The sequence below is a fragment of the Adiantum capillus-veneris genome, chromosome 10 (assembly GCF_014529385.1).
Source record: "Adiantum capillus-veneris isolate H3 chromosome 10, ASM1452938v2, whole genome shotgun sequence".
NCBI lineage: Eukaryota > Viridiplantae > Streptophyta > Polypodiopsida > Polypodiales > Pteridaceae > Adiantum > Adiantum capillus-veneris.
This window is the reverse complement of record NC_140940.1, coordinates 32,515,890-32,804,247: the sequence shown is the minus strand read 5'-3', so window position 1 is coordinate 32,804,247 and position 288,358 is coordinate 32,515,890. Positions and strand designations below refer to the sequence as shown.

The 288,358-nt window shown below is 42.1% G+C and overlaps 2 protein-coding genes and 1 pseudogene across 2 annotated transcripts; 1 reads left to right on the top strand and 2 right to left on the bottom strand.

Annotated features, from left to right (window-relative positions):
* Positions 1-92,420: 92,420 nt before the first annotated feature.
* LOC147448660 (uncharacterized) lies at positions 92,421-93,671 on the bottom strand (annotated as a pseudogene).
* Positions 93,672-94,270: 599 nt separating this feature from the next.
* On the top strand, positions 94,271-94,673 carry LOC147448659 (uncharacterized). The gene is made up of 2 exons (XM_086522425.1): positions 94,271-94,503; positions 94,589-94,673. The coding sequence occupies exons 1-2, from the start codon at positions 94,271-94,273 to the stop codon at positions 94,671-94,673; spliced, it is 318 nt and encodes a 105-aa protein (XP_086378551.1).
* Positions 94,674-101,704: 7,031 nt separating this feature from the next.
* LOC147448658 (uncharacterized) lies at positions 101,705-102,742 on the bottom strand. Its single transcript, XM_086521429.1, has 2 exons — positions 102,689-102,742; positions 101,705-102,560 (listed from the first exon to the last, which is right to left on the bottom strand). Exons 1-2 carry the CDS (start codon positions 102,740-102,742, stop codon positions 101,913-101,915), a joined length of 702 nt encoding a protein of 233 aa, XP_086377555.1. The 3' UTR covers positions 101,705-101,912.
* Between the last annotated feature and the right edge of the window lie 185,616 nt (positions 102,743-288,358).

The following is a 288,358-nucleotide window of genomic DNA, read 5'->3' as shown; positions in this document are numbered from 1 at the left end:
TTGTCGTTGGAGAAGATAAATACACCACTTGTAGCAGTAGTGGCTCTAACTCTGGTTAGGACTTCATTTAATGTGGATTTTTTTCTCTCACTCATGACCTAGAATTCAAATCTAGAGTAGGAAATATACAATGATCTTGTGTTAACACACAAAAGAGAGATTATGAGGGGCGTAAGTGCGGTAAAAGATGATTACAAGGTTGATGTTGTCGTTCGAAACTGATGAACATAGGCATGGCCCACCTAATTGACGCTTCCATAACTTGAGGCTTTGCTTGGACAAGCCTCCCTTCCATTGTGTTGCTTGTAGTGCTCATAGTTGAGTGCCTTTACTGTTGTCACAATGGTCATCACTTCATTGAAGCCATTGGCACGAAGTACGTATATATGACATCATGTGCATGTGTGCAAATGATGGTGACGTACTATAATTTGACTATTTTGAGGTTATGGGCTGATTTGTGAGAGTGTTTGGTGGTGATTATGAGAGTGGGATGTGTGTTGATGAGTAGGTTGTGTGTGTGTGTGTGTGTGTGTATGTGTATGTGAGTGTGACTGTGTGTGTGTATGACTGAAAAAACAACAATTTTTAGCTATGGAGAGCTTGGGAAAGACATGAGATTGAGAGAGAAGAGTGTGTGTATGTGTGCATCTACTCTAAGTGTGCTCAAAATTGGTTGTTTTCAACTTTGTGTGTGTGTCTGTGTGGAGGGAGATAAAGTTTTTTGTGTTGGTCAAAGAGAGAGGGAGAGAGAGAAGGGACAAAAAAGTAAACATTTCAGCCAAGAGAGAGAGTGAGAGGGAGATACAAGACAAGGAGAGGGAGGGATCCATGGATAGAAGAGGACAAGGTGGAGAGAGGTGATAATGAGAAGAAGGCCCCCATTATTTGATTTTGTAATAAGGTGGTGGCCATGGTTGCACAAACCATTGAGTGCCCTTTTATTTTACTAATACAGTTATCAATTATTTTGAAAGTGGAGCCCTTTGAGGAGAAAATGAAGGAGGGAGAAAAATGATTACGAGTGGCTCCATCGGTACTTGGGGCCAAGGACTTCTTACCATGCAAGATTTTCTGCTTCGATGAAAGGATTTACTAGAGATTTTATTTATCTTGATCATCAAGTGGTCGTTCACACACCGTGCACTTGAGAATTTTGGAGAAGAGGGGGTTTCCGTAGAGAGAGTTGGGTTGAGTTCAAAAATTGGTCCCCACAACCTAAGAGTGAAGAGATGCATACCTATGCCATCTTCATCAAGTTAGCATGACACACCTTGCTCTTGTACTTTTCAATCCGTAGATACTCGCTCATCAATAGATGACTTGGTGTTGTCTTGGATGTTAATATATAGCATGTTTGACCACAATCTAAGACTATTAAACTGTCCTCTAATGGTTGTGTTGGGCATTTCACACACTTCATCAGAGACTAGATTGATTAAACTATCAATCAACATTACACTCAGGACTTGCACTATGACATTTGGAGCACATTACCACTCAGATAGACGCACAAAAACAAAGGAAAAGTTCAAGTCAGAAAATCTCAGGTGTGGTAATGCTCGAGTCAATGCTTGCGGTAATGGTCCTTCAACAATGAAAGCGGTAATCGGCCTGGCTACATTTTCGCGATTATTTCCGTTGTACTTACCGCCAGTATTACCGCAACGATTACCGCGCTCGCGAGTATTTTTTAAAAAAAAGCAGATGACCATTTAGATGGTCCTTGGTAGGACCCATCCAAATGGTCATTTACCTTTTTTTCCCTATACATTTAATAAATAAAAAAACAACAATTTCATTGCACCAAAACTTTGGACCAAAATCAAATGTTTAATTATATTGGAGAAACTGTTCATTACAAAATTGCCCAAATAGGCGATGCATGGCGGCTATACAACTGTGACCAAAAGAAGACTTTGGGCCAAAATCAAGTGTTTAATTATATTGGATATTACAAAATTGCCCAAATAGGCGATACATGGGGGCTATACAACTGTGGCCAAAAGAAGACGCGCGGGCCCAAAAACACTTGTAGGATTGAGCTACTCGGATCCTGGGACCTCTCGAAGGACTCCTTGACTCTGGAAAAGAAAAAAACAACAAAACCTTAGATTAATACAAATGGATACATAATTTTGCATACACTGATTTTTTAAAAAAAGTTCACACTTACAGGCTGTAGTGTACGACATGCATTTTCAAATTCTTTGCGATTGATTTTGTTGTTTTCATATAGCCAGCACCATGTCGGATATTCGGAGTGGCTCTCTCTGTATCTCTGGATCTCTCAGCTTGGGCGGGTCATAGTAATATTTTGTTGTATATCAATTAAAAAATATCACAAACCTAACCTTATTACCACAAACTAAATCAATTGAAATAAAAATACGCGCACTCACAAATTCATCTTTCCATGCTGCCATTCCGCCCGAGCCGTAATGTGTGGGCGTTTGCTGTGCCCTCGCCTCCACTTGCCAATTGTGCACCCTAGCACCTACCACTCTCTCGTCCTCTAGCTTGCCCTAGGCTTTCTTCCACTCCTTGTCGTGAACATTTCCCGGGCGATAGTTGTGACCCTCATATTCAAATGTTCGCTTTGCCACCCTCCGCACACTGGACTTCTTATTTTTCAAGAAATTTTTGATGTACTCATCGAGCCACTGCCTGGAGAAATATTCCACTTTCGGATTAGGGAACCACATGAGCAATGTCGTGTGAATGTACGTCAAGTCGGCTGGGTCCTGATCTTTGAAAGATTTAAAGCAATCTTGGTATGTCGAGTGGATCAGCTAGTTAAGGTGCCCTCGAAATGTCTTCCCCAAAGAGGAACCTAGATCCACCTACCCCCCTCGATGTATATAATAGTAGTAGCCAAGAGCGTCCGGAACGGGCGTATCGCGGTCCTCATCCTCATGTGGAGCTACAAGGGGTGAGTGAGGAGGTCGGGGTGTAAGAGGAGGTGAATCTGTAGCACTGCCCCCTCCACCACCAAAGTAGCACGAGCCACTACCCCGACGAGGGCGTGAGCCACCACTACGGAAGAGCACTGGCCCGAGCTCGAACCGTTGGGCGGTGTAGGCGATGGATAACTCGACGGTGCGGGCGTGGATCACTGCGAATGCAAGGTGGAGGGAGTTGCGGGTGACGGGAAATTCGAGGGTAAGGTGGAAGGAGGCCCACTGGGAGGCACACTCTGCACGATCGGAGTGCCGGTGCCCGGTGTCGCAAGCGGTGTGAGCCCATAGGCAGCCAACATTGCTGGTGTGTACCGCCCTCGAAGACTCTACTATGAGGATAGCCACTCTGCCTTGGCCCGGTATGCCCTCTCGAGGTCGGGGTTGTGTACTGCATCTCGGAACCATCGAAAGCCGAAGGTGGATTGTGACTGGTGGGAGGAAGACTGCGAGTAGTAAGCATCATAAGCGTCCTTATAAGAGAGGCCCTTGGCGAGAAAGTCCTCTATGGATCGATAGCCGGGCGTGGAACAGGATGCCATATCCTACAATTTCACAAAAAAAAGAGACCCTAATTAACATTGGATTCTAGTCAAAGTGAGATTCTTTATTGCATAGGATTCCTTTTATCTCCTATTTAAGAAATGGTTTGTGTGCTTATTTTTTTTTCAATCCATTTAGAGTGTGTGTGTGTGTGTGTGTGCTTCTAGATAATCTATTGTGTGTGTGCGTTAGTGTGTGGCAAAGAAATTAATCTAGTGTGTGTGTGTTGGACCTTAATCTACCATTGGGCTTCTCGTTGACCATTCAGGTCTCAATCAACTTCATTGCACACCCACATGGAGGTATGTTTTGCTATGATAATGCTAATGGAGGTATGTTTTGGTATACTAATGCATGCCCAAGCACACACTAATGCAAGCATTAGTGTGTGCTTGTAACGCATGCACACACTAATGCTTGCATTAGTGTATGCTTGTGCACTAATTAGTTTGTGCTCGTTTTAGTGTGTGTGTGCATGCATTGGTGTGTTTTCACACACTAATTAGTGCACAAGCACACACTAACGCTTGCATTAGTGTGTGATTGTGCACAAATGAGTGTTTTTGCACAGACTAATTTGTGCACAATCACACACTAATGCAAGCATTAGTGTGTGCATACCTCTCTAGCACACACTAATGCTTGCATTAGTGTGTGCTTGTGCACAAATTAGTGTGTCTACACACTAATGCATGCACAAGCACACACTATTGTGAGCACTGGTGTGTGAAAAAATATCACACACTAATGCTAGCAATAGTGTGTGCTTGGGCATGCATTAGTGTGTGAAAATACACCAATGTGATGCATGGTTTTTAGGACCCCTTCTGAAGATGCAATAAAGGCACAGTCAGTTGTTGGGGAGATGAGGATACTCTAGTCCAAGGGATCTCGAAAGAGAAGAAAAATCTACTTCACAAGCACCAAAGAGTAAAAAGTGCCATGGACAGAAGATACGTGGGAACGAGCTTTTATACATGGACAGAAGATACGTGGGAACGAGCTCTTATGCATGGTAAATACAAATCACTTTTTACCTACAGTAACTTTTTTTATCCATGGTAAATATTTTTTACTGCACCATAAGTATTTGGTAGGTAACAGTTCACTGTTACTAGAAGCAGTGATTGGGCATCAACAATGCAGTTACAGGAGGAGAAAAGGGGGAAATCTTATGGCAAAGGTGAGTCAAGAGGGATAAAGACTTTTGAGTTGAAAAGAGACATGCTGATTTTTTCAAAGAACACATGTCAAAAGAAGCCATGGTTGAGGATTTTTTGAGAATTTGATATTCAGGAGGACCCAGCAGGTCCCCCCCTGACATGTGCAGAACCTCCAGTTTCAATAGCCACCTACTTGCTCTTAAATGCTGGTCAAGGCCTTATCCCCATGTGTCACAATCAGAAAAATCAGCATTTACCCTCCCCTCTCACATCACTCTAGAGAATATCTTGATGATGACATATCAGGTGACCTCAATCTGTTGACCACCCTAAGCAAAAAGTAACCCCAATCAGCGGATTTAAGCATGTTTATCCCTAATCCTAAACCCTCTCAGAAACCTATACAAGGAGGCCTTCTCTCACTCAAAACCAACAACACCTCACCCACTTCACCAAGCAATGAAGCTATGACGACATTGCTCACAACGAGGAGCTATGGATGGAGCTCTACTCTCTCTCCCTCTCTCTCTCTCCCTCTAGTATGCTACATTACTAGCCCTAAAACCTAAATAAGGAGTCTTCTCTCATGCTCCATGGCCACCATCCTCGCCATCATTCTCTAAGGTATTGATGTGTTGCTAGTAGGATCATACCTACTTGCTGGGTTGATTGTTTTTGACAAGGGATTATGCCATCCTTGGCTTGCTTCTCTATATCCTTGTTATGTATGATCAGATGTTGTTGTATTGTTAAGCTGATGTCTTGTGTATATATATGCTACATAACGTCCCTAAGCTTCGTTTCTATGTGTTTTGCCATATGTTTTGATGCCATCATAATGCCAGAAGTCTCACTTGCCTATGTGCACTATGTGTGAGGTCCCTAAACCTCTTAATTTAGGGTGGTGCCCCCTTTGTTTTGTTCTTTGCTTGTTTGCATGAGACGTGGTTTGTGGAGTGTGCACGAGTACAGAGGCCACCCGATTGCACTGCTCTTTTTCCGGCCATCATTTTGGTGCCCCCACTGAGGAGGGCTACAAAGACCTTCAGTCCACAAGCAATGAAGATGTGCAATCTACAACATGGACGAATGGCGTGAGGAGTTTGCAAGTTGGAGAACAGAAGAGGAGGAGGCTTTAGAGGTCTTAAAAGCTTTCATCGAGGTCTTTTTACCAGGTTGCAGTGTCATTGAAATTCAAGAAGTAAGTTCTTCTACATGCCTTGTTCGTGATCGTCGCCAACGAAGGAGAGTAAGAAGAAGAGCTTAATATACCTCTCCTCTCAACCTATGAGTGCTCCAGAAACCTCCAACGCACACGAGCTTGAAATATTCTACATCAACAAACACGAAGGTACTGTGACACACATTAAGGGAAGAGAAAGCATCACCAAACCTCTCTTTCCTGAGGAGCCGACTAAGAGGAGGAAGATCACCTCTACACCTAAGTGGCCCAAGGCCGCAGCGCGTGCTCAAGCGTAAGGTAACATTTGGCTTAATCTCATTAATAAGGGATTACATGACCACTACAGGCAAGAAAAAGGCTAGTGAGCAACCAACTTCAACCTTCAACCTCCAACTTGCAACCACGACTCTCACCCCTAAATCCTCCTGAAGCAAAGAGGCGAAGGCTTGCCTACAAGATTGTCACCCGTCTGCGAGTGCTCCCAGTGCACTTTGTGAATCCAGACACCACCAATCCCAAGACAACCTCTTGTCCGCGTGAAGATCACTTTGGATATTGTCCAAAGTGCTTTGGAGACCAGGTGAAAAGCCTCCCTGCCCTACCTTTGCTGCTAATTTTCAAGAAGTTATCTCAATCTAAGGAAACTATCTTAGTTGATGATGTGCTGCACATTAATGGTGTCACTTTCATTCTTCATTCTGATTATGGTAATAGCATCCAATTGTTGCTTGATAAAAGGCTCAGCATTGTACAAAGTGTTGCCATCACGCCTTACGTCTTCACAGATGCATCAGGAAGAGTCGAAGTGATCCGAGGTGCTGACCTTTTGTGGCTGATCAGGCTCATTGGTCCCAAGGTGGTGCAACTAAGCTAGGCTCTTGTGTGTAAGTATGGATGCCAATAATGAGAATGATGATCCCCGCATGTTTCCTTTCCATTTTGTGCGTCATATCCGTGTGAATATTTGTAATGATAAAAAAAAAAAATTATGAGCAAAGCATAGCCCTGTTGTTTGGAGCCGAGAGACTTGGGGAAATCTTGGGCTCTCCTCATCCTGTCATTCTACCCTTACTAGACTATTACCATTCCTTTGATGTGTCGATCTTCATCCTATTTTGAGCTAAGTTGTGCTAAAGCTCCAAATTGTAATTACCATACTCTATTTTAAAATAAATTGGAGCTGTTTACTCTCTTACTTATGGCCTTCCCTAATTTTTATGGTAAGCCTGGGGAGGTTGCTCCTGACTTTTTGGATAATTTGGAAATGGCCTTTCTGGTATCGGGAAGGGATGACGAAGCTACTAAGTTAAGGGCCTTTCCTTTGTTCTTGAGGGAAGGTGCAAAATTATGGTATCAAACTTTGGCACCTGAAGAAAGAAGAGATTGGGAGTCCTTAAAGATGGCCTTCATCGAAGAATTTCGCCGCCATGAGCCTCCAGAGGAGATATGGAGACAGCTCTTAGAGCTACGCCAAACATCACCCAATGACTATAGAAGCTATGAAGGAAAGTTTTCCAACCTGTGGGAGAAATGGTGTGCATCACTAGGTGAAGGAGAAAGGGCGCCAGAATGCCTAAAGAAGGACTATTTCCTGGAAGGGCTTTACCCCATCCTTCGAGAAAAGGTAAAAGGTAAATTCCCAGATACCTTTGATAAAGCTATGACTTATGCAAGGGAGAAGGATAGGACGTTAAAATTCCAAGCTCAACTACAAGGGGGAATGGAGCCTCCACCGCTAGCTCAACTTACGGCAAGGGTAGTAGCAGGGACAGGAGCAACAGACCAAGAGTCCTCTTAACAAGAATTACTTCAACAAATCACCAATCAACTAGAGAGCCTGTCCATCAATCTGGTTCAAGGTGTAAGGGCTCCCCAGCCAGGAAATGAACGAAATAGACAAGAAGGAAAAAGGCAAGCACGTGAGTACATTTGCTACAACTGTGGAGAGGTAGGTCACGATATGTATTGTTGCCCCCATCCACGACACTATCAAGGAAATGGTAATCAAAGACGGCCTCCTCGCCAGCAAATCACTCCTCCTCGAGCTAGGCCACTAAATGGACAAAATGCACACGTGGCTCCACCAATCCAAATATTGAGACCCCCTCCTCCACCACCACAAGCACCAGCAAAGATCCCTCCACTACCATCGGGAGGGGAGGACAGGGCTGTCTCTGTCATAAGTCTTGACAATGGTAAGGATAAAGGGAAAGAAAAAATGGAGGAAGTTGTTGCCATGCCAATAAAGAGAGTTAGGAGACAAAGAACTGATGAAATGGAAGCTTCAGAGCCGGATAAAGGGAATGAGGGTTCCTCCCAAGTGATAGGAGACAAGAAAAGGAAGAGTAGGTCAAGGAGGCACATAGGAGTAGAAGACTTTCCACTTGGGGTACGATCCATACCTTACGACCTGGTAGCAGATGTGAGTAAGCAAGGACCAAAGATTTCATGGCAGCAACTCCTCCACCTTTCCCCAAAGATGCGTAGAACCTGGTCTAAGATGGTCAGCACCAGGAGGGCTAAGTCAAAGTCAGTTGGGTCTATTAGTGCAAGAGGCATGAAGGATATCATGCCAGTCATTGATGCAGAGATTAAGAGTCAGCGAGTCTCCAATGTGTACGTAGATGGTGGAGCCGAGATTTGTGTTATGACAGTGAAATTAATGCACAGGTTGGGTTTGAAAGTAAACGAGCAAACTTCCTTACAAGCTAAGATGGCAAATAATGTAAGGGTGGCTTGTGTGGGAAAGGTTAATGGAGTGAAGGTTTCAGCTTTTGGTGTTGCAATCTCAATTGATGCTTATGTGATCCCAACTAAGGGGGAGGGCTATCCGCTAATCCTTGGAAGACCTTGGCTTATGGCTATGAAAGCTAGGCAAGATTGGGAGACAGGTTCCCTTGAGTTGCGACCAAATCATAAGGTAGGTGGCAAGCAACAGAAAATTGTGTATGACATGAAGCAGGGTAGACAACAAGACCTAGAGATGGAGACTTCTATGGATGAATGGAGCACAAGAAGTTGCTCTTCATCTGAGGATGAGTCATCTGAGGAGGATGCTAGCTCTTTGGAAGTCATGGGTATAATACTACGAAACCCAGAAGGAGAACGTGGTCAAGACTCTCTAAACAAGGAAGAAGCCAGAGGCTTAGAGGAGATGCTAGCTAAGGACCTACTAGAAGAAGAGAGAGAACCCTATTTGCAGGTACTAAAGAAGCATGCTGGCCTCTTTATAACTGATTACGAGCACATTAAAGGAGTGACGGTAACCCAACACCATATCCAATTAAAGGAAGGTGCCGTCAACCTTGTTGGTGATGAGGTATTTGCACAGGTTGAAGCTCTAGTAGGTCATGTTTCTGAGTATAAAAAGATGGTTGTGGAGACATTTACAGAGGGTTTGGATACAAGTTTTAAAAGTGATCAGGTTTGCTTGGCTATGCAGCAAGTGGAGGCAAATGGCAGGGTCTTGCTATGTTATGTGATGCTATGGATACATGTGTAATTGGAGGTTGCTTTACATATATTTTTGTGTCAATGGCGAGGTTTTTTTGAAGTGGACTATGCCATGGAGGGTACTGTAGCAGATGGTAGGATAGCGGCTTATGATTCAGGTTTCTCAAGTGATGGAAAGTATGCTTATAGTGGACACGAAGGATTATGGATGTAGGGTGACGAAGCTCCGTGCTATAAAGAGCTGGAAGGGTGGCCTGTCTATTGGCCTAAAAGTGCAAAGGAAGGCTTGGATATACATGTTTTACAGGTTGATGGCGATGAGCAATGCTTTACTTTTGATCCAGGTGGATTCTACACCATGCGTGGGGGAGATTTGAGCTTTCCATTTGACCCTAGAGGGTGATCCAGTAGCAGATGCTTTTTCTCTATCTCTATCCTATCTATATAGCCACTATACTATCATTTTTCTAATGCAGTCTATAGCTCTATGTTATATAATTCTCTCTATACAGTCATCTTTTACCTAAATAATACTATGGTTGCGCATGAATGCTCAACGAGGGGTTGGGAAAAAAGAAAAAAGGAAAAAAAGAGAAGAAAAAAGAAAAAAAGAGAATGCTACCAGTGAAAGCGGATATTGACAATGGATGGGGTATGGCTTTCAAGGGTCTAGGAGACCAGTTGTTAGTCATGGATGGATACAATTATTCATCAGAAAGGACTAAACAGGGTGCATCAGCCAAGAAAGCAGTAACATGGCAAATTCAATTGGTCCCAGGTGGGTAAGTATTCAAGAGAACCCTATTGTAGCACAACCTACAACTAGAGGCATCAAATACCTCTAGCTTAAGGGGGAGGGCTATATGATGCATGGTTTTTAGGACCCCTTCTGAAGATGAAATAAAGGCACAGTCAGTTGTTGGGGAGATGAGGATAGTCTAGTCCAAGGGATCTCGAAAGAGAAGAAAAATCTACTTCACAAGCACCAAAGAGTAAAAAGTGCCATAGACAGAAGATACGTGGGAACGAGCTCTTATGCATGCCTACAACCTATATCTTACAGAATAGCCCATTCTAGGTGTGAATTTCTAATGAAATTTACACGAGGATGTTCGTGTGGACTCACATCACAGCATACTCCGTTTTCACTTTTTTACCGACAGTAAACATTTTTTACCACAGTAAATATTTTTTACCTACAGTAAATATTTTTCACCTACATGGTAAATACAAATCATTTTTTACCTACAGTAACTTTTTTTATCCATGGTAAATATTTTTTACTGCACCATAAGTATTTGGTAGGTAACAGTTCACTGTTACTAGAAGCAGTGATTGGGCATCAACAATGCAGTTACAGGAGGAGAAAAGGGGGAAATCTTATGGTAAAGGTGAGTCAACAGGGATAAAAACTTTTGAGTTGAAAAGAGACATGCTGATTTTTTCAAAGAACACATGTCAAAAGAAGCCATGGTTGAGGATTTTTTGAGAATTTGATATTCAGGAGGACCCAGCAGGTCCCCCCCTGACATGTGCAGAACCTCCAGTTTCAATAGCCACCTACTTGCTCTTAAATGCTGGTCAAGGCCTTATCCCCATGTGTCACAATCAGAAAAATCAGCATTTACCCTCCCCTCTCACATCACTCTAGAGAATATCTTGATGATGACATATCAGGTGACCTCAATCTGTTGACCACCCTAAGCAAAAAGTAACCCCAATCAGCGGATTTAAGCATGTTTATCCCTAATCCTAAACCCTCTCAGAAACCTATATAAGGAGGCCTTCTCTCACTCAAAACGAACAACACCTCACCCACTTCACCAAGCAATGAAGCTATGACGACATTGCTCACAACGAGGAGCTATGGATGGAGCTCTACTCTCTCTCCCTCTCTCTCTCTCCCTCTAGTATGCTACATTACTAGCCCTAAAACCTAAATAAGGAGTCTTCTCTCATGCTCCATGGCCACCATCCTCACCATCATTCTCTAAGGTATTGATGTGTTGCTAGTAGGATCATACCTACTTGCTGGGTTGATTGTTTTTGACAATGGATTATGCCATCCTTGGCTTGCTTCTCTATATCCTTGTTATGTATGATCAGATGCCGTTGTATTGTTAAGATGATGTCTTGTGTATATATATGCTACATAAGGTCCCTAAGCTTCGTTTCTATGTGTTTTTCCATATGTTTTGATGTCATCATAATGCCAGAAGTCTCACTTGCCTATGTGCACTATGTGTGAGGTCCCTAAACCTCTTAATTTAGGGTGGTGCCCCCTTTGTTTTGTTCTTTGCTTGTTTGCATGAGGCGTGGTTTGTGGAGTGTGCACGAGTACAGAGGCCACCCGATTGCACTGCTCTTTTTCCCACCATCACAATGCATGCACACACACTAATGCTCGCATTAGTGTGTTTGTGTGCATGCATTGGTTTGTTTTCACACACGCAAACACACTAATTTTTGCACAAACACACACTAATGCAAGCATTAGTGTGTGTGTGTATAATGCATGCATTGTGCACAAAATAGTGTGTGAAAACACACTAATGCATGCACAATCACACACTAATACTTGCATTAGTGTGTGTGTGTGTGTATTGCATGCATTGTGCACAAAATAGTGTGTGAAAACACACTAATTATTAGTGCACAAGCGCACACTAATGCAAGCATTAGTATGTGCTAGAGACGTATGCACACACTAACGCTTGCATCGGTGTGTGCTTGGGCACAAATTAGTGTGTTGAAACACACTAATGCATGCACACACTAATGCTTGCATTAGTGCGTGTGTGTATAATTAATGCATGCATTGTGCACAAAATAGTGTGTGAAAACACACTCATTTGTGCACAATCACACACTAATGCTTGCATTAGTGTGTGTATAATGCATGCACACACTAATGATTGCATTACTGTGTGGTTGGACACAAATTAGTGTGTAGAAACTAACTAATGCGTGTGTGTATAATGCATCCACACACTAATACGGGCATTAGTGTGATTGTGCACAAAATAGTGTGTGAAAACACACTAATTTGTGCACAATCACAGACTAATGCTTGCATTAGTGTGTGCTTGGGTACAAATTAGTGTGTGCTTGGGCACAAATTAGTGTGTGCTTGGGTACAAATTAGTGTGTGCTTGGGCACAAATTAGTGTGTGCTTGGGTACAAATTAGTGTGTGCTTGGGCACAAATTAGTGTGTAGTGTGTAAAAACTAACTAATGCATGCACACACGAATGCTTGCATTAGTGTGTGTGTGTGTATAATGCATGCACACACTAACGCTTGCATTAGTGTGTGCTTGTCCATGCATTAGTGTGTTTACACACTAATTCATGCACAAGCACACCCTAATGCAAGCATTAGTGTGTGCTTTGTAATGCATGCATGCACTAATGAAAGCATTAGTGTGTGATTGTGCACAAAATTGTGTGCGTGTGTGCGTGTGTATACAATGTGTGTGTGCATGTGTGTGCATGCATTGTGTGTGTGTGTGTGTGCAATGTGTATGCATTGTGTGTGTGTGTGTGTGTGTATGTGTTTGTGTGTGTGTGTAGAAGAAAGAGAAGAAAGAGAGAGAGTTTGAGCACTTACATTTGTGACCTCAATTGCTTGGATATGGTGGGGATGGAGATGAAGAGAGTAATAGAGGTTGGAGATGGAGAGGGAAACAGGTCCGCGCAGAAGAGGACCTCGTTTTTGAATTCTTGGCATTCAATTTCACGAGGGCACGAAGGTGCCCCCTTTATATAAAACATTTTGTTGGAGATTTTACCGCTCTTATTACCGCGCCTGTTACCGCTTGTATTACTGCCTGTATTATCGCGAAAATTTCTGATGAGACATTAAGGTTACGCCGACTGCATGACCTCTTGTACCCACCTCCCCTCTATCTTTAACACTAGGTTGGTAACCTAACAGGACATAAAAGTGTCCTTTCGGGGTTTTGAACAAAACCTCCAAAACCATAGTAGATCCACTCATTTTGTAAAATCCTTTCATGAGGTTATAGTTCAAGGCCTACTACACATGGAAAAAATAAGAAACTTGTAATATTTCTCATCTTTTGGTCACACCAAGCCTCCAAAGTTGATGGACCAGTACATTTTCATCAAAATAGTCATTTCTTACGTTTTGTTGCATAAAAATAAGATTAGGGATTTTTGTAGGACTTGAGATAAATTCCCTAGTTAAATTCAATGGGTTGGTGATCAGAACATATGATTGCTTCTCACTCACTATTTTTTTGTTTTCCAAAAGAAATAGGTACAAAAAAGTTGAATTTTTACCATTCTGCGGACCTATCATCAAAGTTTCTATAGCCACGCTCAATACAAATAATATATGCATGTTTTCTTAGTTTCCTATTATCCTTTAGGTTCATAAGGAGCCATGGAACATGTCAAAAGAATAATACATCTCTTACCAAGGGGAATCTTGGGGACAAAGATGAAGTGCTAAATACAGCAAACATGAAAAAACTGGGTTCAACATTATGAGTTGTAGAATCCCATAGAAAGTATTCAGTATCTAGCCAAATTTGATCCTTATGACTAGATATGGTTACTACCTACAAAATGCATGTAGTTGTCACAAGAAACTAACAATATTGTAAAAGCTATACTTGATATACTAGAATGTTTCGTTTCTTCTATAATTGGAAAAATCAACCATCGTTGTCTACTATGCAAAATAGCGTATTAGGTGCCCCAAAACTCAAGGAATATTAGCTTTATGTTACAATATGCGACATAGAAAATCAAAAATGCATTTGGATATCATGAAAGCCACCAAAAAAACCATAGAAGAGCTAAAATTGGCAAAAAAACAGGATTTGACAATTTTTGTAATTTGGTCATAACTTACGACTTTAACATTTATTTCTCCCTAGAAGCATCAGGACATGTTGAGGACTACTAAAGATAGTTCTCTAGCATTATAGACCTCACAAACATGAATTCTAGAGTGGAATAGTTGCAAAAAGTCGAAAAAAGCCAAAAACAGGACCTATTTTTTCACACAGTTTAGGTTGTGAAATGTTGTGCAAGGACAAGGTTAAAGATGGAATTGATATTCCAAAAAAATGTCGAGTTTTTTTCAGCTCATGAGACAACTTTCTAGATAGATAGCACCTCAAAATCCATTTTGAAACTCTTGACATAATTCAAGAAAAATGCTCACTTAATAGGACATAAAAGTGTCCCAGGACATAAAAGTGTCCCATTACCAACCTAGTGTTAATGAGTGTCAGTCATGTCAATACCAACATTCTTGATTCTTCTTTTTCTTATTTATTTTTTTCTTATTTAGTGTGTGGTCGTGTGTGCAGGACGATTGGGATGACGTGGGTCCGCCGGTTGGCACAGAACGAACTCGATGGTTGAGCGAGCGATTACCATGTCCATGTATGCGATGTAAGCGTGCAATTGCACGGATTTGACGTATATGCTTGGCTCACGTGGATGATTATGGACTATGGGATGATCCGAGAAAACGCACTCGAATGGAAACTAGAGATCTGAGGGTTTTGGCATCCATTGATGTCTCTCCCCATTGGAGTGTGATCGGGGGCGGAGGCGGAGGCAGGAGGAGGACGGAAGACCGATTGCGCCAAGGAGCAGTCATGGGAGGGGGGTCACACCCTCCGTCCGATGTGGGTGGATCCTACATCCACCACATATGGGGATCTCCCCACCACCCCACCCCACATGGAGGTGGAGGAAGATCATTTGCACAATATGGTTGAGGATCTTCTTGCATGTGAGGCTGCGAATGAGTGTGAGCCTGAGTGTGCATGTGAAGAATCCACCCAAGAAACCAAATATTCATTGGTAGAGGCATCACACACCGCTCTTTACGAGGGATGCTCCTACTCCATATTATGAGCGTCTCTTGAGATCTTGAATATTCAAGCAATGTTTGGATGGAGCAATGCAGGGGTCGATGCACTATTGAGGTAAGTTTAAGTGTAATAAGTGTTAGTTGTGAGTTTTTTTTATGGTTATATGCAATAACGAGTGCTCTTTAATTATGTCATAGGCTATTAGGCAAGATGATTCCTAAAGGCAATCATCTTCCAGAAAATCGAAGGAAGGCACGACAGGTGGTGATAAGGCTTGGGATGGAGTATGATCGCATACATGCATGTGTCAATGATTGCGTGCTATTCCGCAATGAACATGCAGGGCTTGATGCCTGCCCCGAGTGTGGAGAATCAAGGTACAAAGAGGGAATTCAAGAAACCACAATAACTCGCAAGGTTCTTTGTCATTTCCCCCTCAGTCCGCGCATCAAGCACATGCTCAACACCAAAGGAACAAGCGAGCTTCTTACATGGCATATGACAAATCGCTCCACCGATGGGGTTATGAGAGTGCCGTCTGACTCGCCAGCATGGCAACACATTGAGCAGACATGGCCGGAGTTTAGAGAAGAGCCTCGTCACTTGAGGCTTGGTCTGGCTAGTGATGGGGTAAACCCATTTGGGCATCGGTCTACCTCATGGAGTACTTTGCCAGTGAATGTTGTGAACTACAACATTCCACCATGGGAGACAACCAAGAAGGGGAACATTTTGCTCTCTCTTCTAGTCCCAGGAAAACACAAGGTGAAGAACATGGATGTATATTTAGCACCTTTGATTGAAGAGCTTCAAGAGCTATGGAACGGCATAGATGTTTTTGATGTATCAAGACCACTTCGTGATCGGCGCACAATGATCAAGTGCATTCTCATGTGGACCATGCATGATTACCCCGGGCTTGGCGAGATTTCTGGTAAGCTTATAATTTGTGACGCTCTTTAATGTCTTTGCATCAGTCACTTATATGCGGTTATGTATTTTGCTTTTGTAGGACTATCGACATCTGGACATAGGGCATGCCCAACTTGTGGACCCTCACTCGTGACAGAGAGACCCGCTCTACTTGGTAAGGTGATCTACCACAATAACCATCGCTTCTTGCCGCCCACACATCAGTCTTATGCTCCACCGTGCAATGTGATGGAGCCACTCCATTGGACCATGGCCGATTGGGCAAGAGATTGGAACGAGCATCACAACACATTGCCTCCTCCCAATGATCCACCTAGGGGCATATCTAGGTACTCTATTTTTTTATCACTACCCTATTGGGCTTCATTAAAAATCCAACACCTATTGGATCCAATGCATGTGTTCAAAAATGTTGGGAAAGCTATAGGGATCACATAGTAGGTAAGAAGATTCATTGGGGGCTAGAGAGGACATGACGGCCATAAGGAGGATCCCTCCTTCGGCCACACCTCACATGGGGCCTGGGGGGAAGATGGTTCTTCCAAAGGCACCTTGGATTCTATCAAGGGTGGATCAAGAGCGGATGAAACAATTCATTGCATCCATCCGTACTCCAATGGGTTATATGCGTTCGCTCAAGGGTGCGCCCTTCACTAAAACTAAGAAGGGAGGATCCACACAACTGTATGGGCTCAAATCCCATGATTGGCACAAGATTCTTCAGGTAATGTGTGTGTGTGTGTGTGTGTGTATGTGGTTTAAGTTTCTGGATACTAATAAGTCTTTTTGTTTGTGCAATAGTTTGTGCTTCCAATTAGCATTAGTGGATTTACGGACATGAAGGTAAAGACTGCAATATTCAAGGTGGGAGAAGTTGTCAGGTATAGAACATTTGATCCTCCCTCCTAAACTTTACTTTGAAGACTAACTTTACTATGAAGATTATGAACGGTTTTTTGGTTACAGGTTTGTGAGTTCCAAAGAAGTCGAAGTTTCAGCCATTCCATTAGCTCGACTTCTAGCGATTGAAGCAACTTGTGCTATTGAGGATGCATTCCCACGTTCTATCCTTGTTAGCCAAGTTCACCTATTGCTCCATCTTGTTGAGGAGATAGCCATTTGTGGTGTGGTTCACTCTAGGTGGATGTTCTTTCTTGAGAGGTTCCTAAAGACCTTGAAAGACTTTGTAAGGCTACGATCACAACCAGAGGTATTCATCGATCTTAAGCCTTAAACCTTATTAGGATTGGATGGTATTCACAACGCTTTTTATTGGTTACTTTAATCACTAATGGTTTCATGTACATGTGTTCAGGCAAGCATGGCAAAGGTTGGATTGTACAAGAGGCTTTTGTGTATGTCTCTCAATATCTTTTCACAATAGACCCATCATTGCCTCGTTTAAAGACGGAGGAAGAGGATCCAAAAAAACACGCAAACATTCCAAGTGGGAAAGGTTATCTCTTGATTTTGGATAGGGAATTTCAAGCCATAGTCAACAACCATTGTCTACTCAATGCTCCCATCAAAATGGGTGGATATGTATGTGGAGGTGCGTACAACGAGAGAAAGGGAGAGGGAAGCATGGAAGAGGTCGCATGGCGGTAGGTGAGCACCTCCCTTTCCTAAAGAGCTTTCCAAATACCCTAATCTAATTCCAGTTGGGTGGATACACAATGCCATGACCAAGGCCAAGGCACAAGGAGAACAAATAATCCCTAAAGAATGGGAGTACGTGCGAGGATTTCTACCAAGGGTAATATACTCAATGTGTTTAGTGTGTTTGTGCGAGTCTGTGTGTGTGTGTGTGTGTATGTGTGTCATCTCTCTCTCTCTCTCTCTCTCTCTCTCTCTCTCTCTCTCTCATCTATCTTGATTGGTTTTTGCAGGCCGTCACATTCAACTCTATGTGGTCCGAAGGATGTCATTTTCGAACCCGCAAGATAGATGAGCGTCGAACCACTCACGATAGTGGAGTTATGGGCAACTTTGACAGGACAACACAAGAGGTGAGGGAATGTGGAACAATAGAGAGGATAATGAAAGTGGATTTCAGAACATTTTACAAATATCTCTTTATGACTGCGATCGTTTGCCGGTGAGGTTAAGAGACATGAGAATGGGCTCTATATGGTAGACTCCGGGCAATTTCATCGCGGGAAGACCGACAACTTGGTGCAACCTAGTAGTTGTGAGCAGTTAAAGTCCATATGCAGCTCACTATAACATTATATGATACATACAAAACTACATTCATGTTTTTTTTTGCTCTATGATCTAAAAGGGGTTTTATGTGCCTTGTATGTATCGAAGACGACTTTGGTATCTTATTCCAGTCACACCACGGAGCAGATGTATCTTTGCATATACGAACATAGATTTGGCAGATCCCACCATACCATCTCAAGAAGACACCAATGACGATGATGCAGTTGAGGTTGAGGAGAACCAACCATTCCCAATAACCAACCATAGTGAGGAGGAGGACAAGGATGGAGAGGATGATGATGATTCAATAGGAGAGGTTGTAAAGGATGAATCAATAGATTTATTTGTTGATTTAGCTACCATGGGGTTGGACATGGATGTAAGCACTTGTAGAGATCTCTTGGAGGATGAAAATTAATAAATATCTTTTGGATTTTGTCTTCTTTCTCTACTTATGTTGTACAAAAGGGCTATTTGTTTATGAACTCAAGACAATACAATTTTGATCATCATTTGCTTTCCATTTCCATATGAATGCATAGTTGACATAAGATTTTGAGATGGAAACAATCTTATTTGTTTTTAGAATCTCATGGAGTACTAATGAGAGAGAGAGAGAGAGAGAGAGAGAGAGAGAGGATTGTCTGTGTTTGCGGTGTGAAACAAAGGTTTTGGGCATGTGGTATGTGCTTGAGCTCTCCGAGGAAACAATAACTGTCTGAACACTAATTTTTTGTACAAAAAAGAGACACAGAAGCGTGTCTGTGTCTCACAAAGCATATAGATGAAATCTGGTCCACTAATGACTAGGCGTCGCAACCTGCACATAGGACAACTCACAAAATTAGTATTGATATTACTTCACATATACTGACTTAATTAAATCAACTCACACATATTAACGTCTCACCTCAAGCGATCAGCGAGACTGTAAGGCCTCCCAGTCTACCGGCTCTCCTGAAGCTTCAAGATCATTCAGTACTTCATAGATACCTCTGCGATATCCATCTGACTCCTCCTCGCGTGATGGAGCTCAATGCATCGCAAGATTCTGCGTTTATACAAAAATCAAAGTAATAAGAATACATGATTCATCGCGTTTTAAAAAACGCCATAGTTAAGATTGGATTAGAAACTCACAAACTCATAGCGAAAGGTTTCAAAGCCTCCGCTACCAAGATGAGATGTCCCCCTAGTCATCTGTCATACCTGCGCGGCCTCACGCTGCTGTCTGAACCGCGTGGCTGCTATCCGCTCATCGTCCCTGATCTGCAGCCACGTCTCGTGTGGGATTCCCAAAGGCTTCGGCGAGCCGGTCCTGAAAGCCTTCCAAGCTGCATCTCGTCGATGTTTGATGGTGTTGACTGGAGCAAAGCGAACCCCGAACCCCCGACGGCCTCTAAAACACCGGGGACCGAATGGCGCGTCTCGAGCCTGTCATGGTAAAGCAAACAGGGGGAACCACCTAGCTTCACCGGCTAGGACACAAACAACACACCACCATAACAAAGTTTTCATCCAAGAGAGATGGATGCTTGGGAGTAATGATGAAGAGGAAAGGGAATGAGATCAAGTGAGAGAGAGAGAGAGAGAGAGAGAGAGAGAGAGAGAGAGAGAGAGAGTGAGGGAGGGGGTATAGCGGCTTAGTACTTAGGCACCACAAAAGGATGGCGAATCCGCACACCCTTCACACATACACAAGCTCACTCCAAAACACAAGACTAGGTGGCGATTCCGCACACCTCACATGGGCAAAAAATTGCAAGAAAACATACTCACAAAACCTCAAGCTTTATTTAGAGAATTAGGCGATGAAATGGGGAGCATAGGGTAGGGGAATGAGAAGGGAGAGAGTGGTAGAGCACATGGCGGATAGGTGGGAGTTGATGGCGAAGACTCGCACGAGGATTATGGCTATCATCCTTCATTTAGTTGCCCTTCATCTTCCATAACCAAGGGTGTAGAGGTCATGCTCAAGACAAGCATGGTGATTGCGGTGATGGTGATGGTGATGGTGTGGGTGTGTGTGTGTGTGTGCACTAGGCACACACAGTGCATAGTGTGTTCTTTGGTGATGTTGTGTCCTTAGTGTGATGGTGACCCCTCTTTATATAGGGGAGGAGGGGGGAGAAATTCTAGAATTTAGAAATGAAGAAATCATTATCTACATAGGCCATGTGACTGTGGGCCCCACTTGTCTGGCTGTGTGTGTATGTGCCAGAACAGCAGTCTCATGAGAGAGAGACTAAGAGAGAGAGATGGGTTGATGAAAAAAGTGAGAGGTGACATGGAGAATAAAGTAATTACAAGAGGGGAGAGAGGGGAGTGTGTTCAGAGGTGAATCTGTGTGCAGATGTGTGTGAACACAAGAAAAATCAGGTAACCACCGGGTGGGGATGGGTCTGTGGGCACCTTTTTCAGTGAAACTGAGTGTGTGTGAGTGTGGGGGAGGTTATTTAGCTACAAGACAAGAGACATGGCGCCCTTTAGAGAGAGAGGGGGGTATTTGGGTCATGGGATATAATAGGAGAGAGAAAGAGGGGGTGGGGTATACTATTTTGGAAGATAGGGTAAGTTGCATGTGAGTTAGGGTGCATTATTGGTGAGTTATAATGCATTATTGGTGAGAGGTGGGGTAGCTCGAGGGGAGAGAGAAAGGAGAAAGGACAAGGGGAAGAGAGAGGGGGTTGACCTTTTGAGTGGAGGAGAGGAAAAGGGACACACGGCGGGGCAACAGTGAAGAAAAAGGAGGCAAGGTGGGGATGGGCTACCGCGCAGGCATGAGGTGGCCTATTTTACCTTTCCTATATATTTACATAATCATACTTTATTTTTTTCTTACTTTTTCCAATGCTTTTTATCACTCCCTCCCTAAGAGGGGGTTTTCATGGGGTGGGGACGAGAGAAGACGGGTATGGGAGCTTGGCTTGTGAAAAGCCCCCATCATTAGCCCTCCCCTTTTGGCTAGAGGCATTCATGTCTCTAGCTCATCTGTTTGATCATTATCGTCGGAGGTGGTGGCTGATGGTGTGTTCTCATCTGGAATGTCAATTGGTGGAGCCTGGTCAAATCGAAGAAAATAAGGTTTAAGTCGCCAACCTTTTACCCTAGTTTTATGAAGTTTTCCATTAGCCTCCATAAGCTGGTAGCTTCCATTGGCATACTTTTTCCTGATGATGAAAGGGCCTTCCCATCGGAGTAGGAGTTTCTTATCCTTACGCGTGTCGAAGCGATTGTCGTAGCGGAGCACCAACATTCCTTTCTTCAATTCTTTTTTCCGGAGATGCTCGTTAAAGCTAAGCCGTCTATGCTCTGCTTGTGCTGCATAATAATTTATTGCTTCTTCTCTGTCTAGCTGCAGTCTTTCCAAGTTGATGATGTGATCTCTCAAATGCATGTTGGGCTGTTGAAGCTGGCTTGCCATTACTCTGAGACTTTGTAGTTGCACTTCAATGGGCAAGATTGCTTCCTTACCAAATACTAGATGATACGGTGTGAATCCCAAGGATGTACGAAATGAAGTTCTGTAGGCCCATAAAGCTGGTAGTAGATACTTATCCCAGTCTCCAGGATGATTGTTTACCTGCTTGGTAATAATTTTAGAAACCATTCCATTTAACTTTTCAACTAGGCCATTACATTGAGGGTAATATGGTGAAGAGTGCCTCCTTGTAATGCCCAGTTTCTGCATTAATTCTCCTACCAAGTCTGCTCTGAAACCTGGCCCTCTATCAGAGATGATCTCCAAAGGTGTGCCAAACCTACAGCATATATGCTCATAGATAAATTTAGCTACCTCTACCGCTGTGATTCTAGTGCTCGTTGTAGCCTCTGCCCATCTAGTCATGTAGTCGACCCCCATGATAATGTAGAATTTTCTTGAGTTGGCCCTAGGTAATGGCCCAATGGCATCGATACCCCATTTTTCAAATGGGCCATATGAGAGAATAGGTGTTTGTAGTTCAGGCATAAGTGACCTAGTGCCGGCGCACCATTGTAGACCCTTGGTTGGTGCTGCATACCTAGCTTCATTGTTAGAATGTGAATCTAACAATTGGCCCAATGAAAATACCTTTGTCCCTTTGTCATCAAAGACCACTATGCCTACAACTGCTTTGTCGGACGCTCGCTTGTAGGCTCCATCAAAGTAGAGAGAGTATGCTCCTTCTACCATCGGTGGTACTAGAGGTAATCGGACTTCTCCTTCCTTTCAAAGACTTGGTAGGTCATGAGTCCCCCCAAACTTGCCCTTGTCGTGCTTTCTACCTGTACCGTGTAGTCAAACTCTTGCAGACGAACTAGCCATTTAGTAATTCTAGCAGACACATCCATGTGTTGTACAATATAGGGAAATATTTCATCCGTGGTTAGAATCACAAATTTCTTAGGCAGCAAATATGACCTAAACTTTGTAGTTGCAAATCTAAGAGCTAGGACTAAGTGTTCCACATGGGTGAAACCTTTCTCTCCTGCTGTCATCATTCGACTAGAGAAGTAGATTGGCCTCATGAAAGATGTCGTCATATCCGTTTGGAGTAGCATAGCCCCCAATGTGTCATCACCAACACTTGAGGTGACATAGAATTTTTCATCCCACTTAGGTGGTGAGATAGTTGGCAGAGTGGCTAAGAAATCCTTTACCTTGTTGTAGTGATGTTCGCTTTCCTCGTCCCAAGTGAAAGTTGATCTTTGAGTGAGTTGTTGCAGTGGTAGAACAAGTTGTGATAGTAGATGTATGAATCTACTTTAGTACCTCACCTTCTGTAGAAAAGAGACCTGTTGACGTGCGGTTGTTGGTGAAGGTAGGGCTATGAGTGCGGACACCTTACTTGGGTCGGCGTTGATACCTTTTGCTGAAATTTCATGGCCTAGTAGAATGACTTTACTCTCCCCAATGTGGCATTTATCCACATTTAATTGCCCACCTAGGCTCTGCAACCTCGCCAAACCTTCAGTTACCTTTTCTAAATGTGAAATACTGGAGCTATATATACAAAAATCATCAATGAACACTCTTATGGATGTTCCAAAGAACGGTTGAAAAACATATGTGACATATCTCTGGAATGTGGCAGGTGCATTTGTGAGACCAAATGGCATAACCCTGTATGCAAAACAATCCCATGGCGTGATAAAAGTGGTTTTTAGCTGATCTTCCAAGGCTATGCGTATTTGAAAGTATCCAGAATAACCATCACAGACGGTGTAGCATTCAAAACCCGCTACTTCATTCAGAATTTCATCCAAGAAAGGGAGAGGAAAGTGGTCTCTCTTTGTAGCTGCATTTAGTGGTTTGTAGTCAACACAGACCCTCCACTTACCATTCTTTTTAGGCGTCACCACTACGGGTGACACCCATTCTGAGTTTTCTACAGGATAGATGAATCCCGCCTCCAGCAGTTTCCTTACCTCGGCCAAGAGTGCCTTTTCTTGTATGACCCCCAATCGTCGTAGCTTTTGCACAACTGGTTTTATCCCTTCCTTCAGCTTAATATGATGTTCCACCACTGTAATGCCTGTGATTCTTTCATAGTTGTCAATGAACAGGTTAGGAAATCCCATCAACATTTGCAAAAAACTATCTTTCTCCCCAAGTGTTAATTCCGTAGACAACATACCCTTCAACCTACTTCCTCCTAGGCCAGGTGATTTGCTCTCCTCTTCATTGGGTTGCCCTTTTGGTGATGGATCACCAGTTGTGCTTACCCTTTGTGGATCCTTCATAATGATACCCATCACATCAATGGAACTGTCACTTTCGTCGGTGGATGTGGTCTCCTCCTCAGAACTGGAAGATTCGCTAGTGGTTTCATCTGCCGATGTTTCCAGATTCATTTGCTTCTGCTTGCCAATACTCATGTCGTGGTAGATTGTCTCCCCTTTCTTACCGGTCATGCGTAGAAGGCCAGTACCCCAGTCCTGTTTTTCCTTCATAGCCATCAACCATGGCCTTCCCAAAATTAGTGGATAGCCCTCCCCCTTAGCAGGCATCACAAAAACATCTACCTCTACCTCAGTGTTGAAAGCTTTGATTTTCACGGAACTTACCACACCCACACACTTAACTTTTGCGTTGTTTGCCATCTTTGCCTTGCATGGAGAAGGCCTGTCAACCTTGAGCCCTAATCGAAGCATCATAGCTTCGCTCATTACACAGATTTGTGCACCTCCATCAATGTAGGTGTTTCCAACCCTCTTTCCTTTTATGTTTACGTCGACAATTGGAAGGATGTCATCCATGTTGCATCCCGAAATTTCTCCAGCTACCTTTGTTTTGGAGCGTCTTGTACTTACCATTTTAGACCATTGTCGCCTTACTTTAGGTACAAGATGTAGCAGTTGTGGCCATGTAATCTTCGGTCCTTGCTCTTCCACATCCAATGTTAGATCATAGGGCTTAGAACTTTCCCCTAGCTGGAAGTCGGTGATGCCCAATTTCCGTCGTGGCCTGGATTCTTGCTAGTTTCTCCTCTCATGCTTCTCTCATCATCTGATTGTGTAGCTTTCTCCCTCCTAGCTCTTTTCACAGTCATGGCTTCAAGTGGTTCTAAAAAGGTTACCTTCTCCTTACCCTTGTCCCTCTCCTTTTCTCTGGGTGGATCCACTACTACGGCTTTTCCTTTCTCTTCTAGCCTTATGATGTTTACAGGGCGATCAGGTGGTGGGGTAGGTGGAAGAGGTGGGATGGATGATTGTAGTGGTGTGTGGGGTGGACGTAGAATTTGTGTTGGTGGGGGTGGTGCTCGGGGTGCGGGTGTTCTTTCTCTAGGGGGTGACAATTGGTTCCTCCTACCTCCTCTATTATAGTTTTCTTGTGGTTTGGGACAGTAGTACATACAGTGACCGTCTTCTCCGCAGTTGTAGCAATGATACTCCCTCTTTTGTCGTCATGCTCTTCCAGGGTCTTGATCTCTTTGTTAACTCCTCCCTTGCTGTATTAAGTGGACAGACAAATTCTGCAGTTGGTCAGTAATATGGGCCAACATATCTTGTTGGTCATCTCTTACCCCAAGAGCCGGTGGTGGTGGTATGGTGGTTGTCGTAGTTGCTGGTCGACGCGATGTTCCTGCTTCTGTTGAATCGGTTTCTTTGGCTTTCATTCGCAGCTTCTTGTCCTTAAGGCGAGCAATCTCAACGGCTAACTCGTACGTAGCCGGGAATCTACCTTTCACCTTCTTCTTGAGAAGCGGCCATAAGCCATGCGTGAACCGATCTTTTTTTAGGAAATCGGGTGCAGCTTCCCCCCTAGCCAGTGACTCAAACCACCGTTTCCACAAATCCACAAATTTGGACTCATAGGTGGCATATTCTAAAAGACCCTCCTGCTTCAAGTCTCTCAACTTGTCCCACAACTTTTCTGAAGTGGTACCTCCCCCAAAGCGCCTCTTAAAAGCGGTTTTTAAGGGTTCCCAGTCATCCTTGGTTGCTTGTGGAAGTGCATTGTACCATAATCTAGCTTCTAGCTTCATGAGATGCTTAAAGATTCTAACCCGGGATTCATCCGTATCTTTGTTGCTCACTACACATGCTACTTCAAAGTCATTTAGGAAGTCTGTTACCAAATCCTCCCCCTTCTTTCCTTTAAATGTTGGAAATGCTACACTTGCCATGATTACTGAGAGAGAGCTAGAAAGACACACTGCTTAACTTGCAAAAGTTTTTTTCTTCTTTACAAGGAGGCGTGTATACCCTCTTATACTAGGACATAGATTAAAACTTCAAACGGTACATTGCCTTGTACCAAAGGTAAGACAAATGGTTGATCTGATGCCAGTGATCCGAGCCTATCACAAATTTTTGTTTATTATATTTTGTTGGTTTTCCTTGCTTCTAGAGGTTTACAATGAAAGAAAGAGTGAGAACAACCTCTTGGAAAAATTAAAAAAAAATGATTTGATAGGAATTTTTTCTTCACTAGTTCACCGGAGGTGAAAGGTAGAGGGAGAACCTAGTGGTAAAGGGAAGGGAAAATATGTAAATGTGAAAAGAAAAGATATGATGTGGTTGTGGAGCCATGCACCCATGATTCAAGGGTCATGAGTGGCTCATATCATCATGGCTTTGGAGCCATATGATGATTAAAACAAATGGGACCCAAGTGGAAGACTTGGTAAAGGAAGGAACCAGACACATGATTTTGCTGAATTTTAAAAAAATACTTCCACTCCGATCCAAGAAAAGTTGTCTTCATCAAAGTTGTAGCTGATGAGCTGGAGATTCTAAGAATATTTGTTTTATAATTTTTGCATCTACGGTCTAGGAGATATGGCTAAAATGGCGGACGCCAGTTTTTTCAACTGTGGTGGAAACCAACCCCTCTACCTTTACACACACACACACCCTTCCTTTTCCACATTGAGACCTTCTCTAAAAATCAGCCATTAGTCTTCTCACCCTCCTCTCCTTCCTCCTCTTTCTCAAGATCAAAAACCCATCAAAATTCCTCTTCTAATCACCTCTCAAGTCATGCTTAATCTTGTTGTAATTCATAAGTTCTCATTCAACCCCTTTCTATTATTACTAGATATGTATTGATTTTATGTAGATTCTTTACATTTTAAAATAAGGAAGCTCTTGGACTCAAGCTATGGAGGAAGGAGTGAAGACAACACAAGTGATGATGGAGCTAATTGGTCAACAAATCACTTGGAAGGAGCTTCTTCATTGGTTGAATGTCCCTAATCAAGCTTCATTTGTACAAATTACACTTGGATCTTAACCTCACTCCTAATCACTCTCTTTCCTATATAAAGAGGCCTTCCCCTTTGTAATTTCAAGCCTCCCTCAGCCCCATTGAGTCTTTGTATCACTCACCATGAGCCCATAAGCTCATTCATTCACTCTATTCTTGCACATTCTAGAGTTCAAATTGTTTCATGCTACTAACCTCTCCTTCTCTTACTTATGTTAATTAAGAGAAATCTTTTGTATATGTGTGAGAGTGCTTGATGTGATCTTGGCTAATCCTTGAGTGGTTGTTTGGTAATCTACATGCTATTTGCGTTGGGAGTGTTTGAAGTCATCCATTCCTTGTACACACACTAAGGTTAATGCTTCATTCATAGTGATCTCTCTCTCTCTCTCTCTCTCTCTCTCTCTCTCTCTCTCTCTCTCTCTCTCTCTCTCTCTTTGTGTAGCGGTCCTAGCCCACGCTTCCAAGACTAGGTGGTGCCCTTATCTCATTTCCCTTGTGGCGCAATGGAGTTTGTTTTGGTGTAGAGGCCGCCATTCCAAATTTCCTTCGTCATCAGAACCTCCAAAAACCGCTCCCCACCCGGCATGGTGTCAATGACGTGCTGGTAGTGAGCCTTCAAATCCAGTATTCCCTTGATTGAGCGTACACGTGTTGGTATGTGTGATCTGTCTTGAGGTAGGTTGTACTGATTCATGTGAAGCTTAGAGGTGCTTAGTCACTATCCAAGCTTGTGGGAGAGGGTGGTGTTCTTTCCTGAAACAAACTCAGTAGATCCCTAGTTTCTCTAGTGAGAGTGTGAGCCAATGCTTCCGTTATTTGTGCTGCAGCATCAGGTGCGACTTGAAAACTGACTATGGTAATTACCTCGGTGACTTGAGTTACCCGATTCTCAAAGTAGAATAGTGTTGATTCTCTATTTTGTAGAGCTCCTTCCATTTTGTTGTTGTGGGTTGGTTGTAGGTTGCGGGCATGGTTTCGACCTTCTCCTTCTTCTTCTTGGCACTTGGCCTATGTATATCCACTGGGTTTGGCGTGTTGGTTGACTCTCCCACTGCAAATCGATTACCGTTACGCCTGGCACTCGAGCTTCGATGGAGATGCGGAGTTCGTCTAGTTGTGCTTGGAGCTCTTCTTTTTCTGTCGTCCAATTAGCAAATCCTGCTAGCCATTCATCCATTCACAATAGTTTAGGGGTTTCAGTCTTGTAAACTGAAGGGTTTCATGAAAAGATCCTCAGTTGGGGCCCCAAATGACGGGAGCAAAGTGAACCCCGAACCCTCGACGGCCTCTAAAACACCGGGGACCGAATGGCACGCCTCGAGCCTGTCATGGTAAAGCAAACAGGGGGCACCACCTAGCATCAGCAGCTAGGACGCAAACAACAAACCACCATCACAAAGTTTTCATCCAAGAGAGATGGATGCTTGGGAGTAATGATGAAAAGTAAAGGGAATGAGATCAAGTGAGAGAGAGAGAGAGAGAGAGAGAGAGAGAGAGAGAGAGAGAGAGAGAGAGTGAGGGAGGGGGTATAGCGGCTTAGTACTTAGGCACCACAAAAGGATAGTGAATCCGCACACCCTTCACACATACACAAGCTCACTCCAAAACACAAGACTAGGTGGCGATTCCGCACACCTCACATGGGCAAAAAATTGCAAGAAAACATACTCACAAAACCTCAAGCTTTATTTAGAGAATTAGGCGATGAAATGGGGAGCATAGGGTAGGGGAATGAGAAGGGAGAAAGTGGTAGAGCACATGGCGGATAGGTGGGAGTTGATGGCGAAGACTCGCACGAGGATTATGGCCATCATCCTTCATTTAGTTGCCCTTCATCTTCCATAACCAAGGGTGTAGAGGTCATGCTCAAGACAAGCATGGTGATTGCGGTGATGGTGATGGTGATGGTGTGGGTGTGTGTGTGTGTGTGCACTAGGCACACACAGTGCACAGTGTGTTCTTTGGTGATGTTGTGTCCTTAGTGTGATGGTGACCCCTCTTTATATAGGGGAGGAGGGGGGAGATATTCTAGAATTTAGAAATGAAGAAATCATTATCTACATAGGCCATGTGACTGTGGGCCCCACTTGTCTGGCTGTGTGTATATGTGCCAGAACAGCAATCTCATGAGAGAGAGACTAAGAGAGAGAGATGGGTTGATGAAAAAAAGTGAGAGGTGACATGGAGAATAAAGTAATTACAAGAGGGGAGAGAGGGGAGTGTGTTCAGAGGTGAATCTGTGTGTAGATGTGTGTGAACACAAGAAAAATCAGGTAACCACCGGGTGGGGATGGGTCTGTGGACACCTTTTTCAGTGAAACTGAGTGTGTGTGAGTGTGGGGGAGGTTATTTAGCTACAAGACAAGAGACATGGCGCCCTTTAGAGAGAGAGGGGTGTATTTGGGTCATGGGATATGATAGGAGAGAGAAAGAGGGGGTGGGGTATACTATTTTGGAAGATAGGGTAAGTTGCATGTGAGTTAGGGTGCATTATTGGTGAGTTATAATGCATTATTGGTGAGAGGTAGGGTAGCTTGAGGGGAGAGAGAAAGGAGAAAGGACAAGGGGAAGAGAGAGGGGGTTGACCTTTTGAGTGGAGGAGAGGAAAAGGGACACATGGCGGGGCAACAGTGAAGAAAAAGGAGGCAAGGTGGGGATGGGCTACCCCGCAGGCATGAGGTGGCCTATTTTACCTTTCTTATATATTTGCATAATCATACTTTATTTTTTTCTTACTTTTTCCAATGCTTTTTATCACTACCTCCCTAAGAGGGGGTTTTCATGGGGTGGGGACGAGAGAAGAGGGGTATGGGAGCTTGGCTTGTGAAAAGCCCCCATCAGTGTCCTGTGCAACACCCTTGATCCACCGCGCCGAAACAATGGAAGAACTCGGAGCAGGCTGGTACTCTCTCAGGATGGTCCCCACTATGTAGGTGACTTTTTCCTTTTCTTGCTGATCCCAAGAAGTCAGAATGCTGGTCGAAAACTGTAGCTCCACGAGCTGGCGAATCCGCTATCGCATCTCAGTCCCGACTCTATCCATGTCAACAGAACCATCTCCCCATACAGTATAGAGCTTGGAGGCACTAGGATAGTGTTCCCCCCAAGGTGTTGGAGGTGTGCCTGGGTAAGACGGGGGTCGTGAGCGAGGAGGGGTCCAAGCATCTGTGGACCCTGCTCCACAGCAACCACCACCTCCACCTGACAATTGCCGAGATCGGTGAGTGCGCCTGTGCTGTGAAGATGAGGACGTACCCGCCTCTGCCCCACCCCTAGGTGTCGAAGCGCCCGTGATGGGAGAAGAAGGCGTCGTACCCATAGGCGTCCTGAACCCCGTAGGCGTTCCCCCCGTAGGCGTCGGTCCCTCAACTGTGAAGCCCGGAGGCGTAGTACCCGTGCCTCTGGCTACCCAGTACTGAGAAGCCTCTGCCATTTGAGCAGGCGTCATCCGTGTAACGAAGCCCATGAATACATCTGCACTCATGGAAGCGGGATCTAGAATCTCGTCTGCCATACTAAAGTCCTGCACAAAGAAAGTAAAATAAAGTGTCAGAACACAGTTGTTTAAATTAACTTTAAGCTTAGTTTTAAATCAAAGTCTTCACACAAACACTTACAGGCCTAGGCCTCGACGAGTGAGGCATCATCAATAAGATCTTGCACCGTATCATCGTCTATCTCTAATTGCAAACATAACTCTGCCCCAACTCGTTCTGGCAGATTATCTTCATCCATTGCATCTTTATCTACAAGTGTCAATTCTGGCTCATCTGCGTCATCCCTCGTATATCTGTCAGCTTCCTCTACCATACCTTCGTCCATCTCATCTAATGTCACAGTAGTATGGACGTCGTCTGACTGAATTTCCTCCAGGAGATCTTGCCCTTCAAATATGTGTTTATTTCTTGGAGCAACCTGAACCACAAACCACCATTGTCGCTCTTGAGGGTCCGGTACAAAGACCACTTGCTCGCAATGTTCGGGGAGAGCAAATGTGTCGCTCTCATCTGTCCAAGTCTTTGTAGAATCTATTTGCACAAGTTTGTTTCCATCTTTGCGTACCGTTGCATTGTGACCAGAAGTAATCACCTTGAACCACTTCACATCCAACAAAAACATCTCAAACCGCCTGAAGCTTACTTTCAGGATATCTGACACCAGACCACAGTAATCCAGGTTGCTAGTGCTCTAATTCGTGTCTCTAGCACTGGCCCTGCTCTTTTGCATGAAACTAACCATTACCCCATTGTCAAACGTGTTTCTTCTGCTGTCAATTTGTTGTGTTCTGAAATGCTTTCCATGCGACCACAATGCCATGTATGTATGATACTTCCAGTCATATCCAATAGCCAGCTCTTCCTCTTCTAGAGATATGGGTTCTACGATCTGTCGAGCTGCTCTCACTGTCTTGTCCAACCATGCCATTGTAGGGAATTCAGGTAGAGGAGCGAGATAGTCTGGCAAGGGTAAGCCTCTAGTCGCTCGACTTCGCCTGAAATCCTGTCGCTCTAGATTGCGTCTCTCTTTCTCTTCTTCGTACCTTTGAATCCAATTTTGCATCGGCGCTGAATTTAGTATACAGAACTTCATGATCTTTTCTCGCATGGCCAGGTTCATTTTCTTCGGCACCCCTTGCCCTTGCGGCTCCTCTCCCAGCAATCTTGCATCCTCCTCATCGCTCCACAGTCGAGGCATTTTTGGGTCAGAAACGGATAGAAATTTGGTCGTCAATACAAGAGACTCTTGCACCAGCCATCCTTCTACCATGCTCCCCTTTGGATGCGCTTTTTGGCGAACAAAACTCTTAAGTGTTTTCATGAACCACTCTAGAAAGAACATCAAGCGGCTGTGGACTGTACCTACCACTGCAACCTCATCTACTACATGGACGAGCAAGTGCATTTGGATAGTTAGGCAGATCGTGGGTAGATACTTCTCAATCATGCAAACTGCCTCAATGGAGTTAGCCCTTGCGACTGCAATAGATTCCTCCTGTATCTCCTTGGAAGAGATCCACCGCACTAGCTCTGAAATCTTGTATATGCAGGTCCGCACTTCCTCCATTAAACACCCCTTGATCGCAATTGGAAGAATGAATTGCAAGAACTTATGCCAGCCGTGCGATTTCAACCCTGACAGTTGATTGTCATGGGTGAATGCTGTCTTGAGACATCGCATATATCCTGTTGGCGTCCTGAACTCTGAAATCACCCTTTTCACTTCTCGCTCTTCGTTTTTTAGCAATACCCATGGCGCTCTTGGAAGTTTTGTTTGACCAGCTGCATTGGTGAAAGGCTACAACTCTGGCATCTTTCCAACCGACTGCAAATCATCTCGTGAAGCTCGATTGTCTTTCATTCCCATGATTGTCTTCCAGAGGAGCTCTCCCACATTCTTGAATATATGCATTGGATCCAGCAAATGGTTAATTAGTAGATCACCCCAGTATGGCAACGTATGGAGAATGGACAAACGTTTCATTTCTGGAACAGGTTGCCCCTCATGTTGCTCCCATCGGCGACTCCACTCTTGTATATGCATAGGATGACATTCGACGCGACCAAGCTGGCCTTCGCGCAAGTGATGGACATCTGGAAGATAACGGTGGTGGCCTTGATAAATTGCCTTTCGAAGAGAGGTAGAATAGCGCACATCCAAAGACTGCCCGCAAATTGGACATGCATTGTATCCCGAAGTTGTTAGTCCTGCATATATCAAAGCATGAATCAGGCCAAGGCAAAGGGCTTGCGAATAACGAGAATTTTGTAAATCAATAACCATTACCATAAGCTTCTCCGTATCCTGGCCAATCATGCATAGTCCACATAAGAAGTCCATGGATCCTTGCATGTTGTTGTCCTACTGGTTCAACCGCATCTGCTATGTCGATCCCATGCCATAACTCTTGGAGCTCGTCAACTAGTGGAGCTAGATAAACATCCATGTTTTCTGCCTTGAACTTACCAGGTACAATCAAGCTTAAAATCAAATGACCCTTCTTGATAGCAAGCCATGGCGGGAGGTTGTAATTGATAAGACACACAGGCCAAGTGCTTCATGGCAAGCTTCTCAAGCCAAATGGATTGACTCCATCCATTGCCATGCCCAAACGCAAATTGCGTGGTTCACTCTTAAAATGTGGCCAGGTATCTTCAATGTGCCTCCAAGCCTTCGAATCAGCGGGCACCCTAAATGTTGCGTCAGTGGATCTATTCGTAGAATGCCACCGCATCAACTTTGCAATGGAACCACAATGAAACATGCTTTTTATCCTAGGAATAATAGGGAAATACTGCAACACTTTAGCTGGCACTGTCTAGCCAACTACATCTTGTTTGTAGCGCATTGCTCCATACTTAGGACACGACAGACAATCTGCGAATTCATTGCGAAAAAGAATGCAATCATTTGGACATGCATGAATCTTGTTGTAGTCCAAGCCAACTGAGGTCAGAAGTTGCTTTGCGTCTGGCCTGGAGGGGGGCATTTTATTGCCAGCTAGGAGAAGTTGCTCCCGCAATAACCTGTTTAAGCCACATTAAATTAAAAAGATCTCCAAGCAAACCACCGTTGCAATCAGAAAATCTCTTTTGTAATTACGTACCTAAACAAAGCAGTGACGCTTGCATCTGACCACCCGTACACTGACTGAAGATTCAAAAATTCTAGACAAGTATGAAGCACATATATTTTGGCGCCTTCAAAGATTGGTTGACGTGCCAACTTCCTCAACATGTCTTCAGGCGATAGGCGCACGGCTTCTGGTGCTGCTTCGTTCGCGTTCTCCTCGCTTGTCTGGAAGAAGGCATCCAGCATCTCCTCCATGCCGTCGTCTTCTGTCTGTAAGCCCTTTTCTGCTTCCATCCGTGGCTCTATATTGGTCGAACCTTCACGCATAATCTTTTTTCTCTCTCTCTCTCAGATGTAGGTGCTATGTCACGGAAATCAATGCCCATTCCATAGGAGTCGTATCGCAGATTTTGTACTGTTTCTCTAGCAAACTCTCCGTACTTGTGCACATGCTCATTACATATCCTACGCTTGCGCAGGATTTGATACTTGCAGAGCGTGCACGAGCATGCAATCTTTTCCTCCATGTTAGTTGATGACGTTGCCATCTACAATGATTATGAACGTTGTTTTAATAATATATATATATATACTCCTCACAATGTAAACTAACTCGCATTCTCTAGTCTTGCCCAATCTCCGTACACCTCGGTCCAGAGGTGTACGGAGATCAGGGCCACCGGGTCAAAATCTCATCTTTATTGGTCAAATCCTATATGGGTAGACACATACGTGCACTCCCAGGTGTACATGGCAATGCTTGTAGTAGACAAAACCCCTTTGCCTCTTTTAGTTCCATAGTTTCTTCTCTGTCTACGAACCCACCTGCCTCCATTCTGAGGTAGCCTGTCAGAGAAAGCTTTCCAATGCCGCACTTGATGAATCATATATTAAAGAATGACCATTTTTGTAATGTTCTGTCTGTTTGCAATTTTTTGCACAGGTTTTTCCAAGGATATTATGCCCATCCTGGTGTTTTTTTCACCACATGCACAAGCCATGGAAGTTCTCAGCCTAATGAAAGTTTTCTACCTGATTGTAAACCGGACAAGGCCTCCATGTCCAAGCCAGAAGATAATGTGGAGATGGATGAGCAACATGAGAAAGATTCAGAAGCCTTGCATGGTTCTTGCTCAAAAAAGCGCTCTCAATCTCTCTTTCTCTCTCGATCTCGATCTCGTTCTCGCTATCTCTCTTACTCTCTCTATTTCCTTATTTTCCTATCTCTCTCTCTCTCTCGCTCTTCACTTCCCTACCTCTCTCTCTCTCTCTCTCTCTCTATATATATATATATATATATATATATAACTCTCTTTCTCTATCTCTCTAGCTATTTCCTATCCCTCTCTCTCTCTCTCGCTCTCTACTTCCCTATCTCTCTACTGATCGAATGAGCGACTGACTAGGGAGATCTAGACGTCCACGACTGCGAAGGACTACACAACATCGATAGAGGCTGCATCAGAGGATCTAGCTAGGTCACTTTGGCTCGACATGCATAACGCCCGATCAGACTACTGACCATGGAGGAGATTGATGAGATCCACCAGCGACAGCTGCTGGATCTCCTATGATCTACCTATCCCAGCTAGCTGGTTTAGCCGTTTAGTCCATACCCAGCAGTTTAGGATTCCATAATATTTTATCTTGTCATCTTCTTACTCTGACTTTGTATCAGATCCATCACATTGTAACTTTCTTGTCTCATGTCCCATAGGTCACTTTGGCCTTTCGAAGACATTAATATAACATTTCATTTCATTTCTCTCTTTACTTATTTTTCTTTAATTTTAATTTCCTAAGCATACCTTAATTCTCTCTCTCTCTCTCTCTCTCTCTCTCTCTCTCTCTCTCTCTCTCTCTCTCTCTCTACACACACACACACACACTTCTCTCTCTCTTTCCTACACACACACACACCTCTCTCTCTCTCTCTCTTTCCTACACAGACACACACCGCTCTCTCTCTTTCCTACACACACACACACACCTCTCTCTCTCTCTCTCTCTCTCTCTCTCTCCTACACACACACACCGCTCTCTCTCTCTCTCTCTCTCTCTCTCTTTCCTACACACACACACACCTCTCTCTCTCTCTCTCTCTCTCTCTCTCTCTCTCTCTCTCTCTCTCTCTCTCACACACACACACACACACACACACACAAAAAAAAAACGCAGCCGTTTTTTGACCTAGTAGACAGCAGTCCACTCTTTTGATCATAACTTCTTCATCCGAACTCCGATTTGGGTGATGTATAGCCTCAATCGAAGAGCACGAAGTCCTCTACGCATTGATGTAAAGACATAAATTTTCAGAGTTATGGAAGGCGTTTCTGTAGCAGCATTTCCGAAGTGAACAGGTTCAACAAAATTGATTCTCATCTCCTATTTTACATACAATGTCTTCCGGCACTCGCAAGGGTGGTCCACAACCATTGTGGAAAATGATCCAAAATCTCCTAAGTGTGGAGATAGCAACACAACCACCCAACCAACGACATCGAAAACCATGATCATGGCGTACTTGGTATCATTGCAAGAGACCGTAAACAAACAAGGCGAAGACTTACGAGCACTTGCAATGGAGAATGGCACACTAAGGGTACTTGTGGTTGAGAATGAGAATCTCAAGAGGACACTTGAGATGCAAAAAACACGTTTGATGCAACTTGAAGAGGAAGTCAAGGAATGTAAACGCTCTCTTGTGGACTTGCATGCTTTGAAGGAGCGGATGAGCAAAGTAGAGCATGACCATGTATTGAAAGAGGAGAAATTTGACACTATGAGCCGGGATGTATGCGACATGAAAAATGTATGCACAAACAAGTCTTGTGCTGATGTATGTGGTAGAAATGTGGTTTCTAATTCCTCACTCATGCAAGCTATGGTTTAAACAAAGAATGTTGAGAATGTGGATGTGGAGGAGTTGAAGGAACGGGAGCGATGTTCCAAGAACATTGTTATTCGTGGAATTCCCGAAGAGAAGTTAGAGACACCTCCTTCTCTTGCCATTGTTATTGAAGATTTTTTCAAAACCCACTTTGGCATGTCCGGAGTTATGGTCTATGGAGCACATAGAGTGGGGAAGCAAGGAGCTCCTCGCTCGGGAGAACGGCCAATTGTATGCACCATGCCGGATGAGACCAAGCGAAAGATTATCCTTGATAATAGTTGGATCTATTTGAGGGATACAAAATGTTTTGTATGTGAAGATCGCACTATTAAGCAACAAAATATGCGTCGCGAGGCATTATGAGGAAAAGAATAATAAAAACAAGGAGATCTCTCATGAAGAAAATGTGCCCAAGGAGGAGACAAGTATCTCAAGCAAATAGGGATGCGTGACCTATGAGACCGAGTTACAATTGAAAATATGCTTTTGGAATTGTAATGGATACCCATGGAATGCGGGGGTTGGCATTGATGAACTAACAAGCAAAGCCGATGTTGTACTTCTTGTTGAAACTTGGGAGCATGATACACAAAGGATTAACGGCTTGGAGGATTACAATGTACATTCATTGATGTGGTCAAAGAATCTCAAGCAACGAAGAGGACAAGGAGGGTTAGCATGTATGGTTAAGAAAGGATTGGAAGATTTTGTATCAATTGTGAAAGATGACAAGTACAAACGTTATGTATGGCTGAAAATTATGACACCAAAAAGAGCACCCATTTTTGTGGCCGGTTGCTACATTCCTCATCATGATTCTCCCTTTTATGCTTGCATGGATAGAGATCAACCATTTTCTGATTTGGAAGAGGACATTGCTTATTTCAAAGGTGAAGGTGATGTTATTGTATTTGGGGATATGAATGCTCGCACAAAAACATTGCAACATGATACTCAACAATTTGATATGCCATACATTTCAAGGGAGTTGGAGGAAGTTCACTTGTATGATCGTACTTCAATGGATGAGAAAGATCCAGATAACTATGGAAAGTTACTATTACACATGTGTAATAGCACGGGTATGCTCATTGCCAATGGTGTATCTTTGTGGAGTGGAACCAATGGATTTACATGTAGGAGACATAATGGGGATAGTGTGATTGACTATATGCTACTCTCTGAAGACATCATGTATCGCATAAAGAGTTTTATGTTTGGTCAATGGACCCCGGAATCTGACCATCGCACCTTATGTATTGACCTTTCATGTGGAGAAGCAACTAAGCATGATAATCTCAGCCAAAGGAAAGAGAATTTATCACTATGTATGGATTTCAAACGGGCACCAATGTACATTGAAATGGTTGAGCAAAAATTATGGATGACAAAGCTTCAATGTGATGCACCATTGGAAACTAAATGGGAAGCTTTCAAGAAATCTATTTGTTCTTGTGCTGAAGAATGCTTTGCCATAAAGCATCTCCATGGTATCAACAAAGATAGATCATGCAAAAGGTGGTTTGATAAAGAATGTCAAGATGCTTGAAAGTCCTTGATAAAGCTTGATGCAACTATGGACAAAGACAACTATCAAAGTCATTTGCATACATACAAGGCATTGATTCAAAAGAAGAGAAGAAGATGGGAAGTAAAGCAACAAGAATTTCAAGTCCAAGAAAAGGCACATGCATGTGGAAGATTTTGGAGAAACTTGAGAGGCAAGCGGGTTGAGAATTTTGGTAACTTGAGTCTAGTGGATATGTACACACATTGTAGACAATTACATGAGCAAGCAAATACTGAAAAAATGCCATTTTATGGTTCACTCCCATGTATGCCGTCTTTTTTTACTATTGAGGATGTATGCGTTGGGCTTGAAAAGTTGGCCACTCGCATAGCGGGAGATCTTCAAGGTATCAAGCCGGAGATGATCAAATGGACAAGAGATTTTACCCATGAGTGGATGTGTGATATGTTCAACCTTGCACTTCAACATGGTATGCCTTATGATTGGAGTACTAATTGGGTTAAGCCTTTGCATAAAGGAGGGGATGTAAAGAATGTAAGCAACTATCGGACTATAATGATTGGGTCTCTTATGGAAAAATTGGTAATGGAGATGAAATTGAGTGATTGGGCTAAAGAGAATGACAAGCGTGCAAAGGGACAAGCGGGTTTTCGTCGATGCCATAGCACCATTGATCATCTTGTCACTCTTCGTGTTCTCATGGAGGAAAGTCGGTTGAAAGGCAAGCGATTGTATTGTTGTTTTGTGGACTTTAAGAAAGCCTTTGATATGCTTCCACGTAACAATTTGTGGAGAAGGATGGAAGAACTCCAAGTTCCAAGTGAGTTTATGCTTGCGGTTTCTCGAATCTATGAGAAGGTGATTTGTCAATTGCGCATGGGAAGAGAAATTTCAGAAATTTTTGTAAGCACTATTGGGGTTAAACAAGGATGTCCATTGTCACCAACTCTCTTTGGTCTATGCATCGATCAATTGGATCAAATGGTACTTGACTTTATGCAAGAAGAAGGCATTGAAAAGGTCACTATTTGCAATGCGGTAATCATGCTTTTGTTGTATGCGGATGATGTAGTGCTTCTAGCACACACTTTAGAAGATGCACAAAAGCTTATGGTTGTCCTTGAGAACTTTTGCTTGCATAGTGGGCTGATTGTAAATGAATCCAAAACAAAGGTTATGCTTGTGAAAACCAACCATAAGGAGAAGCCATGCATTGTGTACAACAACGAGACACTTGAAGTTGTTGAGAGCTTTAAGTACCTTGGCCTTGAGGTTCCATCCAATCACAAGTGGCATGAATGTGTTGAGAGAGAAGGAGAGAGCACAGAAGTAGAACCCCAAAAGTGTGTAGAATACACACATGAGATGATGTATATATAGAGGGGACCTGGGTGCCATATATAGAGAAGCCATATATTGAGTAGCTTCACATATAAGCTCAACACCCCCGCTCAAATAAGGGTCCCTAACTGTGGATGAAAAAACCCTTGGGGGATCAAGGGAAAAACCCACAACTCTATATACAACCACCGTTATATTATAAAAATCATTAAATATACAAATGTTTACGAGGAGCTACATCACTTCTTTTACAATGAATGTTTTATGAGGAGTTACATTACTCCTATCCTATCAAATACAATAATGAATACAAAGGTTCAATAAAGAGGTATAAAAGCTATCGATTAGCTTGTAATCAAAAGTGTCTCCGTGAATCTGCTGTGTAGCTTGTCATCAATATCGCATCACCAAACATGTCTTAATGTTGTCATCAATATGGCATCACCAAACATATCTTCATAAATATTTTATTGTCACCAAGTTTGTCTTCATAAAATCAATTCTTTGATCAATCCTACATAGATCATAGACTCCAAAAAGAACATGTCATGAAAATTATTAGCATCGTTAATGAGATAATTACGTTCACAATGCCATAAGAGATGGTTCGCGACGCCCTCTTTTGACGACATATATACGCACGACAACATATGGTACATAAAGTATAAACGTAAAAGTATAAACGTAAAAGTACAAAATGTGTGATTACGTGATACAAATGATATGTGTATATACTACATAAAACAACATTTATCAATGTAGTGATCAATGAATACCATCAAAGTATTAACAAAATATCATCATTATATCAATAAAAATGAATAAATGACCATGGTATCAACGAAAAGCATCATGATATCACCGAGAATAATCATTGTATCAACGAAACAACATCATGGAATCACCGAGAATAACCATGGTATCAACGAAACATCATCATGGCATCACCGAGAATAACCATGGTATCAACGAAACAACATCATGGTATCACCGAGAATAACCATGGTATCAACAAAACATCATCATGGTATCAACAAAAATCACCATGGAATCAACGAAACAACATCATGGCATCACCGAGAATAACCATGGTATCAACGAAGCATCATCATGGCATCACCGAGAATAACCATGGTATCAATGAAATATCATCATGGCACCACCGAGAATAACCATGGTATCAATGACATATCATCATGGTATCAACGAAAATCACCATGACCAAAGTATTAACAAAACATCATCATGGTACCATCAAAATCACTATGGTATCAATGAGAAATTATCAATAAAACGACGTAAACTATATCTCTAAAAGAATAATTATACGAGAATCAATGAACGAGTATATCATATAACAAAAGATCATGTACCAACAGTAGCTCGATAGAATTTGGACGATCATCAACGGCTCGACTGAATCGGAACGATGTGTAACTGGCTTCTGCAGCAAAGTTACGTCAGTAACAAATATATGATTGATGAAGAAAAATATAATTGAGAAGTTTTCAATTATGAGAAAAATCAAAAGCAAAAAGTAAAATTTTGATTTTCAAACATATTCGCAGTCCGAGACGATAACCCAAAATCGGTGCAGAATTTAGAGAAACTTTCTTCTGCAAAGTTATAGACCACATCGAATCCAATCCCCATAGTGGGTAGTTTCTTCTGCAAAGTTGTAGAACACATCGATTCCGGTCTCTCACGCGGGTAGTTTCTGCAAAATCATTTTCAATAAGCAAAAAAATAAAAAACAAAAAACGGAAATTGCTTTTTATGTATATACGCAGTCCGCGAACGATAACTCAAAATCGGTGCAGAATTTGAAAACGCTTCTTTCTGCAAAGTTGTAGACCACATCGATTCCGGTCTCTCTAGCGGGTAGTTTCTGCGAAATCGTTTCCAATTAGCAGAAAAAAAAAAAAAAAAAAAACAAAAGTTGCTTTTCAGGTATGTACACAGTCCGCGAACGATAACTCAAAATCGGTGCAGAATTTGAAAACACTTTCTTCTGGAAAGTTGTAGACCACATCGATTCCGGTCTCTCTCGCCAATAGTTTCTGCAAAATCGTTTCCAATTAGCAAAAAAAGCAAAAACAAAACGCGGAAGCTGTTTTTCAGGTATGTACGCAGACCGCGAACGATAACTTAAAATCGGTGCAGAATTTGAAAAAACTTCCTTCTGCAAAGTTGTAGAACACATCGATTTCGATCCCTCTAGCGGGTAGTTTGTGCAAAATCGATTTTGTTCAGGAGAAAAATCAAAAACAAAAACGTACTGCTCTGATACCATGTTGAGAGAGAAGGAGAGAGCACAAAAGTAGAACCCCAAAAGTGTGTAGAATACACACATGAGATGATGTATATATAGAGGGGACCTGGGTGCCATATATAGAGAAGCCATATATTGAGTAGCTTCACATATAAGCTCAACAGAATGTGCTATGCGTCGTTTGGAAGCGGGAAAGAGAGCATATTATGCATTTGAGAACATGTGTAATGCGGGAAACATCAAGTGTTGGGTTCTCAAGAAGTATCTTTTTGAAGAATTGGTGACACCGGTTCTTTTTTATGGAGTTGAAGTGTGGGGTGGGAGCATCTCAAAGTCTACTTGGAAAGAGTTTGAGAATGTCTAAAAGCGTTTTCTTACAAACTTTCTCCAAGTTAAGATACAAACACCATATATGCTCCTACTTCTTGAGTCGGGATCTCTTCCAATTGAGGTTATGGGCATGGAAAGGGTTGTGGAGTACATGATAAAGATGCGTCAAAACCCCTCACATCGACTTCCTACAATTGCGTGGGAAGCAAGCAAAAAAGTTCAAAAGACGCATAAAAGCAAGATCTTGAGCACGGGATGGATGCAAGACATAAAGAAGTGGTTTGGGAGATGGGATGCATTACACTTGCTACATGATGCTTCAATTGACTCTCAAGTGAATGAATCTTTTCTACAACGCCAATGTATTACGGCTTGGGAGAAATCCGATGGGTCACGCTTCATACATTACACCACTTATATTGCCCCCAACTACAAAACCATGTTCTTCGCTGAGAGAGGAAACTGTACTCACACTTACATGCTTGAGCCTATTCCCTTGTCCGCGATACGCACTATCGCAGCAATTCGGCTTAGCTCCCATTTCCTTCGATGCGAGATAGGGCGTTGGGGCAATGGAGAAGAGTCAAATTGATTGTGCACATTATGCTCACTGCAAGTTTGAGAGTCTGAGTACCACACACTACTAGAGTGCTCAGCTTTTGATCACATCCGAACTTGCTTCTCTCACATTTTCAGCCATAACTTAGACCTACACACTTTCCTCTCCCAGCCAAAGTGTGGGCTCTCCATTGCGACTCTTATCACTACAATTTTAGAGCATCGAGAGTCACTCATCAGCCATACACATACTACATCACATGTAACTTTGGTCCCATAGGTCATATTTGACCTCCGAGGACGATAATAAAATCTCTCTCTCTCTCTCTCTCTCTCTCTCTCTCTCTCTCTCTCTCTCTCTCTCTCTCTTTCCTACACACACACACACACGATGTAGAGAGAGAGAGAGAGAGAGAGGGGTTGGGGGGGGGCATAATACTTGCGCAGCAGGTGGAGGCCAAGATTTGAGCAGAGCGCAGGCAAAAATGGCCCCTGCTGCTCATGGGTTTCGCTTTTTTCCCCCAATTTTTTTTGCGTCAATATACGCGTCGCTATACGCGTGGGAAATAAAGCCTTTCCACGTGTATATCGACACACAATGCGATGCGTATATCGACGCCGCTAATTTCGTCGATATACGCGTGTCGATATCTCCATGTTGTGTTGTAGTGACATTTGCAGAAAGGGCAATATATTCTGTGGGGGATTTGTACTCAAGGTATGATTGGTTCCAACTAGGAATGGAAAGCGGGGATGTTCACATTACCTCAAGGAGCAACTTATTCAGTTGGGCATATGGTGAATGGTATGAACAAATTCCTACGTGAATTCATAACACAAACTATGATGCCCTTTCTTGATGATGTGCCGATCGAAGGATGTGATGTAAGTGATGTAGATGTGGCTCTTGACTCGAGAGGAAAGCAAGTATGTGGAAAATTATATCAATGATTGTGACAAGATCTTGCCAAGGTTGGAAGAAGTGAACCTTATCTTGTCTAGGAAAAAGTCAATGTTTCGAGTGAATGAAGTGCTTATTGTAGGACATATGTGCGATCCATATGGTAGAATCTCTTGTCCTGCAAAAATTGATGCAATTCAAAGAATTAAAGAGAAATGTATAAATGTGACTGAGGTTCAAAGGTTCTTGGGTGCATGTGTGTTTCATGTTATTTGGAGTCCACATTATATGCATGTAGCAGAACCTTTGTATCATTTTTTTGTTGATGAGATGATGAGAGATGCACGAAGAGAGATGAGAGAGACAAGAGAAAACAGAATTGCATTCGCAATAGTGTGTAGACTCTACACACTAAGTACACATTTATAGTAGGGAATCCAACCTATATATAGAATTAGGGTGAGCTCTATACATAGCTCTTACACCCCCACTGAAATCGGGGTCCCTAACTGTGGATGAAAAAACCCATGGGGGTTCAAGGGAAAAACCCAATAATGTCATAAAAGTAGGATCTACATCACTCCTATTTTAAAATGTGCACTTTCAAGCGTCTTTGGAAGTTCAATAACCCTATATATACAATTGAATTGATGCACTTCGTTGGTAGAGCAACTTAAGTATCTTTGAGAAGCTTCATTATGTAGAGGCCCTTGTACATGCTACGTGACATGACTTTTATCCTGTAAACAATACCATCTCAAGAAACATATCAAAATGCGAAGGTTAATACTTATCACATCACATTGTCCTTAGAGACGGTTCACGACGCCACTCTAGAGAGGACAGAGAAACAAATGCAGTACCATGTAATGTCAATACAATTACATGTATATACATATAATAGAAAGTAAAACATGTGCACACATAAACACACGGCCGGTACATAAATATAGCCAATGAAGTAAATGAGTAAATATGGCTATTGGCGTAGACCAATATGATGAAGAGATGAAGAAATTTTTGCCTAGCCATAACACAAGTCTTTGACGAGACGAGAGAATTTACTTTAATCATCATGGTATCGCATACCATGGAATCATGGAATTGTCCACGACACAAAAGATAACTCTCATGACAAAATATATGATCGTCAAAGAATAGAATATCAACGTCCAAAAAAAAGTTCAACATCAGTAGATAGAAATAGAATACGAGAATAATAAACCTCTAAGAGATGTATCCTTAAACCTTTGTCATGTAAAACCGGAATGAATAAGATGTAATTCTCTAACATCAAGAGTAAACCATGGTTGGGTATCACCTTTGGTGTCAAGAGTATAGTCGAAAGAATGTACATGACATGAACATTAAACCATGGTCAAAAATCACCTCCATTGTGAAGAATATAGCTAGATATGAACTTCCACATCAAGAGTATATCAAGAAAAATGAACATGATGTAAATCTCTAGAAGCAATGGAGTATCAACTCTCTGGCACTGTGAAAATTTCAGATAGTAAACCATGGTTACATATCACCTCCAATATCCAGAGTATAGCTAGATATGAACTTCCGCATCAAGAGTATAGCCAAAAGAATGAACATAATCTAATAAGCTTCTGACATCAATGGAGTATCACCTCTCTGACATCAAGAGTATATTTAAAACCACTGTTAGGTACCATCGCCACAATATCAAGAGTATAGCTGGATCCTTATCTTTCTTAGAGTCCTCCTCATAGTTGGCCTTGACCTTTGAAAATTGTATATCTTTTAAAATACCATTTGTACATCTTTGAAATCCATCACATTGATCAAGGACTTGATTTTGGATGTTTTGCAGTTGCTTTGCGATCAGTAACTGAAGTAGGTAGTGCCATCTTGAGATACCTTCTGTCGGACCAATTTTTCAATCATAATACATATATAATTCAAGCTAACTAAACCATAAGCATAGAAGAGATTCTGTGCATCTTCTAGTAGTACGAGGAAAACGTGATGCACTTGGTGAGAAGAATCATGGTGAGAGTGTAATGAAGTTTGCTTCTTCTAATTAGTGCAACACATCACAAATTTTGTAGAATCTTGATCTCAAGATCTTATGTATCTTGGTCGGCTTGTGTTGAGCCTGATGATGAAACCATTATATAAGTTTATCTCTCAAGCAGGATATGGCTCCAACGAGAAAAAATATTCCAACTAATAATAACGCCACCAAATTTCTTTTGAAACTCAATCACTATAATTTGATTTGACCGTAATCTGGTGCTGCATCCGGGTCATGCGAGCTCCCAAAAAACGCCAAGACGTTGGGGAGAGTCCCTCATAGCTATGTCCTCCACTACCCATATTTTTGTAATTTCTAGTTTGATCTCATACTTTAAGATTGGATAATGGGCTCACATAGGGCTGCTCTGATTTGCTAAGCCAGATTTTGGACATGATGAAGAAGAGCTCAATAAAGAGGGATCCATATGGAAGCATCCTTGCCTCAAAGAACCAATAGCCACAAAGGGTACTTCTATTGTGATGGCCGTTTCTAAGGCGCCATCATACAAAATTGATTCAAAACCAATCTATGTGCCATGAAGGTTTTGCCATAGCTGTCATCTTTTGATCATCTCTCTCACATTAACAATATTTTCAATTCAATGAAAGCCCCTCTGAATTTCAACAGCATGAGAAGAAAGTGTGCTTGTGGAATTTTGAAGGAAACCATCCATGTTGCTTGCAATGGGTATAGATCAGTGAGAACCTCACTTGTGGAAGGTGTTTTTCTTGCTACCCCTTCTATCTTGATGTCAGCCGCCATGCTCCAACCAACCTCGAAGTCCATCACGTTGCACTCCGTTTTTCTTGGCATTCTGCTTTTTTTCTGCTTGCGTTTTTCAACCAGGCCCTCTAAGTTGTAACGTGGTTAGCATAGAGGGCTCTAGTTGTTGATGGCGTAGTTGAGCTTTTTCTACTTGCATATTTCAACCAGAGCTTCTTGGTTGCTCGGATACCAGTTACCAAGATGAGGAGAGACATACGAAGAGAGGTGAGAGAGAGAAGAGAAACTAGAATTGCTTCCATAATAGTGTGTAGACCCTACACAAGTTGAGCTTTTTCTACTTGTATATTTCAACTAGAGCTTCCCAGTTGCTCTGATACCATGTTGACGAGGTGAGGAGAGACACATGAAGAGAGATGAGAGAGACAAGAGAAACCAGAATTGCATCCCCAATAGTGTCTAGACTCTACAAAAATTGAGCTTTTTCTACTTGAATATTTCAACCAGAGCTTCCCGGTTGCTCTGATAACATGTTGACGAGATGACGAGTGAAAAGGGAATTACAGGGAGTTGTTACAACATTGAATTGTGATATAAAGAGTATTGTGGAGTCTCACTTTTTTGAGTCTTACGAAACCTGTCAAATGTATTCAAGTGGACATCATCATGATGGGTTGTACCCTACATACCCACTAGCTATGCATTATAAGTGGGTAGTACATCTGGTTACAATGCCATTGGGTTTATGGAAAACGAGGTAGATAGTGCTTGCACGATAAGACTTAACTAATCATATTGAAGGTTGTGCTCTAAGAACCAAAAACACAAAAGGCTATGTAAGTTCCTCTTAGACACTGTGATTAGTTGTTGTAACTTATGGATGTGCTGGGAAAATACCAACTGATAGGGGTGATTTGGATGTCGAAAAAACAAGGGAGTTTTTCTCTAGGTTGGGCATTAAACTCACTCTTACTAATGCATACAATCATGGAGGGAATGGTAAATCAGAATGTGGGCATCCTTCTATGGTTAAAGCTTTGGCTAGGGCTTGCAAAAAAAAAACCCATACTCCCATCTGATCATCTTTCTCCCAATTTTTTTCGTGACCTCTTTTATTTGTGAGAAATTCACATTCTTAGTGAGGCTTTGAGGTGGTGAAACACCATTCCTTCAGAGGTAATTTCTCCTGACCAATCGAACAAAACAAATAAATCATTACGTGAAAGGGGGATCAGTCTTGACTTGTCAATGTTGCATTTAGAGTTAGAGGCTATGACAAGGATTTGAATCATCTCAAGAGTCTTTCTGAGTATCTAAGGGGTGGCTCTTGAGCATAGCAAAGAATCATCGAGAAGTAGTTTAGCAAGGAGTTGATTGTTACCTGGAAGGGATAGGCCTTGAGTGTTCCTTTTCTCATTGCTTTCCTAGATCATGGTAACAAATGGATAAAAGCCAATTGAAAAGAAGAGAGGAGCCAAAAAGCATCCATGTTTCATTGACCTTTTGACTCTGAAGGCTCTTGTGAGATCAGGGAATCTATGACATGTCTGTTAGGAAATAAGACGTAGCTAAATAGATAATTAAGTAGATTACTTAATGGAGAGAGACAGATTTACATACACGAGATTATAGAGTAGAGAGAGAGAGAGAGTACACACGATATACGTGGTTCACCCAATGTGGGCTACGTCCACGGGAAAGCAGCCACTCAATGGCTTTAGTACTTCAAAACAAGAAGTAGTTTACAAAGGGATTATACCCTTAATGAAGCTCCCGCCTTGCTTCACTCTCACCACCTCACACTCACCTTGTTGCATCAACTTCACACTATGAAATGTGTGTAGAAATGGCCTCCTTTTATAGGCCAAAAGGGCTGCCCTCTCTTATGAGAGACAGCCATGTGTAGCCGCCCTTGTGCGAATAAGTCCAAATCGGACCCTCCAATCTGCCCATGTGTGGCCGCCCTTGAGAAGACAAGTCCGCTTTTGAATTCGGCCACCGGCCACCGGCCATTGACTTCCGACCACCGGCCACCGGCCATTGACTTCCGACCACCGGCCATCGGCCATCGACTACTGGCCACCGGCCAACTAACCGGTTGTTTTCCGACCACTTTCCGGCCGCCGGCCGGCCATAATATTCCGGCGAAAAAAAAAAGTCTCGAGGGCCTCCGCCCCCGAGGCCTCTAAAGTTGCCCCTGATTCTTGTCCGTGAAAATTTTGGTTTCCGGTCAGTGATTTTCCTTCATGCACGATGGATTCTCCTCATAATGGGGGCCTTACAAATGTGCGCTTTTACCACAAAAAATTACAAGGGTAAATCAGGCTCCATACTTAACAATCTCCCACTTGGAGACTGATCTCCAAACCAAACCTGTGACTGCTTTCCATTCTGGCTTCTTATCCTTGAATGCCGATTGAAGATGAGCAAAAGCTCAACTTCTCCTTGTTGACCACCTTTGTAAACATGTCTGCAGGATTTTCACTTGTATGCACCTTTCCTAGCTTTAGTTGTCCCTCTTCCAAAAGAGTGCGTATGAAGTGATATCTCACCTCAATGTGCTTTGTCCTTGAATGAAAGGCTGAGTTCTTCGCAAGATGGATAGCGCTTTGGCTATCACTGTACAAGACACAATTGTCTTGTTTGAATCCAAGCTCTTCTAAGAATCTGTGAAGCCACAGAATTTCTTTGCTTGCCTCCGTCATTGCTACATACTCTGCTTCCGTGGTAAAAAGTGAAACCTCTTTCTACAGCTTTGAAGCCCAGCTTACTGCTGTGCCTCCAACCGTGAACACATAGCCAGTAGTGCTCCTTCAAGTATCTTTGTCACCTGCCATATCTGCATCAGCATACCCTTCTAGAAAAATATCAGTTCCTTCAAAATACAAAGCATTTTTTGTTGTCCCTTTTAGATACCTAAGTATCCACTTCACAGCTTGCCAATGCTCTTTACCTGGGTTTTCCATGAACCTACTCACAACTCCCACTGCATGTGCAATATCTGGCCTTGTCCAGACCATAGCATACATTAGAGAACCTACCGCTGCAGCATATGGAACTTTAGACATATAGTGTTGGAGCTATATATGGCTCACTCTACTCAACTTGGTCTCACCTATATATTTGTATCTTGTCCTCAATATGAATCAGTCTTTGGGAGCGTATATGGTGTGTCTCTTATCTCGTCTCTCTGTCTTTCTCTCTACATCTCAATATGGTATCAGAGCAGTAACGATCATGCGCCGATTCAATTCATGGCGACAAAACAGTATGTGTATGCGATTTGTATGTAAGATTCAAAAATTGCTACAAATTTTATTTTTGAGCATTGATTCTTGTTAATTATGGTTGTTTTGTGTTAAGAATAATATGATTAGTGTTTTGTGTGACATTTATTGCTAATCAATCTAATCGTTGATTACGTTTTCTTGTTGATGACACCCTGAACTTCATCTCAATTTTTCTTGCTGTTCTGCCCAAAACTTGTTCGTCTCCTCGAGCTCTTCGATTTGAGTTCTAGGTTTGCGTCAATCGGAGTTCGCAGCAGAAAGTTATGTTGTTTTTACTGCAATTGAGCTTGACGCAGCTTTCTTCGTCCTACTTCTTCGTGAAGCGTCCGCAATCGTTTTTATTTTGGCGTTAACTTTTTCGAGAAGATTTAGCTTTTTGCTATTCATATTGTGGCCGTCAATCTTGCGTCTCACGCCACTCTATTTTGAGGACTCTTTTATTATTAACGTCTCCTTTACCCTGCCGTTTTTGGGTGACGTCTCTCACATCTTTGGAAGTTCCTTGAGCATCCTTCTTACGTTTATCGTTGACAGAACGCAGTCCTCATATCTCTCTCATTCTCAATTGTGGCCTTCACCATATATGGTGTGCAAATTCTGCGATCTTATCTTATACGTCTTCTCCAAACAAGATATGGCTATGAATATTCTCGTCAACGGCTTTCCTTCTGGCCAGAGTTCTGTTCCTCCTTTCCAAGGTCAAGGTTTTCCAGGCTGGAAAGCAAAGATGTTGTTAATTTTTGAAGGCGATGAACTCTCCGATGTTGTTCTTGGAAATCGTGTTTGTCCGCCTCAGCCTGTTGATACGGATAATGATAACGTGCTTATCACTGAAGGACCTATATTTGAAGATTGGAATGTTGCCTATACGGATTGGTAACGACGTGATAAAGCAGCTTGTCGGTATATTCTTTCTGCTCTTATTGATTCCCTTTTGCTTGATATGTATGAACTGCCTACTTCCCACGACATATGGAAGTACCTTATTGCAAACTTTCAGAAGAAATCTGTCACAGAAATACTTTATTTGAGAGGGTTGCTTAACAAGTTACAATATGAAGTTGGTACTGCCATGACGGGACATATTGAATCTTTCAAATCTATTATTAATCAACTTGCTGGTGCCGGTGATCCTGTTCCACAAAAGCAACTGATTACACTTCTCCTTGATACGGTGAAGGACTCTTCTTATGATAACATTGTTACTATTCTCTCTAATAAAGATGGTCTTGATTTCGACCAAGCCTGCATGTCTTTACTTGATACTCTCAACGTCAAGAACGTCGTAATGCTAGTCATGAAACAGCTATGATTTCACACGAGGAGACTGAGTCACAACAGATGGAACGGGTTTTTTATGCTCGAAGGCGTCCATTTCAACGAGGAAACCGCAGAGGTGGCCGTCGCGGTAATATTTTCTCTCGTCTCAAATTTCCTAATAAGCAATGTTCTTACTGCAACAGAAATGGCCATACTGAAGATGATTGTTGGGCACGTCAATATGATGAAGAACACAATATTACCACAAAACAACCACGTTTATCTAGAGACTCTTCTTCTTCTTGTTGTGAATATTGTGGACGATCTGATCATCCCACTCATATGTGCTATAAGCGTCGATTCGACACAGATCGGAATAGAGCATATGCTACTGAACATCGAAACAACATTGTACCAGAAACAAGCTGCGTCCTATGTTCAGTTGCTCCAGACAGAATACTTCATGTACGCGATGGATCACTTTTTATTGTCGATTCTGGTGCTACACGAAATATGACATATCAGTCTAAGTGGCTCCATAACTATCATCCACTGCCAGTTCAACGTGTTGTTTATCTTGCCGATGATACTACTTGTCAAGTAAAGGGTATTGGAGACTTATATCTTGGTATCTTATCTTCTTCCACTCGAATTTTGCGAGGAGAATTACATGTACCAGATCTTCAACGTAATCTTCTTTCAGTTGCTAGACTTGTTGATCTTGGTCTGTTTGTTGGATTTGATCATACCAAATGCCGAATTGAGAAAGATGGACAGACTATAGCCACTGCTCCTCGAAATGGTAATTTGTTTGAACTTTCTCTCAACGATGTTGTAGCAAATGTTGTCACTGCTCCAGGTGATCATGATTGCAAAGTATGGCATCACCGTTTTGTTCATGCTGATTTCTCAAAACTCGTTGATCTTCAACGTCATGATCTTGTTCATGGCATGGATCTTAAAGCCCATCCTCATATGGGAATTTGTGAATTTTGTGCTCTTGGGAAACACAATCGCAAACCCTTTCCTCTTTCAAATACAACTCATTCTCATGACATATTGGATCTTGTTCATACTGATATATGTGGACCTCTACCTTCTTCGAGATCACAATATCGCTACTTCATTACTTTCATTGATGATTTCTCAAGGTATACGACTGTATTTCTACTTAGACAAAAATCTGAAGTCTTATCTGTTTTCAAACAATTCCACAAGGCTGCGGAACTTCAAACTCGTCGTCGCCTTAAGAAGCTTCGTAGTGACAATGGAGGCGAATATATTTCTCGAGAGTTTGTGAGTTACTGTGCTGACAGTGGAATTCATCATGAACACACTATTCCATATTCGCCTCAACAGAACGGTGTTGCTGAATGAAAGAATCGCACTATTCTCAATGCTGTAAGATGTATGCTGATTCATTCTGGCTTATCTCGTGTTTTTTGGGCTGAAGCTACTTTGACAGCAGTATTTATTCAGAATCATCTTCCTACTAGTGCACCCTCTGGTAAGATACCCATCACAGCATGGACAGGTGACATTCCTTCTGTATCTCATTTTCGAACCTTTGGATGTATTGCTTATATTCACGTTCCCAAAGAAACACGAACAAAGCTTGATGCTCCTGGTCTTAAAGTTATTTTTATTGGATATTCTGACACTTCCAAAGGCTACAAATTCTATGACCCTTCCTCCAAGAAAGTAATTGTGAATCGTGATGCTACTTTTAACGAACAGCTTATGGGAGGCTCATGGTCCATGGATGATTCTGATGATACTAAATCATTGCTTCAAGCTTTTCCATTTCTTTCAGAAGATGAAACTCTTCCTATAGAGCAACTTTCCTCTTCACAACCATCCATTCTGAATGTCGCCAATGATGATATTGATATTTTTGTTGATCTGCCTATTGATTTTGAACATGGCTCATGTCATGTTTATGATGACGATATTGCTGATAATGCTTTTTCTACTTCCGAAGATCCAGTTACTTATGATGAAGCTATCTCTTCACCACAAAAGGATCAATGGCAAGAGGCTATGGAAGCAGAGTATGATTCTCTTATCTCTAAAGGTACATGGATACTAACTGAATTACCTCCTGGTCGTACAGCTATTAAATGTAAGTGGGTGTATAAGACAAAAGTAAAAGCAGATGGATCTTTTGACAAGTTCAAGGCGCATTTAGTTGCAAAAGGTTATTCCCAAGTAGCTGGTGTTGATTATCAAGAGACTTTTTCACCAATTGTTCGCATTACAAGTGTTCGAGTTTTATTGGCATTTGCTGTTCAATTTGATTTAGAAGCTCCTCAAATGGATGTGCGAACTGCTTTTCTTAATGGTGACTTGGAAGAGGAAATTTATATGGAACAACCAGAAGGGTTTGTTATTCCAGGTAAAGAAGACCTTGTTGCTCAACTCCATAAGGCACTATATGGTCTCAAACAAGCTTCGCGAGCCTGGTATACAAAATTTGATCTTTTTCTCACCTCTAAAGGATTCATCTCTTGCTCGTCAGACCCCAACTTATACATAAAACGCCAAGGTAGCAGTTTTGTGATTCTTGCTCTTTATGTGGATGATACCATCCTTGTTTCCAATGATTTGGGATTTCTTCAGCAAGTGAAAAAGTTATTGTCTTCTGCATTTGATATGGTGGATCTTGGAGAGATTCACTCGTGTCTTGGCATTCAAATCCAACGGAACCGTACAAAAGGTATTTTATTCCTTCGACAGTCAAAGTTTATTGCAAATACTATTCAAAAATTTGGTATGGAATCTGCACATTCAACCAACACACCTTGTCTTGCAAGCTCTATGAAGAAAACTTCTGACAATGGCGGTCAACTTGTCACAAATCAACCTTATGCTAACTTGATTGGATGTCTTCAGTTTGTTGGCATGAACACTCGTCCTGATATTTTGTTTGCTGCTAATTATCTTGGACAACATCTTGCATGTCCTTCTCTTAAGCATTGGTCTGCTGCAAAGCGTGTGTTGAAATACTTGAAAGGCACTACAGATTTTGGTTTAGTCTATCGACGACAACTCACATCGGATTCTATGCAATATCTTTCTCTTTTGGGTTACACAGATGCAGACTGGGCAAGCTCACATTTATCTATGCGATCTACTAGTGGAAATTGCTTCTTTATAAATGGTTGTCTTGTTTCTTGGACTAGCAAGAAACAACGTTGTGTTGCAGTTTCTACGACTGAGTCAGAATATGTTGTGGCATCACTTGCAGCTCGTGAGTTGATTTGGCTTCGACAAATGCTGGTTGATATTGGTCACTCTCCTCTTTCTAGCACACCCTTGCGGTGTGACAACCAAAGTGCTATTAGTCTTGCAAAAGACTATGTTCAACATAATAAGTCAAAGCACATTGCTGTCCATTATCATTATGTTAGGTATGAAGTACGCAAAGGAACCATTATGGTTGAACACTGTCCAAGTGACCAGATGATTGCAGACATTTTGACCAAAGGCCTCAACGAGTCACGTTTCATCCTCTTTCGCTCGGAGCTCGGAGTTGCTTCGACCTCACTCTTTCTAGATTAGCTTCTTTGCTATTGTAATAGCTTTGTACATATGACATTGTAATATTTTAGGTACATTGTAATCTTTTAGGTACCATGCACTATGCACACTCCACATTTGCACATTGTGATCTCTAAGTCACTTGAATATTTGTACATAGATGCACAATTCACTTTCACATCATCATCGCTGGTTCATATTTTCACATTGTATAGGGGCTTGGGTTTTTCCCTTGAACTCCCCAAGGGTTTTTTCATCCAAAGCTAGAGACCTTTGTTTGAGTGGGGGTGTTGGAGCTATATATGGCTCACTCTACTCAACTTGGTCTCACCTATATATTTGTATCTTGTCCTCAATATGAATCAGTCTTTGGGAGCGTATATGGTGTGTCTCTTGTCTCGTCTCTCTGTCTTTCTCTCTACATCTCAACATATAGGCTATCTCCTCTTGTGTCTTTGGACACATATCGTTCGTTAGTTTAAAATGAATAGCCAAAGGTGTAGAAACTGGTTTTGCATTTTGCATTGCAAACCTTTCTAGTACCTTCTTGATGTAATCTTCTTGAGATAGCTTTATTGTCTTCTTCGTCCTGTCCCTTGATATCTTCATACCAAGTATCCTCTTTGCAACACCTAAATCTTTCATTGAAAAAGATTTGGACAGCTCCTCTTTTAGGTCTTTGATGTCCTGCATGTTAGCACTTGCAATCAACATGTCATCAACATACAACATTAGGATGATAAATTTCCCATCTCCCAAATTCTTCGTGTAGACGCAATGATCCGAGTTTCATCTTCTGAATCCATGATCCAACATCCATCGATCAAACTTCAAGTACCATTGTCTTGATGCTTTCTTTAAACCATACAAGCTCTTCTTTAATCTGCAAACCATTTTCTCCTTACCTTTTACTTCATACCCCTTTGGTTGAAGCATGTAGATTTCCTCCTCTAAGTCACCGTGAGGGACTGCCGTATTTACATCCATTTGCTCAAGATTTAGATCATGAGCAGCCACAAGGCTTAAGACAAGCCTAATTGAGTTCATTTTTACAATAGGAGAAAATATTTCATTGAAGTCAATACCTTTCTTTTGAGAAAAACCTTTTACTACAAGCCTAGACTTGTACCTTTTCTTCCCATCTTCTTCTTCCTTCAGCTTGTACACCCATTTGTTTTGAAGTGCCCGCTTACCTTTAGGCAACCCAACCAACTCCCATGTTTGGTTGCGATGTAGTGAGTCCATCTCCACTTGCATGCTCTTTGTCCATTCTTCTTTGGATTCATGTTGCATGGCTTCTTTGTATGATTCCGGCTCTCCAGAATCTGAGATCAAGAGATGGTTGAAGGAAGGAACAAACCTTTCTGGAGGTCTACTTGCTCTTGTAGATATTTGTGGAATAGGTTGAGGCTCCTCATTTGGTTGACGTTGTTGCACATTGTCACCGTTTGCAGTCCTTGAGTCTTCACCATCCTCAAGCTCCATGTACTCCTCACCTGTTTCTTTTGTTTGTTTTCTTTCCAAGTAATCTTTTTACATATTTTGTTCGTTAAAAATTACATCCCTACTCCTTAAGATTTTACCATCTTCAGGATTCCATAGGCGATACCCAAAGTCTCCTTCTCCAAAGCCAATGAAGAAACACTTTTTGGACTTTGCATCTAGCTTTGATCTTAGGCTTCTATCTATGTGCATGAGAGCCTCACACCCAAACACTTTGAGAAATGCATAATTCACCGGTTTACCTGTCCATGCCTCTTATAGAACTCCCCCATCCAATGTCGTTGAGGGTGACCGATTGATTAAGTACACAGACGTACTTACAGCTTCCGCCCAAAGCTCAAGCGGTAGGCTTGCATGTAGCCGCATGCTTCGTGCTCGTTCCATGATTGTCCTATTCATCCTTTCCGAAATCCCATTTTGTTGAGGTGTCCTTGGGGTTGTCCTTTGCCTCCGAATGCCATTGCTAGCACAAAAGCTTTCAAAAGATTGGCTGCAATATTCGCCTCCATTGTCGGATCTGAGGCATTTAACCTTGGTACATGTTTCATTCTCCACAAAGGCTTTCCACCTTTGAAATATGGAAAATACATCGGATTTATTCTTCATGACATAAACCCATGTTTTTCTAGTCGCATCGTCTATGAATGTTACATAGTACAATGAGCCACCAAGTGATGGTGTACTTGCAGGCACCCAAACATCAGAATGAACCAACTCAAGTTTTTTATTTTTTCTTTCATTTCGTGATTTCTGAAATTTTACCCTCTTTTGTTTACCATAAACACAATCTTCACAGAACTCTAAGTCCACTTCTTTCAAACCTGGTAGAAGCTTCTTTGTTTGAAGGATTTGCATTCCTTTGGCATTCATATGCCCAAGTCGGTAGTGCCACACTGCACTCTCAACTTCTGTAGTTGCTGCACAAGCTGAAGTTTGCGTGCTAACAGTACACAAGTAAAGTGTACCGACTTTTTCTCCCTTGGCAACCACCAAAGATCCCTTTGAGATCTTCCACCGTTTGTTTCCGAATGCAATGTTGTGACCTTCATCCTCCAATTGTCCTGTAGAGATCAAATTTTTGCGAAGAGAAGGAACATGTCTAACATCTTTAAGCTTCCATTCATTTCCGTTAGCAGTTTTGACAGAAATTGTACCTTGGCCGACAATCTCACAAGCTTCATCATCTCCCAAGTATACATACCCAAAATTACCTTTGGTGTAGTCTTGGAAATGTTGCTTGTGTGGTGTCACATGGAATGAAGCCCCGGAATCTACTATCCAGAAATTAGACACATTGTCTAATGAGAGAATTAGAGCATCTTGCTCTACTTTACCTGCCACATTGGCCTCCGATGTTGGCTTGTTGTCTTGAGACTCTGTCTCCTTCTTCTTCTTGGACAAGCAATCCTTCTTGACGTGGCCCTTCTTGCCGCAGTTCCAACATTCAAGAACTGACTTTGTGCGTGACTTGCTCCGCCTTGAGCGATCACGACCCTTTTGGTTTTTGAACCTCTCCTTAGGCCTTCCTCTTGTTTCCACTGATAGTGCAACACTTGATGATTCTCCTGTGCTTCTCCTTCGCATTTCCTCGCTTAGGAGAACACCCACAACATCATCAAACTTAAGAGTATTTGTCCCAGAGATAGAATTACTTACAGCCATCACAAGGCTGTCCCAACTATCCGGTAGAGATAATAGTATAAGGAGAGCTCGCACTTCGTCATCGAAATTGATTTTCACTGATCGAAGTTGACTTATGTTTGTGTTAAATTCATTTAGGTGTTCTGCAACTGAACCATTCTCTGCCATCTTTAGATTGAACAAGCGCTTCATAAGAAATACCTTATTGGATGCCGATGGTTTCTCGTAGAAGTCGTCAAGTGACTTCATCAAGTCCTGCGTGGTCTTCATCTCCGAAACATTGAAGGCCACCGTTGATGCCAAGCTTAACCGGATTGTTCCTAGTGCCTTTCGATCAAGGACAATCCATGATTCATCTGCCATTGTTGCGGGCTTCTTCGCAAGACCGCCTAGTGGCAAATAGAGGTCCTTCTGGTATAGATAGTCCTCAATCTGCATCTTCCAATGTTGGTAGTTTTTGCCGTTGAACTTCTCAATCTTGAGCTTCCCTTCCTCCGCCATAACTCCCACTCAATTCAAGGAATCCTTTCCTTGAGATAATTTAGTACGAGCAAACCTTGCTCTGATACCAGTTGTTAGGAAATAAGACGTAGCTAAATAGATAATTAAGTAGATTACTTAATGGAGAGAGACAGATTTACATACACGAGATTATAGAGTAGATAGAGAGAGAGAGAGTACACACGATATACGTGGTTCACCCAATGTGGGCTACGTCCACGGGAAAGCAGCCACTCAATGGCTTTAGTACTTCAAAACAAGAAGTAGTTTACAAAGGGATTATACCCTTAATGGAGCTCCCGCCTTGCTTCACTCTCACCACCTCACACTCACCTTGTTGCATCAACTTCACACTATGAAATGTGTGTAGAAATGGCCTCCTTTTATAGGCCAAAAGGGCTGCCCTCTCTTATGAGAGACAGCCATGTGTAGCCGCCCTTGTGCGAATAAGTCCAAATCGGACCCTCCAATTTTCCCATGGGTGGCCGCCCTTGAGAAGACAAGTCCGCTTTTGAATTCGGCCACCGGCCATTGACTTCCGACCACCGGCCATCGGCCATTGACTACCGGCCACCGGCCAACTAACCGGTTGTTTTCCGACCACTTTCCGGCCGCCGTCCGGCCATAATATTCCGGCGGAAAAAAAAAGTCACGAGGGCCTCCGCCCCCGAGGCCTCTAAAGTTGCCCCTGATTCTTGTCCGTGAAAATTTTGGTTTCGGGTGAGTGATTTTCCTTCACGCACGATGGCTTCTCCTCATAATGGGGGCCTTACAAATGTGCGCTTTTACCACAGAAAATTACAAGGGTAAATCAGGCTCCATACTTAACAATGTCTCTCCTCCCACCCCTTGCACCTTGTATAGGAAACCCTTGAGCTTAGTTTAGATAGGCTCCCCCCCCCCTTGGAGAAGTGTTTTTTTCCTAAAAGAAAAGGAAATTTCTTCTTAGGAACACTAATGTTTTCCCAAGTGTCACTTTCTTTCCACGACTAATTCTCGTCGACGCACATGATGACGTGTATGTAGATCATGATAGTTGAGAATGTGCTCAATTTCATGCGGATGGGTGGAGATTCAATGGAATTAAACAAGATCTGTTGGTCAATGAAATTGTCATCCCTATTCAAGCGTTTACATAAACATATTACATGACCGGATGAATATGAGAGTGCGCAGGTAAGGAAAGTTTGTAAGCCATATCTCCAACTCACTTGAGTATCTTAAAAGATCCACAATATCTCAGAGATAATGTAGGTGTCAGCCCAATCGTTAGAATTTATGGATACTCTACAACACATAAAAATACATCTTCTCCTTCTGTAAATGTTCCTTGCTGCACTACAAGAGGTTATTCATATTAGTGACGCTCACACAACGATGCTCAAAAAAAATATTCCCCGCATCGCTATGAGCGTCGCAAATTTACTTGTAAATTTGCAACGCTCATAGCGACGCTGGCTGGGCTAAAAAAAATAACAGAGAGCGCCAAAAAACTCATATCTCAGATCTGAGTTTTTCGGCACCCTCAAGCAAGGAGCAGGTAACGCTCTTTCTCTCTCTCTCTCTATTTCTTCTCCACACACACACACACACACACACGAGGAGAGGAAGGAGATCCAGGTATGCTCCTTCCCTCTCCTCACTCTCATGTTCCCTTCCCCTCTTTCTCTCTCCCTCTCTCTCTCTCTCTCTCACACACACACACACACACATAGTGTTTTTGAGAGAGAGAGAGAGAGAGAGAGAGAGAGAGAAAGAGTACAAACATAAACAAAAACGCACACACACACACATAAACAAAGAATGCACACACACATTGAGAGAGGAAAAGAGAGAGAGAGCATGCATAAACAAAAAACGCACACATTGAGAGAGGAAAAGAGAGAGAGAACATGCATAAACAAAAAACGCACACATTGAGAGAGGAAAAGAGAGAGAAAACATGCATAAACAAAAAAACGCACACACATTGAGAGAGAAAGAGAGAGAAACTAATTTAACGTCGTAGGAAACTAATTAAAATTAAAAGACCTAAAGATCTAGCCGACGAGGAGTTGAACTCAAGACCTATTATTCAAGAGGGAAATGGCAGAACCAATCTATCATACTTGGCATGGGTGATAGAAAGGTTATACCATTTATCTCTTTTTATTGGCACACACATCCACACACGCGTACACACACAAGAAGAAGAGAGTTATAACGTCGTAGGAAACTATCCTAAAAGACGTTAAAGATTATGTTAGATGTAGACTTACATTAAATTAGATTTAGGTTTATTTAAGTTAAATTAGATTAGATTTAGGTTTATTTTTAGTTAGATTTATGTTTATTTACGCTAGATTTAGATTTACGTTATATTAGATTAGATTTAGGTCTCCATAGACTGCCATGCCTGCATGAAGCGGGTGAAGAAAGCCCTCAATGGAATATAGGGTATTGTTGCCTTCACTCATGGTGGGCTCCGTCGATCCAAAAGTACTGGTGAAATGTCTTCAAAAGATAAGGAAGAAGGTGGATCTTCAGGGCAGCAAGAGTCACTACATCCCTGACAATGACCATCTAGACAACCTCTAGTCATTCAACAGCAACTTCAAAGTTAGTAACAAGAGCAAGAACGGTCCAAAGGGCCAATTGTTGTCGTCAGATGTGGATGGAGATGAGGCAGCGTCACTGTCGGAAGTTAACTCTCACATCTTTAGTGATGAGAATGCCAACTCTTGCCGAGTTATGTGAAAAATTATGTGTTAAATCAGTTTTAAGGTTCTTATAATCCCTGTTAGTTTAGTTCTTTGTTTTTAATATAGCATAATTTACGTTAGATTTAGATTTATGTTATAGTAGATTAGACTTAGGTTTATTTAGGTTTACCCCCACACACACACACACACACAAGAAGAAGAGAGTTTTAACGTCGTAGGAAACTATCCCAAAAGACGTTAAAGATTAGGTTAGATGTAGACTTACGTTCAATTAGATTTAGGTTTATTTTTAGTTAGATTTACGCTTATTTACGTTAGATCGAGTCCACGCAAGAATTACTTACGGTTTAGGGTTTAGAGCTAGACGAACAGTGAAAAGATCTACTGTGAAAAGATGTTAAGATGCTGTGAAGTGCTACAGCTAGAGAAGAGGCAAAGGGGTTTTGTCCACTACATGCAGTATCATGTAGACGTGGGTCTGTAGATTTCTTGTACCCACAAATATAGGTATTGACCAATAAAGAAGAGATTATAACCCGGTGGTTCTGATCTCCGTGCACCTCTAGACCGAGGTGTGCGGGGATTGGACATGACTAGAGAATGTGAGGTAGAGAGAGAGAGAGAGAGAGAGAGATAAGACGAAGAATTCCAATAGAATATTAAATTTGTTGTCCAGGTTATAAGATTTTTATCCTCATTATGAGTAGTGACGAGGATGTGGGACCGTCCAACCGAAACACATATCTCTCAACGAGGGTCTTATGTCCTTGTAATCAATGCAAGCATGATGTGCGACTGACAAGACGTGTTTCTTTGCAGCCAGATTCCCGAGATGAAGCAAGAAAGATTTTGCGAAACTTGGGGATGGATTACGATTCTATCCACGCTTGTCCTAATGATTGGATTCTTTTCAGAGGGGAATACATAGACATGGAGAAGTGTCCGAAATGTGATTCCGAAAGATATCGAGTAGATCTCCACGGGACAAAAATTCCACAAAAGGTTTTGCGACATTTTCCTCTGCTTCCTCGCATCAAGCATTTCTTCGAATGTAAGTCCATGGCCACCCTAGCATCATGGCATGAGGAGAATAAATCTTCGGATGGTGTGCTATGAATTCCTGCAGATTGCGCAGCCTGGAAACATATAGATGGAACATGGTCGGATTTTGCCAGGGAAGCTCAAAATTTGCGCTTAGGCCTGGCTATGGATGGTGTAAATCCATTTGGTCAAAGATCAACATCTTACAGTGTATGGCCCGTTGTCATCGTCAACTACAACATTCCCCCGTGGTTGACTACGAAGAAGGGGCACCTATGGCTAAGCTTGATTGTGCCAGGGCGATATAAAGTGGAGAATATGGATGTGTATCTTCATCCACTATTGGAAGAGCTACAAAAATTGTGGATTGGCATAAAGGTGGTGGATATGAGCCGACACACAAGACGACGGAATGCTTTGATCAGAGGCATTCTAATGTGGACCATGCATGACTATCCCGGGCTAACAGAATGCTCAGGTGATCTATTGACACTCCTCACTCAGACACTGTAAATCTTGTTTTTTCCCATAGTTGATCTATTATCATGTGTATACATGCATGGCTTCAAACAAGCGGATACAGAGCATGTGTCACATGTGGACCTAGACTGAATGCACGTAGGGCGCCCTCACTGAAGAAGCAAATCTACGAAGGGCATCAAGCGTATCTTCCAGAGAATCATGTGTTACACGACGGCTTTTTGGGAAGAGAGCCACCAAGGATGTCTGCACAAGCATGGTTAGAGCAGAAGGAGATGTGCGATGACAGATTGCCTCCAGGGATGAAGAGACTATCTCTATGGTACGAGTTACCATACTGGCCCCGACTCATGATCAATCACTTGCTCAATCCAATGCACATATTCAAGAATGTGGGTAATCTACTATGGGACCATCTGACCGGCAAGAAAGATACTTTGGGAGCCAGAGTTGACCTTAGAAATGTGGATCGTATGGAGCAATATTGGCTGCAAACAGCGTCTGATGGATCGATAAAACTCCCTAAAGCACCATGGATTTTCACAGGAGCCCAAGAACGCAAAGTAAAAGAGACCATTCGATCTTTGCGGACCCCCACTAGCGTAATGCACTCGCTCCGAACGTGTTTTACTAAAGAAGGAAAGCTTACCGGTTTGAAGTCACACGATTGGCATAAAATGTGTCAGGTACGTTCATAGTGGAATTTAATATCATTGCATAAAATGTGGACTTTAATATCATTGTTGCACATACTTTACAGTTTATTTTACCGGTTGCCATTGAGGGATGTTTGTCTCTCGACATCCGTAACACAATCTACAAACTTGCAAAGCTGGTGCAATGGATCTCACAAAAGGAGATCAACGTAGACTCCATACCATTCGCCAAACTAAATGTTGCAGAGCTTGTGCGCATGTTTGAGAAACATTTTCCTACTACCATGCTAACCATTCAGGTGCATCTTCTTATTCACATAGTTGATGAGCTGGAAATAGCTGGCACAGTTCATTCCAGATGGATGTTCTTCTTAGAACGTTTCATGAAAACTCTTAAGGGATATGTGCATCAAAAGGCACGTACGGAGGGTAGCATGGCAGAAGGTTGGTTGGTATCAGAGTCCCTAGTGTACATTGGAGAGTGGCTAGACGGATTTGATAAAGCCCGGGACACGCTATGGCGAACCATAGATGATGAGCGCATATCTGGGATTGTCATGTGCAATCTCGGTGTTGAGAAGAAGATGACGGAAGATCTAGAGGCTAAAATCAACCGATTTTGCATGCTTCACAATCCAGTGATTCAAAAGTGGATTTCACAATATGAGGATGCAAAGCAAGAGCGACAAAGGACACGAATCGAGTGGAGACGGGGAAGACGACCACAGATGCACTATCCAACGGTTCTGGAGAGCCTACCAACATTCATGAGCTTAAGATGGTTGCACAACCAATTGAAAAGCGCACAACAATGCGGTGACGAAGTGACTGAGGAAGAGTGGGAGTACTCTCGGGGTTGCGCGACCAAGGTAAGTTTGTAATGTACGACTAACTAGTGACTTTATTTCTAAACGTTTGAACGGCCACTCATAATCTTTGTTCGTTGTAGTATAAGTCATACACAGCAGCATGGTGTAAAGGTCAACATTTTAGGGTGGAACGGATCGACAAAAAGAATTTTACTCAAGATTGTGGAATCATGGCAAAATTTGAACAGTCTAGTCGACGACGTTCCTCTGATGCAGATCCTGTGGTGGCGGAACTCACTTACTTCGGAACGCTACAAGAGATTTTGAGGATCGATTACAGAGGATTTTTTGTCGACTTCTTCGACGTGCAATGGTTCAAGATAATCATGGAGGGTCGCAACGTTACTGTGCTAGAGGAGAGTCTGGTTTTCTTGAGGTGGATTCTACTAAGAAATGGACTGACCTAAGAGACACTTTCGTACTACCCGAGCATTGTGAACAAGTAAGTATGTAAATAGTTAACATCCCCCTTTTACAAGTTATGTGCTTGAAAGCTCTCATGTAAGTTATGTGGCTCTGGCAGGTAATATTTCATCCTACAAAGTCTACATCAAACTGGTGGTACGTCATAGAGGTAGCCCCTCGTAGTGCAAGGACGTATGAAGGCTACCATGTGCCAATCACAATGGCATCCGCATCTCCCTCTCCTTCGGAGCATTCGGCGCGCTCCGAAGCTTCGGCGTCGACGAGACAATCTTCACACTCGTCTAGACACCGGCGCTCTAGTGGTGGCGGTGGCGGTGGCGGTTGTTGTGGGGATTCCGCCGCCGATGCCTCCACACCGCCTCCTGTTCGACGAGGCTCTTTACCCTCCCCTTCTTTGCCCGCCCCCACACCAGCCACAGCATCGCCATCTACGCCAGGTTTTGCGTCGCTGACTGTTCCTAGCAGCTACACACCTCTACCTACTCCGCCAGGAGCCACCCCACTCGGCACTCCTCGCTTCGGGGCCCAGACGCCGGTGGAGACACCTGACGTCCGTACCCCCATCGACACGCCGCTAGAGACCCCTGTCGGGACACCCAGGTTCACGCGTCACCGGCCAGAGGGCTTGCCTTACTCCGTCGACTTCAACGGCGGCATCATCATGGATGATGACGGCAAGAAGGTAATCTCGCGCATGCGTGGTCTTTGCTCTCAGCTGTTTAGACACTACATACTAAACAAATGGAGTGAAGTACCAAGTGATTTAAAAAACAGAGTCATCAGCATACTTCATGATGAGTTTCCCGTTCCAACACGGGATCAGCGCTTTAATGAAGACCTGATGAAGATTCGAATGCGCGAATACTGCAAACACAAGCGTTCCGAAGTGCAAAAAACAATCAAGCATGGGTGGAACAGGCCAGATTGGCTGGCCAAAGAAGATTGGAAGAATGCGAAGAAAGCAGCGCGCGAGAATCCCGACAAGTGGAAGCAACAAAAGGATGCAGCCATAGCGCGAGTAGAGGCAGGGAGCTCGCACCACTTGGGGAGCGGTGGATGGGCATCATTTGAGGCCGATTTTGTAAGTGTTTTCGCATTGCTCTTTATGATCGATAGTTTAGGGTTTATGAGTTTTTTAATTCTAACATAATGAAATCTTTGTATGTTTTGACAGTGGTCGATGACAGGACGTGATCCCACACCGTATGAGCGCGAGTACACAGGCACGAAGGGCTTAAACGCCCTGATGGACATTCTCAGTTCTCGCGGCGGCATGGTTAGTATTAGGGTTTTATAAATGTCGTTATATGTTTATACTTACTGAAAGCTGTCTTATTGTCTTTTTTTGCAGAATCCGACAGATACGCCGCTTGGACACGATGAGACGTCTGACTACCCTTTTGCCTAAAGTCCATAGGGTCCGCTCTATGCTAGTAAGAACGGATCTATGCTCTATATGGAACCCTGTATGCTAGAAACACTATGAGGGTTTTTTGGCAACCTATGGCCATAAGATGCTCTTTTTATGGCCATAGGGTTTGTTGAATACTAAGGAAAACTCTCCATGGTCTATATCTGGGCATCTAATGGCGGTTGTGCCATTTGCTAATAAGAAACCACCATTTCTCTAGGTTTTTCTTCTATTGTTTTACGACAACAAGGTGCCATGCTCCATGGCAATAATTTAAAAAAACCTAAATGCTCTACATTGAAACCCTATGCCGCAGGGCCCAGGTGTGATCTATGCTACCCTAAACCCCTCTATGCTCTACGTTGACACCCTACGGCCCCAGGGCCACAATGTGCTCTCTCTCTCTCTCTCTCTCTCTCTCTCTCTCTCTCTCCGATTTAAATTGTTAATTTGGCCTTATTATCAGTCCTCCCTCTCTCTCAGCTTCCTCTCCTCTGTTTATCTCTTACTCTCCTTTCTCTCTCACTCCAAACAACTATTTATCTCCCTCTTCTCATCTCTCCCCATTCATAAAGGGCTTCAATATCTACTGGTGGCATCGTCATTCACGCACCCCCTACCACATCTCCTCTTTCTAGGACCTATCTCACACCAACAGAACGGTTAGTTCTTTTCTGTTTTACTGTTTTACAATTTTACTATTTTAATGTTTTACAGTTTTAGTATTTTAAAATTTTGCAATTTTACAGTTTTAATGTTTTACTATTTTACAGTTTTACTAATTTTTTATAGAAAGCGGTAAATTTTTTTTTTTTTAAAAGATTGAGCTTACCTGTGAGGCACTCCGTAGAGAAGGAGAGAGAACGCGAAAGAGGCGGCACCACAGGGCGGCAACGGGCGGCTATTCGATGTCGTGACAGGGCAGCACCACAGGGCAGCAATGGGTGGCTATTCGATGTCGTGAGAGGGAGGCACCACAGGCGCAGCAAGGGCGACAGAGGGGCGCAAAAGAGGCGTTTGGGAGAGGCGTAGGGAGGGCGCACGGAGGGCGTTTAGGAGAGGAGCAAGGAGTGCGCACGGAGGGCGTTTAGGAGAGAAGCAAGGAGCGCGCAGAGCTGTGCTCGAGAGAGAAGACTAGGGTTTCGAAAATTTTGAAAAGAAAGAGAGAGAGAGAGAGAGAGAGAGAGAGAGAGAGAGAGAGATAGAGAGAGAAAGAAAGAGAGAGATAGAGATTAGGTTAAAATTTCCAAATTCAAAATTTGACTTTCAAGTTTTAAACCTAAACTTCCCGCTCTCTTTTATTTTGAATTTTGAAGAGTTTATAATCGTTTTCTTAGGAGGAGAGTCGTACCAAAGGAGTCATAGCAAAAAACAAAAAAAAAGAGTATAGAATTTTTTTGAAAAATTTACGTGAGACTTTGTCAATGCCCGTGTCATCTTGCTACGAGTGGAACGACACCCATGGTCGAAATCTCCGTCTCGGAACCAAAATCACATACTGAAAAATACACTAAAAACATTCAAAATTAGAGAATTTTCCCTCAAAAAAAGTGCGATATTTTTTCGTGCGGTATTGATCCAGAGACTTGAAAACTCATAGTGTCCCCAAACCTTGTTCAGAAAGCAGTTTTGGGTATGTCAACAACAATCTTAATACATACTTGATGATACCTTGACCACAAATCTATCTTCATAAAGATTTGAGCATGAGCGAGTTAATTAAATAACTCATCCACTCTCAACAACGGAAATTTGATCTTAACAGTGACCGCATTCAGGCCACTCTAATCTATGCACATGTACATGCTACCATCTTTTTTCTTCACCAACAAGGATAGACACATGGTGAAGAACTTGCTACAGACGGAGGCGTGGCGTTCCCTGCAAAATACCCGAAATAGCATAATACAACCCATAAAATAGACTAATTGACATATCTGTCAACCACATACACGCATAATCGCGAGATACACGAACAAAAGGAGACAGAGTGCGAGAGAGAAGCAATAGGGTGCGTGTAGACGCACCTCCTAGAATGGAGTGCTACGCCGGCACGCGAGAGAGAAGAGAGGAGAGGTGAGAAGAAGAACGCAGACACTGGGTGCAATATCCCCCCGTGCAAGAGTGACCATTTCCCTCTTGCACGTATTTAATTTATAGATTCTTGAATGATCAAAGTGAGTACAAGTTGGCCGGCCGGTCATAAATGGCCAAAGCTCATAAAGAGTGCTTGAATAATAAAATTTACATAAAATATGATATCCTTTTGCAATAGCTTATCTCGGTCAAGCCTTTTCCACCTGTCACAGCTACAATAAATAATAATATATCAATTCCATAACATACCTCTCCGTTGGAAAGCAACTGCCCTCAGTTGCGAAGATAAAAATCTCCAAACAATACTTGTCAAAAACAGTGATTAGTATGTTGTGTCAAAAACATCACATAATAAAAGGAAAATGTATGAAACTAAACAACATTAGTGCAGATTCACCGATTTAGGCAACACGTCTTATTGGTGTAGATTCGTCGATTTAGGCAACACCAATCAAAGAATCATGCTGCAGTGGCTGGCCACCACTGCAACTGGTATGATTCTGTTACCCAGGACATAATGAAAGTGATTTGGATTTGGTCTTATATTGTGGAATTGGAATTGGATTGGGATTTGGTATTTAATGATTTTATCACGGCAGTGTTTATGTGATGAGACTTGACATTATGAGATTAATGATGAGTGTGACCAATGATATCGAGGGGGGAGGGGGAAACACTATGGTGGAGGTGCCAGAAGCAGTAGACAAGGGGAAAAGAGCGAGAAATTAAATTAAATAAAACGTTACATGAAATGCCTACAATAGCCAAATTTACATTTGAGTCAAAACAAATACAATCACTGTGACTAAAATAAAATGAAGTAAAGTGAAAGAGTAAAACTAAAAGTTTGAAATCATCGCAGGAAGTGCAGCAACATCATCCTAAATGCCCCAGGATGCCCAACATCGGGTGTCGTCTGAGAAAGTATTGCAGCGGCCGTTGCAGAGCTTCGTCATTGCCCGCCATTGTAAGTAGCCGTATTGGGGAAGGGGGAAGAGAGAAAGGGAGAGTGACCGGGAGTTTGTTACAGCCAAAAAGAGAGAGAGAGAGAGAAAAATGAACTTATATTAACAATTTTTCAAAAGGCCAAAATTGTACATGAGGCCAAACAAATAATACCATCCGTGTGAATTTGATCCAATGCCTAGGAGCCAAAATTAAAAAATTAAAAAATTGAAGTAAAGTGAGAATCAAAATGAAAATGAGCTTTTAAAAAATAAAAAAAAACAGCGTCGTCGACGTCAGGTGTTTGCCAAAGCAGCGAGCTCTGCAGATCTTGGTCAGTGTCCGCTTCTGTACGCCATCGTACTCGAGGAGTCGGGGAGAGGGAGATAGAGCGAGACTTTGATGCAGCCATTGAGGCTGTTCTTGACAGAGAGTTGGCTCATCATGGATACGCCCTCAGCTATCGACAACGGAGAGAGAGAGGGAGATCCTTGGAGTACTTGAAGAGAGGGATATAAAGTGAGGTGGGGGAAAGAGACTAGTCGGCCAACCTCAACCAACCAGATAGGTTCTCTCTCTGTCTCTCATCAGTTGGTTTCCCCTTACGCCTCTCCTCCCAATATTCATCAAGTGTTCACACAATATGCACACCACCTACCTCTCTCTATCTATAGAGTAGCTGCCCCGAGAGCTTCCTCAACTCCTACCTGCATTGACATCACCGAAATCTCCTCACACCATCACCCGCGTTGCACTACAGAGCCTCAATCTTACAACCTTAATTAATGAGGTGGTCATTTCTCCTTGTGGGGGTATCAGAACAGGGGCCGACGGCTCTGAGAGAGAGAAGTGAAGAGATGAGCACCGCGCGCATGGCAATCTCGTGGTGGTAAGTGGGTGGCCACAGGGTAGATGGGTGATGGCTGCACCATGGACGCCACTGAAAGAAGGAAGAAAACTCTAACTGCTTGGGCACAGAGAAAGAGGAAGAGAAGACAGCCGATGGAGTCTGCATGGCGAGGAGTTGGTGATTTGGGAAGTGGTCTCAACCCGCTTGCATAGAGAGTGGGTGGTAGTCTTGGTAAGAGAAGAGAAAGGCAGTGGAACCAGCGGTTGCAAGGAGTGATAGAGGGAGACCGAGGGTGGTTGGCGATTTTGATGCTAGGGAGTGAGAGTGTTGGTGTAATGTGGGTGCCACAAGTAGACAGGGAAGGTTGTGATGCATGCAGCTTATACGCCATCCAAGAACGAGAGAAAGAGATTCTATATTTTTTTTTACTGGTGGTTGGCAGCAAGAGTCGAGTACGGGTATGCCGCCATTTGGTGAGAGAGAGAGAGAGAGAGAGTCGACAAATGATAAGAGAGTGTGTCGACAGTTGATCTGTGAGAGGGAGAGAGAGAGAAAAGGAAAGAGAAAGAGAGAAATTCCAAGTGGTTGGCCAACTCTCCTACTGTCGCACACCTCTGCCGTTTTTCACTCTCTCGTTCACCTATGAGGATCGCTTAGCTGCAGGGATTGGATCAGCCATGCAAATTTACACCTTTGTCGGCTTGGTTTTCTTCAGGTCAAAGACAAAGGATTCTATGTTTGCCGCCAGTTAATCTTCCTCCTTTGCCAACTTTGCGACCAACCACAATAGGTTGGGTAGAGTATGATTTTGTGCAGGTGGCACATGGTTCGGGAGTCGGGACGCAGGAAAAACATACTTTAAATTTGAATTATTTCAAGATAATTCTATTAAAGTGGTTTCTCACACGATCAATTTCGTAGCCAAAGATCGCTTGGGAGTAATTATTTTTCTTTGTTTAAACAGACGTACGCTCTCCACTACTTCTTTTATCTCAACTCGGAACCTCTTCTCTTGATAAATATATGTATATATATATATATACACACACACTATAAATTACAAGACATATCTCCTATTTCTCATATAAAATGTATGTCTTAGTTAATACATACATAATAGATCCACTATAGGAAGTTGATGAAGATATCAGGGCGATATCTGACTAGGTGCTATGCATTGGCGAGAGACATGTACAATGATCCTGCGTAATAACTATGGAATGGAAATTCAATTTTATGATCAGCATAGTTTGGTTGCTTCTTTTCATGCATGAGTTTTAATGAATTTTTGTACTCAAGAGTCACCATAACTAGACTACTAATTGTACTAGTATTACGACCAATTACAATCACTAGATTATCTCTATTTCACTGTGAAAATCCCACAATTCTTGAACTATCCACACACATTTGCAGTCCTAGTAAATTAATAATAATCGCCTATATAAAAGTTTTAAGCAACTTGAAAATTAAAGTACAGGTAAGTATCACTTATCTTTGATCGTCTTGATTTACATAGCCATGATTATTGTAAAATTAGAGAACGTAGCCCATGCTCTCATACCACTGCTACAGACAGAGGCAAGGAGTTCCCTGTAAAATACCCGAAATAGCATACTACAACCCATAAAACAGACTAATTGACATGTCTGGTAACCACATAGACGCATAATTGCGAAAAACATAAATAGAAGGAGACAGGGTGCGAGAGAGAAGCAATAGGGTGCGTGTAGACGCACCTCCTAGAATGGAGTGCTATGCCGGCACGTGAGAGAAGAGAGAGGAGAGGTGAGAAGAAGAACGCAGACACTGGGTGCAATCTCCCCCCATGCAAGAGTGACCATTTCCCTCTTGCACGTATTTAATTTATAGATTCTTGAATGGTCAAAGTGAGTACAAACTGACCGGCCGGTCATAAATGGCCAAAGCTCATAAAGAGCACTTGAATAATAAAATGTACATAAAATATGATATTCTTTTGCAATAGCTTAGCTCCGTCAAGCCTTTTCCACCTATCACAACTGCAATAAATAATAAGATATCAATTCCATAACAGAACTAGGTTGTATAAACCCTCTACTTAGGTGGTCAACAAGCTGATGTTCCACCTCAATAGCCTTAGAATGACTCATTATGTCGTTTACTTGTGGACTTACTGTCTACAACCATGTCTATGCCATGTTGCATAACACTTGCCAACGATAACTTTGATGGTAAAAATCATCTAGAAACACATTCTTGTATTCTATTAATATTTTTTAGCAACATTTGCTAGTTTTAGTGAGAGAAAAGTAGCCATAGTTGGAAGACAGAGAAGAATATAGCGTTAAGAAACTGTCATTTAGAACATTATCAACATTTGACAAAAAATAACACAAAAAGAGTTCTTCTATTTCATTTTGATAAGAGAGCTTCATAAGATGTACAAATAAGTGACAATGAAAGAGCATCCTTATGCCCCAATCGCAGCATGTGCATGCTATTGGATTCAAACATCAAACTATTATGCTAATGGTGACCATAACCCATATAACCATTCTCGACTAAGTACAACATCTACTTGATCCATATTTATAACCTAGAAATTCAAGGATATAGGATATCCTTGAATCTTCAGTGGTATATCCTTTACCTATGTATCCCACACCTCGGTATCGTGTCCATTGATCATCGCTACCTTGTAATGGTGGGAACTAGGATTCTGGGGTAAATTGAGCCATTTCACTAACTTATAGTTAAAAAAAATTGTGTGAAGTACCATGGTCTACTAAGATTCTCACCTTGTGACCTTGGATAAATCTATGTATGCGCACTAGCTCATGTGGACCAAAGGCTGACTACCACATTGAGGCCGTGATACAACACTCGTGCATCACTTAGATGGGTGTTACTTCCATATTGGAAAATCAAGATGAGGACTAGAGAGATAGTAATTGCACCATGTGTACCACTTTCTCCTTACCTTGGGTAGCAGATTTTCCTTTTTGTGGTGTCCACTACCTAAACATATAAAACATAGCATTGGCTCCTAAGCCCCTTTGGCTTCTTGGATGGATCAGATGATATAGCTAGTATAAATGTTCTCTTATTATATCCATGAAATGTTCGTACATTTGCATGTGCAATGCTAGGCAAGTCTAAGTGTTGTACAATGTTTTTCATTGCCTCGTTTTACCACTCTTCTTAAGATGTCGTTTTAACCCACGGATGAGCCCACACACTTGCTAAAAGGTGTCTAGACCCTCCATCTTGAAAATCACATGACGATAGTGTGATGTATATTCTAATAGTGTCTTATGCTAAGACGATAAAGCACTTGTCTCATGTAGACCAATTTCGGTCCACTTCATTTGTGGGAAGAAATTCCTTTTCTAACACATCCTTGAAGGCTACCCAAGTCTGGGTATGATGATGCCCTTCTCATCAAGCAACATCCACCATTTATAGTCCTTAGACTCTAGTGTTAGACTTGTTTGAAGTGCCTTGATTGCATCTGGAGTGCGTCTAAGATCATGAGTCCCATACTTTTTCCAAGGTATATATTCACAATATCATTGTTACACTTCCTTTCCTCTTTGCCAAAAATTGGTGGCTTAGGGTTCATCCACCTCTTTTTGAGAGAAAAGGTGCAACGCCTCTAGATTAAAGCCTTGCTCCTATAGACAAGGGGTACTCTTATCAGGGACGGGTGTCACAAAAACCCTAGTATGCGCATTAGTGAAGCCCTTGGTTGACTGTTGCATAAATTGCATAAGCATAGTAGACATCTTAGTGACATTTGCATTCAACTATGAAAAATTATACTTTAAAACAAGCATATGTGTTTGCAGTGCTCTAAACCCTTGGATGTCAAGCAATTCCATGCTATCATCCGATCCAGTCCTCACATGAAAACCCTCCATGAGAGTGGACGATAATGGCACAGTAGCAAGCGGAAATGGGGAAAGGTTCTCAAAATCAAATGTATGCTACATGTTAATATCTGAATCCATGGAATAATGTGTTGTGATAGCAAGAAAAAGATGTATCTTGTAGTAAAAAATCACCTATTGAAAGCAAACCATAACCGGCTGCGAGCAGCTGCAAATGAAAGTGACGAGCCTTGCCAAATCAAAATTTCCAATTTGTAATTGATTCTAAATGTGGACACTGAATGCCAAAATTCACTATCCAATTCAAAAACTTGCCAATACTTGAAAACCCATAAAAAAAGATCATTCCAAAAAGGAGTACAAAACCTTTAACTTGAATAGAGAAAAAGATTTTGCTAGGTATGGCTAGCTTTTCTTAGCACATCATTTTGTTGACTTCATTTTCTAGTAGAAAACTTTTTCAAAAAAAATTACTGCGAAAAAAAGGAACGGGGATATAAAATTGTATTTGATTTTTTTTTCAAATTGTAGAGATTACATAGTACTACTTTGATGTTGATCTTCACCCTCGCTAGTTCTTACTGAAGCCCTCTACTCTCCACAAATTCCAAAGGCTAGAAGAGGGGGGTGTGCCGATGTGGGTAAGCTCCCACATCTGAGTTATTTGGTGGAAGAGATCCCCCCCTTGGTTGGTCGGTTTGAAACACAAACTACAATGATGGTGTTTTCTTGAGCAACATAGCGAGAGAGAGAGAGAGAGAGAGAGAGAGAGAGAGAGAGAGAGAGAGAGAGAGAGAGAGAGAGAGAGAGAGAGAGAGAGAGAGAGAGAGAGAGAGAGATGATGAAACAAAAGTTTCTTTAGGCTACAACGTGCTTTTGATAGTCCAGAGATCGTCTGATTTGGTGATGGTCACACTCACTTCCCTTTCCTCCTAAGGACGTTCTTGCCAGCATCCTCCTTCACACACACACACACATATGTGTATATATATATATATATATATATATATATATATATATATATATATATATATATATAGAGAGAGAGAGAGAGAGAGAGAGACAGATTATTCTCTTCTTTGGACGCCAAATATGACCTATGGGACCAAAGTTACATGTGATGTAGTATGTGTATGGCTAATGAATGACTCTCGATGCTCCAAAATTGTGGTGATGAGAGTTGTAATGGAGAGCCCACACTGTAGCTGGGAGAGGAATGTGTGTAGGTCTAAGTCATGGCTGAAAATGTGAGAGAAGCAAGTTCGGATGTGACCAAAATCTAAGCACAGTAGTAGGTTGTGGTACACGGACTCTCGAACTTGCAGTGAGCATAGTGTGCACTATCAAGTTGACTCTTCTCCATTTCCCCAACACCATGTCTTGCATCAAAGGGAATGGAAGCTAAGCCAAATGACTGGGATACTGCGTATCACCGACAAGGGGATAGGCTCAAGCATGTAAGTGTAAGTACGATTTTCTCTTTCAGCGAAGAACATGCTTATGTAGTTGGGGGCAATATGGGTGGTGTAATGCATGACGCACGACCCGCCAAATTTCTCCCAGGCCATAATACATTGGCATTGTAGAGAAGCTTCATCCACTTGAGAGTCAGTTGAAGCATCATGTAGCAAGTGTAATGCATCCCATCCCCACAATGAAGGTGGACTAGGGCAAATGTATCAAAAATCATTGCATCAAAGATTGCAAATGCAGTCGAAGGAAGAAGCACAAACTGCACTCACCAAAGCATTTTTTTTCACTAGGAGTGCTCTAGTCATGGTAGACAACAATCATTGGAAGCATGCATGGAAGAAAATTGGTGAGTTCGGCCTACGATTTTCAGCCCCTTTGTATCACGCGATACGAAATAATCTCTAGGGAAAATACTACATCAAAGTCCAAGAGCGCATCATTTGAAATAATACTTTGGAATATATCTCTTTCAGGATGCACGATTGTGAGTGATGGTTGGTCTAATGTTCAAAGAAGAACACTGATCAATGTGACACTAGTTTGTTCAATGGGAGAAATGTTCATAAAGATGGTTGACAGTTCTTGTGCAATTAAAGGTGACAAATACATTTTTGAGGTCTTAATTAATGTAGTTAAAGAAATCAATGTTGAACATGTCATTCAAGTAGTCATGGACAATGCAAAAAACTATAAAAGTGCTAGCAAAATTTTAAAAAAAGTGCTTTCTATACATTTTTTCCAAGGTTTCAATACACACAATTTAAACTTGGTGCTAAAGGATTGGTATACTAGTAAAGAAACCACATGGTTCAACAAAATAATTGACATAGCGTGACAAGTGAAGTTCATCTTGAAACGACAGAGTCCTTGATTTGTACAAGATACGCATGTTAGTTATGCTAAAAATACCTAGTGAAACTCAATTTTCTGCACACTTTTGTACATTGGAATCATCCCTATGCAATAAGTACACTGTGATTGACACTTTCAACTGTATGGCCTTTGAAAAATGGTAGCTTCAGCAGACCAAAAAAGTGAAAGAGAAAATTACATGTCTATGTGGGGACCGTCTATAAACAAGCTAGCCTGCTTGGTGGAGGAGTGTAATGGATGCATACCATGTAATGATGCCCGTTTATGTTCGTGATTCACAACCTTGATCAAAAGGCATCAAATATGGGAAAAGTGTGGATGACATGGGGATTAGTCCAACAAAGTCTGGAAAATCTTGAGGAGTTAAAAGAGTCTATAGTAGAGAAGGAGTGGTGACTACCATTCAAAATAACAAAGAATTTTGGCCAATCTTTTTCATGCAAGATGGAAGAGCGCTCATACTCCACTCCATAGTGTGTCTTACATGTTTGATCCAGAGTATTGGAATTTAGATCTGATGTCTAATACAAAGGTGGTCGAAAATTTCTATCATGCATTCAATACATTCTACTTCAATTTTTAGGATCAAATTGATTGTACTATCAAAGAAATGAGTGCATTTAGACTAAAAGAAGGCCCTTTTGCGAATGATTTTGTACAATCAATGGAACAATCCATTGACATAATGTCAATCCGGTGTACCAAAACCCAGCTAGTTCATGGAGTCATGGAGTCAGAGAATGTGCAAGAAGAGGACCCTAATCAAGAGAGAGAGAAGAAGAAGGGAATACAATGCTAATAGCTACTCAATGCCTACTCTCTAATCTACTCTAATCTCACAAATCAAGAGGACAACGGTGCACACTCTCGTCAATCAATCACACGCATAGATCAAAAGATCAGAGAGGTTACAAATCAAGTGAAGAACAAGAGGAATGAGTGCAGGAAGCACTAATTAGAGACTAATTAACACTTAACCACACATCCTGGACACAAATGACAAAGAGATAGAAGAAGAAGAACACTTAACTTTCCATTGCATGCCATAGAAAGACTGGAGCCACAAGAGTAAGATCCACTACTAGAATCACCATCTCCACCTTCTTCATAAGCTTTCCATGAAAGCTCTACTCTCAAGAGGATAAGTGAAAATTGACCTAATTTAAACTTTTATACCTAGGGCATAAAAAATATATCCAGCCTCCCATGAGATGCATAAAACTATGTGCATCTCTACAGCTCCTAGGTATCATGGTAGCGTCAAATATACAACCTAGAATTCATGTAGAGCCCATAAATACATAAAAAGTGCATATGCAAATGAAATCTCTATCAAAAAATGAATCACTATATGCTAAAAATAGCATCACTGAAGGTCATCCATTGTGTGCTACTAGCAACTACCATGAGCAAAAAATATGGAATTTTTCTCCTCGCCCAAATGTAGCATAAGTCCCGAATTGACTCCTTCAATATATCCTTACACTAAGTGACATTAATAAGAATCTTCAGCCCCAATCTTGTACCATTTTAATTTGATGCATAAATGGTCTCCCTAAAATGATTTCAATGTTGCTGCCCTTGCCAAAATCTATTTATATGAAAGTATGTTCATACTTTATCCCATAAGAGGTTACTACAATCTATTCTAACATACCCACATGTATCTCAACATAACCGTCTACCAGCTGAAATTTCATTCTTATTTTCTTGATAGGTTGTCTTTTCCAATTCTCCCATATCTCTTTGGTGGAATTGGACACTCTAGCCAACGTGGTATTCCCTTCTAATTCATGGTAATCACCCAACCTTGTTTACAAGTACTAGTTATGCCTTAGGTTTTTCTTGTGTCATTTTATCCATTTGATCATCTAAGGGGTTGTCTTCAAGAGGAATTCTCAATCTTATCTTCTCTAAGATTTTGCCTACCTCTCCCCACATATGTGGTCAAATGTATCATAACTCATAGAGTATTATCATGCATTTTGTAGGATTATACATTAGTTTATGAAAGCATGCTCTTAGTTTCCATCATCTTAGTGTCCCTTACAATGGAATTGACTTCCATTCTAAGGGGATTCCCTAACCTCTGATTTTGTTTTGTATTCTCCTATGAAGGACTAAAAAGTTTTCAACATTCCACGTTTACTCTAATTACATGCTTTTGTTCCTGCATCACCCTATAGAGATTGTATATATCTCCTAGGTAAAATTCATGAGTCATGTGGATCTCATTGATATCTGTAAACTTGAAAGTTGCACTACCATCCTTCTTATTCCTCATAGATTTCCATAAGGCATGTGGTCATGGCTCTTCCACTTTAAGAATTGGTAGCATCATTCGTAACGTGGAGTCGTTTGTGGTACGTGCCACTATCCCATTTTCTAATGGTGTTTTTGTTTCTAACTTCCTTTGATCCTTTCTTTCATTTTTCTTGTGCTCAATTTCCCAACCCCTATATTAATTAATACTTCTTGTCTAGGGATTTTTTGTTTCTTTAGCTCCATTAGAGCTTGAGCTATCTCTATGAGACTTTTACACATTTCGAGTATTTTTTACAAAAGTTTGATTGGTTTTTGGTTTAGCCTCATAAGCTTGAAATAGAGCCTCTGAAGGTTCTGTAACTTTATTAACCAGGATTGAACCTCTCAATGATGTCTTGGATGACACCACTCCTCCCGTTTGTCCCTCATTTTCCTTTTCTTGTTTTAGCTGCTCTTTAGATTGTTGTACCTTAGTTTCCAAGGCAATTAGCTCTTTTAGCCTCTTTGCTTTCATTTTGTCTTTTTTAGCTTTCCATGATTTCCTTTGATGCCTCACTGATATGCTCATAGTAGGCAGCTTATGTTTTTCCTCGATAGGTTTTTGGCAGCTTCTTGAGCTTGAGCTCTAGTCACAAAATTTACTAGAATTGTAGGCTCAATCTTAGATCCACTCAATTACAACAAAACATCGACGATATTCATTGTCTCTTTTTCGTTGTTATCCAAAAATTTTGAACATTCTTGAAGAACATGATTGATTGCACATTCATCACAATTACCAAAAATATTTACAAGTTCACACTTGTGTGGACAACTCCTCACCCAATGATCACCTCCACATTCATAGTATTGACCTACTTGTTGGATTGCTTGTGGAGCCCCCATTGGCTATCCTGCCGTTGGAGGATAATCCCTAGGTTTATAGTTTTGGTTAGCTATGAACATGAACGTGTTCTTGTCCATCATATAATGTTTTTTGATTGGTTGCATATAATATGATAGATGTGTGGTATGACGTGTACTAATCCAAGAAGGATGACCTTTGTCAACATACGTGTTTCTCTCAAGTTCCTTATCATAAGATTTGATTGACTCTTCATAGAATAAATTTGGTTGTAGTATTCGCGGACTTGCAAGTGTTCTATAGGCTATGTGTACCTTTTGATTGCTTCATTCTCTTGACCCAAAAGAGCTTGTTGACCCAATAATGGTTGAGGCTTGTCTTCCCTTGGGCTGCATTGTTTGGACCTATTTGATATCTTGGTGATGGTAGAAATAGTTTCCCCTTTGAGGTCCATATGGCCTTTCCCTCATATCATTCTTGTTATAGTTAACCAAAACGATGCATATTTATAACAGAAATAAATAATCATGATTATTTACTTCTGTCTCATGTTCCAACTTTTTTTACCAACCCAGCATACCACTAGTTTTACCATGTTATATTAAGTCCACAAATCAAATGTTTGGATCATTGAAGTGAAAATTGTGACCAAATTTGCAAAGTCTGTCTGCAGGCACAAAATTGTTGACCATTTGAACATGAATTATCCAAAATTGATGAAACTCAGCTAGGGATCTTAAGTTGATCTGCTTAACCAATCTATATCAAGATTGTGGAAAAAAATTGCATAAAAATAGCAGGAGTAAATAATCGCGATTGGGTTCCACTTGTAAAACATGTTGATCTATGCTTTGCAATAACAGGATGAAGCTGTTCGTGGTCCCTGGGTTGCTTCTGTGGACGTACTCAAAGCCCGAAAAAGTGGTACCCAAGTCCAAAGCCACCATGACCTTAGCCGAGGCCTCCATGCCTCGGCAGAAGATGTTGTCCATGTTTGGCTTTTCATCTTTGAGAGTGTTTGCTTTACATGGAGGCACAGACATGACTCTGGAATGGAGAGAGAGAGATAGAGTGAGAGAACTAGAATTACTTATTGCATTACATTAGAATTGTAATGTTACGATCAATTGATCACTTAGGCTACATTTACAACCTTAATATATATATGTGTGTACATATATATTTGTTTATGCATGTATGTAGGCACTAATTATGGAAGCATAGCATCCGAAGGTTAGACGCTTCCTCTTGGGTGTAGTCCTTTTTTCATCATGGCGTTGAGGTCATTGATCCACTCATGCATGGATTACCGCAAGGTACCTTTGGTTTTACCACGGTTGAGACTGTGATGATATCTAAAGAGGTGTAGTTGACCTTTGGCACTACCAGCCTCTACTTAGGTCTACTAGTATGTGTATGTATCTACGTGTTTGTATGCTAATATATATATCCTCAGGGAGATAATTGTAATGTTATGATAATTGATCAATCACTTAGACGTTGAATTTAGGTGCAGCCAACACAAAACGATGGCTACATTTACAACCTTAACATATATATGTGTAAACATTTTGTTTATGCATGTATGTAAGCAAAGCCCGAAAAAGTGGTGCCCAAGTCCAAAGCCACCATGACCTTAGCCGAGACCTCGCTCCATGCCTCGGAAGAAGATGTCGTCTATGTTTGGCTTCTCATCTCTGAGAGTGCTTGCTTTACATGGAGGTGCAGACATGACTCTCGGGTGGAGAGAGAGAGATAGAGTGAAAGAAATAGAACTACTTATTGCATTACATTAGAATTGTAATGTTACAAATCAATCGATCACTTAGATGTTGAATGTAGGTACATCCAACACAAAACGATGGCTACATTTACAACCTTAACATATATATGTGTGTACATATATATCTGTTTATGCATGTATGTAGGCCCGAAGTACTGGAGCATAGCATCCAAAGGTTAGAAGCTTCCTCTTGGGTATAGTCCTTTTTTAATCGTGGCGTTGTGGTCATTGATCCACTCATGCATGGATTACCGCAACGTACCTTTGGTTTTACCACGGTTGAGACTGTGATGATATCTAAAGAGGTGCAGTTGACCTTTGGCACTACTAGCCTCTGCTTAGGTCTACTAGTATGTATATGCATCTACGTGTTTGTGTGGTAATATACTTGTGTATGTATATTAAGATTAGTGAGTAGGGTGGAAAGCTTAATCTTGTATTGCTCTTTGTAATGTAGATGTACGTTGACAGACCGACTGGTGAGGAGCAGCCAGCTGGCTCTTCTTTTGGTTGGTTCACATCTCAAGTGGGCTCCCACCCGGGGTGGACATCGCCTCCAGTGGACCCAAGTCTTGAGACGGTGAGAACAATCAAAGAAATAAATAATATTTCTACGTAGTAAACCATAAACCATGAGTGTCATAGTGTTTTTTTTTGTTATTTGTAGGCATGGCCATCCTACACCTACCCTTCTCAGATTCCTGCACGAGTCGTAGATCCTGACTTACAGCGGGCCATCTCTTTATGAGAACAGTACCTCCGTTCGCCGGAGGATTTGTTTGGCCGCTACACGCCACAACAGCTTGCGACCTACGGCATTTCTCCGCAGACTACACCATGGGGGAGTCACAGAGGGACCGCTTACCTACAGAGCGTCGCACCGGCGTCACCTCCCTCTACTCTCCCTTCCATTCGTCCTACTCCTATTCCATCGCAGGGTCCTACTCCCCTTGCATCGCAAGGTCCTACTCCCATGGAATCACAGGGTACTACGCCACTCCATTCCACTCCGGATTTGCTAGAACATCATCGACGGACTTCCTCTGGCAGCACGCGTCGACGCTCGTCTCAGGGCAGCGAGCGCCATGACAGGTGAAGCGACGACGGATCTTGTGGTTTTGCATGTTTTGGTAGTGGAGGGGGAAAGGAGTCCCCGCTTTCAAAGCGTGCCACCCCTGACGCAGAGGACGAGGATAATGACGCACCTGTGCCAGACACGCATGAGTGCTACTACAAGGTTAAATATGGCGGGGAGGTTGATTTCGGCACAACACAGGGCAGGGCATTTCGAGGCCCTCTACAAATTCTTATACATTCAACGTATAAGAATTGTTTTATAAAGTACAAAGACCAACTGTCCAATCATGCACTATACGTTGAGGACGCTCTGTTAGCTAGATTTCCAAACGCCCCCGATCAACGTTTTTCACAACAATGGTTGGAGAGCTACATAAAGACATTTTTAAAAAACAAACAGTCCACTGTGCGACGCGCAACAGCCAACCATATCAGACATCCAGAGAGGAGTTACTGCGGTGGCAACATGGCAGACGCGGAGTGGGAGTGGGCAATTCAAGAGAAGAGCGATCAAGCTGCGACGGGCTCATCATATAGAAAACAACGCGAGGCCCGCGTAAGACAAACTCCCATGCACTATGGCTCAGGAGGCAAGGGAGCTTGGAAGCATAAATATGTAAGATTATTTGAATTTTAAAGTTGATTGTTGATTGTAAAGATTGTAGTTGATAATTTGGTATTGTTATTGCTAGCTTAGGAAAATGTCACTCTCTCTCGACCAACTAGAGAGATGGTCAAGAATCTGAAGCAACATACAAAATTTGATACTTGGCGATGGTTGTAACAACCACATCTCTCGCGAGCAGCTTGACGCGGCGGTTGAACCACTACAAGTGGTAAGTTTAAACAAGTAATTTTGTGTCAATTGTTTTGAGCTCTGGATAATTGTTTAATTTAATTTGTGTTTATGTAGAGTTAAAGTGATCCAACATACGTGCCTCTCGACGACGACGAGGATTAGATCAAAAAATGTTTTGTCAAAACTTTCGTAAAGTCTCGATGTGGCACAATGTATATACAACTATTTACTTTTTATTGTAACTTTTTTAAATAGTTGATCTTCTGCATTTTTAATTGTCAAGGTAAAGTAAATTCAGTTTCAATTCTTTAGTATTTTTTATACTTTTACAAAAAACAATTGATGTCTTATTGTTTTTATGCAGGTAAAAAATAAAGGTACTCATTTGGGCCACCCAAATTTAGGTGGCCCAAATGAGCACCTTTATTTTTGAACCAGTGTTTAGCAGTAATAGCAGTGACAAAGGGCACGGTGTTGGACGCATTTCTGACACCCCGTTTTCTGTAAATTTCTACATACGGACATGACGGACGATGTCAAAAGGGCGTGTGGGCTTTCTTTTTGTGGGTTTTTTAAGCTTGCTTTAGCAAGCACATGTACATGCACTGCAAGTCGCTAGTCTAGTGACATCTGTAGGGCTACTGTAAGTGCCCGTGAGTGAGGTTTTTGAAGTGAGACTTGTATATAACTTAATCTCATGTACAAACTTAAAAACGTTCAGCCAAACATCAGAAATTTGTAGGTTTTAGCTCGTTGTGTCTCCTTGGTTCTCTTGGATGCATTTTTTTGCCCCGACTAGCCTTCTCTACGTACAGTCGTGTTGGGACAGCTTTCTGTTCGCGTCAATTTTTCTCATGGAGGCATATGGAATAAATTTTTCTCATCTTCAGCTTTCTCGCCAGTCATTTTTCAATCTTTTTTTCAAGCTTTAAAGTGCCCCAATTGGAGTTTCGCTCTTCAGGTTACGACTAGTTCTCTGCAGGGTTATGGCTATGGCAGCCTAGTGGCAAATTGTGTGTAGACAGATTCGGAGGGCATGTATCTACGAATTGTGGAATTGATGTTGAATTTATGGGTTTGTAATGTTTGATTGTGAAAGGAGAGGCTCTCGTCTTCATCTGCATTGGTCGGCGTGTGCTGTAAATCTGTGCTTTGACAGGGTTTTGCTCCTATGTGACATAGTCTCTTGGGTGGGCGACGGCTAGTAAATTCCCAAGGGTCTACTCCTATTGGACTTGTGGTGTTTCAAAAGTTTTTTGCAAATCTTTTGGTGTCTTGCAGTTCTCTTTCAACGCTCTTGGGTGACATCACTATAGAGGTGTTTCGGTTTGCTTGTTTCCCAACAGTGTTTTGGTGCCCGCCACCGAGGAATCGCTTCAAGTTACCTTCAGTTTACATGTTTTGAAGACATGGCGTTTAATTTTACGGAGCTTAGTGGGAAATCAAATGAAATTTCCAAAGCTTTCATTGAGAGAATGGAGTTTGCTTGCCTTCTTGCTGACAAGCAAGACCCAGCGTTGGTGCTGCGAATCTTCTATTTCTGTTTGAAGGGAGATGCTAGGGAATGGTTAGAAGGCTATGAAAAGGAGCTACAATCAGCCCAGCCTCCTCAAGTTATGACTTATGAAATGGTAAGGCATGCTTTTCTTACACACTTTCAACAAGTGGAGGACCCACAAAAGGTATGGCAGTCTATTCAAGGCTTGGTACAAGGTGAAGGCCAGGCCATAGAAGACTTTGTGAAGGCATTCAATGCGTTATGGGAAAAGTGGTGTACATCTTTGGGGGCTGAAATTCCTCCAGCCATGTTGAAGAAGGACGGGTTTCTTGCAAGCTTGAGGAGTAACCTACACTTGAAGGTAGAGCTTAAGCAGCCAAGGACCTTAGAGGAGGCAGTTGAAATTGCAAAGAATAAAGAGTGGAAAGCAGAGAGTCTTCATCAACTTGGAATCAATGTCGAGCCAAAGGTTGAAGTGAAAGTGGTAGAGCAACCAAGGGTCCTCATTAGGGAGCCAGGTTATGATCAACAAGCTTCTCATGATGTGAATGCTTTTCACAAGGAGATGCAAGAGGTTGTAGGTCTTATGAAGAATCTTGGTGTGCATATTATGGGAGGTGGAAGAGGTCAAAGCTATGGATATGGACGTGGTTATGGAAGCAATGAGGGCTTTACAGGTGGTAGAGGAAGAGGCATGGCTAGAAGAGGGGATATGTTTCAATGTTATAATTGTGGTGAATGGGGTCATAAAAGCCCTCAATGTGACAAGCCAAATAGGATGGGTGGAGACATGTTTCCTCTTCCTCCACAAATTCCTTCTCGAGCTCAAGATTATGGTATTGAGATTAAAGGGGAAGCAGGTCCAAGCGGTTTGACAGCTGAAGAGAAGGGGAAAAAAAAAGCGGTAAGCATAATCCGTTTGGAGAAGAAAGAGGATGATTTGGGAGCTATGGTCATGCTCGTAGGTAAGAGGGTTACAAGAGATCATGACATGAGTGATGCAAGTCCCAACCATAAAAGAGGGAAACAGGTTGAAATAGCTACAGGTAAAGAGAAGAAGAAGAGAAAGCCCAGGAAACATTACAATGCATCTGACTTTCCTTTGGGAGAAGGGAAACCAAAATATAGTTTAAGGGCTGATTTGGTGGGTAGAAAGGCTGATGTTACCTTTGGACAACTCATGGAGATGTGTCCCAAGTTAAAGAGGCAATGGAAGCACGTAGTCAACCCCATGAAGAAGGAGCCTGCAAGGGGGTCACTGAGAGTCCTATCTTTGAAAGAGCTACCTGATATATGCCCTACTATGGATGCATGGCATAAGAGGAAGTTCATTGGAGAGGATTATATTGATGGAGGTGCACAGGTATGTGTTATTACTCAAGCTTGTGTATCAATGTTGGGACTCAACATGGTGAAGAATTCAGGTTTTCGCATAAAGCTTGCCAACCAATCAAGGGTAAGGTGCTTGGGAGTTGTAAATGACTTGAAGGTGGATGTATTTGATGTTAAAGTATTGTTCAATTGCCATGTTATGCCCGCAGGTATTGGTGCTTTCCCTCTCATCCTTGGAAGACCATGGTTACAGGCAACCAAAGCTATACAGGATTGGGGACATGGTACCATCACTCTCTACAATAGAAGGGGTGATAAGAAGAGGTTTGACATGGCTAGAAAGCAATCTTTGGATGCTGATTTTGATGAGAATAGTGATGAAGAAGATTCCTCAAGTGAAGAAGAAGACAATGGGGATGATGGCAGTGAAGTGGAGATAGCAGCGATAGTGATCTAGATGTTTCCTCCTTGTTTCTTGAAGAAGAGCATGATGAGAAACAAAGATTTCTTGGCCTTATGGATAATGAGGATATCTCTGGTCCTTATGAGCAAATTGAAGAGCTGATGCAACCCAAAGTTCAACCTCATGTCAAACAGGAGTTGATACAAGGTATGTTGTCTCCCGACTTGACTAGTCATGAGAAGGGTGAGTACCTATATATGATACAACAATTTCCCCAATTATTCATCACTTCTTATGAGGAAATTAGAGGCTTTAAGGGAGAGGAAATCCACATTCCAATCAAGGAAGGAGCTCAGCCCGTACGCCAAAAGCTAAGGAGAATGGGGCATGTACAACTTAATTCTTTAAAGGAAGAGGTAGACAAGCTTCTTGAAGCAGGTTTCATATGTCCTGTGAGCACTGCAGAATGGGTGAGTCCTGTTGTTGTCACACCCAAGAAGGATCGAAAGTGAAGGATATGTGTTGATTTTAAGCCTCTAAACGCATCCATGAAAAGGGATCCATACCCTCTTCCTTTCATAGATGACATACTTGATTCTATTGCAAGGCATGAGAGGTATAGCGTATGTGATGGATTCTTTGGATATTTTCAGCTCACCTTGGCTTTAGAAGATCGAAATAAGACCACATTTATCACACCATGGGGATGCTTTTGTTATTGTGTGCTTCCTTTTGGTCTTATGAATGGCTGTGCGTGGTATCAAAAGCACGTCAAAAAGGTGTTCTCTCCCTTTCTTGGCAAGTTTGTGAAGGATCTTACTAATGAATTTTGTGTTTATAGCTCTAGAAAGGATCATTGTGCAAAGATTGGGATGGCATTGAAGCAATATGATGAAAGTGGAGGTCAACTCAACCCCAAGAAGTGTCATCGTGCTCAACCAAGAGTGAAGTTTTTGGGGCATATGATCTCAGAGAATGGGATTGAAGCGGATCCTGACAAAGTGAAGTCTTTGGTGCTCCTCCCATCACCTAAAGATACAAAGAAACTTTCTACTTTCATTCAAAAGGTGAAGTATATGGCAAGGTTCATTCCTTTGTCCTCTCAACTTCTTTATCATCTACAACAAGTAGCAAGGTTGGATCCTCTACAATGGACAAATGAATGTGAAGAGGTTTTTCAAGGTATCAAAGTGGTTCTTGGTTCTCTTCCTGCTATGCAAGCTCCTAATTGGGATAAGGAGTTTTATGTGAATCCATCAGTAGGTAAGGATGATATTGGAGCTATGATTCTTCAACGAGGTAACAATTCCCACTACATGAAGCCTATCTATTGTGCTAGCAGAGTGAAGCTAGAGGTGGAAAGAGGCTATATTGAGATGGAGCTCATTATGGTAAGCGTGATTTATGCATGTAGAAGGTTTAGGCACTACCTTTTCCCTAAACCATTCACATTCCTCACTAGCTACACTCTTCTACCTCAATTGGTGAATAGCCCTACTTTGTCAAAGAGGCTCATGAATTGGATTGTGGAGCTACAGGAATTCCAATTCTCTTTTCTTGTTGAGGAGAGTACAAGGGCTACATTGGCTGATTTTCTTACCTATAAGGAAAGCCCTCTTCTTCTAAAGGAGGATGCAGTGAAGAAGCAACAGATGGAAGCTCCTGACATAGACAATGTCTATCTATTGTTTTTTGATGGCTCTTACAGGAAAGCGCATGGTGAAGCTTCAGGAGGTGTGGTAATCTATGATCCTCAAGGTGCGTTGATGACTAAAAGGAGTTTGAAGCTTACCACACAAAGCAACAATGAAGCTGAGTATGCTACTTTGGAGAAAGGTCTCAATCTTTGCCTTGAGCTTGGCATCCGTCGTGTGAGGGTAAGAGGTGATGCTCTTTTGGTGGCTAAGCAAGTACTTGGGGTGTGGCAAAGTAAGAATCCAAGGCTGAAAAATATGTGTTTTCAAGTGAAGAATCTGCTTAAGCATTTTGAAGCTTGGAGCTTAAGGCATGTGGACAGGTCTCAAAATGAAGAAGAACATGGTGTAGCGCAAGCTTCAATTGGGCAATTGTATGTGATAAGTGATGATTCTCCTCTTTATTTGGGAAGGGAAGCTTTAGAGAGGGAGTAAGAGTTTCTACAAACAGGTATGCGTCCATCAGAGTTGGAGAAGCCTAAAAAGTACGCCTTCCTACGTCGTGCCAAAAGGTATGTGCTACTTGGTGATGCCTTGTATATGAAGGGGGCTGATCTTGTGATGAGAAAAGTGCCTTGGAAAGAGGAAATCTACAAAATTTTAGAGGAGAATCATGAGGGTTCTTCTGGTGGTCACTTTGCTTCAAAGATCACTTGGTGCAAGTCTTGTAAAGAGTGTCAAAGCATGGAAAATAGGGTTCTCAAATCACTTTGCATAAAGTCTTGCAGGAGGGTTATGTGTGGCCAAGTGTTCAACGTGATGTTCATCATTGGTGCAAGTCTTGTAAAGAGTGTCAAAGCATGGAAAATAGGGTTCTCAAATTAGAAATTAGAGGCACCATTTTGGCTTATGATGTGTTTGAGAAGTGGGGTATTGATGCTATAGATCCTCTACCTATGAGAGCTAGAGGTAAATGTTACATACTTACTGTTGTTGACTATCTATCCAGGTGGGCTGAAGCCAAAGCTGTTAAGCACATCACAAGTAAAGATGTTTCCTTATTCATATATGAAGATATTTGCTGCAAATTTGGCATGCCATTGGATTTACTTTCCGACAAGGGTCTAGGTTTCAGGGGAGAATTGGTGGATTATCTATGTGAGAAGCTTCATGTGCATCGCAGGTTTACTACTCCATATTATCCCCAATGCAATGGCATGAATGAAAGGTTTAATGGAGAGCTTAAAAGGATTCTTACAAAGATGACAAGAAACAATGTGAAGACTTGGGATCTAGAGCTACCTTTTGCTCTATGGGATTACAGGACTGCCATCAAATCAGGTACTGGTTTTTCTCCCTTCCATCTAGTTTTTGGCAAAGAGGCTTTACTTCCTATTGAGGTGGAGATACCAGCCTTAAAGATGATGCTAAAGCTTGAAGAAGAGCCCAATGAGGCATTCAAGGAAAGGATTCTATATTTGCAATGTGTACAGTTAGATAGGTTGTTGGCTTTTGAGCATTATGAGCAGGTCTTCAAGATGAATCAAGCAAAGGCAAATGAGAAAGTAAAGGACAAGGACATCAAGAAGGGTGACATGGTGCTTCGGTACAATAGTAAGAGTGATAGCACTTTTCAAAATAAATTTCAAATCAAATGGCAAGGTCCTTTCTTGGTCCTAAACAGGTTTCCAAATGGCACATATAAGCTTGCTGACTTGGATGGTACCCCACATAAAGCACGTGTGAATGGCTACAGTCTGAAGAAGTATATTGCAAGGTTGATGACTATGATTGAGGATGAGCCTTTTTTTGAAGAATTTTCTGATCATGTGGTTAATGATGAGGATGAAGTGAAGACTCTCTCATGTGGTTTACAGGATCTCTTTTGTGCTGCTGATCATGAATGATCTAGTAGGCTGGGGTGTGGCAAACTATGTTGGGCGTATTTCTGACACCCCGTTTTTTGTAAATTTGTACATACGGACATGATGCCTGATGTAAAAAGGGCGTGTGGGATTTCTTTTTGTGGGGGATTTAGCTTACTTTAGAAAGCACATGTATATGCACTGCAAGTCGCTAGTCTAGTGAAATCTGTCGGTCTACTGTAAGTGCCCGTGAGTGAGGTTTTTGAAGTGAGACTTGTATATAACTTAATCTCATGTACAAACTTAAAAAACTTCAGCCAAACATCAGAAATTTTCAGGTTTTAGTTCGTTGTGTCTCCTTGGTGCTCTTGGATGCAGTTTTTTGCCCCGACTAGCCTTCTCTACGTACAGTCGTGTTGGGACAGCTTTCTGTTCGCGTCAATTTTTCTCATGGAGGCATATGGAATCAATTTTGGTCACCTTCAGATTTCTCGCCAGTCATTTTTCAATCTTTTTTTCAAGCTTTAAAGTGCCCCAATTGGAGTTTCGCTCTTCAGGTTACGACTAGTTCTTTGCAGGGTTATGGCTATGGCAGCCTAGTGGCAAATTGTGTGTAGACAGATTCGGAGGGTATGTATCTACGAATTGTGGAATTGATGTTGAAGTTATGGGTTTGTAATGTTTGATTGTGAAAGGAGAGGCTCTCGTCTTCATCTGCATTGGTCGGCGTGTGCTGTAAATCCGTGCTTTGACAGGGTTTTGCTCCTATGTGACGTAGTCTCTTGGGTGGGCGACGGCTAGTAAATTCCCAAGGGTCTACTCCTATTGGACTTGTGGTGTTTCAAAAGGTTTTTGCAAAGTTTTTGGTGTCTTGCAGTTCTCTTTCAATGCTCTTGGGTAACATCACTATAGAGGTGTTTCAGTTTGTTTGTTTCCCAACAGCGGTAATAGCAGTGAGTATATTGTCGCAACTATTACTGCGCTTATTGCTGACAAACCACTACCGCGTTGTCGTGACGTGCCACGTCCACTAGGAGAATCTCAGTCAAGAGATGAATTTTGGGTTCTGTTAAGCCTCAGGTGGAATCATCGTGATTGCAAAGATATGATTGGTATGGAAGTAGACAAAATGTATATCAAAGGTGGTGCGCTTTGAGAAGCACTTAAATTTCATTTTGCTCAAAAAGGTATTCCAAGAGAGAGCCATGGGATGAGTTTTTTCTTCCACCAACAAAGCGTTTGGAGAGTATAATGCAACTGATAATGCTTTCGGTTGATATGTAAGCCAAGTAAAGTACCTTGCGATGACTTATTCATTAGAATGGATTGATTGCGGCATAAGCCAAAATAATGTCGGTAAGTGAAGACAGAGCGCGTGGTCTATGGAGTTGAAGGGCCTCGAGCAGCATCATGAAGAGGGCGACGACCATGAGGTAAAAGTAATGCTTCAAAATGCAAGGCCATGAGGATGAGTTTGGGGCTTGTGTGAATGTCCGCTTACGGTATGGAGCTATCAATAAAGCAAGCGAGGCTTTTTATTAATATTGTGACGTACACGTCACGTGAGGCTAGAGAGAGAGAGAGAGAGAGAGAGAGAGAGAGAGAGAGAGAGAGAGAGAGATGTACTACAAACTGAGCGTGTCCTCTCTCAAAGGAGAGCACCTCTTCTTATACTAAAGGGCGGGGTTACATTCCAAGATGGCTAGCATCAAGAATTACCAAGTGTCCTCCCACATTGGTCGGACACACAACCTAAAGGATCCACACACCACACCTCCCCCCTTAGGGAGAAAAAGATGGACATCTTTTTTACAATTTTGGTCGGAGAAGGGACTCGACAAAAGAGGGATCAACTCCAACGCCTCATCTGGGGGGAGTGATCATACAACGGCTTCGGGGCTAAGGGACTGATCTTGGGGGCTGGACTCGTCATCATGCCGAACATCATCAAGGCATGGAACTCATACATCTCGCTTATGCAAACATTAGGTCGCTATCCCAATGAAATGGACAAAACGAGGAAGGACTGACTGAGGATTGGGTGCGAAATTTTTGCGACATGCATCCCCTCCCGAAGGAGCTTGGTGTGATGGTGTTCTAATGAAAAATTCCTAACTAAAGACTTAACATTATCGACCAAAACGGCATCTCTGCAAGCAAGCTGCAGCAACTCCTCTTTGGATTGTTATGCAATCTTGCATGTCCTGTGACATCTTGCATGTAGAGAAAGTTGGGCCAAAGCAATAAAGGAAAGAGGTTGTGTGTTTTGTAGCTTGTAAATGTGATTGTTGTCAAAGGGCACCTAACTCCATTTGCCAAAAAGAAAACTCTAAACTTAGAGAAAATTGCAAAGAGGGCAGGCATGACGCCTTTCAATTCAAGGGAACTTTGTTGAGCTTTTGTATTGATGAGCTTCACAATTCTCGGGTGTCACCATGAAGAGGGGTATGCAACTAAGGCTTGATGATCAGTCCCTCGCCATGAAACTGGGCACGCCATTTAGGTTTGATCTGCACCTTGAACTGCCCCCTTCAGCCATGTATTTCCTTCAGTAAGATGAGGAGTTCCAAATACTGGGAGAACTGAGCAAGACGCACAAGAAGGGACTAATGTGTGCTGCAAGATGCTGCCATGCGACCTCCTCCGTGCCATTCCTTGAAATGAGTAGGATCGTCCTTTGAAAGCATCTTCTTGCTGTAAATTCGAGATCGTGGACCCTCCTCCACTGATGCAGATTTAGATTCACCTCGTCGCCTCCTGTCGGGAAGACTTTGTGTTGTAATCCATAGTGTCGCTGATGGCGATAATGTTCAGGATCCCCTCTCATACAGCAGCCTCCTCTTGCGCAGGCATGCAAGGCCCATAGGTGGCTGAAAATAGACAGGCAAAAAGCTTATGTGGCTGCAAGAGAAAGGCCCATGAGGGGCACCCAAATTCTATTGGTGGAGATAAGCGACAATGGACAATACGAGAGCCTTGCTATGAAGCTAATGAAAGCAGAGATAGCAAGTTGATTGGGTAATCTTGCTAGCCGGGATTCAAACAGAGCACCATGGCTCAATGAAGCACGAAAATCAAGAAGCTCCTAACTGCCCGTCAACTCCACCAATGTGACGTACACGTCACGTGAGGCTAGAGAGAGAGAGAGAGAGAGAGAGAGAGAGAGAGATGTACTACAAACTGAGCGTGTCCTCTCTCAAAGGAGAGCACCTCTTCTTATACTAAAGGGCGGGGTTACATTCCAAGATGGCTAGCATCAAGAACTACCAAGTGTCCTCCCACATTGGTCGGACACACAACCTAAAGGATCCACACACCACAATATGGAACTAAGCAGCTAAATAAGGGGAATAGCGTACTGTCAAGGTGGTGATAATAAGGAAGGCGTCAAAGGCAGCCGAGACGAAAAAACAAACAAGGTCGAGCAGGCGTGTGATCAGCCGAGGCCTGGGCGGTGGCAAGTACAGCAGGTTGAGAGGAGCAGGAGAGCCGCCTTGAGGCGAGGAGCAGGAGTTGCCTGCAGCGAGCCGAAGGCAGTGCGGTGAAAAGTTGCCGAGCGGCTAGACTGAGGAGAAAAGCAGGAGCGGCATCTGTAGGAGGGGACGAAGTTGACGAGCTCTTGGGGCCAGCGTGAGTTGGGCAGGAGTGTCTTGGTGGGGCCGACAAATGAGAGCAGAGAAGATCCAAGGAGGGCCGTGAGCCTGGAGCTTGGCAGGTGCAAACAAGGCAGCCAGGGAGGAGCATGAATTGCAGCAGCCGAGAAGGGTTCGGCAAGTGAAGATAGAGAGCCGCCGGGGCACGCAAGGAGGAGGAGGGAGCCGACGAGATTTTGGAAGAGCAGGAGAGCTGCCGTGAGGCGAGGAGCATGGGTCGTGGAATGCAGGAGCCGACGAGGCAGCGAGGGAGGGGCGCCAACTGACGAGCGCGTGCAGGGCTGAGAGCAGCAGAAGCGTCAACTACAGACAGCACGGAAAAACCTGCAGGAGAAAAGTGAGCTGGCAGGGAGAACGTGAGGGGACAGAGAGGGGAGCCAGGGAGGCCGGCAACGGAGTCCGCGACGAGCAGCTCTGAGGTTGCAGAGAGAAAAGCTTCAGAGCCGGATTACTCGCGAGTTGGTTAGTAGGAGTAGACAAGGTGATTTCTGTAAAGAGAAAAGCATGGCCGTTGAGTAGCAAGAGAGAGAAACATAGACTTGGAGATAGTGATGCTGAGTGATTGTCCTCGGAGAGCATAGAAGTGGAGTTTGAGGGTGTTGAAGGCGAGACAAGGAGTGCCAAAACTAGTCCACAGTGTGATACCAGTTTTCGGGTGATTGATCGGAGAGTCAACAACATTAACAAGACTATTGTGGTTCTTGTGGTGAAGTTACCCAACCTAAAAGCAGGGAAGAAGTGTCTCGAAAGGCAGTGTTACAACACACACTAAAGAAGGTTGAAGGTCTCAAGGACTTAGAGGACCTTGAGATCGTCAGAGATAAAGCAAAGCAATGGAGGGCAAAGTGAGTGCACGTGAAGGTGGTCAGGAAGAGCAAGGAAAGGGCATTGAAGCCATACAGATTTGGTATTTGCACTTCTGCTCATAGTCTCGGTGAGTTCAAGAGCACTTGTTGCCTATTGTTACTTTATGATGTGTACTGATGTGTTTTTGTACAAATTTTACTCATAGGTTTCCACAAATTCTTAGCAATGATTTTCAACACTTTTATCAATTTCTATGCAAACAAATGTGCTCAGAATCACAAGTTCCTTAGTTTTTGGTTTTTGATTTTTTGGCTTTTGTCTTTTGGGTATCAAGGGTTGGTCAAAGCCTTGGTCTCAATTTGCATTTAGGGTAAAATACCCCTCTACAACACTCTGGTGTAGTCTGTTTGCAAAGTTTTGTTTCCTGTCATGCCCTAAGACATTATACGCATATAATGTCTGTTGTTGAAAATTTGTAGTTTTCTCACATAGATCTCTTACAGATGTATTCTTTTGTATTCAGATTTTAGTTCATTTAAGTAATTAAATTCAAGGTGTTCTTTTGTGCTATATTCTCTTGAGGTGTGCATCTTTCTCTCACCGTTTCCCAGAGCGAGCAGCCCGGTGCTGACCTGGCTCAACTTGTGAACAATTTATCCCCAACATCTGTGGTGAACCCAACGTGAAGCGAGCCGGGGTGGGAAATTTTGGCAGAGAGGATGACAACGACATCTCAAGTAGAAATGATGCAGCTATTTGATGCATCATTTGATGCTTTCATGCAGCAGCAGCAGCAGCAGGTTACTTATGAGAAATTTCGTTTGGATCAAGAAGAGTTTTTACGAGGATTAGCCCAACGAGATGAAGCAGTAGAAGAAGCATTGGATAAAGTCTCTTCTGAAAGAGGTCTTTTTGATGGCTACGATAGTGATGGATATCTTGCATGCTACAGGTCAGAGATGGAGCTTATGGATATTCCAACTAAGCATATGATCAAGGAGTTTGACTGATTAATAGCTCCAGAATTGCGTGATCAGATACAGAATTAGCATATCGATAAGTATGCAGATAATTGGGCTAAATTTGAAGAAGCAGTTGTACAAGTGGGTAACCGGAACATAGCCTTGGAAATAGAGCAAATGAATCAGCAAAAGCAGGTTACTTTCAGTAAAAGTGATGGGGATCAACTGCAGACAATCAACTATGATGAATTTTGGGAGGAGATTCAAGCAAGAAGTAAAGCTTGTGCCGCGTCCACTAGGAGAATCTCAGTGAAGAGATGAATTTTGGTAACTGTTCAGCCTTAGGCGGAATCATCGTGATTGCAAAGATATGATTGGTATGGAAGTAGACAAAATGTATATCAAAGGTGGTGCACTTTGAGAAGCACTTAAAGTACTTTTTGGTCAAAAAGGTATTCCAAGAGAGAGCCATGGGATGAGTTTTTTCTTCCACCAACAAAGCGTTTGGAGAGTATAATGCAACTGATAATGCTTTCGGTTGATATGTAAGCCAAGTAAAGTACCTCGTGATGACTTATTCATCAGAATGCATTGATTGATTGTCACGGGAACCGAATAATAGAGATAGACAGCAAAACAGAGGAAGAAATCTTTGTATTGATAGTGTTTGATACAACAGAGGAGCAAAATATATATGGGCGCACTCCGTTGTACGGAGCTCGAACCTCCCGACCACCCCCGAGCTTCAATTCGCTTGCACTCGCACTCGCACTCGCACTCGCAGAAGAGAGAATGGTGAATCCCCCCGAAACGCACCACCCGTCCTTCTATTCTCCTCCAAAAGCCTGCGACCTCTTAAAATAGCCGCTTCTCTATTTTTGGCGTTCGGTCGACTCAACTTGCGCGCCAATATACCTACGAGAACAAGATAAAAAAAAAACGTGATCGCGAAGCGATCCGTAGAGGTTAGTTTTCAGCTGTCTTCAACTGAACATAACTCCCAAATGGAGCCAAAACAGCCCAAGTTCGTCTCATATAATCTTGTTTCCCTCGCTGCGCTCTTCGACGGCTATGTGATGGAAAATTTCCATAGCCTGCTCCGATTTGCTGAAAATCAATCTGCAAAACAGCATTTTCTACAAAAACGATGCAAAAACAGCAAATCCAACTTTTTTCTTAATCTTTGGCCTTCAACAAGCATCAAAACATCAAAATCTCTAAAGACTCAAAGAACCAAAGTTGTTCCTTATAACGCAGGCTTCAATCGCTTCATACATCACTTTTTCAAAATCCCACGTTAACGCCTTCAAAAATGCCCCAGAAAGTGTCTTCCGGATCAAAAAATTTTATCGGACGAAAACAATCCACACATCCTTCTACACAGTGGACTAACTTTAAAATGACAAAAACTTCCTAGAAAACAAAATTTATTACTAGAACACCTCAAAATCAAGTCTTGTTACAATCTCCTCTTTTCAAAATTAACTCTGTCCTCAGAGTTGGAAGGAGGGAAATTCGCTTTGCAAAACACTAAGATCAACCCAAGATGCATCCTCTATTGGATAGTTCTGCCACTTAACCAAAACTTCCACAATGTCTCTATTTCTCAAATGTTTGACACGCCTATCTAGCACTAAATCTGGTTCTACTGTCAATGTTCCGTCATCTTTCAACTTAGAGTTGTCCTGTAAAACATGGTGCACATTAGGAACATACTTTTTCAATAAACTCACATGAAATACAGGATGCACTTTGACATGAGAAGGCAGTTCCAATTTGTAAGCTAATGAACCAATGCGCTTCAAAATTTTAAATGGCCCAGCAAATCGTGGAGACAATCGCTTATCCTTCCCAAGAATTAAATGAGACTTCTCGGGAATAACGTTTAAGAAAACCATATCCCCAGTTTCATACTCCACAACCCGATGTTTCTTGTCATAATACAATTTATGTCTCTTTTGGGTTTCTCTAATATTCCCCCTGATTTTGGCCAACTTGTTATCCATTTTTTCAAGCATCTCACGTGACAGTTCTACCTTATTCCTTGAGCTAAGAAAATTTATAGGTGTGGGACAGTTATAGCCATACATTGCTTCAAACGGGGTCATCCTAATAGATGAATGATATGAACTGTTGTATGCAAATTCAACCAAAGGCAAATATTCATTCCAATTAGATTGGTTTTCATTGACATACATTCGTAACATATCTTCTAAAATACGATTCACTCTCTCCGTTTCCCCATCGGTTTGAGGATGAAAAGGAGTAGACATGCATAACTGGGTACCTATAGAGTCAAAAGTCGCTCTCCAGAAATGTGAAGTGAACTTAGAATCTCTGTCAGACACTATGCTCTTGGGCATGCCAGGCAAACGAAATATCTCTTTCACAAACAAGCGTGCAATGGTCAAAGCAGTATCAGTTATTTTCACGGGAAAGAAGTGAGCCTGTTTTGTGAGTCTATCTACTACCACAAAGATCGAGTCATACCCTCCACGAGTAGTAGGAAGTCTAATAATAAAGTCCATGGATATAGACTTCCACTTCTGTAAAGGAATGTCTAAGGGTTGAAGGTCACCAGGCATCCTCTTATGTTCAATTTTAACTTGTTGACATTGAAAGCATTCACGCACATAATTCTTAACATCCAATTTCATACGTGGCCAAAAGAATGAACTTTTAATCTTTTCATATGTCTTACTCAATCCAGGATGACCAGGAAAAGGTGAGTTATGACACTCATGCAGAATTTGACTCTTAAAAGCTGAATTTGCAGGAATACACAAGCGGTCATAATAATACAGATTTCCCTTATACAAGTGATATCTGTTCTCATACATCTCACCAATATTCTCACGCAAGAATTTCAAAATAGGCATGTAAAAAGAATCGTTTTCAACTTCGGCATGTATCTCATCAACCAAGTTGGATCGCACAACAGTCAACAAATTACACATGGTCCTACGACTCAATGCATCTGCAACTTTATTTTCTTTCCCATACAAATACTTCAAGTCAAAATCATACTCAGCCAACAATTCAATCCATCTCCTTTGTCTGTTGTTTAACAATGGCTGCGTGAAAATATACTTCAAACTTTGATGATCAGTACGCAATTCAAATTTGACACCAAGCAAAAGATGACGCCAATGTTTCAATGCATGAACAACAGCAAGCAATTCTAGATCATGTGTTTCATAGTTCAATTCATGTCGTCTTAATTTCCTAGACTCATATGCAACCACTCTTCCTTCTTGTGTCAAAACACACCCTAGTTGTTCACCACTAGAATCACATGACACAACAAATGGTTTGCCCATCTCAGGAACTTTCAAAACACAATTTTCTGCTATTTTAGCCTTCAAGGTCTCAAAAGCAGTCTCACAGGTAGAAGTCCACACAAAACCCTTGTCTTTCTTGGTCAATTCGGTCAAAGGACTTGCTATCTTACAGAAATCTTTAATGTGTGCTCTCTCATATTGTGCTAGACCCATAAAGCTTCTCACATCCCTTAATGACTTTGGTGTTGGCCACTCCACAATAGTCTTAACTTTGTCAAGGTCAATGTGAATCCCCTCTTTAGAAATCACTCTTCCCAAATACACAATCTGATCCTTTGCAAAAGTACACTTACTTGCTTTGGCATACAATTTATGTTCACGCAAAACCTCAAATGTTTTCTTTAAGTGCAATGCATGATCTTCTTCATTCTTAGAATACACAAAAATATCATCCAAGAATACCAGAATGAAGTCATCAAGATACGGGTGAAAAATATTATTCATTAAGCACATGAAAGTTGCTGGTGCATTAGTCAAACCAAAAGCAAGAACTGTAAATTCATAATGCCCATAACGTGTACGAAAAGCAGTCTTTGGAATGTCCTCGACCTTAATGCGGATTTGATGGTAGCCAGAACGAAGATCAACCTTTGAAAATATTGTGGCACCACTCAAATGGCTAAGCAATTCATCTATGTGAGGAAGAGGATATTTGTTCTTAATGGTCTGTTTGTTTAACCCCCTGTAGTCAATGCATAGCCTATATGTACCATCCTTTTTCTTTTGGAATAACACAGGACTGCCCCAAGGAGATACACTAGGTTTAATAAAACCCTTTTTCAAAAGGTCATCAAGTTGTATCTTGAGCTCTTTAAGCTCATCAATATTGAACCTGTATGGAGCCCTTGAATAAGGTGTTGCTCCTGGATATAGATCTATGGCGTGGTCTACCGCTCTAGGCGGAGGCATACCAGGAAGATCGTCCGGGAACACATCCTTAAATTCATGTAAGAGATCCTCTACAAATTCTGGATTTTCCCCTTTCTGTTTATTCCCAGAATCCTCTTTAATCTCGTTAGCAAACACAAGAAACGTCTCACACCCTTGTCTCACCCCCCTCAAAAGTTTCATGGCAGAAATCAGAAGTGATTTAGTATTTCTCTCCTCAGCTTTAATCGCATGACCATCTCTGTTTTTAAAAACCAACTCACCCCTCTCACAATCAATCAATGCATGGTTCGCAGCCAACCAATCCATTCCCAAAATTACATCCCGTTCACCCATGCTAATAACATAAAATTCTCCCGAATGTTTCTCTTTGTTCAGCAAAAAAGGTAAGTTTTGAATATGACCCTGTGTATAATGTTTCTTCCCATTGGCCAATTCTACAGGTCTCCTAATCTGGGAATCAGAATTCAATTTCAAATTCTGCGCAAGCTTGTTAGACATAAAACAATGCGTACTACCCGAATCAATGAGAAAATTCACAATTTCAGTTCCTATCTTACCCCGAATTCTTATAACGGATGCCCTTAAATGATGGACAGACGTTGTCATGCATCTCATAGGAATTTCAGAGCACTTACTTTCCTCGCTCGCTTCCTCAATCTTGGTGTCCATCGCATTCATATTGGCTTCCATTCGTGCAAGAACAGCCTGATCGATCTCCTCATTTGGGCATTTGAACGTCTTGTGACCTTGCTCACCGCAACGAAAACATAACCCAAATCTCCTTGCTTGTTCTAAAAAAGCAGGATCATGTTGCCACCGCAGCGGTTGTCGTCTTCTTTGATTCTGATTTGCATCATTTTGACCCAAATTTTGATTGCGGTTGTTTATAGCATTCTGTCCCAAATTTTGATTGCGGTTGTTTACAGCATTCTGATTTGTACTCTGATTTCGATTGAAATTCTGATTCTGATTTGAAAAATTATTGGGTGGTCTTCTCTGATTATTTGTAAAATTCCTTCGGGGAAACTCAGTGTTTGTCTGAAAAGGCCTATTCTGCATTCTATGCCCGGTAGGTATAATTCTGCTTGGAGTAGGGTTGAGGCTCTCATACTTCACCTTCTTCTCATAATTTTCGGCCTTCGCAATAGCATCCAGAAAATCGGTAGCCCCTGCACCCTTTACTTGATAATACAGATCTTTACGCAGTCCTTCGATAAATTTGTTTGTCAGCGCCTCTCCTTCTACTTCCGGTGCATACTTGTGAAGTCGCAAAAACTTCTCCTTATACTCATGTACAGTAAGACTTGGCTCGTCCTCAGGTTGCTGCTGAAACTTGTAAAACTCCATCTTTTTATCCATCTCATAGTGTGGAGAACAATACCTTTTATACGCTTGCATTTTAAATTCCTCCCAAGTGATTGGAGTAACCTTTGTTCGTTGTTTAAGGTATGCTTTCCATCAAATCTTTGCGGTTTGTCGAAGATGAACAACTACAACCTTTGCTTTTGCCTCTTCAGAGAACTTCTTCAATGCAAAATAATCTTCTAACTCTTCAATCCATGCTTCGAGATCTTCACCAGTTTTCTCGATGCCATTAAACTCGTTAATCTTTGCCTTCTTGAAGACTTGCTGCAAAGCTGCCCTTTTAGAATCTTCATCTGCATCTTCTTCATCACGTTCCCTTCTTCGTCCTCTCCTTTCCTTAGTTTCCACTTCGCTGTCATTCTGCTCTCTTTCGTGTGGACGACCACGACGTCCATCACCACCGTTCCCATCATCATCATCTCCATCATCACCACCATCTCCACCGCCCGGTGCCCCAGCGCCCACTCGTTGATTATTGTTTCCTGGTGGAATAGCATGGTTTCCATCTTCCTCTTCACCATTAATTTCCACATAGATATCAGGGTCTCGTGTTGCTTTGCCTCGTAGAGCCTCAGCACGCTCCCGATTTGAAATTTCCAGATCCTCTCGTAGTCTTCGAATCAGGTATTCTTGCTCCTTTATCTTCTTCTCGTATCCGTCCATGTCCAGAATCAACCGATTGCTCTGATACCAATTGTCACGGGAACCGAATAATAGAGATAGACAGCAAAACAGAGGAAGAAATCTTTGTATTGATAGTGTTTGATACAACAGAGGAGCAAAATATATCTGGGCGCACTCCGTTGTACGGAGCTCGAACCTCCCGACCACCCCCGAGCTTCAATTCGCTTGCATGCGCACTCACACTCTCACTCGCACTCGCACTCGCACTCGCACTCGCAGAAGAGAGAATGGTGAATCCCCCGGAAACGCACCACCCGTCCTTCTCTTCTCCTCCAAAAGCCTGCGACCTCTTAAAATAGTCGCTTTTCTATTTTTGGCGTTCGGTCGACTCAACTTGCGCGCCAATATACCTGCGAGAACAAGGTTAAAAAAAAACGTGATCGCGAAGCGATCCGTAGAGGTTAGTTTTCAGCTGTCTTCAACTGAACATAACTCCCAAATGGAGCCAAAACAGCCCAAGTTCGTCTCATATAATCTTGTTTCCCTCGCTGCGCTCTTCGACGGCTATGTGATGGAAAATTTCCATAGCCTGCTCCGATTTGCTGAAAATCAATCTGCAAAACAGCATTTTCTACAAAAACGATGCAAAAACAGCAAATCCAACTTTTTTCTTAATCTTTGGCCTTCAACGAGCATCAAAACATCAAAATCTCTAAAGACTCAAAGAACCAAAGTTGTTCCTTATAACGCAGGCTTCAATCGCTTCATACATCACTTTTTCAAAATCCCACGTTAACGCCTTCAAAAATACCCCAGAAAGTGCCTTCCGGATCAAAAAATTTTATCGGACGAAAACAATCCACACATCCTTCTACACAGTGGACTAACTTTAAAATGACAAAAACTTCCTAGAAAACAAAATTTATTACTAAAACACCTCAAAATCAAGTCTTGTTACATTGCGGTATAAGCCAACATAATGTCGGTAAGTGAAGACAGAGAGCGAGGTCTATGGAGTTGAAGGGCGTCGAGCAGCATCATGAAGAGGGCGACGACCATGAGGTAAAAGCAATGCTTTAAAAGGCAAGGCCATGAGGATGAGTTTGGGGCTTGTGTGAATGTCCGCTTACGGTATGGACCTATCAATAAAGCAAGCGAGGCTTTTTATTAATATGGAACTAAGCAGCTAAATTAGGGGAATAGCGTACTGTCAAGGTGGTGATAATAAGGAAGGCATCAAAGGCAGCCGAGACGAAAAAAAAAACAAGGTCGAGCAGGCGTGTGATCAGCCGAGGCCTCTGCGGTGGAAACTGCAGCAGGTTGAGAGGAGCAGGAGAGCCGCCTTGAGGCGAGGAGCAGGAGTTGCCTGCAGCGAGCCGAAGGCAGTGCGGTGAAAAGTTGCCGAGCGGCCAGCCTGAGGAGAAAAGCAGGAGCGGCATCTGTAGGAGGGGACGAAGTTGACGAGCTCTTGGGGCCAGCGTGAGTTGGGCAGGAGAGTCTTGGTGGGGCCGACAAATGAGAGCAGAGAAGATCCAAGGAGGGCAGTGAGCCGGGAGCCTGGCAGGAGCAGACAAGGCAGCCAGGGAGGAGCATGAATTGCAGCAGTCGAGAAGGGTGCGGCAAGTGAAGATAGAGAGCCGCCGGGGCACGCAAGGAGGAGGAGGGAGCCGACGAGATTTTGGAAGATCAGGAGAGCTTCCGTGAGGCGAGGAGCAGGGGCCGTGGACTGCAGGAGCCGACGAGGCAGCGAGGGAGGGGCGCCAACTGAGGAGCACGTGCAGGGCCGAGAGCAACAGAAGAGTCAAGTACAGACAGCACGGAGATACCTGCAGGAGAAAAGTGAGCTGGCAAGGAGAACATGAGGGGACAGAGAGGGGAGTCGGGGAGGCTGGCAACGGAGTCCGCGACGAGCATCTCAGAGGTTGCAGAGAGAAAAGCTTCAGAGCCGGATTACTCGCGAGTTGGTTAGTAGGAGGAGACAAGGTGATTTCTGTAAAGAGAAAAGCATCGCCGTTGAGTAGCAAGAGAGAGAAACATAGACTTGGAGATAGTGATGCTGAGTGATTGTCCTCGGAGAGCATAGAAGTGGAGTTTGAGGGTGTTGAAGGCGAGACAAGGAGTGCCAAAACTAGTCCACAGTGTGATATCAGTTTTCGGGTGATTGATCGGAGAGTCAACAACATTAACAAGACTATTGTGGTGCTTGTGGTGAAGTTACCCAACCTAAAAGCAGGGAAGAAGTGTCTCGAAAGGCAGTGTTACAACACACACTAAAGAAGGTTGAAGGTCCCGAGGACTTAGAGAACCTTGAGATCGTCAGAGATCAGGAAGAGCAATCGAGGGCAAAGTGAGTGCACGTGAAGGTGGTCGGGAAGAGCAAGGGAAGGGCATTGAAGCCATACAGATTTGGCATTTGCACTTCCGCTTATAGACTCGGCCAGTTCAAGAGCACTTTTTGCCTATTGTTACTTTTTTGTATGCAGATTTTAGTTCATTTAAGCAATTCAATTCACGGTGTTCTTTTGTGCTATATTCTCTTGAGGTGTGCATCTTTCTCTCACCGTTTCCCACAGCGAGCAGCCCGGTGCCGGACCCGGCTCAACTTGGGAACAATTTATCCCCGACAGTGTTTGTAGCCGTGGTTATTGCCACCCACACAAATTTTTCTCTCTCCTTTGTCCTTTGTTTTTTCGCGACAATGTTGGCGGTTTTCAACAACTTCTTTTATAGTGAAAGATCCATCTATTAAGAAATGTTGGTGACCTTCAATATCCCACTGTGGTTGCATAAGACTTTTGTGAGGCAACAATCACTTTCAATAAGAGAAGAAAGTGATTGAAAATTGAAAGATGGAGGGAGCAAACTCTACAAATAGTAAGCACTAAGCAACAATGAGTTTCCCTTCAACTCAATGTCGTGGTTGACTATCTAACCACCAACCTTCCAAGTTATTGTCACTTTCATGTTGGACATATTATCTCAACCAGAAGATTATAGCGTGGAGATGCATACACACACACATTAATGGAGCGCGCTGCCTTCTGACCATGCCTTTCAAGTCATGGGGGAGCTCCAATGGATCTCCTCTGGTGGATAGGGCGAGCTTAGGTAAACACACACACACACACTTACACACACACACACACACACACACACACACACACACACACACACACACACAGTGACACTCATGCATAGACACACACATTACACTTTATTACATACACACTCAGTACAGTCACACACACACACACATATACAAACTTGCATTCACACACATCAACACACTTGCACACATAGCACAAACACGCACACACAATCATGCATACACACACATATAGTAACATACATCCATACACACACACACACACATATACACACTTGCATTCACACACCTACAGTAACATACATCTGTTGAGATGTTGAGAGAGATAGAGAGAGACGAGACAAGAGACACACCATGTACGCTCCCAAAGGCTGATTCATATTGAGGACAAGATACAAATATATAGGTGAGACCAAGTTAAGTAGAGTGAGCCATATATAGCTCCAACACCCCCACTCAAACAAAGGTCTCTAGCTTTGGATGGAAAAACCCTTGGAGAGTTCAAGGGAAAAACCCAAGCCCCTATACAATGTGAAAATATGAGCCATTGATGATGATGATGTGAAAGTGAATTGTGCATCTATGTGCAAATATACAAGTGACTCAAAGATCAGAATGTGCAGATGTGCAGTGTGCATAGTGCATGGTACCTACAGGATTACAATGTCATACGTACAAAAGCTATTACAATAGCAAAGAAGCTAATCTAGAAAGAGTGAGGCCGAAGCAACTCCAAGCTCCGAACGCAAGAGGATGAAACGTGACTCGTTGAGGCCTTTGGCCAGAATGTCTGCAATCATTTGGTCACTTGGATAGTATTCAACCATAATGGTTCCTTTGCGTACTTCATACCTGACATAATGATAATGGACAGCAATGTGCTTTGACTTATTATGTTGAAATTCTTTTGCAAGATTAATAGCACTTTGGTTGTCACACCGCAAGGGTGTGCTAGAAAGAGGAGAGTGACCAATATCAACCAGCATTTGTTGAATCCATATCAACTCACGAGCTGCAAGTGATGCCGCAACATATTCTGACTCAGTCGTAGAAACTGCAACACAACGTTGTTTCTTGCTGGTCCAAGAAACAAGACAACCATTTATAAAGAACAAGTTTCCACTAGTAGATCGCATAGATAAATGTGAGCTTGCCCAATCTGCATCAGTGTAACCCAAAAGCAAAAAATTGGACCCCCTTGGGGCCATGTAAGGATTTTTAATTTTAAGGGATTAAAGCTAATTTTGTAGGGGATGGAGGGAACAAAGACAATAAATAGGGCTACTTTTGTAGCTCTCTCTCTCTAACTTCTCTCTAGATAGGAGAGGGGGATAAAGTAGGGAATGAGGGTGGTAAAGTAGGAGGAAGAGGGGGGGTAAAGTAGGGGAGAGAGGGGGGTAAAAAGAGAGAGAGGAGTAAAAGTAGAGAGAAGAACCATTCTCTCTCTACCTATCACCAAACAAAAAGAGTAAGTAGTTATGACAAAATCCACTTTTCAGTTAGTGCATCAATTCACCCCAAAAAATGATTTTTTATAAAATCTTCAAAATGGATCTTTTAAGCTTTAAAAAGGTCCATATATATATATATATATATAAACAGTATTTTTTTAGAAGAATCTACCTTTTATAAGCTCCAAATCTAAACTTCCTTGGGTCCCTCTCTACATTAATTCCACAAAGAGAGTAAGTAGTTATGACAAAATCCACTTTTCAGCTCGTGCATCAATTCACCCCAAAAAATGATTCTTTTATAAAATCTTCAAAATGGATCTTTTAAGCTTTAAAAAGGTCCCTATATATATATATATATATATATATATATATATATATATATATATATATATATATATATATATATATATATATTAGAAGAATCTAGCTTTTATAAGATCCAAATCTAAAATTCCATGGGTCCCTCTCTACATTAATTCCAAGAAAAAATAAATAATGCCACATCATCAAAATGTCCATCTTATAAAGCCTAAAAATTGAAATTTTTAAAATTTAAAAATTTCTCTCCTTTGAGCTAAAAAATTGAACCTATATATGTCTACATATGAAAAAATATGTTTTTAAGTGTTTTTATCCCAAAAAGTATATCTTATCTATTTTTTTCCCCATCATAACTTTCCACCATGTCTCTTCGCCACATAACCAATGAATCCTGCGCCGTCATCTACTAGGTCAACTAATGTCACTCTACATCTACCGATCAAATTTGCTCCCACAAAAAAATATGACGAGAAAGCATCTCAACCGGCATCCGTACGACGGTTTCGAGGAGAAACCAATGTTGACTTGTGGCTTGATGGAGGGTTGTATCCAAAAGATCCGCTCGTGGGATGTCATCCAACATTCCGTACACTCCCAAGCTTAATCAAATATGTGGGAGAAGGAGAACGTGGTCTTCTTGGGTATTGTAAGAGATTCGACTCCAATCACGCAGGTGCGTCGGCATGTTTCCGACAACAATGTCAAGTGTTACACATTCATTCCACAAATCTCTAACAACAACTACATTCCACAGAGAAACAACTCAAAGATCTTAAAGAGGAGATGAAAGCTACAGAAATAGAGGTAACTAAGCTACAGATTGCAATGATGCACCTAAAAGCCACTCCATTTGGCATGTGTGAGCATAAGGAGTTCTCTTCCATTGAAAACTTAGCCTCTAATGGAGGGGCACGTATAAGCGGATCACAACAACCAGGTATTTTTTTTAATTCACAGTGTTCATAACTCTCAATTAATTTCCATCAATTTGTAACTCGGTTCACCTTTTGAAATAGGACATATATACAAGATGTGTGTGGAAGTTTTAGACAAGAGGACTGTTGCAATCTTCTCCTAGGATGCATCTCAAATAAAGATATACTTTACATCATAGGTTGTGAAAAGGCCAAACACATGAAAGATGCCATCACAAAGGAGATCCTAAAAAAGATCTCTAACCTTGTGTCTGAGGATGATGTCTAGAGAGCTTGTGATGAGGTTGGGATCAACACAAATGCATACCACGCACTTCATGGATTGATGAAAGATGCATTATGAGAGCAAGGCATCACCGCGAATTTGTTTCCTATTCCACATAGGGTCTGACTTGCAAAAAAATCAAACAATGATCTCGCTAGGTAATCCTTTGGCGAATACAAACACATTGAACGATCCATGATATACTCTTCCACAAGTTCCAAGTCACGTGGTAATATAAAGGGGGGCAATACTATTCCTAGTGGGGCAAATTCTTTTGGTTCTCATCAATTCAACAATATTTTTGTTGACTTGAAACGACTACAACGAGCTATGGTTAAATTTTATGCTTTGTCTCCACCAGGTAATACAAATTGTAATGTCATTTTTTATTTGTATTGAATATCATTTAGTATAACAATTCAATTCCTATGTTGTTTCAGTATTTGGAGAGAAGCTCATATTTATTCTTAAGCTAGATGAATGTCAAATTGTCAAAGGATGGAGATTGGAACGTTTGAGTGTGACACTCATGAATGAGGCAATGTTTTTTACAAAAGTCAATGCTATCGGTGATCATTCTCAGAAACCATCATTTAGTGTACAATCGGAAAAGGAAATATGGTGGTTAGGAGCTTTTGAATTTCCAAAAGAGACTCATGAGGTGTTGGCATGGGTCTTCTCTATGATCCCGTGGATCACAAAGGTTATTAAGGCACAACTAGAGGGAGAAAAGTTAGAAGTAGATGGAGTAGGTACATTTGATGTTGAGTGGCACTTAGGAGGTGATCTAAAAACAAACAAATGTATACTTGGATATAAACAAGGTGCTGCATCACTTCTTCCTTGTCCATATTGTGTACGAGGATACAAGGAGAGTACGCGTGGCTGCACGTCTTCAAAGAAAAGTGTCAAGGAAAGTCAGGCAACAAGGTCAATGGATGATGATGCAAGGGATTGGGTGTGGTCGGTGTTGAAGTGTCCTATCATGGAGGTCCCATATCGGTCGACAAAAGATAGAACATGGCATCCCATTATCAAATTTTCACTTACAAATGTACACTTTTTCACTTTGCATGCCTTCATGCGTATATTTGATCGCTTGTTAAAGCTTCACATAGAGTACGCTTTCACAATGAAATCACTTTCCAGATCCATGGAAGCCATTGAAATAGTTGAAGCAATTCTAAATTCGATTGGATGTCATGGTGGCAATGTTTCTATCATCGGTGAGGTGGAAAATATGCATGAAGTGCCACAAAAAGAATCTATGAATGGTGTGAAAGCACGTAGGTTTTTCAAGAAACCAGAGATGCGAAAGGAGAGGGGTGAGGAGGATTCTCCATCGGAGCTATGGAAAGCACTTTGCAAGTGTACGACCGATCAAGATTCCAATCCCGTGCTTGTAAATCTGCATAGGCAAGTGTGGCACCAGTTCGAGTTAGTGCTTCCAATCATGTGGAAACCCCAAACCACGAGCGAGCAATAAAATTTGTTCAAAGATCACATTTCTAATTTCACTAAAGCATTTTTGCAAGCGTGGGGAGAGAGCAATATCACACACTACATGGTAAGTTATTTTGTTTAGTTCAAATTTTGATGCTATACATAAACATTCATTTGATCTAAGCATTTTTTCTTGATGCAGCATATTTTGTATGCGCATGGAGCATTCTTTATGTCAAAATATGGTTCATTAGACATGTGGATCACTCAAGGAATGGAGAAATCACATTATCAAGCCAAAGGTGTTTACTTTAAAAATACAAGTCACGGTGGTGGAACTACGAAATCCAACTACATGAAGGAGATGTTTGATTGGTTCTTTCGTTGTTCTTTGAGGAGATGTCATGCCATAGAGCGAGCGCGAAAGTCAAGTCTTGCCAAGGAGGTTAGGAGACAATCTCGACTTAATGCTAAAGAGAAATGGAGAAACTCCACTGGACTCCTTAATCATGCTAGGTGGCGTGAAAAATAGCCATAGAGTGGGTAAACATTGGTTACCCAACATGTAAAACAAATGATGATATGCAATGTATTGTTTATGTTTGAAAATGTCTTTGTTGAGTTACATATAATACTTCTTCATTTATCCATTTTTTGTTTTTTATATTTTGATGATATTAAGAGTTTTTTAAGTGGCCTGGTCAAGTGTGAAGAGACCTAATTTCTTTTAAATAGGGAGCTTTTAGAGAAGAGGGAGTCTCATTTTCAATATTGCCCCTTCTTACACAATGACACGCACGAAGCAAACAGCAAGAAAGGATCAACCTTTTTTTGCTCACCCTCACTCGTCCGTCCAAGGTGCTCAAAAACCACCTTGGATACACGAACAAGAGCTCCTAGAAGAGATGGAGAGGGAATGGTTAGGTGAAGACCAACAAGATGGGCAACCTTCATGCAAGAAGAGACGGGTAGTGACTTCAGACACTGAAACCGAGACGGACAACGAAGCACAAAGCCCACCATGGAGGAGACAGGAGATCCCAAGCAATCATCGAGTCCCGGTTGGGAAGACATTGCCACGTGGGTTCGGAGCTCTGCCGTCAGATCAGCCTAGACGTGATCATGGGTTACTAAATGAAGAGGATTTTGATGATATAGAAGACGAGCCAGTTGGAGCACAGGGTGGATTTGAAGAGCCAGTCAGAGCACATGGTGGCCTTGAAGATGCGCAAGCTCCTCCTCGCAAGCCCTCTCATAGAAAGAAAAAGTTTTTCAAGGTTCGCCTTCGCAAGGCCCATGTCTCAGATCCTACCATCCCTCAACAACGGGCTCGTGCTGTGAAGCGACGCATTCCAAAGGCCTTGCAAGAGATTCGTCACTATCAAAAGACTTCAGACCTTCTCATTTGCAAGGCACCATTCGCACATTTGGTGAAAGAGATCATGCAAGGTTATCGAATGGCATTTTGAGTTCAAGGTATCGCCGTAGCAGCTCTACAGGAAGAGAAAAAATATCAACTAATTTCTCTTTTTGAAGGCACTAACTTGTGTGCTATTCATGCAAAACGGGTGACAATAATGCCTAAGGATATAGCTCTTGCGCGTCGAATCAGAGGAGAGAGAGACTGAATTTGACTATTATGCAATTTTGGCAATGTAAAGATATATTTTTCAAATATAAAGTGTCGTGGCTTTAGTGATTTCTTTTTCATTGTACTGAACATTTGTGTTTATAACTGATATGAGTAGAACTAAGTAGAGAGAGAGAGAGAGAGAGAGAGAGAGAGAGAGATGTCGATAGAAGTTGATTACAAGAGCTGTCAACCGATTGTGGTTAATTGAAATAGAAAAGAGGCATAATATCAGTACATTTTTATAAACCTGTCCTAAAGAAGGTAAAAAAAGATGTCTAGGGACCTACCGCAAAGACGCGCGAGAAGGCAAAAGTAACAGTTACTTTTGCCTTCTCGCGCGTCTCTGCGGCAGGCTCCCATACAGCTTTTTTAACCTTCTTTAGGCTAGGTTTATAAAAATGCACTGATATTATGGCTTTTTGGTGTTACTTATATGAAAAAGAAACTCTTGATTTTGGTTCAGAGAATTGCACAATCATACCACAATATAGAACCAATCACCTACTGTCTATCATACCATAAACGCAAAAGAGAATTTCACAGTAATAATCAAGTCCCATTCAAAATTAGAAATAGCAAAGTACAAAGATGTGATATATCCCATTACAAATTTGAAAGAGTTAATTACAAGATATATGGAGCTATTGAGTGCTTGAGCCATCTAAGATATGTTGAGCAATGTTTTCTCGTTGCTCTTGGGCGCAAGGAATCTGTTTGTGCAGCACATCCCAAGCAATTTGTTCCACATTGCTTAGACCTATAGCTTGGCTTAAGGCCACGTTACAAAGTACACGACCAAGAATGTGTCGCAAATGCAGCACTGGCGAGAGATTTATTTACAAGATAAATGACTTGGGAGGCTTGAGATATGGTTGACACGCATAGGATGCGGCTCATTGCTTTCATCATTGACACCCAAAATTGACCACAAGGAGTGTACTCGTGGATTATCGCAAAGCCATCCTGAGGGAGCTTGCCAAGGTAATGCGCAAGGGATAACTGCCATCCAAAAGCTTGGCGCCTACCATCTCCTCCACGACCTGCATGCTCATCCAGCTCCACAACATTCTACAAAGAAATCAATAGGTAAAAAAGATTTCATAATGCAACAATGAAAATTAATGTAATCACAAAACAGAAATTAATTGATACCTCTTGTTTTTTGTCATCCTCATCGTTTATGCCTTTGCTGTCAAGAGAAATAGATGAATTGGGAGCCATAGCGACACTCTCAAGATCATCCATATGAACCGGCATAGGAGTGAGTTGGGCTTCAATCAATGTGCGTGTTGCTACAAACTCATCCTCCTACACAGATGAGTGTGGTGCATCTGTCACCGCCACCATTGCCAACTCCATTGTATCTACCACACTCTCTCCAAGGGGTAGGAGGCTTTGATCCAGTGGATCGGAGGAGGGGTCAATGGCAGAGGACTCTACAGTGGCACAGAGGATGGACAAGCACTCATCCATGCAGATGTCAAAAGTTTTTTCAAGATCATGTAAAAACAAATATTCCTCCCCATTTATGACAATTGGGGAGAGGTGTTCAAAAAAAACCTCCGGGGTTAATGTCTCCTCCGGCGCATCTGCAGCGGGCTTAAAGGATACTTCTGCACCCTCATCACCCATGGATTTGGCGGCATCCATGACACCTCTTGGGTAGGTTAGGGCAAGAATATTGCCCTATTTGCTTGCATCCCAGGGCGTTGTAATGGGCTCCTTTGCGTCCTTGACGACACCTCCAAGGCGCAAATGAGGCAAACTCACCTCAGATCTTTCAGGCTCCTCCGCGAGAAGAAACACAAAAGTCGCCAAGCGACTTAGAAATTGGGTGCCGACCTTCTTTTTTCTCAAACGTGAATCTTCAATGTACTGACGTGCCTCACCCGCAATTACACAAAATCACTGAAGCCGCTGGGTGAAAGGCCGATCGCCTTTGTTTATGTAGCGAAGAAAATTGCATGGAATCCACAATTCCTCTTGTCCGACAATTGGTACAGCATACTTGTCGATGTAGATCTCAAAAAATTCCAAGATAGGCTGAAAAGATTGGATGTTTAGGTGAATAGTTGCATTCACTTCATGGAATTGGGTGAAGAAATTGTGAAGATCGTCACGATCTTGCCACTCGGTTGTTTGTAAAAACGCTTGGAAGCGTTGTAACGCCGTGGCTTCGGGAGGGGTGGAGGAGGATGCCATGATGCTAGCTGCTAAGGTAGGGATGAAAAGACTGTTAGAGATCAAAGGAGAGTGTGAACCATTAGGAGATTTCGGAGGTCTTTTGGAGGGCCATTTGGTAGAGAGAGGAAAATAAGCTCCTCCAATGAGAGAAGAGCCTACGTTACGTAGAAAAATAGATTGATATTAACAAAAATATAAAAGGTGTCCCTCTCCTCATTTAATAATCTAGTGGTCCTTGAAGACGAGCACTCTCTTTTATTTAATGCGAGCACCTTTTTCAGACGGTAGATGCGGTGCATTTGATACGGGATACGTCATCACTAGAACTCAAAAAGTCACAAAACTATCAAGTGGTGGAAGATTTTGAAACTTTTGATACTGCCAATGCGTCCGGTACACACATATCTCCTAGAAATGAATGTCCAATTGCCTCGCTTAGACATCCAAAGAGGCCAAAAATGTCAAACACCCCTAAAAGAACATTTTACTAACGGCGCGCAAGGGGGCATTTCAAAATTTTGGAATGCCTCCTCGTGCGCCATTAGTAAAAAGGCCCTTTTTCCCTCTTTTTAGGGAGCTTTTTGAGAGGAAAATGTCCAAAAACCTCTAAAAAGGGGTTTTTTGGAAAGATAAGTGTCCAAAAATCACTAAAAAGAGCTTTGTACTAACGACGCGCGATGGGGCATTCTAAAATTTTGGAATGCCTCCTCGCGCGGCGTTAGTAAAAAGGCCCTTTGTTCCTCTTTTTAGGGAGCTTTTTGAGACGAAAATGTCCAAAAACCTCTAAAGAGTGGCTTTTTGGAAAGATAAGTGTCCAAAAATCACTAAAAAAAGCTCTGTACTAACGGCGCGCGAGGGGGCATTCCAAAATTTTGGAATGCCTCCTCGCGCGCCGTTAGTAAAAAGGCCCTTTTTTCTTTTTTTTAGGGAGCTTTTTGAGAGGAAAATGTCCAAAAACCTCTAAAAAGGGGCTTTTTGGAAAGATAAGTGTCCAAATACCCCCAAAAATGGGCTTTGTACTAACGGTGCGCAGAGGGGCATTCTAAAATTTTAGAATGCCTCCTCGCGCGCCTTTAGTAAAAAGCCCATTTTTGGGGGTTTTTTGACATTTTTTGCCTCTCCGGATGTCGGAATGAAACAAGTAGACATTCGTTTTTAAGGTATTTTGGCGTTCCGGATGCATTGGTGGTGTCAAAATCCTCAAAATCTATCACTATTTTACAGTTTGTGACTTTTCAACTTTCACTGATGACGTAAGCTGCATTGAATGCGCCGCACCTGCCTCCTGAAAAAGACGCTCGCATTAAATAAAAAAGTGACCGTTTTCAAGGACGATTGGGAATATAAATCTACTTTTCAGAGTGTCTGGTTGTCCTTTTGGACGTACTCACAAGGTGCAAGTGCATTTTAAAAAAAGTTTCTAGAGAGAGAAATACAATTTCTTACAAGGCCCTCCAAATGATCTCCGAAATTTTCTAATGAGGCTATGTAGGTGAATTGTGAAAATGGTAGGGTTTAGGAGGCTTTATATAGTGCCCCCCCCCCCCCCCCCTCCAAAATTAATAACAATAATTAAAATATTAATCAATTTTCATACAGTAACACAAATAACAAGAAGTTATAAAAACCTTTCAAATTAAATTGCAATCATTTAACTCTAAAAACACATCACTACGACATTAAGATAATGTGCTTTGCCAAAATTTGATACAAACATCTGTTTGAACTTACAATTGTGATATTATAGGAAATTTAAGTTCAAAACATAACTACTCTAATGATAAAATCATATTCTCTTCCGTCATCCGCGCCTTTTCAATTTGAATCGTGCTCTCCATGCGGCTACCAATCTAGCAAAAAAATAAGAAATAGCATACCCACCTTAGAGTGAGGAATAATCCAAAGAACATAAAGATAACATAATTAAGAGAGAAAGATCATTCACCTTACGTCGTCCAATGAAAAACTTTATAGCTTCTCCATGCTCTAAACCCATTATCCCTAAGTGCTCCCGCACATTGGCCAATGTCCAATGCTTGTTCAGTTGGACTGTTTCAATAGCACCACTCGACAATTTGATTGCAATTTCTTCAAATACCTCAATTGTAGCATCGGTGGATTGCAATGGAATCCATTTACCAAGCTTGCACATCCATATTTCATAGAAGTACCGTACGTAAAGGGTGGAGCGCACCTTGATGAAACGGATAGCAATGCCGAAACTTCCAACCTGACACCAAAAGAGATCTCCGTTGTGAAGTCCTTCGAGATACCCCCACTTCTCACCATGGATGGCTTCCAATGTATCGTAATGTAGATCTTTGCAAACATACATAGTGTTTGTATGATGCCAAAAGGCAAAGATCCGAATATGCTAGCGAAGACATGAGCAGGAAGACATGCTAGCGAAGACCATCCAAGCCCAACAGAACGCGAGGCTTTTCCAAATTTTAATGATGCTCTCACATCAGCTACAATCTTGGCTTTCAAATAAATTACAATGAATGCATCTGGCTTTGGCCACTCCATGCTACTCAAGGTTGTAGCTCTCCGTAGCCTTGCTCATCTGTAGGTACAATGTACTTGTGGGTGTAGAAGAAAACCCTTTGTCGTGCAAGGTTTGATGAAGATGTGTTCGGGAAGAGCATATCCCCAAGACTTGCATGCATGGCCGTAAATGTGCCTGAAAGGAACGAGAGTGGTTGCTCCTCCACAAGGCTAGAAGGAAAAACATCTACATGGAAACAAAACAGTCCGTGAGATGTAAAAAGTCCAATTTCTTTTACCACCAAAACCATTGAAGTGCAAGGGACTTACAATTACAAGGAAAATCCCTTGGGTTGGTGATCCCTCGTAGACGCATGTGTCCAAACATGAAGACATGTTGAACGATTGCCACCGTACCCTTGTCTCTTACTTGCTTGAAGCCTATTAGTCTTCCCTTCCAATGGAGATCAACGTTTGTTCTTTCATGAACACGATGGGGACCGATTGCGGAAGGTTGCATGTCGACCCACGCACCTTCTTGAAAAACCTGAGGTTCCCATTGCTGCTCCTCATTCTTCGAGTTGTGGAGAACCATACTTTGAATGATGGGTTTAGGGAGTCTATTTTGACCATTGTTGGCCATGGATTCTTAAGTGGGAGCTTGAAATTTTAATGGAGAGCTTGGGGAAGGAGGAGGGAGACAAAGTTTAGAGAGAGAGTGGGAGCTTAAAGTTGCAATGGAGAGCTTGAGGAAGGAGGAGGGACACAGAGTTTAGAGCGAGAGTGGGAGCTTAAAGTTGCAATGGAGATCTTGAGGAAGGAGGAGGGAGACAGAGTTTAGAGAGAGAGTCGGAGCTTAAGGTTGCAATGGAGAGCTTGAGGAAGGAGGAAGGTGTAAGAGTTTAAAGAGAGAGTGGGAGCTGTGTGTTATGGAAAGGGGTTATGGAGGAAGGGAGTCTTGGGAAAGAGGTTCTAGAGTGAGAAAATGACTTTTTGATCATAGGGTAGGTTTGGGGGGAGTTTTGGATGGAATATTTTGAATTTAAGTTTTTTTTGAAAATTTTGAAATTTTAGGGTTTTTGCAAAAACTTATCTGTGGACCCATCACTTTCCTCCCCCCCCCCCCCTCTCCCCCTCCCCCTTTTACCCATCCACCTCCCTCTAGGATACAAAGCAATAAATGAGTGGAAAACCCTATTATTCCCTCTACTTTATTAGGTTCTAGACTTATATACATTGCTCTCTTCCTATTGGTTGGATCCTAATTAACCTTAATCCTATATGGCCCAAGGAGAGTCCACATTTTTCCTAATGAAAGAGATTGTATAGAATCCGATGTGAGTTGTCATCGATAGATCAAACCAAAATCTGTAGAGTCTTTCAAGTATTTCAACACACGCTTTGATGCAGAACAATGCTTAAGAGAAGGATGTGCAAGATGTTGTACAAGATAATTAGCAAGAAACAAAATATCAGGACGAGTGTTCATGCCAACAAACTGCAGACATCCAATCAAGTTAGCATAAGGCTGATTTGTGACCACTTGACCGCCATTGTCAAAAGTATTCTTCGTAGAGCTCTCAAGACAAGGTGTGTTGGCTGAATGTGCAGATTCCATACCAAATTTTTGAATAGTATCTGCAATAAACTTTGACTGTTGAAGGAATAAAATACCTTTTGTACAATTCCGTTGGATTTGAATTCCAAGACACGAGTGAGTCTCTTCAAGATCTACCATATCAAATGTAGAAGACATTAATTTTTTCACTTTCTGAAGAAATCCTAAATCATTGGAAATAAGGATGATATCATCCACATAAAGAGCAAGAATCACAAAACTGGTACCTTGGCGTTTTATGTATAAGTTGGGGTCTGAAGAGCAAGAGATGAATCCTTTAGAGGTGAGAAAAGGATCAAATTTTGTATACCAGGCTCGCGAAGCTTGTTTGAGACCATATAGTGCCTTATGGAGTTGAGCAACAAGGTCTTCTTTACCTAGAATAGCAAACCCTTGTGGTTGTTCCATATAAATTTCCTCTTCCAAGTCACCATTAAGAAAATCAGTTCGCACATCCATTTGATGAGCTTCTAAATCAAATTGAACAGCAAATGCCAATAAAACTTGAACACTTGTAATGCGAACAACTGGTGAAAAGGTCTCTTGATAATCAACACCAGCTAATTGGGAGTAACCTTTTGCAACTAAACATGCCTTGAACTTGTTAAAAGATCCATCTGCTTTTACTTTTTTCTTATACACCCACTTACACTTAATAGATGTATGACCAGGAGGTAGTTTAGTTAGTATCCATGTACCTTTAGAGATAAGAGAATCGTACTCTGCTTCCATAGCCTCTTTCCATTGATCCTTTTGTGGTGAAGAGATAGCTTCATCATGAGTAACGAGATCTTCAGAAGTAGAAAAAGCATTATCAACAATATCATCATCATAAACATGACATGAGCCATGTTCAAAATAAATAGGCCGATCAATAAAAATATCAATATCATCATTGGCAGCATTCGGAATGGATGGTTGTGAAGAGGAAAATTTCTCTATAGGAAGCGTTTCATCATCGAAAAGAAATGAAAAATCCTGAAGCAATGATTTAGTATCATCGGAATCATCCATGGACCATGAGCCTCCCATAAGCTGTTCGTTAAAAGTAGCATCAGGATTCACAATTACTTTCTTGGAGGAAGGGTTATAGAATTTGTAGCCTTTGGAAGTGTGAGAATATCCAATAAAAATAACTTTAAGACCAGGAGCATCAAGCTTTGTTCATGTTTCTTTGGGAACATGAATATAAGCAATACATCCAAATGTTCTGAAATGAGATACAGAAGGAATGTCACCTGTCCATGTTGTGATGGGTATCTTACTCGAGGGTGCAGTAGTAGGAAGATGATTCTGAGTAAATACTGTTGTCAAAGTAGCTTCAACCTAGAAAACACGAGATAAACCAGAATGAATCAGCATACATCTTACAACATTGAGAATAGTGTGATTCTTTCGTTCAGCAATGCCGTTCTGTTGAGGTGAATATGGAATAGTTTGTTCATGATGAATTCCACCGTCAACATAGTAATTCACAAACTCTCGAGAAACATATTCGCCTCCATTGTCACTACGAAGCTTCTTAAGGCGACGACCAGTTTGAAGTTCCACAGTCTTGTGGAATTGTTTGAAAAAAGATAAGGCCTCAGATTTTTGTCTAAGTAAAAATACAGTCGTATACCATGAGAAATCAGCAATGAAAGTAATGAAGTAGCGATATTGTGATCTTGAAGAAGGTAGAGGTCCACATATATGAGTATGAACAAGATCCAATATGTCATGAGAATGAGTTATATTTGAAAGAGGAAAGGGTTTAGGATTATGTTTTCCAAGAGCACAAAACTCACAAATTCCATATGGGGATGAGCTTTAAGATCCATGCCATGAACAAGATCACGACACTGAAGATCAAGGAATTTTGAGAAATCAGCATGAACAAAACGGTGATGCCATACTTTGCAATCATGATCACCTGGAGCAGTAAAAACATTTTCTACAGCATTATTGAGAGAGAGTTCAAACCAATTACCGTTTCGAGGAGCAGTGGCTATAGTCTGTCCATCTTTCTTAATTTGTCATTTGGTATGATCAAATCCAACAAAGAGACCAAGATCAACAAGTCTAGCAACTGAAAAAAGATGACGTTGAAGATCTGGTACATGTATTACTCCCTCGCAAAATTCGAGTGTAAGAAGATAAGGTACCAAGATATAAATCTTGAATACCCTTTACTTTTCACAAGTCGTATCATCAACAAGATAAACAACACGTTGAACTAGTAGTGGATGATAGTTATGGAGCCATGTAGACGGATATGTCATATTTCCTATAGCACCAGAATCAACAATAAAAAGTGAACCATCACATACATGAAGTATTCTGTCTGGAGCAACTGAACATAGGATGCAGCTTGTTTTTGGTACAATGTTGTTTCGATGTTCAGTAGCATATGCTCTATTATGATCTGTGTCGAATTGACACTTATAGCACATATGAGTGGGATGATCAGATCATCCACAATATTCACAAGAAGAAGAAGCAGAGTCTCTAGATAAACGTAGTTGTTTCATGGTAATATTTTGTTTTATCATATTGATGTGCCCAACAATCATCTTCAGTATCGCCATTTCTGTTGCGGTAAGAACATTGCTTACTAGGAAATTTGAGACGAGAGAAAATATTACCATGACGGCCACCTCTGCGATTTTCTCGTTGAAATAGACTCCTTCGAGCATAAAAACACGTTCCATCTGTTGTGACTCGGTCTCCTCTTGTGAAATCATAGCTGTATCATGACCAGCATTATGTCGTTCTTGACGTTGAGAGTATTCAATTAAAGACATGTAGGCTTGGTCGAAATCATGACCATCTTTATTAGAGAGAATAGTAACAATGTTATCATAAGAGGAGTCCTTCACCGTATCAAGGAGAAGTGTAATCAGTTGCTTTTGTGGAACAGGATCACCGGCAGCAGCAAGTTGATTAATAATAGATTGGAAAGACTCAATATGTCCCGTCATGACAATACCAACTTCATATTGTAGCTTGTTAAGAAACCCTCTCAAATAAAGCATTTCTGTAACAGATTTCTCCTGAAAGTTTGCAATAAGGTACTTCCATATGTCGTGGAAAGTAGGCAGTTCATACATATCAAACAAAAGGGAATCACTAAGAGCAGAAAGAATATATCGACGAGATGCTTATCACATCGTTACCAATCCGTATACACAACATTCCAATCTTCAAATATAGGTCCTTCAGTGATAAGTGATCATCATGATCCGTATCAACAGGCTGAGGCGGACAACCATGATTTCCAAGGACAACATCAGAGAGTTCATCACCTTCAAGAATTAACAACATCTTTGCTTTCCACCGTGGAAATCCTTGGCCTTGGAAAAGAGGAACAGAACGTTGGCCAGAAGGAAAGCCGTTGACGAGAATAGTCATAGCCATATCTCGTTGCGAGAAGACGTTGTCAGGATTTTTTTGGAGTAAGGGATTTCACGTATGTACATACCCATGCATGATGCATCAAATAAAGGATTGCCCATTTTCCAGAGACAGGTGGTTACGTGGGGCCCACATGTGTACAAGTAGGACATCATGTACATAGTGCATCGATTTTCACTACTATCACCAGTACTAGTGTGTTTTCTATAATAATGAGGAGTTGGCAACACCTAAAACTTCTAAAGGAATCTACCCACAAGCCAGCGACATGAGGTAAGAAGGTGCGTCAGATGGAATCTAGTGGCGTCAGGAGGTCGAATGGGGTCAATATTTGCACGTGGATAAGTACGGACACAACATGGGTGTTTTCTTGTGATAATTATGCAAAAACGTCATCATGATGATGATATTCTGGGGCCACTTCACGTGGTGGCGGGATGCATTATTGAAAAAATTTGAGTGCCAGGTGTGCGGATGGATGTAGCAGGGTGACGTCTATGCATTGTGAGGCCAGTTTTTGTCCTGTTCGGGGTCGGTTTGAGGTCAACTAGAAGGCCAAGGGTGCCCAAGTAATAAAGCTAAGTGTGGGAATTGAAAAAACTGTGAGAAGACTAGAAAAAACATGGAGAGAAGAGGAGGAACAATCGCAACTGTATTTCTGCTGTTTTTGGAGCCTATTTTAGTCATAAACTGCTCATCCGAGGTCGGATTTGAGCACTTTGACGTTGTAGACTGTGATTATGGGCCGTTCCAAACGTGATGACGCTATCCATTTTGCCAAATTTCTCATTTTTTTCTACTATTTTGGCTGTGTAAGTTTCTCCTATGAGCGAAGCTTCTGCTCCAATTTGTGATTGTATCTAGCAGCTATTTGCCCCATTGGTGTTGGCCCAAGCTCAAGTGTATCTAAACATCAGTAATTCTCCTCTTTTGAGCTGAGTTTTTTGGGTGTGTGTGTCTCTCTCTCTGTGTGGAGTGGGAAAATGGGTAGTCTCTCTCCTCTCACTTCATCGGTGTGTTCCCTGTCTCGGCCAAGTGGGTTTTGTAAGCCGAGGGGTGTCCCATAGTGTGTGTGTGTGTGTGTGTGTGTGTGTATCATCCCAAGAGTGTGTGTCAGGTCATTATAGAGGCATTGTGTGTGTTTTCATCCTACTCACATTCTTTTGGTGCCCCTACAGAGGATCTTCTTCGAGGACCTTCAGCTTTGGGATTACAGGTTTCAGATTGCAGACTATACGTTACATGGACAGGTACAGGTATAGGTGATTCACACAGGTACATGTAGCTGGAGTAGAGTGATACACTGATCATCATATTTGCCAGCAGTGATACACTGATCATCCTTTCTTTGCCTCCTAGTTGATTTGAAAACCTCCCTTGACCTCGATTATTTCCCACTTGACCTAGCATGTTTAGGCTGAGATTCTTCATTAAATCTACCACTTGCCTCATGTCTTGCCGTAGCTCATTATCGTGCACTGCTATAGTGACCACTGCTGGCATAACTTGATGAGGATGTTGATGTTGCATTTCTTTTGATGGACAAAGAGATCCAAGAGTCTGGTTTAGTTGCATTTGCGAATGAAGTTGAAGATGAAAGTGAAGGGCCTTATGAAGTGATTGAAGGGCTGATGCAAACCAAGGTTGAATTGTCAAAGAAGCAGGAATTGATGACACAAATGATCAGTAAACACCTCTCAGCTATGGAGAAGTAGATATATTTGCACATGCTGGCTAGTTTTCCTGATTTGTTCATTACTTCATATGAAGAGATCAGAGGATTCAAAGGAGAAGAGATGCATATAGAGTTGAAGGAAGGTGCCAAGACAGTGTGGCAAAGGCTAGGAAGGATGGGTCAAGAGCAGATGGAAGCCTTGAGGGAAGAGGTGGACAAGTTATTGAAGGGAGGGTTCATAGTCCCAGTGGAGACCACAGAATGGGTGAGTCTAGTAGTAGTCAGTCCAAAGAAGGATGGAAAGTGGAGGATTGTGTAGATTTTAAACCCTTAAATGTAGCCACTAAGAAGAATCCATATACTCTTCCATTCATTGATCATATCTTGGATTCAATGGCTGGCTATGAGAGGTACAGTGTTTGTGATGGTTTTTTCGGCTATTTTCAATTGAAGATTGCTCTTAAAGACCGACAAGGACAAATTTAACTATGCCATGGGGCTGCTATTGCTACACAGTATTTCCATTTGGGTTGTCAAATGGACCATCTTTCTATCAAGAGAGAGCAAATTGGGTGTTGGAACCATTCATTGGTAGTTGTGCTAAAGCTTTTATGGACGACTTTTGCGTCTACAGCAGTAGGGCTAAGCACCATCAAAAGATGCAGATGGTATTGGCTCGATATGATGAATGTGGAGGACAACTTAATCCAAACAAATGTCATCTAGCACAGCCAAGGGTGAAGTTATTGGGCCATATGGTGTCAGAAAATGGCATTGAGGCTGATCCAGACAAGGTTAAGTCTATTATTCTTCTTCCATCACCTACAAGTACAGAGCAATTGGCAACCTTCATACACAAAGTGAAGTACATGGCGCGGTTTATTCCATTGTCTTCATAGCTCCTTTATCCATTACAACAAGTGGCAAAGCATGATCCATTGCAATGGGATGATAAGTGTGAAGAAGTGTTTCAAGAGTTAAAAGAGGTGTTAGGTGGTTTGTCTGCCATGCAGGCTCCTGATTGGGAAAAGTGTCTTATGTAAATCCATCATTAGGGGATGATGCCATTGGAGCAATGCTATTGCAAAGGGGAAGGGAAGTCATTATATGAGGCCAGTGTATTGTGCAAGCTGAGTGAAGTTAGTAGCAACGAGAAAATTCTCGGAAGTAGAGCTAGTGATGGCCAGTGTAATATTTGCTTGTCGACGATTTCGTCATTACCTGCTACCAGGACATTTTTTTTTCTTGACGAGTTATGCCTTTTTGCCACAGTTAATTAATGGCACTAACATGTCAAATGTGGTCAAGAAATGGGTAATTTAGCTGCAAGAGTTTGAGCTCTCTTTTCTAATGGAAGACAGTACAAGAGCTACCCTAGCTGATTTATTGACTTACAAGGAGAATCCCCTTCTTGTTAAGGAAGAGGTGGCGAGAAAGGTAGTTGAAGAAGTGCCATAGATTAGCAATGCACATGTTTTTTTCTTTGATGGCTCATACAGAAAGAGCCATGATGCGGCTTCAGGGGGTATAGCACTTTATGATATAGAGGGGAAGCTAGTATGCAAGAAAGGGTTCAAATTCAATGCACATAGTAACAATGAGGCTGAATATGCTACATTGGATGCCTTGTTAGTTGTGAAGCAAGTGTTGGGTGTGTGGAAGATCAAGAACACATCATTGAAGGAAATGTACTTCAGAATTAAAGGCCTATTAAAGAAGTTCGAAGCATGGAGCATTAGACACATTGAGCATGCTCTAAATGGAGAGGCACATGAAGCATCTCAAAGCATGATTGGGGAGCTATTTGTGTTGAGGACCAATTTACCTGTTTACCATGGCCGGGAAAGTTTGGCTCAAGAAGAGGATTTTTTGCTAACAGGAATCATTCCAAAGGACATTCAGAAGTCTAAGAATTATGGTTTTGTGCGTAGAGCATCGAGGTATAAATTGATTGGTGATGTCTTATACATGAAAGGGACTGATCTCGTGTTGAGACATGTACCTTGGCCGGAGGAGATTTATAGAGTGTTGGAAGAGAATCATGAAGGCTCATGTGGTGGACATTTTGCTCTAAAGATCACCTTGCATAAGATCTTGCAAGAGGGGTATGTATGGCCTAGTTTGCACAAGGATGTTCACCATTGGTGTAGGTCTTGCAATAGGTGTCAAGCATTTGGGAAGAGAGTGTTGAAGCTAAAGCTATGAAAAACCATTTTGGCATTTGATGTGTTTGAAAAGTGGGGAATTCATGCAATAGGCCCGTTACCTATCACAAGTAGGGGCAAAAGCTATATTGTGACTGTAGTGGACTACCTCTCTACATGGAAAGAGGCTATAGTAGTAAAACAAATCACTGCAAAGGATGTGGAAAAATATGTGTATGATGAAATATGTTGCAAGTTTGGGGTGCCACTAGAGCTACTTTTAGATAAGGGGCCGGGATTTAGAGCTAAAATACTATACTTCTTATGCGCGAAGATGAAGATTAGGCACCAGCATACCACTCCTTATTACCCCTAGTGTAATGGCTTAAATGAAAGATTCAATTTTGAGTTGGTACAAATCCTTTCGAAAGTGACAGAGAACCAAGGAAAGAATTGGGATTTGGAATTGCCTAGTGTATTATGGGCTTACAATACTTCGGTGAAGACAGGTACAGGGTTTACTCCATTTCATTTAGTATATGGGAAGCAAGCACTATTGCCTGTGGAAGTAGATTTTCCTATAGTAAAGATGCTAGAGATTTTTCTTGGGCCGCCTAGTGATGCATTCCAAGAGAGGCTCATACAATTACAAGAGGTTCAACTGGATAGGATGAGTGCATTGGAACATTATGGGCAGATGCAGGATAGGTCTTTGTCAAAGATAAATGAAAAGGTCAAAAGTAAGGTTATCATGAAGCATGACTTGGTTTTGTGCTACAGCAGTAAGCTGGACAACACCTTCCAAAAGAAGTTTCAAATTAAATGGGAAGGCCCTTTCAAGGTAGTGGAGTGTTTTCCGAATGATACATATCTACTGGCTAACTTGGATGGGATTTTACATAAGTCAAGGGTAAATGGTTTGCGTCTTAAATTATATCATGCCAGGTTAATGATGGTGGAGAAGGATGAGCTATCTGTGGGGCAAGTAATATTGGTGAGGGATGAGGAGACATGTGACGCGGCGAGTCTCATATCTCTTTTTGCTGCCCCTGATCATGAATGATCTAGCAGGCTAGGGGATGAGCAAACTATGTCAGGAGTTTTTTAGAGTAAGGGATTGCGCAAACGTACATATCCATTCATGATGCATCAAATAAAGGATTTCCCATTTTCTAGAGCCAAGTGGTTACGTGGGGCCCACATGTGTACAAGTGCGACAACATGTATATAGTGCATCGATTTTAACTATCTCCAGTACCAGTGTGTTTTTTCTGTAATAATGAGGAGTTGGCAGTGCGTAAAAATTCTCGAGGAATCTATCCACGGTCCGACGACATGAGGTGAGCAGGTGCATCAGATGGAATCTAGTGGCGTCAAGAGGTCGAATGGGTCAATATTTGCACGTGGATAAGTACGGACACAACATGTGTGTTTTCTTCTAATAATTATGCAAAGAGATCATCATGAGGACTATATTAGGGGGCCACTTCATGTGGTGGCGGACATGCATTATTGAAAAAAGTTGAGTGCTAGGTGTGGGGATGGATGCACCAGGGTGACAACTATGCACTGCGAGGCCAGCTTTTGGCCTGTTCGGGGTTCGTTTGAGGTCAGCTAAAAGGCCAAGGGTGCCCAAGTAATAAAGCTAAGTGTGGGAACTGAAAAAACTAAGAGAAGACCAGAAAATACGTGGAGAGAAGAGGAGGAACAGCCGCAACTGTGTTTTTGTTGTTTTTGGAGACTGTTTTGGCCATAAGCTGCTCATCCGAGATTTGAGCACTTTGACATTGTAGAGTGGGGTTTTGGGCTGTCCATTTTTCCAAATTCCTCATTATTTTTTTGTTGTTTTGACTGTGTAAGTTCCTCCTATGAGCGAAGCTTATGCTCCAATTTGTGATTGTATATTGCATATTTTACCTATATTGTGTGAGCTATTTGCCCCATTGGTGTTGGCCCAAGCTCAATTGTATCTAAACATCAGTAATTCTCTTCTTTTGAGCTGAGTTTTTTGGGTGTGTGTGTGTGTGTGTGTTTCTCTCTATGTGGAGTGGGTAAATGGGTAGTCTTTCTCCTCTCACTCCATCGGTATGTTCCCTGTCTCGGCCAGGTGGGTTGTGTAAGCCGAGTGGTGCCCCATAGTGTGTGTGTGTGTGTGTGTATCATCCCAAGAGTGTGTGTGGGGTCATTATAGAGGCATTGTGTGTGTTTTCATCCCGGTCACAACGTATAAGATAAGATCGCAGAATCTGCACACCATATATGGTGAAGGCTGCAATTGAGAACGCGAGAAATATAACGACTGTGTTCTATCAATGATAAATGCAAGAAGGATGCTCAATACACGTCCAAATATGTGACAGAAGTCATTCAAAAAAGCAGGGAAAAGGAGACGTCAATAATAAAAGAGTCCTCAAAATAGAGTGATGTGAGACGCAAGATTAACGGCCACAATATGAATAAAGCTTATTTTGCCTAAAAAAGTTAACGCCAAAATTAGAAAAATGATCGCGGATGCTTCACGTAGACTCATGACGAAGAAAGATGCGTCAAGCTGAATTTGCAGTAAAAACAACGTAACTTTCTGCTGTGAACTCCGATTGACGCAAACCTAGAACATAACTCGAAGATCTCGAGGAGACGAATAAGTTTTAGATGAAAAGTGCCCAAATTTTGAGCAGAAGACCCCCAAGAATTGAGACGAAGTTCAGGGTGTCCAAAAACAAATCAACAAGAAAATGTAATCAATGATTTGTTATACGGATTAGCAGTAAACACCACAAAAAACACTAATCATATTCTTCTTAACACAAAACAACCACAGTTAACAAGAATCAATCCTCAAAAAATAAAATTTGTAGAAACTTTGAATCTTACATGCAAATCGCATACACATATTGTTTTGTCACCACGAATTGAATCGGCGCGTGGTTGTTACTGCTCTGATACCATGTTGAGATGTAGAGAGAGATAGAGAGAGACGAGACAAGAGACACACCATGTATGCTCCCAAAGACTGATTCATATTGAGGACAAGATACAAATATATAGGTGAGACCAAGTTTAGTAGAGTGAGCCATATATAGCTCCAACACATCCATACACACACACACACACATATACGCACTTGCACTCACACACATCAACACACTTGTATACATGACACAGACACACACACATTACACTTGCATACACACACATACAATAACAATCATGAATTCACACACATCAACACACTTGCAATGATGCATTTTCATATTGTACAACTCATTGTAGAGCAGAGCTCTACAAATGTTGAAATGGATTTGTATTTTTTCTTGTCGTGAGCAAGTTGAGAATGGGATGATTTTTTTAATTTTCATTTTATGCCGTTTTGCAGCCAAAATTTTGAAGTTTATATCTGTATTGTCGTTGCTAAGAAGATTTTGTTTTTTTATGGTTGATAGATTATGGTTCATACACCATCTAATTGTGGCAAGACAAGTATCTCTCAAAAAAAGTTCAACTACATTAACACTAGGTTGGTAATGGGACACTTTTATGTCCTGGAACATTTTTATGTCCTGGGACATTTTTATGTCCTGTTAAGTGACCATTTTCCTTGAATTATGTCAAGAGTTTGAAAATGGATTTTGAGGTGCTACCTGTCAAGAAAGTTGTCTCATGAGCTGAAAAAAACTTGACATTTTTTTGGAATATCAATTCCATCTTTAACATTGTCCTTGCACAACATTTCACAACCTAAACTATGTGAAAAAATGGGTCCTGTTTTTGTCTTTTTCCAACTTTTTGCAACTATACCACTCTAGAATTCATGTTTGTGAGGTCTATAATGGTAGATGACTATCTTTACTAGTCCTCAACATGTCCTGATGCTTCTAGGGAGGAATAAATGTTAAAGTTGTAAGTTATGACCAAATTACAAAAATTGTCAAATCCTGTTTTATAGCCAATTTTAGCTCTTCTATGATTTTTTTGGTGGCTTTCATGATATCCAAATACAGTTTTGATTTTCTATGTTGTATATTGTAACATAGAGCTAATATTCCTTGAGTTTTGGGGCACCTAATACCTTATTTTGCATAGTAGACAACGATGGTTGATTTTTTCAATTATAGAAGAAAACGAAACATTCTAGTATATCAAGTATAGCTTTTTCAATATTGCTAGTTTCTTGTGAAAACTACATGCATTTTGTAGGTAGTAACCATATCTAGTCATAAGGATCAAATTTGGCTAGATATTGAATAGTTTCTATGGGATTCTACAACTCATAATGTTGAACCCAGTTTTTTCATGTTTGCTGTATTTAGCACTTCATCTTTGTCCACAAGATTCCCCTTGGTAAGAGATGTATTATTCTTTTGACATGCTCCATGGCTCCTTATGAACCTAAAGGACAATAGGGAACTAAGAAAACATGAATATAATATTTGTATTGAGCGCGGCTATAGAAACTTTGATGATAGGTTTGGAGAATGGTAAAAATTCAACATTTTTGTACCTATTTCTTTTGGCAAAACAAAAAATAGTGAGTGAGAAGCAATCATATGTTCTGATCACCAACCCATCGAAGTTAGCTAGGGAGTTTATCTAAAGTCCTACAAAAATCCCTAATCTTATTTTTATGCAACAAAACGTAAGAAATGACTATTTTGATGAAAATGTACTGGTCCATCAACTTTGGAGGCTTGGTGTGACCAAAAGATGAGAAATTTTACAAGTTTCTTATTTTTTCCATGTGTAGTAGGCCTTGAACTATAACCTCATGAAAGGATTTTACAAAATGAGTGGATCTACTATGGTTTTGGAGGTTTTTTTCAAAACCCTGAAAGGACACTTTTATGTCCTGTTAGGTTACCAACCTTGTGTTAAGCGATTTGTGTTATTTTCTTTTGTCCATACTCACTAAACTAGTTGTGTTGTTATTATTGATTTCTTTAAGGAGTAGGATACACATTAAGGTCTGGCAGTACAGGGCATAGGGCCAATGCATGATCTTCCATTGCTTCTTGTAATGTCCGTCAGAAGGAGGATATTTTGGGTGATGTGTATGAAGAAGAGGATATATTGAGTGATATGCATTGACGGGAGCAAATCGAATCCCGAACCCCGACGGCCTCTAAAACATCGGGGACCGAATGGCGCGCCTCGAGCCTGTCATGGTAAAGCAAACAGGGAGCACCACCTAGCTTCAGCGGCTAGGACGCAAAGAACACACCACCATAACAAAGTTTTCATCCAAGAGAGATGGATGCTTGGGAGTAATGATGAAGAGGAAAGGGAATGAGATCAAGTGAGAGAGAGAGAGAGAGAGAGAGAGAGAGAGAGAGAGAGAGAGTGAGGGAGGGGGTATAGCGGCTTAGTACTTAGGCACCACAAAAGGATGGCGAATCCGCACACCCTTCACACATACACAATCTCACTCCAAACACAAGATTAGGTGGCGATTCCGCACACGTCACATGGGAAAAACATTGCAAGAAAACATACTCACAAAACCTCAAGCTTTATTTAGAGAATAAGGCGATGAAATAGGGAGCATAGGGTAGGGGAATGAGAAGGGAGAGAGTGGTAGAGCATATGGCGGATAGGTGGGAGTTGATGGCGAAGAATCGCACGAGGGTTATGGCCATCATCCTTCATTTAGTTGCCCTTCATCTTCCATAGCCAAGGGTGTAGAGGTCATGCTCAAGACAAGCATGGTGATTGCGGTGATGGTGATGGTGTGGATGTGTGTGTGTGCACTAGGCACACACAGTGCATAGTGTGTTCTTTGGTGATGTTGTGTGTGTTCTTAGTGTGATGGTGACCCCTCTTTATATAGGGGAGGAGGGGGGATAATTTCTAGAATTTAGAAACGAATAAATCATTATCTACATAGGCCATGTGACTGTGGGCCCCACTTGTCTGGCTATGTGTATATGTGCCAGAACAGCAGTCTCATGAGAGAGAGACTAAGAGAGAGAGATGGGTTGATGAAAAAAAAGTGAGAGGTGACATGGAGAATAAAGTAATTACAAGAGGGGAGAGAGGGGAGTGTGTTCAGAGGTGAATCTGTGTGCAGATGTGTGTGAACACAAGAAAAATCAGGTCACCACCGGGTGAGGATGGGTCTGTGGGCACCTTTTTCAGTGAAACTGAGTGTGTGTGAGTGTGGGGGAGGTTATTTAGCTACAAGACAAGAGACATGGCGCCCTTTAGAGAGAGAGGGGGGTATTTGGGTCATGGGATATGATAGGAGAGAGAAAGAGGGGGTGGGGTATACTATTTTGGAAGATAGGGTAAGTTGCATGTGAGTTAGGGTGCATTATTGGTGAGTTATAATGCATTATTGGTGAGAGGTGGGGTAGCTTGAGGGGAGAGAGAAAGGAGAAAGGACAAGGGGAAGAGAGAGGGGGTTGACCTTTATAGTGGAGGAGAGGAAAAGGGACACCCGGCGGGGCAACAGTGAAGAAAAAGGAGGCAAGGTGGGGATGGGCTACCCCGCAGGCATGAGGTGGCCTATTTTACCTTTCTTATATATTTACATAATCATAATTTATTTTTTTCTTACTTTTTTCCAATGCCTTTTATCACTCCCTCCCTATGAGGGGGTTTTCATGGGGTGGGGACGAGAGAAGAGGGGTATGGGAGCTTGGCTTGTGAAAAGCCCCCATCATTAGCCCTCCCCTTTTGGCTAGAGGCATTCATGTCTCTAGCTCATCTGTTTGATCATTATCGTCGGAGGTGGCGGCTGATGGTGTGTCCTCATTTGGAATGTCAATTGGTGGAGCCTGGTCAAATCGAAGAAAATAAGGTTTAAGTCGCCAACCATTTACCCTGGTGTTATGAAGTTTTCCATGAGCCTCCATAAGCTGGTAGCTTCCATTGGCATACTTTTTCTTGATGATGAAAGGGCCTTCCCATCGGAGCAGGAGTTTCTTATCCTTGCGCGTGTCGAAGCGATTGTCGTAGCGGAGCACCAACATTCCTTTCTTCAATTCTTTTTTCTGGAGATGCTCGTTAAAGGTAAGCCGTCTATGCTCTGCTTGTGCTGCATAATAATTTATTGCTTCTTCTCTGTCCAACTGCAGTCTTTCCAAGTTGATGATGTGATCTCTCAAATGCATGTTGGGTTGTTGAAGTTGGCTTGCCATTACTCTGAGACTTTGTAGTTGCACTTCAATGGGCAAGATTGCTTCCTTACCAAATACTAGATGATACGGTGTGAATCCCAAGGATGTACGAAATGAAGTTCTGTAGGCCCATAAAGCTGGTAGTAGATACTTATCCCTGTCTCCGGGATGATTGTTTACCTGCTTGGTAATAATTTTAGAAACCATTCCATTTACCTTTTCAACTAGACCATTACATTGAGGGTAATATGGTGAAGAGTGCCTCCTTGTAATGCCCAGTTTCTGCATTAATTCTCCTACCAAGTCTGCTCTGAAACCTGGCCCTCTATCAGAGATGATCTCTAAAGGTGTGTCAAACCTACAGCATATGTGCTCGTAGATAAATTTAGCTACCTCTACCGCTGTGATTCTAGTGGTGGCTGTAGCCTCTGCCCATCTAGTCATGTAGTCGACCCCCATGATAATGTAGAATTTTCCTGAGTTTGCCCTAGGTAATGGCACAATTGCATCGATACCCCATTTTTCAAATGGGCCATATGAGAGAATAGGTGTCTGTGGTTTAGGCATAAGTGACCTAGTGCCGGCCTTTTGACACAACTTACACGTTTTGCACCAGTGGTGTACATCACGGTTGAGGCTAGGCCATATGAAGCCTGCCTGCAAAATTTTCCTACTTGTTATGTCTAGGGCAAAGTGACCACCACAAACCCCGTCGTGACAGCTAGCAATTACTCCCGTGATTTCCTGAGAGAGAGGGACCTTCCTGAGTATTTGGTCCTTACCCTTACAGTACAAACCGTCATTGATGAGTCGATACCTTGTGGCCTTCCGCGTCAGCCATTTCTTTTGCCCCTTTGTTAAATCTGATGGGCATTCCCCTGTTTCCAAAAAATGCATGATGTCAGGCAAGGCATCACTTCCTTGAAATAGAGGGAGCTTTAGTTTTATTGCTCCAACCACCACTTCCTATAGTCTTTCACTTGCTAGGGCATCTGCTTCTTGGTTTTGAGCCCTTGGGATATGGTGTATTTGAACTTCTTCAAACTTACCCAACAAGGTTTTTACACCACTTAAGTGAGTCCTTAAACTAGGATTCTTGCATGTCCATGCTCCATTTACTTGCCTTACCGGAAGTAGAGCATCCCCAAATACATTAAGGCGTTGTACACCTTGCGAGACGCACCATTGTAGACGCTTGGTTAGTGCTGCATACTCAGCTTCATTGTTAGAATGTGAATCTAACAATTGGCCCAACGAAAATACCTTTGTCCCTTTGTCATCAAAGACCACTATGCCTGCAACTGCTTTGTCGGACGCTCGCTTGTAGGCTCCATCAAGGTAGAGAGAGTATGCTCCTTCTACCATCGGTGGTACTGGAGGTAATCGGACTTCTCCTTCCTTAGATTGCTTCTCCTTCCTTTCAAAGACTTGGTAGGTCATGAGTCCCCCCAAACTTGCCCTTGTCGTACTTTCTACCTGTACTGTGTAGTCAAACTCTTGCAGACGAACTAGCCATTTAGTAATTCTAGCAGACACATCCATGTGTTGTACAACATAGGGAAATATTTCATCCGTGCTTAGAATCACAAATTGCTTAGGCAGCAAATATGACCTAAACTTTGTAGTTGCAAATCTAAGAGCTAGGACTATGTGTTCCACATGGGGGAAACCTTTCTCTCCTTCTGTCATCATTCGACTAGAGAAGTAGATTGGCCTCATGAAAGATGTCGTCGTATCCTTTTAGAGTAGCACAGCCCCCAATGAGTCATCACCAACACTTGAGGTGACATAGAATTTTTCATCCCACTTAGGTGGTGAGATAGTTTGCAGAGTGGCTAAGACCTCCTTTACCTTGTTGTAGTGATGTTCGCTTTCCTCGTCCCAAGTGAAAGTTGATCTTTGAGTGAGTTGTTGCAGTGGTAGAACAAGTTGTGATAGTAGATGTATGAATCTACTTAAGTACCTCACCTTTTCTAGAAAAGAGACCAGTTGGCGTGCGGTCGTTGGTGAAGGTAGGGCTATGAGTGCGGACACCTTACTTGGGTCGGCGTTGATACCTTTTGCTGAAATTTCATGGCCTAGTAGAATGACTTTACTCTCCCCAATGTGGCATTTATCCACATTTAATACCCCACCTAGGCTCTGCAACCTGGCCAAACCTTCAGTTACCTTTTCTAAATGTGAAATACGGGAGCTATATATACAAAAATCATCAATGAACACTCTTATGGATGTTCCAAAGAACGGTTGAAAAACATATGTGACATATCTTTGGAATGTGGCAGGTGCATTTGTGAGACCAAATGGCATAACCCTGTATGCAAAACAACCCCATGGCATGATAAAAGTGGTTTTTAGCTGATCTTCCAAGGCTATGCGTATTTGAAAGTATCCAGAATAACCATCACAGAAGGTATAGCATTCAAAACCCGCTACTTCATTCAGAATTTCATCCAAGAAAGGGAGAGGAAAGTGGTCTCTCTTTGTAGCTACATTTAGTGGTTTGTAGTCAACACAGACCCTCCACTTACCATTCTTTTTAGGCGTCACCACTACGGGTGACACCCATTCTGATTTTTCTACTGGATAGATGAATCCCGCCTCCAGTAGTTTCCTTACCTCGGCCAAGAGTGCCTTTTCTTGTATGACCCCCAGTCGTCGTAGCTTTTGCACAAATGGTTTTACCCCTTCCTTCAGCTTAATATGATGTTCCACCACTGTAATGCCTGTGATTCTTTCATAGTTGTCAATGAACAGGTTAGGAAATCCCATCAACATTTGCAAAAAACTATCTTTCTCCTCAAGTGTTAATTCCGTAGACAACATACCCTTCAACCTACTTCCTCCTAGGCCAGGTGATTTTCTCTCCTCTTCATTGGGTTGCCCTTTTGGTGATGGATCACCAGTTGTGCTTACCCTTTTTGGATCCTTCATAATGATACCCATCACATCAATGGAACTGTCACTTTCGTCGGTGGATGTGGTCTCCTCCTCAGAACTGGAAGATTCGCTAGTGGTTTCATCTGCCGATGTTTCCAGATTCATTTGCTTCTGCTTGCCAATCCTCATGTCGTAGTAGATTGTCTCCCCTTTCTTACCGGTCATGCGTAGAAGGCCATCACCCCAGTCCTGTTTTGCCTTCATGGCCATCAACCATGGCCTTCCCAAAATTAGTGGATAGCCCTCCCCCTTAGTAGGCATTATAAAAACATCTACCTCTACCTCAGTGTTGAAAGCTTTGATTTTCACGGCACTTACCACACCCACACACTTTACTTTTGCGTTGTTTGCCATCTTTGCCTTGCATGGAGAAGGCCTGTCAACCTCGAGCCCTAATCGAAGCATCATAGCTTCGCTCATTACACAGATTTGTGCACCTCCATCAATGTAGGTGTTTCCAACCCTCTTTCCTTTTATGTTTACGTCGACAATTGGAAGGATGTCATCCATGTTGCATCCCAAAATTGCTCCGGCTACCTTTGTTTTGGAGCGTCTTGTACTTACCATTTCATACCATTGTCACCTTACTTTTGGTGCAAGATGTAGCAGTTGTGGCCATGTAATCTTTGGTCCTTGCTTTGCCACATCCAATGTTAGATCATAGGGCTTAGAACTTTCCCCTAGCTGGAAGTCGGTGATGCCCAATTTTCGTCGTGGCCTGGATGACCTCTTGCTAGTTTCTCCTCTCATGCTTCTCTCATCATCTGATTGTGTAGCTTTCTCCCTCCTAGATCTTTTCACAGTCATGGCTTCAAGTGGTTCTAAAAAGGTTACCTTCTCCTTACCCTTGTCCCTCTCCTTTGCTCTGGGTGGATCCACTACTATGGCTTTTCCTTTCTCTTCTAGCCTTATGATGTTTACAGGGCGATCAGGTGGTGGGGCTGGTGGAAGAGGTGGGATGGATGCTTGTAGTGGTGTCTCGGGTGGACGTAGAATTTGTGTTGGTGGGGGTGGTGCTCGGGGTGGGGGTGTTCTTTCTCTAGGGGGTGACAATTGGTTCCTCCTACCTCCTCTATTATAGTTTTGTCGTGGTTTGGGATAGTAGTACATACCGTGACCGTCTTCTCCGCAGTTGTAGCAATGATACTCCCTGTTTTGTCGTCGTGCTCTTCCCGGCTCTTGATCTCTTTCTTGACTCCTCCCTTGTTGTATTAAGTCGACATACAAATTCTGCAGTTGGTTAGTAATATGGGCCAACATATCTTGTTGGTCATCTCTTACCCCAAGAGCCGGTGGTGGTGGTGGAATGGTGGTTGTCATAGTTGCTGGTCGACGCGATGTTCCTGATTTTGTTGACTCGGTTTCTTTGGCTTTCATTCGCAGCTTCTTGTATTTAAGGCGAGCAAACTCAACGGCTAACTCATACGTAGCCGGGAATCTACCTTTCACCTTCTCCTTGAGAAGCGGCCATAAGCCATGCATGAACCGATCTTTTTTTAGGAAATCGGGTGCAGCTTCCCCCTTAGCCAGTGACTCAATTGTTGGAGCTATATATGGCTCACTCTACTGAACTTGGTCTCACCTATATATTTGTATCTTGTCCTCAATATGAATCAGTCTTTGGGAGCGTATATGGTGTGTCTCTTGTTTCGTCTCTCTCTCTTTCTCTCTACATCTCAACATGGTATCAGAGCGGTAACGATCACGCGCCGATACAATTCATGGTGACAACAGTATGTGTATGCGATTCGCATGTAAGATTCAAAATTGTTACAAATTTTATTTTTGAGCGTTGATTCTTGTTAACTGTGGTTGTTTTGTGTTAAGAAGAATATGATTAGTGTTTTATGTGGCGTTTATTTATAATCAATCTAATCGTTGATTACGTTTTCTTGTTAATGACACCCTGAACTTCATCTCAATTTTTCTTGCTGTTCTGCTCAAAATTTGGAGAAACTTGTTTGTCTCCTCGAGCTCTTCGATTCAAGTTCTAGGTTTGCGTCAATTGGAGCTCGCAGCAGAAAGTTATGCTGTTTTTACTGCAATAGAGCTTGACGCAACTTTCTTCGTCCTACTTCTTCGTGAAGCATCCGCGATCGTTTTTCTTATTTTGGCGTTAACTTTTTCGAGAAGATTTAGCTTTTTGCTATTCGTATTGTGGCCGTCAATCTTGCGTCTCACGCCACTCTATTTTGAGGACTCGTTTATTATTAACGTCTCCTTTACCTTGTCTTTTTTGGGTGACGTCTCTCACATCTTTGGACGTTCCTTGAGCATCCTTCTTACGTTTATCTTTGACAGAACGCAGTACTCATATCTCTCTCATTCTCAATTGCGGCCTTCACCATATATGGTGTGCAGATTCTGCGATCTTATCTTATACGTCTTCTCGCAACAAGATATGGCTATGAATATTCTCGTCAACGGCTTTCCTTCTGGCCAACGTTCTGTTCCTCCTTTCCAAGGTCAAGGATTTCCAGGCTGGAAAGCAAAGATGTTGTTAATTCTTGAAGGCGATGAACTCTCTGATGTTGTTCTTGGAAATCGTGTTTGTCCGCCTCAGCCCGTTGATACGGATAATGATAACGTGCTTATCACTGAAGGACCTATATTTGAAGATTGGAATGTTGCCTATACGGATTGGCAACGACGTGATAAAGCAGCTCGTTTGTATATTCTTTCTGCTCTTACTGATTCCCTTTTGCTTGATATGTATGAACTGCCTACTTCCCATGACGTATGGAAGTACCTTATTGCAAACTTTCAGAAGAAATCTGTTACAGAAATACTTTATTTGAGAGGGTTGCTTAACAAGTTACAATATGAAGTTGGTACTGCCATAATGGGACATATTGAGTCTTTCAAATCTATTATTAATCAACTTGCTGCTGCCGGTGATCCTGTTCCACAAAAGCAACTGATTACACTTCTCCTTGATACGGTGAAGGACTCTTCTTATGATAACATTGTTACTATTCTCTCTAATAAAGATGGTCTTGATTTCGACCAAGATTGCATGTCTTTAATTGAATACTCTCAACGTCAAGAACGTCGGAATGCTGGTCACGATACAGCTATGATTTCACAAGAGGAGACTGAGTCACAACAGATGGAACGTGCTTTTTATGCTCGAAGGCGTCCATTTCAACGAGGAAACCGCAGAGGTGGCCGTCGCGGTAATATTTTCTCTCGTCTCAAATTTCCTAATAAGCAATGTTCTTACTGCAAAAAAAATGGCCATACTGAAGATGATTGTTGGGCACGTCAATATGATGAAGAACACAATATTACCACAAAACAACCACGTTTATCTAGAGACTCTTCTTCTTCTTCTTGTGAATATTGCGGACGATCTGATCATCCCACTCATATGTGCTATAAGCGTCGATTCGACACAGATCGGAATAGAGCATATGCTACTGAACATCGAAACAACATTGTACCAGAAACAAGCTACGTCCTATGTTCAGTTGCTCCAAACAGAATACTTCATGTACGTGATGGATCACTTTTTATTTTCGATTCTGGTGCTACAGGAAATATGACATATCAGTCTAAGTGGCTCCATAACTATCATCCACTGCCAGTTCAACGTGTTGTTTATCTTGCTGATGATACTACTTGTCAAGTAAAGGGTATTGGAGACTTATATCTTGGTACCTTATCTTCTTCCACTCGAATTTTGCGAGGAGTATTACATGTACCAGATCTTCAACGTAATCTTCTTTCAGTTGCTAGACTTGTTGATCTTGGTCTGTTTGTTGGATTTGATTATACCAAATGCCGAATTGAGAAAGATGGACAGACTATAGCCACTGCTCCTCGGAACGGTAATTTATTTGAACTCTCTCTCAACGATGCTGTAGCAAATATTGTCACTGCTCCAGGTGATCATGATTGCAAAGTATGGCATCACCGTTTTGTTCATGCTGATTTCTCAAAACTCCTTGATCTTCAACGTCGTGATCTTGTTCATGGCATGGATCTTAAAGCCCATCCCCATATGGGAATTTGTGAATTTTGTGCTCTTGGGAAACACAATCGTAAACCCTTTCCTCTTTCAAATACAACTCATTCTCATGACATCTTGGATCTTGTTCATACTGATATATGTGGACCTCTACCTTCTTTGAGATCACAATATCGCTACTTCATTACTTTCATTGATGATTTCTCAAGGTATACGACTGTATTTCTACTTAGACAAAAATCTGAAGCCTTATCTGTTTTCAAACAATTCCACAAGGCTGCGGAACTTCAAACTGGTCGTCGCCTTAAGAAGCTTCGTAGTGACAATGGAGGCGAATATGTTTCTCGAGAGTTTGTGAGTTACTGTGCTGACACTGGAATTCATCATGAACACACTATTCCATATTCGCCTCAACATAATGGTGTTGCTGAACGAAAGAATCGCACTATTATCAATGCTGTAAGATGTATGCTGATTCATTCTGGCTTATCTCGTGTTTTCTGGGCTGAAGCTACTTTGACAGCAACATTTATTCAGAATCATCTTCCTACTACTGCACCCTCTGGTAAGATACCCATCACAGCATGGACAGGTGACATTCCTTCTGTATCTCATTTTCGAACCTTTGGATGTATTGCTTATATTCATGTTCCCAAAGAAACACGAACAAAGCTTGATGCTCCTGGTCTTAAAGTTATTTTTATTGGATGTTCTGACACTTCCAAAGGCTACAAATTCTATGAACCTTCCTCCAAGAAAGTAACTGTGAATCGTGATGCTACTTTTAACGAACAGCTTATGGGAGGCTCATGGTCCATGGATGATTCTGATGATACTAAATCATTGCTTCAGGCTTTTCCATTTCTTTCAGAAGATGAAACACTTCCTATAGAGCAACTTTCCTCCTCACAACCATCCATTCCAAATGTTGCCAATGATGATATTGATATTTTTGTTGATCTGCCTATTGATTTTGAACATGGCTCATGTCATGTTTATGATGACGATATTGCTGATAATGCTTTTTCTACTTCTGAAGATCCCGTTACTTATGATGAATCTATCTCTTCACCACAAAAGGATCAATGGCAAGAGGCTATGGAAGCAGAGTACGATTCTCTTATCTCTAAAGGTACATGGATACTAACTGAATTACCTCCTGGTCGTACAGCTATTAAATGTAAGTGGGTGTATAAAACAAAAGTAAAAGCAGATGGATCTTTTGACAAGTTCAAGGCGCGTTTAGTTGCAAAAGGTTACTCCCAAGTAGGTGGTGTTGATTATCAAGAGACTTTTTCACCAGTTGTTCGCATTACAAGTGTTCGAGTTTTATTGGCATTTGCTGTTCAATTTGATTTAGAAGCTCATCAAATGGATGTGCGAACTGCTTTTCTTAATGGTGACTTGGAAGAGGAAATTTATATGGAACAACCAGAAGGGTTTGTTATTCCAGGTAAAGAAGACCTTGTTGCTCAACTCCATAAGGCACTATATGGTCTCAAACAAGCTTCGCAAGCCTGGTATACAAAATTTGATCTTTTTCTCACCTCTAAAGGATTCATCTCTTGCTCATCAGACCCCAACTTATACATAAAACGCCAAGGTAGCAGTTTTGTGATTCTTGCTCTTTATGTGGATGATACCATCCTTGTTTCCAATGATTTGGGATTTCTTCAGCAAGTGAAAAATTTATTGTCTTCTGCATTCGATATGGTGGATCTTGGAGAGATTCACTCTTGTCTTGGCATTCAAATCCAACGGAACCGTACAAAAGGTATTTTATTCCTTCGACAGTCAAAGTTTATTGCAGATACTATTCAGAAATTTGGTATGGAATCTGCACATTCAGCCAACACACCTTGTCTTGCGAGCTCTACGAAGAATACTTCTGACAATGGCGGTCAACTTGTCACAAATCAACCTTATGCTAACTTGATTGGATGTCTTCAGTTTGTTGGCATGAACACTCGTCCTGATATTCTGTTCGCTGCTAACTATCTTGGACAACATCTTGCATGTCCTTCTCTTAAGCATTGGTCTGCTGCAAAGCGTGTATTGAAATACTTGATAGGCACTACAGATTTTGGTTTAGTCTATCGACGACAACTCACATCGGATTCTATGCAATCCCTTTCTCTTTTGGGTTACACAGATGCAGACTGGGCAAGCTCACATTTATCTATGCGATCTACTAGTGGAAATTGCTTCTTTATAAATGGTTGTCTTGTTCCTTGGACCAGCAAGAAACAACGTTGTGTTGCAGTTTCTACGACTAAGTCAGAATATGTTGCGGCATCACTTGCAGCTCGTGAGTTGATTTGGCTTCGACAAATGCTGGTTGATATTGGTCACTCTCCTCTTTCTAGCACACCCTTGCGGTGTGACAACCAAAGTGCTATTAGTCTTGCAAAAGACTATGTTCAACATAATAAGTCAAAGCACATTGTTGTCCATTATCATTATGTCAGATATGAAGTACGCAAGGGAACCATTATGGTTGAACACTGTCCAAGTGACCAGATGATTGCAAACATTTTGACCAAAGGCCTCAATGAGTCACGTTTCATCCTCTTGCGCTCGGAGCTTGGAGTTGCTTCGGCCTCACTCTTTCTAGATTAGCTTCTTTTCTATTGTAATAGCTTTGTACATATGACATTGTAATCTTTTAGGTACCATGCACTATGCACACTCCACATTTGCACCTTGGGATATCTAAGTCACTTGAATATTTGTACATAGATACACAATTCACTTTCACATCATCACCACTAGTTCATATTTCACATTGTATAGGGGCTTGGGTTTTTCCCTTGAACTCCCCAAGGGTTTTTTCATCCAAAGCTAGAGACCTTTGTTTGAGTGGGGGTGTTGGAGCTATATATGGCTCACTCTACTGAACTTGGTCTCACCTATATATTTGTATCTTGTCCTCAATATGAATCAGTCTTTGGGAGCGTATATGGTGTGTCTCTTGTCTCGTCTCTCTCTCTTTCTCTCTACATCTCAACATCAACCCACCGTTCCCACAAATCCACAAATTTGGACTCATAGGTGGCTCAAGTCTCTCAACTTGTCCCACAATTTTTCAAGTCTCTCAACTTGTCCCACAATTTTTCCGAAGTGGTACCTCCCCCAAAGCGCCTCTTAAAAGCGGTTTTTAAGGGTTTCCAGTCATCCTTGGTTGCTTGTGGAAGTGCATTGTACCATGATCTAGCTTCTAGCTTCATGAGATGCTTAAAGATTCTAACCCGGGATTCATCCGTATCTTTGTTGCTCACTACACATGCTACTTCAAAGTCATCTAGGAAGTCTGTTACCAAATCCTCCCCCTTCTTTCCTTTAAATGTTGGAAATGCTACACTTTCCATGATTACTGAGAGAGAGCTAGAAAGACACACTGCTTAACTTGCAAAAGTTTTTTTCTTCTTTACAAGGAGGCGTGTATACCCTCTTATACTAGGACATAGATTAAAACTTCAAACGGTACATTGCCTTGTACCAAAGGTAGGACAAATGGTTGATCTGATGCCAGAACCTCAAAAAATCGCTCCCCACCCAACATGGTGTCAATGACGTGCTGGTAGTGAGCCTTCAAATCCAGTATTACCTTGATTGAGCGTACACATGTTGGTATGTGTGATCTGTCTTGAGGTAGGTTGTACTGATTCATGTGAAGCTTAGAGGTGCTTAGTCACTGTCCAAGCTTGTGGGAGAGGGTGGTGTTCTTTCCTGAAACAAACTCAGTAGATCCCTAGTTTCTCTAGTGAGAGTGTGAGCCAATGATTCCGTTATCTGTGCTGCAGCATCAGGTGCGATTTGAAAATTGACTGTGATAATTATCTCGGTGACTTGAGTTACCCGATTCTCGAAGTAGAATAGTGTTGATTCTCTATTGTGCAGAGCTCCTTCCATTTTGTTGTTGTGGGTTGGTTGTAGGTTGCGGACATGGTTTCGACCTTCTCCTTCTTCTTCTTGGCAGTTGGCCTATGTATATCCACTGGGTTTGGCGTGTTGGTTTACTCTCCCACTGCAAATCGATTACCGTTACGCCTGGCACTTGAGCTTCGATGGAGATGCGGAGTTCGTCTAGTTGTGCTTGGAGCTCTTCTTCTTCTGGCGTCCAATTAGCAAATCCTGCTAGCCATTCATCCATTCACAATAGTTTAAGGGTTTCAGTCTTGTAAACTGAAGGGTTTCATGAAAAGATCCTCAGTGGGGGCACCAAATGACGGGAGCAAAGCGAACCCCGAACCCCGACGGCCTCTAAAACATCGGGGACCGAATGGCGCGCCTCGAGCCTGTCATGGTAAAGCAAACAGGGGGCACCACCTAGCTTCCACGATAACAAAGTTTTCATCCAAGAGAGATGGATGCTTGGGAGTAATGATGAAGAGGAAAGGGAATGAGATCAAGTGAGAGAGAGAGAGAGAGAGAGAGAGAGAGAGAGTGAGGGAGGGGGTACAGCGGCTTAGTACTTAGGCACCACAAAAGGATGGCGAATCCGCACACCCTTCACACATACACAAGCTCACTCCAAACACAAGATTAGGTGGCGATTCCGCACACCTCACATGGGAAAAACATTGCAAGAAAACATACTCACAAAACCTCAAGCTTTATTTAGAGAATAAGGCGATGAAATAGGGAGCATAGGGTAGGGGAATGAGAAGGGAGAGAGTGGTAGAGCATATGGCGGATAGGTGGGAGTTGATGGCGAAGAATCGCACGAGGGTTATGGCCATCATCCTTCATTTAGTTGCCCTTCATCTTCCATAGCCAAGGGTGTAGAGGTCATGCTCAAGACAAGCATGGTGATTGCGGTGATGGTGATGGTGTGGATGTGTGTGTGTGCACTAGGCACACACAGTGCATAGTGTGTTCTTTGGTGATGTTGTGTGTGTCCTTAGTGTGATGGTGACCCCTATTTATATAGGGGAGGAGGGGGGATAATTTCTAGAATTTAGAAACGAATAAATCATTATCTACATAGGCCATGTGACTGTGGGCCCCACTTGTCTGGCTGTGTGTATATGTGCCAGAACAGCAGTCTCATGAGAGAGAGATGGGTTGATGAAAACGAAGTGAGAGCTGACATGGAGAATAAAGTAATTACAAGAGGGGAGAGACGGGAGTGTGTTCATAGGTGAATCTGTGTGCAGATGTGTGTGAACACAAGAAAAATCAGGTAACCACCGGGTGGGGATGGGTCTGTGGGCACCTTTTTCAGTGAAACTGAGTGTGTGTGAGTGTGAGGGAGGTTATTTAGCTACAAGACAAGAGACATGGCGCCCTTTAGAGAGAGAGGGGGGTATTTGGGGCATGGGATATGATAGGAGAGAGAAAGAGGGGGTGGGGTATACTATTTTGGAAGATAGGGTAAGTTGCATGTGAGTTAGGGTGCATTATTGGTGAGTTATAATGGATTATTGGTGAGAGGTGGGGTAGCTTGAGGGGAGAAAGAAAGGAGAAAGGACAAGGGCAAGAGAGAGGGGGTTGACCTTTTGAGTGGAGGAGAGGAAAAGGGACACCCGGCGGGGCAACAGTGAAGAAAAAGGAGGCAAGGTGGGGATGGGCTACCCCGCAGGCATGAGGTGGCCTATTTAACCTTTCTAATATATTTACATATTCATAATTTATTTTTTTCTTACTTTTTTCCAATGCCTTTTATCACTCGCTCCCTAAGAGGGGGTTTTCATGGGGTGGGGACGAGAGAAGAGGGGTATGGGAGCTTGGCTTGTAAAAATCCTCCATCAGCATGAAGAAGAGGAGCTCATAGATATTCATGTTACACAAGGTGAACTGGTGGCCATAATCATTTTTGAAGCAACGACAATTGTTGCTAAACTTGTCGATCATCCAACAGTGTTTGGAAAGGATGTTCATGGTCGCATATTGGAGGAGATTGTAGAGGGTTCTATTGTAAAGAGAGGTGGGGAACCTCCTCACATTCCTCTCTGCAGATTGATAGAAAATAAATCCATTAGAGTGGTGGGTCCAGGCACTGAGGACTTGGTGAAAAGGTTTGAGATGCCTGGATACACTATGCTTGGAGCTCCATTTCTTGTGTCATTTATGAAGCCAGGCCATGATCAACATTATGTTTCCGACTTAGACAAAGATGAATGGGGGCCTATTTGGCGAGAAATAAGCGATGATTTTGATAATTCCCCTCCCCTTGAGTGGGAAGACTTAAGGGGGAAAAATTTTATTGTTTGGGAAGGCAATCATAGCTTGAAAACTTGGATGCGGTAAATAAAAACACGTAAATGATTTGTTTTTTGTTTAATATAAAGTTGTCTTGTATTACTCTATGCTTTCTAATTTTCCTTTTTGTTGCTGTAGAATTTTCAATGATAAAGTGGAGACATTATTCTGTCAAGTGTCAATTTGTCTATGTTGATAGAAGTGCAGAGGGGGAGTTTATGCTAGCTTTGCGCTCTCAAAATGAGTAGGCTCATTTTTTGTTTTTAAAGATATTTCTATTACTTTATCGATGTCATTCTCTTTCCATTTAATTTAAGATATTGTGGTTTAGGATCGGTAGAACCACTGTGAGCACAAAGTTTTCGACAGGAGATCTTCTTGTGCCAAAAACTAGTTGTGGCAAGCAGAGATTCTTTAATGAAAGACATTCCCCAAGATTGGGTTCGATGGATAGAGGTAGAGCTTGCTTGCGAGAAGAAGGCATCTAAAGGGAGTTGTGACAATGCTCCTGCTCTTTAATTGGCAATGCTCATATGGAAGGTATATTGTTTTTCCTTAAAGTATACTTTTTATGTAATTTCTAAAGCTTGGCATAATTTTATAAAATCTTACTTTTTTTTCACTTGCTCTACAAAAGGAAGAGTTCGACTTGTCTCTTATCAAAGAGATGCAAGAGTTCAATGATCCCTTGATTTCACTGCCAGAAAAGGAAATGGTTGCTCGAGGAAGAGTATAAAAAATATTCAAAGAAAGAGCTTATAAGGTAAAAACTTTCTCTTCTCACCATTCATGTTTGAATTTCTACAAAATTGTAAGTTGACATGTCATTTGGATTTGATTTATTGGATTGAAAAATTGATTTTATTTTATTTCGTGCTAATGCAACATAGATGTTGGCCATTGCCAACCCTGCCAATGGCCAAGGGTTCTTCTCTTTGTTATTTAACTTCAATTGGATAAGAGAAAAGGATCAGGTGGGCCTTACAAGAGACAAGGTCCACTCTTTGGCAGCTTCTAAAATATCACCGGAGAGGTAATAATCTTTGGATAAAAAATACACATGAAATCGTTAAATGAATCAATGCATTTATGGTTTGTTTATTGTATTCTCTATAGGGAAAAGGAAATATTGCGCTCTTTGATGCATTGCCGTGTAGATGATGTTACTCTTGAGCGTTATATTAGTGCAACGAAATTTAAAATGTACTTGTGTAAAGAGCGGTATGGGGGACGTATCTTGAAGCAATGCTTGAGGATCAAAGGGAAAATGATTGAAGAAATGCCAGAGGGCTTTGAAGCATATTTTCATCACCGCTTGAGGGAGCACATTGATAAAGATTTTGTGGAGCTTTGGAGTAAGCTCAATACAAAAGAGTCGGATGAAAAAATTCCAGAGCTTATGGAATCTTCGAGGAGAGTATTATTCAGGTAATACAATTGATATCTTTATGGTTGTTATTCTATTTTGCACTTAGAGTTTGTATAATAAATAAGTCACTCGGTAAAGAAGCTCAAATAAAGTAGATGGCTAATTCAGCTTTACGATCAAACTTTGTTGGAGAAGTTGACACTTGTTGTTGAAAGTTGGAGGGACCTCTCTTGTGAGGAGTGTATGTATCCATTATGTATGAGAGATTATGGTTTGATTGCTTGGGAAATTGAGTATTGCCCTTGGTGGCTAGATTACACTCGAGGCACCTATCCACGGGACAAAGAGAACTTATATAACGTTATTTTTTGGCATTTATAAAAACAACAAAATTGTTAAAGTGCTCATACTATTTAGACTATGTTTGTGAGAAACATATTTTTGTTTGCTTTAGAGCACATTTTTGAAAGAAATGAAAATGGTATTGAGGAGATTGGCTCAGCTTCCAAGAAAGCCACCTCTTTGAAAAGAGTAAACAATAGTACAATCTCCTCCATAAAGAAACAATTGGAGTTTCTTAATTTCAAGAAGCCCAAGAAGTCTCCCAAAAAGAACAAGAAAGGTGCTCATGGCTCCACACGTGAACTTTCTTGTAAAGATATCTACCTGTCACTTTCTTGATGAAATATTTTATTTTTTGATTATGCATTGCCTTCCATAGATTATGATGTGACCGTTATTGGCAACATGCTAGATGCTTACAAAATTTCTCTTGATGATGAGAAATGGTAAATACATGTGAGAAGAAAGACTGACTATGTGTGGTATCTGTTGTGAATGTTTGAAATACATGTATTTGATCGTATGCAGGATTGGATTTTCTTCATTCAGCCCATGTTGATGGGGAAAAGAGCAATGAAGTGGCCTCTCTTTTGTTTGCGGATTTTCCAACAAATTTTAAACTTGATTTTTTTTCGGAGAATGAGGTATGCATTCTTCAAAACCTCAATGGGCAGTCTATGATAGTTTTGGAACTTTAATTAAATAAACAATGCATAATATGAAGGTTCCTCCATGGAATCAATTCTCTCGAAAATTAAGTAAGAAAGTGGCCATAATAGCTAGCAGACAATGGGTGGTACATCACCTTAAGCTCCACTGATCACTTTGGCATCGAGATGGGATTCAAAATAATGCACACCATCCTTATTTTGATCCCTGATGTTTATGTGCGAAAGACCATTGACATTGAGATAGTAAGTAGATTTATTTGTTAATTGAAAAGGATGCTCATATTTTTCTTCAATTAGATCACATTCTAATTGTAATTTGTAGGTGGAAACACTATTGCTAGGATTGTTTTTTCATAACGGTCAACGTCTTATCTACGATCGATGAGATGGAGAGAGAGTGGACAACAACTCTTTCGATGCCAAGTCCGGAATACTGGTGGAGCGTACCGATGGAGAGTACATTGGAGGACGCGCTCTTAGAGGTACTGCGGAGCCTAGCCTTGAAATCTTTTGGTAAGAATATATGCTTCCTACTATGCGTTATTAGACTATGTTACATATAGGAAAAATGCACATGTTTTTTTCCTTTTTTTAGCTGGCTTGTGTGGACATTTACTACGGAGCACACCTACATTGTTGATAATGTTTTCTGGATGTGGTGTCTTAGGCCATGTTTGCGTTGAGTTGTCTAGACACTACCTCTGCATACATAGTGATCCAGAGGTCTTAGCAGCATCTTTCACGCTCCAAGGCTCCATGTGTACGTGCTATTCTAGCAGTTGATGTAAATAGCGATGAGGAGACTGACTGGCAACAATAAGAGCCCGGATCACACTGCCCTTGATTGACATCAACATTGGTATTATCTATGGTGTTTTCTAGTTTGTGATTTGTATGGTACGACGTGTGACCATGGTGTTTGGATGCCACTTCTTTGGTATTATTGAAGACATGTTGTTGGTATTGACCGTCCTTATCAATTCACCCATGATTTCATATTTATTTAGAAGTTAGTTCAGAGCTTTGGATTTACCAAAGTAATATACCAACACATGTTTTTTTGCATATGTAATTTCTCCTTCCCGTGAGCATTGATCTGCTGCACAAAAGCAGGTATGGAATGGGGATTTTTTTTTTGTTTGAATTTTCACACCGTTATGCTGCCAAAATTTTGATTGCTTGTGAATATAATCATGCTTTTTTTTCATGTTTGGAAACATAATCATGGTTTCATGTATACAAAGCTTAAAAAAAGTTAGGCAAGCTTTTACGGAAGCAAGTATGGAATGGGAAAATTTTTTGTTTGAATTTTCACACAGTTATGCTACCGAAATTTTGACTGCTTGTGAAAATAATCATGTTTGGAAACATAATCATGGTTTCATGTATACAAAGCTTAATGAAAGTTAGGCAAGCTTTCATGGAAGCAACTATGGAATGGGGATTTTGTTTTTTTTAATTTTCATGTTGTTATGCTGTTGAAATTTTGATTGCTTATCAGTATTTCTTTACGCTATCGTTCTAAGAATATATATATATATATATATATATATATATATATATATATCTTTATTTATTTATATGTGTGTTTTTATGTACGTAAGCAGTTCTTTAACTCGGTAAAGTTTTTTTAAATACTCGTTTATATAATATATATTTTTATTTATATGTGTGTGTTTATGTACGTAAGCGGTTCTTCAACTCACTAAAGTGTTTTTAATTACTTTTTTTTTTGCAAGAGTCTATGAGTGTATCATTACTTTGAGGTACGTCTCTTCCCAAACAAGTACAACCATCAATATTTTTTAGATTCCTACTTTCAAATTGGCGTATTAGGAATTCATCCTTATTTGCAACAACACCTACATGGACAGGAAACAACATTCTACTAAAAGTAGGGTAGATACTAAAGACATGCTCATCTTTTACTTGAACTATATAGAAAACTCACATAGATTTGCCCAATATATAGTACATTACGTTGTGTCTTTCAAACAACTTGTAATTACATTGCTAGAAGACATGAACAATACCCTAATCTATGATAGATCTTGAAGATGCATGTCTTAGTAGACCAGGCCGATTATAAGTCTCAAAGCTACTTCAATAATATTAAGTCAGATAGAGAGAGGGGACGGTCCGAAAACTTGCCATATAAATTATTCTCACCAAGGCAGAGAAGAGTGGAACACCATCATATAATTAAAATAAATTGTTTACATGATTAGGTAGGGAATCAAGCCTACAGACACACACACACACACACAGTACAACTTGCATCACACTAGTACAATTTATTATGAGTTAGTTCATATTTATTTAAATATATTAATTAGTGCATAGTTATTTATATCTTGCTGCAATTTCTACCACATTAGACCTAGAGATGTCGACTAGGTTGATTGTGCGTTTGCAAACAAGCAAATGGTCAATCCCCGCCTGCAAAGCGGCCCTCCCAGAGTTGTTTATGTACCCCCATGTCTCCCACTTGCCCAGAGCTTCTCGCATTGTCTCAAAGCCTTCATTGAGTTCCTGGTCTCCGGTGTTGCGAGCGCGATTAAGGTGGTTGAACATCCGGATTGCCTTGTTTGTGTCACGCTGTCTTTGCGTAAACATCTTCTTTTCTTCAAGGGGTGCATTTGGGGGGGACACTACATGAGGTCGTGAAAAATTCGGTGCAGGTACCGATGAAATAGCGCTAAGTTTTAAACTTAAAAGCGTTGGAATAAGATTCAGAAGAGATGCCGGTATCGTAGTGTTGATATAACTATCGGTGTCGCAGGCGTCGAAATAGGCCTATAAACAAGCGTCGAATAATCAACGGAATAAGCACCGATATTAATATATTAAATTACGATGCCTCTTACGTGATACCGACGGTCATACCGTAACCTGTACCGATGACCAAAACCTGCAAAAAAATTTGGGCAGAGAGGGCTAGGAACTAATGCTACATTAACTGCAGCAAAAGAAAACAGCCCGATCTGCCCAAAGGAAGAGTGCACAAGCAACCTCACTCCACCTATAAGCTGACGCTAGAAAGCGAGTGTATGGAAATTAGAAATTTTTTAAGAATAACATAACTTGTTAACATGATTAAAAAATGAGTCGAAAACTATAAAACCATAAACATAACCTGTCTGCCATACCATAACCATAACCATCACACCATTGCTATACCATCATAGCAAAACCATAACCATCACGTGAACCAAAACCATAACCTAGCACAACCATAACCATAACCATAGCACGATTTCTATACCATCATAGCAAAACCATAACCATCATGTGAACCAGAACCAAAACCATAACCATAACCATAACCATAAACCATAAACATAAGTTATCTGTTAAACCTTAACCATACCATAAACATAACCATAAACCATAAATATATGTACTACGAAACTGTACATATGCAAGAGGTCACTAAGTGAGAAGCCCTCATGGTAATGCCTCCCAATTGATGTCCTCTCCCTCCTCCTCCAACTGGGTCAAAAGGGCCACAAGTCCATGCTTGTACCCATACTTCTCCTCTTGGCGTTTCCGAAGGCGCGTGTTCCAAGCGCTTCACAGCAACTTCCTGCAAAATTATGGTTTAATCATTAGATAAATCTTCAAATAACATATATACTATCATAATTTAAAGCATACGTATAATACTAACAAACTCATATCGAAGCATATCGTAGCCTCCACTCCCAAGATGTGACGCTCCAGTAGACTCCAAACGTGCTCTAGCTGCATCTCTCTGTTGCTTAAATATATTTGAATTGTCTTGTGTCTCTCGTGCAGTCCCAATCCACTCCTCTGCGTCCAACCATGCGGGCTTGGGATCACCGTCGTTGAATCTGTCTCTGGCCTTTGACTGATGGTGTGACATTGTGGACCTCGCCACGCTCAAAATCCAGGTTTTTGAGACCTTGCCGTACCCCTCTTCCGGCCCGTACTCTCTCTGACTGGTGTCGACAATGTAATTCTTTGTCTCAAGATCGAGATTTTTCCAAATCTCCATCACAGTATGACGAAACTGAATCGTACAGAGCTATCGAATCCTCTATCACATTTCCTTTCCCACCCTATCTGCCACAACAGCCCCATCCCCACTCATCCACACCTTGCTAGGATCATGCTCGTGTGATCCCCAAGGTGTACGTGGTGTGCCCATAAGGGAATTATCTACTAAAGAGAGTGGTGGGTGCTCTCTCGTTGGTGTGGACGCATCGGTAGAAACACTACCACAGCAACCACCGCCTCGAGAACAATGGTGACGTCGTCTCAAGGATGAACCACCCGTTGGTGTAGAGGGCACACAAGTCCTAGGAGTAGAGGGCACACTAGACTAAGGTGTGGGGCCGCTCGATGTAGGGACCACACTAATCCCGGGCGTAGGGTTGGCCGTAGTAGGTCTAGAGGTACCTGCATCTGCACCCCAAAGGTGTTGTGCCATGGCGATCTGCTCTAGTGTCACCTAAGAAAAAAACGAGCCCATCTGCTCGGGTGACATGCCGGGCGGAGTGACTAGAAAACTAAAACTAGGATGGTAGGGCTCATCGTCATCGGCCATGGCTAATCATACACAAACAAAACCCACAAAATACGTTAGTTTACATAAGAAATGCTTAATCAATACAAACAACAAATCAACGAAACTGCTACATAAATGACCAAAATCTAAAGTGTATTGTAGACTAATAAAAAGAGCCATGCAAAAGGTTTCCTAGCAAAAGTCATTAGTTAATCTCTCATCTTCTATGAGATCTGATGCACCAAAGATGTCTATCTCAATCTGTACTTTTGCATCTTTGCCGTTGAACTCTACTTCTTCATCACTCTCCACATCAGCTTCACTATTTGACACCTCATCTCTAGGTTCAGACAATTTCTCAATGCTGACATCCACCTCAAAATCTAAACTTAAAGTGGGAGTCAGTCCTGCGCTTTGTTCATGTATCACCTCTTCGAGCTGAAATCCAATCCTTCACACACTTGCTTGCTATGTGGAGAAACTTGAACGACATAGAGCCAGGAGGGTTTAGACAGATCATTCTCATCATTTCCTGTCCATAGTGGATCGTGTATGAACGCAACTTGCCCACATGTTTTTCCAATTGCTCGCTTTCAAGGGATGCATATCATGTTTTCATATGTTTGGTCCACGTAGCTCATGTCCTTCAGGCAAAAATCTACCATGCTTCTCATAAACTGTGTAATGGAATTGGCCTATTTAATTTGAGAGTAGAGGAAATTAATGAGAGTACTTTTGAGAAATGACTTTGTGAGCATAGCGGGTGAACATAATTGAAGGTAGCAACATAATCATAACAATTAGTTCACTCTGTATGACCAATACTTTTGCAAGAGATAGAATTTAGAGAACATGACAACAGTTGAGGACCGGATTTATGTGGAGCCGGTCCCCCCTCCAATAAACATTTGTATTATGATTTCTCCCATTAAGAGAGACTTGTTACAGTACAATCTTTGTGTTCCTTGTGACCTAGGTGATGCAATGAAGATGGAAAGCTTCATGCATCACAAACATAACATAAACTTGAAGAAAGCTTTAACTATCCCAAGCCTCAGTCCCAAGACCTCAAACACCTTCGAAGGTGGAGAGAGCTAGCAGGGAATGAGGGTAGGGAAGAGGAAGAAGAAACATTTCGTAGGAGAAAGAACTAGTTCCTCACTTATCATAACTCTTGTTGCTAGCATACATAATAGCATAGTAATGAAGAAGAAGGAGATGGCAAGCTTAAGCATTGAAGCATGGCTCTTGGTTGGATTTGCACTCCATATCCAAGAGTGTTGGTGTAGGCTCTCAACCTCTACTTGCTTGGAGAAGGAGAGGGAGCTCTTGCACTTTGCATAGCACACAATGAGAGGGTTTGTGAGTGTGTGGGGGTGAGTATACCCCCTAAGAACCCCCCTCCTTGCTAGGTCGACCCCCTCTTCTGGCTCATCATTGAAGCTCATTGGCTCATGCCAAGCCTAGCTAATCACAAGCTTGAGCCATTTCTAGCAATAGTGTAGTCTTGGGACAAGTGCCCCCCTTTCCCCTTTCAGAGAGAGGACTCGATAAATGCAAAAACAATTAGATAATTGTGGTAAATTATCATTGGACCCCTTTTAATCCTAGCCAATAGAGTTCAAGCACCTCGTGGAGGTAACATGGGTAGGGGCTTGACATGTGTCCCTGTTTCCTTTGTAAGCTTGGGCTTTCCTTGAGAGTGTGTGTGTGTGTTCTCTCTCTAGCCCCTAAGAAAAGGGCTCGCCCCCCTCTTTGTAGGGATCTTTTTGACCTTTGGTGCTCAAGCACCTTAGTCATCAAGCATGACTAAGCACTTGGACTAGGGGTGTTCCCACAAGCATCTTAGGCAAGCATGTCAAAGCACCTCAAGCACGTTAATCATGCACCTCAAGCACCTTAATCAAGCACCTCAAGCACGACAAGCACCTCGGGCTTGGGCCGGGTTCCCACCTCAAGCTCAAACCTAGCTTACCTAAGGTCAAAGGACTTTTACACACATTATTGGAGATCTTCAATGAAGCTAACCCTAAGGTCTTATGCTCCATTGGTTAGCCTTTCTCTTTGCTAGACCATCTCTCATTTGGGCCCCTTTACTATTGGCCCCGTGTTGAGATAGATCTATAAGCACATATCTATATCTTAATACTTGTTCCCGTTCATTCCTCCACATTAAGTGATCAATTTAATATGAAAAAATCATTTGGGTTGGTTAGATTTTAAATTGTCTTGCTCAAATGCTCAGAGCGGAAGAAGCCAAGTCAAGGACCACATTTCGGACATGCATGATTGCCCAAGTAACTCAAGCCTAAAACATCACATATTAATATTTAAAATCGTTGACATAGCCATGAATCACATGCATGTGAGGGTTTTAAAGGCACTTACCTGAGCACTCATCAAACCCTGGCAAAACGTGCATGGTCCACATGAGAATGCCTTGCACATGTACATTCCAATGTCCGATTGGCTGGGACATATCAACCACATCGATTCCTATCCACAAGATTTGGAGCTATTCTATAAGTGATGCGAGATAGACGTCCATGTTCTTTGCTTTGTACTTTCCTGGGATGATGATCAATGACAACAATAGATGGCCCTTCTTGATAGCGAGCCATGGTGGAAGATTATAATTAACTAGACAAATAGGCCACGTGCTCCATGACGACCTTCATAATCCAAATGGGTTTACTCTGTGCATTGCCAGACAAAAGTGGATACATCGAGGCTCGTTCTTAAATGTAGGCCAACTTTTCTCTATGTGCTTCCATGCACGAGAGTTAGCAGTTATCCGCATAACTTCATCTTTCGATCTGTATTTGAGTGCCATATCATTAAAGCGACAATGGATTTGCACCTCAACATGCTCTTTATTATTGGAATGATAGGAAAGTGTCGAAGGACCTTTGCTGGGTTAAATTTTTCCTGTGTGGCCTCCCTGTACCTCTTTGATCCACAATTGGGACATTGTTCCAGGTTTGCATACTCATTGCAGAAAAGTATACAATCATTAGGACATGCATGTATTTTCTGATAATTCAAGCCCAAATTAGTAAGAAGCTTTTTAGCGGCTGGACGGGTAGGGGGCATGTGATTCTCTTCTGGCAAGATTTGCTCATTCAGCAACCTGACGTTACATGAACAAGTCAGCCCTTTGATCACTTTATATGAACTGTAATTTTCACTTTACCATGCTTAGGATTATTGTGTTTACCTGGAAATCTCTGTGATTGAGACATCAGAACAACCGTAGATAGAGTGCAAATTAAGCATTGCCAATGCGGTACGGAGAACTAAGATTTTGGCACCAGTGTAGAGCGCAGCGAGGGCAACAAGATTGTATGAGACGGACTTGGGCTGTTTTGGCTCCGTTTGGGAGTTATGTTCAGTTGAAGACAGCTGAAAAATTGTCCCTCTACGGATCGCTTCGCGATCACGTTTTTTTACCTTGTTCTCGCAGGTATATTGGCACGCAAGTCGAGTCGACCGAGCGCCAAAAATAGAAAAGCGGCTATTTTAAGAGGTCGCAAGCTTTTGGAGGAGAATAGAAGGACGGGTGGTGCGTTTTGGGGGGATTCACCATTCTCTCTTCTGCGAGTGCGAGTGCGAGTGCGAGTGAGACACTGCATGCAAGCGAATTGAAGCTCGGGGGTGGTCGGGAGGTTCGAGCTCCGTACAACGGAGTGCGCCCATATATATATTCAATTGCTCCTCTGTTGTATCAAACACTATCAATACAAAGATTTCTTCCTCTATTTTGCTGTCTATCTCTATTATTCGGTTCCCGTGACAAAGAGTAGGTTGAATACCTCTATGCCCTGCGTAGGGAGGAGCATGGGATTCATACATAACATTCTAGCAAAGGGAATGCGTAACACATAGTCTATTGCCATGGATAAGATAACCATCTCTGCAAGGTGAATGCTTCCTCTTTCTTCTCCAAAGCAAGATTGACATTATGTCTCTAAAATCATGGTCAGTAGCAAACTCATCTATCATAGAGTATAGATCATTTTGAGTGGCTATAGACACCGCATTAACTTTTGGTCATCGTGAAAGTGCATTGGCCACTTGACTGTGCTTACCCGACGGGCCCCTTGAAGGCAGAAGACCCCTCGGCTGCGTGCGGGTAAGAATCCCCGCCGGGCCCCTTGAAGACAGTCCCCTCGGCCGCGTGCGGGTAAGAATCCCCGACGGGCCCCTTGAAGGCAGAAGTCCCCTCGGCTGCGTGCGGGTAAGAATCCCCGCCGGGCCCCTTGAAGACAGTCCCCTCGGCCGCGTGCGGGTAAGAATCCCCGACGGGCCCCTTGAAGGCAGAAGACCCCTCGGCTGCGTGCGGGTAAGAATCCCCGCCGGGCCCCTTGAAGACAGTCCCCTCGGCCGCGTGCGGGTAAGAATCCCCGACGGGCCCCTTGAAGGCAGAAGTCCCCTCGGCTGCGTGCGGGTAAGAATCCCCGCCGGGCCCCCCCCTCCTTGACGCGCCCAGAAGCTGGGGCGTCACACTTGGTATCAGAGCAAAGGAAAACGGTCCCTCCCCGACGCGCCCAGAAAACTGGGGCGTCACACTTGGTATCAGAGCTCCAGAACGAGCTCCTGGAAGACGAGCCGAAGACTAACGTGCCCGACGCGCACGATACTCACGACGGCTCCAACCGCAATGGCCCGGGTCGTCAAAATCCTGGTGAAGAGAGCTCCAGAAAGCAACCACACGCCCTCCGCACCGTGACGCGTTCCCTGAACACCGGGCCGTCACTTGTGACCCGCGCCGGCCCCGATCCGAGCCGGGCACCTCCATGAGGAAAAGGAACGATGCGAGCCAGACAGGGCTCTTCGTGACGCGTCCCAACAACGGGCCGTCACCCGTGACCCGCGCCGGCCCCGATCCGAGCCGGGCACCGCCATGACACGAAAAGCAGCGATGTGAGCCAGACAGGGCTCTCTACATGAAGGAAAGGCAGATACGAGCCAGACAGGGCTCTTTATGACAAAAACATAGAAACTCCAAAAACGCGACGAACCAAGCCAACGGTGTTCGTCGCGCCCCGGCCACGTTTTGTGGCCCATGCTGAGCTAAAGATCCAAACGACGTCCAAACAGGGACCAACTCGCAAGTGCTGCATTGCGACGGAACGCTCTTTCAAATTCGGCTTTCAAGAAGCCTCCGCGCGGACCAACGCAGCAATATGGAAATTAATTTGTGAAAGAAAATTTTGCCACCTCATTTGTGTTTGTCAAAAAGCTTGATTTGTGTCATGAAATACTTGAGACCTTGGTGGTCGGTTCGTAGAATAAATGAAGTCGTCAATAGGTAGTGATTCCATGTGTCTAGGACATGTATAATAGCGCTCTTTCTCATAAATTCCCAAGCCTTGTTCATCTATATTGAGCCTTCGGCTCTCATATGCTATGGCATGCCCTTCTTGAAGCAAAAATGCTCCAAGGCAATCACCACAAGAATCACATTGGACCTAAAATGGCTTTGAGAGATCCGGAAGCACGAGGACTGGTTGGGAAGTAAGATTCTCTTTGAGATTTACAAAAGCATTTTTCTCATTAGCAGTCCATACAAACTTAACGTTCTTCTTAGTTAAGTCGTGTAGTGGTCTTGCTACTTGAGAGAATTTTGCTATGAAGCGTCTATAGTATTGCATGCGCACATACCAACAAAGCTTCTTAGCTCAAGTAGATTTCTTGGGTTAGGCCATGCTTTTATTACCTCTAACTTTGATGGATCCATTCAGATACCATCTTTAGAGATAATATGACCTAGGTATTGAATCTCTTGAAGAAAGAATTCACTTTTCTTTTGGTTGAGAAAAAGCTTATTCTCCCTCAATGCTTGAAAAATCACTTGGAGATGTTGCTTATGTTCCTCCAAAGACTTGGAGTAGATGATGATATCATCAAAGAACACTCCAGTGAATTTGCGGTATGGTCTAAAAATTTTCTCCATCAAACGATTGAACGTAGCTGGTGCATTGGTCAAGCCAAAAGGCATGACTAGATATTCATAAAGACCAAACGTTATGCGAAACGCAGTATTTAAGATATCTTCATCCACTATCCTTATTTGATGATAGCCACTCTTAAGGTCAATCCTACTGAAGTAGGTAGAGCCTTGTAGCTTATCAAACAGATCTTCTACCCGAGGTACGGGAAATTTGTTTTTGATAGTGATATGGTTTAGTGCTCGATAGTCCACACACATACGGTATGTACCATCTTTCTTTTGTACTAGAAGGACTGGAGAACAAAAGGGAGAGGAACTAGGACTCACCATCCCTTTGTCTACCAGCTCTTGTACTTGCCTCACGATCTCCTCTTGTTGAGCTTGTGAGACTCGATAAGGAGGCTTGTTAGGTGGTGAGCTTCCAGGAAGGAGCTCAATGCGATGGTCATCATCCCCTCGTTTTGGAGGTAAGTCCATAGGGATATCATCGATGAACACATCTTGGAATCCTTTTAGAAAATTAGACAAGTCTCACTCTTCTTGATTCCTACCATTTACACTTGATGAAACATTAGTATCTTTTAGAGACTCTTTGACAAAAATCATGTACGCAGAAACTGAGCTCTTCATTCACTTATCAAACGCAAGAGGATTGACAAGTGGAATAGTGCCACCATGCTCACTAGCATCTATATACATGTTCTTTCCCCTGTAGGTGAAGTAGATTTTCCTTTCAGGGAACTTCATGTTGGCAACCTCATGTTGGAGAGGAGAGATGAAGAAGTCTTCTTTGTCAACATAGCTTTGGACATAAAGACTCAACTTCCCAATCAAGGGAGTAACGGAGGCTTTTTGTCCCTTGAAAGCTGCATCAGCCACTACTATATCTCCCATCTCAAAATCTTGAATGCCCAACTTGGTGGCCAACTCCGTTGATATCAAGTTGAGAGTAGAGCCAGGGTCAAACAAGATGAAGGCATCATGCTCTCTTACCTTTCCCCAAGCATAGGAAAGTGATGATCCTTTGCAATGATCATCCTCTTTTGGAACTTCGATGGTGGAATCCCTAGGAGTATCATTGCGAGTATTCTTCTTGGGGCAAGAACGATGGCCATGTCCTTGCTCCCCACACTTGAAACACTTATGGTCCTTGCAAAAAGCTTGAAGCTCTTCAAGAGAGAGTTTTTTTTTACCGTTGTAAACTCCCTTCTCCTTGGACCGATTGTTGTTGTTGTTGGAATTGACTTGGGAAGTATTTTGAACATTGGTTTTCCCCTTTGCATCATTTTTGTCTTTGTTTTCCATGGGCTTGACATTACGTTCTGAGCGGGATGCAAACACATGGAACACCTTTATAATGACCCAACACACACTCTTGGAAGGATACACACACACACACACACACACACTATGGGGCACCACTTTGCTTACACAATCCACCTGGCCGAGGCAGGGAACACACCGATTGAGTGAGAGGAGAGAGACTATCCACTTGCCCACTCCACACAGAGATACACACACACACACACCCAAAAAACTCAGCTCAAAAGAGGATAACTTCTAATGTTTAGATACAATTGAGCTTGGTCCAACACCAATGGGGCAAATAGATCACACAATATGGGTAAAAGATACCATATACAATCACAAATTGGAGCAGAAGCTTCGCTCATAGGAGAAACTTACACATCCAAAATAGCAAATAAATAGTGAGTAATTTGGCAAAATGGACAGTACCATCACATCCAGAATGGCCCAAAACCCTGGTCTACAATGTCAAGGTGCTCAAATCCGACCTCGGATGAGCAGTTTACGGCCAAAACAGGCTCCAAAAACCCCAAAAACACACTTGCGGCTGTTCCTCCTCTTCTCTCCACGTTTTTTCTAGTCTTCTCTCAGTTTTTTCAGTTCCCACACTTAGCTTTATTACTTGGGCACCCTTGGCCTTTTAGATGACCTCAAACGGACACTGAAAAGGCCAAAAACTGACCTCACAGTGTATAGTTGTCACCCTGTTGTATCCATACGCACACCAGGCACTCGACTTTTTTCAATAATGCATCCCGCCACCACGTGAAATGTCCCCAAAAATTGGTCCTTATGATGACCTTTATGCATAAGTATCACAAAAAACACCCATGTTGTGTCCGTACTCGTCCACGTGCAAATATTGACCCCATTCGCCCTCCTTACGCCACTAGATGCTATCTGATGCACCTACTTACCTCATGTCGTAGGCCCGCGGATAGCTTCCTCGAAAAGTTTTACGTGCTACCAACTCCTCATTATTGTAGAAAAAACACAGTTGTACTGGTGATAGTGAAAAACAATGCTCTATGTACACCCTGCCCTATCTGTACACATGTGGGCCGCACATAACCACCTGGCTCTAGAAAATGGGCAATCCTTTATTCGATGCACCATGCATGTGTATGTACATATGCACAATCCCTTGCTCCAAAAAAATCCTGACATAATTTGCCCATCCCCTAGCCTGCTAGAGCATTCATGCTCATTAGCAACAAAAAGAGATATTCACTCCACCTGGATCCCACACAAAAACACTTGGCATTCCTTGCATCAAAAGCTTAATCAAGGTTCCACCTCGTTCCCAAGGAAAACATGTACTGATTCCATATATCAACTTTGCATCAAGAAAACCATCAATTACTTTGGCATAGACCGGCATGTGCAAATATATTTCCTTCTCCATAGCTGAGAGGTCTCCACTGATCATTTGTGTCATCAATTCGTGCTTCTTTGACAATTCAACCTTGGTTTGCATCAGCCCTTCAATCACTTCATGAGGCCTTTCACTTTCAATTTCAGCCTCATTTGCAAATGCAACTAAACCAGACACCTCGATTCCTTTGTCCATCAAAAGAAATGCAATATTAGCATCCTCATCACTGCTGGTAGTACCATCACTATCCTCATCAGACATTGTGGAATAGTCTTCATCACTAGACTCATCCTCATCTTCATAAAGATCCTCCAATCCTTTCCTTGTGTCCATATTATATAGCTTCTTGGCACTTGTCTTTCCATAGAGGATAATCGTACCACATCTCCAATCTTGAACAACTCCCACTGCACGTAACCATGGTCTACCCAATATAATAGGATATTCTCCCAACTCTGCTAGCATCACATGAAAATCAACCACTGCCTTCGCATCATACGCCTCCACTTCTAAGCTCTTTACAACACCCAAACATTTTACTTTTTGATGGTTTGCCAATCTGATCCGAAACCCTAACACCCCAGTCACTGTAAGACCCATCTTCTGAACGCATGAGTGTGTTATCACACATATTTGGGCCCCGCCATCCACATAGCCTTGTCCCATATTTTTCCTTTTATGCCACACATCTACTATTCGACAAATTTCTGGTAGCTCATCCATTGCCAACACCTTCACTGAACCTCTCTCTGGCTCTTTCTCCATTGGGTTAACCATCCTCTTCCACTTCCGCTTTAGCTTTGGCACCATCTCTATAAGCTGCCCAAAAGTAACATCTGCCTTCCTGCTTCTTAGACCCTCCTTCAAGTCATAACTTAATTGCCCACACCTAGTGGAAAATCTGAAACATGAAACTTGCAACGAACCCTCCTTTTCCTCTTGGCCTTGAGATCCTCGCCTTTATGACTCTTTCCCTTCTTCTTACTAGGACCTGGGGCACTTCTTCCTTCCTTTCCTCTGTGGTCCTCTTCCCAATAGGCATCACTAATGTATCCTCTAGCTTTGATGCCTTCTCCAAGGTGACTACACTTATCACTTTTGTCTTTCCCTTTTCCTCCTGGGTTAATCCACTGGTTCCTCCATCTCCCTTAATTTTGATACCATAATCATTGGACCTAGTTAGCACCTCTCTTGGCAATGGATACATGTCTACCCCCATCCTTGGTGGCTTATCGCATTGCGGGTTGATATGTCCCAACTCTCCACAATTATAACATGTGGGCGTTTGCCTCCAAAACCTACCATTGATTTGTCCAACACCATTCCTAGGCCTTTCTTCACCTCCTGGCTGATTTGCAAACCTCCCTCGACCTCGATTATTTCCCACAGTACCTAGGTTTAGGCGGAGATTCTTCATTAAATCTACCACTTGCCTCATGTCTTGCCTTAGCTCATCATCTTGCACTACTGTAGTGACCACTGTTGGCATAACCTGAGAAGTAACAACAACCATTGGATCATGATAAACCCCTGGCATGCGACATTGTAAAGAGTCCATAGGCTAAAATTCAGACCTCATGGGCAAAGACTCTACTCCTAGCTGGCTCATTCTCCTCAGCTTCCACTCTTTGTTACTTGCTACCTCTAGTGCATCTTCATATATCCTAGGCTTCTTTAGCTCCACTCTCCAACGTATATTATCCCAAAGACCAACCAAGAACCTGTCCTTCTTCATCATGTCAGGTGGGGGTACTTGTGGTGCTAAGGCCTTGCACATCCACTCCCATGCCAATGAAAACTTACGTATATACGCATCTACTGGCTCACCTTCCTTCTGCACCAAACCTTGAACTTCTTACCACACTTTGTCAGGATCTTCTGTCTTCACAAACTCCACTTCCAACTCACTCTTAAAACAGATTTGGAGAAGACGTAACATTGGCGCAGGGTCACGAATCTGGTTGCTAATGCAGCAACCTCCATCTTTTCCAAAAAGTCTTCTACATCTTCATCACTTCTTCCATGAAACTCCGGATAAGAAAAAGCCATGGCTACACACGTTTCAATGCTTTGAGAACCCCTTCAAACACACGTGCAAGAACCCAAAACTTTTGACTGACACAATCCCCAAAAACTTCAATGGAGCTCAAATTTAGATAAGGACAAACACATGCACATCAAATGAGTTTTCATAGTTGATCATCGGAATTACAACAGGCAAAGGACATTCCAGGATCTCTCGTAATCTTCTTGGCCCAAACATAAAGACTATGCGCTGCTGGAAAAAAATCTTCCTTGACACATGAACATTTATCTGTATTCTCTGAGTTAAATAAAAAGAGTGAATTAAGGGCCATTTTGATCATCCATTAAAGCCAACCATGAAGCTCCCAAGAAGGCACACTTGACTTATCCTCTGATTTTGCCAAAATTTCAGTAGCATAAGAGCATAAATGGCTTAAAAGACCAAAAAACCAGCCATGACAACTTGAAAAATTTTGGTAGAGTTTCCCCAAAAGTAGAGCAGTAAGAACCCAAAATATAGACTATAGATGTATGCATAAACTGCCAACAATAGAACCCGAGCATCAATTAGGAATCACTAGTACATAGCCTATGGCAAGGTCACAAAAAGGGTGCTCCAGCTACATGTATCACCGAAAGGATCTCCACATTTGAGAATCCCCCAGCTCAATAAAACCTCACACTATCGACCCTCACACGAAGGCTTATGCAAATCTCATATAGTCAAGTCTGAGAAATGACTATCTTCTAGACTAAGTCTCAAAAATGGCTAGGACTGCCAAATAAAACCAAATATGGCTCCACAAAGACTTACAATGGCAGTTTCCATAAGTAACGTACAATACCAACAGACAATGCGCTCAAACAGGCGCCAAATGATGCATACCCACAACAAGTGCAAGTGACACCACTGCTAGTATATCACTATCCTCCAGCTACCTGTACCTGTGTGAATCACCTGCACTTGTTCTTGTAACCTGTAACCTGTAATCTCGAATCTCGAGGCTTGAAGCTCGAAGTAGAAGATACTCAAAGAAGATCCTCCGTGGGGGCACCAAAAGAATGTGAGCGGGATGGAAACACACCGAACGCCTCTATAACGACCCAACACACACTCTTAGAAGGATACACACACACACACACACACTATGGGGCACCACTCGGCTTACACAATCCACTTGGCCGAGGCAGGGAACACACCGATGGAGTGAGAGGAGAGAGACTATCCACTTGCCCACTCCACACAGAGATACACAAAAAAAAAAAAAATCTCAGCTCAAAAGAGGAGAACTTCTGATGTTTAGATACAATTGACACCAATGGGGAAAATAGCTCACACAATATAGGTAAAAGATACCAGATACAATCACAAATTGGAGCAGAAGCTTCGCTCATAGGAGAAACTTACACATCCAAAATAGCAAAAAAATAGAGAGTAATTTGGCAAAATGGACAGTACCATCACATCCGGAATGGCCCAAAACCCTAGTCTACAATGTCAAGGTGCTCAAATCCGACCTCGGATGAGCAGTTTACGGCCAAAACAGGCTCCAAAAACCCCAAAAACACACGGTCTACAGCTGTTCCTCCTCTTCTCTCCACGTTTTTTCTGATCTTCTCTCAGTTTTTTCAGTTCCCACACTTAGCTTTATTACTTGGGCACCCTTGGCCTTTTAGATGACCTCAAACGGACCCCGAAAAGGCCAAAAACTGACCTCACAGTGCATAGTTGTCACCCTGCTCTATCCATACGCACACATGGCACTCGACTTTTTTCAATAATGCATCCCGCCACCACGTGAAGTGGCCCCAAAACGTGGTCCTCATGATGACCTTTCTGCATAATTATCACAAGAAAACACCCACGTTGTGTCCGTACTCATCCACGTGCAAGTATGTGTCCGTACTCATCCATCTACGTGCAAATATTGACCCGATTCGCCCTCCTGACGCCACTAGATGCCATCTGACGCACCTGCTTACCTCATGTTGTCAGCCCGCGGATAGCTTTCTCCAGAAGTTTTACGCGCTACCAACTCCTCATTATTGTAGAAAAAACACACTGGTATTGGTGATAGTGAAAAAAAATGCACTATGTACACCCTGCCCTATCTGTACAAATGTGGGCCCCACATAACCACCTGGGTCAAGAAAATAGGCAATCCTTTATTCGATGCACCATGCATGTGTATGTACATATGCACAATCCCTTGCTCCAAAAAACTCCTGCCAACGTCTAGCCCCTTGATGGAAATTGATGCGTGAAGCAACCATGGTGTGATGGATTACTTCGCTAATAGTACCAGGCCATTGAGAGTTGATGTATTCGGCCATCTCTTCAGGTAATCCCGCACAGAATTGCTGCCTTTGCTCGGCAAAGTCTATATTTTGAAAGACAGTAGCCTTGAGATTTAAATCCCAAAACTTGTCTACATATTTGTGGATAGAATCATGGGAGAGGAGCTTCAAGCTGCGCCATTCGGTAAGCACTTTGTCCTTTGCATCGCCTGCAAAGGAATTGCGTCATGATGGAAACTCGTAGAGTTTTCCATGTCTTTGGGGCTTCACCATTTCCACGAAGGCTAGCCCACCATTGACGAGCTGATTTTTGAAAGTGCATAGATACATGGCGTAGCTTGGAGGACTCTGTGAAGCCCTCATCTCCAAAGGCCGCATCAAATTGATGGATGAAGGCCAACACTTTGTCGGTAGCACCGAAGGTGCCATTGATGGGGGCTTTTCACAAGCCAAGCTCCCATACCCCTCTTCTCTCGTCCCCACCCCATGAAAACCCCCTCTTAGGGAGGGAGTGATAAAAGGTATTGGAAAAAGTAAGAAAAAAATAAATTATGATTATGTAAAGGTAAAATATGCCACCTCATGCCTGCGGGGCAGCCCATCCCCACCTTGCCTCCATTTTCTTCTTTGTTGCCCCGCCGTGTGTCCCTTTTCCTCTCCTCCACTCAAAAGGTCAACCCCCTCTCTCTTCCCCTTCTCCTTTCTCCTTTCTCTCTCCCCTCAAGCTACCCCACCTCTCACCAATAATGCATTCTAACTCAACAATAATGCACCTTAACTCACATGCAACTTATCCTATCTTCCAAAATAGTATACCCCACCCCCCCCTTTCTCTCTCCTATCATATCCCATGACCCAAATACCCCCCCCTCTCTCTAAAGGGCGCCATGTCTCTTGTCTTGTAGCTAAATAACCTCCCCCACACTCACACACACTCAGTTTCACTGAAAAAGGTGCCCACAGACCCATCCCCACCCGGTGGTTACCTGATTTTTCTTGTGTTCACACACATCTGCACACAGATTCACCTCTAAACACACTCCCCTCTCTCCCCTCTTGTAATTACTTTATTCTCCATGTCACCTCTCACTTTTTTTCATCAACCCATCTCTCTCTCTTAGTCTCTCTCTCATGAGACTGCTGTTCTGGCACATATACACACAGCCAGACAAGTGGGGCCCACATTCACATGGCCTATGTAGATAATGATTTCTTCATTTCTAAATTCTAGAATTTCTCCCCCCTCCTCCACTATATAAAGAGGGGTCACCATCATACTAAACACACACAACATCACCAAAGAGTGCACTATGCACTGTGTGTGCCTAGTGCACACACACACACCCACACCATCACCGTCACCGCAATCACCATGCTCGTCTTGAGCATGACCTCTACACCCTTGGGATATGGAAGATGAAGGGAAACTAAATAAAGGATGATGGTCAGAACCCTCATGCGAGTCTTCGCCATCAACTCCCACCTATCCGCCATATGCTCTACCACTCTCTCCCTTCTCATTCCCCTACCCTATGCTCCCCATTTTATCGCCTTATTCTCTAAATAAAGCTTGAGGTTTTGTGAGTATGTTTTCTTGCAATGTTTTTCCCATGCGAGGTGTGCGAAATGGCCACCTAGTCTTGTGTTTGGATTGAGCTTGTGTATGTGTGAAGGGTGTGCGGATTCGCCATCCTTTTGCGGTGCCTAAGTACTAAGCCACTATACCCCCTTCCCTCTCTCTCTCTCTCTCTCTCTCTCTCTCTCTCACTTGATCTCATTCCCCTTCCTCTTCGTCATTACTCCCAAGCATCCATCTCTCTTGGATGAAAACTTTGTTATGGTGGTGTGTTGTTTGCGTCCTAGCTGCTGAAGCTAGGTGGTGGCCCCTGTTTGCTTTACTATAATAGGCTCGAGGCGTGCCATTCGGTCCCCGGTGTTTTAGAGGCCTTCGGGGTTCGGGGTTCGCTTTGCTCCGGTCATTTGGTGCCCCCACGGAGGATCTTTTCATGAAACCCTTCAGTTTACAATACTGAAATCCCTAAACTATTGTGAATGGATGAATGGCTAGCAGGATTTTCTAACTAGACGACAGAAGAAGAAGAGCTCCAAGCACAACTAGACGAACTCCGCATCTCCATCGAAGCTCGAGTGCCACGCGTAACGGTAATCGATTTGCAGTGGGAGAGTCAACCAACATGCCAAACCCAGTGGATATACATAGGCCAAGTGCCAAGAAGAAGAAGGAGAAGGTCGAAACCATGTCCGCAACCTACAACCAACACACAACAACAAAATGGAAGGAGCTCTGCACAATAGAGAATCAACACTATTCTACTTTGAGAATCGGGTAACTCAAGTCACCAATATAATTATCACAGTCAGTTTTCAGGTCGCACCTAAATGTGCAGCATGTTGAGCTTATATTGTTGAGAGAAGGAGAGAACACAGAAGTAGAACCCCAAAGTGTGTAGAATACACACATGAGATGATGTATATATAGATGATGAAATAATTACGTTCACAATGCCATAAGAGATGGTTCGCAACGCCACTCTTTTGACGACATATATACGCACGACAACATATGGTACATAAAGTATAAACGTAAAAGTACAAAATGTGTGATTACGTGATACAAATGATATGTGTATATACTACATAAAACAACATTTATCAATGTAGTGATCAATGAATACCATCAAAGTATTAACAAAATATCATCATTATATCAATAAAAATGAATAAATGACCATGGTATCAACGAAAAGCATCATGATATCAAAGTATTAACAAAATATTATCATTATATCAATAAAAATGAATAAATGACCATGGTATCAACGAAAAGCATCATGATATCACCGAGAATAATCATTGTATCAACGAAACAACATCATGGCATCACCGAGAATAACCATGGTATCAACGAAACATCATCATGGCATCACCGAGAATAACCATGGTATCAACAAAACAACATCATGGTATCACCGAGAATAACCATGATATCAACAAAACATCATCATGGTATCAACAAAAATCACCATGGAATCAAGGAAACAACATCATGGCATCACCGAGAATAACCATGGTATCAACGAAACATCATCATGGCATCACCGAGAATAACCATGGTATCAATGAAATATCATCATGGCACCACCGAGAATAACCATGATATCAATGACATATCATCATGGTATCAACGAAAATCACCATGACCAAAGTATTAACAAAACATCATCATGGTACCATCAAAATCACTATGGTATCAATGAGAAATTATCAAGAAAAGGCACATGCATGTGGAAGATTTTGGAGAAACTTGAGAGGCAAGCGGGTTGAGAATTTTGGTAACTTGAGTCTAGTGGATATGTACACACATTGTAGACAATTACATGAGCCAGCAAATACTCAAAAAATGCCATTTTATGGTTCACTCCCATGTATGCCGTCTTTTTTTACTATTGAGGATGTATGCGTTGGGCTTGAAAAGTTGGCCACTCGCAAAGCGGGAGATCTTCAAGGTATCAAGCCGGAGATGATCAAATGGACAAGAGATTTTACCCATGAGTGGATGTGTGATATGTTCAACCTTGCACTTCAACATGGTATGCCTTATGATTGGAGTACTAATTGGGTTAAGCCTTTGCATAAAGGAGGGGATGTAAAGAATGTAAGCAACTACCGGACTATAATGATTGGGTCTCTTATGGAAAAGTTGTTTGGGTGCATAATGGAGATGAAATTGAGTGATTGGGCTAAAGAGAATGACAAGCGTGCAAAGGGACAAGCGGGTTTTCGTCGATGCCATAGCACCATTGATCATCTTGTCACTCTTCGTGTTCTCATGGAGGAAAGTCGGTTGAAAGGCAAGCGATTGTATTGTTGTTTTGTGGACTTTAAGAAAGCCTTTGATATGCTTCCACGTAACAATTTGTGGAGAAGGATGGAAGAAATCCAAGTTCCAAGTGAGTTTATGCTTGCGGTTTCTCGAATCTATGAGAAGGTGATTTGTCAATTGCGCATGGGAAGAGAAATTTCAGAAATTTTTGTAAGCACTATTGGGGCTAAACAAGGATGTCCATTGTCACCAACTCTCTTTGGTCTATGCATCGATCAATTGGAACAAATGGTACTTGACTTTATGCAAGAAGAAGGCATTGAAAAGGTCACTATTTGCAATGCGGTAATCATGATTTTGTTGTATGCGGATGATGTAGTGCTTCTAGCACACACTTTAGAAGATGCACAAAAGCTTATGGTTGTCCTTGAAAACTTTTGCTTGCATAGTGGGCTGATTGTAAATGAATCCAAAACAAAGGTTATGCTTGTGAATACCAACCATAAGGAGAAGCCATGCATTGTGTACAACAACGAGACACTTGAAGTTGTTGAGAGCTTTAAGTACCTTGGCCTTGAGCTTCCATCCAATCACAAGTGGCATGAATGTGTTGAGAGAGAAGGAGAGAGCACAGAAGTAGAACCCCAAAAGTGTGTAGAATACACACATGAGATGATGTATATATAGAGGGGACCTGGGTGCCATATATAGAGAAGCCATATATTGAGTAGCTTCACATATAAGCTCAACACCCCCGCTCAAATAAGGGTCCCTAACTGTGGATGAAAAAACCCTTGGGGGATCAAGGGAAAAACCCACAGCTCTATATACACCCACCGTTATATTATAAAAATCATTAAATATACAAATGTTTATGAGGAGCTACATCACTCCTTTTACAATGAATGTTTTATGAGGAGTTACATTACTCCTATCATATCAAATACAATAATGAATACAAAGGTTCAATAAAGAGGTATAAAAGCTATCGATTAGCTTGTAATGAAAAGTGTCTCCGTGAATCTGCTGTGTAGCTTGTCATCAATATCGCATCACCAAACATGTCTTCATGTTGTCATCAATATGGCATCACCAAACATATCTTCATAAATCTTTTATTGTCACCAAGTTTGTCTTCATAAAATCAATTCTTTGATCAAACCTACATAGATCATAGACTCCAAAAAGAACATGTCATGAAAATTATTAGCATCGTTAATGAAATAATTACGTTCACAATGCCATAAGAGATGGTTCGCGACGCCACTCTTTTGACGACATATATACGCACGACAACATATGGTACATAAAGTATAAACGTAAAAGTACAAAATGTGTGATTACGTGATACAAATGATATGTGTATATACTACATAAAACAACATTTATCAATGTAGTGATCAATGAATACCATCAAAGTATTAACAAAATATCATCATTATATCAATAAAAATGAATAAATGACCATGGTATCAACGAAAAGCATCATGATATCAAAGTATTAACAAAATATTATCATTATATCAATAAAAATGAATAAATGACCATGGTATCAACGAAAAGCATCATGATATCATCGAGAATAATCATTGTATCAACGAAACAACATCACGGCATCACCGAGAATAACCATGGTATCAACGAAACATCATCATGGCATCACCGAGAATAACCATGGTATCAACGAAACAACATCATGGTATCACCGAGAATAACCATGGTATCAACAAAACATCATCATGGTATCAACAAAAATCACCATGGAATCAAGGAAACAACATCATGGCATCACCGAGAATAACCATGGTATCAACGAAACATCATCATGGCATCACCGAGAATAACCATGGTATCAATGAAATATCATCATGGCACCACCGAGAATAACCATGATATCAATGACATATCATCATGGTATCAACGAAAATCACCATGACCAAAGTATTAACAAAACATCATCATGGTACCATCAAAATCACTATGGTATCAATGAGAAATTATCAATAAAACGACGTAAACTATATCTCTAAAAGAATAATTATACGAGAATCAATGAACGAGTATATCATATAACAAAAGATCATGTACCAACAGTAGCTCGATAGAATTTGGACGATCATCAACGGCTCGACTGAATCGGAACGATGTGTAACTGGCTTCTGCAGCAAAATTACGTCAGTAACAAATATATGATTGATGAAGAAAAATATAATTGAGAAGTTTTCAATTATGAGAAAAATCAAAAGCAAAAAGTAGAATTTTGATTTTCAAACATATTCGCAGTCCGAGACGATAACCCAAAATCGGTGCAGAATTTAGAGAAACTTTCTTCTACAAAGTTATAGACCACATCGATTCCGGTCTTCCATAGAGGGTAGTTTCTTCTGCAAAGTTGTAGAACACATCGATTCCGGTCTCTCACGCGGGTAGTTTCTGCAAAATCGTTTTCAATAAGCACTTCCTTCTGTAAAGTTGTAGACCACATCGATTCCGGTCTCTGTGGTGGGTAGTTTCTGCAAAATAGTTTCCAATTAGCAGAAAAATCAAAAACAAAAAGCGGAAGTTGCTTTCTAGGTATGTATGCAATCCGCGAACGATAACTCAAAATCGGTGCAGAATTTGAAAAAACTTCCTTCTGCAAGGTTGTAGACCACATCGATTCCGGTCTGTTGCGCGGGTAGTTTCTGCAAAATCATTTCCAATTAGCAGAAAAATCAAAAATAAAAAGCGGAAGTTGCTTTTCAGGTATGTACGCAGTCCGCGAACGATAACTCAAAATCGGTGCAGAATTTGAAAAAACTTCCTTCTGCAAAGCTGTAGACCACATCGATTCCGGTCTCTCAAGAGGGTAGTTTCTGCAAAATCGTTTCCAATTAGCAGAAAAATAAAAAACAAAACGCGAAAGCTGTTTTTCAGGTATGTACGCAGTCCGTGAACGATAACTCAAAATCGGTGCAGAATTTGAAGAAACTTTTTTCTGCAAAGTTGTAGACCACATCGATTCCGATCCCTTTGACGTGTAGTTTTTGCAAACTCGATTTTGATCAGGAGAAAAATCGAAAACAAAAACGTACTACTCTGATACCATGTTGAGAGAAGGAGAGAACACAGAAGTAGAACCCCAAAGTGTGTAGAATACACACATGAGATGATGTGTATATAGAGGGGACCTGGGTGCCATATATAGAGAAGCCATATATTGAGTAGCTTCACATATAAGCTCAACACAGCACAGATAACGGAATCATTGGCTCACACTCTCACTAGAGAAACTAGGGATCTGCTGAGTTTGTATCAGGAAAGAACACCACCCTCTCCCACAAGCTTGGATAGTGACTAAGCACCTCTAAGCTTCACATGAATCAGTACAACCTACCTCAAGACAGATCACACATACCAAGACGTGTACGCTCAACCAAGGTAATACTGGACTTGAAGGCTCACTACCAGCACGTCATTGACACCATGCTGGGTGGGGAGCGGTTTTTTGAGGTTCTGGCATCAGGTCAGCCATTTGTCTTACCTTTGGTACAAGGCAATGTACCGTTTGAAGTTTTAATCTATGTCCTAGTATAAGAGGGTATACACGCCTCCTTGTAAAGAAGAAAAAAAACTTTTGCAAGTTAAGTAGTGTGTCTTTCTAGCTCTCTCTCAGTAATCATGGCAAGTGTAGCATTTCCAACATTTAAAGGAAAGAAGGGGGAGGATTTGGTAACAGACTTCCTAGATGACTTTGAAGTAGCATGTATAGTGAGCAACAAAGATACGGATGAATCCCGGGTTAGAATCTTTAAGCATCTCATGAAGCTAGAAGCTAGATCATGGTACAATGCACTTCCACAAGCAACCAAGGATGACTGGGAACCCTTAAAAACCGCTTTTAAGAGGCGCTTTGGGAGATGTACCACTTCAGAAAAGTTGTGGGACAAGTTGAGAGACTTGAAGCAGGAGGGTCTTTTAGAATATGCCACCTATGAGTCCAAATTTGTGGATTTGTGGGAACGGTGGGTTGAGTCATTGGCAAGGAGGAAAGCTGCACCCGATTTCCTAAAAAAAGATTGGTTCACGCATGGCTTATGACCGCTTCTCAAGGAGAAGGTGAAAGGTAGATTCCCGGCTATGTACCGTAGTGGTGACGCCTGAAAAGAATGGTAAGTGGAGGGTCTGTGTTGACTACAAACCACTAAATGCAGCTACAAAGAGAGACCACTTTCCTCTCCCTTTCTTGGATGAAATTTTGAATGAAGTAGCGGGTTTTGACTTCAATGGGCAAGATTGCTTCCTTACCAAATACTAGATGATACGGTGTGAATCCCAAGGATGTACGAAATGAAGTTCTGTAGGCCCATAAAGCTGGTAGTAGATACTTATCCCAGTCTCCAGGATGATTGTTTACCTGCTTGGTAATAATTTTAGAAACCATTCCATTTACCATTACATTGAGGGTAATATGGTGAAGAGTGCCTCCTTGTAATGCCCAGTTTCTGCATTAATTCTCCTACCAAGTTTGCTCTGAAACCTGGTCCTCTATCAGAGATGATCTCTAAAGGTGTGCCAAACCTACAACATATTTGCTCGTAGATAAATTTAGATACCTCTACCGCTGTGATTCTAGTGGTGGCTGTGGCCTTTGCCCATCTAGTCATGTAGTCGACCCCCATGATAATGTAGAATTTTCCTGAGTTGGCCCTAGGTAATGGCTCAATGGCGTCGATACCCCATTTTTCAAATGGGCCATATGAGAGAATAGGTGTCTGTGGTTCAGGAATAAGTGATCTAGTGCCGGCCTTTTGACACAACTCACATGTTTTGCACGAGTGGTGTATATCACGGTTGAGGCTAGGCCATATGAAGCCTGCTTGCAAGATTTTCCTACTTGTTATGTCTAGGGCAAAGTGACCACCACAAACCCCGTCGTGACAGCTAGCAATTACTCCCGTGATTTCCTGAGAGAGAGGGACCTTCCTGAGTATTTGGTCCTTACCCTTACAGTACAAACCGTCATTGATGAGTCGATACCTTGTGGCCTTCCGCGTCAGCCATTGCTTTTGTCCCTTTGTTAAATCTGATGGGCATTCTCCTGTTTCCAAAAAATTCATGATGTTAGGCAAGGCATCACTGCCTTGAAATAGAGGGAGCTTTAGCTTTATTGCTCCAACCACCACTTCTTGTAGTCTTTCACTTGCTAGGGCATCTGCTTCTTGGTTTTGAGCCCTTGGGATATGGTGTATTTGAACTTCTTCAAACTTACCCAACAAGGTTTTTACACCACTTAAGTGAGTCCTTAAACTAGGATTCTTGCATGTCCATGCTCCATTTACTTACCTTACCAGAAGTGGAGCATCCCCAAATACATTAAGGCGTTGTACACCTTGCGAGACGCACCATTGTAGACCCTTGGTTAGTGATGCATACTCAGCTTCATTGTTAGAATGTGAATCTAACAATTGGCCCAACGAAAATACCTTTGTCCCTTTGTCATCAAAGACCACTATGCCTGCAGCTGCTTTGTCAGACACTCGCTTGTAGGCTCCATCAAAGTAGAGAGAGTGTGCTCCTTGTACCATCAGTGGTACTGGAGGTAATCAGACTTCTCCTCCCTTAGATTGCTTCTCCTTCCCTTCAAAGACTTGGTAGGTCATGAGTCCCCCCAAACTTGCCCTCGTCGTGCTTTCTACATGTATCGTGTAGTCAAACTCTTGCAGACGAACTAGCCATTTAGTAATCCTAGCAGACACATCCATGTGTTGTACGACATAGGGAAATATTTCATCCGTGGTTAGAATCACAAATTGCTTAGGCAACAAATATGACCTAAACTTTGTAGTTGCGAATCGAAGAGCTAGGACTGAGTGTTTCACATGGGTGAAACCTTTCTCTCCTGCTGTCATCATTCGACTAGAGAAGTAGATTGGCCTCATGAAAGATGTTGTCGTATACTTTTGGAGTAGCACGGCCCCCAATGAGTCATCACCAACACTTGAGGTGACATAGAATTTTTCATCCCACTTAGGTGGTGAGATAGTTGGCAGAGTGGCTAAGACCTCCTTTACCTTGTTGTAGTGATGTTCGCTTTCCTCGTCCCAAGTGAAAGTTGATCTTTGAGTGAGTTGTTGCAGTGGTAGAACAAGTTGTGATAGTAGATGTATGAATCTACTTAAGTACCTCACCCTGTGCTCTACCACTCTCTCCCTTCTCATTCCCCTACCCTATGCTCCCCATTTCATCGCCTTATTCTCTAAATAAAGCTTGAGGTTTTGTGAGTATGTTTTCTTGAAATGTTTTGCCCATGCGAGGTGTGCGAAATCGCCACCTAGTCTTGTGTTTGGAGTGAGCTTGTGTATGTGTGAAGGGTGTGCGGATTCGCCATCCTTTTGTGGTGCCTAAGTACTAAGCCGCTATACCCCCTTCCCTCAGTCACTCTCTCTCTCTCTCTCTCACTTGATCTCATTCCCCTTCCTCTTCATCATTACTGCCAAGCATCCATCTCTCTTGGATGAAAACTTTGTTATGGTGGTGTGTTGTTTGCGTCCTAGCCACTGAAGCTAGGTGGTGCCCCTTGTTTGCTTTACTATGACAGGCTCGAGGCGTGCCATTCGGTCCCCGGTGTTTTAGAGGCCGTCGGGGTTCGGGGTTCGCTTTGCTCCCGTCACCATCATAGGTGAGAAAAGAGATACTCTTTCCTCCCTCCTTGAACTTCTTTAGCTTCTGTGACCTTTTCCATGCAGGAAATGATTTGAGATGTCCTCCCCTTTTGTATTCTCTAGGAGAATAGCCATAACTTTCGTCGGAAGAGGAGGAAGGTGAAGAAGAAGGAGAAGAGGGTGACCTCTTCCTAGCCCTTTTCTTCCTTTTTTTCCTCTCTTGCCTTTCAGAGTGATGGGGAGAAGGACTATGTGTTGATCTTTTCCTCTTGGGAGAAGTGGACGATCGTCTAGATCACCGTGTTTGTGGAGCCACATCTTCAGAGGAACTTAAACTTTCATTGCTTTCTTGCTCTTTGGATTCCTCCTCTCGAATGGGAGAGAGTCACCACACTCACACACACTCAGTTTCACTTAAACCTTATTTTCTTCGATTTGACCAGGCTCCACCAATTGACATTCCAGATGAGGACACACCTTCAGCCGCCACCTTCGACGATAATGATCAAACAGATGAGCTAGAGACATGAATGTCTCTAGCCAAAAGGGGAGGGCTAATGATGGGGGCTTTTCACAAGCTAAGCTCCCATACCCCTCTTCTCTCGTCCCCACCCCATGAAATGTTGAGAGAGAAGGAGAGAACACAGAAGTAGAACCCCAAAGTGTGTAGAATACACACATGAGATGATGTATATATAGAGGGGACCTGGGTGCCATATATAGAGAAGCCATATATTGAGTAGCTTCACATATAAGCTCAACACCCCCGCTCAAATAAGGGTCCCTAACTGTGGATGAAAAAACCCTTGGGGGATCAAGGGAAAAACCCACCGCTCTATATACACCCACCGTTATATTATAAAAATCATTGAATATACAAATGTTTACGAGGAGCTACATCACTCCTTTTACAATGAATGTTTTATGAGGAGTTACATTACTCCTATCAAATACAATAATGAATACAAAGGTTCAATAAAGAGGTGTAAAAGCTATCGATTAGCTTGTAATCAAAAGTGTCTCCGTGAATCTGCTGTGTAGCTTGTCATCAATATCGCATCACCAAACATGTCTTCATGTTGTCATCAATATGGCATCACCAAACATATCTTCATAAATCTTTTATTGTCACCAAGTTTGTCTTCATAAAATCAATTCTTTGATCAATCCTACATGGATCATAGACTCCAAAAAAAAAAACATGTCATGAAAATTATTAGCATCGTTAATGAAATAATTACGTTCACAATGCCATAAGAGATGGTTCGCGACGCCACTCTTTTGACGACATATATACGCACGACAACATATGGTACATAAAGTATAAACGTAAAAGTACAAAATGTGTGATTACGTGATACAAATGATATGTGTATATACTACATAAAACAACATTTATCAATGTAGTGATCAATGAATATTATCAAAGTATTAACAGAATATCATCATTATGTCAATAAAAATGAATAAATGATCATGGTATCAACGAAAAACATCATGATATCACCGAGAATACTCATTGTATCAACGAAACAACATCATGGCATCACCGAGAATAACCATGGTATCAACGAAATATCATCATGGCATCACCAAGAATAACCATAGTATCAACGAAACAACATCATGGTATCACCGAGAATAACCATGGTATCAACAAAACATCATCATGGTATCAATAAAAATCACCATGGAATCAACGAAATATCATCATGGAATCACCGAGAATAACCATGGCATCAACGAAATATCATCATGGCACCACCGAGAATAACCATGGTATCAATGACATATCATCATGGTATCAACGAAAATCACCATGACCAAAGTATTAACAAAACATCATCATGGTACCATCAAAATCACTATGGTATCAATGAGAAATTATCAATAAAACGATGTAAACTATATCTCTAAAAGAATAATTATACAAGAATCAATGAACGAGTATATCATATAACAAAAGATCATGTACCAACAGTAGCTCGATAGAATTTGGACGATCATCAACGGCTCGACTGAATCGGAACGATGTGTAACTGGCTTCTGCAGCAAAGTTACGTCAGTAACAAATATATGATTGATGAAGAAAAATATAATTGAGAAGTTTTCAATTATGAGAAAAATCAAAAGCAAAAAGTAGAATTTTGATTTTCAAACATATTCGCAGTCCGAGACGATAACCCAAAATCGGTGCAGAATTTAGAGAAACTTTCTTCTACAAAGTTATAGACCACATCGATTCCGGTCTTCCATAGAGGGTAGTTTCTTCTGCAAAGTTGTAGAACACATCGATTCCGGTCTCTCACGCGGGTAGTTTCTGCAAAATCGTTTTCAATAAGCAGAAAAATAAAAAAACAAAAAACGAAAATTGCTTTTTAGGTATGTACGCAGTTCGCGAACGATAACTCAAAATCGGTGCAGAGTTTGAAAAGACTTTCTTTTGCAAAGTTGTAGACCACATCGATTCCGGTCTTTTTGGTGGGTAGTTTCTGCAAAATCGTTTTCAATAAGCACAAAAATCAAAAACAAAAAGTGAAAATTGCTTTTCAGGTATGTACGCAGTCCGCGAACGATAACTGAAAGTCGGCGCAGAATTTGAAAAAACTTCCTTCTGCAAAGTTGTAGACCACATCGATTCCGGTCTCTGTAACGGGTAGTTTCTGCAAAATCGTTTCCAATTAGCAGAAAAGTCAAAAACAAAAAGTGGAAGTTGCTTTTCAGGTATGTATTTAATCCGCGAACGATAACTCAAAATCGGTGCAGAATTTGAGAAAACTTCCTTCTGCAAAGTTGTAGACCACATCGATTCCGGTAACTCTAGCAGGTAGGTTCTGCAAAAGCGTTTCCAATTAGCAGAAAAATCGAAAACAAAACGCGGAAGCTGTTTTTCAAGTATGTACGCAGTCCGCGAACGATAACTCAAAATTGGTGCAGAATTTGAAGAAACTTCCTTCTGCAAAGTTGTAGACCACATCGATTCTGATCCCCTACCGTGGGTAGTTTCTGCAAAATCGATTTTGATCAGGAGAAAAATTGAAAACAAAAATGTACTGCTCTGATACCATGTTGAGAGAAAAGGAGAGAACACAGAAGTAGAACCCCAAAGTGTGTAGAATACACACATGAGATGATGTATATATAGAGGGGACCTGGGTGCCATATATAGAGAAGCCATATATTGAGTAGCTTCACATATAAGCTCAACACCCCCGCTCAAATAAGGGTCCCTAACTGTGGATGAAAAAACCCTTGGGGGATCAAGGGAAAAACCCACAGCTCAACATGAAAACCCTCTCTTAGGGAGAGAGTGATAAAAGGCATTGGAAAATGTAAGAAAAAAATAAATTATGATTATGTAAAGGTCAAATAGGCCACCTCATCCCTGCGGGGCAGCCCATCCCCACCTTGCCTCTTTTTTCTTCATTGTTGCCCCGCCGTGTGTCCCTTTTCCTCTCCTCCACTCAAAAGGTCAACCCTCTCTCTCTTCCCCTTCTCCTTTCTCCTTTCTCTCTCCCCTCAATCTACCCCAGCTCTCACCAATAATGCATTTTAACTCAACAATAATGCACCCTAACTCACATGCAGCTTATCTTATCTTCCAAAATAGTATACCCCACCCTCCCCTTTCTCTCTCCTATCATATCCCATGACCCAAATACCCCCCCCTCTCTCTAAAGGGCGCCATGTATCTTGTCTTGTAGCTAAATAACCTCCCCCACACTCACACACACTCAGTTTCACTGAAAAAGGTGCCCACAGACCCATCCCCACCCAGTGGTTACCTGGTTTTTCTTGTGTTCACACACATCTGCACACAGATTCACCTCTGAACACACTCCCCTCTCTCCCCTCTTGTAATTACTTTATTCTCCATGTCACCTCTCACTTTTTTTCATCAACCCATCTCTCTCTCTTAGTCTCTCTCTCATGAGACTACTGTTCTGGCACATATACACACAGCCAAACAAGTGGGGCCCACAGTCACATGGCCTATGTAGATAATGATTTCTTCATTTCTAAATTCTAGAATTTCTCCCCCCTCCTCCCCTATATAAAGAGGGCTCACCATCACACTAAACACACACAACATCACCAAAGAGTACATTATGCACTGTGTGTGCCTAGTGCACACACACACACACCCACACCATCACCATCACCACAATCACCATGCTCGTCTTGAGCATGACCTCTTCACCCTTGGGATATGGAAGATGAAGGGCAACTAAATGAAGGATGATGTCCATAGCCCTCATGCGAGTCTTCGCCATCAACTCCCACCTATCCGCCATGTGCTCTACCACTCTCTCCCTTCTCATTCCCCTACCCTATGCTCCCCATTTAATCATCTTATTCTCTAAATAAAGCTTGAGGCACTACAAGAGGTTGTGTGCTCTTGTAACGCTCTTAGCGACGGAAATACACTGGGTTTTTAGAACCCCCGGCGTCGCTATGACCGTCGCTAAAAGCGTCGCTACGAGAGCGTCGCTATATGCGTCGCTATAGGCGTCGCTATCTGCGTCGCTATAGGCGTCGCTATATAGCGACGCCTATAGCGACGCAGATAGCGACGCTCTCACAGAAGAGTATAGCGACGCTACAGAGCCATAAATAGCGACGCTTATAGCGACGCCTGAGAGAATATTTTTTTGGTGGCAGGGCATTGAATGCCCTGCCACCCATCAACCATATTGTACTTGATTCACTTTTTAAAAAAAGTGCAAAGGTAAATAATAGACCCAAAATAGTCACCCACAAGACGCATTGTTTGCAAAATTGACAATTGTACACATCATAGACAAACTGAATTGATTGGCAAATGTAATAATGACAATTGTACAACATCATAGGCATAAAGAATTGATTGGCAAAAGGAATTGCGGTGACAAATGTAATAATATACATGGTTCAAAAAGACGTATAAAATCCGTCTCATGATACATAAGCTATGAGAAACCCTAAACTAATGCTATCTAGCTACGGCTAAACTGACGTCGTCTAATCAGACGTCTAATCGCGTCCAAGCGGCGTATCTGTCGGATTCTGCAAAAAAAGACAATAAGACAGTTTTCAGTAAATATAAACATATAACGACATTTATAAAACAATACAAAAAATAAAAAAGAGTAAACGGGCCATACACTGTAAGATGTTGATCTTTGACCAAATGGATTTACGCCATCCATAGCCAGGCCTAAGCGCAAATTTCGAGCTTCCCTGGCAAAATCCGACCATGTTCCATCTATATGTTTCCAGGCTGCGCAATCTGCAGGAATTCGTAGCACACCATCCGAAGATTTATTCTCCTCATGCCATGATGCTAGGGCGGCCATGGACTTACATTCGAAGAAATGCTTGATGCGAGGAAGCAAAGGAAAATGTCGCAAAACCTTTTGTGGAATTTTTGTCCCATGGAGATCTACTCGATATTTTTCGGAATCACATTTCGGACACTTCTCCATGTCTGTGTATTCCCCTCTGAAAAGAATGCAGTCATTAGGACAAGCGTGGATAGAATTGTAATCCATCCCCAAGTTTCGCAAAATCTTTCTTGCTTCATCTCGGGAATCTGGCATCACATTGTCAGCTGGTAGAATGTGCTCTTTCAGCAATCTACACAACATAAAAATATGATACAGTCGTGTAAAAATCTATCAGATCATTATACATTTAGAGTTCTATTAAAGTAAACTAATTGTAATAGATCACCTGAAAAGCGCTGTGACGCTAGTGTCACTCCATCCAAACTTTGCCTGCATGTTGAGAAGAACCAGGAGTGCTTTCAATCTAGACATACGTGCTCCATTATACAATGATGTATCGGCTTCACTTTTCATATCATCATAGATAAGCCTTTCTGAATCCATGATCGTCTCGATCATTTCATCAATCTCGGGCTCAAACATTGCCTCGTTGGGAATGTGCTCTGCATGATCATCCCCCGAGCTGTCAGAGGCTACATCTTGTGGCCTCACATATGCTGCTTGACCAAAGCGCCTGCGAATACGTCTATTGGGTTGCAAGATTGCTGCTTGTTGGCCAGCGTCAGAGTCCGACGAGTTATAATTGGCAACAACTCGATCTATAATAGATGGATCGAACTCGCCAAATTCGCGAACGTGCTGCAAAGAAACACGTCTTGTCCGTCGCACAGCATGCTTGCATTGATTACAAGGACATAAGACCCTCGTTGAGAGATAGGTGTTTCGGTTGGACGGTCCCACATCCTCGTCGCTACTCATAATGAGGATAAAAAACTTATAACCTGGACAACAAATTTAATATTCTATTGGCATTCTTCGTCTTATCTCTCTCTCTCTCTCTCTCTCTCTCTCTCTCTCTCTTTACCTCACATTCTCTAGTCATGTCCAATCCCCGCACACCTCGGTCTAGAGGTGCACGGAGATCAGAACCACCGGGTTATAATCTCGTCTTTATTGGTCAATACCTATATTTGTGGGTACAAGAAATCTAGACACCCACGTCTACATGATACTGCATGTAGTGGACAAAATCCCTTTGCCTCTTCTCTAGCTGTAGCACTTCACTTCATTTTAACATCTTTTCACAGTAGATCTTTTCACTGTTCGTCTAACTCTAAACCCTAAATCGTAAGTAATTCTTGCGTGGACTCGATCTAACGTAAATAAGCGTAAATCTAAATAAACGTAAATCTAATTTAACGTAAGTCTAATGACTAGAGGTTGTCTAGATGGTCATTGTGTCGGGGATGTAGTGTCGTCTTTCCCCCTTCCCCCTTTTCTTCTTTTCTCATCTCCAGGATTGTGTGGTGCCGGTGTGTGTGAGCGTGTGCGCCCCCCGGTCCCCCTGTGTGTGTGAGAGAGAAAGAGAGAGAGGTGTTGAGTTGTGGAAGAGTTGGAAGCGGGCAAGATTGGTGGTAGCTATCCGAGGATTGTGTAGAGTGTTTGTGCGTTGGGCGAAGTGCAGGCAAGGCCTTGCTAGTGTGAATCGTCTTTTTTGAAGGTGTTTCTCGAGAGGACAGGGGTGTTGTGAATACCCTGAGCTATATAGGGGCTATTGCGTGTGTGTCGGGTGTGTTCCCTATTCCCCCTCTCCATCTTCTTGTGCCCCCACTGAGGAGCACATTGATTGCTCCCTAGTGATGTGTTTATAAGCAAAAATGTGGGAGATTTTTGGCCCAATTTTCAGTGGTGAAGAAGATGCGGATAAGTGACTGGCAGATTTTGAGTTATTTATGCTCTCATTGCAAATTTGGAGTGATGAAGAAAAGCTGGAGACAGTTCCGTTGGTGCTGCGAGGTAAAGCAAAAGCCTGGTTTGATGGTCAGGAAGCTACAAGTAAGCAGGATTGGGTTGGTTTCCGAGAACAGTTTCTCTGCAAGATTAAGAGCCTACGACAGGATATAGGTGATGATTTTGATGCTTTTGTTAGTAAGTTCGAAGCTTGTTGGAGTGATCAGGTTGCTGCCACCCAAGTGGTCAATGCAGATGGTTTCAAGCTAGAGAAATTCCTAGCTTGCCTATGTCCTCGAGTTCGAGATAAGGTGGATGATGAAGAGCCAAAGACTTATGCCGAGGCAGTTAGAGTTGCCAGGGTGAAGAGTAGGAAAATGAAAAGGAAGCTGGAGTTAGGCTTGTTAAAGCCTAAAGATTGTGTGCATGTTGAAGCAACAGTTTGTTCTATGTGTCCGTCGAGGATGGTGCCAGTGATACGAAGTGTGGAGCCTGTAAGGGAAAGGCCTATGATTGACTATATGCCTTGGGAATTACCTGTTGGTGAAGCGTCTATGCCGTTTGTGGAGGAGCTCGTCAACGAAGATGAGCCTTTTATTGAAGAGAGCTTGTGTGTAGAAGAGTTAGCAGATGCCAAGTGTCCAGTGAAACATGAAGAGGTGGAGCCTGTTCTTGTGGAGTTCCTGTATGAAAGGGTAACAAATCGTGGCCAAATGGTAGGTGCAGAAAGGTTGGGGTTGGATGATGAAAGTGGGCATGACGATGGCCCAACTTTTGTGGAGTAGCTAGAGGATGATGATGCAGGTGCCGAATCGGCCTATGGTAAAGATGATGAGGCTACAAGCTCGAGTTTCTGGGAAACTAGTGAGGAGGATAGAGATACGAGCAGGGAGATAGAATCCGAAGGGTCTATGTTGGTAAAGGTGAAGTTACCCTATTGTGCGCATAAGAATGTGGTGGTTGCCGCTATAAAGGATGAGCCGGTGATAGCATCAGAGCTTGGGAATAAAGACATGTAGGTGAGGGTGCTATGTGGAACCATGCTAATGATGATGCTCATCAAGCTAGCTATGGAAGGTGCTTTAAATGTACAGCAAATACAAGGGTTTCCCAAGAAGAAGAAAGTTGCAATGGCTATGGAAGACGAACAGGTTGAAGAAGATGGCAAGGGAGAGGCATCGGATACTTGTCAAAGGGAAGAGCAGTTGCAATTGCGTATGGATTGCGGGGGTAGTGCCTCTGATACGGGTTCTTTTGGTCACGAATGCATGGAAAATGAAGCTGATTGGGGGTTTGATGACCCGGTGGGTGAGATGGATGAAGAGACATGGGTGCTTGTAGGGAAATCTTTGACCAGAATGGAGGTGATACGAGGGTGTGTCCCTCTACAGCTGGCAGTTTCTTTGGGAGAGAAAAAGTCTGCTGCTATGGTGGTATCGACAGATGCATGTACGGAGGTGAGTATGGAAGTGATGGGGACGGGGGTGCCTATATTGAAAGAGTTGCGTGCTACGCAGAGTAGTCCTCTTGAACATGAAGAAAAGTCCAAGGGTGTGGACTTGTTCGAGCTGTCAAAGGAAGTTTGCGTATGGTGGTTGAAGGGGATGCTGATAAACGCAGCTGTGGAGTGGGCTGTCGAGCAGGTACAAGATTTGCTTGAGGAGGATCTTACATTACATGGTTGGGAGGGAGGGCATGGTATGTTCAATGTGAATGATGATGTGCACTCGGAGAGTGGTGATGCTTTTGGTGGTGTTTTTTTGGAAGTGGACAGTGTGCCTATGGATTCTTGGAGCGATGGAAGCATGGTGAGAACAACTTATGTGGATTGTTGGCTAGATGCCTTGGTGTGGCACTATGCGAGCATGTTACAGGTGGATGGATGGAATCAATGCCAGGTGTTTGATCCAGGTGGATATGGCATGTAAAAAAGGGGGCTGGGCAACCCGTATGAACAAAGGTAGCAGGTAGCAGATGCCACGCTTTGTACATATGTTAGGTGGTTTTGTGATGTGTAGAGAATTTGATTTGGTGTGGCAGTTTTTTGTTCCATAAGTCTGTTTGTGGTTGAACATAAATGTTCAACAAGGGGGTGGGCAATGATGGTGCAACCAAAGTTGGTCTGCATTGGGAAGTGTTCTATACAGTGCAAAGCGTGCTAGCATGCGCATGGAAAAGGGCTAAAGCAGGTATGAAGACCCTGGGTAGGAGAGTGGCAGCGTAAATGTATGCTTAAAGTGGTTTTTTAGGCTAGTGGGGCCTCCAAAGTGAGATAATGATGACGGAAAGTCAAGGTGTTCATAATGAAAAAAATGTGTCCCGAAATGTAGTATTCGAGATGCTCTAGAAGCTCATCCAGACAGCTCGTCAAACGAAGCCACGGTGTAAAAGATATGCTAGTTTGAAGTCGGAAGGCCTTGCAAATCGCTGACAGACATGCGGCCAGAACTGGGATCAGCGGATACACGTGAAGTGCTTGAGTTGTGGAGCATGCCGGTCTTTTCGGTTTGCCGTTTGGAGCTGAGACGGGCAAGTTATGGCCTCGGAAATATTTTTCGGGGGTCGGGTACGTGCTCATGAAGCCAAGTCGATAGGCTTGCTCTGGTCCTAGAAAATCGCATGCAACATGGGGGTTCTGCCAAAATTTGCGGATGGCCGATCGGAGTTATGGACATCGAGATGGGCCCAGTTTAAGTTGGCAGGCGGTGATGGTGAAAAAGGATCGGGTGGTTTTCCCCGTCCTTGGACGTGGTTTCAGAGGCCATGGTACAAAATGGTGTGGAATCACGAGGATTTTGGGACCGGCAAGTGGAGCTCCTATGCAACGTGGTCAAAAAATTCCTATGGCAAGCCCTGGCTGTGTTGTGAGCACCGAACGTGCGGGAACATATGCCAATTATTTCCTTGGTTATAAACTCAAAAATAGGAAATATAGTTTGGAGGGTTTTGCCATAAGACAAAAGGAGGGCTTCAAAAGCAAAAGGGAGCTCAAAGGCACCAGTAGCGTAGAAGGTTTTTTGGCCTTGTAAAAAAGAGGGAGGAAAGTAGAAAAAAAGAAGGCGACAGGGTTTTTCCGAGCAGGGTTGGAGTTTTTGGGTTTGGCTTGGAGTTTGGGGAAGAAGGAGGCACTGCACGTGCGTAGAGGGGTCGAAGTCGAGATGCATGGTTCATGAAGCGGTGCGAAGAGAGAGAGTGCTTTGGAAAAGAAGCGAGCACGAGGGCTTGAAAGTAGAAGGGGGTTTCGTGTGCTCGACATTCGAAGCCGGCGCGCGAGGTGTTGTCTGTGAAGCAGCTCTGAATAGCGAAGGCCTTGCAAGAGAGGTGGCCAGCGAAGGCTACCAAGAGGAAAAGCTGATGTCAGGTCGAAGCCATAGATTTTTTTTGTTCAAAGCGTGTGCCAACGACTTTGGTTTGTAGAGGGAGGTGTGTGCCCCTCTGTATGAAGCGGCGGTGGCCATGGTGCAGCATAGAGCAGGGTTCATGGATCTTGTACAGGGTGTTTTTTTTCATTGAAGGAAAGCTTTCATTGCCGGTTTTTGGTGTCGTCTTTCCCCCCTTCCCTCCTTTTCTTCTTTGCTCATCTCTAGGGTTGTGTGGTGCCAATGTGTGTGAGCGTGTGCGCCCCCCCGGGCCCCCTGTGTGTGTGAGGGAGAAAGAGAGAGAGGTGTTGAGTTGTGGAAGAGCTGGAAGCGGGCAAGATCGGTGTGGTAGCTGTCTGAGGATTGTGCAGAGTGTTTGTGTGTTGGGCGAAGTGGAGGCGAGGCCTTGCTAGTGTGAATTGTCTTTTTTCAAGGTGTTTTCCGAGAGGACAGGGGTACTGTGAATACCCTGAGCTATATAAGGGCCATTGCGTGTGTGTCGGGTGTGTTCCCCATTCTCCCTCTCGAGTGCCTCAAGGTCAGTTCTAGCTTACCTAAGGTCAAAGGACTTTTACACACATTATTGGAGGGCTTCAATGAAGCTAACCCTAAGGTCTTATGCTCCGGTGGTGGTTAGCCTTGCTCTTTGATAGACCATCTCTCATTTGGGCCCCTTTACCATTTGCCCCATGTTGAGATAGATCTATAAGCACATGTCTATATCTTAACCCTTGTTCCCGTTTATTCTGCCACATTAAGTGATTAGTTTAACATAATATGAGAGAATCATTTGGGTTGGTTAGATATTAGATATTTGATTTTATGACAAAACACCTTCAATCCGGGGGGGGCACACACATCCACACTATGGACATCGAGGGGAAACATGCAAGCAGGAGAAAGAGAAGGGGGGAAGGGGAACCAACAACAAGAGAGGGAAATAGTGGCTTGATTGCACTTCAAAAGGCATGTACACAAGCTTGCACTGCCCGCACCATGGCCATTTTCAAGAAAAACATACAAAGGGGTTTATCTATCAGAGAACTCCTCTTTGCAGGCCTAAAAGGGCACCAAAAAAGCCCTTAATTTGATTTAAATTTGACCGTTTTAGGGGGGGCCTTCAATTTTGGAAATTGCCCTCTCATTGGTCCATCTGGTACCCTGATTTGGCATCTTTAGGAAGGAGGAACTACTTTACTTTTCTCTCTGCTCTCTCTTGCTCTCTTTGCACTCGGCGGGGGGGGGCATTAGAAATGTTGTTGTTGCCCCCTAGGCACTCTTTTTTTTCCTTCATTTTTTACCCCCTTGGGCTACTCAAACCTTACACTACCCCTTAGGCCTAGTTTTGACCTTCTCTGTCCGACTACCTCTAGCCTTCTCTCTTTCATTTCTTTCTCCTCATTTTCTCCCCTTTTAGTGCCGTCCTCCCTCCTTGCGCTCGCCTTTGTTTGGTCCTATATTGAAATGGGCCCTTTGCTTTGCACTTGCCCCGGCTTGGCCTTGCCTTCACCTCTGCTGGCCCTTCTTGGGCCTTTGACTTGCTTCTTGCCTTGACGAGATTCAGGCCCAGTACCTTGACCGTCCACTCTTCTCTACCTCCCCATTCCACATGGGATTGCTTCCTTATATGCCGGGGAGGCATTAGCAAGGTTGCTAGTTCTCTCTCCCCATGCTTTCAAAAAATGGGCTCTTAAGGCCGTGGGAACGAGCCCCCACTGGGTGGCCACATCATCAGTTGGGCACCGTCCTTCCCCTCACACTAGCGCACCACCATGCAGACCTGTCAATACCGGCCAAAACCGCCAACCTCTGCCCCTACGCTCGCGCACAACGGTGGGAGCGCCACCAGTTGCTCACTGCATAGCCCACGACAGCTCCAAGGGCCCCTCTCTCCAACCTCTACTTCAAATGGGCCGCATGACCTATCCTTTATATTCCGCGGGTCCTTCCTCCTTTTGTGCATATGGGATTTACCCAATGCCATGTGGAACCTATTGGGGCGCCCCCTCTTGGGGTGAGTTGAAAAAAACCCCCAATAGTTTTGGAAAAATACAACCTATTTATGCTCCCGCCACTTCTTACCTAAAGCTCTGATTTTTCGACTATAAAGATCATCCAAAATCCCACTTTGGCGACTCCGACCCCCTTTAGCCTTGCTGCATTTTGACTCCCATGAGCTCTTAAAGAAAGGCCGCAAAATAACACAAAAGGCATCTGATGTCACACTGTGTGCACTTGATGCTGACTCCTCGCAATAGTACCTTGCTGATGAGGAATCTGATTGACAAGCGATCGACTTGTGCTAGCTCCACATGATGCATACTATGTTTGAGGACCTTGGCAAAATCAAAAAACTGCCAGATTGTGCACCCTCCAATGCAGGAAAGTGGGCTCAAACCTAGCCCCCGAAAAAATTCAATTGACCATAACTTGCTAACCAGAGCTCCAATCTGCAATCCAAGAAAATAGGCACGCTCCATAATTCGAGCTCTACACATGCATCCACTGACACTTGCCTTGGCCACCTGTCCCTAGATGCCCTACCCGTTGGGGATCTTCTATATCTCCTAACTTTAACCTTCCGTATCTTGAGCACCGGGGCTCCACTTAACGAGCCGTCTAGACTGGCTTCTAGAGCACATTGAACACTACATTCCAGAGCACTGACTCGGCATTTTAGACACCTTCATCTGCTTTTCCTTACCTCTTTTGGCCTAGAAACCTGCTTTAAACATACACTTCTACTACCCTTTGGCTGTCCAGGACTTTGGTACCTGCCCTAGCCTTCTGCACTGCACCCACTTGCCGCCTTTTCTTGGCATAGAACATTCTCCATCTCGGACCGATTTTGGATTCACCAACGTTCACAAATTCAATTGACATTCACCATCTAAATTTACAATGTCTTACAATGCATATATACTAGATCTATTACTCCATTACATCAAGTGCAAAATTTTAATGGTTATGCAAGCCACATTTGGTGATTTATGGCATATCCAAAAAACTATGCATGTTGTAATTATGATTTTTATTTATCAAAGATAAGCCTTAAAATAAATTCCACTTTTAGATTTTTTCATTCATCTCACTTATTTGTATACAAATACCTCATATGGACACAATTGGGAGATTTATAGAGACACTTTCATTAGTTTTTCATAGCAATGTTTTTTTTTGCAAGAAATTACACACTACAAATTTTTCAAAACTGAGCTTAGATTACAAGATTCCTATGAGTTTGAACCCTTGAAAAATGCTTAACTGATGGTGGGTATTGACCTAGCTGTAGATACAATACACCTTAGGTTTTGTCCCATAACCTCATCATGTTAATGAAAGAGGCCTTGAAAGACAAAAAGTTTCCTCTTTGTCAGCATTTTCAAGATTTTGTTCTTTTGATTATAACAAAAATTTAGTCCCATAACTAGGTTAGGAAGGTCAATTTCTTACTAAAATAAGTTTTTTCCTATCCATACACCTTGAAATCTATACAAAATCTTATTTTGATGAGACATTATATTCAATTTATGAAAATTTTGTTAAAACTACACTAAATTTCTATAATTTTTTCATCTTAAAACTTATCATTATAATCTTAATTTGGTATTAATTTGGGCAAAAGTAAAATTTGGCTATGTTCTTCACCTCATGGATGACCTAAGATATGAACGTGACCTATGAGTTTTTTTTTCTAGATTCATCAAATAATCATGACAAGTTGCTAGAAAAACAGGACACTTTAGTGTCTCTGGACATTTGAGAGTCCGATTACGAAACTCGTGTTAAGGCCCTTCTGTTCTTGTCAGCAACAACTTTTTGCCAGTTTTGAGAGATGGATACATCCTCCTTAATCTTTTGAAAAGATTCTTGTAAGTCACGACTATACTCGTCGACGGAGAAGATCTTCCCATGTACTTTGACTAGCAAGGGACGTTTAGGTCTTCCCTCAATGATCTCGAAAGGTGCTTTTTTTTCATAGATGTATGTATAGTATTATTGTAGGCATACTCTACAAGAGGTAAGTATTTTTCCCATTGTGAGCATTGATCTACTTTGGTAACATAAGTCTTGAGTAGATTGAGTATCGTCAGATTGGCTATCTCACTTTGGTCATCTGTTTGTCCGTGATAGGAAGAAAAGAACTTCAATCTTGTTCCTAGATTTTCAAAGAGACCTTTCCAGAAACTACTGGTCATTCTAGGATCTCTATCTGACATGATGGTAATCCATGGTGTTTGAAAATCTATAATATGAAGAGAGTTTCCCTTTGGTGTGCCTTAATAGTCTTTTTGACAGGAATAAATTGTTCTTACTTGCTAAACCTGTCGACTATTTTCCATATTCCCGTATTCCCATGGATGGACTTGGGCAATCCAAAGATGAAATCCATAGATATACTCTCCCTGGTGAATTTGGGATAGGAAATGGCTAGAGTAATCAAGGTTGCTTCCCTCTATCATATTTGGTCTTTTGGCATACTACACATTTTGAAACATACTCTTGTATTTATACTTTTATGGTAGGCCATGGAAATATGTCTCTACTCCTCAAAGAGTAGGTTGAATACCTCTATTCCCTGCGTAGGGAGGAGCATGGGATTCATACATAACATTCTAGCGAAGGGAATGCGTAACACATAGTCTATTTCCCTGGAGAAGATAACCATCCTGCAAGGTGAATGGTTCCTCTTTCTTCCCCAAAGCAAGGATTGACATTATGTCTCTAAAAGCATGGTAAGTAGCATACTCATCTATCATAGAGGATAGATCATTTTGAGTGGCTATAGACACCGCATTAACTTTTGGTCGTCGTGAAAGTGCATCGGCCACTTGACTGTGCTTACCAGCTATGTGAGCAATATGGAAATTAATTTGTGAAAGAAAATTTTCCCACCTCATTTGTGTTTGTCAAAAAGCTTGATTTGTGTCATGAAATACTTGAGACTTTGGTGGTCCGTTCGTAGAATATATGAAGTTGTCAATAGGTAGTTCTTCCATGTGTCTAGGACATGTAGAAGAGCTAAAAGCTCTTTCTTATAAATGCCCAAGTCTTGTTCATCTATATTGAGCCTTCGTCTCTCAACATGCCCTTCTTGAAGCAAAACTGCTCCAAGGCAATCATCACAAGCATAACATTGGACCTCAAATGGATTTGAAATATTCGGAAGCATAAGGACTGGTTGGGAGGTAAGCTTCTCCTTGAGCTTATCAAAAGAATTTTTCTCCTTAGTAGTCCAAACATAATTACAGTTCTTCTTAGTTAATTCATGTAGTGATCTTGCTATTTGAGAGAGTTTTGCTATGAAGTTTCTATAGTATGCGCACTTACCAATAAATCTTCTTAGCTCATGTAGATTCCTTGGATTAGGCCATGCTTTTATTACCTCTAGCTTTGATGGATCCATACGGATGCCATCTTGATCATCAATGAACACTCTAGTGAATTTACGATAATGTCTAAAAATGTTCTCCATTTGACGATTGAACGTAGCTGGTGCATTAGTCAAGCCACAAGGCATGACTAGATATTCATAAAGACCAAACGTTGTGCAAAACACGGTCTTTAGGATATCTTCATCCACTATCCTTATTTGATTATAGCCACTTTTAAGGTCAATCCTACTGAAGTAGGTAGAGCCTTGTAGCTTATCAAAATAGATCTTCTACCTGAGGCACGGGAAATCTATTTTTGATAGTGATATGGTTTAGTGCTCGATAGTCCACACACATACGGTATGTACCGTCCTTTTTTTGCACTAATAGGATTGGAGAACAAAAGGGAGAGGAATTAGGACTCACCATCCCTTTGTCTACGAATTCCTATACTTGCCTCATGATCTCCTCTTGTTGAGCTTGTGAGACTCAATAAGGAGGCTTGTTAGGAGGTGAGTTGCCTGGAAGGATCTCAATGCGATGGTCATCATCCCCTCATTTTGGAGGTAAGTCCATAGGGGTATCATCGATGAACGAATCCTTTTAGAAAATTAGACAAGTCTAACTCTTCTTGATTCCCACCATTTACATTTGATGAAACATTAGTATATTTTAGAGACTCTTTGACAAAAATCATGTACGCAGAAACTGAGCTCTTCATTCACTTATCAAAAGCAAGAGGATTTACAAGTGGAATAGTGCCACCATGCTCACTAGCATCTATATACATGTTCTTTCCCCTATAGGTGAAGTAGATTCTCCGTTTAGGGAACTTCACATTGGTAGCCATGTGATCAAACCATGGTTCCTCTAGGATAGCATCCTCATGTTGGAGAGGAGAGATGAAAAAGTCTTCTTTGTCGACATAGCTTTGGACATGAAGCCTCAACTTCCCAATCAAGGGAGTAACAGAGGCTTGTTGTCCCTTGATAGCTGTGTCAGTCATTACCATATCTCCCATCTTGAAAGCTTGAATGCCCAACTTGTTGGCCAACTCCATTGATATGAAGTTGTGAGTAGAGCCAGGGTCAAACAAGATGAAGGCATAATGCTCTCTTACCTTTCCCCAAGCATAGAAAAGTGATGATCCCTTGCAATGAGCATCCTCTTTTTGAGCTTCGATGGTGGAATCCCTAGGAGTCTCATTGTGAGCATTCTTCTTGGGTCAAGAACGATAGCCATGTCCTTGCTCCCCACACTTGAAACACTTATGGTCCTTGAAAAAAACTTCAAGATCTTCGGGAGAATTTCTTTTGGCCTTTTTAACCTCCCTTGTCCTTGGACCGATGGTTGTTGTTGTTGTTGGAAGTGCATTGGGTGGAAGTGCCTTGGGAAAAGTTTTGAACATTGGTTTTCCCCTTTGCATCATGTTTGTCTTTGTTTTACAAGGGCTTGACATTCCCTCTAGCCCCTTGATGGATATTGATGTGTGAAGCAACCATGGTGTGATGTATTACTTCACTAATAGTACGAGGCCGTTAAGAGTTGATGTATTTGACCATCTCTTCAGGTAATCCCGTACAGAATTGCTACCTTTGCTCGATAAAGTCTATCTTTTGAAAGATCGTAGAAAAACCTTAGCCTTGAGATGTAAATCCCAAAAATTGTTTACATACTTGTGGATAGACTCATGAGAGAGAAGCTTCAAGATGCACCATTCGATAAGAACTTTGTCCTTTGCATCGCTTGCAAGGAATTGCTTCATGATGGAGACTCGTAGAGTTTTCCATGTCTTTGGGGCTTCACGGTTGCCACGAAGGCTAGCCCACCATTGAGGAGATGATTTTTGAAAGTGCATATCTACATGGTGTAGCTTGGAGGAGTCTGTAAAGCCCTCGTCTCCAATGGCCGCATCAGATTGCTGGATGAAGGCCAACACTTTTTCGGTAGCACCAAAGGTGCCATCATAGGTGAGAAAAGAGTTACTCTTTCCCCCCTCCTTGAACTTCTTTATCCTTTGTGACCTTTTCCATGCAGGGAATGATTTCTGATGTCCTCCTCTATTGTATTCTCTAGGAGAATAGCCGTAGCTTTCATCAGAAGAGGAGGAAGGTGAAGAAGAAGGAGAAGAGGGTGACCTTTCTCTAGCCCTTTTCTTCCTTTGTTTCCTCTCTTGGTGTATTGATATTTTCCTCTTGGTAGGAGTGGGAGATTGTCTAGACCGCTGTCTTCATGGAGCCACATCTTCAGAGGAACTTAAAGTTTCGTTGCTTTCTTGCTCTTTGGATTCCTTCTCTCGAATTGGAGAGAGTCTTATTTTGGGGGTCTCTTCAAGGGGCCTCCTAAGATCTCTCTTGGAGAGGAAGGGAAATTCCATAAGCATGAAGCTGTTGAGTAACTTCAACTTGTAAAGCAGGGTTTCCCATAGCTTACTGCAACCTAGAGATGATATCATTCACAAACATGGGAGCATCATCATTAGCACCTTCATGTGAAAAATGAAAGCTATCACTGTTCATTCTATTCTCTTGATTATTGTCATCCATGCTAACAAAATTTATGTATGTACTTAGTGTATTCTTGGCAATTCGAAACCTTAGTTTCCACTCCTCTTAGCCTTTAGAAATTGGCTCTTAATTATCTACACCCACAGCTCAAAGTGATTAATTATAGAGAGTAGTGGAGTAGGTCTAACATTGCAGAGTTACCAAGGGCTAGCTCCAATCAGACTTCTTATGGCTCAATAATGGTAAAGCCATGGGCAAGTTTAGAAAGACTCCATTATTAAGTCCAAAGCTCCCGAGGTGTGCACCATATATTCCACATAGAGGGCTCAACAAAACCAATAATACATCCCAGTTCCACTTATCCTAATATAATTAACAAAATCAACCAATTATAGCTACTTAAGGACCTCTTTTCTTAAGCAAGAAAAGAGAAACCAAATGCTTTGATACCAATGTAGTGGAATTGGCCTATTAACTTGAGAGTAGCGGAAATTAATGAGAGTATTTTTGAGAAAATACTTTGTGAGCATAGAGAGTGAACATAATGGAAGATAACAACATAGGCATAGCAACTAGTTAACTTGGCATGAACAATACTTTTGCAGGAGAGAGAATTTAGAGAACATGAAAACAGCTGAGGACCGGATTTATGTGGAGCCGGTTCCCACTCCAATAGGCATTTTTTATTATGATTTCTCCCATTAAGAGAGACTTGCTACAATACAATCTTTGTGTTCCTTGCGACCTAGGTGATGCAATGAAGATGGAAATCTTCATGCATCACAATCATAACATAAACTTTGAAGAAAGCTTTAACTATCCCAAGCCTCAGCCCCAAGACCTCAAACACCTTCGAAGGTGGAGAGAGCTAGCGGGGAATGAGGGTAGGGAAGAGGAATAAGAAACATTTCATAGGAGAACGAATTAGTTCCTCACTTATCATAACTCTTCTTGCTACCATACATAATAGCATAGTAATGAAGATGGAGGAGATGGCAAGCTTAAGCATTGAAGCATGGCTCTTGGTTGGATTTTCACTCCATAGACAAGAGTGTTGGTGTAGGCTCTCAACTTCTCAAGGAGCTTGGAGAAGGGGATGGGGCTCTTGCACTTTGCATAGCATGCAATGAGAGTGTGTGTGGGTGAGTATAGCTGCAAGCAAGGCCCCTTCTCGCTTTGGTCGACCCCCTCTTCTAGCTCATGATCGAATCTCATTGACCTAGCCTATCACAAGCTTGGATCAGTTCTAGCAATAGGGGTATTCTTGGGACATGTGTCCCCCTTTCCCCTTTGAGAGAGAGGAATTGATAAATGCAAAAAAAAAAGTTACTTCAAGTAATTTATTATTGGATCCCTTTTAAGCCTGGCCAATAGGATTCAAACACCTCATGAACGTAGCATGGGTAGGAGCTTGACATGTGTCCTTGCTTCCTCTTAAGGCTTGGGGTTACCTTGAGAGTGTGTGTGTGTGTGTGTGTGTTCTCTCACTAGCCCCTACAATATGGGCTCGCCCCCCTCTTATGTAGGGATCATTTTGAGTTTAGATTCTGAGGCACCTTACTCATCAAGCATGGCAAAGCACTTCTAGCTTAGGGGTGTTCCCACAAGTATCTCAATCAAGCACAACAAAGCACCTCAAGAACCTTAGTTGTCCAGAAAGACAAGCACATCAAGGACCTTAATCAAGCACGATAAGTACCTCAAGCAGGACAAGCACCTCGATCTAGGTCGGTTCCCACCTCAAGCTCTTCCGTAGCTTACCTAAGGTCAAAGGACTTTTACACACATTATTGGAGGTCTTCAATGAAGCTAACCCTAAGGTATTATGCTCCAATGGTTAGCCTTGCTCTTTGATAGACCATCTCTCATTTGGGCCCGTTTACCATTGGCCCAATGTTGAGATAGATCTATAAGCACATGTCTATATTTTAACCCTTGTTCCCGTTTATTTTCCCACATTAAGTGATCAATTAATATGAGAAAATCATTTGGGTTGGTTGACAGATTTTTCTTCACTTTGGGTTGCACTCATGTCGGAGGTGTGGTTTTTGGCGATAATGTGAGCATGATGCGGATTTCACCTTGATTTTACGCTTGTGGGGATGATGAGAATTGGAAACAGTTTGAGTAGGTAAAGAGGGTCTTACCACCTCTTGTATGCTAACAATATAGCACCCAGTAAGAGTGTCTTAATCACTTGCGTGAAGCTTTCTAGAAGCTCCTCCTCTTCGGTGGTCCAGTTGGAGAATTCAAGAAGCTACTCATCCATGAAGAGGGGTAAACATGTCAGTCTTGTAAATTGAAGGTTTCAAGAGTCCTCCTCAATGGGTACATCAAATGAGAGGCAAACAATAGGGACACCACCTATCTTGGAATGTGTCTAGGAACATGACAATATTATATAGCACACCACACAGCATGTCACATAGCTAAACATGTTATGAATTGTGGTATGAGGTGGCAGAGAAACAAGTGGAGATAGATACATTAGAAGAGGTACCTCACATTAGCGACACTCGCAGTGGGACCCTAAAAAGTGAAAATCCACGGTGTCGCTATGAGTGTCACTATGGGCGTCGATATGTTCTTTGTTGCATAGCAACGCTTATACAAGCGACACTCATAACAACGCCAATAGGGGTAAAAAATAATCCGAGAACGCCAAAAACTCAGATCTCAGATCTGAGTTTCGACGGTCAAGCAAAAGAGGTAAACCCGGGCACTCCCTCTCTCTCTCTCTGTCTTTCTTACACACACACACACACACACACGAGAAGAAAACGAGAGCTAGGTATGCTCCTTATCTCTCCTCTCTCTCATGTTGTTAGCGGGTACGCCGCGACGGACGATGGAGCACAGTGAGAACACAGACCAACAAACTGTCAATCCGAGGACGTAGTTGACCCGACTAGGGCATGGAGGCAATCTATTGGTTTTCAACCCTGAGCTAGACACGAACAACACTCTACAGTCACTAATCCTACCACAACACTACCATAAAGCAAAGAAACAGACAACGCATCCTACGAAACACTACAAGCTCGAAACAGTCTGAAATCATATCGTAATGACTCGAAATCGGAGGGCAAGACTCACAAGGACATATCCCATATGGCCAAACACCTAAACCCTGAAAGCCATAATCGTGAGACCTCTAATAGCTATCGCTATAGACTCAGAACAGTAATTTCCAAAGTTTCCAGAACTAATCTACAAAGACATCAACACGAAGAGCTTCTCGCCCTCATTCTAACGACTACTTGATCATTCAGAACGGATGTCGTTTGAGGTACTTACGTCCAAATATAGCTCGTAGTAGCAGGCGGGCTCGCGATGTGGTCCTCGGCTTGCATTGCTTGCATTGACGTGGAGAGCTCCTCGATGCTAACACGCTCCTACTCTCATATCTGCAATGTGATTAGTGTGCACGACGGTGTGTGTGCGTGAAGCTCACTACTGTGTGCTACAGAACCCACAACTGTATATTAAATGAGATAACATAATGTGTTTTTTACAAAGCCTTAGGTTTCAGCTTATATACAAAGCCTTCAAACCTAATGTCCGGCCAAATGACCCGAATTGTCCCTAGGCTTCTACAGAGCTTAATTACAAGAAACCAAGTTGGCTTTACTCATTATACAAGTATCTGCAGACAAAATACAAGTGCCGATTTAAAATATGAGGTTCCCGTAAACATTACAAAAGTGGCCGTAATGGCTCAAAATAATAATAACGGGATATTCGATGACGTCCATGAACTCGTATCTTCATGTTGCAGCATCCATCTTCATCTTCATTACTTCATCACCTTATTCATGTGGAATCTTTACAGAATCTTTGAGGAATCTTTATGGAAACGTTGTTGAAAGGGCTTCCTTTCAACACATGTTCCCTTCCCCTCTTTCTCTCTCTCTCTCCCCCTCTCTCTCTCTCTGTCTCTCTCTCTCACACACACACACATTGTGTGTTTGAGAGAGAGAGAGAGAGAGAGAGAGAGAGAGAGAGAGAGAGAAACAAACACCAAATAGAGAGAGAGGGAGAGAAGACAAAAAGAGAGAGATAAGGGGAGAAAACAGAGAGAGAGAGAGAGAGAGAGAGAGAGAGAGAGAGAGAGAGAGAGAGAGAGAGAGAGAGAGAGAGAGAGAGATAGATAGATAAATAAAGTAGAGAAAATATGAAATGATGTTATATTAAGATTTAGGGTTAGGTTAGATTTAAAATTATATTTAATTAAAATTAGGTTAGATTAAGATCTAAGATCAAGCGAGATTACATTTAAATTATATTTAAAATTTATGCTAAATTGATAATTAGGTTAGACTTGATATTAGGTTAGAATTTAAATTAAATTAAAGATTAGGTTAGATTACATTTAGATTTATGTTTATGTTGAGTTTAAGATTAAGTTAGATTTAAAATTAGGACAAGATTTAAGATTAGCTAGGCTAGATTAAAGTTAGATTACATTTAGGTTTAGATTAGATCAAGACAAGATTTAAGATTGGATTAGATTTAGATTTAGATTAGATTACATTTATGTTTAGGTTAGATTTAAGATTAGATTAGAATTAGGTTTATGTTGAGTTTAAGATTAGATTAGATCTAGATTAATGTTTGACTTAAGATTAGATTAGATTAAGGTTGGATTATAGAGCATGTCAATGAAAACTTTGCCCAAAGAGCAAACACTAGTTACACAAAAATATGTATGTTCCCATCACCTATTAACTCACCCACTAACTATGTTCAATTAGCTCAGAATCACCATATGTTCAATTAGGTTAGATTCAAGATTTGATTTTGGATTTTCGTATTAAAGTCTACCTTTGGAATTACGGAAAAAAAATAGAGTTAGGCGAACAGTAATCCATGTCTTCCTCACTACGGATGCGACCTTAAGTTGGAAAGCTCTCGAGGGCATGATACTCAAATTGGAGGCCAACATGTAATGTGCTAAGTAATCCCTCGAACAAAGATCTGCTGTGAAGGGATGTTAAGATGCTATGAATTATTACAGCTAGAAAATAGGAAAAGGGGTTTTGTTCACTACATGCACTATCATGTAGACGTGGGTGTGTAGATTTCTTGTACCTGCAAATATAGGCATTGACCAATAAAGATGAGATTATAACCCAGTGATTGTGATCTCCGTACACCTCTTGACCGAGGTATGTGGGGATCGGACATGAGTAGAGAATGTGAGGTAGTTTACAGTGTGAACAAAGAGACAGAGAGAGAGAGAGAGAGAGAGAGAGAGAGAGAGAGAGAGAGAGAGATAAGACGGAGGATGTCAATAGGAGATTAAATGTATGTCCAGGTTATAAGGTTTTTACATTCATTATTAGTAGGTGATGAGGATGTGGGGCCGTCCAACCGAAACACCTATTTCTCAACAAGGATCTTACGTCCTTGTAATCAATGCAAGCATGCTGTGTAACGGACAAGATGCGTTTCTTTGCTGCATGTTTGTGAATTTGGCAAGTTTGATTCATCTATTATAGATCAATTTGTTGCCAATTATAACTCGTCGGACACTGACCGCTAGCCAACATGCAGCAATCTTGCAACCCAATAGAGGTGTTCGCAGTCGCTTTGGTCAAGTAGGATACGTGAGGCCACAAGATGTAGCCTCTGACATCTCGGAAGATGATCATGCAGACCACATTCCCAACAACACAATGTTTGAGCAGGAGAGATGAAATGATTGAGACAATTATAGATTCAAAAAGGCTTATCTATGATGATACGAAAAGTGAAGCCGATACGCCATTGTATGTTAGAGCACGTGTGTCTAGATCGAAGACTCTCTTGGTTCTTCTCAACATACAGAAAAATTTTGGATGGAGTGACCCTAGCGTCACAGTGCTTTTTAGGTGATCTAATACAATGTGTTTTCTTCATTAAAAAACTCTAGATGTATAATGATCTGATAGATTACTTACACAAGTATACCGCTTTTTTTTTTTGTGTAGATTGCTCAAAGAGCACATACTACCAGCAGATAATGTGATTCCAGATTCCAGAGAGGAAGCAAGAAAGATCTTGCAAAACTTGGGGATGGATTACAATTCGATTCACGCTTATCCTAACGGATGCATTCTTTTCAAAGGGGAATACATAGACATGGAGAAGTCTCCGAAATGTGATTCTGAGAGATATCGAGTAGATCTCCACAGAACAAAAATTCCACAAAAGATTTTACGATATTTTCCTCTGCTTCCTCACATCAATGATTTCTTCAAATGTAAGTCCATGGCCGCCTTAGCATCATGACACGAGGAGAATAGATCTTCAGATGGTGTGCTAGGATTCCTGCAAATTGTGCAGGTTGGAAACATATAGATGATACATGGCCGGATTTTGCAAGGGAAGCTTGAAATTTGCACATAGGCCTGGCTATGGATGGCATAAATCCATTTGGTTAGAGATCAATATCTTACAATGTATGTCCCGTTGTCATCATCAACTACAACATTTCCCCGTGTGGCTGACTACCAAGAAGGGGCACCTGTGGCTAAGCTTGATTGTGTCGGGGCGCTATAAAGTGAAGAATATGGATGTGTATCTTCATCTATTATTGGAAGAGCTGCAACAATTGTGGATTGGCATAGAAGTGGTGGATATGAGCCAACACACAGGTTGACGGAATGCTTTGATCAGAGGCATTCTAATGTGGACCCTGCATAACTATCCCGGACTAACAGAATGCTCAGGTGATTTACACTCAAACTCAAACACTATAAATCTTGGTTTTTCTCAAGCTTATTTATTGTCATGTGTATACATGCAGGGCTTCAGACAACCAGATACAGAGCATGTGTCATATGTGGACCTAAACTTAATGCACGTTGGGTGCCCTCATTGAAGAAGCAAATCTACGAATGTCATCAAGCGTATCTTCCAAAGAATCATGTGTTACACGATGGCTTTTGGGGAAGAGAGCCACCGAGGATGTCTACACAAGCATGGTTAGAGAAAAAGGAGATGTGTGATGACGGTTTGCCCCAAGGGATGAAAAGACTCTCTCTATGGTACGAGTTAGCATTTGGCCCTAACTCATGGTCAATCACTTGCTCGATCCAATGCACATATTCAAGAATGTGGGTAATCTACTATGGGACCATTTGTCTAGCAAGAAAGATACTTTGGGAGTCAGGATTGACCGTAGCAATGTGGATCGTATGGAGCAATATTGGCCGTAGACAGCATCTGATGGATCGCCATAACTCCCTAGAGCTCCATGTATTTTGACAGGATCCCAAGAATGCAAAGTAAAAGAGACCATTCAATCTATGTGGACCCCATTGGCGTAATGCACTCGCTCCAAACGTGTTTCACTAAAGAAGGAAAGCTTACCGGTTTGAAGTCACACGACTGGCATAAAATGTGCTAGGTATGTTTGAAGTGGAATATATCATAGTGGGAATTGTATAAAAAAATCGTGTATGGACTTTAATATCATTGCTAGATGTGTTTTGCAGTTTATTTTACCGTGGCCATTGAGGGATGTTTGTCTCCTGACGTCCATAACACAATCTACAAACTTTCGATGTTGGTGCAATGGATCTCACAAAAGGAGATCAATGTAGACTCCATACCATTCGCCAAATTAAACGCTGCGGAGGTTGTGTGCATGTTTAAGAAACACTTTCCTACTACCATGCTAACCATTTAGGTGCATCTTCTTGTTCACATAGTTGATGAGGTGGAAATAGCTCGCACAATACATTCCAGATGGAGGTTCGTTTTAGAACATTTCATGAAAACGCTTAAGGGATATGTGAGTCAGAAGGCACGTCCAGAGGGTAGCATGGCAGAAGGTTGGCTGGTATCAGAGTCCCTAGTTTACATTGGAGAGTGACTAGACAAATTTAATAAATCTCGGGACATGCTATGGAAAACCATAGATAATGAGCGCATACTAGGATTGTCATGTACAATCTCGGTGTTGAGAAGAAGATGAAGGAAGATCTAGAGGCTAAGATCAACCGATTTTACATGCTTCACAATCCAGTGATGCAAAAGTGGATTTTACAATACGAGGATGCAAAGCAAGAGCAACAAAGGGCACGAATAAAGTGGAAACGTGGAAGACACTTTTATACTACCCAAGTGGAGACCGACCTAATAGAAACTTTCATACTACCTAAGCATTGTGAACAAGTAATCATGTAAGTAGTTAACATCCAATACCCAAGTGGAGACCGACCTAAGAGACACTTTCATACTACGTGAGCATTGTGAACAAGTAAGCATGTAAATACTTAACATCCAATTTTATAAGCTATGTGCTTGGAAGCTCTCATGTAAGTTATGTGGCTATGGCAGGTGATATTGCATCTTAAAAAATCTGCATCAAACTGGTGGTACGTCATAGAGGTAGCCCCTCCTAGTGCACAAACGTATGAGGGATACCATGTGCCAATCACAAAGGCATTAATGGAGGAGATCGGTGAAGATGCTCAATCAGAAGCCACTGAGGTGGTGCCAGACAAGCGTCAAGCTGCTACTCTCTATTGGGTGCATGTAGAGGATTTGTAAAAATAAAATGGAGGACATCTCCCTAAATAGAGAGCTCTATATAGATATAGGAATTTATGCTGAGCTATGCAAGGATGAGAGAGAGACCTCTTAAAGCCATAAACATTGTATGTGAACAATTTTGCTCCGTTTTATAATAAATATTGTATTCACGTGGCTTTTTGTCCACTCATGTCTATATGCATCATTGTGTCATTGTATTTAATCATCATTGCATCCACTCCCGGTATGTATGCTCCAGGTATGTTCTCACAAGCAGGGACGATGAGCACTGCGCTCCGAGTGTGATGGAGATTGAGGCTACAATCGCGAAGGAGGTGATCTGTCTCTGATCATAAATGTTGCTCGTTCCTCCACTAGATCTAGTTGATCAGATGAAAGAGACGCTAACAGGAACTACTATTGCTTCTCAGCGTCTCTTTCACTAGATCAACTAGATCTAGTGGAGGGGTGAGAAACATCTATGAGCAGAGACAGATCACCTCCTTTGCGAGTGCATCCTCAATGTCCATCGCACCCAGAGCGTAGTGCTTTTACAAGTTCACAAGAACTTCAATGGAATCTCTCTACAAAGTAATCCCTTCCCCTTTATGAGTCCTCTCTCTCTCTCTCTCTCTCTCTCTCTCTCTCTCTCTACTTGTCCATGTTTTCTTCTCCATTCATTCAATTTTAAGATTAAATGTTCGTTTTGTGCTTAATGAGGGTATGGATGATGATGAGTTTCTTTCTTCTTTGTCATCTCACCAAAAGAGGTGGTACAAGAAGCGTCATTGGTCTAGAGCACCATCACGTCGTTCTACTCCTTCAGTGTCTCCCTTTGTTTTGGAGCATTCAGCACGCTCTGAAGCTTCAGTGTCGACGAGACGATCTTCACACTCCTCTAGGCACCGACGCTCTAGTGGTGGCACCAGCAGTTGCTGTGGGAAAACTTTCTCTGATGTCTCAATACCGTTTCGTGTTCGATGAGGCTCCTTACCTTTCCCTTCTTTTCCCACCCCCACACAGCCACGGCATCACCATCTACGGCACGTTTTGCGCGGTTATCGGCCTATCCATGTTACACACCACTAGCTAATCCTCCGGGAGTCACCCCAGTCAAACACTTCTCGCTTCGGGGCCCAGACTCTAGTGGAGATACCTGACGTCCGTATCCCCATCGAGACGCCGCTAGAGACCCCTGTCAAGACACACAGGTTCACGTGTCACACACGAGAGGGCTTGCCGTACTCGATCGACATTAGCGACTGCATCTTCTTGGATGACAAAGGAAAGAACGTGATCTCACACATGTGCGATCTTTGCTCTCAAGTGTTTAGACACTACATACTAAACACCTGGAGTGAAGTGCAAAGTGAATTAAAAGACACAATCATCAGCATGCTAAATGATGAGTTTCTCGTGTGAAGTCAGGATAAGCACTTCAATGAAGACCTGATAAAAGTTTGAATGCGTGAATAGTGCAATCACAAGCGTTCTGAACTACAAAAAGCAATAAATCATGGGTGGAACATACCAGATTGGATGTCCAATGAAGATTAGAACAATGCGAAGCGAGCAGCACACAAGAATCCTGACAAGTGGAAGCAACAAAAAGGCCAGCCAAAACGCGAGTAAACGCAGAGAGCTCGCGCCACTTCGGGAGTGGCGGGTGGGCATCATTTGAGGCCGATTTTGTAAGTGTTTTTGAATTGTTCTTTATGTTTGGTAGTTACTACCTCTATTGTATTTTTAAATTCTAACATAATGTATTCTTTGTATGTTTGAACAGTGTTCAATGACAGGACATGACCCCACATTGTACGAGCGCGAGTACGCAGGCAGAAAGGGCTTAAACACCCTGATAGACATTCTGAGTTCTTGCGGCGTCATGGTTAGTATTTCACTTTACTCTTTTATATTTTTTGTATTTTAATGATAAGCTAAGAAAATAGATTTTTTTGTAAATTATATCTTTATACTTACAAAAAGTCTTATTGTTTTGTTTTGCAGAATCCGACAGATACGCCGCTTGGACGTGATGAGACGTCCGATTGGACAATGTCAGTCTAGCCGTAGCTAGATAGCATTCATTTTCTTTTGTCAAAGCATGTATAAGGAGATGACATGTATACGTCTTTTTGCAACTATTGGAAAACCATGTAATTTCTCAATAATGACAATGGTGTTGTAACTATTACATTTGCAAAGTTTAACAATCAAGTGGTTTTTCCTATGATGTGTACAATTTTCATTGATTTACTTTCGTCAATTTACTTTTATGAGTTTTGTATCTTTATTCTGCAAACAATATTATGCATGATGGAGTTAATGGTTATACTGTCTTGTGGGTGACTACTTTGGGTCTATACCTTGCACTTTCTTTCAAAGCTAAATTATCTAGGTTTAATCTATTATTGAAACACTCAATATGGTTGATGGGTGGCAGGGCACCGAATGCCCTCTCACGCAAAATAGTTTACTCTCGAGCATCGCTATAAGCCTTGCTATATAAGACTCTACAATATCGCTATGATATGTGACATACTCACAAAATCCCACACAATAGAAAGAATGACATAACGTAAAGAGTAGATTATTTGTGGGGGAGAGATATAACCGATAGAGAGGGCAAGAGAGGAAGGATGAGACCATGGGTGCATTGTTGATGGGTGGAGATGATGTCAAGGAGTAGTGTGAGGGAAACCTTCACTCTTGTTGAATGCCTGGTTCTTCATTTCAAATTGCACCAAGGCATGGTGGTTGATGATGATGGAGGTGAGATGTTGATAGCCGTTTTTCGGCTCTCCATAATTGCCATAGTAAGTTACTCCACTCTACCAAATTCACCCAAACGCTATGGCTATCCCTACCATTTCACTATACATAGGCGTGTGTGAGTTAGGGGGCTTTTCCCATATCTTCTTAAAAACCCTCAGCTAGCTAGTCACTGGGCTAGTTGAGCCAAAAAAATAAAAAAATAAAAAAATAAAATTATATTTTGGCCTCTTTGTGTGTAAATATTTCATTGTATATATGGCCTAAATATAGGGATTTTGTTATAATTATTTTGGTATTTTAATATTTCTACTTAGGTGTGTGTTTTATTAAACCTATGTATACCTTCTTTCATCCTCTTACACCATAATTATATTTTTTTCCAATATGTACATACTCTAACCTCATATTTTTCCTTTATACAAATCACTCCCACATTTTCACCCTCACCCTCGTGAAAACAAAAAATTGATTTCTACTTATTGGTTACGTTTATTATATTATTTACTTGCATACCTTTTCCTCTTTCACCCAAAATAATTCAAGGAGGGACCATATCATATGATTCCAATATCTTTTCATATCCATAACTCCTCCATATTTTTATTATTATTTTTACTCATTATTCTAACACCATGTGCTCATTGAGCTAAAGTCCATGAATAGTCCATACACTAGTCCCACCATGTATATATTTCTTAATTCACCAATAATCCTCGTCCATGCATGGGTCAAGGGCAACTTGGATGCTTTGTATTATAATATGACAAAGGAGGGGCTCACTCTTGGATGCATTGTACAAATTCAACAAAGGAGGGGGGCACTAAAAGACTTTTGCAGGCATAAAAACTGGCTTTTTGGTGAGAATTTTGGCACCTATCTCCACTCCGAATTTGGAGCGGTGGTCAAAATAGAAAATGTAGCCCATGCTCTGAATAATCACCTAAAAGTTTTTCATGATTTTTGGAGTTACCATCGGTGAGCTGTGATTTTTTGAGTGGACCCCAGTCTGCCCACTTTTCTCACAAGTAGCCCTTAGTCTTCTCTCACCCTTCCACACACCTACTCACCCTTACACATCCCTCCCTCTACTTCCCTCACTCAAACCTGCAATTTCCATGGCTTCTCCCACCCTCTTCACCATTACCCTTCTCTCTCATCCCTATAGTTCTTTTATGAACCTCTACATACATACACCCTCTCCATGTCTCTCTCTATTGCTTCTATGTTACAATTTCATTTACCTCTCCTAAAAATATCTAAAATTCAGCATCTTAACCATAATAACTTCTGCAAATTGAGGATTTTTCATCAACAAATCCTCTTTTCATCGTGGTGGTCAACCGTGGCGGCGGCGTAAAGAAGCGAAAAAGAAGAAGAAGACCAGCGGTCATTTTTTCCACAATCTACACAAGGGTGAGTTCAAGCTTCTTCAAAGCTTCACCATCTCAATGATTCTCTTTTAATTCACCCCTCCTCCTTCATCAAATTACCTCATCCTACCCATTGTAAATGTATCACTAACAATTTTAGTGATTATTACCACTAACAACTAACTTCTCTTGTAAAAATGCACCCACACTATCAACATATGGAGTAGGCAACCGCACAAGTAAACCAAATTCACTCACTCCCGTGGAAGTTTCTCTCCTTTCACCACATCAATAATTCTCTTACTTGAGCCCACATCCATGTGACTCAAGAGAAAAGAGAGACCCCATTCTCATTTGAAATTCATAAAAATTCATAATCCTTTATCTTTCCTAATAAAATTGATTAGGCTTAATCCTAATCAAGGCTTCTAAAACCTATAAATAGAACCCATTCCTCCTTGTAAATAATGACTATACCATTGCACACTAGATTGATCATACCACACACCAGTTCTATCTTGGTTGTAAAGAGAGAGTAAGCTTTCTATACACCATCACCTTGGTGCATAGAAAATCTTGAGCTAGTTTGAGTGAGTGCGAGTAGAAGATATTCTTCCTACCATTGTTGTATCTACCCCAACATCAATGAATTGGTAGTTTTGGGTGCAATTCATGTCCAAAGGCTCACGCTTCTCCTCCAATTTGGCTTTACAAACTCATTCAGCTTCATAAGGTGACTTGTTTCATTGAAGGTTGTTGTTTTGTTGCTTGTGATTCATTGGCTATTGTTTGGCGGGTGGATGGTGAGAGGGCTCCCATAACCCTAAGAAAATGTGCTAGTGATGCTATAACCAAATCTTGTCACCTGATTCCGCAAGCTCTAAGTTCTTTTTTGTGCAAAATAGAAAGTTGAAGCTAAGTTGTATACCATCTCTCTCTCTCTCTCTCTTTCGTGTTTTAGTGTGTGTGAGTGTTCCATTGGTATTAGGGTTAGTGTAAATTCATTGCTTGTTTGTGGGTTGCCCTAACGATTCTTCTCTTTTGAGTCCTAGTTCGCTCTTAAACTAGGTGGTGCCCCTTGTGTAGTTGGGATTTGGATGTGGGTTTGTTATTTTGGTTTGTGTTGTGTTGTGCCCCAGCCCCATTGAGAAGCACGGGAGCCTTGAAGGGTGTCTAGAGGTTGCTCTTCTTGTTGTCCACCCCGGACCGCCTCAATTTTGGTGCCACCACTGAGGACAGGCTTGTGTATGTTTTGTGAAGGCTCAACCTTTAGCATAATCAAGTAGCTTGCATGAATCACGAGAATTTGTATGATCCCTTCATTCCCATTGCAAGGTAAAAGGTACACATAATTGTTAGTACTAAGTTGCAATTTCAGCGAGTAATTCGTAGAATTTTAGGTCCTCTTAGGTTGGTAGAGATAAACGCATCAGTAAATCCTTTTATTTTGCCTCTCATTAGGTACGACCTTAGTTTGGACGTCTAATTTTTTTTTTGTTTTAAGAATTAGGTCATGCATAGACCATGGATAAGGGCCCAGGAATACAGGTTTTTCCCTTTCATTTCACTCCACACATTAGAGTAAACATTGCAATTAGTAGAAAAATCCATTTTCAACAACGTGTGGTATTCATGTTTGGTGCCCAAAGAGTAGGAGAAATTCTCGCATCACCAAACCCTGTCATTCTACCTCTTATTGATTATCATAGGTTATTTTATGTGAATATTTTTATTTTGTTGTAGAATAGATTGCAATTTAGAAAATATTATTGTGTAAATCTTTTAAAGAAAGAAAAAACAAAAACGCGTCACTTTGAAATCAATTCAAGGGAGCAACGCCAAATGTCTGGATATCCTCTTTTCTTTGGAGAGCTTGAGAGAATGCAGAATTATTTCTAGCGAATTTCAAGATGTCTTGCCGTATCAAGAGGATAGTAACTGATCAAGAACGTGTAGAAATGTTTGAGGTGGTCCTTAGGAAAGATGCTAGAACTTGGTTTGACTCTTTTCCTGAGGAAGTTAAAGGGAATTACACGGAAGTTTTGAATCGTTTCAAGAAATATTTCTTTGATCCCCAAAACACTCAGAAATTATGGCAAGACATTGTTTCTCATAAGAAAAAATGTCTACTTGTACATAGAGTTTCTACGTTTTGGGCTCTATGGATATGAAATGTTGCTAACTTGAAAACAATTCAAAAGAACGAGAAATTTCCCTTTTCTTCCTTAGGAAAAGTCATACAGGTGCAGCATCTTTCCTCAGGACCACCTCAAACATTTCTACACGTTTCTTGAACAGTTTACAATTACCTCTTGATACGCAAGACATCTCAAATTCACCTAGAAATAATTCTGCATTCTCTCAAGTCTCTCCAAAGAAAAGAGGATATCCAGACATTGGCGTTGGCACCCCTTGAATTGATTTCAAAGTGACGCGTTTTTGATTTTCTTCTTCTTCTTTAAGCAGCTTGTCAATTCACCTTGCACAAGACGTAGGTCCAAAGGGACAAGCAAAGAAGTCTGAAGAGCGATACCCACGACCTAGGAGAGTCTTGCAATGTTGGAATTGCGGTGAGTCTGGACATGGGATGTATAATTGTCATTGGCCCCGTGGGGAGCCAGGGAGACCTAACTTGAACTACCCAGTGATGAATGAAGGTGAAGGAACTAATCAGCAACCACGGCTTATACAAAGGCCAAATGGAGCAAGCCACCTCCACAAGGAGTGGAAGGAGTTCCACCTTTGCGAGACCCAAACGTGCATGTGGTAGAGGTGACAAATTCAAGAGAGGTTAACATGGAAGCAAATGGCATTAAGCGTGGCCGAGGGAAAGGTAAGGAGAAAGAAGGAGTTACATCACAAAGTGACCATGGACGAGAAAAGAAGGCAAAGGAGACCAAGGAAGCCAAGAGGACTCGACGTCGTATCAACCTCCAAGACTTTCCTCTTGGACATGGAATGGCTCTATACAACCTGTTGGAAGACATGAGAGGTAAGGGTCCTGATATCTCATGGCCTCAATTTCTTGCATTATGTCCACAAGTTAGGAGGGATTTAACAAGGGCAGCTAGCACTAGGAGAAAGGTAAAAGAGAGTGTGCCTGTTGTAAAAATTGCACAAGCTGAAATGAATGAGGACATTACACCTGTGCTAGATTGTTACATAAAAGGGAGATTGGTTAGGAAAGGTCTAGTGGATGAGGGTGCACAAATTTGCATCATGACAGAAGGACTCATGCAAAAACTAGGCATGCACATCCAGGAGACACCTGAAATTAAGGTCAAGATGGCAAACAATAGCAAGGCTAGGTGCGTAGGCATTTGTAAAAATGTTTTTGTGGAGGCCTTTGGCATTAAGAAGGTAGTGGATTTCTATGTCATGTCTACCAAAGGAAATGGTTACCCATTTATCCTAGGGAGACCATGGCTAATGAAAATGCGAGCTTTGCAGGATTGGGAGAGTGGAAAGCTAATTTTCTGGAATGACAATCATAAGAAGGTTGTCTTTGACATGAAGGAGCAACGCCAAGAGGAGCTCCATGAAGAATCATCTCAAAGTGAGAGAGAAGAAGGTTGGACCGATAACACTTCAGAAGAAGAACGTAGCGACAGCATTACTGAGGAGGAGTCTTCCATCGAAATCATGGGGGTAAGGTTTAAGCCAACCAACCAAGAGACCTCTTGTCAAGGTTTGGAGGAGGTAGGTTCCCAAGAGAACCAAAAAGTCAAAGATGAAAGAATGCTAGAAGGTATGCTATCTACAACACTTACAAAGGATGAAAGAGAGGAGTTCAAATGTGTGCTAAGGAAATTTCCTAGGCTTTTTGCTAAAGACTACACCGATGTGCGTGGAGTAGATGCTGTTCAACACAAAATTGAGTTGAAGCGAGGATGAAAGAGAGGAGTTCAAATGTGTGCTAAGGAAATTTCCTAGGCTTTTTGCTAAAGACTACACCGATGTGCGTGGAGTAGATGTTGTTCAACACAAATTGAGTTGAAGCCAGAGGCCACACCTAAGGCTCAGAAGCTACGAAGGCTAGGAGTCATCAAGGAGCAGGCTTTACTCAAGGAGGTAAGAAAGCTTCTAGCAGCAGGTTTCATTTATCCAGTGGAGAATTCAGAGTGGGTCTCTCCCGTTGTTGTCACTCCTAAGAAAAACGGAAAGTGGAGGGTGTGTGTGGATTACCGTCCCTCAATGAGGCAACAAAAAGAGATCACTTTCCCCTCCCATTTCAGGATGAGATACTAAATGAGGTAGTGGTCATGAGAAGTACACTGTGTGTGATGGCTACTCAGGTTACTTTCAAATAGGTATCGCATTGGAAGATCAATTGAAAACAACCTTTATCACTCCTTGGGGTTGTTATGCTTTTAGAGTCATGCCATTTGGTCTGACAAATGCTCCTGCAACATTCAACGTTTCATGAACATGGTGTTTCAAGCATTCTTTGGAAAGTCAATTAGGGTGTTCATTGATGATTTCTGCATTTATAGCTCAAAATCATTGCATCTACAAAGGGTAGAAGAAGGTTTAAAGAAGCTCTACGACATGGGAGGTCAACTCAACCCCGACAAGTGCCACATAGGTGAGGATGAAGTGATCTTGCTCGGTCACAAGGTTTCCTATAAAGGCATTGAGGTGGATCCTTCAAAGGCAAAGGCTCTTATTGAGCTCCATCACCGAAGATCTTAAGGAGGTCATCTCTTTCATTCAGAAGGTGAGTATATGTCACGCTTCATTCACTTAGCCTCGGAGTTGCTTCATCCTTTGCAAAAGTTGACACAACAAGTAGAATTTGCATGGTCTGATGAGCTTGAAGAGTATTTTGTAACATTAAAGTCATTTTGTCAGAGCTACCAACACTCATGCCTCCTTGTTGGGAGTACACATTCTTTGTTAGCTCTAGTGTTGGAAGGGAAACAATTGGTGCTGTGTTGCTACAACAAGATCCCCACAGTACAAGGATGCGACCCATCTACTTTGCTAGTAGGGTCATGAGATCTACACAGAAGCAGAACTCATGATGCTTTCTCTCATGTTTGCGGTGAGAAAGTTTAGATCCTACCTGCTACCAAAACCTTTTGTAATTCTCACTGCAGAAAATTTGTTCCCTTGGGTGTCATCTCAAATGAATCTTAGTACTAGGATCTCAAAGTGGATTATGGAGTTGCAAGAGTTCCAATACTCTTTCAAGGTAGAAGTTAGTGTGCGTGCACAATTGGCAGGGATTCTCACTTATAGGGTACATGAGAAGGAAATTAAGGTGCCTCAAGTAAAGACCCTACCATTGCCACCACCAAAAAGTATTCCAATGCTTTTACCTTGTTCTTTGATGGAGCTTTTCGACGAGCCACAGGGAAAGCAGGGGGAGGGCTAGTGTTGCTCAACCCAAGTGGAGAGGTGGTCATGAAAGAGAAGGTCAATCTACCAGGTTCAACTAGCAACAATGAAGCAGAATACGACACACTACTTCATGGTTTGAAGATGTGCATTGGCCAAGGGATAAAACGTCTCATGGTAAAGGGAGATGCACTTCTCATTGTTAAACAAATTTTAGGCATTTGGGCATGCAAGAATGAAAGCTTAAGGACAAAAGTTTATGCCATTCGTAGGATGTTTAATCAGTTTGAAGAAGTGCAACTATATCATATTCCGAGGAAACAAAATGAAGATGCCGATTTACTTGCACAATAAGCAGTTACATGTGTTGAGAGAGAAGTGCAGGTCATCATGGTGGCAGCAGCTGTCAAGCAACCGAGATACCAGGGATTGGAGTCATTGGCTCCCATTATTGGCTACATTTTGGAGGGTGAGTTTCCACAAGACTTCACGAAGGCTCAGAAGAGGAGACTCATGAAGAAGGCAATTTTCTATCTCTTCCTAGAAGGATACCTCTATCAAAGAGGGAGGGATCAAGTGTCCAGAAGAGTACCAACTATCGAGGAAATTCCAGCCATTCTAAAAGGTTTGCATGAAGAGGCATGTGGTGGTCATTTTTCCCAAGAATCAACTGTGAAGAAGATTTTGCTTGCAGGGTATGTTTGGCCAAGCTTGCATGTGGATGTTCAACATTGGTGTAAAAGCTGTCACAATTGTCAGATAAATGGAAATAGAAGGTTGGTGCATGTGAAGAAGATTTTGCCCGAGGCAAATAGTTCTTGCAAATGGAACCTTTGAAAAGTGGGGCATTGATGCTATGGGTCCTCTGCTTAGGACAAAAATTGGTAAACTCTACATTCTAGTGGCTGTAGACTATATGACTAGGTGGGTGGAAGCTCAAAGTGTGGCAAGAGTGAATGAGAGGACAGTTAGCAAGTTTGTGTACAATCACATTTGTTGCAGATTTGGCACACCTTTGGAGATTGTTTCTGATACTGGTCCAGGGTTTAGGAAGGGCTTGCTCACAGAAGTTTGTGAAGAGCTTCACATTCTACATCGTCATAGCACACCATACTACCCACAATCAAATGGTTTGGTGGAGAAGGCTAATGGTGTCATTGCAGGAATCATTAGAAAGATGGTGCAAAACAAGACAAAATTATGGGATGACTTCTTGGATGGTGCCTTGTGGGCATATCGAACCACATATAGGGAAGTCACGGAGTTCACACCATTTCACTTGGTCTATGGTCAAGAGGCTTTGCAGCCTATCAAGCTCAACATTCCAACAATGCGACTTCATGGCAAAGGAGAACAAGATGATCAAGAGGTATGGATGGATCGACTTCTTACGTTAGTGAAGCTTGAGTGGAAAAGAGAAGCAGCATATGAGTGCTACAAGAGGACAGTCACACAAGTGAAAGAAACGCACGACAAGAAACTGAAGGACAAAGGCATCAAGGAAGGAGAGCTTGTGCTAAGGTATAACAATCGACTTGACAATCGTTTTGATTCCAAGTTTGAAACTAGATGGGAAGGGCCATACATAGTCAAGAAGGCTTTCAATTCTAGTGATAGCCGTTTTTCAGCTCTCCATAATTACCATAGTAAGTTACTCCACCCTACCAAATTCACCCAAACGCTATGGCTATCCCTACCATTTCACTGTATATAGGCGCATGTGAGTTAGGGGACGTTTCCCATATCTCCTTACTGAAATAAAAAACCCTCATTTAGCTAGTCATTGGGCTAGTTGAGCCAAAAAAATAAAAAATATAAGTATATTATGGCCCATGCGTATGTAAAACTTTCTTTGTATATAGGGCCTAAATAAAAGATTTTTTCATAATTATTTTGGTATTTATTTAAATATTTCTACCTAGGTGTGTGTTATTTATGCTCTGTACATTGCCTCACCATTACCACAATTTTTCTTACCATTTTCATACTCTTTATTCCATATAGAAATATTTTCATGTAAGCTTCTCTTATATTTGGTGTAACTCCACCCCAACAAAAATCCAAAAAAACTAGTTTTATTTATGTGTATATTTTTTCACTATTGTGATTTTTCCCTTCCTACATCTATTTTGTTTTTTTTCTAAAAAATTAGAACACCAAAAATATTTATCTTTTTATGGTAGCCTCATAATGAGAGAGATTTCTTTTGACCCCTTTATATTTTTTCCACTTATATTTGACATGTACATATTTTTTAGACCCCTCAATATTTGATTTTCTTAGTTGTACTATTCACTTATATCATGATCTCAATAATATCTTCAATTATAGACCTACCAAATAAGGTCAAGGGTAGGTGGCATGCATACATGCACTATGGAGGGCTCACTCTTGGAGGTATTCAAAGGAATCATCCAAAGAAGGACCCCACAAGGACTTTGTGCAGTGGAAAAAAACAGTCGGTTTTGCTGAATTTTTAAAGTTCACTTGCTCTCCGAATTTGAAAAGGTGATACAAACAAAAGTTGTAGCTTGTGGGATGAACTTTTGCCTCAAAGTTTTTCATATTTTTTTGAGCTACGAGCTGTGAGCTATGATTTTATTAGTGGACCCCAGTTTTCCCATGCTATGTAGCCACACTCTCTCTTCCACTTAATCATTTTCCTCTTTCACACACACTTCTCCACTCATCATCCCCACCTCTCTCACCACTCCTCTCTGCACCCTACTCACCTTCTCCTCAACCTTGAAGAATAAGAGAAACCATGGTGAACTCATACCTCCCACACACAATTCCATTCCAAAATTGACCACCTAGTCTCATTTTTCCTCCTCCAAATTACCCATATCTATCAAAAAACCACAAAATTCAGCCTCTTCTTTTAAAAGACAGCATCATGGTGGTTGATTACTCAGCTTCATTACCTTGTCTCTCAAGGAAGGTCAAGTGTGGAGAAAAAATGTACCGTCAAAGCTAGTGGACCGTCAACAAGCGTCAAAATTGGCCCTACTCAAGACACTTGGAGCATCAACCTTGTAAGAAATCCACCTTTTCTTACCTCTTAAGAGTTTTTTCCTTATTTGTATCCTACATGGATACTCCCATTGTAAATATCCAATTCCATTTGTACATTAATACTAACTCTACTAACACTAACCCACTATGAAAAGTCCTATCACGTCCATTTCTCTCCTCTCTCTTTCCCCACCAACTTCATGATAATTCCAAGCAAAAGAAATTAGGTAAATTACTGAAAATCTAACCCAACCATGGTTAGAGGAGTAACCCTAGCCTTCAAAATTGCTATAAAAGGAGGGTGTAGCTAGCACAAAAAAGGAGAAGAAAGAGCACTATGCTATAGCTTGAGAAGCCAAGCTCAACCTCTTAAGAAGGAGCTCTTGAGTGGAATCTCATTGGCATTAGGCATATGTATGTGTTGTATTAGGGGTGATTAGCAAGGGAACTCTATTCCATTGTAAGAGAGAGTGATCATTCAATTGAGAGTAGGAAATCTATCATTTCTCCTACTAGTGTAAGCCCAACATTTGCTGAATCAAGGAGGGTGAATTTGGACTAAGCATGGATACCTTGTCTCCCTTCCAACGTGAAGTCATGGACAATAATGATGTGTAAGTGTCTTGGTGTTTTGTTTAAGTTCTTGATAGCTTGTATCTAGGTATTGTTATCAATTTAGCCATAAATCCCACATGCTGTAAGAGGACGACAGGGTGGAGAGGACTCCCCTGGCGTTAAGACAATGATTGGGGTGGCTTTTTTCTTGTGATGTGTTGTGGTGTAATTTACTCAGGCTATGTTGAACAAATACTAATCTCACTTTGATTGGTCATGAGAGATTTGTAAGAAGGCATTAGTGCAACAAGCACCCCCTTCCCCCTTCTCTCTCTTTCTTACATATATATATTTATGTTTTCTTGATCATTAACGACACACTTCAAAGCAGCCCGAGCACCATCTCTCTCCCTCTCTCTCTCTCTCTCTCTCTCTCTCTCTCTCGTGTTTTAGTGTGTGAGAGTGTTCCATTGGTGTTAGGGTTAGTGTAAGTTCCTTGCTTGCTTGTGGGTTGCTCTAACGATTCTCCTCTTTTGCGTCCTAGTTCGCTCTTAAACTCGGTGGTGCCCCTTGTGTAGTTGGGATTTGGCTGGGGGTTTGTTGTTTTGGTTTGTGTTGTGTTGTGCCCCAGCCCCATTGAGCAGCACGGGGGCCTTGAAGGGTGTCTAGAGGTTGCTCTTCTTGTTGCCCGCTCCGGACTGCTTCACTAGTTACTATCAGCTTATGGACTTGAATGGTAAAGAGCACTCCAGGAAGGTAAATGGGTATCGCTTGAAGCCCTATTTGAGTCGCCTTCTACCAAAGGATCTACCAAAGATCTGTCCAAAGGCCACTGTCTCATATCTCGTCAAGGACTCTGAAGCACTCTCTTTGGAAAAGATGCTCTATGATGGTACATGAATATACCATCATCCTGGGGGAGGGCTAATGATAGCCGTTTTTCGGCTCTCCATAATTGCCATAGTAAGTTACTCCACTCTACCAAATTCACCCAAACGCTATAGCTATCCCTACCATTTCACTGTACATAGGCGTGTGTGAGTTAGGGGGCTTTTCCCATATCTTCTTAAAAACCCTCAGCTAGCTAGTCACTGGGCTAGTTAAGCCAAAAAAATAAAATAAATAAAATTATATTATGGCCTCTTTGTGTGTAAATATTTCATTGTATATATGGCCTAAATATAGGGATTTTGTTATAATTATTTTGGTATTTTAATATTTCTACTTAGGTGTGTGTTTTATTAAACCTATGTACACCTTCTTTCATCCTCTTACACCATAATTATATTTGTTTCCAATATGTACATACTCTAACCTCATATTTTTCTTTTATACAAATCACTCCCACATTTTCACCCTCACCTCGTGAAAACAAAAAATTGATTTCTACTCATTGGTTACGTTTATTATATTATTTACTTGCATACCTTTTCCTCTTTCACCCAAAATAATTCAAGGAGGGACTATATCATATGATTCCAATATCTTTCCATATCCATAACTCCTCCATATTTTTATTATTATTTTTACTCATTATTCTAACACCATGTGCTTATTGAGCTAAAGTCCATGAATAGTCCATACACTAGTCCCACCATGTATATATTTCTTTATTCACCAATAATCCTCCTTCATGCATGGGTCAAGGGCAACATGGATGCTTTGTATTATAATATGAAAAAGGAGGGGCTCACTCTTGGATGCATTGTACAAATTCAACAAAGGAGGGGGCCACTAAAAGACTTTTGCAGGCATAAAAACAGGCTTTTTGGTGAGAATTTTGGCACCTATCTCCACTCCGAATTTGGAGCAGTGGTCAAAAGAGAAAATGTAGCTCACACTCTGAATAATCACCTAGAAGTTTTTCATGATTTTAGGAGCTACCATCGGTGAGCTATAATTTTTTGAGTGGACCCCAGTCTGCCCACTTTTCTCACAAGTAGCCCTTAGTCTTCTCTCACCCTTCCACACACCTACTCACTCTTACACATCCCTCCCTCTCCTTCCCTCACTCAAACCTGCAATTTCCATCGCTTCTCCCACCCTCTTCACCATTACCCTTCTCTCTCATCCCTATAGTTCTTTTATGAACCTCTACATACATACACCCTCTCCATGTCTCTCTCTATTGCTTCTATGCTACAATTTCATTTACCTCTCCTAAAAATATCTAAAATTTAGCATCTTAACCATGATAACTTCTGCAAATTGAGGATTTTTCATCAACAAATCCTCTTTTCATCGTGGTGGTCAACCGTGGCGGCGGCATAAAGAAGCGAAGAAGAAGAAGAAGACCAGCGGTCATTTTTTCCACAATCTACACAAGGGTGAGTTCAAGCTTCTTCAAAGCTTCACCATCTCAATGATTCTCTTTTAATTCACCCCTCCTCCTTCATCAAATCAACTCATCCTACCCATTGTAAATGTATCACTAACAATTCTAGTGATTATTACCACTAACAACTAGCTTCTCTTGTAAAAATGCACCCACACTATCAACATATGGAGTAGGCAACCGCACAAGTAAACCAAATTCACTCACTCCCATGGAAGTTTCTCTCCTTTCACCACATCAATAATTCTCTTACTTGAGCCCATATCCATGTGACTCAAGAGAAAAGAGAGACCCCATTCTCATTTGAAATTCATAAAAATTCATAATCCTTTATCTTTCCTAATAAAATTGATTAGGCTTAATCCTAATCAAGGCTTCTAAAACCTATAAATAGAACCCATTCCTCCTTGTAAAGAATGACTATACCATTGCACACTAGATTGAGCGTACCACACAGCAGTTCTATCTTGGTTGTAAAGAGAGTGTAAGCTTTCTATACACCATCACCTTGGTGCATAGGAAAGCTTGAGCTAGTTTGAGTGAGTGCGAGTAGAAAATATTCTTCCTACCATTGTTGTATCTACCCCAACATCAATGAATTGGTAGTTTTGGGTGCAATTCATGTCCAAAGGCTCACGCTTCTCCTCCAATTTGGCTTGGCAAACTCATTCAGCTTCATAAGGTGACTTGTTTCATTGAAGGTTGTTGTTTTGTTGCTTGTGATTCATTGGCTATTGTTTGGCTACCATTGTAAGAGGGTGGATGGTGAGAGGGCTCCCATAACCCTAAGACAATGTGCTAGTGATGCTATAACCAAATCTTGTCACTTGATTCCGCAAGCTCTAAGTTCCTTTTTGTGCAAAATATAAAGTTGAAGCTAAGTTGTACACCATCTCTCTCTCTCTCTCTCTCTCTCTCTCGTGTTTTAGTGTGTGAGAGTGTTCCATTGGTGTTAGGGTTAGTGTAAATTCATTGCTTGTTTGTGGGTTGCCCTAACGATTCTCCTCTTTTGCGTCCTAGTTCGCTCTTAAACTAGGTGGTGCCCCTTGTGTAGTTGGGATTTGGCTATGGGTTTGTTGTTTTGGTTTGTGTTGTGTTGTGCCCTAGACCCATTAAGCAGCACGGGAGCCTTGAAGGGTGTCTAGAGGTTTCTCTTCTTGTTGCCCGCCCCGGACCGCCTCAATGTGTGTTGATGAGTAGGTTGTATGTGCATAACCTCCTACCTTGTGGTGTGATGGTGCCTGCCAATGCCCTCTTACATGGACTAACACTTCTAGCTATATTAGAAGTGTGGAGCCATGGTGCCTACGTCTCAAAATTCTCTTAACCTCTAATAACATAGAGCTTGTGCTTTGGTGAGAGCATTGTTGTGTTTTGGTGATAGAGAGCCCTCCTTATATAGGAAAAGAGTGTGGAATATTTATATATTTTTATTGGGACGTTACCTACACCATGTGACCGTGGGTCAGCCATGTACGACGCAATGATGCTTGTGATAGAGGTCCATAGAGAGAAAATAGTAGGGGAAGAGAGGGATGAAGGGGAAAAGAGGGTAGAGGAATGAGGTTTTTACAAGGTATGCTAGTCGTAGCTAGCTTCTTTGAGAGACAGGAGAGGGTTTTTTACAAGAGGTTATCGAAGGTGGTTTGTCGTTGGAGAAGATAAATACACTACTTGTAGCAGTAGTGGCTCTAAGTCTGGCCAGGACTTCATTTAATGTGGCTTTGTTTCTCTCACTCATGACCTAGAATTCAAATCTAGAGTAGGAAATATACAATGATCTTGTGTTAACACACAAAAGAGAGATTAGGAGGGGCGTAAGTGCGGTAAAAGATGATTACAAGGTTGATGTTGCCGTTCGAAAGTGATGAACATAGGCATGGCCCACCTAATTGACGCTTCCGTAACTTGATGCTTTGCTCGAACAAGCCTCCCTTGCGTTGTGTCGCTTGTAGTGATCATAGTTGAGTGCCTTTACTATTGTCACAATGTTCATCACTTCATTGAAGCCGTTGGCATGAAGCGCGTATATATAAGGGTTGAAGCAATCCAAGTTGCTTCCCTCTATCAAATTTTGTCTTTTGACATACCACACATTTGGAAACATACTCATGTATGTTCACTTTCATGGTAGGCCAATAGAAATATGTTTCAATTCCCTTTAGGGTAGACTGAATCCCTCTATGCCCCGCATATGGGGGAGCATGAGATTCATACATTACTTTCTCACGTAGTGAGTTAGTAACGCATAGTCTATTGCCATAGAGAAGATAACCATCTTGTAAAGTAAATGGTTCTTCTTTCTTCCCTAATGCAAGGGCTGAAATCACATCTCTAAAATCGGGATCAATAGCATACTCATCTATCATTAAAGATAGATCATTGTGAGTTGCTATGGAAACCGCATTCACTCTCGATCGTCTTGAGAGTGCATCGGCTACTTGATTATGCTTGCCAGCAATGTGAGCAATATGAAAATGAAATTGCGAAAGGAAATTTGCCCACCTCATTTGTTTGTCGGAGACCTTGGTCTGCGTCATGAAGTACTTAAGACTTTGGTGATCCGTTCGCAGAATGAAAGGAGTCCCCAATAAATAGTGCTTCCATGAGTCTAAGGCATGTAGAACTGCAAGGAGTTCTTTTTCGTATATGCCTAGAGCTTGCTCAACAGGGTCGAGCCTTCGACTCTCATAGCCTATGGCGTGCCCTTCTTGGAGAAAAACAGCCCCAAGGCAATCACCACAAGCATCACATTGGACCTCAAATGGTTTTGAGAGATCCGGTAGTGTAAGCACAGGTTGAGAGATAAGCTTTTCTTTAAGCTTTTCGAAAGCATTGTTCTCCTTAGCAGATCACGTATACCTAACATTTTTCTTTGTTAGGTCATGTAATGGTCCCGCAATTTGTGAGAACTTTTCTATGAAGCGTCTATAGTATGCACACATACCTATAAAGCTTCTTAGTTCATGAAGATTCCTTGTTTTAGGCCATCCTTTTATTACCTCTAACTTGGATGGATCCATTTGGATTCCATCTCGAGAGATAATGTGACCTAAATATTGAATCTCTTGCAAGAAAAATTCACTTTTCTTTCGATTAACATAAAGTTTATTCTCTCTTAAAACTTGAAATATTACCTGGAGGTGTTGCTTGTGTTCCTCCAATGAATTAGAGTAGATGATAATATCATCAAAGAACACTCCAGTGAAGGTTCGATGAGGCCTGAACAGCTTCTCCATCAAGCGGTTGAATGTGGCTGGTGCATTAGTCAAGCCAAAAGGCATGACAATGTATTCGTAAAGACCAAATGTAGTACGAAATGCGGTCTTTACAATGTCTTGATCAACTATCCTTATTTGATGGTAGCCACTTTTTAGGTCAATCCTATTGAAGTAGGTCGATCCTTGTAGCTTATCAAATAGATCTTCTACCCGTGGAACGGGAAACCTATTCTTGATAGTGATCCTATTTAGTGCTCTATAGTCGACACACATACGATATGTGCCGTCTTTCTTTTGCACTAATAGCACAGGTGAGCAAAATGGAGATGAGCTAGGCCTAACCATGCCCTTCTCAACTAAGTCATGCACTTGCCGCATAATCTCCTCTTGTTGAGCTTGAGAAACTCTATAAGGAGGTTTGTTAGGCGGTGAACTTCCTGGAAGAAGTTCAATTGCATGGTCGTCATTACCTCGTTTAGGAGGTAGCTCACAAGGGATGTCGTCAATAAAAACATCTTGAAACCCCTTGAGAAAATTGGATAACTCTAATTCCTTTTTGTTGCTTTTATTTTCTTTTGTTAAAGCATTAGGTTCATTTTGAGAATCTTTAACAAAAATCATGTACACGGAAATAGAGCTCTTTATTGACTTGTTGAAAGCTGGTGTATGTACAATGGGGATGGTGTTACCCATCTCCCTAGCATCTATATACATGTCCTTTTCCCTGAACTTAAAGGAGATTCTCCTTTCAGGAAATTTAACATGGGCAGCCAGGCGGTCAAACCATGGTGCCCCTAGGATTACATCCTCATGCTTGAGAGGAGAGATAAAGAAGTCCTCTTTGTCCACATAGCCTTGGACATGAAGCCTCAATTTCCCGATTAAGGGAGTGACTGAAGCTTCTTGCCCCTTGAAGGCACTGTCTGCGGGTAGGATATCTCCCATCTCGTAGGATTGTATGCCTAGCTTGGTGGCTAACTCCATAGATATAAAATTGTGAGTAGAACCAGAGTCAAAGAGAATAAAAACATCATGTTCTCTTACCTTTCCCCAAGCATGGCATAGAGGAGATCCTTTGTGGTGAGTTTGGTGAATCTCCTCCTCTTGGATTTCAACCAAAGAAGCTCTAGGAGGATCTTGGCGGTTGTTCTTTTGGGGACAAGCGCGGTACGCATGCCCTTGTTCGCCGCACTTGAAACACTGGTTATCTTTACGATAACGCTCAAGCTCTTCAGGAGAGAGTTTATTCTTTCCTTTGTAAACTCCCTTCTCTTTAGCTTTGTTGGAATTGCCCTTAGGAGACTTTTGGACATTGTCCTTCCCCTTAGGCTCATTGGAACCCTTGTTTTCTGGGGGCTTATTATTTCTTTTACCCCCCGTTTGGAAATTGATTCGCGAGGCCACCATAGTATGGTGTATTACCGCCGATATGGTACGTGGCCTTTGGGAGTTGACATACTCCGCCATTTCTTCGGTTAAGCCCGCACAAAATTGTTGCTTTTGCTCTCCAAAATCCAACTTTTTGAAGACAGTGGCTTTGAGTTGTAGGTCCCAAAACTTGTCTACATATTTGTGGATGGATTCATTGGGAGAGAGCTTTAAGCTTCGCCATTCGGTGAGTACTTTGTCTTTGGCATCGGTGGCCAAAAACTGCTTCATAATGGAAGCTCTTAAAGCCTTCCATGTTCGTGGAGCTTCACCGTTGGCTCGTAGGCTAGACCACCATTGTCTGGCGGACTTTTGAAAGTGCATAGCTACATGGCGTAGCTTAGAGGACTCCGTGAAGCCCTCATCTCCAAACGCCGCATCGAATTGCTGGATAAAGGCCAAAACTTTGTCTGTAGCACCGAAGGTGCCATCATAGGTAAGGAAAGAGATGCTCTTCCCTCCCTCTTTGAATTTCTTCAGCTTGGACGACCTCTTCCATGCGGCATAGGATTTCATATGGCCTCTTCTTTTTGATGGTTCAAAAGTTGCACCATCACTTTCTTCAGAAGATGAAGAATTTGAAGAAGGTGGAGAAGAGGGTGACCTCTTTCTCGCCTTTTTCTTGTCTTGATCTTTGTCGTCTTCACCATAGCTTTCATAAGAGGAAGAGGATGAAGAAGATGGAGAAGAGGGTGTCCTCTTTCTCGCCTTTTTCTTCTCTTGCTTTTTATCATCCCTCTTTGAATTATGGCGTGGAGAAGAGTGTGATGGTCTTCTCCGCTTTGGTGGTGATGGAGAGCGTTTAGCCCGCCGTCTTCGTGGAGCCATCTCCGCCGAGGTGGCGGGAGACTCGCTTCTTTCTCGTTCCTTCGGTGGAGGCTCTTGAGTTCTCCTTTGGGAAGGAGATGCATCATCAAGAAGTAAGTTCTTGAGCCCTTCATATGGATTCTCTTCTTCTTCCCGAATCGGAGAGAGACCTCTTTTGGTAGTCTCACAAGGAGGCTTCCTAGGTGTTCTCTCGTCATGGTGATGAGCTTGGAGAATCCCGTGAGCACGGAGCTGCCGTTGCACTTCACTTTGGAGAGATGGATTGCCCATGGCTTGTTGAAGCCTAGAAACAAGATAATTAACAAGCATTGAAGCATCATTAGTAGCTTGCTCATGAGCAAAATCAAAGTTATCAACATTAATTTCACTCTCTTTAATATTGTCAGCCATTCTAACAACTTTTAGGTGTAAACTTTTTAGGTGTACTTTGGCACTTCAAGCCCTAGTTGCTACTCCTCTTTACCCCTTTAGAAAAAGCACTCAAGCTACTGTACCCGCGGCTCGAATACCATTAATTGCAAGGAATAGAAGAGAGGGTCTTTCAACACCAAAACAACACCGGCTCCTGTCAAGCTTCTAATAGCTCAATAGTGGTTAAGCCGTAGGCAAGCCCCGTAGGACTCCACTATTAAGACCATAGCTCTCGACGGTGATGCCCCGTTAACTGCACAAAGGCAGGCACACTGCAAGGCTGAAAAATCCCTATTCTACTTATTCACAGGCAATTAATAATACCAACCATTTGTAGCTAGCTTGAGGACCTCCCTTCTTGAGCAAGAAAAGAGAAACCTTGAGCTCTGATACCAATGTAACATTTAATGGCCTAAAATCTTATGTGTAGCGGAAATTAGCATGAACATAGTGAGCATTTCATTAGAGTTGATTCCTAATGAGAATTACAAGAGTGCTTGGGTGGAGAGAGCAACAAAAAGCATAACACCTAGTTAGATAGCATCGACAATACTTTCAAAAGAGAGAGCAATTAAGCTATTGACAACAATTGAGGACCGGATTTGCATGGAGCCGGTCCCCCCTCCAAAAGGCTTTGTATTATGGTTTCTCCCATCAAGAGAGACATTGTACAATACAATTCTTTGTGTTCCTTCAATACTAGCTAGTGCAATGAAGATGGAAGCTTCATACACCAAGCAAAACACTTAATCAAACACAACTTGAATTATCCCCGTTCTCAGACCCAAGACCTCACACACCTTCGAAGATGGTGAGAGCTAGCAGGGTATGAGAGTAGATTGAGAGGAAAAAGAAGTAACTTACGAGAAAGAAGTACATCTCCTCACATAATCACTCATATTAGCCTAGCTTAGCTTAGTAATTAGCTTGGTAGAGAAGATGAGCATGCATTGAAGCTTGGCTCTTCGTTGGATTTGCATCCACATGCCAAGAGAGTGTTGATGTAGGCTTCTATCTCACAAGCTTGGAGTAGGTGATGAGCTCTCCATTAAAGCCTGGGAGGAGATAGAGTATTTTCCCTTCACACATGGTCAAGTGTGAGAGTGTGTGTGTCAATGCCAAGCAAAAATCAGCCCCCCCTCTCTCTTGGGCGAGCCCTAGCTGCTAAATAAGTCTGGCCTTTGCCTCATTGGACCTCCCCAGGTCAAGCCAATAGGAATTAAGCAGCATAAGTGATAGCCTTTAGACATGTGTCCCCCTTTCCCCTTTTGTGAGAGCTTTAGGTAATTAAATAATTAAACTAAACTCTCATTGGACCCCTTTGCCTCCTGGCCAATAGGAATCAGGCAAGCCATGGGGCTCCTGAATGCTCATTGGACCCCTTGGGAGACTGCCCAATAGTCTTCTAGGAGACTTAATTCTCATTGGTTTCTTTTATTAAATGTTTTTAAGTTAATTAAACTAGATTTACTCTAGCTTAATTCTCATTGGTCCACTTCAAGGGTCTTCCAATAGGAATTGGGCACACCTTGTGGGCATCTGGCCTAGGGAGCTGACATGTGTCCCTCATTCCCTTTGTGTAAAGGGAACCTGTGTGTCTGTGTGGCTTTCTCTCTCATCCCCTAGCTTTGGGGCTCGCCCCCTCCCATGTAGGGATGTAGAAAGACTTTTAGGGCACACACAAAGCATCCAATTTTCCCTAGGGTTGACCTTTGGACACAACCTTTGAATTTTGGAACCTTAGCATTTTGGAGGTCTTAATGGGCTGAACCTTAGGGTCTTTTTGGCCCATTGTTTCACATGGCTCTTTTGCAGATGGCCCCCCCTTTGGATCCCTATTTTCCCTCCTTTGGATCCCTACTGTGGCCGGTCTGCTAACTTAACCAATATTCTAGCTTTTTCTCCCTTGGCACTTCCCCACATTAAATGATCAGTTTAATATGAGAAAATCATTTAGGAGAATTAGATATTGATTATTATGACAATGTACGTCAAGTCGGCTGGGTCCTGATCTTTGAAAGATTTAAAGCAATCTTGGTATGTCGAGTGGATCAGCTGGTTAAGGTGCCCTCGAAATGTCCTCCCCAAAGAGGAACCTAGATCCACCTCCCCCCCTCGATGTTTATAATAGTAGTAGCCACGAGCGTCCGGGGCGGGCGCATTGCAGACCTCATCCTTATGTGGAGCTCCAAGGGGTGAGTGAGGAGGTCGGGGTGTAAGAGGAGGTGAATCTGTAGCACTGCCCCCTCCACCACCAAAGCAGCACGAGCCATTACCTTGACGAGGGCGTGAGCCACCACTACGGGAAGAGCGCTGGCCTGAGCTCGAACCGCTAGGTGGTGTAGGCGATGGATAACTCGACGGTGCGGGCGTGGATTGCTGCAAATGCAAGGTGGAGGGAGCGGCGGGTGATGAGAAAGTCGAGGGTAAGGTGGAAGCAGGCCCACTGGGAGGCACACTCTGCACGACCGGAGTGCCGTGCCCGGTGTCGCAAGCGGTGAGAGCCCATAGGCAGCCAACTGTGTTGGTGTGTACCACCCTCGAAGACTCTACTACAAGGATAGCCACTCTTCCTGGGCCCGGTATGCCCTCTCGAGGTCGGGGCTGTGTACTACATCTCGGAACCATCGAAAGCCGAAGGTGGATTGTGACTCGTGGGAGGAAGACTGCGAGTAGTAAGCATCACAAGCATCCTTGTAAGAGAGGCCCTCGGCGAGAAAGTCCTCTATGGATCGATAGCCGGGCGTGGAACAAAATGCCATATCCTACAATTTCACAAAAAAAGGGACCCTAATTCACATTGGATTCTAGTCAAAGTGAGATTCTTTATTGCATAGGATTCCTTTTATCTCCTATTTAAGAAATGGTTTGTGTGCTTATTTTTTTTGCATCCATTTAGAGTGTGTGTGTGTGCGTGTGCGCTTCTAATTAATCTATTGTGGGTGTGCGTTAGTGTGTGGCAAAGAAATTAATATAGTGTGTGTGTGTTGGACCTTAATCTACCGTTGGGCTTCTCGTTGACCATTAAGGTCTCAATCAACTTCATTGCACATCCACATGGAGGTATGTTTTGGTATGCTAATGCTAATGGAGGTATGTTTTGGTATACTAATGCATGCTCAAGCACACACTAATGCAAGCGTTAGTGTGTGCTTGTAACGCATGCACACACTAATGCTTGCATTAGTGTATGCTTGTGCACTAATTAGTGTGTGCTTGTGCTCGTATTAGTGTGTGTGTGTGCATGCATTGGTGTGTTTTCACACACTAACTAGTGCACAAGCACACACTAACGCTTGCATTAGTGTGTGATTGTGCACAAATTAGTGTGTTTGCACACACTAATGCAAGCATTAGTGTGTGCATACCTCTCTAGCACACACTAATGCTTGCATTAGTGTGTGCTTGTGCACAAATTAGTGTGTCTACACACTGATGCATGCACAAGCACACACTAATGCAAGCATTAATGTGTGCTTGTGCACTAATTAGTGTGTGAAAACACACCAATGCATGCACACACACTAATGCTCGCATTAGTGTGTGTGTGTGTGTGCATGCATTGGTGTGTTTTCACACACGCAAACACACTAATTTGTGCACAAACACACACTAATGCAAGCATTAGTGTGTGTGTGTATAATGCATGCATTGTGCACAAAATAGTGTGTGAAAACAAACTAATGCATGCACAATCACACACTAATACTTGCATTAGTGTGTGTGTGTATATTGCATGCATTGTGCACAAAATAGTGTGTTAAAACACACTAATTAGTGCACAAGCACACACTAATGCAAGGATTAGTATGTGCTAGAGAGGTATGCACACACTAACGCTTGCATCGGTGTGTGCTTGGGCACAAATTAGTGTGTGGAAACACACTAATGCATGGACAAACTAATGCTTGCATTAGTACGTGTGTGTATAATTAATGCATGCATTGTGCACAAAATAGTGTGTGAAAACACACTCATTTGTGCACAATCACACACTAATGCTTGCATTAGTGTGTGTATAATGCATGCACACACTAATGATTGCATTAGTGTGTGGTTGGACACAAATTAGTGTGTAGAAGCTAACTAATGCGTGTGTGTATAATGCATGCACACACTAATACGGGCATTAGTGTGATTGTGCACAAAATAGTGTGTGAAAACACACTAATTCGTGCACAATCACACACTAATGCTTGCATTATTGTGTGCTTGGGTACAAATTAGTGTGTGCTTGGGAACAAATTAGTGTGTGCTTGGGCACAAATTAGTGTGTAGTGTGTAAAAGCACAAATTAGTGTGTAGTGTGTAAAAACTAACTAATGCATACCCACACTAATGTTTACACACTAATTCATGCACAAGCACACCCTAATGCAAGCATTAGTGTGTGCTTGTAACGCATGCACGCACTAAAGAAAGCATTAGTGTGTGATTGTGCACAAAATTGTGTGTGTGTGTGCGTGTGTGTAGAATGTGTGTGTGCATGTTATTGCATGTGTGTGTATGCATTGTGTGTGTGTGTACAATGTGTATGCATTGTGTGTGTGTGTATGTGTTTGTGTGCGTGTGTAGAAGAACGAGAAGAAAGAGAGAGAGTTTGAGCACTTACATTCGTGACCTCGATCGCTCGGATATGGTGAGGATGGAGATTAAGAGAGTAATAGAGGTTGGAGATGGAGAGGGAGAAGGAGAGAGAGCTTGGAGATGGAGAGGGAAACAGGTCCGCGCAGAAGAGGAGCTTGCACTTTGCATCATGTTTGTCTTTGTTTTACAAGGGCTTGACATTCCGTCTAGCCCCTTGATGGAGATTGATGTGTGAAGCAACCATGGTGTGATGTATTACTTCTCTAATAGTACGAGGCCGTTAAGAGTTGATGTATTTGACCATCTCTTCACGTAATCCTGTACAGAATTGCTGCCTTTGCTCGGTAAAGTCTATCTTTTGAAAGACCGTAGAAAAACCTTAGCCTTGAGACGTAAATCCCAAAAATTGTTTACATACTTGTGGATAGACTCATGAGAGAGAAGCTTGAAGATGCACCATTCGATAAGCACTTCGTCCTTTGCATCGCTTGCAAGGAATTGCTTCATGATGGAGACTCGTAGAGTTTTTCATGTCTTTGGGGCTTCACGGTTGCCACGAAGGCTAGCCCACCATTGAGGAGATGATTTTTGAAAGTGCATAGCTACATGGTGTAGCTTGGAGGAGTCTATAAAGCCCTGGTCTCCAAAGGCCGCATCAGATTGCTAGAAGAAGTCCAACACTTTTTCGGTAGCACCAAAGGTGCCATCATAGGTGAGAAAAGAGATACTCTTCCCTCCCTCCTTGAACTTCTTTATCCTTTGTGACCTTTTCCATGTAGGGAATGATTTCTGATGTCTTCCCCTATTGTATTCTCTAGGAGAATAGCCGTAGCTTTCATCAGAAGAGGAAGAAGGTGACCTTTCTCTAGCCCTTTTCTTCCTTTGTTTCCTCTCTTCACTGTCAGAAAGATGAGGAGAAGGATTGTGTATTGATCTTTTCCTCTTGGTAGGAGTGGGAGATCGTCTAGACCGTTGTCTTCATGGAGCCACATCTTCAGAGGAACTTAAAGTTTCATTGCTTTCTTGCTCTTTGGATTCCTCCTCTCGAATTGGAGAGAGTATTATTTTGGGGGTCTCTTCAAGGGGCCTCCTAAGCTCTCTCTTGGATAGGAAGGAAAATTCCATAAGCATGAAGTTGTTGAGTAACTTCAACTTGTAAAGCAGGGTTTCCCATAGCTTACTGCAACCTAGAGATGATATAATTCACAAACATGGGAGCATCATCATTAGCAACTTCATGTGCAAAATGAAAGCTATCAATGTTCATTCTATTCTCTTGATTATTGTCATCCATGCTAACAAAATTTATGTATGTACTTAGTGTATTCTTGGCAATTCAAAACCTTGGTTGCCACTCCTCTTAGCCTTTAGAAATTGGATCTTAATTATCTACACCCACAGCTCAAAGTGATTAATTATAGAGAGTAGTGGAGTAGGTCTAACATTGCAGAGCTACCAAGGGCTAGCTCCAATCATACTTTTTATGGCTCAATAATGGTAAAGCCATAGGCAAGTTTAGAAAGACTCCATTATTATGTCCAAAGCTCCCGAGGTGTGCACCATATATTCCACATAGTGGGCTCAACAAAACCAATAATAGATCCCAGTTCCACTTACCCTAATATAATTAACAAAATCAACCAATTATAGCTACTTAAGGACCTCTATTCTTAAGCAAGAAAAGAGAAACCAAATGCTCTCATACCAATGTAATGTAATTGGCCTATTAACTTGAGAGTAGCTAAAATTAATGAGAGTATTTTAGAGAAAATACTTTGTGAGCATAGAGAGTGAACATAATGGAAGATAACAACATAGGCGTAGCAACCGACGCCCGAGAGAATTTTTTTTGGTGATAGGGCATTGAATGCCCTGCCACCCATCAACCGTATTGTACTTGATTCACTTTTTAAAAAAAGTGCAAGGGTAGATAATAGACCCAAAATAGTCACCCACAAGACGCATTGTTTGCAAAATTGACAAGCGTAAAATTGACAATTGTACACATCATAGGCAAAATGAATTGATTGGCAAATGTAATAATGACAATTGTACAACATCATAGGCATAAAGAATTGATTGGCAAAATGAACTGCGGTGACAAATGTAATAATATACATGGTTCAAAAAGACATATAAAATCCGTCTCATGATACATAAGCTATGAGAAACCCTAAACTAATGCTATCTAGCTACGGCTAAACTGACGTCGTCTAGTCAGACGTCTCATCGCGTCCAAGCGGCGTATCTGTCGGATTCTGCAAAAAAAGACAATAAGACAGCTTTCAGTAAGTATAAACATATAACGACATTTATAAAACAATACAAAAAATAGAAAAGAGTAAACCCTAATACTAACCATGCCGCCGCGAGAACTGAGAATGTCCATCAGGGCGTTTAAGCCCTTCCTGCTTGCGTACTCGCGCTCGTACGGTGTGGGATCACGTCCTGTCATCGACCACTGTCAAAACATACAAAGATTTCATTATGTTAGAATTAAAAAACTCATAAACCCTAAACTATCGAACATAAAGAGCAATGCGAAAACACTTACAAAATCGGCCTCAAATGATGCCCATCCACCGCTCCCCAAGTGGTGCGAGCTCCCTGCCTCTACTCGCGCTCTGGCTGCATCCTTTTGTTGCTTCCACTTGTCGGGATTCTCGCGCGCTGCTTTCTTCGCATTCTTCCAATCTTCTTTGGCCAACCAATCTGGCCTGTTCCACTCATTCTTGATTGCTTTTTGCACTTCGGAACGCTTTTGTTTGCAGTATTCGCGCATTCGAATCTTCATCAGGTCTTCATTGAAGTGCTGATCCCGTGTTGGAACGAGAAACTCATCATGAAGTATGCTGATGACTCTGTTTTTTAAATCACTTGGTACTTCACTCCATTTGTTTAGTATGTAGTGTCTAAACAGCTGAGAGCAAAGACCACGCATGCGCGAGATCACCTTCTGCCGTCATCATCCATGATGATGCCGCCGCTGAAGTCGACGGAGTAAGGCAAGCCCTGTGGCCGGTGACGCGTGAACCTGGGTGTCCGGGCAGGGGTCTCTAGCGGCGTGTCGATGGGGGTACGGAGGTCAGGTGTCTCCACCGGCGTCTGGGCCCCGAAGCGAGGAGTGTCGAGTGGGGTGGCTCCTGGCAAAGTAGGTAGAGGTGTGTAGCTGCTAGGAACAGTCAGTCGCGCAAAACCTGGCGTAGATGGCGATGCTGTGGCTGGCGTGGGGGCGAGCAAAGAAGGGGAGGGTAAAGAGCCTCGTTGAACACGAGGCGGTGTGGAGGCATCGGCGGCGGAATCCCCATAACAACCGCCACCACCACCACCACTAGAGCGCCGGTGTCTAGACGAGTGTGAAGATCGTCTCGTCGACGCCGAAGCTTCGGAGCGCTCCGAATGCTCCGAAAGAGAGGGAGATGCGGATGGAGTAGGAACGCGCGATGATGCGCCAGAGCGATGACGCTCCACGTACCACTGTCTCTGCTACGATGACAAAGAAGAAAGAAACTCCTCATCATCCATACCTGCATTAAACGCACGAATATTTAAACTTAATATTGAATGAATAGAGTAGACAATGACGCAAAGACCATTAAATACAATGACGTAATGACGCATATAAATACAATGATGCAATGAATTGAGTGATAGAAGAGGCAAGTCGAAAACTTAGAATTTTCAATCAAAAGATGTGAGCGCAAGTAGAAAAGAGCGTTATACACCATGGAAGGTACTTAGAGAGCCAGAGCTTTTACAACATGGAGCAAAATTGTTCAAATACAATATTTGTGGCTTTAAGAGATCTCTCTCTCATCCTCGCATAACACAGCATAACTTCCTATATCTATATAGAGCTCTCCGTTTAAACACATATCCTCTGTTTCATTTTGTAGCTCCTCTGCATGCACCCCATATAGAGTAGTAGCATCTTGATGCTCGTCTGGCACCACCGCAGCGGCTTCTAATTGAGCATCTTCTCTGATATCCTCCATTGATGCCGTTGTGATTGGCACATGGTAGCCTTCATACGTCCTTGCACTACGAGGGGCTACCTCTATGACGTACCACCAGTTTGATGTAGACTTTGTAGGATGAAATATTACCTGCCAGAGCCACATAACTTACATGAGAGCTTTCAAGCACATAACTTGTAAAAGGGGGATGTTAACTATTTACATACTTACTTGTTCACAATGCTCTGGTAGTACGAAAGTCTCTTAGGTCAGTCCATTTCTTAGTAGAATCCACCTCAAGAAAACCAGACTCTCCTCTACGCACAGTAGCGTTGCGACCCTCCATGATTATCTTGAACCATTGCACGTCGAACAAGTCGACAAAAAATCCTCTGTAATCGATCCTCAAAATCTCTTGCAGCGTGCCGAAGAAAGTGAGTTCCTCCACCACAGGATCTGCATCAGAGGAAGGTCATCGACTAGACTGTTCAAATTTTGCCATGATTCCACAATCTTGAGTAAAACGCTTTTTGTCGATTCGTTCCACCCTAAAATGTCGACCTTTACACCATGCTGCTGTGTATGACTTATACTACAACGAACAAAGATTATGAGTGGCCGTTCAAATGTTTAGAAATAAAGTCACTAACTAGTCGTACATTGCAAACTTACCTTGGTCGCGCAACCCCGAGAGTACTCCCACTCTTCCGCAGTCACTTCGTCACCGCATTGTTGTGCGCTTTTCAATTGGTTGTGAAACCATCTTAAGCTCATGAAGGTTGGTAGGCTCTCCAGACCCGTCGGATAGTGCATCGGTGGTCGTCTTCCCCGTCTCCACTCGATTCGTGCCCTTTGTCGCTCTTGCTTTGCATCCTCATATTGTGAAATCCACTTTTGCATCACTGGATTGTGAAGCATGCAAAATCAGTTGATTTTAGCCTCTAGATCTTCCGTCATCTTCTTCTCAACACCGAGATTGCACATGACAATCCCAGATATGCGCTCATCATCTATGGTTTGCCATAGCGTGTCCCGGGCTTTATCAAATCCGTCTAGCCACTCTCCAATGTACAGTAGGGACTCTGATACCAACCAACCTTCTGCCATGATACCCTCTTGACGTGCCTTTTGACGCACATATCCCTTAAGCGTTTTCATGAAATGTTCTAAGAAGAACATCCATCTGGAATGAACTGTGCCAGCTATTTCCACCTCATCAACTATGTGAACAAGAAGATGCACCTGAATGGTTAGCATGGTAGTAGGAAAATGTTTCTCAAACATGCACACAAGCTCCGCAACATTTAGTTTGGCGAATGGTATGGAGTCTACGTTGATCTCCTTTTGTGAGATCCATTGCACCAGCTTTGCAAGTTTGTAGATTGTGTTACAGATGTCGAGAGACAAACATCCCTCAATGGCAACCGGTAAAATAAACTGTAAAGTATGTGCAGCAATGATATTAAAGTCCACATTTTATGCAATGATATTAAAGTCCACTATGAAAGTACCTGACACATTTTATGCCAATCGTGTGACTTCAAACCGGTAAGCTTTTCGTCTTTAGTAAAACACGTTCGGAGCGAGTGCATTACGCCAGTGGGAGTCCTCAAAGATCAAATGGTCTCTTTTACTTTGCGTTCTTGGGCTCCTGTGAAAATCCATGGTTCTTTGGGGAGTTTTATCGATCCATCAGACGCTGTTTGCGGCCAATATTGCTCCATACGATCCACATTTCTAAGGTCAACGCTGGCTCCCAAAGTATCTTTCTTGCCGGTCAGATGGTCCCATAGTAGATTACCCACATTCTTGAATATGTGCATTGGATCGAGTAAGTGATTGATCATGAGTCGGGGCCAGTATGGTAACTCGTACCATAGAGATAGTCTCTTCATCCCTGGAGGCAATCCGTCATCGCACATCTCCTTCTGCTCTAACCATGCTTGTGCAGACATTCTTGGTGGCTCTCTTCCCAAAAAGCCGTTGCGTAACACATGATTCTCAGGAAGATACGCTTGATGACCTTCGTAGATTTGCTTCTTCAGTGAGGGCGCCCTACGTGCATTCAGTCTAGGTTCACATGTGACACATGCTCTGTATCCGCTTGTTTGAAGCCCTGCATGTATACACATGATAATAGATCAACTATGGGAAAAAACAAGATTTAGGGTGTCTGAGTGAGGAGTGTCAATAGATCACCTGAGCATTCTGTTAGCCTGGGATAGTCATGCATGGTCCACATTAGAATGCCTCTGATCAAAGCATTCCGTCGTCCTGTGTGTCGGCTCATATCCACCACCTCTATGCCAATCCACAATTGTTGTAGCTCTTCCAATAGTGGACGAAGATACACATCCATATTCTCCACTTTATATCGCCCTGGCACAATCAAGCTTAGCCATAGGTGCCCCTTCTTCGTAGTCAACCACGGGGGAATGTTGTAGTTGACAATGACAACGGGCCATACACTGTAAGATGTTGATCTTTGACCAAATGGATTTACGCCATCCATAGCCAGGCCTAAGCGCAAATTTCGACCTTCCCTGGCAAAATCCGACCATGTTCCATCTATATGTTTCCAGGCTACGCAATCTGCAGGAATTCGTAGCATACCATCCGAAGATTTATTCTCCTCATGCCATGATGCTAGAGCGGCCATGGACTTGCATTCGAAGAAATGCTTGATGCGAGGAAGCAGTGGAAAATGTCGGAAAACCTTTTGTGGAATTTTTGTCCCATGGAGATCTACTCGATATCTTTCGGAATCACATTTTGGACACTTCTCCATGTCTATGTATTCCCCTTTGAAAAGAATGCAGTCATTAGGACAAGCGTGGATAGAATTGTAATCCATCCCCAAGTTTCGCAAAATCTTTCTTGCTTCATCTCAGGAATCTGGCATCACATTGTCAGCTGGTAGTGTGTGCTCTTTAAGCAATCTACACAACATAAAAATACGATACAGTCGTGTAAAAATCTATCAGATCATTATACATTTAGAGTTTTATTAAAGTAAACTAATTGTAATAGATCACCTGAAAAGCGTTGTGACGCTAGTGTCACTCCATCCAAACTTTGCCTGCATGTTGAGAAGAACCAGGAGTGCTTTCAATCTAGACATACGTGCTCCATTATACAATGGCGTATCGGCTTCACTTTTCATATCATCATAGATAAGCCTTTCTGAATCCATGATCGTCTCGACCATTTCATCAATCTCGGGCTCAAACATTGCCTCGTTGGGAATGTGCTCTGCATGATCATCCCCCGAGCTATTAGAGGCTACATCTTGTGGCCTCACATATGCTGCTTGACCAAAGCGCCTGCGAACACGTCTATTGGGTTGCAAGATTGTTGCTTGTTGGCCAGCGTCAGAGTCCGACGAGTTATAATTGGCAACAACTCGATCTATAATAGATGGATCGAACTCGCCAAATTCACGAACGTGCTGCAAAGAAACACGTCTTGTCCGTCGCACAACATGCTTGCATTGATTACAAGGACATAAGACCCTCGTTGAGAGATAGGTGTTTCGGTTGGACGGTCCCACATCCTCGTCACTACTCATAATGAGGATAAAAATCTTATAACCTGGACAACAAATTTAATATTCTATTGGCATTCTTCGTCTTATCTCTCTCTCTCTCTCTCTCTCTCTCTCTCTCTCTCTCTCTCTCTCTCTTACCTCACATTCTCTAGTCATGTCCAATCCCCGCACACCTCGGTCTAGAGGTGCACGGAGATCAGAACCACCGGGTTATAATCTCGTCTTTATTGGTCAATACCTATATTTGTGGATACAAGAAATCTACAGATCCACGTCTACATGATACTGCATGTAGTGGACAAAACCCCTTTGCCTCTTCTCTAGCTGTAGCACTTCACAACATCTTAACATCTTTTCACAGTAGATCTTTTCACTATTCGTCTAACTCTAAACCCTAAACCGTAAGTAATTCTTGCGTGGACTCGATCTAACGTAAATAAGCATAAATCTAAATAAATGTAAATCTAACTAAAAATAAACCTAAATCTAATTTAACGTAAGTCTACATCTAACCTAATCTTTAACGTCTTTTGGGATAGTTTCCTACGACATTAAAACTCTCTTCTTCTTGTGTGTGTGTGTGTGTGTGTGTGTGTGTGTGGGTAAACCTAAATAAACCTAAGTCTAATCTTATATAACATAAATCTAAATCTAACGTAAATTATGTTATATTAAAAACAAAGAACTAAACTAACAGGGATTATAAGAACCTTAAAACTGATTTAACACATAATTTTTCACATAACTCGGCAAGAGTTGGCATTCTCATCACTAAAGATGTGAGAGTTAACTTCCGGCGGTGACGCTGCCTCATCTCCATCCACATCTGACGACAGCAATTGGCCCTTTAGACCGTTCTTGCTCTTGTTACTAACTTTGAAGTTGCTGTTGAATGACTAGAGGTTGTCTAGATGGTCATTGTGTCGGGGATGTAGTGACTCTTGCCGCCCTGAAGATCCACCTTCTTCCCTTTCTTCTGAAGACATTTCACCAGTACTTTTGGATCGACGGAGCCCACCATGAGTGAAGGCAGCAATACCCTATATTCCATTGAGGGCTTTCTTCACCCGCTTCATGCAGGCATCGTAGTCTATGGAGACCTAAATCTAATCTAATATAACGTAAATTTAAATCTAGCATAAATAAACGTAAATCTAATCTAATTTAACTTAAATAAACCTAAATCTAATTTAACGTAAGTCTACATCTAACTTAATCTTTAACGTCTTTTAGGATAGTTTCCTACGACGTTATAACTCTCTTCTTCTTGTGTGTGTGCGCGTGTGTGGATGTGTGTGCCAATAAAAAGAGATAAATGGTATAACCTTTCTATCACCCATGCCAAGTATGATAGATTGGTTATGCCATTTCCCTCTTGAATAATAGGTCTTGAGTTCAACTCCTCGTCGGCTAGATCTTTAGGTCTTTTAATTTTAATTAGTTTCCTACGACATTAAATTAGTTTCTCTCTCTTTCTCTCTCAATGTGTGTGCGTTTTTTTGGATCGTATGCATGTTTTCTCTCTCTTTTCCTCTCTCAATGTGTGCGTTTTTTGTTTATGCATGTTCTCTCTCTCTTTTCCTCTCTCAATGCGTGCGTTTTTTGTTTATGCATGCTCTCTCTCTCTCTTTTCCTCTCTCAATGTGTGTGTGCATTCTTTGTTTATGTATGTGTGTGTGCGTTTTTGTTTATGTTTTTACTCTCTCTCTCTCTCTCTCTCTCTCTCAAAAACACTATGTGTGTGTGTGTGAGAGAGAGAGAGGGAGAGAGAAAGAGGGGAAGGGAACATGAGAGTGAGGAGAGGGAAGGAGCATACCTGGCTCTCCTTCCTCTCCTCGTGTGTGTGTGTGTTTGTTGTGTGTGTGTGTGTGTGTGTGTGGAGAAGAAAAAGAGAGAGAGAGAGAGAGAGAGAGAGAGAGAGAGGGAGAGCGTTACCTGCTCCTTGCTTGAGGGCGCCGAAAAACTCAGATCTGAGATCTGAGTTTTTGGGCGTGCTCTGTTATTTTTTTAGCCTAGTCGGCGTCGCTATGAGCGTCGCAAATTTCCAAAGAAATTTGCGACGCTCATAGCGACGCCGGGATTTTTTTTTTGAGCGTCGCTGTGTGAGCGTCGCTAATATGAATAGCCTCTTTTCCATATATGGGCGTCGATATGTTCTTTGTTGCATAGCAATGCTTATAGAAGCGACACTCATAGCAACGCCAATAGGGGTAAAAAATAATCCGAGAATGCCAAAAACTCAGAGCTCAGATTTGAGTTTCGGCGCTCAAGCAAAAGAGGTAAACCCGCGCTCTCCCTCTCTCTCTGTGTCTTTCTTACACACACACACACACACACACACACACACACACACACACGAGAAGAGGAAGGAGAGCTAGGTATGCTCCTTATCTCTCCTCTCTCTCATGTTGTTAGCGGGTACGCCGCGACGAACGATGGAGCACAGCGAGAACACAGACCAACAAACTATCAATCCGAGGACATAGCTGACCCGACTAGGGCATGGAGGGAATCTATGGGTTGTCAACCCTGAGCTAGACACGAACAACACTCTACAGTCATTAATCCTACCACAACACTACCATAAAGCAAAGAAATAGACAATGCATCCTACAAAACACTACAAGCTTGAAACAGTCTCAAATCATATCGGAATGACTCGAAATCGGAGGGCAAGACTCACAAGGAGATATCCTATATGGCCAAACACCTAAACCTTGAAATCCATAATCGTGAGACCTCTAATCGCTATCGCGATAGAATCAAAACAGTAATTTCCAAAGTGTCCAGAACTAATCTACAAAGACATCAACACGAAGAACTTCTCGCCCTCATTCTAACGACTACTTGATCATTCAGAACGGATGTCGTTTGAGGTACTTACGTCCAAATATAGCTCGTAGTAGCAGGCGGGCTCGTGATGTGGTCCTTGGTTTGCATTGCTTGCATTGACGTGGAGAGCTCCTCGATGATAACACGTTCCTACTCTCATATCTGCAATGTGATTAGTGTGCACGACGGTATGTGTGCGTGAAGCTCACTACTGTGTACTGCAGAACCCACAACTGTATATTAAATGAGATAACGTAATGTGTTTTTTACAAAGCCTTCAAACCTAATGTCTGGCCAAATGACCTGAATTGTCCCTAGGCTTCTACAGAGCTTAATTACAAGAAACCAAGTTGGCTTTACTCATTATACAAGTATCTACGGCCAAAATACAAGTGCCGATTTAAAATATGAGGTTCCCGTAAACATTACAAAAGTGGCAGTAATGGCTAAAAATAATAATAACGGGATATTCGATGACATCCATGAACTCGTATCTTCATGTTGTAGCATCCATATTCATCTTCATTACTTCATCAAAATCTTCATGTGGAATCTTTATAGAATCTTTAATGGAATCTTTATGGAAACGTTGTTGAAAGGGCTTCCTTTCAACACATGTTCCCTTCCCCTATTTCTCTCTCTCTCCCCCTCTCTCTCTGTCTCTCTCTCTCACACACACACACATTGTGTCTTTGAGAGAGAGAGAGAGAGAGAGAGAGAGAGAGAGAGAGAGAGAGGGAGAGAAGACAAAAAGAGAGAGATAAGGGGAGAAAACAGAGAGAGAGAGAGAGAGAGAGAGAGAGAGAGAGATAGAAAAAGTAGAGAAAATATAAAATGAAATGTTATATTAAGATTTAGGGTTAGGTTAGATTTAAAATTATATTGAAGTAAAATTCGATTAGATTAAGATCTAAGATCAAGCTACATTACATTTAAATTATATTTAAAATTAATTTATGCTAAATTTAAAATTAGGTTAGACTTGATATTAGGTTAGAATTTAAATTAAATTTAAGATTAGGTTATATTTAAAATTAGGGCAAGATTTAAGATTAGCTAGGCTAGATTAAAGTTAGATTACATTTAGGTTTAGGATCTAAGATTTGATTAGATTTAGGTTAATGTTGAGTTTAAGATTAGATTAGATTTAGATTTAAGATTGGATTAGATTTAGATTTAGATTATATTACATTTATGTTTAGGTTAGATTTAAGATTAGATTAGAACTAGGTTTATGTTGAGTTTAAGATTAGATTAGATCTGGATTAATGTTTGATTTAAGATTAGATTATATTAGATTAGATTAAGGTTGGATTATAGAGCATGTCAATGAAAACCTTGCCCAAAGAGAAAACACTAGTTACACAACAATATGTATGTTCCCATCACCTACTAACTCACCCACTAACCATGTTCATTTAGCTCAGAATCACCATATGTTCAATTAGGTTAGATTCAAGATTTGATTTTGGATTTTCGTATCAAAGTCTACCTTTGGAATCACGGAAAAAAAATAGCGTTAGGCGAACAGTGATCCCTGTCTTCCTTAAGTTGGAAAGCTCTCAAGGGCATGATACTCAAATTGGAGGCCAACATGTAATGTACTAAGTAATCCCTCGAACAAAGATCTTCTGTGAAGAGACGTTAAGATGCTGTGAATTGTTACAACTAGAAAAGAGGAAAAGGGGTTTTGTCCACTACATGCACTATCATGTAGACGTGTGTGTGTAGATTTCTTGTACCTGCAAATATAGGCATTGACCAATAAAGACGAGATTATAACCCGGTGATTGTGATCTCCGTACACCTCTAGACCGAGGTATGTGATGACGGTTTGCCCCCAGGGATGAAGAGACTCTCTCTATGGTACGAGTTAGCATATTGGCCCTGACTCATGGTCAATCACTTGCTCGATCCAATGCACATATTCAAGAATGTGGGTAATCTACTGTGGGACCATTTGTCTAGCAAGAAAGATACTTTGGGAGCCAGGATTGACCATAGCAATGTGGATCGTATGGAGCAATATTGGCCGCAGACAGCATCCGATGGATCGCCATAACTCCCTAGAGCTCCATGTATTTTGACGGGAGCCCAAGAATGCAAAGTAAAAGAGACCATTCAATCTATGTGGACCCCATTGGCATAATGCACTCGCTCCCAAGCATAAAATGTGTTAGGTATGTTTGAAGTGGAATATATCATAGTGGGAATTGTATAACAAATTCCTGTATGGACTTTAATATCATTGCTAGATGTGTTTTGCAGTTTATTTCACCGTGGCCATTGAGGGATATTTGTCTCCTGACGTCCGTAACACAATCTACATACTTGCGAAGTTGGTGCAATGGATCTCACAAAAGGAGATCAATGTAGACTCCATACCATTCGCCAAATTAAACGCTGCGGAGGTTGTGTGCATGTTTAAGAAACACTTTTCTACTACCATGCTAACCATTTAGGTGCATCTTCTTGTTCACATAGTTGATGAGGTGGAAATAGCTGGCACAATACATTCCAGATGGATGTTCGTTTTAGAACATTTCATGAAAACGCTTAAGGGATATGTGAGTCAAAAGGCACGTCCAGAGGGTAGCATGGCAGAAGGTTGGATGGTATCAGAGTCCCTAGTTTACATTGGAGAGTGACTAGACAAATTTAATAAATCTCGGGACATGCTATGGAAAACCATAGATAATGAGCGCATACTACGATTGTCATGTACAATCTCGGTGTTGAGAAGAAGATGACGAAAGATCTAGAGGCTAAGATCAACCAATTTTACATGCTTCACAATCCAGTGATGCAAAAGTGGATTTTACAATACGAGGATGCAAAGCAAGAGCAACAAAGGGCACGAATCAAGTGGAGACGTGGAAGACACTTTTATACTACCCAAGTGGAGACCGACCTAAGAGAAACTTTCATACTACCTAAGCATTGTGAACAAGTAAGCATGTAACTATAGTTAACATCCAATACCCAAGTGGAGACCGACCTAAGAGACACTTTCATACTACGTGAGCATTGTGAACAAGTAAGCATGTAAATAGTTAACATCCAATTTTATAAGCTATGTGCTTGGAAGCTCTCATGTACGTTATGTGGCTATGGCAGGTGATATTGCATCTTAAAAAATCTGCATCAAACTAGTGGTACGTCATAGAGGTAGCCCCTCCTAGTGCACGAACATATGAGGGATACCATGTGCCAATCACAACGGCATTAATGGAGGAGATCGGAGAAGATGCTCAGTCAGAAGCCACTGAGGTGGTGCCAGACAAGCGTCAAGCTGGTACTCTCTATTGGGTGCATGTAGAGGATCTGTAAAAATAAAATGGAGGACATCTGCCTAAATAGAGAGCTCTATATAGATATAGGAATTTATGTTGAGCTATGCAAGGATGAGAGAGAGACCTCTTAAAGCCATAAACATTGTATGTGAACAATTTTGCTCCGTTTTATAATAAATATTGTATTCACGTGGCTTTTTGTCCACTCATGTCTATATGCATCATTGTGTCATTGTATTTAATCATCATTACGTCATTGTATTTAATCATCATTGCATCCACTCCAGGTATGTATGCTCCAGGTATGTTCTCACAAGCAGGGACGACGAGCACTGCGCTCCGAGTGTGATGGAGATTGAGGCTACAATCGCGAAGGAGGTGATCTGTCTCTGATCATAAATGTTGCTCGTTCCTCCACTAGATCTAGTTGATCGGATGAAAGAGACGCTAACAGGAACTACTATTGCTTCTCAGCGTCTCTTTCACTAGATCAACTAGATCTAGTGGAGGGGTGAGCAGCATCTATGAGCAGAGACAGATCACCTCCTTTGCGAGTGCATCCTCAGTGTCCATCGCACCCAGAGCGTAGTGCTTTTACAAGTTCACAAGAACTTCAATGGAATCTCTCTACAAAGTAATCCCTCCCCCTTTATGAGTCCTCTCTCTCTCTCTCTCTCTCTCTCTCTCTCTCTCTCTCTCTCTCTCTCTCTCTCTCTCTCTCTCTCTCTCTCTCTCTCTCTCTCTCTCTCTCTCTCTACTTGTCCATGTTTTCTTCTCCATTCATTCAATTTTAAGATTAAATGTTCGTTTTGTGCTTAATGAGGGTATGGATGATGATGAGTTTCTTTCTTCTTTGTCATCCCACCAACAGAGGTGGTACAAGAAGCGTCATCAGTCTAGAGCACCATCACGTCGTTCTACTCCTTCACTGTCTCCCTTTGTTTTGGAGCATTCAGCACGCTCTGAAGCTTCAGTGTCGACGAGACGATCTTCACACTCGTCTAGGCACCGACGCTCTAGTGGTGGCACCAGCGGTTGCTGTGGGAAAACTGTCTCTGATGTCTCAATACCGTTTCGTGTTCGATGAGGCTCCTTACCTTTCCCTTCTTTTCCCACCCCCACACAGCCACGGCATCACCATCTACGGCACGTTTTGCGCGGCTATCGGCCTATCCTTGTTACACACCACTAGCTACTCCTCCGGGAGTCACCCCAGTCAAACACTCCTCGCTTCGAGGCCTAGACTCTAGTGGAGATACCTGACGTCCGTATCCCCATCGAGACGCCGCTAGAGACCCCTGTCAAGACACACAGGTTCACGTGTCACACGCGAGAGGGCTTGCTGTACTCGATCGACATTAGCGACGGCATCTTCTTGTATGACGAAGGAAAGAACGTGATCTCACACATGTGCGATCTTTGCTCTCAAGTGTTTAGACACTACATACTAAACACCTGGAGTGAAGTGCGAAGTGAATTAAAAGACACTACATACTAAACACCTGGAGTGAAGTGCGAAGTGCGAAGTAAATGACGAGTTTCTCGTGTCAAGTCAGGATAAGCGCTTCAATGAAGACCTGATGAAAGTTTGAATGCGTGAATAGTGCAATCACAAGCGTTCTGAAGTACAAAAAGCAATAAAGCATGGGTGGAACATACCAGATTGGATGTCCAATGAAGATGGGAACAATGCGAAGCGAGTAGCACACAAGAATCCTGACAAGTGGAAGCAACAAAAAGGCCAGCCAAAACGCGAGTAAAGGCAGGGAGCTCGCACCACTTCGGGACAGGCGGGTGGGCATCATTTGAGGCAGATTTTGTAAGTGTTTTTGAATTGTTCTTTATGTTCGGTAGTTACGTCTATTGTATTTTTGAATTCTAACATAATGTATTCTTTGTATGTTTTGAAGAGTGGTCAATGACAGGACATGACCCCACATTGTGAGAGCGCGAGTACGCAAGTAGAAAGGGCTTAAACACCCTGATAGACATTCTGAGTTCTTGCGGCGTCATGGTTAGTATTTCACTTTACTCTTTTATATTTGTTGTATTTTAATGATAAGCTAAGAAAATAGATTTTTTTGTAAATTATATCTCTATACTTACAAAAAGTCTTATTGTTTTGTTTTGCAGAATCCGACAGATACGCCGCTTGGACGTGATGAGACGTCCGATTAGACAATGTCAGTCTAGCCGTAGCTACATAGCATTCATTTTCTTTTGTCAAAGCATGTATAAGGAGATGACATGTATACGTCTTTTTGCAACTATTGGAAAACCATGTAATTTCTCAATAATGACAATGGTGTTGTAACTATTACATTTGCAAAGTTTAGCAATCAAGTGATTTTTCCTATGATGTGTACAATTTTCATTGATTTACTTTCGTCAATTTACTTTTATCAGTTTTGTATCTTTATTCTGCAAACAATATTATGCATGATGGAGTTAATGGTTATATTGTCTTTTGGGTGACTACTTTGGGTCTATACCTTGCACTTTCTTTCAAAGCTGAATTATATAGGTTTAATCTATTATTGAAACACTCAATATGGTTGATGGGTGGTAGGGCACCGAATGCCCTGTCACCCAAAATATTTTACTCTCGAGCATCGCTATAAGCCTTGCTATATAAGACTCTGCAATGTCGCTATGATATGTGACATACTCACAAAATTCCGCACAATAGAAAGAATGACATAACTTAAAGAGTATATTATTTGTGGGGGAGAGATATAACCGATAGAGAGGGCAAGAGACGAAGGATGAGACCATGGGTGCATTGTTGATGGGTGGAGATGATGTCAAGGAGTAGTGTGAGGGAAACCTTCACTCTTGTTGAATGCCTGGTCCTTCATTTCAAATTGCACCAAGGCATGGTGGTTCATGATGATGGAGCTGAGATGTGTGTTGATGAGTAGGTTGTATGTGCATAACCTCCTACCTTGTGGTGTGATGGTGTCTCCCAATGCCCTCTTACATGGACTAACACTTCTAGCTATATTAGAAGTGTGGAGCCATGGTGCCTACGTCTCAAAATTCTCTTAACCTCTAATAACATAGAGCTTGTGCTTTGGTGAGAGCATTGTTGTGTTTTGGTGATAGAGATCCCTCCTTATATAGGAAAAGAGTGTGGAATTTTTATATATTTTTATTGGGATGTGACCTACACCATGTGACCGTGGGTCAGCCATGTCCGACGCAATGATGCTTGTGATAGAGGTCCATGGAGAGCAAATAGTAGGGGAAGAGAGGGATGAACGGGAAAAGAGGGTAGAGGAATGAGGTTTTTACAAGGTATGCTAGTCGTAGCTAGCTTCTTGGAGAGACAGGAGAGGGTTTTTTACAAGAGGTTATCGAAGGTGGTTTGTCGTTGGAGAAGATAAATACACCACTTGTAGCAGTAGTGGCTCTAACTCTGGCCAGGACTTCATTTAATGTGGCTTTGTTTCTCTCACTCATGACCTAGAATTCAAATCTAGAGTAGGAAATATACAATGATCTTGTGTTAACACACAAAAGAGAGATTATGAGGGGCGTAAGTGCGGTAAAAGATGATTACAAGGTTGATGTTGCCGTTCGAAATTGATGAACATAGGCATGGCCCACCTAATTGACGCTTCCATAACTTGATGCTTTGCTCGGACAAGCCTCCCTTGCGTTGTGTCGCTTGTAGTGCTCATAGTTGAGTGCCTTTACTGTTGTCACAATGGTCATCACTTCATTGAAGCCGTTGGCATGAAGTGCGTATATATGAGATCATGTGCATGTGTGCAAATGATGGTGACGTACTATAATTTGACTATTTTGAGCTTATGGGCTGATTTGTGAGAGTGTTTGGTGGTGATTATGAGAGTGGGATATGTGTTGATGAGTACGTTGTGTGTGTGTGTGTATATGTGTATGTGAGTGTGACTGTGTGTGTGTGTATGACTGAAAAAACAACAATTTTTAGCTATGGAGAGCTTGGGAAAGACATGAGAGTGAGAGAGAAGAGTGTGTGTATGTGTGCATGTACTCTAAGTGTGCTCAAAATTGGTTGTTTTCAACTTTGTGTGTGTGTGTGGAGGGAGATAAAGTTTTTTGTGTTTGTCAAAGAGAGAGGGAGAGAGAGAAGGGACAAAAAAGTAAACATTTCAGCCAAGAGAGAGAGTGAGAGGAAGATACAAGACAAGGAGAGGGAGGCATCCATGGATAGAAGAGGACAAGGTGGAGAGAGGTGATAATGAGAAGAAGGCCCCCCTTATTTGCTTTTGTAATAAGGTGGTGGCCATGGTTGCACAAACCATTGAGTGCCCTTTTATTTTACTAATATAGTTATCAATTATTTTGAAAGTGGAGCCTTTTGAGGAGAAAATGAAGGAGGGAGAAAAATGATTACCAGTGGCTCCATCGGTACTTGGGGACAAGGGCTTCTTACCATGCAAGATTTTCTTCTTCGGTGAAAGGATTTACTAGAGATTTTATTTATCTTGATCATCAAGTGGTCGTTCACATGCCGTGCACTTGAGAATTTTGGAGAAGAGGGGGTTTCCATAGAGAGAGTTGGGTTGAGTTCAAGAAGTGGCCCCCACAACCTAAGAGTGAAGAGATGCATACCTATGCCATCTTCATCAAGTTAGCATGACACACCTTGCTCTTGTACTTTTCAATCCATAGATACACACTCATCAATAGATGACTTGGTGTTGTCTTGGATGTAAATATATAGCATGTTTGACCACAATCTGAGACTATTAAACTGTCCTCTAATAGTTGTGCTGGGCGTTTCACACACTTCATCAGAGACTAGATTGATTAAACTATCAATCAACATTACACTCAGGACTTGCACTATGACATTTGGAGCACATTATCGCTCAGATAGACGCACAAAAACAAAAGAAAAGTTCAAGTCAAAACATCTCAGGTGTGGTAATGCTCGAGTCAATGCTTGAGGTAATGGCCCTTCAGCAATCCAAGCGGTAATCGGCCCGGCTACATTTTCGCGATTATTTCCGTTGTACTTACCGCACGTATTACCGCAACGATTACCGCGCTCGTGAGTATTTTTTTTTAAAAGCAGATGACCATTTAGATGTTCCTTGGTAGGACCCATCCAAATGGTCATTTGCCTTTTTTTTCTTATACATTTAATAAATAAAAAAACAACAATTTCATTGCACCAAAACTTTGGACCAAAATCAAATGTTTAATTATATTGGAGAAACTGTTCATTACAAAATTGCCCAAATAGGCGATGCATGGCGGCTATACAACTGTGACCAAAAGAAGACTTTGGACCAAAATCAAGTGTTTAATTATATTGGATATTACAAAATTTCCCAAATAGGCGATACATGGGGGCTATACAACTGTGGCGAAAAGAAGACGCGCACGCCCAAAAACACTTGAGGATTGAGCTACTCGGATCTTGGGACCTCTCGAGGGACTCCTTGACTCTAGAAAAGAAAAAAACAACAAAACCTTTGATTAATACAAATGGATACATAATTCTGCATACACTGATTTTTTTAAAAAAGTTCACACTTACAGGCTGTAGTGTACGACATGCATTTTCAAATTCTTTGCGATTGATTTTGCTGTTTTCATATAGCCAACACAATGTCGGATATTCAGAGTGGCTCTCTCTGTATCTCTGGATCTCTCAGCTTGGGCGGGTCATAGTAATATTTTGTTGTATATCAATTAAAAAATATCACAAACCTAACCTTATTACCACAAATTAAATCAATTCAAATGAAAATACGCGCACTCAAAAATTCATCTTTCCATGCTGCTTTTTCGCCCGAGCCGTAATGCGTGGGCGTTTGCTGTGCCATCGCCTCCACTTGCCGATTGTGCGCCCTAGCACCTGCCACTCTCTTGTCCTCTAGCTCGCCCTAGGCTTTCTCCCACTCCTTGTCGTGAACATTTCCCGGGCGATAGTTGTGACCCTCTTATTCAAATGTTCGCTTTGCCACCCTCCGCACACTGAACTTCTTATTTTTCAAGAAATTTTTGATGTACTCCTCGAGCCACTGCCTGGAGAAATCTTCCACTTTCGGATTAGGAAACCGCATGAGCAATGTCGTGTGAATGTACGTCAAGTCGGCTGGGTCCTGATCTTTGAAAGATTTAAAGCAATCTTGGTATGTTGAGTGGATCAGCTGGTTAAGGTGCCCTCGAAATGTCCTCCCCAAAGAGGAACCTAGATCCACCTCCCCCCCTCGATGTATATAATAGTAGTAGCCACGAGCGTCCGGAACGGGCGCATCGCGGTCCTCATCCTCATGTGGAGCTCCAAGGGGGGAGTGAGGAGGTTGGGGTGTAAGACCGGGTGAATCTGTAGCACTGCCCCCTCCACCACCAAAGCAGCACGAGCCACTACCTCGACGAGGGCGTGAGCCACCACTACGGGAAGAGCGCTGGCCCGAGCTCGAACCGCTGGGTGGTGTAGGCGATGGATAACTCGACGGTGCGGGCGTGGATCAATGCGAATGCAAGGTGGAGGGAGCTGCGAGTGACGGGAAATTCGAGGGTAAGGTGGAAGGAGGCCCACTGGGAGGCACACCCTGCACGATCGGAGTGCCGGTGCCCGGTGTCCCAAGCGGTGAGAGCCCATAGGCCGCCAACTGTGCTAGTGTGTACCGCCTTCAAAGACTCTACTACGAGGATAGCCACTCTACCTGGGCCCGATATGCCCTCTCGAGGTCGGGGTTGTGTACTGCATCTCGGAACCATCGAAAGCCGAAGATGGATTGTGACTGGTGGGAGGAAGACTGCGAGTAGTAAGCGTGACAAGCGTCCTTATAAGAGAGGCCCTCGGCAAGAAATTCCTCTATGGATCGATAGCCGGGCGTGGAACATGATGCCATATCCTAAAATTTCACAAAAAAAGGGACCCTAATTAACATTGGATTCTAGTCAAAGTGAGATTCTTATTGCAGAGGATTCCTCCTTGCATAGGATTCCTTTTATCTCCTATTTAAGAAATGGTTTGTGTGCTTATTTTTTTTGCATCCATTTAGAGTGTGTGTGTGTGTGTGTGCTTCTAATTAATCTATTGTGTGTGTGCGTTAGTGTGTGGCAAAGAAATTAATCTAGTGTGTGTGTGTTGGACCTTAATCTACCGTTGGGCTTCTCGTTGACCATTCAGGTCTCAATCAACTTCATTGCACACCCACATGGAGGTATGTTTTGCTATCCTAATGATAATCGAGGTATGTTTTGGTATACTAATGCATGCCCAAGTACACACTAATGCAAGCGTTAGTGTGTGCTTGTAACGCATGCACACACTAATGCTTGCATTAGTGTATGCTTGTGCACTTATTAGTGTGTGCTTGTGCTCGTATTAGTGTGTGTGTGCATGCATTTGTGTGTTTTCACACACTAATTAGTGCACAAGCACACACTAACGCTTGCATTAGTGTGTGATTGTGCACAAATTAGTGTTTTTGCACAGACTAATTTGTGCGCAATCACACACTAATGCAAGCATTAGTGTGTGCATACCTCTCTAGCACACACTAATGCTTGCATTAGTGTGTGCTTGTGCACAAATTAGTGTGTCTACACACTAATGCATGCACAAGCACACACTATTGTGAAAATTAGTGTGTCTACACACTAATGCATGCACAAGCACACACTATTGTGAAAATTAGTGTGTGGAAACACACTAATGCGTGTGTGGATAATTAATGCATGCATTGTGCACAAAATAGTGTGTGAAAACACACTCATTTGTGCACAATCACACACTAATGCTTGCATTAGTGTGTGTATAATGCATGCACACACTAATGATTGCATTAGTGTGTGGTTGGACACAAATTAGTGTGTAGAAACTAACTAATGCGTGTGTGTATAATGCATGCACACACTAATACGGGCATTAGTGTGATTGTGCACAAAATAGTGTGTGAAAACACACTAATTTGTGCACAATCACACACTAATGCTTGCATTAGTGTGTGCTTGGGTACAAATTAGTGTGTGCTTGGGAACAAATTAGTGTGTGCTTGGGCACAAATTAGTGTGGAGTGTGTAAAAACTAACTAATGCATGCACACACTAATGCTTGCATTAGTGTGTGTGTGTGTATAATGCATGCACACACTAACGCTTGCATTAGTGTGTGCTTGTCCATGCATTAGTGTGTTTACACACTAGTTCATGCACAAGCACACCCTAATGCAAGCACTAGTGTGTGCTTGTAACGCATGCATGCACTAATGAAAGCATTAGTGTGTGATTGTGCACAAAATTGTGTGCGTGTGTGCGTGTGTGTACAATGTGTGTGCATGTTAGTGCATGTGTGTGTATGCATTGTGTGTGTGTGTGTGTGCAATGTGTATGCATTGTGTGTGTGTGTGTATGTGTTTGTGTGTGTGTGTAGAAGAAAGAGAAGAAAGAGAGAGAGTTTGAGCACTTACATTCGTGACCTCGATCGCTTGGATATGGTGGGGATGGAGATGAAGAGAGTAATAGAGGTTGGAGATGGAGAGGGAGAAGGAGAGAGAGCTTGGAGATGGAGAGGGAAAAAGGTCCGCGCAGAAGAGGATCTCGTTTTTGAATTTTTGGCATTCAATTTCACGAGGGCACGAAGGTGCCTCCTTTATATAAAACATTTTGTTGGAGATTTTACCGCTCTTATTACCGCGCCTGTTACCGCTGAGGCGGTCCGGGGCGGGCAACAAGAAGAGTGGCCTCTAGACACCCTTCAAGGCTCCCGTGCTGCTCAATGGGGCTGGGGCACAACACAACACAAACCAAAACAACAAACCCACCACCAAATCCCAACTACACAAGGGGCACCACCTAGATTAAGAGCGAACTAGGACGCAAAAGAGGAGAATCGTTAGAGCAACCCACAAACAAGCAAGAAATTTACACTAACCCTAACACCAATGGAATACTCTCACACACTAAACACGAGAGAGAGAGAGAGAGAGAGAGAGAGAGAGATAGATAGAGAGAGAGAGAGAGAGAGATAGTGCTCGGGCTGCTTTGAAACGTATCGGCGATGATCAAGCAAACACAACTATATATTTAAGAAAGAGAGAGAAAGGGGGAGGGGGTGCTTGTTGCATTAATACCTTCTTACAAATCTGTCATGACAAAGCAAAGTGAGATTAGTACTTGTTCAACATAGCTTGCGTAAATTTCACCACAACACATCACAAGAAAAGCCACCCCAATCACTGTCTTAAGGCCAGGGGAGTCCTCTCCACCCTGTCGCCCTCTTACAGTATGTGGGATTTATGGCTAGATTGATGACAACACCAGAGACAAGCTATCAAGAACTTAACAAAAAACACCAAGACACTTACGCATCATTGTTGTCCATTACTTCACGTTGGAAGGGAGACAAAGTATCCAAGCTTAGTCCAAATCCACCCTCCTTGATTCAGCGAATGTCGGGCTTACACTAGTAGGAGAAATGATAGATTTCCTACTCTCAATTGAATGATCACTCTCTCTCTTACAATGGCATAGATTTCCCTTGCTAATCCCCTATTACAACACATGCACATGCATAAGACAATGAGCTTCCACTCAAGAGCTCCTTCTAGAGAGGTTGAGCTTGGCTTCTCAAGCTATAGCATAGTGCTCTTGCTTACGGCTTCCCCCTTTTATGCTAGCTACACCCTCCTTTTATAGCAATTTTGAAGGCTAGGGTTACTCCTCTAACCATGGTTGGGTTAGATTTTCAGCAATTTATCTAATTTCTTTTGCTTGGAATTATCAAGAAGTTGGTGGGGAAAGAGAGAGGAGAGAAATGGAGGTGATAGGACTTTTCATAGTGGGTTAGTGTTAGTAGAGTTAGTATTAATTTACAAATGGAATTGAATATTTACAATGGGAGTATCCATGTAGGATACAAATAAGGAAGAAAAACTCTTAAGAGGTAAGAAAAGGTGGATTTCTTACAAGGTTGATGCTCCAAGTGTCTTGAGTAGGGTCAATTTTGACGCTTGTTGACGGTCCACTAGCTTTGACGGTACATTTTTTCTCCACTCTTGACCTTCCTTGAGAGACAAGGTAATTGAAGCTGAGTAATCAACCACCATGATGCTGTCTTTTAAGAGAAGAGGCTGAATTTTGTGGTTTTTTGATAGATATGGGTAATTTGGAGGGGGAAAAATGAGACTAGGTGGTCAATTTTGGAATGGAATTGTGTGTGGGAGGTATGAGTTCACCATGGTTTCTCTTATTCTTCAAGGTTGAGGAGAAGGTGAGTAGTGTGCAGAGAGGAGTGGTGAGAGAGATGGGGATGATGAGTGGAGAAGTGTGTGTGAAAGAGGAAAATGATAAAGTGGAAGAGAGAGTGTGGCTGCATAGCATGGGAAAACTGGGGTCCACTAAAAAAATCATAGCTCACAGCTGGTAGCTCCAAAAATCATGAAAAAATTTGCGGTGATTATTCAGAGCGTGGTCTACATTTTCTCTTTTGACCACTGCTCCAAATTCGGAGTGGAGATAGGTGCCAAAATTCTCACCAAAAAGCCTGTTTTTTATGCCTGCAAAAGTCTTTTAGTGGTCCCCTCCTTTGTTGAATTTGTACAATGCATCCAAGAGTGAGCCCCTCCTTTGTCATATTATAATACAAAGCATTCATGTTGCCCTTGACCCATGCATGGAGGAGGATTATTGGTGAAATAAGAAATATATACATGGTGGGACTAGTGTATGGACTATTCATGGACTTTAGCTCAATGAGCACATGGTGTTAGAATAATGAGTAAAAATAATAATAAAAATATGGAGGAGTTATGGATATGGAAAGATATTGGAATCATATGATATGGTCCCTCCTTGAATTATTTTGGGTGAAAGAGGAAAATGTATGCAAGTAAATAATATAATAAAAGTAACCAATGAGTAGAAATCAATTTTTTGTTTTCACGAGGGTGAGGGTGAAAATGTGGGAGTGATTTGTATAAAGGAAAAATATGAGGTTAGAGTATGTACATATTGGCAAAAAAAATAAAATTATGGTGTAAGAGGATGAAAGAAGGTGTACATAGGTTTAATAAAACACACACCTAAGTAGAAATATTTAAATAAAATACCAAAATAATTATAAAAAATCCCTATATTTAGGCCATATATACAATGAAATATTTACACACAAAGAGGCCATAATATACTTTTATTTTTATTTTTTTTATTTTTTTTGGCTCACCTAGCCCAGTGACTAGCTAGCTGAGGGTTTTTAAGAAGATATGGGAAAAGTCCCGTGACTCACGCACGCCTATGTACAGTGAAATGGTAGGGATAGCCACAGTGTTTGGGTGATTTTGGTAGGGTGAGGTAACTCACTGTGGCAATTACAAAAAGCCGAAAAAACGGCTATCATTAGCCCTCCCCCTGGATGATGGTATATTCATGTACCATCATAGAGCATCTTTTCCAAAGAGAGTGCTTCAGAGTCCTTGACGAGATCTTCATTGTTTGGCCCCTCAGAATTTTGGCTGGAGTTACACTCATGCTTCATGTAACAATACTTACATGAGACAGCGGCCTTTGGACAGATCTTTGGTAGATCCTTTGGTAGAAGGCGACTCAAATAGGGCTTCAAGCGATACCCGTTTACCTTCCTGGAGAGCTCTTTACCATTCAAGTCCATAAGCTGATAGTAGCTAGAATTGAAAGCCTTCTTGACTATGTATGGCCCTTGCCATCTAGTTTCAAACTTGGCATCAAAACGATTGTCAAGTTTATTGTCATACCTTAGCACAAGCTCTCCTTCCTTGATGCCTTTGTCCTTCAGTTTCTTGTCGTGCGTTTCTTTCGCTTGTGTGGCTTTCCTCTTGTAGCACTCGTATGCTGCTTCTCTTTTCCACTCAAGCTCCACTAACGTAAGAAGTCGATCCATCCATACCTCTTGATCATCTTGTGCTGATTTGCCATGAAGTCGCATTGTTGGAATGTTTAGCTCAATTGGCTGTAAAGCCTCTTGACCATAGACCAAGTGAAATGGTGTGAACTCCGTGGCTTCCCTATATGTGGTTCGATACGCCCACAAGGCACCATCCAAGAAGTCATCCCATAATTTTGTCTTGTTTTGCACCATCTTTCTAATGATTCCTGCAATGACACCATTAGCCTTCTCCACCAAACCATTTGACTGTGGGTAGTATGGTGTGCTATGACGATGTAGAATGTGAAGCTCTTCACAAACTTCTGTGAGCAATCCTTTTCTAAACCCTGGACCATTATCAGAAACAATCTCCAAAGGTGTGCCAAATCTACAACAAATGTGAGTGTAGACGAATTTGCTCACTGTCTTCTCATTTACCTTGGCCACACTTTGTGCTTCCACCCATCTAGTCATATAGTCTACAGCCACTAGAATGTAGAGTTTACCATTTTTTGTCCTAGGCAGAGGACCCATAGCATCAATGCCCCACTTTTCAAAGGGTCCATTTGCAAGCACTATTTGCCTCGGGCCATGCACCAACCTTCTATTTCCATTTATCTGACAAGTGTGACAGCTTTTACACCAATGTTGAACATCCACATGCAAACTTGGCCAAACATACCCCGAAAGCAAAATCTTCTTCACAGTTAATTCTTGGGCAAAATGACCACCACATGCCTCTTCATGCAAACCTTTTAGAATGGCTGGAATTTCCTTAATAGTTGGTACTCGTCTGCACACTTGATCCTTCCCTCTTTGATAGAGGGAGCCTTCTAGGAAGAGATATACGCTTGCCTTCTTCATGAGTCTCCTCTTCTGAGCTTTTGTGAAGTCTGGTGGAAACTCACCCTCCAAAATGTAGCCAATGATGGGAGCCAATGACTCCAATCCCTGGTACCTCGGTTGCTTCACAGCAGCCGCCACCATGATGACCTGCACTTCTTTCTTTACACATGCAACGGCTTGTTGTGCAAGTAAATCAGCATCTTCATTCTGTTTCCTAGGAATATGATATAGTTGCACTTCTTCAAATTGATTAAACAATCTACGAATGGCATGAACTTTTGTCCGTAAGCTCTCATTCTTGCATGTCCAAATGCCTAAAATCTGTTTAACAATGAGAAGTGCATCTCCCTTTACCATGAGGCGTTGTATCCCTTGGCCAATGCACATCTTCAAACCATGAAGTAGAGTGTCATATTTTGCTTCATTGTTGCTAGCTGAACTTGGTAGATTGAACTTCTCTTTCATGACCACCTCTCCACTTGGGTTGAGCAACACTAGCCCTCCCCCTGCTTTTCCTGTGGCTCGATGAAAAGCTCCATCAAAGAACAAAGTAAAAGCATTAGGAATACTTTTTGGTGGTGGCAATGGTAGGGTCTTTACTTCAGGCACCTTAATCTCCTTTTCGTGCACCCTATAAGTGAGAATCCCTGCCAATTGTGCACGCACACTATCTTCTACCTTGAAAGAGTATTGAAACTCTTGCAACTCCATAATCCACTTTGAGATCCTAGTACTAAGATTCATTTGAGATGACACCCAAGGGAACAAATTTTCTGCAGTGAGAATTACAAAAGGTTTTGGTAGCAGGTAGGATCTAAACTTTCTCACCGCAAACATGAGAGAAAGCATCATGAGTTCTGCTTCTGTGTAGTCTCTCTCCAAAGCATTCATGACCCTACTAGCAAAGTAGATGGGTCGCATCCTTGTACTGTGGGGATCTTGTTGTAGCAACACAGCACCAATTGTTTCTTTCCCAGCACTAGAGCTAACAAAGAATGTGTACTCCCAACAAGGAGGCATGAGTGTTGGTAGCTCTGACAAAATGACTTTAATGTTACAAAAGTACTCTTCAAGCTCATCAGACCATGCAAATTCTACTTGTTGTGTCAACTTTTGCAAAGGGTGAAGTAACTCCGAGGCTAAGTGAATGAAGCGTGACATATACTTCACCTTTTGAATGAATGAGATGACCTCCTTAAGACTCTTGGGTGATGGTAGCTCAATAAGAGCCTTTGCCTTCGAAGGATCCACTTCAATGCCTTTGTAAGAAACTTTATGACCAAGCAAGATTACTTCATCCTCACCTATATGGCACTTGTCGGGGTTGAGTTGACCTCCCATGTCGTAGAGCTTCTTTAAACCTTCTTCTACCGTTTGTAGATGCAATGATTTTGAGCTATAAATACAGAAATCATCAATGAACACTCTAATTGACTTTCCAAAGAATGCTTGAAACACCATATTCATGAAACGTTGGAATGTTGCAGGAGCATTTGTCAGACCAAATGGCATGACTCTAAAAGCATAACAACCCCAAGGAGTGATAAAGGTTGTTTTCAATTGATCCTCCAGTGCAATCCCTATCTGAAAGTAACCTGAGTAACCATCGCACACAGTGTACTTCTCATGACCAGCTACCTCATTTAGTATCTCATCCTGGAATGGGAGGGGAAAGTGATCTCTCTTTGTTGCCTCATTGAGGGGACGGTAATCCACACACACCCTCCACTTGCCGTTCTTCTTAGGAGTGACAACAACAGGAGAGACCCACTCTGAATTCTCCACTGGATAAATGAACCCTGCTGCTAGAAGCTTTCTTACCTCCTTGAGTAAAGCCTGCTCCTTGATGACTCCTAGCCTTCGTAGCTTCTGAGCCTTAGGTGTGGCCTCTGGCTTCAACTCAATTTTGTGTTGAACAGCATCTACTCCACGCACATCGGTGTAGTCTTTAGCAAAAAGCCTAGGAAACTTCCTTAGCACACATTTGAACTCCTCTCTTTCATCCTTTGTAAGTGTTGTTGATAGCATACCTTCCAGCATCCCTTCATCTTGATCACCTTCGTTCTCTTGAGGACCTACCTCCTCCAAGCCTTGACAAGAGGTCTCTTGGTTGCTTGGCTTAAACCTTACCCCCATGACTTCGATGGAAGACTCCTCTTCAGTAATGCTGCCGCTACTTTCTTCTTTTGAAGTGCTATCGGTCCAACCTTCTTCCGTCTCACTTTGAGATGATTCTTCATGGAGCTCCTCTTGGCGTTGCTCCTTCATGTCAAAGACAACCTTCTTGTGATTGTCATTCCTGCAAATTAGCTTTCCGCTCTCCCAATCCTGCAAAGCTCGCATTTTCATTAGCCATGGTCTTCCTAGGATAAATGGGTAACCATTTCCCTTGGTAGACATGACATAGAAATCCACTGCCTTCTTAATGCCAAAGGCCTCCACAAAAACATTTTTACAAATGCCTATGCACCTAGCCTTGCTATTGTTTGCCATCTTGACCCTAATTTCAGGTGTCTCATGGATGTGCATGCCTAGTTTTTGCATGAGTCCCTCTGTCATGATGCAAATTTGTGCACCCCCATCCACTAGACCTTTCCTAACCAATCTCCCTTTGATGTAACAGTCTAGCACCGGTGTAATGTCCTCATTCATTTCAGCTTGTGCAATTTTTACAACAGGCACACTCTCTTTTACCTTTCTCCTAGTGCTAACTGCCCTTGTCAAATCCCTCCTAACTTGTGGACATAATGCAAGAAATTGAGGCCATGAAATATCAGGACCCTTACCTCTCATGTCTTCCAACAAGTTGTACGGAGCCATACCATGCCCAAGAGGGAAGTCTTGGAGGTTGATACGACGTCGAGTCCTCTTGGTTTCCTTGGTTCCCTTTGCCTTCTTGCCTTGTCCATGGTCACTCTGTGATGTGACTCCTTCTTTCTCTTTACCTTTTCCTCGGCCACGCTTAATTCCATTGGCTTCCATGTCAACCTCATTTGAATTTGTCACCTCTACCACATGCACATTTGGATCTGGCAAAGGTGGAACTCCTTCTACCCCTTGTGGAGGTGGTCTTGGTCCATTTGGCCTTTGTAGAAGCCTTGGTTGTTGACCAGTTCCTTCACCTGCATTCATCACTGGGTAATTCAAGTTAGGCCTCCCTGGCTCCCCACGGGGCCAAGGACAATTATACATCCCATGTCCAGACTCTCCGCAATTCCAACATTGCAAGACTCTCCTAGGTCGTGGATCTCGCTCTTCAGACTTCTTTGCTTGTCCCTTTGGACCTACAGCTTGTGCAAGGTGAATTGACAGGCTGCTTAAAGATTCGTTTAGCTTCTCAATTACTTCCGCCGTTACCTCAGGAAGCTCCCTCGATGTTGATGCTTGTGACTTACCTTTGGGTCTAAGACCTTCTATTGGAACCTCTCCCCTTAAGCACTTGAGTTTCCTATACTTCTCAGCAGCCCTAGTTTCAGCTGCATCAAAAGTAGCAGGTGCACCCGCCTCAACTTTTACCTTAAGGTCAGGAAAGAGTCCGGCTATGAACCTCTCCTTCTTTAAAAATTCTGCACCATCACCAGGGTTAGCAACATTTCGTATCCATAGAGCCCAAAGACGTAGAAACTCTTGCTTGTACAAGTAGTATTCATATAAGTCTTTTTGCTTATGAGAAACAATGTCTTGCCATAGTTTTTGAGTGTTTTGGGGATCAAAGAAGTATCTCTTAAAACGATTCAAAACTTCTATGTAATTCCCCTTAACTTCCTCAGGCAAAGAGTCAAACCAAGTACTAGCATCTTTCCTAAGGACCACCTCAAACATTTCTACACGTTCTTGATCGGTTACTATCCTCTTGATACGGCAAGACATCTTGAAATTTGCTAAAAATAATTCAGCATCCTCTCCAGGCTCTCCAAAGAAAAGAGGATATCCAGACATTTGGCGTTGGCTCTCCATTATTATGAAAGATTACAATACGAGTTACAATAAGAGATACAATAGAGATCTAGAACCACTCGCTTGCAAATGAAGAAGTGAGAAAATACCACTCTAGGTTTTCTTCTTCAGCTATCCAAGCTTCAATAAGGTCTTGATTTGTTTGATCAAAACAAAAGGGTAGACTATTGATGAGCTCTAAGAAGGGTTGAAATTCTTCAAAGCTAAGGCGATAAACAGAAATCTCTAGAACTTCATTTTCTGGATCCAAAAGAGCAACCACGTCCCAAGTGATAAATTGCACTTGCTCTACAATTCCCAATGCACAAGCGGTTTGTATAAAAACTAGATCTTCATGCTCGTCGAAGGCCGTGAGAAAGTAGCAATTGACTAGGAGCTCCTTTCCTTCGAGTTCCACACAGTCGGAGTGAGGCAACCTTCTCACAATTTCATAAAGAACATCCTCATCAAGTCCGATCAAGTTTGCAAGATTTAAAGACTCCACTTGTGCTACAAAATTCCTGGACAAAAACTCCTTAGGATTATGGTTAAACCATTCAAAAGCATAAAGAGATTTACAATGTCTCTATGAACAAAGTGTCATAGAAAGTAGAGAAGGATGAGAATTTATACAAATTTGCAATCTTCTCTATGCTCTCTTTATTAAGACAAGCTCTGAATAGCTCCCTATCTCCTTTGTTGAAAGCGAAAGGAAGACTATTAATAAGACGCAAATGAGGGAAAAATTAACCAAATGTGAGTCTATGAAGCATGAACTCTGGCCGCAATTTTCCTGAAGAGTCTTCCTCAATGGTGAAATGCACTCGCCAAACGCCAAATTTCACTCTATTTACCAATCTTAGGGCACACACTAGTTGGATGAATGCGCGGTCTTCCTTAGTGCCCAACAACAAGAGGAAAATGGAATCAACGCGTAGGACCTTCCGTCTTAACTTCACCACCCTCTTGTTATGAGGGAGACGCCTTACTACTTGCTCCTGCAACTCAATTGGTAATAGAGCTAGATCTCTAAGGATTGAACTTTCACTGCACACACATTCCCAGTTAGAATAAATGATCGTTTTTTTGTTTCTTGTAACAACTTGGACAAAGAAAAAACAAACATACACACTACTTTGCCGGGCTGCACTTCATTTTAAAATAAAATGAACACATGTACATCAAAAGAAGTGTGGTAGTTGATGAGAGGTAGAATGACATGGTTTGGTGATGCAAGAATTTCTCCTGCTCTTTGGGCACCAAACATGAACACCATTCGTTGTTGAAAATGGATCTTTCTACTAATTGCAACGTTTATTCTAATGTGTGGAGTAAAATGAAAGGGAAAAACCTCTATTCCTGGGCCATTATCCATGGCCTATGCATGTCCTAATGCTTAAAACAAAACAAAAATATAGACGTCCAAACTAAGGTCGTACCTAATGAGAGGCAAAATAAAAGGATTTACTGAAGCGTTTATCTCGGCCAACCTAAGAGGACCTAAAATTCTACGAATGACACGTTGAAATTGCAACTTAGTACTAACAATTATGTGTACCTTTTGCCTTGCAATGGGAATAAAGGGATCATACAAAGCTTCGTGATTCATGCAAACTACTTGACTATGCTAAAGGTTGATTCTACACCAAAATACACAAGCCGTCCTCCGTGGGGGCACCAAAATTGAGGCGGTCCGGGGCGGGCAACAAGAAGAGTGGCCTCTAGACACCCTTCAAGGCTCCCATGCTGCTCAATGGGGCTGGGGCACAACACAACACAAACCAAAACAACAAACCCACCACCAAATCCCAACTACACAAGGGGCACCACCTAGTTTAAGAGCGAACTAGGACGCAAAAGAGGAGAATCGTTAGAGCAACCCACAAACAAGCAAGGAATTTACACTAACCCTAACACCAATGGAATACTCTCACACACTAAACACGAGAGAGAGAGAGAGAGAGAGAGAGAGAGAGAGAGAGAGATAGATAGAGAGAGAGAGAGAGAGAGATAGTGCTCGGGCTGCTTTGAAACGTATCGGCGATGATCAAGCAAACACAACTATATATTTAAGAAAGAGAGAGAAAGGGGGAGGGGGTGCTTGTTGCATTAATACCTTCTTACAAATCTGTCATGACAAAGCAAAGTGAGATTAGTACTTGTTCAACATAGCTTGCGTAAATTTCACCACAACACATCACAAGAAAAGCCACCCCAATCACTGTCTTAAGGCCAGGGGAGTCCTCTCCACCCTGTCGCCCTCTTACAGTATGTGGGATTTATGGCTAGATTGATGACAACACCAGAGACAAGCTATCAAGAACTTAACAAAAAACACCAAGACACTTACGCATCATTGTTGTCCATTACTTCACGTTGGAAGGGAGACAAAGTATCCAAGCTTAGTCCAAATCCACCCTCCTTGATTCAGCGAATGTCGGGCTTACACTAGTAGGAGAAATGATAGATTTCCTACTCTCAATTGAATGATCACTCTCTCTCTTACAATGGCATAGATTTCCCTTGCTAATCCCCTATTACAACACATGCACATGCATAAGACAATGAGCTTCCACTCAAGAGCTCCTTCTAGAGAGGTTGAGCTTGGCTTCTCAAGCTATAGCATAGTGCTCTTGCTTATGGCTTCCCCCTTTTATGCTAGCTACACCCTCCTTTTATAGCAATTTTGAAGGCTAGGGTTACTCCTCTAACCATGGTTGGGTTAGATTTTCAGCAATTTATCTAATTTCTTTTGCTTGGAATTATCAAGAAGTTGGTGGGGAAAGAGAGAGGAGAGAAATGGAGGTGATAGGACTTTTCATAGTGGGTTAAGTGTTAGTAGAGTTAGTATTAATTTACAAATGGAATTGAATATTTACAATGGGAGTATCCATGTAGGATACAAATAAGGAAGAAAAACTCTTAAGAGGTAAGAAAAGGTGGATTTCTTACAAGGTTGATGCTCCAAGTGTCTTGAGTAGGGTCAATTTTGACGCTTGTTGACGGTCCACTAGCTTTGACGGTACATTTTTTCTCCACTCTTGACCTTCCTTGAGAGACAAGGTAATTGAAGCTGAGTAATCAACCACCATGATGCTGTCTTTTAAGAGAAGAGGCTGAATTTTGTGGTTTTTTGATAGATATGGGTAATTTGGAGGGGGAAAAATGAGACTAGGTGGTCAATTTTGGAATGGAATTGTGTGTGGGAGGTATGAGTTCACCATGGTTTCTCTTATTCTTCAAGGTTGAGGAGAAGGTGAGTAGTGTGCAGAGAGGAGTGGTGAGAGAGATGGGGATGATGAGTGGAGAAGTGTGTGTGAAAGAGGAAAATGATAAAGTGGAAGAGAGAGTGTGGCTGCATAGCATGGGAAAACTGGGGTCCACTAAAAAAATCATAGCTCACAGCTGGTAGCTCCAAAAATCATGAAAAAATTTGCGGTGATTATTCAGAGCGTGGTCTACATTTTCTCTTTTGACCACTGCTCCAAATTCGGAGTGGAGATAGGTGCCAAAATTCTCACCAAAAAGCCTGTTTTTTATGCCTGCAAAAGTCTTTTAGTGGTCCCCTCCTTTGTTGAATTTGTACAATGCATCCAAGAGTGAGCCCCTCCTTTGTCATATTATAATACAAAGCATTCATGTTGCCCTTGACCCATGCATGGAGGAGGATTATTGGTGAAATAAGAAATATATACATGGTGGGACTAGTGTATGGACTATTCATGGACTTTAGCTCAATGAGCACATGGTGTTAGAATAATGAGTAAAAATAATAATAAAAATATGGAGGAGTTATGGATATGGAAAGATATTGGAATCATATGATATGGTCCCTCCTTGAATTATTTTGGGTGAAAGAGGAAAATGTATGCAAGTAAATAATATAATAAAAGTAACCAATGAGTAGAAATCAATTTTTTGTTTTCACGAGGGTGAGGGTGAAAATGTGGGAGTGATTTGTATAAAGGAAAAATATGAGGTTAGAGTATGTACATATTGGCAAAAAAAATAAAATTATGGTGTAAGAGGATGAAAGAAGGTGTACATAGGTTTAATAAAACACACACCTAAGTAGAAATATTTAAATAAAATACCAAAATAATTATAAAAAATCCCTATATTTAGGCCATATATACAATGAAATATTTACACACAAAGAGGCCATAATATACTTTTATTTTTATTTTTTTTATTTTTTTTGGCTCACCTAGCCCAGTGACTAGCTAGCTGAGGGTTTTTAAGAAGATATGGGAAAAGTCCCGTGACTCACGCACGCCTATGTACAGTGAAATGGTAGGGATAGCCACAGTGTTTGGGTGATTTTGGTAGGGTGAGGTAACTCACTGTGGCAATTACAAAGAGCCGAAAAAACGGCTATCACCGCTTGTATTACTCCCTGTATTATCGCGAAAATGTCTGATGAGACATTAAGGTTACGCCGACTGCATGACCTCTTGTACCCACCTCCCCTCTATCTTTAATGAGTGTCATTCATGTCAGTACCAACATTCTTGATTCTTCTTTTTCTTATTTATTTTTTTCTTATTTAGTGTGTGCTCGTGTGTGCAGGACGATTGGGATGATGTGGGTCCGCCGGTTGGCATAGAACGAACTCGATGGTTGAGCGAGCAATTACCATGTCCATGTACGCGATGTAAGCATGCAATTTCACGGCTTCGACATATATGCTTGGCTCACGTGGATGATTATGGACTATGGGACGATTTGAGAAAACGCGCTCGAATGCAAACTAGCGATCCGAGGGTTTTGGCATCCATTGATGTCGCTCCCCATTGGAGTGTGATCGGGGGCGGAGGCGGGAGGAGGACGGAAGACCGATTGCGCCAAGAAGCAGTCATGGGAGGGGGGTCACACCCGCCGTCCGATGTGGGTGGATCCACACGAGCACATGCGCATCCTACATCCACCACCTATGGGGATCTCCCCACAACCCCACCCCACATGGAGGTGGAGGAAGATCATTTGCACAATATGGTTGAGGATCTTCTTGCATGTGAGGCGGCAAATGAGTGTGAGCCTGAGTTTGCATGTGAAGAATCCACCCAAGAAACCAAAGATTCATTGCTAGAGGCAGCACACACCGCTCTTTACGAGGAATGCTCCTACTCCATATTATGAGCGTCTCTTGAGATCTTGAATATTCAAGCAATGTTTGGATGGATCAATCCAGGGGTCGATGCACTATTGAGGTAAGTTTAAGTGTAATAAGTGTTAGTTGTGAGTTTTTTTGTGGTTATAGGCAATAACGAGTGTTCTTTAATTATGTCATAGGCTATTAGGCAAGATGATGCCTAAAGGCAATCATCTTCCATAAAATCGAAGGAAGGCACAACAGGTGGTGATAGGGCTTGGGATGGACTATGATCGCATACATGCATGTGTCAATGATTGCGTGCTATTCCGCAATGAACATGCAGGGCTTGATGCCTGCCCCGAGTGTGGACAATCAAGGTACAAAGAGGGAATGCAAGAAACCACAATAACTCGCAAGGTTCTTTGTCATTTCCCCCTCATTCCCCACATCAAGCACATGTTCAGCACCAAAGGAACAAGCGAGCTTCTTACATGGAATATGACAAATCTCTCCACCGATGGGGTTATGAGAGTGCCGTCTGACTCGCCGGCATGGCAACACATTGAGCAGACATGGCCGGAGTTTAGAGAAGAGCCTCGTTACTTGAGGCTTGGTCTGGTTAGTGATGGGGTAAACCCATTTGGGCATCGATCTACCTCATGGAGTACTTGGCCAGTGAATGTTGTGAACTACAACATTCCACCATGGGAGACAACCAAGAAGGGGAACATTTTGCTCTCTCTTCTAGTCCCAGGAAAACACAAGGTGAAGAACATGGATGTATATTTAGCACCTTTGATTGAAGAGCTTCAAGAGCTATGGAACGGCATAGATGTTTTTGATGTATCAAGACCACTTCGTGATCGGCGCACAATGATCAAGTGCATTCTCATGTGGACCATGCATGATTACCCCGGGCTTGGAGAGATTTCTGGTAAGCATATACTTTGTGACGCTCTTTAATGTCTTTGCATTAGTCACTTATATGCGGTTATGTCTTTTGTTTTTATAGGACTATCGACATCTGGACATAGGGCATGCCCAACTTGTGGACCCTCACTCATGACAGAGAGACCCGCTCTACTTGGTAAGGTGATCTACCACAATAACCATCGCTTCTTACCGCCCACACATCAGTCTTATGCTCCACCGTGCAATGCGATGGAGCCACTCCATTGGACCATGGCCGATTGGGCAAGACATTGGAACGAGCATCACAACACATTGCCTCCTCCCAATGATCCACCTAGGGGCATATCTAGGTACTCTATTTTTTTATCACTACCCTATTGGGCTTCATTAAAAATCCAACACCTATTGGATCCAATGCATGTGTTCAAAAATGTTGGGCAAGCTATAGGTATCACATAGTAGGCAAGAAGATTCATTGGGGGTTAGAGAGGACATGAGGGCCATAAGGAGGATCCCTCCTTCGGCCACACCTCACATGGGGCCTCGGGGGAAGATGGTTCTTCCAAAGGCACCTTGGATTCTATCAAGGGTGGATCAAGAGCGGATGAAACAATTCATTGCATCCATCCGTACTCCAACAGGTTATATGCGTTCGCTCAAGGGTGCCTTCACTAAAACTAAGAAGGGAGGATCCACCCAACTGTATGGGCTCAAATCCCATGATTGGCACAAGATTCTTCAGGTAATGTGTGTGTGTGTGTGTGTGTGTATGTGGTTTAAGTTTCTGAATACTAATAAGTCTTTTTGTTTGTGCAATAGTTTGTGCTTCCAATTAGCATTAGTGGATTTGCGGACATGAAGGTAAAGACTGCAATATTCAAGGTGGGCAAAGTTGTCAAGTATAGAACATTTGATCCTCCCTCCTAAACTTTACTTTGAAGACTAACTTTACTATGAAGATTATGAACGGTTTTTTGGTTACAGGTTTGTGAGTTCCAAAGAAGTCGAAGTTTCAGCCATTCCAACAGCTCGACTTCTAGCGATTGAAGCAACTTGTGCTATTGAGGATGCATTCCCACGTTCTATCCTTGTTAGACAAATTCACCTATTGCTCCATCTTGTTGAGGAGATAGCCATTTGTGGTGTGGTTCACTCTAGGTGGATGTTCTTTCTTGAGAGGTTCCTAAAGACCTTGAAAGACTTTGTAAGGCTACGATCACAACCAGAGGTATTCATCGATCTTAAGCCTTAAACCTTATTAGGATTGGATCGTATTCACAACGCTTTTTATTGGTTACTTTAATCACTAATGGTTTCATGTACATGTGTTCAGGCAAGCATGGCAAAGGTTGGATTGTACAAGAGGCTTTTGTGTATGTCTCTCGATATCTTTTCACAATAGACCCATCATTGCCTCGTTTAAAGACGGAGGAAGAGGATCCAAAAAAACACGCAAACATTCCAAGTGGGAAAGGTTCTCTCTTTATTTTGGATAGGGAATTTCAAGCCATAGTCAACAACCATTGTCTACTTAATGCTCCCATCAAAATGGGTGGATATGTATGTGGAGGTGCGTACAAAGAGAGAAAGGGAGAGGGAAGCATGGAAGAGGTCGCACGGCGGTAGGCGAGCACCTCCATTTCCTAAAGAGCTTGCCAAATACCCTAATCTAATTCCAGTTGGGTGGATACACAATGCCATGACCAAGGCCAAGGCACAAGGAGAACAAATAATCCCTAAAGAATGGGAGTACGTGCGAGGATTTCTACCAAGGGTAATATACTCAATGTGTTTAGTGTGTTTGTGCGAGTGTGTGTGTGTGTGTGTGTGTGTGTGTGTGTGTGTGTATGTGTGTCATCTCTCTCTCTCTCTCTCCCTCTCTCTCTCTCTCTCTCTCATCTATCTTAATTGGTTTTTGCAGGCCTTCACATTCAACTCTATGTGGTCCGAAGGATGTCATTTTCGAACCCGCAAGATAGATGAGCGTCGAACCACTCACGATAGTGAAGTTATGGGCAACTTTGACAGGAAAACACAAGAGGTGAGGGAATGTGGAACAATAGAGAGGATAATGAAAGTGGATTTCAGAACATTTCACAAATATCTCTTTATGACTGCGATGGTTTTCAGGTGAGGTTAAGAGACATGAGAATGGGCTCTATATGGTAGACTCCGGGCAATTTCATCGCGGGAAGACCGACAACTTGGTGCAACCTAGTAGTTGTGAGCAGGTAAAGTCCGTGTGCAGCTCACTAAAACATTATATGATACATACAAAACTACATTCATGTTGTTGTTTGCTCTATGATCTACAGGTGTTTTATGTGCCTTGTATGTATCGAGGACGACTTTGGTATCTTATTTCAGTCACACCACGGAGCAGATCTATCTTTGCATATACGACCATAGATTTGGCAGATCCCACCATACCATCTCAAGAAGACACCAATGACGATGATGCAGTTGAGGTTGAGGAGAACCAACCATTCCCAATAACCAACCATAGTGAGGAGGAGGACAAGGATGGAGAGGATGATGATGATTCAATAGGAGAGGCTGTAAAGGATTAATCAATAGATTTATTTGTTGATTTAGCTACCATGGGGTTGGACATGGATGTAAGCACTTGTAGGGATCTCTTGGAGGATGAAAACTAATAAATATCTTTTGGATTTTGTCTTCTTTCTCTACTTATGCTGTACAAAAGGGCTATTTGTTTATGAACTCAAGACAATACAATTTTGATCATCGTTCGCTTTCCATTTCCATATGAATGCATAGTTGACATAAGATTTTGAGGTGGAAACAAATTTTTTTTTTAATAGAATCTCATGGAGTACAAATGAGTAGAGTAGGAGAATCATACCAATAGATGAGGCAAGCACTACAAGAGGTTATTCATATTAGCGACGCTCACACAGCGACGCTCAAAAAAAATTTCCCGGCGTTGCTATGAGCGTCGCAAATTTACTTGTAAATTTGCGACGCTCATAGCGATGCCGGCTGGGCTAAAAAAATAACAGAGAGCGCCCAAAAACTCAGATCTCAGATCTGAGTTTTTCGGCGCCCTCAAGCAAGGAGCAGGTAACGCTCTCCCTCTCTCTCTCTCTCTCTCTCTCTCTTTCTTCTCCACACACACACACACACACACACACGAGGAGAGGAAGGAGAGCGAGGTATGCTCCTTCCCTCTCCTCACTCTCATGTTCCCTTCCCCTCTTTCTCTCTCCCTCTCTCTCTCTCTCTCTCACACACACACACACACACACAGTGTTTTTGAGAGAGAGAGAGAGAGAGAGAGAGAGAGAGAGAGAGAGAGAGAGAGAGTACAAACATAAACAGAAACGCACACACACATACATAAACAAAGAATGCACACACACATTGAGAGAGGAAAAGAAAGAGAGAGCATGCATAAACAAAAAACGCACACATTGAGAGAGGAAAAGAGAGAGAGAACATGCATAAACAAAAAACGCACACATTGAGAGAGGAAAAGAGAGAGAAAACATGCATAAACAAAAAAACGCACACACATTTTGAGAGAAAGAGAGAGAAACTAATTTAACGTCGTAGGAAACTAATTAAAATTAAAAGACCTAAAGATCTAGCCGACGAGGAGTTGAACTCAAGACCTATTATTCAAGAGGGAAATGGCATAACCAATCTATCATACTTGGCATGGGTGGTAGACAGGTTATACCATTTATCTCTTTTTATTGGCACACACATCCACACACGTCCACACACACAAGAAGAAGAGAGTTATAACGTCGTAGGAAACTATCCTAAAAGACGTTAAAGATTAGGTTGGATGTAGACTTACATTAAATTAGATTTAGGTTTATTTAAGTTAAATTAGATTAGATTTAGGTTTATTTTTAGTTAGATTTACGTTTATTTACGCTAAATTTAGATTTACGTTATATTAGATTAGATTTAGGTCTCCATAGACTGCGATGCCTGCATGAAGCGGGTGAAGAAAGCCCTCAATGGAATATAGGGTATTGCTGCCTTAACTCATGGTGGGCTCCGTCGATCCAAAAGTACTGGTGAAATGTCTTCAGAAGATAGGGAAGAAGGTGGATCTTCAAGGCGGCAAGAGTCACTACATCCCCGACAATGACCATCTAGACAACCTCTAGTCATTCAACAACAACTTCAAAGTTAGTAACAAGAGCAAGAACGGTCCAAAGGGCCAATTGCTGTCGTCAGATGTGGATGGAGATGAGGCAGTGTCACCGCCGGAAGTTAACTCTCACATCTTTAGTGATGAGAATGCCAACTCTTGCCGAGTTATGTGAAAAATTATGTGTTAAATCAGTTTTAAGGTTCTTATAATCCCTGTTAGTTTAGTTCTTTGTTTTTAATATAACATAATTTACGTTAGATTTAGGTTTATATTATATTAGATTAGACTTAGGTTTATTTAGGTTTACCCACACACACACACGCACACATACACACAAGAAGAAGAGAGTTTTAACGTCGTAGGAAACTATCCCAAAAGACGTTAAAGATTAGGTTAGATGTAGACTTACGTTAAATTAGATTTAGGTTTATTTTTAGTTAGATTTACGTTTATTTAGATTTACGCTTATTTACGTTAGATCGAGTCCACGCAAGAATTACTTACGGTTTAGGGTTTAGAGTTAGACGAACAGTGAAAAGATCTACTGTGAAAAGATGTTAAGATGCTGTGAACTGCTACAGCTAGAGAAGAGGCAAAGGGGTTTTGTCCACTACATGCAGTATCATGTAGAAGTGGGTCTGTAGATTTCTTGTACCCACAAATATAGGTATTGACCAATAAAGACGAGATTATAGCCCGGTGGTTCTGATCTCCGTGCACCTCTAGACCGAGGTGTGCAGGGATTGGACATGACTAGAGAATGTGAGGTAGAGAGAGAGAGAGAGAGATAAGATGAAGAATGCCAATAGATTATTAAATTTTTTGTCCAGGTTATAAGATTTTTATCCTCATTATGAGTAGTGATGAGGATGTGGGACCGTCCAACCGAAACACCTATCTCTCAACGAGGTTCTTATGTCCTTGTAATCAATGCAAGCATGCTGTGCGACGGACAAGACGTGTTTCTTTGTAGCACGTTCACGAATTTGGCGAGTTCGATCCATCTATTATAGATCGAGTTGTTGCCAATTATAACTCGTCGGACTCTGACGCTAGCCAACAAGCAGCAATCTTGCAACCCAATAGACGTGTTCGCAGGCGCTTTGGTCAAGCAGCATATGTGAGGCCACAAGATGTAGCCTCTGACAGCTCGGGGGATGATCATGCAGAGAACATTCCCAACGAGGCAATGTTTGAGCCCGAGATTGATGAAATGATCGAGATGATCATGGATTCAGAAAGGCTTATCTATGATGATATGAAAAGTGAAGCCGATACGCCATTGTATAATGGAGCACGTATGTCTAGATTGAAAGCACTCCTGGTTCTTCTCAACATGCAGGCAAAGTTTGGATGGAGTGACAGTAGTGTCACAGCGCTTTTCAGGTGATCTATTACAATTAGTTTACTTTAATAAAACTCTAAATGTATAATGATCTGATAGATTTTTACACGACTGTATCGTATTTTTATGTTGTGTAGATTGTTTAAAGAGCACATACTACCAGCTGACAATGTGATGCCAGATTCCGGAGATGAAGCAAGAAAGATTTTGCGAAACTTGGGGATGGATTACAATTCTATCCACGCTTGTCCTAATGACTGCATTCTTTTCAGAGGGGAATACATAGACATGGAGAAGTGTCCGAAATGTGATTCCGAAAGATATCGAGTAGATCTCCACGGGACAAAAATTCCACAAAAGGTTTTGCGACATTTTCCTCTGCTTCCTCGCATCAAGCATTTCTTGGAATGTAAGTCCATGGCCGCCCTAGCATCATGGCACGAGGAGAATAAATCTTCGGATGGTGTGCTACGAATTCCTGCAGATTGCGCAGCCTGGAAACATATAGATGGAACATGGTCGATTTTGCGAGGGAAGCTCGAAACTTGCGCTTAGGCCTGGCTATGGATGGCGTAAATCCATTTGGTCAAAGATCAACATCTTACAGTGTATGGCCCATTGTCATCGTCCACTACAACATTCCCCCGTGGTTGACTACGAAGAAGGGGCACCTATGGCTAAGCTTGATTGTGCCAGGGCGATATAAAGTGGAGAATATGGATGTGTATCTTCGTCCACTATTGGAAAAGCTACAACAATTGTGGATTGGCATAGAGGTGGTGGATATGAGCCGACACACAAGACGACGGAATGCTTTGATCAGAGGCATTCTAATGTGGACCATGCATGACTATCCCGGGCTAACAGAATGCTCAGGTGATCTATTGACACTCCTCACTCAGACACCCTAAATCTTGTTTTTTCCCATAGTTGATCTATTATCATGTGTATACATGCAGGGCTTCACACAAGCGGATACAGAGCATGTGTCACATGTGGACCTAGACTGAATGCACGTAGGGCGCCCTCACTGAAGAAGCAAATCTACGAAGGTCATCAAGTGTATCTTCCTGAGAATCATGTGTTACGCGACGGCTTTTTGGGAAGAGAGCCACCAAGGATGTATGCACAAGCATGGTTAGAGCAGAAGGAGATGTGCGATGACGGATTGCCTCCAGGGATGAAGAGACTATCTCTATGGTACGAGTTACCATGCTGGCCCCGACTCATGATCAATCACTTGCTCCATCCAATGCACATATTCAAGAATGTGGGTAATCTACTATGGGACCATCTGACCGGCAAGAAAGATACTTTGGGAGCCAGAGTTGACCTTAGAAATGTGGTTCGTATGGAGCAATATTGGCCGCAAACAGCGTCTGATGGATCGATAAAACTCCCTAAAGCACCATGGATTTTCACAGGAGCCCAAGAACGCAAAGTAAAAGAGATCATTCGATTTTTGCGGACCCCCACTGGCGTAATGCACTCGCTCCGAACGTGTTTTACTAAAGAAGGAAATCTTACCGGTTTGAAGTCACACGATTGGCATAAAATGTGTCAGGTACGTTCATAGTGGACTTTAATATCATTGCATAAAATGTGGACTTTAATATCATTGCTGCACATACTTTACAGTTTATTTTACCGGTTGCCATTGAGGGATGTTTGTCTCTCAACATCCGTAACACAATCTACAAACTTGCAAAGCTAGTGCAATGAGAAACATTTTCCTACTACCATGCTAACCATTCAGGTGCATCTTCTTGTTCACATAGTTGATGAGGTGGAAATAGCTGGCACAGTTCATTCCAGATGGATGTTCTTCTTACAACGTTTCATGAAAACGCTTAAGGGATATGTGCGTCAAAAGGCACGTCCGGAGGGTAGCATGGCAGAAGGTTGGTTGGTATCAGAGTCCCTAGTGTACATTGGAGAGTGGCTAGACGGATTTGATAAAGCTCGGGACACGCTATGGCGAACCATAGATGATGAGCGCATATCTGGGATTGTCATGTGCAATCTCGGTGTTGAGAAGAAGATGACGGAAGATCTAGAGGCTAAAATCAACCGATTTTGCATGCTTCACAATCCAGTGATGCAAAAGTGGATTTCACAATATGAGGATGCAAAGCAAGTGCGACAAAGGGAACGAATCGAGTGGAGACGGGGAAGACGACCACCGATGCACTATCCGACGGTTCTGGAGAGCCTACCAACATTCATGAGCTTAAGATGGTTGCACAACCAATTGAAAAGCGCACAACAATGCGGTGACGAAGTGAATGAGGAAGAGTGGGAGTACTCTCAGGGTTGCGCAACCAAGGTAAGTTTGCAATGTACGACTAGCTAGTGACTTTATTTCTAAACGTTTGAACGGCCACTCATAATCTTTGTTCGTTGTAGTATAAGTCATACACAGCAGCATGGTGTAAAGGTCGACATTTTAGGGTGGAACGGATCGACAAAAAGCGTTTTACTCAAGTTTGTGGAATCATGGCAAAATTTGAACAGTCTAGTCGACGACGTTCCTTTGATGCAGATCCTGTGGTGGCGGAACTCACTTACTTCGGAACGCTACAAGAGATTTTGAGGATCGATTACAGAGGATTTTTTGTCGACTTGTTCGACGTGCAATGGTTCAAGATAATCATGGAGGGTCGCAACGCTACTGTGCGTAGAGGAGAGTCTGGTTTTCTTGAGGTGGATTCTACTAAGAAATGGAATGACCTAAGAGACACTTTCGTACTACCCAAGCATTGTGAACAAGTAAGTATGTAAATAGTTAACATCCCCCTTTTACAAGTTATGTGCTTGAAAGCTCTCATGTAAGTTATGTGGCTCTGGCAGGTAATATTTCATCCTACAAAGTCTACATCAAACTGGTGGTACGTCATAGAGGTAGCCCCTCGTAGTGCAAGGACGTATGAAGGCTACCATGTGTCAATCACAACGGCATCAATGAAGGAGATCAGAGAAGATGCTCAATCAGAAGCCGCTACGGTGGTGCCAGACGAGCATCAATATGCTACTACTCTATATGGGGTGCATGCAGAGGAGCTACAAAATGAAACAGACGATATGTGTTTAAATGGAGAGCTCTATATAGATATAGGAAGTTATGCTGAGTTATGCGAGGATGAGAGAGAGAGATCTCTTAAAGCCACAAATATTGTATTTGAACAATTTTTCTCCATGTTGTAAAAGCTCTGGCTCTCTAAGTACCTTCCATGGTGTATAACGCTCTTTTCTACTCGCGCTCACATCTTTTGATTGAAAACTCTGAGTTTTCGACTTGCCTCTTCTATAACTCAATTCATTGCGTCATTGTATTTATATGCGTCATTACGTCATTGTATTTAATGGTCTTTGCGTCATTGTCTACTCTATTCATTCAATATTAAGTTTAAATATTCGTGTGTTTAATGCAGGTATGGATGATGAGGAGTTTCTTTCTTCTTTGTCACCGCAGCAGAGACAGTGGTACGTGGAGCGTCATCGCTCTAGCGCATCATCGCGCATTCCTACTCCATCCGCATCTCCCTCTCTTTCGGAGCATTCGGCGCGCTCCGAAGCTTCCGCGTCGACAAGACGATCTTCACACTCGTCTAGACACCGTCTCTCTAGTGGTGGCGGTGGCGGTTGTTGTGGGGATTCCGCCGCCGATGCCTCCACACCGCCTTGTGTTCGACGAGGCTCTCTACCCTCCCCTTCTTTGCCTGCCCCCACACCAGCCACAACATCGCCATCTACGCCAGGTTTTGCGCGGCTGACTGTTCCTAGCAGCTACACACCTCTACCTACTCCGCCAGGAGCCACCCCACTCGACACTCCTCACTTCGGGCCCCAGACGTCGGTGAAGACACCTGACGTCCGTACCCCCATTGACACGCCGCTAGAGACCCCTGCCGGGACACCCAGGTTCACGCGTCACCGGCTAGAGGGCTTGCCTTACTCCGTCAACTTCAGCGGCGGCATCATCATGGATGATGACGGCAAGAAGGTGATCTCGCACATGCGTGGTCTTTGCTCTCAGCTGTTTAGACACTACATACTAAACAAATGGAGTGAAGTACCAAGTGATTTAAAAAACAGAGTCATCAACATACTTCATGATGAGTTTCCCATTCCAACACGGGATCAACGCTTCAATGAAGACCTGATGAAGATTCGAATGCGCGAATACTGCAAACACAAGCGTTCCGAAGTGCAAAAAGCAATCAACATGGGTGGAACAGGCCAGATTGGCTGGCCAAAGAAGATTGGAAGAATGCGAAGAAAGCAGCGCGCGAGAATCCCGACAAGTGGAAGCAACAAAAGGATGCAGCCAGAGCGCCAGTAGAGGCAGGGAGCTCGCACCACTTGGGGAGCGGTGGATGGGCATCATTTGAGGCCAATTTTGTAAGTGTTTTTGCATTGCTCTTTATGTTCGATAGTTTAGGGTTTATGAGTTTTTTAATTCTAACATAATGAAATCTTTGTATGTTTTGACAGTGGTCGATGACAGGACGTGATCCCGGCCACACCGTACGAGCGCGAGTATGCAGGCAAGAAGGGCTTAACCGCCCTGATGGACATTCTCAGTTCTCGCGGCGGCATGGTTAGTATTAGGGTTTACTCTTTTCTATTTTTTGTATTGTTTTATAAATGTCGTTATATGTTTATACTTACTGAAAGCTGTCTTATTGTCTTTTTTTGCAGAATCCGACAGATACGCCGCTTGGACGCGATGAGACGTCTGACTAGACGACGTCAGTTTAGTTGTAGCTAGATAGCATTAGTTTAGGGTTTCTCATAGCTTATGTATCATGAGACGGATTTTATACGTCTTTTTGAACCATGTATATTATTACATTTGTCACCGCACTTCATTTTGCCAATCAATTCTTTATGTCTATGATGTTGTACAATTGTCATTATTACATTTGCCAATCAATTCATTTTGCCTATGATGTGTACAATTGTCAATTTTACGCTTGTCAATTTTGCAAACAATGCGTCTTGTGGGTGACTATTTTGGGTCTATTATCTACCCTTGCACTTTTTTTAAAAAGTGAATCAAGTACAATATGCTTGATGGGTGGCAGGGCATTCAATGCCCTGTCACCCAAAAAAAATTCTCTCGGGCGTCCCTATAACCGTCGCTATTTATGGCTCTGTAGCGTCGCTATGAGCGTCGCTATAGACTTCTGTGTAAACGTCGCTATAACAATCGCTATGAGCGTCTCTCTATAGCGACGCATATAAGCGACGCCTATAGCGACGCTCTCGTAGCAACGCTATTAGCGACGGTTGTAGAGACGCCGGGGGTTATAAAAACCCAGTGTATTTCCGTCGCTAACAGCGTCACAAGAGCACACAACCTCTTGTAGTGAAGCAAAGAGAAGAGAGGTACTAAAAATCCCAATGAGAATGGGATTTCTTACACTCCGTGCAAAAAGGGGGTGACAATACAATTTTGATCATCGTTCGCTTGCCATTTCCATATGAATGCATAGTTGACATAAGATTTTGAGGTGGAAACAAAATATTTTTTGATATAGAATCTCATGGAGTACAAATGAGTAGAGTAGGAGAATCATACCAATAGATGAGGCAAGCAAAGAGAAGAGAGGTACTAAAAATCCCAATCAGAATGGGATTTCTTACACTCCATGCAAAAAGGAGTACCAATTTTTGAAAAGTAACAAAATAGAATAGGATTTATAGAAAGGGAAAAGTGGGAGAGGAATGGGCCGCGTGGATTCTTTTCCTATGGCGGCGGTAATATGAGCGGCTATATATGCAATAATAAGTGCGGTAATACTCACAGAAAAGTCAAAAAATGCACCAGCGAGGCTGCAACATACAATCTCTCTCTTTCTTGAAGCTCTCTCTCTCTTCTTATGCGGTAATGCTCTGCAGTAACAACAGCATTCTCCCATAGTGTTGTGTTGAGTGTACCTCACACAAGTTGGGTTACTCACATATATGCTCCCATTGCTACGTGTATTATGTAATGCACATAACAGAGTCCAATTTTTGTGATTAACTTCTTTCACACTCCTGGCTTGTTCACCTCTCTCCATCTCTCTCTTTGTGTCTCCTCTCTGTTGTACAATGTATGGACTACAATCATAATATATCATTTTTTGCTATAAATTATGTCAATTGTTTATATAAATAGAAACTAGAAAGCAGAACGAGAGAGATTTTCCATGGGCTATCCCAGAATGCATATCTACTACTCCCCCTCCCTGGGATAAAACCACGGACATCTTCTCCATGTGTCATATATACTTCTTAACAAATCTTGAAGTGCATGTCATAGTCAAAAGACCAAAATAGAAAGGATTTTTAAAACAATTTACTTATCCACGTTGAGAGTGGCAAGCAAAACAATCCCTCAACCCGATGTAACGCTTTTGATCTCTCTCTCTCTCTCTCTCTCTCTCTCTCTATATATATATATATATATATATATATATATATATATATATATATATATATATCTAGATGGTGCCCATAGAATGGGCTATGACATTATAATGATTTCTGTTCTAGAACCAACTGATGATTAAAGTGATGATTTGATTATCTTCCTCTTTGGTTGCACTTGTAAATTATGTAATTGATCAAGTTATCTTGTCTCTTTCTAACAACATGGTGATAAATATTATGTTTCTTTCTTGGAGCATGGTTAAGTTATCTTGTCTTTTTCTTTTAAGATTTAAAAGTGATGACTTGTTAACTTCCTTCAATTATTTATTTATCTTTGGCAAGGGCTACACCCTAAGACTCCCTCTTAGGTATTCCAAGGACCTCATCGAAGGTAAATTCATCCTTACTCTTCGAAATCTTCACGTCCAAAACCTTTTTGAATTCAATCACTGCCTCTATATCATATTCAAGTTTGTGGGCCGGACCCTATTCTTTAGCTTTTGTTGCATCCTTCTTTTATTTTCTTTAGAGGCTTCTTGCATAGGCACTTCGGGGACAAGCATCTGTTGTGGGGATGCTTGTCCAGGATTCACTGTGTCATTTCTACATCCACTTCTCTGGCTCGCTTTAAAGGCCTTTCATCCCCATTCTCACGCCTGTGTTTCTCTTCAACGACGGCCTCATTGGATTCACATTTGGCAATGTAAGCATGCACTGACAAAGAGTCTATATGGTCATTCCAACCTGTTTCTAGCTGAATGAAATCTCTAGCTTCATGCAAGACCTCTTTGCATTTTACCCTTCACATCAGACTCTATTGCACATGGCCACAATTATCCAATCCCATTAGATGATTATTCTTGAATTCTAACTCCTTTGTTATTAATAGGTTCTACCTTGAGCCCATAGGCGGCTGCCTCAACCATTGAGATGGCATGGCTAGTAGCCATGTCCTCAACTAGCTTCTTAATCAAAGATGCTTTGATGAAGGATCTTGTTTTCTTTAAAGATGGAAACATTCACTTAAGTAAAGTGGGTAATCTCTTGGGGAAAAACTTTGGCAAAGGTGGGATGAAGAAGCTAGTTGAGGACATAGCTACTACCATTCCATATCAATTGTTGAGGCAGCCGCCTATGGGTTGAAGGTAGAACCTATTAATAAAAAAGGAGTCATGGTTTGAAAAGAAGCATCTAATGAGATTGCAGAACTGTGGATTGCTATGAAGGATGGTAAAATGACGAAACAGGTCTTGCATGAAGCTCGAGATTCCATTTGGCTAGAAAAAAATTGCAATGACCCTGTAGACTCTTTTTCAATGCATGCATAAATTGCAAAATGTCAAGCCAATGAGGCCGTTATCGAAGCAAAACGTAAGTGTGAGATTGGGGATGAACGGCCTTCAAAACGAGCCACGAGGAGTGGAGACAGAAATGACACAGTGACTCATAGATCAACTTTCCCGAAACATATGCCTCAGACTCCACAAAGTGCCTATGCAAGAAACCTCTAAGGAAAAGCAGAAGGATGCAACAAAAGCTATAGCAAAAGGTCCGGCCTACAAACTCCAATCTGATATAGAGACAACAATTGATCTTACAAAGGTTTTGGAAGAGAGGATTTGAACAGTAAGGTGGAATCTCGCTAAAGTAAAGGGTCCGGCCTACAAACTCCAATCTGATATAGAGGTAGAAATTGATCTTGAAAGGTTTTGGAAGAGAGGATTTTGAATAGTAAGGTGGAATTTAGCTTGGATGAGGTCCCTGGCATAGCAAAGAGGGAGTTCCATGAAGAAAATAATTGATATCATCAAGATTAAGCAGAAGTTTTTTATTGAATCTATCCATATACAGGGTGAATAAGAGACTTTAAATGCACTTTGACTACATGTCTGTGGAAAGCAAGGTGATGAAACTATTGTTGGGTGCTACAAGTCTAGGGGAGGTGTAAAATAGATTTTCTTCTTAGATGATGAAGAGGAATTCGAGAACACTCTTAAGAGTTATTACTTTACGAGTCATTGGGAAAGAGAAACTATTGAAACCCTAGTAAAAGGGCTAGACTTGGAAGAGCCATAAATTGCACTTATAGATCATGAGTCAAAAGTTAACCTCACGTCAAAGAGTCTATATCAAAAAGGAAAATGGCCGATCGATATAAACCATGGATGGATGATCCGTGTAGAAAAAAGCTCATAAGGGAGTTGTATGGAGCTTGTCTGAATGTAAGGATGACTATAGGGGACGTGAAAGATTATTAAAATTTCTTTATTCAAGAGATGTCTACATACCCTCTTCTCCTTGGGCAACCATACATCACTGCTACTTGTATGGAAACAAAGGTAATGGATGATGGTTTAGCTTGTGCAAGGATAAGGAGTAGGATGGGAAGCGTGCAATCTAGTTTCTTACTGTTTATGTGGACCATGAAAGGAACCATAAAATTCTTAGAGAGAAAACCTTGACAAAGACAAACAAACAGTTGAAGGACTACATGGATATGAGGAGTTTTGGCGATGTACCATTGTAGAGAGAGATTGCAATGGTACAAGAAGGGAAAAGTTCTCCCATGATGTATTTACAAAAGATGTGTTTTCTACAAGTTTCGTAGGATTAACAGGCTACAAATCTGTAAATTTACAAAGTGTGAGGATTTGAAGCGAGGTGAAAGACAACATGTAAATAGTGTACAAAAAGGTTTGAGAACCAATGGTTTGATAAACGATGATGAATGTATTGCAGGTGTGTTTGATGAGTGTTCATTTGTGGATAATATGCAAGACTTGGAGTCTCTAATGGATTGTGATTTGCGTGTTGGGAATCAGGTTGTTAAAGTATGCTCCATAGAATTGTACAAAGTTATTGAGGATTTTGAAAATGTTGAAGGTATTGATGTGCGAGTGGATATTAAGTATAAGTCTATGGCAAAGAAAGTGAAGCCAATGGCATTACCTCTACCAAATGATTGCACAAATAAGATGGAACCAACTGCTTTGCAGCCTAGTCTTTGTGACTCGAGCAAGATATGGCACAAGTTTATGCAGAATTCTTTGGACGAGTTAAAGGTTGGTTGCGAGGACAGATTGACAGAAGCTGCAAAGATATTCTTTGAAGACAAACACGAAAAAAAAATTTCATTTGAGTCGTATGAGATAAGGGGTGTTGATCCTTCTATTGTTGCTCCTATGGTAATCTTCACAATGCCTTATGTACCTTGGAACTTGAGACCTATTCCATTTACAAACATTCATTTGCCAAAACTCATCAAGTTACTCAATGGAAAGATAAAGATGGGTATTATGGAGATTTCTTGTGCTCCATATTCAAACATGTGATTCCCAGTCCCAAAGAAAAATGGTTCTTTATGCTTTATCCAGGGTATGCAACCTATCAACAAGGCTACAATTAGAAATGTGAGTATAGAGCCAATTGTAGATGAGTTTGTAGAGACACACTACAACAAAAGAAGGTGTTATCGACGCGGTCCGTCGCTATCCGCATCGCTGTGAAACCAGTCGCTATTAGCGACGCGTATAACGACGTGCATAGCGACGCATATAGCGACGACCATAGCAGAAAAAAAAATTATTGGGCAGAGGGTAGGTAGCCTGGCCTGTGCCCAGTTAGAAGATGGACACAGCCACAGCTAGAGTTCATGCCCTCTACCCAAGAAAGCGAGCAGCACCAAAATATCAACCATGCTCCCGCGCACAGAAATTTCGACAGAGTTCCCTTTTTTTTACATAAACTTTTTAAAAAAAACCATATCATGTATACGCCTCCTACATGCTATCCATGTAGGATCTCACATGAGATTTAAGGCCAATGAAAGACAACCGTAACAACTGAAAAGCATAGCCATAACTTAAAAGCATAACCATAACGAACCATAACCATAACTTAAAAGCATAACCATAACGAACCATAACCATAACTTAAAACCATAACCGGCTATAATCACTTTGATCAAAACCATAATGCAGATAAACATAACCATAAACAAAATTAACAATAACCATAAGCATAACCAGAAAGAGAAACAATAACTGTCTATACAATGACAATAATCATAACCATAAGGGAAACAATAACTGTCTGAACACTAATTGTTTGTACAAAAAAGAGACACAGAAGCGTGTCTGTGTCTCACAAAGCATATAGATGAAATCTGGTCCACTAATGACTAGGCGTCGCAACCTGCACATAGGACACCTCACAAAATTAGTATTGATATTACTTCACATATACTGACTTAATTAAATCAACTCACACATATTAACGTCTCACCTCAAGGGATCAGCGAGACTGTAAGGCCTCCCAGTCTATAGGCTCTCCTGAAGCTTCAAGATCATTCAGTACTTCATAGATACCTCTGCGATATCCATCAAAATCCTCCTCGCGTGATGGAGCTCGATGCATCGCAAGATTCTGCGTTTATACAAAAATCAAAGTAATAAGAATACATGATTCATCGCGTTTTAAAAAACGCCATAGTTAAGATTGGATTAGAAACTCACAAACTCATAGCAAAAGGTGTCAAAGCCTCCGCTTCCAAGATGAGATGTCCCCCTAGTCATCTGTCGTACCTGCGCAGCCTCACGCTGCTGTCTGAATCGCGTGGCCTCTGTCCGCTCATCGTCCCTGATCTGCAGCCACGTCTCGTGTGGGATGCCCGAAGGCTTCGGCGAGCCGGTCCTGAAAGCCTTCCAAGATGCATCTCATCGATGTTTGATGGTGTCCTGTGAAACACCCTTGATCCACCGCGCCGAAACAATGGAAGAACCCGGAGCAGGCTGGTACTCTCTCAGGATGGTCTCCACTATGTCGCATCTCAGTCCTGACTCTATCCATGTCAACAGAACCATCTCCTCGTACAGTATAGAGCTTGGAGGCACTAGGATCGTGTGCCCCCCAAGGTGTTCGAGGTGTGCCAAGAGGTGTGTCGAGAGGTGTGCCTGGGTAAGACGGGGGTCGTGAGCGAGGAGGGGTCGAAGCATCTGTGGACCCTCCTCCACAGCAACCACCACCTCCACCTGACGATCGCCGAGATCGGGGAGTGCGCCTGTGCTGCGGAGATGAGGACGTACCCGCCTCTGCTCCACCCCTAGGTGTCGAAGCGGCCGTGATGGGAGAAGAAGGCGTCGTACCCATAGGCGTCCTGAACCCCGTAGGCGTCCCCCCCCTAAGCGTCGGTCCCTCACTGTGAAGCCCGGAGGCGTAGTACCCGTGCCTCTGGCTACCCAGTACTGAGAAGCCTCTGCCATCTGAGCTGGCGTCATCCGTGTAACGAAGCCCATGAATACATCTACACTCATGGAAGCGGGATCTGGAATCTCGTCTGCCATACTAAAGTCCTGCACAAAGAAAGTAAAATAAAGCGTCAGAACACAGTTGTTTAAATTAACTTTAAGCTTCATTTTAAATCAAAGTCTTCACACAAACACTTACAGGCCTAGGCCTCGACGAGTGAGGCATCATCAATAAGATCTTGCACCGTATCATCGTCTATCTCTAATTGCAAACATAACTCTGCCCCAACTCGTTCTGGTAGATTGTCTTCATCCATTGCATCTTCATCTACAAGTGTCAATTTTGGCTCATCTACGTCATCCCTCGTATATCTATCAGCTTCCTGTCAAAGTGTTTGGGTGTGGGGCTTTCATGCACATAGATAGAAGCCTAAGATCAAAGTTAGATGCAAAGTCCAAAAAGTGTTTCTTCATTGGCTATGGAGAAGGAGACTTTGGGTATCGCCTATGGAATCCTTAAGATGGTAAAATCTTAAGGAGTAGGGATGTAATTTTTAACGAACAAAATATGTACAAAGATTACTTGGAAAGAAAACAAACAAAAGAAACAGGTGATGAGTACATGGAGCTTGAGGACGGTTAAGACTCAAGGACTGCAAACGGTGACAATGTGCAACAACGTCAACCAAATGAGGAGCCTCAACCTATTCCCCGAAGATCTACAAGAGCAAGTAGACCTCCAGAAAGGTTTGTTCCTTCCTTCAACCATCTCTTGATCTCAGATTCTGGATCGAGAGCCGGAATCATATGAAGAAGCTATGCAACATGAATCCAAAGAAGAATGGACGAAGAGAATGCAAGTGGAGATGGACTCACTGCATCGCAACCAAACATGGGAGTTGGTTGAGTTTCCTAAAGGTAAGCGGGCACTTCAAAAAAAATGGGTGTACAAGCTAAAGAAAGAAGAAGGTGGGAAGAAAAGGTACAAGTCTACGCTTGTGGTAAAAGGTTTTTCTCAAAAGAAAGGTATTGACTTCAATGAAATATTTTCTCCTGTTGTAAAAATGAACTCAATTAGGCTTGTCTTAAGCCTTGTGGCTGCTCATGATCTAAATCTCGAGCAAATGGATGTAAATACGGCATTCCCTCACAGTGACTTAGAGGAGGAAATCTACATGCTTCAACCAAAGGGGTATGAAGTAAAAGGTAAGGAGAAAATGGTTTGCAGATTAAAGAAGAGCTTGTATGGTTTAAAGCAAGCATCAAGACAATGGTACTTGAAGTTTGATCGATGGATGTTGGATCATGGATTCACAAGATGCAACTCGGATCACTGCGTCTACACGAAGAATTTGGGAGATGGGAAATTCATCATCCTAATGTTGTATGATGATTGCAAGTGCTAACATGCAGGACATCAAAGACCTAAAAGAGGAGTTGTCCAAATATTTTTCAATGAAATATTTAGGTGCTGCAAAGATTATACTTGGTATGAAAATATCAAGGGACAGGACGAAGAAGACAATAAATCTATCTCAAGAAGATTACATCAAGAAGGTACTAGAAAGGTTTGCAATGCAAAATGCAAAACCAATTTCTACACCTTTGGCTGGTCATTTCAAAGTAACGAAGGATATGTGTCCAAAGACATAAGAGGAGATAGCCTATATGTCTAAAGTTCCATATGTTGCAGCGGTAGGTTCTCTAATGTATGCTATGGTCTGGACAAGGCCAGACATTGCACATGCAGTGGGAGTTGTGAGTAGGTTCTTAGACAACCCAGGTAAAGAGCATTGGCAAGCTATGAAGTGGATACTTAGGTATCTAAAAGGGACAACAAAAAATGCTTTGTACTTTGGAGGAACTGATATTTTTCTAGAAGGGTATGCTGATGCAGATATGGCAGGTGACAAAGATACTCGAAGGAGCACTACTGGCTATGTGTTCACGGTTGGAGGCACAGCAGTAAGCTGGGCTTCAAAGCTGCAGAAAGTGGTTTCACTTTCTACCGTGGAAGCAGAGTATGTAGCAATGACGGAGGCAAGCAAAGAGATTATGTGGCTTCACAGATTCTTGGAAGAGCTTGGATTCAAACAAGACAATTGTGTCTTGTACAGTGATAGCCAAAGCGCTATCCATCTTGCGAAGAACTCAGCCTTTCATTCAAGGACAAAGCACATTGAGGTGAGATATCACTTCATACGCACTCTTTTGGAAGAGGGACAACTAAAGCTAGGAAAGGTGCATACAAGTGAAAATCCTGCAGACATGTTTACAAAGGTGGTCAACAAGGAGAAGTTGAGCTTTTGCTCATCTTCAATCGGCATTCAAGGATAAGAAGCCAGAATGGAAAGCAGTCACAGGTTTGGTTTGGAGATCAGTCTCCAAGTGGAAGATTGTTAAGTATGGAGCCTGATTTACCCTTGTAATTTTCTGTGGTAAAAGCGCACATTTGTAAGGCCCCCATTATGAGGAGAAGCCATCGTGCCTGAAGAAAAATCACTCACCGAAAACCAAAATTTTCACGGACAAGAATCAGGGGCAACTTTAAAAGCCTCTAGGGCGGAGGCCCCTGAGACTTTTTTTTCGCCGGAATATTCTTTTTCGCTAGAATATTATGGCCGGACGGCGGCCGGAAAGTGGCCGAAAAACAACCGATCGGTTGGCCGGTGGCCGGTAGTCAATGGCCGATGGCCGGTGGTCGGAAGTCAATCGCCGGTGGCCTGTGGTCGGAAGTGAATGGCCGGTGGCTGGTGGCCGAATTCAAAACCGGACTTGTCTTCTCAAGGGCAGCCACACATGGGCGGATTGGAGGGTCCGATTTGGACTTATTCCCACAAGGGCGGCTACACATGGCTGTATCGCATTAGAGAGGGCAGCCCTTTTGACCTATAAAAGGAGCCCATTTCTACATATATTTCATAGTGTGAAGTTGATGCAACAAGGTGAGTGTGAGGTGGTGAGAGTGAAGCAAGGTGGGAGCTCCATTAAGGGTATAATCCCTTTGTAAACTACTTCTTGTTTTGAAGTACTAAAGCCATTGAGTGGCTGATTTCCCGTGGACGTAGCCCACATTGGGTGAACCACGTATATCGTGTGTACTCTCTCTCTCTCTCTCTACTCTATAATCTTGTGTATATAAATATGTCTCTCTCCATTAAGTAATATACTCAATTATCTATTTAGCTACGTCTTATTTCCTAACACTGGCCAATCATGCATAGTTTACATAAGAAGTCCATGGATCCTTGCATGCTGTTGTCCTACTGGTTCAACCGCATCTGCTATGTCGATCCCATGCCATAACTCCTGGATCTTGTCAACTAGTGGAGCTAGATAAACATCCATGTTTTCTGCCTTGAACTTACCAGGTACAATCAAGCTTAAAATCAAATGACCCTTCTTGATAGCAAGCCACGGCGGGAGGTTGTAATTGATAAGACACACAGGCCAAGTGCTCCATGACAAGCTTCTCAAGCCAAATGGATTGACTCCATCCATTGCCATGCCCAAACGCAAATTGGGTGGTTCACTCTTAAAATGTGGCCAGGTATCTTCAATGTGCCTCCAAGCCTTCGAATCAGCGGGCACCCTAAATGTTGCGTCAGTGGATCTATTCGTAGAATGCCACCGCATCAACTTTGCAATGGAACCACAACGAAACATGCTTTTTATCCTAGGAATAATAGGGAAATATCGCAACACTTTAGCTGGCACTGTCTCGCCAACTACATCTTGTTTGTAGCGCATTGCTCCGCACTTAGGACACGACAGACAATCTGCGAATTCATTGCAAAAAAGAATGCAATCATTTGGACATGCATGAATCTTGTTGTAGTCCAAGCCAACTGAGGTCAGAAGTTGCTTTGCGTCTGGCCTGGAGGGGGGCATTTCATTGCCAGCTGGGAGAAGTTGCTCCCGCAATAACCTGTTTAAGCCACATTAAATTAAAAAGATCTCCAAGCACATCACCGTTGCAATCGGAAAATCTCTTTTGTAAATTACGTACCTAAACAAAGCAGTGATGCTTGCATCTGACCACCCGTACACTGACTGAAGATTCAAAAATCCCGGACATGTATGAAGCACAAATATTTTGGCGCCTTCATAGATTGGTTGACGTGCCAACTTCCTCAACATGTCTTCAGGAGATAGGCGCACGGCTTCTGGTGCTGCTTCGTTCGCGTTCTCCTCACTTGTCTGGAAGAAGGCATCCAACATCTCCTCCATGCCGTCGTCTTTTGTCTGTAAGCCCTCTTCTGCTTCCATCCGTGGCTCTATATTGGTCGGACATTCACGCATAATCTTTTTTCTCTCTCTCTCTCTCAGATGTAGGTGCTATGTCACGGAAATCAATGCCCGTTCCGTAGGAGTCGTATCGCAGATTCTATACGGTTTCTCTAGCAAACTCTCCGTACTTGTGCACATGCTCATTACATATCCTACGCTTGCGCAGGATTTGATACTTGCAGAGCGTGCACGAGCATGCAATCTTTTCCTCCATGTTAGTTGATGACATTGCCATCTACAATGATTATGAATGTTGTTTTAATAATATATATATATACTCCTCACAATGTAAACTAACTCGCATTCTCTAGTCTTGCCCAATCTCCGTACACCTCGGTCCAGAGGTGTACGGAGATCAGGACCACCGGGTCAAAATCTCATCTTTATTGGTCAAATTCTATATGGGTAGAAACATACGTGCAATCCCAGGTGTACATGGCAATGCATGTAGCAGACAAAACCCCTTTTCCTCTTTTAGTTCCATAGTTTCTTCTCTGTCTACGAACCCACCTGCCTCCATTCCAAGGTATCCTATCAGAGAAAGCTTTCCAATGCCACACTTGATGAATCATATATTAAAGCATGACCATTTTTGTCATTTTTGTAATGTTCCGTCTGTTTGCAATTTTTTGCACAGGTTTTTCCAAGGATATTATGCCCATCCTGGTGTTTTTTTCACCACATGCACAAGCCATGGAAGTTCTCAGCCCAATGAAAGTTTTCTACCTGATTGTAAACCGGACGAGGCCTCCATGTCCAAGCCAGAAGATAATGTGGAGATGGATGAGCAACTTGAGAAATATTTTTAAGCCTTGCATGGTTCTTGCTCAAAAAAGCGCTCTCGATCTCTCTTTCTCTCTTGATCTCGATCTCGCTCTCGCTATCTCTCTTTCTCACTCTATTTCCTTATTTTCCTATCTCTCTCTCTGTCTCGCTCTTCACTTCCCTACCTCTCTCTCTCTCTCTCTCTCTCTCTCTCTCTCTCTCTCTCTCTCTCTCTCTATATATATATATATATATATATATATATATATATATATATATATATATACTCTCTTTCTCTATCTCTCTAGCTAGCTATTTCCTATCTCTCTCTCTCTCTCTCTCTCTCTCTCTCTCTCTCTCTCTCTCTCTCTCTCTCTCTCTCTCTCTCTCTCTCTCTCTCTCTCTCTCTCTCTCTCTCGCTCTCTACTTCCCTATCTCTCTACTGATCGAACGAGCGACTTACTAGGGAGATCTAGACATCCACGACTGCGAAGGACTACACAACATCGACAGAGGCTGCATCAGAGGATCTAGCTAGGTCACTTTGGCTCGACATGCATAACGCCTGATCAGACTACTGACCATGGAGGAGATTGATGAGATCCACCAGCGACAACTGCTGGATCTCCTATGATCTACCTATCCCAGCTAGCTGGTTTAGCCGTTTAGTCCATACCCAGCAGTTTAGGATTCCATTTTATCTTGTCATCTTCTTACTCTGACTTTGTATCAAATCCATCACATTGTAACTTTCTTGTCTCATGTCTCATAGGTCACTTTGGCCTTTCGAAGACATTAATATAACATTTCATTTCATTTCTCTCTTTACTTATTTTTCTTTAATTTTAATTTCCTAAGCATACATTAATTCTCTCTCTCTCTCTCTCTCTCTCTCTCTCTCTCTCTCTCTCTCTCTCTCTCTCTCTCTCTCTCTCTCTCTCTCTCTCTCTCTCTCTCTCTCTCTCTCTCTCTCTCCTCACACACACACTCACACTTCTCTATCTCTTTCCTACACACTCTCTCTCTCTCTCTCTCTCTCTCTCTCTCTCTTTCCTACACACACACACCGCTCTCTCTCTCTCTCTCTCTCTCTCTCTCTCTCTCTCTCTCTCTCTCTCTCTCTCTCTCTCTCTCTCTCTCTCTCTCTCTCTCTCTCTCTCTCTCTCTCTCTCTTTCCTACACACACACACACACACACACACGATGTAGAGAGAGAGAGAGAGGGGTTGGGGGGGGGGGGGGGCATAATACCTGCGCAGCAGGTGGAGGCCAAGATTTGAGCAGAGCGCAGGTGAAAATGGCCCCTGCTGCTCACGGGTTTCGCTTTTTTCCCCCAATTTTTTTTTGCGTCGATATACGCGGCGCTATACGCGTGGGAAATAAAGCCTTTCCACATGTATATCGACGCACAATGCGACGCGTATATCGACGCCCGCTAATTTCGTCGATATACGCATGTCGATATCTCCATGTTGTGTTGTAGTGACATTTGCAGGAAGGGCGATATATTCTGTGGGGGATTTGTACTCAAGGTATGATCGGTTCCAACTAGGAATGGAAAGCGGGGACGTTCACATTACCGCAAGAAGCAACTTATTCAGTTGGGCATATGGTGAATGGTATGAACAAATTCCTACGTGAATTCATAACACAAACTATGATGCCCTTTCTTGATGATGTGCCGATCGAAGGATGTCATGTAAGTGATGTAGATGTGGCTCTTGACTCGAGAGGGTGCAGCAAGTATGTGGAAAATTATATCAATGATTGTGACAAGATCTTGTCAAGGTTGGAAGAAGTGAACCTTATCTTGTCTAGGAAAAAGTCAATGTTTCGAGTGAATGAAGTGCTTATTGTAGGACATATGTGCGATCCATATGGTAGAAGCTCTTGTCGTGCAAAAATTGATGCAATTCAAAGAATTAAAGAGAAATGTATAAATGTGACAGAGGTTCAAAGGTTCTTGGGTGCATGTGTGTTTCATGTTATTTGGAGTCCACATTATATGCATGTAGCAGAACCTTTGTATCATTTTTTTGTTGATGAGATGATGAGAGATGCACGAAGAGAGATGAGAGAGAGAAGAGAAAACATAATTGCATTCGCAATAGTGTGTAGACTCTACACACTAAGTACACATTTATAGTAGGGAACCCAACCTATATATAGAATTAGGGTGAGCTCTATACATAGCTCTTACACCCCCACTGAAATCGGGGTCCCTAACTGTGGATGAAAAAAACCATGGGGGTTCAAGGGAAAAACCCAAATTTACAAATATGTTCTCGTGGGTCTACATCACTCCATAATAATGTCATAAAAGTAGGATCTATATCACTCCTATTTTAAAATGTGCACTTTCAAGCGTCTTTGGAAGTTCAATAACCCTATGTATACAATTGAATTGATGCACTTCGTTGGTAGAGCAACTTAAGTATCTTTGAGAAGCTTCATTATGTAGAGGCCCTTGTACATGCTGCGTGACATGACTTTTATCCTGTAAACAATACCATCTCAAGAAACATATCAAAATGTGAAGGTTAATAATTATCACATCACATTGTCCTTAGAGACGGTTCACGACGCCACTCTCGAGAGGACAGAGAAATAAATTCAGTACCATGTAATGTCAATACAATTACATGTATATACATATAATAGAAAGTAAAACATGTGCACACATAAACACACGGCCGGTACATAAATATAGCCAATGAAGTAAATGAGTAAATATGGCTATTGGCGTAGACCAATATGATGAAGAGATGAAGAAATTTTTGCCTAGCCAAAACACAAGTCTTTGACGAGACGAGAGAATTTACTTTAATCATCATGGTATCGCATACCATGGTATCATGGAATTGTCCACGACACAAAAAATAACTCTCATGACAAAATATACGATCGTCAAAGAATAGAATATCAACGTCCAAAAAAAATTTCAACATCAGTAGATAGAAATAGCATACGAGAATAATAAACCTCTAAGAGATGTACCCTTAAACCTTTGTCATGTAAAACCGGAATGAATATGATGTAAATCTCTGACATCAAGAGTAAACCAT

Excerpts from the sequence above, each read along its gene's own strand:
- LOC147448658 (XM_086521429.1), bottom strand. The coding sequence starts at position 102,742 with ATGCTTTTCTCTTTACAGAAATCACCTTGTCTCCTCCTACTAACCAAC. Across the intron at positions 102,561-102,688 it reads TCCTACTAACCAACTCGCGA|GTATCTCCGTGCTGTCTGTA; the intron begins GTAATCCGGCTC and ends TTTCTCCTGCAG.
- LOC147448659 (XM_086522425.1), top strand. The coding sequence starts at position 94,271 with ATGACAACGACATCTCAAGTAGAAATGATGCAGCTATTTGATGCATCA. Across the intron at positions 94,504-94,588 it reads GGATATCTTGCATGCTACAG|ATACAGAATTAGCATATCGA; the intron begins GTCAGAGATGGA and ends TTGCGTGATCAG.